Genomic DNA, 288358 nt, shown 5'->3' with positions numbered 1-288358 from the left:
TGATGATGCCTGGGAGGAGTCACTGATCAAACTAAAGCCACAGCATAAACAGGTGAACCTCCTGGAGTCAACAGGAGCTGCACCTACTTGCAACAACGCCAAGCTCGACCCCGAAGTTACAGACACACTGTAGGACCTAAACCATCTAATTTTGGGCAACTGAAATGACTAGTGAAGAGGCCACAGCATCAAGTTAAAAGAAAAACAGGACAAAGGTTTTAGAGAGTACAGTGGGGTAGGGTGCAGAGAAGCTAAGAGTGACTGTAGAGACCCCAGAGCACAGTGCTCTCCTCCCCTGGTTCACAGCATTCGTCTTCCCCATTTGGCAATTGCTGGGCTGCAAACAGGCCACTGAAAATCAGTAGTTTCAATCATGCACACCATTATGTGTGTAAAACAATCACATTCAGGATTCTACAAAACCCTGGCCTTTTTTTTTTTTTCTTTTTTTTCTTTTTTTTTCCAGTGAAATAATTTAGATAATAAATATTCTCCAGCCTGGAGCGGTATAAAACTTCTATAAAAATAGAAACAACATTCTTGGTTACAGCAGGTTGTACGTGGAGCAGTTGCTCCCAACTATTTTTTTTCTTTCTTTTTTTTTTTTTTTTTTTTTTTTTTTTTTTTTTTTTTTTTTTTCCTTTTTTTTGAAAAGTATATTATTTATAAAAAAAAAAAATCCCATTATCACCCTGGAGGCTTTCACACTCCACCACTCTTTTCTCAGAAACCCAGGACACATCTTTCCCATCGTGTAGAATTCAAGTGTACATGGTTCACTTAAGTGTATGGTTACGTTTCTAGAGAGATTCAAATAATTAACATAGAAGGGTACCATATGCCAGCATAACTGGGAAATTTGGCAATCTGGCCTTTGAACCTTTGCCACCAGGAAATAATTTCATTAATACTGCTAGATCGACCTGTCTGCCATTAATATCAACAGACTGGCAACAACCAACTGTTCTGATTTTCAGTTTTAAGAATTTAAAGGTCTCTTCTGGGATGTTACAGGACAGGTCTTGTACTTCTGAGGTGTGAGATTCCCAGGGGACCCAGTCCCTGGGAACACCTGACATTCCCAGCAGAGCACCTCAGGTGGATGCGGATTCTGGAGGTGATTTTCAGGTTTGGTGGGTTTGGTGCTCCTCCTGCTGGAGCAGAACAGAAAGTCCCAACCCTACATCTGACCCACACACATTTAGCAGCTGGCTCCCAGAGTGCAGTGTTAGCTGGTGCCTCAGGAAGCAGCATCACAAATCAGCAATACAAAGAAAACAAGGAAAAGGAGAAAAATATGAGGTAAACGGAACTTCTGATGAAGATGCACAGAAATTGTAAACTTCCTCTAGTGACAGAGGTGGCTTTTGGTGGTTATAAAATGGGACTCTACTCTGATTTCTTTAAAACAAATCAGGCCAGAGTGTCAAAAGTCCTTAGAGCCCCCTAAAACCAGTGTATAGCAAAGGCCCTTAGCAACACGTGAGCCATTTTACAAGTGTGCAGAAAAAGAGTGTGTTTGTTGATGGGGTGTGTTCAATTTTCCTTCCAGACAGAAGGTAACAGCTGGTACCAAAAGGCAGAAAAAGGCTGAGTGGGCTCAATGCTCTGCTCTGGTTCCACAGCTCCTGTCTTAGCCTGTTTTGCATTGGTACACAACACCTTAAAGGAAAACTGCAGTATCAAGAAATACCTAATTACTAGACCAAAACACTGCACAAATTGTTTTGTGGGGTTTTTTTGGGGTCTCTTTGGTTTTGTTTTGTTTTGGGTTTTTTGTTTTGTTTTTTTCTAGTTTTTAAGAAAAAAACTTGTATCTGTAAAAGCTTAAATACTGGGAAATCAAACCCTCTGAGAACACGAATGAAAAAGGAGCCTCAAGACCTGTGCTACACTAACTCTGGGCTTTGTATCTCAGTTTAAAAGTCCTTTTTCCAGAGAAAAAAACAGTACCTACACTATGATTCTTAGAGTGAATTCTAAATAATTAATACTCTGCAAAAAAAGAAAATTATTCCACTGAAATAGGGAATGTGATCAACTGTTAAGAAGAAAATTTCCACAGGTTACCAGGGATCAGAAGTTTCTTCTTTCCAGCCCCAGATGTATTCATCCAGGCTAAGCTGTCTCTATATACCTTTCTACAAAATCTAGATAAAGTACATGGGTAAGTTTTCTTAAATATGGAGAAATTCACTGCATCTCATTAATATTCAACTGTAAATGGATAGTGACATTTTCTGGGCAGAAAATTTATCTGTGTACAGTCACGGTGCTATATAAACACTACCTTATATACAGAAAAAAAAAAAATCACTGCAGTTTTCCTTTGGCTTGTTAATGTGTTCCTCCTTCTAGCCTGTCTCCTGCTTTAGAGATGATTTAATAAATCCCCACCACGTTATACAGGCAAGCAAATTTTTGAGAGGATGGGGCATGACAAAGGCTACATGGAGCTGGTTCTTTGCTCACCCAACCTTGGAGGGACACGGTTCTCCTTCCTCATCTTTGTTCTCATCAGCTGTTGTGTGTTATTCTGCTTTCCCTTCTCCTCTCCCCCATGGAGGTCTGGTGTCAGCTCTGCTTCCTCCTTTCCTCTCCACCCCAAGGCAGTGTGGTGTCAGTTTCTGCTGCTCCCTTTAACCTTCCCTCCCCACCCCCAAGGAGCTGGCATTGGTCCTTCTCAACACACACTGGTTACAAACACAGCAAACTTCAAATAAGGGGAAGGAAGGGGGATAAGAGGGGGAGAAGGGGGCAGGAAAAAAACAAAACAAAACAAACAAAAAAAACCCCCTCAGCGATATGGCACCTAAACTCCAAAGTAAAACACTGGAAACAAAAGCACAAACTTGTCTTCCATCCGAAGTGGGATTCTCAGCAGAGGCTGCAGCCGAATCTTCAGGGGAAGATGCGCCAGAGAGAAGGCAGGGATCAGCTTCCAGGACTGTAAAAACACAGCCTTAGGGCTTCGAATCACTAAGTGCGCTCCTCTCCAACTTACCAGCAGATCCTTCTCCCTCCAGTCCCCAGCGGAGGGCGCTCAGTAGGGTTTGCTGTCGTTCTTGGAGCGCTTCAGCTGCACTTTCAGGCGCTTCATGCCGATCTGAAAGCCGTTCATTGACTGAATGGCAGCCTGTGCAGAGACAGGATTGTCGTAACTTACAAACCCTGGAGAAATGGAAAAGAGGTGGTTACAACATGCCAGGGTTGTACTCACAGCTGGAAACGCAGGTGCTCACAAGGTGAAAGAGGTGTAACATCCAGGAGCTCACAACTCTTCTAGACTCTTCATAAAACCTTCTTACTAAGGGCTCTCAGACAAAGCATTGCTTTCTGACACTGGCCAAATGGTGTACAAAGTTCAGGAAACTAAGATAATATTTTCAAGAAATCAAAAATTTCTTAAATGACTTAAAAAAAAATAAAAATTGCTGTTTTGTTTTAGAAGAATTTTTATCTGGGAGAAAACCCAACCTGGAAAATACTCATCTGTGCGAGTAGATCTGGAGTGAAGTAGCTGTCTAGCAGTGTGGCACTGGTACCACTGCTATGCTCAGGTTTCCAGGGAAAAAGCATCCTCAAAATAAACTTCCCAGGGTTTTGAAGGAACCCTTTTTAAAAATAACTCTAGTCAAGTAACTCTAGTCAATGGCTGGCATTGCTGCCTGGGGATATCACTCCACAAGTACAGCCTGATGCTCAGCATGCTGCCATGACATCACACAGCAGTTAGTTGACATCTTTGGGCTCCAACACTAAACAATATAGAATATTATGTAGGCACAAACCATAGAGAAAGGCTCACTTCTCTTACCCCACAAGAACTCTTCATCTATCAAAACAGTCATGAGAGCTTACAGCACTACAAAATTACCACAACTGCTTGCATTAGGGTTTCAAAGTGAGGAAAATAAACCCATGACTCTTTCTGTCCGTATGTGCAGCCTCCTACCGCACAATCTAAGGAAGAATATATTCTGTGTTCCTTTGGCATCACAGACTTTAGCAGGTACCTGAAAATTATCTATTTGGTTAGTAACAGAATCAGCTGATTTACAGGTTTAGGGTACACTTCCCTCCCTGATATGCCTCCCAACTAAATACACAGTAAGCAGAGAAAAATTTGGGTGTGAGATGTATCCAAAGTCAGGTGGTAAATAACAGCAGAAATGGTTTTACTATTACAACATTGTCCAGAATTAGAAGCAAAATTTAAAAATTGCCTTCAGAGCATCTACAGGACAGAGTGAAATGCTCTAGTGTTATATGGTAATAATAAAATATTAAGAGCAATGACTCAATGATAATGTAGTAAGGAGCATATACAGCAATGTAAACAACATACCAAAACACTTGCTCAGGTTGGTCTGCTTGTCAATGAAAACCTTGGCAGAGACAACATTTCCAAAGGGCATGAACATCTGCAGCAGATCCTGATCCCCAAACTCCTGGGGGAGATGGTAGATAAACAGATTGGCTCCCTCTGGACCTTCAAACAATAAGTAGAAATATAAATACAGAAAGAAAACACATAACACACATTCACAAAAAACCGAACAGGTGTAAGAGCCATTCAGGCCAAATTTTCTAGATAAAGCAGTTAAGCTGCTGTTTGCACTTCTGTGGAGTGCTTAATTCCAGAACACATCAGTATGACCCGTGCTGGCCTTGATCATTCAAATTATTCTAGCTCTTTCTCACCATTCTTGCTTTTAATTTCCACATCATGCCAACCCCCCCTCACAGATCTTTGCTGTAATTAAAGATGAAGAATAATTTTGAGGCTCAGATGCTGACTGAATCAAAAAGGGGCTCTGCATATCTTCTGACTCAAAGAAACTAAGGAAGCATCAATACAAAAACACAAGTAATCACATCATGTTTCATATGACAGATTCTTTTTTTAAATATCATCCTACATTCTGCTGACAATTTACTCCCACATTCTTCATTACTTTACATTAAATGTTAAATTGATTCTGAAGAGACTGGCATTTATCTCTGAGAAGAGGTGAAAGACCAAGAAAACAAAATCAACAAAACCACAGCTGAATCTCTGACAGTGGGATGTATCAGGTTAGAGTCATACTCTCCTATCTAAGAAAATATAGGAGTATGATACCAAGCATTTAAGACTAGACAAATCCTGGCAGATGTTTCCTGTAAAAAAACTACTTCAGGCAGCCCTCAGAGACACTTCATATGTTTTTAAAAAAACACCCCCAAATAAAAGCTCTGCAGATAAGGCAGCTGAAGTTGCTCTTTTGAAACCCCTTGCAGGTTGTTTCTGCAACTTTCTGCCTACCTTCTTTTTGACTTCCTGCTGCACCAATACTCTGCTGTGTTAAAAGACTCTGGTTATAGAGAGTTGGCAAGGCAGCAGCAGCATATTGCTGGATTCCAGAATAAGCCTGTGTGAGGGCTTCCATTGTGCTACCTGTCCCATTTGAGAGCCCACCACTGCCAAGTCCTCCATTTAAGGCAGCCATTCCTGTGTAAGAAAGAGGAAACAGAGATGACTGAGTATTTCCACTGAGCCAGATTAATTACCTTTCAAATGCTCTGCAGTAAAAACCACCCCAGAGAACTCTCAGAACCTGAGGAATGATAATCAGCCATCCCCACAGCTTACCTGCTAAGGAGCTAACGTTGAGGCCTGCTGTAGCCCCTGCCAGTGTCTGCAGTGCTCCAAGAGAAGCCATAGGGTTAACAGAGGAGCTGCTACTGGAGCTAGGTGAGGAACCTGCTATTAAAATAAGATCATTAGACTTCAAACAGTATTTTCCAGTCCTGATAGTTCCACTTCTTCATCAAGTTATTTCTGTAGAAAACGATAGTAAGGAACAGATACACTGTATGTGGAAAAAAAAAAAAAAAAATCCCAAACCCACTCAGTCTGACTGATCACACTGCTTGGATCTTTTAATCCTTTCCTACATTTCTGAAAAATTGCTACTTCGTTGCAACACCTACTCTTTGTGACAGTAATGATGTTACTAGGTGTAAGCATTAGGATTCAGGCAAGACACAAATATTACCTAAACTTTGTACCTGGATATAAGGGGACCAGCAGCAACCTGTTTCCTGCTAACTGACATAAGAATGGATACATACTAACATCTATCCTTGAAACATCACAGGATAGAAACATCTATCCAAAACACAGGCGTACTAAGGACATAAAAAACCTCCAGCCAAACTGAACATAAGATCTTCCCAGTCTTGTCAGATCAGGAACAGCAGATGCCCAGATTCTTCAGACATATTAAATAATTTTTCATTAAAAACCCCTCTGTAGCAGCTGGGGATGGGGCCAAGGAAAGTTTTGGTACATACATCCAAAATACATGGTCTGTCCTCTGCTGACTGTGCCACAAACATCATCAATCACACAACTCGTGCAGAGAAGTCTACAGTCACAGTGCCTACCAGACTAACAGCTTACAGAGCCTGACAAACTCTGCAACACATGGAGTTTGTTCTATAGCAACAAGACATCAAAACCATGAGAAAATAGTCTGATAAGCTTGTATATCAAAAGAAAAAGCAGCTCTAATTTAGGTCACCTACAAAGATTATGGTAAGAGATTAAAATTTCTGCACAAGGTGTGCTGAAAATATCATAGAATCATAGAATTGGCTGGGTTGGAAGGGACCTCTGAGATCATCAAGTCCAACCCTTGAACCACCATTGCAGTTGCTAGACTATGGCACTGAGTGCCACATCCAGTCTCTTTTTAAATATCTCCAGACACGAAGAATCCACTACTTCCCTGGGCAGCCCATTCCAATGTCTGATCACCCTCTCTGTAAAGAAATTCTTTCTAATATCCAACCTAAACCTCCCCTGGCACAACTTGAGACTGTGCCCTCTTGTCTTGTTGAAAGTCGTCTGGGAAAAGAGACCAACTCCCCCCTGGCTCCAACCTCCTTTCAGGGAGTTGTAGAGAGTGATGAGGTCTCCCCTGAGCCTCCTCTTCTCCAGCCTCAACACCCCCAGCTCCCTCAGCCCTTCCTCACAGGACTTGTGCTGGATCCCTTCACAGCCTCCTTGCTCTTCTCTGGACCTGCTCCAGCACCTCAATCTCCTTCCTGAGCTGAGGGGCCCAGAACTGGACACAGTACTTGAGGTGTGGCCTCACCAGTGCTGAGTACAGGGGCATATTCTTCTACAAACTAAAAGATTTTAAAAACTTGTGCTGCAGAGGCATCTTATAGTCTCTTTTCAAGAGAAATTTATCTGTCTGACCAAGTGGGTAGCATAAGAGCTGAAATTCAGGCATTTTAAGTTTCCTTAGCATGTTTGGGGTTCTCAGTTATGCTGTGTGCATCCACTAAAGCCCTGAAAAGAACTGTTAACATCTTTCAAGCAGATACACACTACAATAACCACTTCACATGGGTGGCACAAAGTCTCTGCTGGAGTGGAAAATAATTATTTCAATGAGAAACAGCAAACTTGCCTAACAAGCTCCAGCAAAAGCTGTACCTAACAAAAGCTGCATGAGAACCCAGGGAGCTGCACTTTATCTCACTGTTTAGTTTTTGTACTGACAAAGGAAATAACAAACCTCTTTTAGGAAAAGTTCTAGACAAGTTCTCTTAACAGGTCAGGAGCTGAAAGATGATGTCTCAAACTATATTTTAAGATGCCTACTCTGAAAAAAAAAAAGGGACCTTTCTAGTCTTACTATAAGTAGAATATTAAAAGTTGGAAAATACAGAGAACAAATTGCAGTATAATCCCCAAGTTGGTAGAAAAAAAGAAAACCCTAGATGGCTGAATAAAAGCCAGAGTTCAGAAATAATACAGCTGCCTATATTCCAGAACATCACTTGCTTCTACAACACTTCACTGCTCATCTAAAGAATTCAAAATGACATAACATTTGACTGATAATAACGTAATTTTAAAACCACAACCCACAATAAAATAGTAGTAGTATGGGGGGGAAAAAAAAAGAATGCAGCCTGTGCTAGAGAGCCAAATGGAAGAGAGAACAGGTGCCTTCCCTACTTTAAAAAGCTTGTGATGTAAAATAAATTCATTTAAATCACTACAAAAGGCTGAACAGTTATTTTTGAACTGTAAGCTGACAGCTTCACCAGTCATTCTTGTCTGGAGTTATCTAATGTCTGATCTTTCCCTGGTTGTCTTCATCACACCAGTAATATATTTGTAGACTTCAGTGGTATCCTGCTCCCATGTCAGGCTTCCATTTCTCAGGCTCCCTCATTGCTCTTCATGGAGAAGGGGTGCCACAATTCCAGTCATCTTTTCTGGTCTGGTTTTCATGTATGATTTCAGATCAGACAAGCACACAGTAATGGAGATGGAAAACAAATCTAACTTTACATTTGTTCCTTATTCCATCCCTAATTCTAACAGTGTCTCTGTATATCTTAGGGTCTTCTTTTGCTTCCTACAGAGTTTATGTCTCCTGGTATCTATCTACTGAGTTGTACTTAGTCAGAGAGCCTAGTCTAAGAAAATTAGCCAAAAATACTTAGTATTTTTCAGACAATTTGCCTATATATTTAAGTAACAGCTAGAAAAGATAATGAAACTTGGGGCCTGGACATCAACTATCAACTTCAGGAGAGACAGGTAAACTGAGGAAACACTATGTCTGTTCTAACTCAGTCATCTACCACTCAAGTAATGGGCTAAAGAGCACCAAAATTCAGGCAATGAATCTGACTGAACTGTATCAGAATTAGTCCTAATAAAAGCAGAAAGACCACGGTGTCTCTGAAAATGGTGTCTCATTCTGTTTTGCTCTGGAGCTGACAACCCTTATTGATGTCTGAGTGTAAAAGATGGCAGGCAAGACACTCCAATCCTAAAATATTTCTCTAACATTTTCCTGAATGACTCCTTCAAAGCTAGCAGTTTAAATGAGTTTATCTGAGGCCACAGGCTCTGTAACATGGATTACCTACAGGTGGATACAGCAACAGTCTGTTCAGTTCTGAAGAGTTGACACCTTACTGCAAGGTGAAAGATTTTGCTCCATCCTATTCTAAATGAAAATACACAAAGCAGCTTGGAAATACCTACACAAAATCACCTGAAATGAGCAGGAAGAAAGCAGAGCAACAATGCCTTACACATAGATCACTCTGAGATATGATCTATGCATAGCTCACAGATTTTCCACTGTGTGAACTTCCAAGATTCCCAAACAGAAAAGGAATCAGTGCAGATGAACAAAAAAAACCAAAAACAACTGCAGCTGTGCACAATAGTTGTCTGGATTTTTCCACCAATTATGCAATCGGAGGAGAATCTGGGGAGATGTCCAACTAAGCATCAGGTGAACATTTGGATGACAGATGGACAAAAGTAATGCCAGTAGTCATCTCCTCTGCAGTTAGGTTTAAGAGGTTATCACAGTGGATGTTGCCCTGTGTCCCACAGACATTTACTCACAGATGCAACTGCACAGCTACACACTGAGGTTTTTCCAAGGTGTAGGTATGGTTCCAGAGGGATGCTCTGAATGAGTGGAGTCCAACAGATTTCTTAGGTGATTACACACAGTCAGAGTTCATGAAGGGGAAACCTAACCCAGAGAATCACAAAACAGCAGCATAACTCCAGTTGGAAGGGTTGTGGGTCACCAATAGTCTGCTCAGAGCTGGTCTAACCTCTGATTTAAGGCAGCCTGCTCAGGGTTCTTTCCAATTACATTGTGAATCTCTGGAATGATGGAGATTGCACAGCCCATCTGTCGCCTTGTTCCTGAGCTTAATCACTCTCACCATTAATTTTATCTTTTATATCCTCTCAGAATTTCCTCTGTTGCAACTTGTGTCTGTTGCCCTTGTCCTTTCACTGCACACTGCTGAGAAGAGGCTGTCTCTGCCTCTTTTAGCATGTCTGGTATCTGAATTTCACAACCTGCCAGTCCCTTTCCCCACCTCAACAAATCAGAGAACAAACTTACTTCAGTCAGTAGTCAAGAGCCCCAAAGAAATTTCAGTTCTAAATGCCATTCACAACAAATTGTAACCTGAAAATTCCCAGCTCTGCTGCTGGATGAGGAAACATGGAAGAAACTACAAGATATATTTCCCTTCTCTGCAATGGAGAAGCAGTAGAGGGTTATAAATGCAGCTCTTCTATAGCCTCAACTCTTTTTCTTTTTAATTATGGAATAGTGTACCATAGCTAGGAGTCAAGATGAATTTTGAAAATTTAATCTTTCAGGAATTGCAGTCCACACAGTTTTTTGTGTAAAAAAAGTGCTGGCCTGCAAGAGAGCACTTTAAAAACTGAATTCTTTGTTGGGGATTTCTCTAAGTAGAAAAGTACAAAGCACCCATGGCTTAACTCCTGCTTGTGTGACATCAGGTTTTCTAAAGAGCTTTCCCTTGTAATCTCTTTACAGGCTCTTAAGCCCAGCTCCTTGGTACTCTTACACAATACAAAAAAGCTACCTGTGGCAACGTGAAACACCCCTCAACCTGCTTTGGTCTCTCAATCACAAGTCAAGATGTCAACTCTATAGGCTGGATTTAAAAAACTGATACGCAATTTGGCTTTTTATGAAAAACAAACAAAAAACCAAACAATAAAACCCCTGACCAAACAACTAAACAAAACCCAACAACAACAACAAAAAAAACCCACAAAAAAACCCCACCAAAAAACCAAAAACCAACCAACCAAAAATACAAGAAAGAAACAAAGCCAAACCCACATACCATGCTGCAGATGCTGGGAAACTGACACCCTGAAAACACAGGGTCTCCCTTCCCATGCCAGGATTCAGAAATCACTGAAAATCTGATAGAAATAACTGAGTAGGATACTGATCCTCATTTGTAGTAAAAATTGAATGTGTTTGATGGAAGCACAATTAATTTTTCTTGTTTGTTGCTTTGAATGATCACATTTAACACTAAGGCAGCAAAAGAACATTACTTGGACATTCTATCCTCTCTGGATAATGTACATTAACTAATATAAAAGAGAAAGAACTAAAAAAAAACCTGAACAGACAACCAAAACCAAGCAAAAAAACCATAAGAGAAAGACATTGGGTTTTATGTGCAACTTACACAGACAATTCTAGACATTGCTTTAAAATAAATGTGCTAGGGGTCTGTTCATTTTACTTCTATGAGGTAGCTACAGCATCTTTATCTTCATTAATGCCAGAGGAATATAAACTGTACTGTTCTAGTGTCTGTAAAACTGTACTGTTCTAGTCTAGAATACATTACTTTATGCTTAGGGTCTCTTCTATTTCCATGTCCAGAGGAACTGGGTACATCTGCCACAGTACCTTCCTAAAACCCCAGATAAATGGAATGCATGATGAGATTGTAATAATCTGACTGCAAGGAGGTCACCTACCTTTCTGCTTCATCATGACCTCAAAAATTCATTTTACTCTAAATTAACCTGACCATTTGGAGGAAGGAACACAGCAGGTAAAAAAGCCTTTGCTGGTGGCAAAGATTTCTACCCTAAACCAAGGCCAGCAAACCTACCAAGGAAACTGCTCATCTATTAAACAATCAACATGAAGGTGCCAAAAACAGACAGACAAAACAGGTGACCTCTATCCCAAAATGACTCCTAAGGTTCTACCACCACACTACATCCCAGGCAGCCTCTTACCTGAGCTGGTGAGCACACTTAGGGGACTGCTGGAGGAGGTGAGTGCAGCGGTGCCACTGGGGGTGCTCTGAGCGGCGCTGGCGGCAGCTGCCAAGGCAGCCAAGTTCTGTAACTGCATGGCATTCAGTCCTGCAACACAGGGAAAAGCCATGGGTTCTCCACCACCATCCAGGCTTAACAGACCCAGCAACATCACCCAGGGAGCAACGGGAAGGAGTTTAAAACAGTTAGGAGTATTTTGCTTGAGCTAATACTCACTACTGATCTTCTCTGCATTGTTATCACTAAACAAAGTTTTTGGTTGCCCGGACAGATGAGTTCTGGTCACAGATCAGGTAGTCATGACCCCAGATATAGACACCAAAGCACAGAAATTTTCAAGTAGTGTTTTCTCCAGTCACAAAAGCACATCAGGTTTAACCCAAAGTTAAGCCAGGGTTTGACAGGTCATCTACAAGCTCGAGAATTTATCTAGACACCAGGCCAGTAACACTCTCTTCTCTTGTGTCCCTCCACTCTCTTCTCTTGTGCCCTTCCTCTCTCTTTGCATGGGAGCAGCAATAGCTGCAGAATCCTCTCAAGGTCTGCACAAAACAGTGCCCGCAAAGTCACACCTTGAACACACCACCAGCTGCTTTGTTTGCTCCCCTAAGCAATAGTCTATCATGAGATAATGTTAGGTGGCAACTCCTGGCCACAGGATCAGCTGGTGTAAGCACAGGCTAGTCATGGGAGCTAACTTTAAGCATTAAGTTAAAACAAAAAAAATTGTTGGTTTGTTTCTTTTAATGTGCTACAGAGGGTTAAAAGTGGAAGTGTTGGAGCTAGTGAAGAACAGAGCAGCTTGCTTGTTTTCTGAAGCAGTTTGGCATGTGCACACTGCACCTGCCCTCCTGTCATCACATTGTTTTCCCATCTGCTTTAAAACAGGGTCAAGATAAAATTTTGTCTAAAAAGTCTGATACAGTTGAGATCTAATTACCTACTTAATATTTTTTCTATGAATTTCAAGAAAGGGTATCAGATGAGATATTAACAGGACTTTGTAACTAGAACTCTTTCTGTGAGGAATCACAAACTTGGAATAATTCTTTCAAAGCATCACCCAATGTGATAATTTTATATCCGAGTTCTCAATTTGTAAGGCTTGTTTTTTGTGGCTTTTTTTTAAAGGTGAAGACAGAATTACTCTGGAAACTTCAAAGGCAACCTCAGGTACTTATTAGCCCCTTCCCCCCATCCCAAACCTTACTGTAGAAACAATTAAAATTAACTACTGTAGTTCTTTTCTTCTTTATTGCCACTTGCTTTTAAAAAGACAGAAGAAGGGGGAAAAAAGTAGTCTACACATAACAAAACCTATTTTAGACCATGACCACACAGGATAGGAGTAAAACTGATTTTTTAAGAGTTGCTTTTGGCATGTCTTAGATCTAAGAGCCACTTCAGAGCTCCAACATGAAAAAAATAAACACAAGAAGCTCAAGTTAGAATCAGTCTCAAGTACAAATGAAAATTCTTGCAACTTTACAAGAAAAAAAAACAAAAAAACTTTGCAATAACTTGTAATTGTGTTGGTACACCCATCAGTGACAAGTCAGATGTACAAAGATACTTTACTTCCTTAAGACTTTTAGATTGGTCTCTGTACAGACAAGACATGTAACTTTTTGAATTATCATAATACTCCAGGAGGCAAATTTAAAATCTTAAAACATCCAGTATGAAAAGCAAACCTAAAGGTTTTTCTGCCAGCAGAATTTAAGAAGGTAGTGAATGGAGCTACCAGCATGTGGGGTTTTTATTCCCCACTCTGTGAAGACGAAGGGGACAATCACTATGCAGCCCCAGTGATGCTATACTCAGTGAATATTCTGAGTAGCAGTGCCACAGCAAGGAATTTGGCTCACAAGTATTAAGCTGGCAATGGTGTCATCAACTGCAATTTAAACAAAGGAACTGAAGAACCTGAATGAACCAGTTCACTTCCCTACCAGCACTGCATTTTCAACTTTGATGTATTTGAGAAAAAAGCGTTTTAAAACATGAAACCCAAGAATTTGTTATCACTGAAACACATGCATTAGTGCTTACTTAAAACAGTGCTTCAACAGGCACCAGTCTGGATGGAAAGAAATATACAGAGCCATCTTTTGTACCCATAAGGGGAGAGAATTTTAAATGGCAGAGGTAGGGATTTTTTCCCACTGTCCCTACCTACTATCCAGCAAAACCACAGATTCTGCCAAGATTCTGCAGTTTATCAGGGTTCACCCTGGCCAGCAGCTAAGCACTGTCCTGTTGCTCACTCCTTCCATACAATGGGATAGGGGAGCAAAAAAGAGAGAACTCTTGGTTTGATATGAAGATGGTTTAGTAAGTGGAGGAAAGGAGGTTACCAGCATTCCACTGGTATTACCAGTGGAAGAGAGAGATTACTAGCATTCCACAACTTACCTTGGGGACAATGGTTAACCAAGATTAAGAAAGAACATCCACACTTGTAGCAGAGGATTCCTGTCACTCCAAAGGACTAGGTAAGCTCTTATTTCAAATGAGGTTAAAGTGTCTACAGCCTTTTGGCTACTTTCTCTACCCCCCTCTTTTCTTTGGCACTGAACTTGCCTGCTGATGGAAAAAACAACTCACCTCCCATCGGGTGGAGGCTGCTCAGTGTGTTCAGGTTCCCAGATGAGGCAGCTGCTGTCTGCTGAAGGAGCTGCAAATAAAGCTAGACATTACACCAAAAAACAAAACAAGAGTGAGAGTGAGGGCTGGCTCTGCTCCTGGGAGAAACTGCACCACACCACAGCCAGAGCAGCGCCTTCACAAAGGGAATTCCCACTGCCCAAGCACCACATCCAGGCAAAGCCTCAAGAGAATTCCCCTCAGGCAATGCAGCCAGAGCACCACCACACTGCAAATCCCTGCTGCCCATGCACCACACTGCAGCCAAAGCAACAGCAAGAGGCTTTCCTTGCTGAACATAACCCATGTAAGGGGAGTTTAGAGCTACCACACCAAGGCAAAACAAGCAGAATCGGCAATGAGAGAGAACTCCTACCCAAAGCACCTCAGAGAGAAGTGCTAAGGCTATTCTACCTCACCAAATGGCAAATGCCACACCAAAACCAAAAAGCCACTGAGACTGAACCCCCTCCACACTCCTGATGCACAACAGCAATGAGAGGAATTTGAAGCCTCATGTTGGAAGCCATTTTGAGGCATTTCCTTTCTCCAATAACTTGGTGTTGCCCAGCTGGGGATTGGGGTAGATGACCTTTAAAGGTTTCTTCCCTGACAAACTATTCTATGATTCTATCTTATAAAAAATTCCAATCTACCAAACCTAAAGCAGTAGTAAAAAAGAGAAAATGCCTCTGCTTCACCAGTGCATCACACCAAGATGCAATGTTCCTTTTCTGTTCCCCAGACTTTATGTTGTGTAAATTAGTTCTCATGGTTACTCAGGGAACACACAGGAGACAAAGCACATAAATTTATGAAAAGTTCACTCTTTAGGGACCCAGAATAATCAATTAAAATTAGTAACAAACAGCAGACTACTCACTGTTGTGCCCTTTTTGCTAAAGATAATTGTTTCTCCCTATTTTCTGTGGGTTGGTTTTTTTGGCCATTTTCAGCTGGTTTGATTTTGGGGGTTTTTGTTTGGTTTTGTTTGTTTGTTTGCCTTGGGTTTGTTTTTTTTCCTTTCTCTGCTTGGTGCTTCCAACCTGATCACTTTTTCTATTTGAACTGCACTAAGCACTGTTCTAGGTTTCAGTGGAAGGGGTAAGAGAAACAAAGGATGAAAAAGGAAAAACAGAAGAGGAATACAAGAACTAAATCATCAGACATGAAAAGGGCATTTGTGTGGATAAACACTGAGGCTGTTATACATGAAGACAATCCTTCCAGCACAAGGGAAGTGTCTTCACTGTCTGTAGAGTCTTCATTCTACAGAAGACATGGGAAAAAGAGAGCTTCAGTAGCTAGGGGTACAGTGATTGGTATTGAAATCCTCACTTAAATGAGTCCTGACTGGCTTCTGGCATGTAACTTCAATCACAAAATGAGGATTAAAAACCCTGCTCGTGTATTAGAAGCCTTCTAAAAAATACATTAAGCACTACAAGACAGTCAGACACTGTAATCCTTGATGAGATGAGATGAAAAGAAACCAAATCAGAAAACTCACTGCTAAGTATTGGGGTCCAAGTGTGTTGAGTCCAGCCAGGTTTCCCCATACTGAGGCAGCACTGATCTGTTGCATTTGTTGCTGGAGTTGCTGAGCAATCCGTTTCTGCTCTTTGTCCTTCTGTGTGTCTGCAAATTTTACCACAATGGGAGAAGAGCAACCCTGCAAACAGCAATTCAAACAATTACATACTTGCTAGTCCCAGCAGTCACAAAAATATGGCATTAAGACCCAGTGATTGGAAGAATTGCCCTCCTCCCACACGCATTCATAGGTATGTACACATTCAAACAGCATATTTCATTAAAGGTTCAAAATCTCATTGGCTTTTAATTCTGTTTCTCTGCAAATGAAGTTTCTATCTCAAGCACTGGCAACAGGAGCACAACAAAAGTCTAAGAGTAGTGTTTGCTAAGAAACACAAACTACACCAAACTCCATAGTGACTGCCTGACAAATTACATCTTTTGACACCCACGAACTTGCTTTACCTCCATGGTTTGTGCTTGGTGCATTGCTTTGATTGCTGTTTGTGCCATGGCTCTTGTTGTGAAAGTCACAAATGCACAACCTGGGGAAAGAACAAAAAGGAAGCTGTTTAGTCACTATGCCCACAGTTAGTGGGATGAATAAAGAAATGAAAATGCCTACAGGAGATCAGGGGAGCTGGAAGGAGGGCAGGGAGGAAGGCAGAGGGGTGCAGGGAAAATCACAGGAAGAGCTGAAATGCCACCTTGAGTTGCAAAATGCAGCACCCAGTGGAGAACCCTGAATTGTGGGAAAAGCTTCCTGCTTACCTCTGCTCAGGCCATCAGGGCCCCGTAATATCCTGCATTCTTCAATCTGCCCAAAGGGGGAGAACATCACTCGGATATCATTTTCATTGCACTTCTTGGATATCATTCCAATAAACAACTTCCTATCTTCTACTGCTAAGAAATCAAAAGATGAGAGTATTACCAGCAAGTATGTGCTTACTAGATCTTATTTTGTCTTCACCATCAACTGCATTTTCCCCCTTGTATTTAGGGTAGAAGCTTTTCAAAAAGAATACTCCCAATCATGAAATGTCTTCAACTGGAAAGGATGCATACAAGACACCTCAATGAACCTGAAGGATGCCTGCTGTAGGACGGTTTATGTTTATATCTTGCTGACTGTCTTGCCCTTGCAAGCCTTAGAACATAAGGCTGTAAGAAAAGTGTGGGGGGAATCAGATTCAGCACTTTCCTGTGTCTTCTACATTCAGTTCCTGATGAGTGAGAGAAGAGCTGTGTGTATTTTCTTGGACTATTAACATCCTCTCCCCTCTGCTTTCTCTGTCTTTAGACTATAAACATATATAGCTGTATCTAAACAAGCAACTGAGAAGGAGAAAGTTTCTTCCTAGCCTCTCTATCAACCACTGAAATTTAGATCTGCCTGTTTCCTCATGCTCTGCTCTTACCAGTGGAAGATACAGCAGTTGATGAAAAAGAACAATTTTAGTTCTGTTTCAGATTCATGCATTCTGATCTGGACCAAACACATGAAAATAACACCTCAAATCAGAAAACTGGACTGTGTGCTACTGTATCTTGCCTCTAAATGCTGATGGTACTACTAGACATAGTGGAGCTGAAGAATACCTTTCAGTGTGCAGACCATTTTAAAATAAAGAGTCCAGAAAGACATTTCTCTTAACTTTTCAACTAGTGGTTACTTGTATCAGTTTGAGGTCATTAAATAAGAGTGGGGTGAAATACTTGCTTTTAAAGAATAAAGCAAATCATGCAGAATATGAACAGTTTGCAAATACAGTATTCAGAACAATGTAAAATATGATGATGGCTGTAGCACAATTTGAAGCTTCAAGTCTTGTATTTAGTGCCATGATGAGGGGAAACAAAGTTATTTGCTGAGTCTTCTGTGGTGTTGAGGAAAATTCCAAACTGCTCCAGCTGAGGTGACTGACTAGAAATCCTAATGGTGGGTGGGTGTGTCCCCTCTCAACAACACTTCAAAAGAAGTACTCCTTTCTAGGTATGTTTACACAAACATTCTGTGTACACATGGAGAAATCTGTAGATGGAATTACTTGTAATATATGTTACCCAGATATCCCATCTTCTGTTTTCAAAGATCTTATGATGTGAGCTTTCTGTAGCCAGGATTATCTTCTTCATGATGCCACATACCTAGCTGCAATAGACCTTGCTTCACACATAGATCAAGCACTTGAACAAGCATTTCCAGATTTCATGGAGTAATTTGGGTTGGAAGTGACCTTAAAGATCATCTGGTTCCAAACCCCCTGCCATGGGCAGGGACACCTTACACTAGACCAGGTTGCTCAAGGCCCCATCCAACCTGGCTTTGAACACTTCCAGGAATGGGGCAGCCACAGCTTCACTGGGCAACCTGGGCCACTGTCTCACCACCTTCACAGCAAAAAACTTTTTTCCTAGTATCTAATCTAAACTTAATCCTCTTTCAGCTTGAAACTGTTACCCCTTGTCCTATCATTACACTCCCTGATAAAGAATCCCTCCCTATCTTTTGTGTAGGTCTCCTCAAACCCTTCTCCAGGCTAAAGAACCTCAACTCTCTCAGACTGCCCTCACAGGGGAGGTCCTCCAGCCTCCTGACCGTCTTCATGGCCCTCCTCTGGACCTGCTCAAGTAGATCCTCCATGCCTCTCTTACACTGGGGGGCCAGAGCTGGACACAGTGCTCCAGGTGGGATCTCATGAGAGCAAAGAAGAGGGGGAGAATCCCCTCCCTTGACCTGTTAGCCCTTCTTTTGATGCAGACCAGGATATGATTTGCTTTCTAAGCTGCAAGAACATGTTGCTGGCTTGTATCTACTTTTTCATCCACCTATACCCCAAGTCCTTCTCTTCAAGGCTGCTCTCAACCTACTCACTGACCAACTTGTATCTAATGTCTGGTACTGCCCTGACCCAGATGCAGGCACCTAACCATGTTGAATTTCATGAGGTTCACACAGGCTCACCTCCCAGGTCTGTCAAGGTCCCTCTGGATAGCATCCCTTCCCTCTAGAGTATCAACCACAGCATCCCAGCTTGGTGTCATCCACAACTTGCTGAGGGTGCACTCAATCTTGCTGTCCATGCCCCCAGCAAAGACTTAAACCACCTTTGTACAAAGAAGAACTCACTGGATGTTTCCCTAACTGACAACATGGTTCTGCCACAAGCAGCATCAGTGGGAAGTACTGAGGCATGGAATTTGAGAGACTTACACTACTATATTGAAAACACACTTTTTTCCTCCCCCTCCATAAAAAGAATCAAGTCTCCAATTCAAGAAGACTTGATCAAAAGCTGTTCAAAAGGAAAATCCTCAAGCTACTCTATTAGCACAAGTGATGCCATCAAGCTCACACTTTAGTACAGCTTACCATTACTTTTTTCACTGTCAGCTGGTTTCATCTGGATAGGATGATGCATCTGAAAAAGATCAAATAATCCCAGATTCATTCACCTTATACTATATGAAATAACATTCCATAAGAATTAAGGGAGAAACAGAATTGCATATGTAGCAATACACAAATTTCTTGATGACAGAAAAGAATTCCTAATGATATAAAATTACTCCTCCTCAGAGATTATTATAGGAGCCATGCCCACCCCACTAGCAGATTTATTCTCTCAAACACTCCAAAATTCCCTGAAGATCTGTTATCACACAAATGTCATAGCATTGTTCTTTGGAATAGTTCTTTTAAAACATTATTTGAGGGCAATCTAACATACGCCTGTGCATCAGTGGTGCCAGAGCTCAGAAAAACAAGGCAAAGTTAGGAAGAAAAGTATTCCTCCTCACTTACCCCTGGGAGGATCTTCATGTTGTGAAGAGCATTCTGTGCTTCTAGTGCAGCTTTACGGGTATAAAATGTAACAAAACAGCACCCTGCAAGTGAAACACAAGGGGAGCCAAGAAAAGTGAACTATGAATCCTGAAGGGCTGGACAGACATTGCAAGTCCCACTTCCAATGCAAAATGAACCAGGAGATGTTAGATGTTGATAGGTAGGTGCTGTTTAGAAAAGATTTCTATATGCAATAGAACAGGATTCACCAATCCTGTTCTCAACATCACCAATACACCATTAAAGCAAACATTTAGATACATCTGCCAAATAAATTTTTGCTTCTTCCATTATAAACTCAACAATTATTTGCTAGTACCAAAAAGTTCCCTACTTCCACAGGAAATAACTGTGAACTGCAAATCCATGTACTGCATTTAATTAGGATTTGAGGCACACAAATGCACAAATGACATTTTATCTGAAACTGTGACACTTCCAGCAACATTTTGGTTATATCATAGCATCACAATGATAATCTGGAGCAAGAAAACATTAAACTGGGGTTCTGTTTTGCTATTGCAATCCATACTCTTCAAGCACCCCTGTATTTTCTGTGGTCTAAAAAAACAAAAATTGTGATTTTCCTCATCTCAGCTAATCACTGGATTGCATAATTAAGACAGGAATGCTTAAAGTCTACAAAGCTTGGGTTTATATGAACACCAGGTCACAGAGTTCCAACACAAGGGGATGTCTGAATGAGCAAACAGCTAAGATTTTAACTGTGTGAAAGCAGCAGATGCCCCAAGTCTCACATGAGAAGTCCAGAAGTTCTGACCTTTGCTTTGAGGAGGGTTTTGGCTCCTGTCCCTCAAGACATTGATTTCATAGACAGCACCATACTGTTCAAAAAGTTCTCTTAGATCCTTCTCGCACCAGCTTCGTGGGACCTGACCCACAAACATCTTGATAGCATCTAGATCAGGTTGATCTGGGTGATCCAGTGTGCCATTCATTTTCTTTGAGCTGTGAAAAACAAGAAGTAATTTCTGGTTTATATGTTTCTATCTTTTTGTCATTGCAGCTAGAAGAAGCATGCTTACAGTGAGATTAAAAATGTATGTACTTCTACACATATAAAAAAGTATATGATTCAAATATTCTTGCACATTCCCAGTCCTGCACGCTAAAGAGTATTCAAAAACTTCATTCACATTCATTGGCAAGCTGTGTAGTTGGAAAATACAAAAAAACAGCTGTTTAAAACTTCTTAAAGTTATAGGAACATACATTGTATAGGAACATTACTTGTTCCTATAATGCGTTTGTTCCTATAATGTGGTCAACATCTGAGATTCAGGACATCAATCTGCTGATATGGCTGAAGAAAATCACTATTTCAACTGTGTAAAATTTTACAGAAAAAGAAATTTGAACTGGAAGGAACCTAAAGTCACAGACCTGAAGTTATCAGCAACCGCTGCAAGTGGATAAAATTAAGATAAAAGTTTTTTCATTGTTTTTAAACGTGAGCAGATGAGAAGTTTCATTAAAGGTTTACAAGGCAATAGCTCTTTGTGAAACTAGGGAGCTCCCAACAATATTTGGAAGAAAACCAGCCTTAGGTTGTTCATAAACAGAGTGAGGTTGGACAATCCAATTACTCACAGACTGAAGTAAGGCCAGTAATGGTAGGGTGTTAACACAGAAAAAAAGGTAACTCCTTAGATTATAACACTCAAGTTTTTAGTATGGGAATCTTCAGCAGGCTTCAAGTCATTACATCTAGCCACACAAAGAGTTTACAGCCTATTAGTAAAACTGTTTTACACTCCCCCCAGCTAGCTGACAGTCATACACTGACTTCTGTATTGACTCCTCATTGTTTGCCAAGTGCAAGATGAGGTCTTACTATCAGTAGTCACAGCCTAGTAAGCCCCAGGACCTATCTCTGTGGAAGCCTGCCTGTAAGCAGCATCCTATTGAGCTGTAGTGATTAGCAGGTTAAAAGTGCTGACCAACCCCATCATAATCTAGAAAGGCCATGGGGAATGGAATAGCAACTATACAAACATTCCCTCTGCCCCCCAACTCCTTGTTGAGGAATGCAGGTGGTCTTCCAGAGCTGTCAGCTCTCCTCATCTCTGCTTTTTTTACTTTAGTTTTTGGCTGGCTTACAAACTGCACATTACAGTAAACAGTCTTCCTCTCACTGTCCATCTGCAATTGCTCTTCCCTGGAAAAAAAAAAAAAAATTCCAAGCCAGGCAGTGTTTAAGATAATTTTTCTCCTCAACACGCTGCTGTTCAGAGTCTAAGAAAAAACTGGTGACAGGGAAACCTCATACTTTTATAGCTGTATGAGCAGACATCAGGCACACAAAATCTTCTTACTAGAAGGGAAAGCAATCATCATAAATTCTTTCACTCCTCTACTTTTCCACTCAGAAAGGGTCAGCACCTCTCCAAATATCCAATATATTGAGAACTGGAAATAATTTACCCTCTTCCAGGAATAATATTCAGCTTTCTATGCCATGGGTGAGCTTCAAGAGCACAGCATGGCTCCTGTTCACTGGGCAGCTTTGAGCCAGACCTCAGTAGTATTCAAGAGCTACTTCCTTAAAAGGTTTAGTCTGGAGTCATTACCATGGAAGAACAGAAACCCTTCTCCCAGCAATTGATATAATAACTGAGTTTATGGTGTCAGCACCTGAAGCACCCTATAAACAGCACTGCCAAACAGCTTTATTCCTCCTTAGCCTTCATCATCTTTTTTTTTTTACTCCCTATCCAGAATTCAGCATCACCTGACAATGCTTCCTAGGATTTCTCCAAGCAAACTGCAGGCTCTCCTACCTTCTTTTGCCCTCTCTTGTCAGACAGCAGAGATTCACAGAGAGCAATTCCAGCTACCACTGTAGTTACAAACTTAGACATGAAGACAAAATACTTACACAGGGCTAGCATTCAAGGAGCAATGGTCCACCATCATCTCTGGGAGGAAATCCAACTTGAACGCAGCCATCCCCTCGGTCTGTGACGAGCTACTAACACTAAATCAGTGTTCTGCCTAACCCCCAAACACCACCACTTCCAGAAGTCCTGCAGGTCTTAACACTCAGCCACACAAAAAACACTCGAACCACAGAAACAGAAGCTCGGGGAGACCAGCAATAGACACCACAGAAACAGTCTGGACTGGGAAAGGGACATGGAATCCCAGATTAAAAAGGGGATGTGACCATGTGAAGGGAGGCTCAGCTTAATACACAATGAAAATGCTGATGCACTGGGCTTGTTTTGTGCAATTTTCCCTGGCGAAGCAGTACCGAGTGCACTGTCAGATAAACAGAGTGTCAGATGCATGAAGATAGCAATGGGTAACAGAGCAGAAAGAATACAAACTCTGGTCTTTCCATCCCCGGCTAACTCCTTGCCTCCCAAAATGGCAGCCCAAGGCCTCCAGTGTCAGCCACTGCCCATGTCACCAGTACTGAGGTGGGAAGGAAAAAGCTTCCCTCACCATAAACATTCTCAGTGGCTGCTCTCATCCTTTCCACTTGGTGCAATGTTTTTGACAATCTCTTAACTTCTGGGGAGAAAAATGCCAAGGCAAATGTTTCTCTCCACGTGCCAAAAAGTCAAAGCTAAGAAGATTTGATGACTCAAAAACTCCTCAAGTACATCACAGAACATAAAAACCCACTCCTTTTATAGGAGCAAAACATTTTGTTCTGGAAACAGCACTTTGCCCATCATGCATCTACAAATCCAAAATTATACAGAACCTATGGGTGAAAACAAAAGGGAAAACCACAGTTATTTGTTGAAAGCTGCTTTAAAATCCTTGAAAACACAGATCAGAACACCTCAACTGCTTCATCACTAAAACAGGAATAACATGTTGATCAAAGACCTGCGAGGTGTATTTATACACACAGCACAGACCTCTTGTAAAATGTCCCATCCCCAAACTCATGGGGAGATAATCTGGGTAACATCAGATGCTTTGGGAGGTGCAGATAAATTTGACTGCAGAGTGAGTGCTGCGGAGGCAGCTGGGTGTGCCTGAGCACTCCAGAAGGGATGATTAAATCAAGTCCAACATGAATTCAGATAAGCATTACTTATATGGTCGATATAACCACCAAAATAAACTCTTAAAGCATCAAGGAAGGCATGCTGGGGCAGCTACCATCACTTCTTTCCTGTCTGCCAATGACTGCAATACATGCAGTAATTCAGACTGGCCAGGACATGCAGCTTTTCTTTGTGCTAACACAGTTAGAGCACATCAATTAATTTTCTCATAAATAACCATTTCCAGCCTCTAAAAAAAAACCAAAAAACCAAACTATATTTCTGATGCCTGATCTTCTGCCAACAGCCTTGTTAATTAAAAGTTTATTAAAAGGAGTTAGGCCTCATAATACAGAGATATGCATATTAGTGCAAAATGAGAGGACATGAACTTAACACTAATGTCTAACACTAAGTACTTCATCTATGCTCTTGCTGTGTGGCAAAGGCAAAAAAGATTATTCTTTATGAAAAAGGTGTAAGCTACCTGCTAACCACCACTGATAAAAGCATGTAAAGAGGCACTAGGGAGTGCAAGTCAATTTATCAGCTTTCAGTAAACTGTTCTTAACTTCAGGTACATCTTACAGGCTTCCCACTTGGCAAATGCCATGTTGTGTAAAAAACATAATATTCAAATATTAAACTGAGCCTGGAGCCCACTTTATGGAGTTCTCTAAAATGAGCCCACATAAACATTTCATGATTAGAACAGCAGAAGGTACAGTGAAATTCTTCTCACTGTTCCCAGAAATCTGCAGACCAATACTGCACATTCTGGTCCTGCCTATGAAGATCAGAATTCCTTCCTTCCAGCCTTCCAGTTATCTTTAGCTTATTTTAAGCAGCCAGTAAAATACTCCAGCAGCCACACTCTGTAGGTTCAATGAAAGATTAGACTGGCAGCAAATACTCTAGGAAATGGGTTTTAAAAGGTTATGAGATTGACTATTTTACTGAAAAAGAAATCAGTAAGTCACTATGATTTGATCCTATGCCCAACCCTTCCCCCACATCTCTGCTCCCCAAAATGGAAGCACTATGGGCTTGTTGCATTAAAACAACATGACAACAAGTCACAGACATTGTCACACTGTTATACTCCAGATCAAATTCAGTCTACTGGGTAAAAAAAAGAAAAAAAGAAAAAAAAAATTCTGCAACTACATTGGTATTTATTAATTTAATAACCCAATTAATAACCCAATGTTTATCTCTTGTTATACTTGAATTTCTCCTGTGATGTGTTCATTTAATGAACAGTGACAACAATATTTCATGTGGTGTTACGGACAGTTTGGGGGAAAGGAAGAATCAGTATACGATGAATAAATACCAGAAAAAAATGTTAGCCAAGGCTCAGTGATTCAGGGCACCATACTTCTGCAGTAATGATGGCTATTCCAGTGACAAAACTGGAAAACTGGAAAACTTGTGGACTAACAGGCTTGTTTTGACCTTATTTAGTTAAGATATCAGACTGGTGGAACTACAAGACCTCCAGACTTTATTTACAGAACATCAGAAAGAGTGGAAAAGAGTGTTCCACTGCTGCACAGAAATAAGAATTAAATGAGGAAACAGAGTTTCTTTGAAATAATAACCCCCAGAAAAGTTATCCCAGCCATTGCTCACAAAGCAAGAAAGACAAATGAGAGACAAACAATCTTATTTTTTGCTCAGATGTCAAATTCCTGCTGGCTTCCAGATCCATTCTTTGACTGTATTCAAAGGATAACAGAAACAATGTCTGAAATTCCAAGCTCTACAGACTGTAGCTACACATTTAAATGTGGTGCTAATCTGACAATAAGAACATTGAAAAATTATACATGCTAGAGGTTAAATCTACTTTTTGACACTTCTGAAGCCCTAGATGATGCTGCAGAACACATCACTATATATGCCCCTCAGAGACTACAGCATATAAATGCTACAAGTTTTGCTTCCATTTTTCAATTTACAGAATTGCATCACAGATAAAGCTAAACCCCAAAAAACTCGGAACAAGAAAAATTGCCCATGTTTCTCATTTTCTTTCCTGAAAAAGCCTTGTTCATTTTGATGAGCAATTAACTCTGAAAGCTGGAGATAATACTATCTCTTATTTTATACAAAATAAGAAGCTGAGGGACCACTGCAATGGTGAGAGTGAGCTTTGGGAAAGGATGCAGGCTCTGGGGAAATCAGACACTGTGAAGCTTTGAAGGAGACAGGTCCTAGAATAAACTTCCCCTTGTATTATCTGTGCGTATCCAGATCCCTACAGTGCTGCTGAATTGCAGTTTTGTTTTTCAACAGATAACCCCTAGGTTACGTGCATCAAAATACAGTAACTGCTTGTCAATATTTTGTTTCACTGCTGGTCATGTAAGCTCTGGTCAGAACGTTTTCTGCCTGCTTGGAAACCCAAACTGTCTCCCCACGCCTGGCTGGCTACAAAAAGCCCCTTCCCTGGTTGCCAAAACTGCAGCTTCTTCCTCTGCCAACCTCTGTGACACAAATCCAGCACGTTCAGAGTGTTGAGTTCACCAGCAAAATACCTGAAGTTTTGTGCTGCCAGTAATTCACAATTAACTGGAAAATTATTATTTAATATGCAATTTTTGTATAACTTGTTCCCAGGTGGAGAGAAAGAACAGGAGTGGATGACAACTGCTTTTATCTCAGAAACTGCAAAATTTCTCTGTGTTCTCTCCTATCTGAGAGCATTTAATTCCTCCATCCTCTCCACCTAGGTGGACTTTCACAAATTAGGTAAGTAAATTTTATCCTAAAAGAGCTTATAATATGCTCTTTTTCCCTCCCCCTCCTCAAAATATTTCTGGAAAAAAATATTTGAGACAAACCAACGCATTCTTGACCTACATCTCTGTCTTGTGAATGAAGCCCTGTTTTTCTGTAAAAGGAGAAAAAGCCTTGCACTGAAGTGAACAAATTTGTTATTCTAATGAACTGTAAACAGTGAGGCTTACAAGAAGATTTAAAAAAAAAAAAAAAAAAAAAAAAAAAAAGGTATATGTATATGTTTGGAGGGTTTTTTTGGTGGGTTTTTTGTTTGGTTTTTTGTGGTTTTTTGGTTGGTTGGTTTGGGGTTTTTTTGTTTTTTTAATTGTCTATAGGCTTCCTCCTGTATGTATGCTTCTTTTGAAAGCTCTACTTCTGTTCTTCCTGTCTTCTTGCTGCTCTGCATCACTCACTTGAAACAATCTGCTGCCACATCAGTCACAAAGCAGCTGCAGTTTCCTGTGTTCATAGAAGCAAAGCAGGAGACTGGCAAAGGCAAACTTGAAATTGATGTGAGGAAACACTTCTTACTAAATAGATTAAATAAATATTTAGTGGTGGTGACTTCTGACTGGGTTGGAGCACAACTGGATGACCCAGGATATGTTTTTCCATTTCTATTTACTGCACATATACATAAAACCCAAGTGGTTTCTTTACATAGACAACCCATGGGTTATATGCAAGGTACTGCACATAAGAAATAGCACCTTCTAGCTAAAATTAGAAAAAAAACAACTAAGTAACCTGATCTTTAAACACACAACAATTACTAAGATTTTAGACTAATCTGTTCAATGCACACAATACTATGCATTATCAGAAGGAAAACACAAATTAGAGAGTGTCCAATGTGGCAGCTCTTAAGTTCCTTAGCCATGGCTTTTTCCCTTTCTAAATCAACACATTCAGTGCAAAATCTTGATGTGAACACAGACACAAGAGATAATGTTTGGATTGAGAGCACAAAAATAACTGGTGGGCTGTGGCAACAGAGATCACAGTTATGAGGTGGCAAAACAGAACAGAAAGTCCTATCCCTGTATAAATCTGTTGTGTGAAGGGGTTATGAATAATTGTGGTCAGAAAAGACCTGTGACTTGAATGTGCTTTCCAGAGAGGCATCAAGGGATTACAAGCTGTGCTAGAAAAGCAGACTCTGTTCCAACCTGCTGCAAAAACCCAACCAAATTCCCTTAACTCCTCAATTTTCTGGTGTCACACAGGCAAACCAGGATGTAGCGATGCTTTCTTGGGACACAGAACTGAAAACACAGTTTGCTACACCATATACACAACAACCTGCACACTACACACCAATACCTACCAAAAGCTGTTCCTATGGACATGTCTTGCCTCCTTACAATAAAACCAAAGAGAGTCAAGATCCTTCAGTGACTTCTATCTGTTCAGTCATACAGAGCACAGCCAGCAGCCCGAGTAATTCAGAGCCACCTGCACACTGATGGGCAAAGGGCAAGAGATGAATGCTCTGTTTTGACACTGGATTCAACACTTTTCAAGAAGTGTAAGGACTGGGCATTGTTTCCTTTAAAACACAGGCTAATAAAAATCCAATTGAGCTCTCTGTACAAGAATTTTGAGTAAAAGGTATCTGCTCCACTAGAGCACAGCCTGCACACAGACAGCCAGTCCATTCTGTTTGTTCCTCATGCTGCATGCATTAGTGCAAAAGCACTTCAAAGGGCACCAGATATTTAGACAGGGCAGTGACTCTGAGCCATCATTGCGCTGGAAGCACAGTCAGGCCCAGAAATGAACTCATGCTTCGATAGAGACTTATTTGATCTTAATATAACAGCAGAAATCAGTAAGGAAGACTTGTACCTACAGTCCTATTCATCTATCAGCATGATGCCAAACAGCTCTGCTTTGACTGCCACACACACTGATTTGTCTGCCCAGCCTAGATGTCCCTTTTGCTTTTATTTCCAACAAGAAATAACTGAATGCACTCACCAACTCTAACAGACTGTGTGTGTGGCTATTACCTTCCCAAGCAGCCAGTATTCCCAAGCTGACTTCTCAAGTGACAGCCAACAACATAAAATCACCTGACACAACAGCATTCCCAGGAGGGCAAGAACAGACTGGACATGGACTGGAAGAGACCCATCAGAGGCTACCAGACAGATCACAACAGCCTTGGTTGAGTTGAAAACAGGCTGAGAAACCACAGAATCAGTTCTGTGGTGAGAACAAATGCCACAGATTGCCAGCCTCTTGGGAATGGCAATGTCCCAAACATGCCACAGAGCTGAAGGGTGACTCCACATTTGCCTCGGGACAAAACAAAACATGTTATGGAAAATGACTTGAAGGCCTTTGAAAACTACTCTAGGAAAATACCATACACAAACTAGATAAAATGCTGGCTAAAACCACTCAGCTATTAATAGCACTATATTTAATTCCTTTAGTAACATCAACCTCTCCCAGTCCCCTCAAAACTACACAACAAAAAAAAAACCCTAAACCCCCCCAAAAAACCCTGCAAGTCCCAACTTCAGGAGATGTTACAGCACAAAGAGTAACAAGTACAAAAACCTTCCCCTCTTTTTTGAAATGCTTTGCAATTACTTTCAATATGCTATTATGTAACTCATGGAACACATTCAATCTGTGGTATACTAAATATCTGGCTCACTCCTGAGGACAACTTACCCCAAATGGCTCCTCTGCAACAGGAGAGCTTCACTACCAGGGAACAATCACAACATCTGTTCAAATCTGAGAAGCCAAAAAACCTGCAACTAAGTCTTGCTCTGCCAATATCTATTAGTAAGAGGATGTGTAACAAGAACTCAGAGGCTCAGTTATCAGACTTTAGCAGCTCTCACAGCAGACGGATGATGTTCACAGGCTTGAAGCCAGTGGCCTCCAAACTTCTGCAGTTTTCCTCTCCCTCTGACACATTGCTTCTTCATCTGCTTGCCTGAGAAGAGACAGGAGTGTGCTGTGAGCACTCTGACAGGACTGTGGGTATGGGAATTCTGCAGTGTGACCAACCCACAGTGCTGCAGACAGGGATCTGCTGCTCCAGGGCAGACCACCACATGATACCACCCTGAGGCTTCCTTCCTTAGTGCATGGCTGTCAGCTGGAGCAGCTCCGGCTGCTGCTTCCATGAGGATACTACAAAGGCATTACCAGAAAGAGGAAAAAAAAAGACAAAAAAAAAAGACAAAAAAAAGACAAAAAAAAAAAAAAAAAAAAAAGACAAAAAAAAAAGACAAAAAAAAAAGACAAAAAAAAAAAGACAAAAAAAAAAAGACAAAAAAAAAAGACAAAAAAAAAAAGACAAAAAAAAAAAGACAAAAAAAAAAAGACAAAAAAAAAAGACAAAAAAAAAAGACAAAAAAAAAGACAAAAAAAAAGACAAAAAAAAAAGACAAAAAAAAAAGACAAAAAAAAAAGACAAAAAAAAAAAAAGACAAAAAAAAAAAGACAAAAAAAAGACCAAAAAAAGGACAAAAAAAAGACAAAAAAAGACAAAAAAAAGACAAAAAAAAAGACAAAAAAAAAAAAGACAAAAAAACCACACAAAAAACCTAACAAACAAACAAACAAAAAAACAACAAAAAAAACCCTGACTGGCAATGAAACCACCTCCTGACAATGACCTCAAGCACCCATCTCTGATCATAGATTTTTTTATTATGCTACAGCAATGAGGAATAAGAAAGCTGATGGCCTCCAAACATAACTGGTTTGAGATTACTCAGACATTTTTGCATTGTTTTGAGGCATATCACAACTGTTATTTCCAGAACCTCTACTTCTTTTTTTTACACAAAGGCAAGAACTCCAAAGATCTTCAAATAATACACTTTGCAGTAGTGCCCTTTACAGTGACAGATAACTTTGGTTAGGGTTTACCTGAAATACTCCAAAAACAGACACAACCTGCCCAGCCTGTTTTCAAGGAAAGTACCTGTGCAGCACTAGGATAACAGTCAACTACTTTAGCACAGTGAAATAAAATAAAACAGATGTCCACGTAAGTAAAATCTTCAAAGATATTTTCCTAGAAATTCCACCTTTTATTTAGTGTTTAATTATTGCCTTCCTATACCTGCTCCCCAATGCTGCATTAAACACCATTGACCATCCATCCTCACAAAAATATAGCAACATATCCCTGGATTGTTGTCTTTCCCTTGAAGTGTGAGATGTTTTCTTTTGCTAGCTTCAGACTTCAATTTTGTAAGCAAACTTCCCATTTGAGAATTTCAGAATAGTGATCTGAAATGTCTTCAGTTTGTCTTTCCCAACTAAATTTTGTTCCTTTATCTTGCAGATTTGATTCTTTCATCCTTATCTCTAGTTCAAATAGGTGTTACATGTGTATTTCAGATACTACTAAAGCTCTCCAGGACGGTATGCAAAAGAATCTCAGTTTAAAATTATTATTTTTTTAAACATCTGCCAACATTCCAGCAGACACAGGCTGAGTTTTCATCATTACAGTGGTAGAACACAAGAACATATATTTTGGGAGAGACAAACTATAGATATCTTAAGTACCTAAGGATGTGAAAGACCTGGAGATGCTTTGGCACTGCAGGAAGAAAAAAAATGAGAAAGTAGGAAAAGTGGCTTTGTCACAGTAACAGAGGAAATAAAGGCATTATTATGATACAGGAGACAAGGCAGGAAATAAGAGTATGAGAAGTGAGGATATGTTTCTATCCTGTATAAGAACAGAGAACTACCCAAAGGAGACAGGATGGAACATTTAAGGCAGCAGCAGCAATGTTTTGAAGGTTTGAGCTTTTTAACCCTTTTTGTTTATTGACTAAATTCAGACCATGACACACAGGGGAAGTATGATACTTCCCAATTTATTCTAAGACAGGCCAGAAGTTTACCTTCAGGTATTTCATTTTTTTGTGTATGAAACAATCCCCCAAGCAATTCTATGGAAAAAAGTACTTTAGATTTCCTTCAACTTTTTTACTTTGTAAATACTAGCACAAGACCTAGAAAGCTGGTGTCAAAAAAGCCTGTCCTTTGCTGTCTCCTACCCTGCAGGAATCTGCAGCTCTGTCCTTAGTCAGAATGCTGTGCTGAAAACAAACATTTTGCCATCTCTGCAATATTTGCTGGAAGACTTAACAAATCAACTGCAGATTTTTAGGTTTTTTTGTGCCACTACAACAGAAGTTATTCTTCTGCTAAGGAGCTCTAAATCCACTGGGTCCTGGAAAGCTCTGAACAGTCTGCTTGTCTTCAAGGCAAACGTGGCACAAAGCTCTCAAGTGGGCAAAGTTACATGGAGAATTGCTGTGGGGTTGCATATTTGACCCAGGGGAGACTCCAGAACCAGCAATACAATTCCAAGACAATACCATGTATGACAATAGTTGCATTGCCCTTCCCAAGAGCTACAGTGAATCAAAAATGCCTTTAACTAAGGTTAATTGCAAGCAACGTAAGTTAACTCAGTTAAAGTAAGAACTTTATCTTTTTACTCAAAAAATGCAACATGGAATCTTAAGGGAAAAAGCTTCCTACTAAAATACCTACTTTAAAATACCTCCTTTCTGAAATGTCTTAGACTAGCAATTAGACCTCTTTTAAAAATTTACTTAAGTATGACAAGCTTTTTTAAATTTTCCTTCCCTTAATTTTCAAGAGACATTTTGGACAAAACAAAGCAACAAGTATCAAGTCTCATTGTCCTCTGCAGCCATCAGAACAGTGGTGTAGAACATTCCGAGGAGTGCCTGATTCTCAAATTGCTTCTACTAATAGTGCCAAACACAAATAGGAACCAGTTACTATTATAGTGTGGTAAAAAAGTACTTCTCATTTTATTTTAGCCAAATGAAGGGGTTTTGATGCATGTTACCTGAAGAGAGTTCAAATGCAGCCCCAGCAGCTCCAGGGGAGGACAGCATGCAGTTACAATTGTAAGCACTGCAATAATAATTTCTGTGTAGTGCATCAACTTGGAATAAGACAAGGCATGATTTCCTCTGGCTTTTGGCACTGCAAAGGCAGCAGTATAGCTGCTGGGTTGTCCATGAGGACCATAATAAAAATGTCAGGGAGTCTATTTCCATAACATCTAAACTTTCCAAGCCACTAGAGGCAGAAGAAAAACAGTATGATAGATGTGCCTCAGTTTTCCTAAGCAGCTAAGAAAATACAGCTATGTCTATCTAAATTAATTAAATCTAAATAACCATCAGATAGTACAGCAGGTTTCAACTTCAGTAAAAGCTAAGCCCAGAAACAATGAAGAGGAATACTCTAATCCCTCCAACAAAACAAAAATATCCATAAGCAAACACATTTACTTAGACTTCCTAAATTATAAATGTCTTTAGAAGTACTGAGGAAGAATTAACTTCTCTTAAGGCAGAAGAACTAAAGTTCCTCCTAAGCAGAGAAATCTACAATCTTCTAATGATCATTTTCAGCTTCATGTCAAAAACTTCCATTTTGGAAAGGGCTGAGATCTGAAGAACTTTTATTGGAACACAGACATTTTTCAGGTAAAAACAAGTGAGCTGCTATTCCTCATCACACAACACACCTACAGACCTGTCCCAGGAGAGTTTTCCTTAGAGCTTCCCTCCAGGAAAACAACAGGATCACCCTAAAGGAGGGGCAGGGCAGCAAGAACAATATGAACACTACAGTGCTCTCTATTCACAGGGCTTTTCAACAGTCTAAAGGTATTCTTGTCTTCAGCATGGTCCACATGACAGAAGCCAATACAAAAGTAGAAGTTTCTCACTCCTGAAATTGTCAGGGTTCATAAGACACTCCCAAGACAATACCTGACAGGACAAAAACTGTTCAATCTTCTTTGACGAAGTGTGGCATATGGATTTCTGGATACAGGAAGCGACCCTGAGTCTCAGAGTAAAATCTTTATTCAAAAACTTTTCTGGTTAAAGATGGCAGCTACCAGAAATGTGGGGAACAAAACCAAGTGCTCTTTCACATGCTGATTGATTCCTCATCACAAAGCAAAACCAACAACTCCTCAATTATCTTCTGTACCAGACCAAAACCAAAATGCCATCAATTTTATGTAACTCTATGGAGTTAATTTATGGAGTTAAACATCATAAGAGGCATTTAACAATGGGCTGCCTACAATTTTACATTCCATTATGTTCAAGACAAGACTCAATCATCTTTCCTTTGGACATCTTCCTACATTCACATTAACACAGATTAATTCAACTTCATCCTGCTCTTTAGATGAGAAATCACGGCCCTTGCACCAAACTGAAGTGTTGTTTCATGACTTATTTTCAGCAACTACAAACTTGATGACTATTTCACTATTTAAATAAACTGATTGTTTAAGCAACCCAAATCTATTGATTCTGCACCTGTGTTTTGAAATGGGCAGAATCCCATGAGTCTGAAAAACTAGGTCCAAGCACAGATGAGCCAATCTCAAAAGACAAACTCTCCAAACAAAAACACAAATATAATGATCAGTATTCTGCCTTTCCTGCCTTCTGTATGCTCCTAATGGAGCAGCAAAGGAGCAGGAAGGACAAAGTACAAAGAACCAGTCATTTAGGGAAGCTTTGCAACACCCACAATGCATGGATACCAATGCCCTCAAACTGGTACTTCCAAGGAGAGGTCAATCACCTGTTCCCTAAAAATTTGAAAATGAAGGTGTTCGTGGATTTCTTAATCCAACTTTAGGTCTTCCCACTCTGAGTAACATAATAAGAGACAGGATAACCTGCACTTTAAAGACAGATCTGATTTTCATTCTGATATAGACATGACTAAATCCTTTCCAATGTATTGATGAAAACTGTAGCAAATGCCTGACCTCAGTAGAAAAAGTGTTTCCTCAGGACAATATTAAACCTCAGCTCTCCCCAACTGCCTGCAGACTAAAGCCCACCTTAAGTATTTCTGCCATAGCTGAGGTGATTCATCACTTAAGTAACATGATAAGAGCTTCTTAACACAGCATTTACAGGTCAACTGTCCCCAAAAGAGGACTGAAATTCTTCAGGTGCAGTTATGGACAGTGATATTTATTCTTTTGGTTCTCCTCTGACAGACAGCAAATCATTCCCACTTGCTAAACCAGAAAAATAACTTCATCACAAAAGAGCTTTTTATTGGGCTGTCAAGGTGACTTGGTCTAGCACACAGTCAAATTATCAAGAGAACCAAGCATAATCAAAGGACACAGGAATACTCAGCTGGAAACTGAGCAGAGATGAAGGGGGAATTGTTTTAGCTGTCTCATGAAACTACACCCTTACTGGACTTCAGGCATTCAAGAAATTGCACCAGAAGATCCTTGTATTTGGCTCCAAGCAAGAATTTTCACACTAGACAATATCCCTGTTCCACTGTGCACAACCAGATTTGCCTCTGCCCAGAGACATGTTCCACTAATACTAACTTTTAGGGTTTCATGTACTACAGAGTACTTGAGAACTGTTCTGCTCAATAAATTACTGTGGAGACATGAATTTTTACTTTGTAGTTAGTTCTGTTTCTAAAATTATTACATTACAGATGAAGCTCAAGAAGCCTCCTGACTCAGTACAGTCCTAAGCTGTTAACACTCACAACCCCCTTAGCAGCACAAAGGCAGGAAACTGCCAAGAGTTCAAGGTTCAGGGAACACTGCTCACTCCAGTGGAAAACAACTGCTTTCACCACTGAAATTAAACCAACTTCTCTCTAAGCCTTTGGAAGGAAGCAGCAACACACAACTGAGGGATACAAAGTGTAGTTGTTTCATACCTGCAGCTACGCACCTCCCTCTAGATGTTCCAGTCTTCACTCTAAAAGATAAAGGAAAATCAGACATTGAGTACTCCAGACACTTAAAATCATGTAATAACAACATTACAACAGTAACTCCATCTTTTAAAATGCATGTTTCTAGTAATAGAACTCATTAGGAGGTGGTACCTAATTAGACTAAAAAAATGAAACTGCATATTAAAAAAATACAGAAAATAAATGAAAGAGTACCAAAGAAAGGACTACAAACACAACAAGGCTGAAAACTGAAATCCTGTAGCTTCCTAATAACAGTCAGTGGACTTATCCTACCCTACCTGTCTGGCTTTTTGGCTCTCATCAGCACCCACAATCCTACAGTCCTAAATTACATTATTCTGACAGCAGCAGCACTAAAAAATGACAGCAAGGCTGCAGATGATGAGAACTCAACTGTAAGATAAAATGAATTAAAATGCAGGAAAAGCTCCCAATTAAGGTTTTTTTTGAAACATCTGAGAGCATATTCAATAGGAGTTAGAGAGTATCATCACCTGGCACCAGTTGCAAACTGGAACAACTGAAAACCTAATAAGCAACTTCATGAAAAAACTGTTTCCATAAAAATTTTTCTGTTAATAAAACCCAAAGGATCTCACCAACAGCTCACTCTGTCCTTCCAGATTATGGCATTAAGGAATTCAAAATATCTCAAGAACTGCAAATACAGAAGTTATGCACCAACACACCATTTTATTCATGTCTTGAATGAGGATCCAAAATAACCAGAAAATACATGTTTGTATTAAGTTTGCATTATTGTTTTATGGATACTGCACACACCACAGAAGACCCACCAAACGTAGTAGAGTTTATATCTTCTTTTGGATAAAAGACTGACATGCAGTGATGAGAAACAATATTCTCATTTTAGCCACTAAACCTGAACCTCACCAGCCTGCTCCATCTCAGCCTCAAAATTCTAATACCAAGACTTTCCCTTACCTATCATCAAAGGCAACTGTCACAGCTTGGACAGCAAGGTAAAAACATTTCAATGGGAAATGTGCAGTGTATAGACAGTTTGCTTAGCTCTGTGCTAAAATGCTTCTTTTATAATGGTATCGTGGTACTTACTTCCTTCTTTCAATTGCACAAAAGAGAATAGACTCAAATCCAAACAGAGAAGAAAGATGTATTGCAATTGTTACCACAAAAATTCTCCAATGCAATCAGTATTTTGTACTTTTAAACCTGATATACTAAAAGAAGACAGTGCCTATAACTATTTCCAGCACCTACAGGGAAGATAATTTTAAGGTGTCCCCATTTTGGAAGATCAGAATTGAACTGAATACAAAATTCTGAGCAGACCTGAAATTCTGCATTTGCATATTTGTATTTATATTTTATTTCAAAGAAGCACAGCTAAGAAAAACTGATTTACCTTTAACCTTCTATGTGTCTCTTGCTTGACTTACATTAGACAAATACTTGCCATGAAAGCTACTTTGCAGAACCTTCCATTGTCATGTCTGAAAGCCAAAGAGTAAAAATGTGCTTTTTTTTTTTTGTCACAGGCACACAGTCAAATCCATTGCAAAAGCAAATGGATACAAGTCTCAAATTACCTTCATTTACATCTGCAGAGACCTGGAGTCAATGTTCTATTTTAATGAATTATTATTAATTCAAATCACTTAAAACAGCAAATGACTTTCATTAATACTGCAAGAGATTTACTATTGGGTGTGTAGAGCTGAAGCTTTAAAAAAAATTTTCATACCGTTTCTTTTTCTTCAGAGGCAAACACTGGCGTTACCGGGGGAACGTTAACTTAGGAATGTCCTGACTTTTGTTCAAAACCCTGTATGAAATAAAATCTAACTATTTCACAGCAAATAGTTATTCCTAAGCTTCTGCTCAAGCACTGAGTTTCTCATTTGTCATCATTTGCAGTGTCACTTGCATATATTTTGGTTTCTTTTTTGCCATATTGACTCCTCAGTATTTTATACTGTATCTGAAGCATACAAACCACCGTAAATATAGAAAAAAAATCAACCTAATAACTACTGAAAACACATCAATGCATAAATACCTGCAGCACCTTGAGACATTCTTTTTGTCTGAATGCCATTCATAAATTCACACTTTAGGTGAACTTTTCTGTCTGAGGAAACCTAACTTCCATCCTCAGTTACAAACTTCAAAGGGCCATTAATAGAATGTTCCTCCCTGCCACCAGTTGACTTCAGGGGTACAACAGAGTGGGAAGGATCACTTTGCCAAGAACTAGAGAGACTTAAAAGCTTGCTTGTAGTTCTATAAAGGTATCTGCAGGTATTTTGCACTTCTCCATCCATTCTTTCCATTCACTTTTCTTGGAAAACACAGTATGACATCAGCTGCTTTCCACTGCTAGTAGGAGGAGCCTCCAGAAATTTCATGACAAAAACAAGTGCTATAAATACAGTTTTGGCTTCAAGAGGACTCAGAATAGACATAAAATCATCTTGCATATCTTGCTGGATTGTCAGAATTTTCTATACCTCATATCTAGATTCTGGAGATTTCTTCTTGAATCAAAACATCACATGAAACAGTCTACATGGTATATTATCTTTTCTCTGTCTCCTCATCAGGAAAGTTCACCCATTTCTTCCCAAACAAAGAGCAGGTTTCTCTGTACAGCAGCAGCAAACAGCATCTATCAAGTACATGTTATGACAATTGTAGAATCTCCCTGTCTAAAACCTAATGTTGTGTGCTGCAGGAGGTAACACATGCAAGCACTTCTTCATTCTTTTCTGTTATATTAGTAGAAAGGACTGGATATAAGCTCTCCATAAATGTTTGATAGAAATAGGATGGGAATAGAAAGGGATAGATTGAGATATTCCTACTTCTAGGCATCCAGTTTAAGCCAATGCTCTTGCCAAAAGAATGGAGCACAACTCTCTTGCCTTGCCCTGCCCTTTCTTCCCCACCTCTGTGTGCAGGCTCTTGGTAGCACCAAGGAAAGGGAAAACACCTGGAAGAGGGAGCAACACCAGCACGTGCTCATCCGAATGATTCATGGAATGACATCACCAGATTTAGGTGCTGAATTTCACATAATTAATTACCTGCTGATTAAATCTCTTTAAAGGCCCCAAGTGATAAATTAGGTTTCCACTACTTCCATTAGGAAAACAGTATCCTTGTAAGGATGTTGTTCCATACAATCACCTTCACTGTCTCAGCTGTCACCAGACTGCCTTCCATATTTAGGGATATGTCACTCCCTACCCTTGATTAAACTATGATTTAGCTTTCTAAAATCACAAGTAAATTCTTTCCAACTTTCACTTTTCGTTTATTCTTCCTGAAGTTTCATATCTGTAACTGCTTTTCAACAGCAGTTGAACTTGAGATTAACACATGAATTATTTCCCAATTCCCATCATCTTCCCACACATCCACCCTTAACCTAAATTTATTTTTCAACTGCATGATTATGACATTAAAAAACTTAAAATATTCTTGACACTAAGAATAAAAAAGTAAGGTAAGAAGAGAAAAAAATTGCTCTTTCCTGTCAAATTTCAAAACTTTCAAAGGATTTCAGACAAAAGTTGACTTCAGACTTGTCTCCCATCTTGATAAAATATTTGTTGTAAACAGGATAATAAAGTAGTCAATCCAGAATGGATTACTGGATATTCTCCCTTAAACTCAGAGTACATACAGCAAATAGGCTTTCTTGCCCTTATACATCTAAATAACTTTATTTTGCTACACGGATCACTTGAACTCCTGGGCAGAGGCTGAGCAGTAAGTTGACCTTTTTGTACTAGCAGGCAATAGGTGCAAGACAAATTCAGGACATATGCAGCTTGAAGCACCTGCTTTCCACCAGACACAATCAACAGGTTAGCTCTGAACAGTGTTACTTTCCTACAGATTTCCTTTAAGAAAATTCTTACAGAATGGAAGGCTTAAATTTCCTAGTACCATTCTGCAGCCTGGCTTTCTCTTTAGTCTCCTCAATGCACACAGATTTCTTCTGGTCATTTCCCATGACATCTTTCACTGCATAGACAAACAGTAGTTTTTTTAAACAAGCAATAGTGTGTACTTCCAAGAGGCCTTTGAAATTATATTCCTCCTACAAACACAAATTGAGTATGCAGCTAGAAAATACTTCAAACTAGAGGAATTGTTCAAGTCCAATAGCTGGCATCAGATAGTACCAAGTTTTGCTTTCAATTGGTATGGTAAACTCAGAAACTGTTTAGATTATGTTTTTATGGTTTTGCCACTCTGCTCTGGCTGGTATAAATGAAAGAATGTCACTGGGGTGTCAGGGAGTGGAAAAGTGGGAAGAAGGAGAAAGGCAGAGGGCTTTAACAGAATGCAAGAATTGGGAAACATATCAGGTCACTTAAGAAAAGAAGCTTAACATCTCAAAAGCTGCATATTCACAAAGAATTCCATAGGCTTTCTAGATTAAAACAGAACAAATACTGCAGCATTGTCCCCGTTAAACAGAGAATGAATGATCAGAAAAAACACAATAAAGATGCTCAAATAGTTCAAGAATGAGATGTCCTCCTGTCACAGACTGATGACACTCTCCTGGTTGCAGAGACTGTGATTTAGACACTGCAGGGCAGCAGAGATCCCCCAGTTTGCCTCCAAAGTGTACTTCTTCCAAATCTGAGACACACAGAGCTTTCTCAAGATGAAATTTAGGAAAGAAAAATAATTCAGTCTGAGTTTATGGAACACAGTCCTCTGGAATGATTTCAGCAAGATGTCTGCTTTCTGTTTCACAAGTGAAACAATGTTTTCCCCACCCAAATTTCAGAAAATGGATGCAAATGGCCTGATGCCTATTTGCATAGCTATTCAAAAGGCAACAGAATTTGCATGTGGACAGCGTCCCCCTAAAAGACAGAAGCAGCACCTTATGACCTATTTCCCTCTTTCTCCCTCTCTAAAAACATATTGCCAATGTTAATGGTGCTGTCCCTATTTTGAGCACCTGTCTGTGACTCACAGAACAGACCAACAGCTCCTTGCAGTGTCAGCAGCTCCCAGACTGCCTGTGCTGTTCCTTCACCTCATCTACTGCTTCAGAAAAGCACTTGTGAATGGCCACACCAATGTGTGCAAGGCCTGAATACAATTCATGCAAACACGTAGTCAGAGGAGTCCTAGTTACAAGTTCCCAGCTCTTCCTAACAAGGTATTTCCCACAGCATAATCCCTCATCACCAGCTCCTTATTCCAAACTACGCTGGCCAGGGTCTAGTTCCTCATTAATCCCCCTTGCCTAACAAGCAGAGCAGTTAGTTCTCCCAGGATAGGATCTTGGTTTCTTTAATCTTCGTGTCAGGCAGTGACAACATATCTCCTGTGGAAAGATAAAGGTCCTAGCTAATCACTCCTCAAAGCAAGCAGATCATTAAAATCCTCACCCCAGAAGACAGCAGCTCTTTTGGAGGTTAAAACTTGCATCTTTCTGAAGCCACTGCCACCCACTACATGCTGCCTTCCCTCCTCCACTCCCAGTCCCTAGACTCTCAACTTAAACGAACTGCAGCATTTTACACAATAAAAATTAAAAAAAAACCCAACCAGATCACCTTTCACTTTGAATGCCAGTCCTCCCCAGAGACAGACAGACAGAGGGATGTAACAACAGAGACTGTAAGCCCTGGCTCTCAAATGCTGAATGCACACAAGCCCAGCTAGCCAGCACACTGCTGCTGTACAAATATAGAAAGCAGAAAATGGAACAAACGTTTCAGCAGAAGAGATTCTGCTCAGCTCTCTGAGAGGGAGGAGCAGGGAGCTGAAGCAGACAAACTGCTTTACCCATACATGGTCTCTGAAAGAGATCATTGCTAAGACAAGGTTCTTTACACACAAACAAACACACATCACCCCTCACTCACTGTCACACTGGGCAAGGGGAGGAAAGAGGGAAAGTACAGAAGCTTGGATTCATTTCAAAACTCCTTTAACTCCCTTTTGCTTGAGCCCACCTTAATAATGCAGCTATGTCCAATGCTCTTCAACGAAATCAGTCTGAGCAGCCACTGGATACAAGACAAAACACCTCCCTCCCAGGGAATCCCCACATCCACCAGCATTTTGAGTACTACTGACCTGACCAGGGTTTCCTTGCTGCTTTTGGATGCATACATCCATATACCAGGCTCCTGGTTTGACCTCCTGCCAGCCCCCTCCTCCCCAAATTGAATTACAGCACTCTTGTTAAACCCTTCTCCCTTTTTAGCTATTTTCCTAAATCAGTAAGCATGACCTTTCTCCACTGGTTGATATAAACTACTGTGGTGACCTCATGTATCACCTCTGCTTTCCCAGTAATCCCTTCTGCCAATGTGTAAACACGAACTAAACCTTTTTCTGTGCATTCTTCTTAAAAACAGAAGAAATCCACTTCTATGCAGCATCTCCTCCTCTCCCTTCCTGGCACAGGAAGAAAGCAAAATTAGTGTTAAGTAAAATCCCAGATCCTTAAGTATTAAAAAACAAAACAAACAAACAAACACCAAATAAACAAATAAAAAAATCACCTGACATAGTCCCTCATTTTCTCAGTACACAGTTATGATAGTCTGCAAACTAAAACCTCTTGTGTTTATATACAAAATTGAATTACTTTACAGGAGAGATTCATTAGCCTGTACTGATGCCTACTTTTTCTTTCTATTTGGTGTATCCTGCATTTATGTGGTGATACAGAACTGTCTTACAGAAGTTACAATGAAAGTTCTCTCACGAAAATAAGTGAAAGTTACAACTTTCAGCTATACTAGGAACATAGTAACCCAATTCAGAACTATGAGAAGTGCACTAGTCAGGTAGTTCTGTTAATGGGACTTGCAAGTAGGTATAGAAGTGCCAGTATTTAAAGCAACAATCTCAATATTTTTCAAATTTATCACGACTGAGATAGCATTTTAGGCTCCTGCAAATTCAAGTAGACACCAGCACACTCAGGATTAGATGTGTGCCTAAGCATATCCTGAATTATTTTCCCCACAAAAACCAATCAAGAATGTGTCTTTGTCCTGCTCCCCTGAGTGCAGTCATGATATGCCAAACTAACTTAGTTTTAAATTAAATGAAAAATACTTTAAAACTCAAATTCTCAAGCAAATTCTGCATCAGAGAAGCAGGTTCACAGCAGCTTCCAGACTGTGGAATACAGACAGAACCACCCACAGCCAGTCCCAAGAGTGATCATATTCTGGCACTGAAGGCTCAATCCAAAATGTAATACGAGTGGCTTTACTCCACAAATATAATGTTACTCTTACTTATCTTTTCCTAAGTAACCAAGCATATGATAACAGATTTATAAGCAGTCAAAACTTCTTTAGAGAAGTATACAAAACTTTTTTTTTCCCCCTCAAAGATTTTGCATACTTGTCATCTTCAATGGCATTATTGTTTCTAACATCATTTTTAACTCTGCAAGGAATCTTCACTGTTTCATTCATAAACACTGTACAGTCACAACAAAATGATGGGCAAGAAAAAAAAGAACACAAGAAATACAACTCTTCCCTAAGTCCACATGTCATCAAGATGTATATTTTTTAATTTAGAAGTTTAAATGGAAAACCAGGAACTTTTGGAAATAGCAAGGAAGCACTGGTGATTTGGCAAAAAGAAATGATGCTCTGCATCATCTCAAAGACTCATTACTTTTATGCTGTGTTGTGCCTATAGGAAATGCAAGTGCTAGATGTGACATTCTGTTTCCTGAAAGACCAAAAACCCCCAAGAAATGAAAAAAGAAACCACACAACAAAACCACACCATGATAATTAAGGGTAATAAGCATGCAAGTGACAGAGAAGACAGCCTATGGACACTTGTGGCATAAAGCCCTCATGCACATACACCTGTAGCACAAAGTATATCACCCAAACTAAAATTCCTTGACAGGAGTTGAGAGCTACAGAAGATTCCTGTACAGCTATCTAGTTGCTCACTGTTTACCCTGAATTTACGTACCAACAATGCCCTTTCTTTTAAAATGCACAGAGCTAAGACAGCTGAAACTTTTATGCTACAAAAGATGCCAGAAAGACTTCCTTTACCTGGGATGATGACTGTGTTCTACTTTATTGCTGTCAAACAGATAAACTTGCACTATCACTGTTCAGACTTGTGAGCTGTTCACCCTTAGAGCAAATAATCTGCAGATTAATTTGCACCAGATCTTTAAAGCAGTTTACATTTTCTCGCCTGATCCATCAAAATTTCTTGCTCTGACATCATGTATATTTTAGCCTTGCAAGATGGAATCCCGCATGAGGTCCAACCAGATGATCTTCAGTTGATGTTTGTGAAATTTGCTCGTGCAAATGTCAGTGTTAGCACTCTCTCTTTTCACTGGTATGCCTTAAAAACAAGTGTCTTGGCAGGAGAGTCTAAATCAGGTGAGGACAGCAACTACAGAAAAGGTGGTATCTTGCATTTTTTCATGTAACACAAGGGTCTGTAATGACGGGAGGAAGGTCAATAAAACTACTGATTATTTTTCTCCACATAAGATACACTCTTTTGCTTTAAGAAACCTTGTGACAGGATCAAAACCCAAGATTCAGTGAAGCACAGAGAAATACCCATTAGAAAGCCTAGATAATTTTCCTCAATTTACAACTCCCATTCTAATAAGCTCTTAAGTATTTTACACTGGTTTGATTTATCCTGGTTTTGTTGGGCTTTTTTTCCCTGCCAAATAACTGATCAATCACTAAAGACAGTGACTAACTCTGCAGGTAGTCTTGGGGACCAGAAAACTGAAGGCCAAGAAGCAAAACTGAATATACCCAGACTGAAATCAAGCATTTAAGACATTCATGGCAACACTGATAATTAAGAATGCAGAAATACAAATCTGAGTCTGCTGGACTATTCCTTCTGTTTCTCATTGTGATTTCAAAACCTGGACTGTTGCTGAACAACAGTCTCTACTTCAAGAGCCAGAACAGTGGGTTCTTTTTTGGATACTAGACCTGGAGACTAATAACCAGGAAATCTCAAAACCAATGACAATTTGTATAATTTCCCACCTAACCTAAAAAAGCACCAGAGAAAAAATTAGAGCAAGTCCTCTGAAGAGATTTGGGGCAGAAATGCCAGAAGATAAACAGATTAAATTACGAAACACAGTAACTGATAATCAATAATCACACTTGAGAAAAAGCTGCAAGAAACAGTTAAAGAACACCCTAGTTGTAAAAAAGTTTCTTAATAAGTTGAGAGTGAATTCCAGGCACTATTTTACTTAATTCAATGCTAGTCTAAATATTTCAAGACCCACACAAACATCTCTCAGGAAATTCAATCAATTCAGCACAATATTGTTAGCAATTTTTAAAGAAAAGTTACACAACTTTATAAATCTTCTCTTATGTCAAAGGGCCATAACTGGTTTTATCCAATGATTTTTCAATTGATGAAAAGGTTACTTGCAAGGGACCATTATTGCATATATACCTATGGTATAGCCACCTTCCTTGCTTTTCCCTTCAGAGAAACAGTGCCAGGCAATACAACTTCAGAATCTTTACTCACAGAACAAACAGAACTTAAAGATATCTTTCTCTGATCACATAATGATAATCTTTAGAAATGCATCTAGTTTTGAAGGACTAGCAAAAGGGTGGATACACTAACAAGTACACAGAGAGGTCCTTACCATATCACCCATGGTTAAAAACAGCTAAAATTCTTCTATTCATGTTTTAGTGCTCAGGATTTTATGAGAGTCACCTTTCAACCATCTGTTTTTCTAGGAATGCTGTGCTTCTGCATTTTTTTCAGGTTTCCTAAGCCTGTATCTATTATTTTGTTTCATAAACAAAAAGCAGATACATAAGGGCAAGCATGTAACTAAGGACATAGGAGCTCTAATGTAACATTAGAAACCTTGACAGACAGATGTAAAGCACCCAAGAGTGATCATGGAAAAAGGGTGAACCCACTCCATAGAACAGCATGCATTTTCCCAGCATAAATATCACCAGTAATTCTGACAGTGAGGCAGGCTGCAAGAGAACAGTAAGAGCACAGCTTAACATATCATAGCTAAAGACACAAGCAGCATTTTTAAACATCTACCATAACAGTAGTATTTCTAACACAGCTGCCTCTTAAAAGACTCAGGTCCAGACACAGCTCCTCTCTCAGAACCAAAGTATCTCTCACCTTATGCTGAGCTCCCAAGAGCATGGCTGACGGGAGGAAAAAAAGAAGGGGTGTGTGGTTTATTAAGAATATGCAATGCCAAGCCAGTGAAGTAAAATCTGATGAACTAGTCTATAGAAAAGCAACAGAGAAAACAGCTGAAGGCACACGGAGAATATTTAGCAACTATTGTAATCAACTAGTTCAAAGAGTAAGACTGGAAGGACAAACAGACACACACACACACACAGCTAAACTCAAGAGACTCAGAAAATCAGAACACTTGAGGACCAGAAGCAAAGTGTACTTCAAGATGTAAATGCCCACCAAATATTTTTCTAAATCAAGTGTGCTTCCCATAACACACATCCAATTACCACAGCCAAGCAGTCCGATATGAGAGAGCTGTAGCATCTGAAAAATGCTCACCGACAACTTCAGGCAGACGAGAATACCTGCGTGTTAGAGGTGAAACCGCCCGAGTTCCTCAGGCATGAAAAAGCGTGAAGGTTCCACACTTCATTATAATGCTGCCTCTCAACTTCCTATTCATGAGTAGTCCTATAAGAACCTCATGCTGTTAGCGACCTTTTTATCGCTTTTATCATTCGTTTGGTGTTCAACCTCTCCTGCTTTTTTGTCGTCTTCTTCCTGCACGGTCCCAGCAGCGCCCGTCACGCCTCCTCACACTCGAGACTGCGAATTCCTCACAGCGCCCGACTCCCCTTCCCCCGCTTGCGCGCCTCAGATGCCCGGGGCTCTGCTCTCCTCTCCCCCCTCCTGTACCGGCAGACATTTCCCTACCCCGACTCACAGCCCCCTCCCGCACGCCGCCTTCACGGGATCAGCTCCCGGGGCCTCTCCGGCCGCTCCCCCGCCGCAGGGGCCGCTCCGGGCTGCCCGCAGCCCCTTCACCCCCAATGGCGCCGTCGCCCCGGGGCCGCGCTCGCACTCGCAGCGCCCCCTGCAGCGCCCGGAACCGCGGCGGCGCCCGAGGCTGTCAGCGCCCAGATCGGAGGCGACAACCGGCACCCGCCGGTTCCGGGCTCCCGGCGGCGGGGCTGCCGCAGCCCCCGGGGTGACTGGCACAGGGCGGCGGCTCCCCCCGGGGGGGTCTCCCCAGCCCCTCAGCACCGCTGGGGAAGGGGGAGGGGGGGAAGAAGCGGGCGGGAGCGAGGCGCCCGCTGCGGAGGCTGCCGCGGCCCGGTGCGAGTGGCCTGAAGGCGAGAGCCGGGGGGAACGGGGGGTGGCAGAGGGAGAGCCGCTACCTGCGCAAGGAGGATCGCGTTCTCTGCAGGCTTCGCTCCGCGCCGTCCCTGCCCGGCCCGGGCTCCTCCTGGCGGCCGCCGCCCTCCCCTGCCCGCGGCTATCCAGCCGCAGCCCGCTCCGCTCCCTGCGCCGCCCCAGGCCGGCTCCGCAAGATGGCGGCGCTTCCGGGAGAGACCACAGCGGCCCCGAGGTGGAGGGGCCGGGGCTGCGCTCCCGCCTTTCCCGGCCGCCCCGCGGCCCCCTCCCCGCCCCACTCCCGGCACCGCCCCGCTCGGGCCGCCCCGCCCAGGGCCCCCTCTCCAGCCCCGACTCCGCCGCGGGTTCCTTCGCCTCGTTAGCCTTGGTGCGGTCGTCCTTTTCCCTCCCCCGCCCCTCGGGTGTCCCGGCCCGGTGCGGCGCGGCCCTGCCCGCCGTGGGGATGGGTCTGGCGGCAGCGCTGAGCGCCGGGGCGGCCCGGCTGCTCTTCTACCCGACGCTGCTGTACACGGCGGCGTGGGCGCAGCTGCCCGGGTCTAGCCGGCCCTGGTTCCACCGCATCGACGAAGCCGTGCTGCTGGGAGCCATTCCCCTGAGGGGACGCAGCCGCAGGGTAAGGCGGGCGCGCCGGGCCGGGCCAGCGGTTCCCGACGGTGCCCGACGGTGCCCGACGGTGCCTGACGGTGCCTGACGGTGCCTGTGCCCGCAGCTGGTGGCGGAGGAGAACGTGCGCGCCGTGGTCACCCTCAACGAGGAGTACGAGACCCGCTTCCTCTGTTTCTCCGCCCAGGTGAGGCCGGCGCCCCCCGGGAAGGGTCCCTGCCCCTCGCGTGAGGCTCCGGCCGCCTCCTGCCGAAACCCTGGCAGAGGTCCCCAAGTCCTCTGGAAGCCAAGAAGTGGCCTCTTCCTATCTAAGCCGACTTTAGAAACGATGTGACAAAAAACCGTGAGGGTGCAAGCGAAGAGTTAGAGCTGCAGTGGCGAGAGGGAAGGGGGTAGTCAATCCCAGCCCATCGCTGTGCAAATACAACACCTCCTTTTGTTTTGAGAAGAGATCCCAGCTCCCCTCCTTTTTTTTTTTTTAGCTGAACTACCTCTTTTGAGTGCCCTTCTCCTTTCGGGTAGGTGAGAACTTAAGTTTTCATACATCTGATGCAAAGGATTGTCCTTCAAAGTCTGCATGCAACCTCACAGATTTTTCCCAAGCATCTCAACTGTTCCCGTTTTCTTTCTGGGAAAAAAAAAAACACAACCAACCCAACGAAAACCCCAAGAAGTTAACTGATCAAATCTGCTCTCTCCATTTCAGGAATGGGAGGCAATGGGCGTGGAGCAACTGCGTCTCAGCACCGTGGACCTAACTGGAGTTCCTACCTTGGAAAATCTCCTCAAGGGTGTTGAATTCATTCTGAAACACCGAGCCTGTGGTAACAGTGTCTACGTGCACTGCAAGGCAGGACGTTTCCGCAGTGCCACCGTGGTGGCAGCATATTTAATTCAAGTAAGAAGGATTCTATGCTAAATGGGGTTTATTTTCAGACAGTCTGGACAAATACACCCAACCTTTACAATCTGTTTTTGCTCAAGAATCCTGAGCATCTGCAGGTGCATGAATATTAAATTATTTTATATAGTTTGGACTGGAGACCCATTTGAAGAGAGGTAGATAGCCAGGCCCCAAACTTACGCTGCTGTTTTGTAGAGTGTGTCAAATGCAAGGGAAATGAACAAGAGAAAATGTCTCCTGGACTGCAGTCCAGGAGTGATAATCCAGTTTATATTTGCACATCTCATTCATCTGCACTGGTGAGGAGACTGATGAAGCTGCACTGTAGCTGCCATTGTAAGTGGTCTCTTCATTCATGTGTACAGTCTGCCTCTGCCAGCTCAGTTATTAGCACAGGCAAAGATGTTCTGATCTCACAGGGAAGACCAACTGTTGTTGCAACAAAGCTTTGAAACGTGTGTTCTGATGCTGATATCTGCTGCTGGGGCTGGTGGATCAGTCTTCAGGAAGCTGCTCACTTTTCTGAGCCATTAATATAGTCCTCGACAGGTTTTGAGTGATTTTGTTAATTCTTTCTTTGGAGGAACAGACTGAAATGGGAATAACAAATCACTTCTGAGGGTAGATGCGCTGAGCAGATTAAACATCCATTTTTGTTGCTCAGATTTCCTCCTTGGTTAACTGGCATAGCAAGCCTCTAAGCTTTTCAATAAATACAGTTCAGGATCAAGGGACTTCTGTTTTCAAAGTTCCTCTGCAGACCCAACTGGGTAAGCAAGCACTATGAACACAATCCCACCTGAGTATTCTTCTGTTTGTGTCATTAAGTGCTCTGTGGAAATTTTTCCTTAAGTGCTGAAGGGAAAATTTTCTCAACTAGGTGCTGAAATGCCATGGGAGTACTGGTAAAGTTTAAGAAAAACAAAACAAAACAAAAAGGAAACAAAAAAACCCAACCCCAATCTTTTTGCTCTGGTCTGGTGGCACTAGGGCCAGAAAATTATCACAATATCACAGAAGCACAAATGGAGGTCCCAGGCATCAACCATCCCTCTTTAACTGAGGGACTCATTTGATGGCTTGCATTGATATTCAGGCCCCTCTGAGAGGAACACGAAATAAACAGAAGGGGTAAAGCAACAAGTTTTTTAACAACTCTTATGTTACATGTAGCTGCTGAGAATGATCTGTTAACTGTTGCAGAGATGGAATGTATTTTCACTGCAAGGTTTCTGCCTTTTCAGCTGCATCAGTGGAGCCCTCAGGAAGCAATAGAGGCTATTGCCAAGATCCGTCCGCACATCCTCATTCGGCACAAGCAAGTCCAGGTCCTGGAGACATTTTACAGGAACATGATGGCTGGAACAACTGCATAGTGTCAGTAAGAACTATCAAAATCTGTTTTCAAGCTTTAAAGAAAGCTTGTTTTAATGATCTAATTAATGAAGGCTTTACCATTGTACTTCTTGATTATCAATAAAGAAGTTTTTACGCCAATTACAGTAAAGGTGAGGTTGGGCTGTTTCATTAAAGCTTTTTTTCTTATGGTGAATATCTTAGTTCAACTGGGAGCCCTCCAGCTCTTCTCTCCCACACCAGGAATCAGTGCTGTGCCACACTGCAATCCACCCAAAGTTCTATAATACTTGCAGTAAAGGGAAAAAAAAAAAAAACAACTTTGTCTCAGCAGAGACTTTATTCAGATTCTTACCCAAAGGGTTACAGTGCCAACAGAGAGGTGTAGGAGAACGTGATCTTAATTCTGTCTCACCAACACTATGTTATGATGACAGGTGGGGATTCTCTATACAGTAAAGAAAGCCAATGCTTATAAAAAGGATCTCCTTCTTTATGCTGTGATGACAGAGCAGTAAGCAATTTCCCAGTTCATTACCACTCCTCTAGAAGTGCTGAATGAGACAACCTACTAAATGTCTCGGGGTCAGCTCTGGAATCTGTCTGCTGTAAATATTTCTGCCAGACCCTCCTCCTACAACAGGGACACAGGAATATTTAAATGTCTCCATTGTGCCCTGGAGGACGTAGTACATGTCTAACTGTGACTGAAACCTTAGCAACACAGTCTACCAGGCAGTAAAACTAGCAGTCTGGGCCAAGGACATTGTACATATGCTATAGGATTTATCATTGGCAGATTGTTTTCCAGCTAAAAAAGCCATTTGCTGCAGTTTGGGCCTCAGACACAAGCAGCTTATCATCAAGGGATCAAAGTTAATAGCATTTAGTCCCTCTGAAATCTAAGATGCTTCAGTTCAACTTTAGTAGTGCTGTGTAAAAGTACCAGCCTGCAGCCAGGAAGTCTGCACTTCCTCTGCACAGGGGCAGAGAGGATGGGGTCTTCACTGGGTGCTGTGAGCTCAGAGTAACTGGGAGTGGTGGGTGCCTCAGCTACACAGCGGAACTGCTGCAGCTGGGCCCATTTTTCCTGCTCAGGCCAGGACAAACTGCAGGTTGGTGAGCAGCACTTTGATGCCACTTGTGACTGTCACAACGGAAGTGGCTGGGTTAAGTTTAAAAGTATTCGCATCGCCCTTTTTGTAGCGGTCACGGAAAACATAGATGCTGCCATTGCAGCTGGCAATCTTCCAGAGGGATGGAACTGAGCTCCAGGCATCTGGCAGGCACAGCCGGGTGAAGCTATCCAGCAGGGGGTTGTAACAAAGCAGGGAGTCCCCCTCGGCCACAATGAACACCACATCCTTGTGTACGGCAGCATGCATCCTCCCGGCAAAGGGCAGCACGTAGGGCTTCACGTGGCACTTCTCCGTGTTGGTGTCGTAGCACTGGATCAGCCGAGAGGGCTTGGTGAAAAAGTCCAAATCGTTTTCCTCCCCCCCCAGGAGGTAAATGACACCGTTTAGGTTTACACCTGCAGCTCCAGACACCGCCACTTCCAACTGACTGGTCTCCGTCCAGACGTTATCTCGTACCCTGTAATATATGACAGCATTAGAGAGGGTGTCCTGCAGAGTTTTTCCCCCTAGGGAATATATTGCATCCTTGCTGGGCACGGAGACCAGGGTGTGCTGGAGCCGGTCTCGGGGCAGGGGGGCACACCATTCCCAGTCTATGGTTGCATTGTTGCATTTCCACATGCGCCGGGGGATGGAGCCCCCGACGACATAGAGGTCACTGCCGTGCTTGCAGGCTGCAGTGATCTGGTGGCACAGACTGTTCTGGCCACTGACACTGATGGAGTCATCGTCAGCACAGTGCAGGGAGACGGCGAGTGAGTGCGTACGCGACGACTCCTTCCCAATCAGGTAGATGTGAACGTTTTCTCCGATCACCTGAGGGAAAGGAGGAGTGTGTGAGCCAGCAGAATTGGAGCTGTATACACAAGCATCAGTGGCACCTAAAAAAAACCCAAACTTTTCAGCTCAGGACCCACCCGCGGGCCTGAGGGTTTGCGACCCTGCAGCATTCAGAGCCTCAGAGCCTTTTCAAGGTCCCAATCACCTCTGTCACAGCAGAAGAACAACAGACCTCACTGGAACCCAAGCATCTGTTTTAGCCAAGGGCTGGTTCCATCACTGACGGAGCAGAGCTGTTATGAGGGTAATGCCAAACTCAGATTTCTGAACGGTCTCTTTGGTCACTGAGCATAACTGGTGAAATTTGTTGGTGGAATAAGTTGTTTGTGTCAGTCTTCCAGTCACTAGTGAAAGCAGCCTCAGGTTAAATTAAGAAAGCTGTCAGCAGTGTTGCTATTTATTTCTGACTACAAAAGCATTCCTTACACACGAACTGTGAATTTCAATGGCACTTGGGTTTCCCAACTTTGGAGTCACACCTGTGAGCTTCAGAACACCCTGCTGCCTTGGGAAGGGCAACACCAGCAAGTGCTACACCAGCCCTGGAACACAAAATCTTTTTGTACCTTCAGACTCGATCGCAGGGTCTCTGAAAAGCCCGCTCGCTCCTCCTTGTTGAAGTTGATCCAGGTTTCTATGGCAACTGTTGGATTCTGAGAACAGGGAACGCCATCTGCAGTTTGGGGACAGAAAGGCCTTTATGATATCTAGACAAAGGTGTATGTGCTCAGGAACATCCTTTTCCTGTGACTCCCTCCCCTCGACTCCCACCACAAACCTTGCTTTCTAGAGATGAAAAAAAGTTACAGAGGTTTATAGATTTTGGCAGGTAGGAGCAGCACTGCCAGCCAGACACCTGCATGAAACCAGTTTGGATATGTGTCAGAAGACAGAGCTGCCAGATCCTAAGCACTTTGGATGAGTTTCAAGAAAGGAATCCACATTTGAGAGGAAGAAGGCAGGAAAGAGAACTCAGATGATCTGTGATACTGAAAAATATTTTCTCATTTAAGCATTTAGGCAAAGAGGTTCTCTTAGTTGAAAACTGCAGTAGCTGCCTTTCTGACCCTCCTAGCACAAGCCCTCTGCAGAAATTTTCTTTCTCTGAGCACTGTCAGACAGCTGACCCTCAAGACTGAACATCTGGTGTTGCTGCTATCCTCTTAACATTTGGAAATCCCCAACGAGCAGCTACAGCTTTCCTTAGCAGGGTGATGGTGGGAAACACTTAAAAGACTGTATCACTTTTCAATTTTGTTTCCAGACATAATAAAAGTTTTTTGGGTCGTGCCACAAACAACTGCATCATCGTCAGCCGTACATCACCTGACAGATTTTAGGTATTTATTCACTTGAAATCCAGCTAGCTCCTATCACAGTAGCCTGTATTAACTAAGAGGTTTCCTTATGAAGGTTCTCTGATTTTGTAGTCTGCTCTCATGACAAACCCTGAATTCAATGATACTGAAGGCAGCAGACAAATTCCTACACTTTCCTCTATACTGGCAGGGAGGGGAAGACTGGATCAAAAACAGGTATTTTCAACTCTGTTTACTTGTAAAAGGAATTTTTGTAAGCTCTTCATCATATGTAGTGGCTAAAAGGAAAAACTTTGATTTTGAAATGGCTCCTAAAGTGCAACAAAAAGTAAGCTTAATAAATTACTGTCCTCATGAAATTTATTTTAGTCCTTGCCAGCAACAGCTTCCTCTGTTTAACTGCCTATTCAATACACAAAGATGGAAGAAATGCAAACCAGTAAGATTTTTCCCACAGCAACAGAAGCAGATTTCAGATTTTAATCCACTTCATGAGTTAAGTTCTGGCATAAATATTGAGTGATGTGATTACATACATGGAAATATACGATGCATGGGAACATATTTTCTAGAGCAATTGTTTGAATTTAGAACCACAAACACTAATGGCTGTAGTCCTAAAACTATGGTCACTGTATGGAATCCCTATTAGGAAGCTGAGGCCAACTGACCTCTATAGCTTTATTTCACCATTTTAGGAATACCTTTTTTTTAGTAAGGTCACAACTTAGTTTAAAAACTTTAGCTAGTTACCAAAATTACTCTAATTTTAACATAGTTTTGTTTGAGCTATCACTTATATATTCTCAACAGGTTTTTGACTGTCAATTTCTTTAGATGCAACAAAGAGAACATAATGCCTTATGTGTAAAGGTTCTCATATGCACAGCATAAACTTTAAAGGCACTTTATGTGTTATGGACAGAGTTGCCAGCATTCCATACAAAGCAGTCATGGTAGGCTTGATGTTGTAACAGGATATAAAGTACATGACACACAAAGTACAGCTATTTAATCTTTTACAACGTGATTTAATTGAAGCCAGAAGAGGCAATCTTTTTGGTCCCTAGTCCAGAACACTTGAATGCATGAGCTGCTTCTTGCTTCCTCTGGCCATGATACATAAATGCACAAAAATGGGTTTGTGAGTGTGGCATCACAGAGAGGTTTTCAAGCACTGGCTGTACCTGCCAGGGCAGCAGAGAATCTTTCAGGATTGTTGGCAGCTGGCCTATGTTTTAACACATCCATCACAACCCTGAGTCACTGCAATTACTCTGGAAGGCCATTGTCTTCACAAGAATGGCAATTACTGTAATATCTAAGTTAGAGTGCCTCTACTTCAGGCAGCTGGGTGCCTAGCCTAGATAATCCTAACAAGGATGTACAATTGTTAGTAACACTAAAGTAGTCTAAAAATACCTTCTTACAATGCCAAGTTGATGTATTACTATGTTAAATGATTATGAACTAAAGAAAAAAAAAGACTGCGCTCATAAGATGTCAGTTTCTGCTAAGACTGCTTTGTTTTCCTTTTAATGCAAATAAAAATAAATTGCATTTTTGAAAGTCACCAACTTAGGTTTAAAAACCTGCAGTACTACTGACCTGTTGACTCAGGAACTGCTGGGAATTACCAGCATCCTCTGTGCCCCTTTTTCATTCATGCTTCACATCCAGTAACAATTCAGAATTAAGTTATCCTGAACGTTCTGCTTTACTTGGCTTAGCTAAGCCTCTGAACAGACAGTCTGAAAGCTTGGATCTTTCCACCCTTTTTGCTCAACCTCTGGTTCACTGTCTGAAGGTGTCTTCCTCCATCCATACCCTGGCTCCTTACCTGTCAGGATGTCTGTCAGCAGGCGGACAGGCAGGTGTAGGAACTCCTCTGTGTCTTGCAGCTGAGACAAATGTGACTTTGCACAGTGCTTGGCAGCTGTGTAGAGCTCCACATCACTGTGTTGATCTGCCAACCACATCACCTGCAGACAGTTCCTAACCTGCACCGTCCGGGCCAGAAAACGTGAGCACTCTTCAAAAAGGGCAGTCAGCTGGTACATGTCTGCCACTTCATAGGTTTCCTGTAACTCCTCTGCTCTCAGCTTTACAGTCCCGTGGTAGATGTAGTCCACAAGGAGCTGAAAGACACTCTCGCTAACGTCCTGTAGCACAATGACCCTGTTGTGGGCCTCCTTTAGGTTGGAAGTGAACATGGAACGAAAAAAACAGCTCTGAGCTGAGAGGACCAAACGGTGCAGCTGGAATTCTTTGCCTTCCACCGATATTGTAACATCAGCAAAGAGCTCATCCTCCAAGCACAGTTTCATGATGCCCTGGGCCACACGGCCTGAGTGGGAGCGGTCGGTGAAGGTGTAGTTCACAAAGTAGTTTTCTTCTGCAGAGGAGCCTCCGGTCTCTTCTGATGAGTCCATGGTGCTGCACAGATCAGACCTCCAGCAATCTGTAAAATCACAATGATTATATGGCTTTCTCTCTCCACTAACAAGATGATGCAGTACTTCAGGCTACAGGGGAAAAAAAAATCAAATGTTTTGGTAAGAGGCCAGCATATTTTAGACTGAATATAAATAGCGCAGCTTGAGCTTCAGAACCTCAAACAAGAAAACCAACAAAACAACCAACAAAAAAAGAGAAGTTGGCATAATTAAAATTATAATATATACCAGACTTCCAGCACAGTGAGCATCAGGTCCCAGCAGAGCTGGGAGATGTGCATATCTTTTCACCACTCATTTCACCAACACAAAGAAACGCTGCAGCAGTTATTCAAGGGGAAAGTCCAGCAACCACCCTAGGAAACTCTCAAAGCCAAAAGAATGTGGCAACACCATAGCTGGGCTACACAGGAGAAGGATTACAGCATCACACTAATGAAGACCACAGAGAGCAGTTCGTATCACCAGGAGTTAATTATCATCTGAAACTCAGACAATGAATGTGTGTGGCATCAAGCAAGGTGAACTTGGATTTTACCAAAAAAGATGGACAAGAAGTCTGCCAGACACAACCACCAGCCCTTCAGGCTAACCAAATGAGATAACTGATGGTTACACTCAGTTTGTTAATGTGCCAGAAACATTCAGCATGCAAAACAGCCTGTTAGATGTTGTTAGCCACTGTATTCCAAGTGGTAAGGAGAACTCAGTTTAAAAGATAACACCTCTTACTAGGTACCAGAGATTGTTTGCAGAGCTCCAAGTAGTTTGTGGGTCAAAGAGGTTCTGAACCAGAGAAGGACTGCTGTAGAAAAGAGCTCTTTTTTAACAAACATTAGGTGCAAAAAGATGCCCACTTGCATTAACTTTAAACTTTTCACCTCAACCATCAGCCATGGTGACTGATACCATAAATTTCTTCAATTAATGCTCAACACGATTTCCAGTACAATGTTTCCCAAGGTGCAGGATCTTTCTCCAGGAGATTCATAGTTATTCCTCCATACTTTACTTTGTCAAACATGCATTTTGTTACAGTAGCTCTGTAAGATACCAGTTTGATACAGGAGATCCTTGATCAAGTTTTATTCACAAGAAGTAGTGTCTGCATCACTAATTGGCTGGACAGGTCTGTCCCATCCCTTACCTAATTGTGCCCTTCCTTAATTGTACCCTTACTGTGATTATACCATTGTTCTGGCCTGCCTGAAAAGTACCTGTGTATTACTCCGTAAGAGAATGAGGAAATGCCATCAGGAAGGAACACATCAGTGCTACTTTTCCAGCTCTACCAAGTACCAAGCCTGCAAATTGGCTCCCATTTCAGTTCAAGCTCTTGATCCTTACAATCAAGGCACTCAGAACTCCAGCACAGAATGCTGCAGTGACCATGCAGAGCACCAGGAGATGGGGGGTTGTTCAGTTTGGAGAAGAGGATGCTCTGGGGAGACCTTATAGCAGCCTTCCTGTACTCAAGGGAGGAAACCTATAGGAAAGCTGGGAAGGGATTTTTACAAGGGCTTGTAGTGCCAGGAGGAGAGGAAACAATTTTCAGTTGAAGGAGGGGAGATTTAGGTTAGGTATTAGGAAGAAATTCTTTGTTGTGAGGGTGCTGAGCCCCTGTCCCATGTTTTCCAGGGAAGCTGTGGCTGCCCCATCCCTGGCAGTGTCTCAGGTCAGGTTGGATGGGGCTTGGAGCAACCTGGGCTGGTGGGAGGTGTCCCTGCCCATGCAGGGGTTGGAACTGGGGGAGCTTTAGGGTCCCTTCCAACCCAAACCACTCTGAGTCCATAAGATGGATGGATGAAGTACTCTGCCCTCTTGGCACAGCAGAACCAGCTGCCCCAAACACCTTGTACAGTTTCCAGAGATCTTGTGCTCAAGTCATGACCAAAATACCAAAAGCCCCACCATACACCTCACAACCTCCCCGGCAAGCACAAAGTTCCCCTGTGCACCCACGGCACCTCCACTATAAATAAAGAGAAGCGCAGGAACCCCAAAGAATTCCCGCGCATCAACACCTTTACGTCCCACACCTTCTGCGCCTGACCAGAGCCAGGACCTGCCCTACGCCAGCCTACAGGTGACCAACCCCGGTACCGGGGAACCCACCGACACACCCGACAGCGCCTGCCAGTTCCGGGGGCAGAAAACACGATTCGGGGAAAAGCGGCAGCCCCCGGCGCCACGGCCACGCTCCCGCCCCGACATCCGCGGGAGCCCACCGCAAGCGCTGCCTCATCCCGGGGCTCTGCCTCATCCCGGAGCTCTGCCAGCACCGCCGCCTCCGCTCCCAGGCAGCTCCCGCCGGGCTCCCCGGCCGCCGTTCCGCCTCAAGGCGGCCGCACGACACCCACCTGCGGCGGTGCCTCCCTTCATGCCGCCCCCGGAGCCTCCCGCCGCCCCGGGCTGCCCCAGCGACTCCTCCACTCCCCCTCACCCCGCGCCGGGAACCCGCCGCTACCGGACACCCACCCGGAAGCGTCCCCGGGAAGCCTCACGCAAGCTTCCGCCCCCCGGGGGAAGCCGAGGCGGCGGTGTCGGCACCGCTTTCCGGTTCCGGTCCCGGTCCGTGCCCTTGCCCATCCGTGTCCCGGCAGCGGGGATGTTGGCGGCGGCGGCGAGGGGCTTGGCGCGGGTTGCGCTGCGAGGTGAGCGGCGCCCCGGGGACCTTTCCCGGGCCGGGCCGGGCGGTTGCCGGTGGTCGTTGATCCATGTCCGTTTCTCCCCGCAGGTGGCTTGGGCCCGGGGACGGCGGCAGCGCAGGCCCGGCTGGCGGGGAGCTCTACGGCGGAGACCCGGCGTAAGTGGGGAGGCAGCGGAGGGGCTGTTGGGGTGCGGTGGGGTCCGAGTCAGGTCCCGCCTGCTGTTGTGCGGAGCTGTGCCTGGGAGGCAGCTCCTTAGCCCCCTCGTTGCCATGAATCCTGCTCGTTGTTTGTGATCCCAAACCAGCAATAACAACCACCAAAAAAGACACACGGGATGTGTTTTGATGACCTGGGATGAGGGGGGGGGTTGTTGCTTAGGTGCTGGCACAACAAACAAAATCGTGTTTATATTGCACACTGAAGAAAATGAAACAAAACCAAAAAACCCAAACGGTTCAAGACCCAGGCTGGGTGTCATGAGCAGTATCTAAGTTCAGCCTGTCCTGTTATCTCTGTCATCTTCATCTGATTACTTGCTCCTCCGGCATCTTGTTGGACTGTTCCCCCTCCTGCATTTACAATGCACAAAAGCCCTTCTGCTGAGCACTGACACAGGCTTCTTACCCAAGCCTCTAGTTCCTCCAGTTCCAGAGTGTTGTGTGTGCCAGAACACATGTTGTGTTATGATCTAGGCTCTGTTATACTCCACAATACATCTATGTGGTGTTTAGCTTTGGATTTACCATAAATAAGCTTTGCAGGTACCTAAGGTGATGCAGCCTGGCTTCTACAGGAGCTACTGACAGGCAGGGTCTGAAAGCTGCCAGCTCTGAGACTGCTTAAAGCCATTATAAAGTCAGGGGTTGGAATCACTTACTTAATGTAGCTTTCTGTATTCCCTGCCATAATCTTGGGAACTTTATTTTTCTGCTTAGCAACTGTCAGACCAAAAAATGAAGTAGAACAGAAGCAGCTATGTGCCTTTGGGGAGTACGTGGCTGAGATTCTGCCCAAGTATATCCAGCAAGTACAGGTGGGTGCTGCTCAAGAAACTGTTCTGGGAGGGGGGAGTGGGACCCAATGAGCACACTACTTGTTAGTTAGCTGTTTTCAGCAGTTGCTCTGGGAAGAAAGATTGTGAGAATCCCATGAAATGTACTGCTGTTATTAAGCCCTTTTATTTGATGTCATTGTGTGTCTGTTGTACTCTGTTCAGGTGTCCTGCTGGATTCAGCCTGCTGTTCAGTCCTTGGGGTGTTTGTACTCATGCCTTTTCCTCTGTTTTCATCAGGTGACCTGTTTCAATGAGCTGGAACTTCTCATCCACCCAGATGGGATCATCCCAGTCCTCACCTTCCTTCGAGATCACACCAATGCACAGTTTAAATCCTTGGCTGACTTGACTGCTGTCGATGTCCCCTCTCGGCAGTACCGCTTCGAGGTAAGAGCTGCTCAGAGGTGCAGGGCTTGGAGAGTTTCACAAGTGCTGTGGGTGCTGTTGCAATTCTGACCTCATATTTTGCTTTCTGACAGCAAAGGGAAAAACTTCTCTGAAGTGCAGGGTTTTGTTTAACATGTAGTTGTGGAAGCAGTAGTCAAACTCATACTACAGGGGTTCTTATAAAATGGGAAGTTTGCTGGTGACAAGTCTCTTTCCTCAGTGACTGCTATCCCTGGAGGTTCTTGACTGTCCTTCTGCTCCTGAGGCCTGTTCTCCTGTTTCTGTGGCCATTGCACTCTTGCTGGGAGCTGTGGTGCTTGCAGTGTTTGACATGTGGCACCCACTGCTGGGAGCATGCAGCCATTATATGACCCAAGTATAGCTTTGTGTGTTTTGTATTGATACTACTTTTATTTGCACTTTTATTAAATCCATTTTCATTTCTCCTTTCCTTTTGCTGATTCCCTTTCTTGGATGAGGAGGAGTCATTTGGTGATAGAAGAGCTGATTTAAAAGGCAGCTTCTAAAGATAGAAGTGGTCAACTACTGGAACCTCAGTTGTAACAGTGCCTTTTAGTTCCCAGCTCCAAAATGCTGAATGTGATTCTGCTGATCCAGAAATAATTTCAGTGTTTGCCTTTGCTTAGCCCAGTGCTGTACTGCAGAGAGATACATAAATGCCATACAAGACTAACACCCTTTCTGGTTTTGCCTCAGATTGTTTACAATCTCCTGTCTCTGCGGTTCAACAGTCGGATCCGCGTGAAGACCTACACGGATGAGCTGACCCCTCTTGACTCAGCTGTGTCTGTGCACAAGGCAGCAAACTGGTATGAAAGAGAGGTGAGACCCAGTGTACTTGGGAGCAGAGGTGGAGGGGGGTTGCATTTTGCTCTTTAAACTGGCTGCCTTTTCAGAACAGGAGATAAAAGGGTGTTTGATTTGCTTTTGGATGAGTTCCTGCATCAGTTTCACTGCACTGCATAGAACTGAGATTTTATGGACATAATACATGAAGGTTTGTTTGTTGTTTGCTTTTTTTCTAATCTAATGTAACTCCCTTTCATTTAGGTTTGGGACATGTATGGGGTTTTCTTCGCCAACCACCCTGATCTAAGGAGAATCCTCACAGACTATGGATTTGAGGGCCATCCTTTCCGGAAGGATTTTCCACTCTCTGGTTACGTGGAGGTAGGAGATACTCTCATGTCTGAAGTTACCAAATCTCTCCAATACTTTACCTGAACTTCAGTACAGAAATGAGATTGCTTTGCAGTGCTTTGTCTGAAAGGCATTAAGAGTCTTTCACTTGTTTGTGTCCCAGAGGAGTTGTATAGATCTCCTACATGGAAACTGGAAGTCATAAAAAAATGTTGGCTAATAAGTTAAGGCAGCCTGAGGCCAGAGACATGGAGCAGATTTCATGACCAGAGACATGTCAGGTCAGGTAGAGAAAGGGCTTCTGCTTTTACCATGTCTTCTGAAAGATTAAAATTTCCAGTGCAAAGACAGAGAGTCCCCAAGGAAAGGAGGACTGAACTGTTCTTAATGCAGTTGGAACTCCTTTTGTAGGCCTAGGTTATAAAACTCAAGTTGAAGTGACTCTTGCCATTTACCAGACCTCTGTATGTCAAACCATAAGGGAAATGAGTGTGTTTGGTATCTGTCTAGTTCCTAATGACTGCCTTGCAGAAGCAGTTGTTTTGTGCAGTTCTGAGTTGAGTCTTGGGAGAAAACAGTGAGGTTCTGCAGGCAAGAGGAGGTTTTAAGAAAAACAGAAATAACAGCAAATCCTGTAGGTGAGGACCAGGCAGTATCTCCTGAGCTGTGGTTTGGAATTCTGGTCTTGCATGGGAATAAATCAGGGCAGTCAGAAGTGTCTGGTACTCACCCACACTTCTTCCTGTTTGTCTTTTTGTCCCATGTTCTGAGTGTTACACTTGAGAAGGAAAATTAAAACCAAACAAACTGCCACATTGTGAAGATTCATGAGAGTAGTCCCCAACTATGCCAGGTGAACAGGCTGCCTTATTTCAGTGACTGGAGAAATTCCTTTATCACATGGCAAGCTAAATGCTTTATTTCATGTGGGCTGCCTGTTGGAAACTGGGTTCAGGGTGGTGACCCAGGACACCTGAGGTGTGTAGGAGCAAAGAAGGGTTCTCTTTCTGGAGGGGGAGTGTGGATCAGCTGGAGGGCAGGAGGGCTCTGCAGAGGGACCTGGACAGAGTGGAGAGTTGGGCTGATTCCAATGGGATGAGGTTCAACACAACAACCCCATGGGGAGCTCCAGGCTGGGCACAGAGTGGCAGAAAGGGACCTGGGAGTCTGGATTGCCAGGAAGCTGAACAGGAGCCAGCAGTGTGCCCAGGTGGCCAAGAAGGCCAATGGCATCCTGGCCTGGATCAGGAACAGCGTGGCCAGCAGGTCCAGGGAAGGGATTCTGCCCCTGTACTCAGCTCTGGTGAGGCCACACCTCAACTGTGTCCAGTTCTGGGCCCCTCAGTTCAGGAAGGAGATTGAGGTGATGGAGCAGGTCCAGAGAAGAGCAAGGAGGCTGTGAAGGGATCCAGCACAAGTCCTGTGAGAAAGGGCTGAGGGAGCTGGGGGTGTTGAGGCTGGAGAAGAGGAGGCTCAGGGGAGACCTCATCACTCTCTCCAACTCCCTGAAAGGAGGTTGGAGCCAGGGGGGGGTTGGGCTCTTTTCCCAGGCAACTCTCAGCAAGACAAGAGGGCACGGTCTCAAGTTGTGCCAGGGGAGGTTTAGGTTAGATATTGGAAAGAATTTCTTTACAGAGAGGGTGATCAGACATTGGAATGGGCTGCCCAGGGAAGTAGTGGATTCTCCATCCCTGGAGATATTTAAAAAGACTGGATGTGGCACTCAGTGCCATGGGCTGGGAACTGCAGCGGGAGTGGATCAAGGGTTGGACTTGATGATCTCTGAGGTCCCTTCCAGCCCAGCCAATTCTATGATTCTATGATTCCTGGAGAGCCCAGGGTCCTTGGTGGCATCCGGAGGGCTCTTGTTTAGGAGAACTGAAGCTGTGGGAGAGAGAAATGGGATTGCCTGTACCAGGGGGTGCTCTGGGTCAGCAATCTGTCCATTTAGCAGCAGAGGTGCCATGGGGACTGTATGCAGACACTGATGTGTGTTTTCTGCACTGCTCCAGCTGAGGTACGACGATGAAGTCAAACGGGTGGTGGCAGAACCTGTGGAGCTATCCCAGGAATTTCGCAAGTTCGACCTGAACAGTCCTTGGGAGGCATTTCCAGCCTATCGTACAGCTCCAGAACCCCTGAAGATAGAAGCAGGAGCCAAGAAAGAAGATGCAAAATAGCAGCAGAAGGGAGCTGATGCATGACACCATCCCTTCTGTTCTAACATAGTATTTATAATAATAAATTCCTATGAGATTCTTTCCGGCTTTGGTGACGTGAATGTTGTTTTCAAACTAGATGAAAAGCACAAGGTGAGGGGTGCTAATTTGTAATCCTGGTAATACAACTGGGAGATGTTTATCTGCTGCTTTGACTTGTAGGACTCTGGATTTGTCTTCTTGGTTTGCAAATTAAATGGAGTCCAGACATTCCCTGTAGCTCCTGTGCTTTGTCTACACTGCTTTTGCTAGCTGTCCATGCAGGTGTAAATCCTAACCTGAGGTGTAAATCCTAACCTGAGGTGTAAATCCTAACCTCAGGGCTTGCTAGGAAATTATTCTGAAGCTGCTGTGTGTCCTGAGCAATGGGACAGCAGGATCTCAGCTCCAAGATGGGTTTTGGGAAGACTGTAAGAATACAGGAAACACACAAAGCTTTTGGAAATGGTTCTGGTACAGCTATTAGGACAACAGAGGTTGTACCTGGGTCCAGGCTAAAACAGCCATGGAGATCACTGCATTGTTTCTTTGCAAATTATTAGGTCAGTGCCTGTTCTCCCAGCAGAAGGAGCTGCAGGTAACATCTCTCACATACCACTCCCTTTTGTTGGCTTTTTTCTTCACAATCAAGCAGTCTTTATGTTTTCTAGAATCTTCAGACTGTGCTTTTTCCTGCAGCCAGGAAGATCTCCCTTCTCTTGTCTCATAGGCAAGAGTCTATGATTTTTTTTATCACTATGCCAATTATTTTGAGCTGTGTGATGCAATACTATTCCTATCTTTGCACTTGTGGAAAACCTCCATCCTCTCCAAAAAAGCTGGAAAAATACTGTAGTTTAGGTCCACCCACCACCTGTTTGACTTGGATTACATTACAGCAGTCATCCATTAATAATGTGCCTTTTCCTTAGTCCAGAAAATCTGCAATACAATTCTGTATGAGAAAACTGACTGACCTCCTTAAGGTCTTAAAACTCTTACACAAGAGTCTTCATAAACTAATTCACAAGCTGTTTTTAGGAATTCTCTGAATCTGCATAAGCTTTTTAAGAGAACTAATTAAAAAGGGGACTGAAAGAAGGGATGGGACAGTAATAAGAAAAAAAGGGGCAAGTACTCATTGTGACTACAATTTAATCTGTTTGCAAGAATAGAGAGCTGAACTGTATGGTAAGAATCAGATTTCATGTTTATTTGTTTCCAGCTTGGTCAGCATGGGCTTCTAAATATTTTTTCAAATTGTTTTAATTTGTTTCAGGCTGCTATGGCTGGCAGTGTTTGGGATGTGACTCAGAACAGTGTTTTCTGTTCAAAATCAGTATTGTTTGCCACTCACCTTAAAGATTACAGCTCTTCTATGGGAAAGAGGGGAATACCAATCAGCAGAAGCTTCAGAGTTTTATGCAGTTCTTAGCACCACATTGAATCTGCCATCAATTGAGCTGATTAAATAGGAAATGTACTTTTCATTCCTTCCTGCAACATGTTCCACAGCTGGTTCTCTTGTTTTTTGTTGTGGTGACTCTTTGCATGCCAATGCATATTGCACAAGACAGAAAAGTTCCAGCACCACTTCTGTTACTGTGAAAATTCCTTATCAAGCATGTGCTCTCCCCACACACCTCCTCATTCTCCCAGTTTTTTTGAGGCACTATGCCAAGACTCACAGCCTATGTTCCATTAGAAAAAGTAACCAGCCCTGTGGGGACAGGCGTGGGCTCCAGCAGGTCTTTAATGTGTGGAATAGTTGCTAATGGACCCAAATTCTCACTAAAGAAATCTAGGAGCTGAAGAGTGCAATTTACTCATCCAGACACATTGTCCCAGGGCACAAGAGCTGACACAAAGTGCTGCTAATTTTGGCACACTGCCTCCTCTACTGCATCCTTGCCAGTTGTGCATCCTTGCTCTGTGTTCCTTGTGCTTGGTGGGCAAGGCTGTGGTCAGCTTGATGGAGCACAGCTCTCTCTTGAGGCCTTATCTAAATGAGAGGTGTCCCTGCCCATGGCAGGCAGGTTGGAGTAGATGATCCCTAAGGTCCCTTCCAACCTAAACCATTCTATGATTATCATTCAGTGATTCCAAATCCTGGTCCACAGCCTCCATGAAGTTTGTTTGCCTGGGCTGGGTTTCTCAGCTGAAAGAGGGTGTTGGATGAGTTGTAAGCCAGATGTTGCTGACTTACAGTATTTAGAAGTTTTCTGGTACCACAGAGACAAAAAGACTTCAGCTGATGGCTCTCAGGCACCATGTGGAGCTTCCCCAGCTCAGTGAGTTTTGCTGGTGTTTTCCAGAACTCTGGCAGTTCTCCTTACAGCTGGGCCAGCAGACTTCTCTCCCTGAGGGTGTGACTATTGAGTGTCAGGGTCTTCACCTGCACCACACCATCTCTACAGGCCCTGATGAGTGATCTCCAGTTAAAATCCAGATGGGGGTTTCAGCTGGGCTGTGCACCTCTGCAGACCAGAGATCATGGGAGCAGTGTGAGGTAGGCCAGGTGGCAGCAGGCCATGTTTCACATATCTCATTACATCTTCAAAAAGCTGTGTGAGGGCTGAGGAGGTTCTTTTTCTGCAGTAGGTGCAGTGGGATGGAGCCCTCTAAGGCAGACCAGGCTCACTGGAGCCCAGAAGTCTTGTCACAGGACAATGAGGTGCTAAAGCCTGGCTGGCTCTGATCCTTGCTGTTTGCTTGGTCAGTCTCTTGAGTTGTCCCTCTGGGAGGTTTGATACAGAATGGAATGAATGACATCTCTGCTGCCTGCTTGTATATTTTGGCTGCTACCGCCCTTCCATGAATCTGCACAGACTCATGGCCTTATCTGACTTTTCAAGATTGTGGATTTTGGAACTCAGGAAAAAGGAAAACTGAAAATAAAGCCAAGGAGCTGAGCACAAGTATCACAGGAATGTGACAGATGCACTGTGCAGAGGTGGGATGGACCAAGAGGTCCAGGTGCCTTCAGAGGCAATCACGTGTAGTGAAGTTCCTTTCAAGTAATAACTTCCTATAATAAACTGCAGCAGGGAAACAGTCTTTGGAAAAGAAGCTTAATTCTGCCAACAAAACTTCACAACAAAGTCCTCCGAGTTTCCAAAACATGATGGAAAATATCCTTCAGGGTCAGCAAGTGGAACTGCAAGCCCTTCCCAGCTTTGCAACCAAGAAACCAAGATGGATTTGCTCCAAGAGAGGCTGCTGGGAGCAGGAGCAGCCAGGGGGGAGAGAGAAACAGCAGCAAAGGGCTCAGCCCAGGGCTGCCATGGCCCCGGAGCAGCTCCACGCCTGGCTGGTCCTGTGGGTGTTTGCTGGATCCCAGAGGGTGACAGGTAGGAGTGGCACCTGATAGCAATGAGGCTTCTTGGGTTGGCAAAAGTTCCTGCAGTGCCAGAGGGCTTTTGGCTGCTGCTTCAGAGCTGGGGGAATGAATGCTACAGGCAGTGTGCTGCGGCAGGAGAGAGCTGGGGTCCCAGCTGGGGATGGGCACTGGGGGAAGTACTTGTACCTGCTTGCAGGATGAAGACCTGCTGCTAGGGGTTTTTTTTGGGGGGGAAGGGGATTTTCTGAAATGTCTCTGCTGAAAAAGCCTTGTCTTGCAACAAGGTTTGTGCGATTTCTTGATTCTTTTTTTGAAAAAGCCCCAAACCTGATGAATAATAAAGTAAATAAGGGAGCATTTCCATCTCTGCAAAACATTCATGTCATTATTTTTAAAAATTACTTGTCAAGCTTTGTTTAATTTTTTGTTTTACTCAAAAAACTAACACTGCATAAATTGCAAAGTTACTAACAAGAGCAGTCTGACAGCTGCTCAACAAATTCACTGACTTTGCTGCCAATCAGATGTCTCTCAGTAGAGGGTCTGTGAAGTGAGCGGGTCCGTTAGCAGAGGGAAGACCAGCAAAGAAATGCTACAGCTTCTTTACCTGGGCAAAAAGCCTTGCTAGCATATCCTTGAAAAAGCAGGAGAGCGGCTTCATCCCCACTCACATTCCAAAGCCACAGCTGGCTTGGATCAGGAAGCCTGCAGCTGTGCAGAGGAACAAACCTCCTAGCCTGGGGGGTGGCAGTGTACTTCTTCAGACAGCTGCTGCTTCATCTCCCTGAAAAGCTTTAATCAAGAATGGAAAGTTGGAAGCAGGGTTTTGTAGTAGTCATCACACACACAGAGTATTAAATGCTTTCTGTAGTTTCCATAATCACCTGCTTACCTTAACTCTGGAGTGCTCAACATGAATCCTCCCTCTTCTTTACATAAAAAAAGCCTTCATCCATAAAATTAAAAGATGTGTCAGAGAGCTTATTTTTTTTATATGAGCTTTTCCATTTCATGTTTCTTGACCTGAAGGATGAGTCTGTAAGATTTGCAAAAGATCTTTACTATATGACTTCTGCTGATCAACACAGAGGAGAGAGAGGATGCAGTCCTAGACCAGGGGTATATGGGATTAATTTTTTCACAAAGAAAGAAATAACAGAGGCAAAACAAATGCAGAGAGCTAAAGCACTGTAGTATTAGTAAATGAAAATTGAGGAATTCTTAGGATTAACGTGACTCTCAAATTAATAAACTCATTCCTCTGGCCTTGTATCCCTTTTTCCCAGTTTAAGTGATGTCGGGTGGCCCAGCAAGAACTTAGCTGGACAGAAGAGCCACAATTCATCCAGCCAGGTTTCTTTTACACTCACTCTCTAATCCTGCCAGCAGATGCTCAGGGAAGAAGTAAAAAACCAGGATAGGCATCAGGCTATGTTTCCACCATCAGGTCAAGAAGCCTCCCAGCACCTTCCTTCTGTCGGGCAGCATTACTTTCTCCAGTAAAGACTGCCAAGAAACCAAACCACACTTGTACTGGGCACGAGGGGATTCCTTGCTGCCTGTCAAAGCAAGAGCCTCTGCTGCTGTATGCTTTAGCTCTGTTGGCAGGACTAAGGGCTGTCATATCCAGAATTTACACTTTGCCTCCCTTGACCACTGCTGCTTCCCTTGAGGAACTTGTTTTGCTTATCAATATCCCCTGCTCAGCATCTGTCACGGTTGGCAAACCCTCAGTGGCAGCTCAGAAATACTGAAGATGTTACTGACAACCAAATGACAAAAATAAACAGGAAGGGCTGTGGCCTTGCATTACCAAACTCTGCCTGATTTCTTCCAGATGAACATCCTCCCAGCAGAGATGCCAGAGCCAGAGATCCTCACCAGGGCTCAGAGGACGCCAACATCATGTTAGAGGTCTCCTGGGGCCTTTACCTGCCTGCATGTAAAAAATCACACGTTCTGCTTGTTCTCATCCCTGCTGGGTTTTGGGAACACTGGAAAATTCCTTGGAAATGATGCCCTAGTGGGTTTTGTGCTCCCTCCCTTTGCAGGGTTCAAAACCACCTGAGGTGGGACAAGGGACCCCTGTCACCCAGGGTGGTCATGTCAGAGAGGGACTGTGGTTGGAGAGGCAGGGTGGGAGGTGAGAGCTGGATGAGTCCTTTGGGGAAACAGAGGCACGGAGCTGGTCAGCAAAGGGGTGTGGTTCTGGAGAGAAGGAGATGGGGTAGGATTAGGTGGGATCTGGGCAGCGAGTCAAGGAGCAGACGCCTCTTGTTCTGGCCTGAGATTTGGCAGTGTTGCAGATGGCTTTATGTCTTGGTTCTAAGTGGTGATGGGTTTGTGCTGGGCTTCCCATGTGCATGCTGCTCTTCTCTTCCAGATGCTCTGGAGAGGGCTGGATATTCAGGCCAACAGGCCAATCCAGCTATGGGATGATGAGCTGGCCTCCCTGCGCCCTGCACGGCGCTTCCTGCGGATTTTAGAGGAAGAAGTTCCCAAAACACCAACAGAGATTGAGGAGCACCTGAGATATTATTCACTGACTGACACCCCTCTGACTCTCACTGAGTTTGATCATCTCCTTTTCACCGGTGTTTTCTGTGCCTATCAGGTTCGCTCCGTGCAGGGCCTGGATAAAAATATCTGGATTAGGTTTTTTTCCCAGCTGGCTGATGAAATGTTTCGTGATCTGTGCAAGGGGCTCTGCCCTGCAAACACTACCCTCCTCCTGGCTTCCTGGCCCTGGAAGGAGAAACCTTCACATTTAGCATCTCTGAAACATTTCTATCGTTCTAACCTGGCCAGGGCCAAGAGAGACACTTAATAAGGGAAACCTCTGCAGGACACACCTGACTTCAGCTGTATCCTTGGTTCTTTAGAATGCTTTTTACATAATTCAGGGCATTGTACAATTAGCTTTTATTTTTAAAGGAAACAGGACAGAACTATAAAGTGCTTTTCACTCTTTTTTTTCTTTTTTTTTTTTTTTAAAGAGGGCTGTGCTGACAGGGGCAGTGCTTTTTAGATGTGGTATCTATCAGGATCACTGATGCTTATTGGAGAGATGCCCTTGCAGTTTTTTTTCCAGGATGTTACACTGCCATCCTAGCTGACTTCATTTCAGACAATTCAATTCAGCCTTCTTACATTCCTCCTGAGGTTTCAGCCAGATACATTATCTTTTCTCTTCTCCAGTATCCAGCTAAGCGGATGCTGTTGTGTTTCATGATACAGGTCAAATGTTTCTTCTTTCAAATTTCATCTTTTTCATCTTTCAAATTTCATCTTTCTGCTCACGTGGCATCACATTTTATGTGTCCATGTCCCAACTCTTCTCTTCATTTTTCTTTAAAAAGCAACCTGTAAATGTACGTATGCTGTGAAGCTTTCTAGTAATAGCATATTATATTTATATACGTCCATATCTTAGTGTCAGTTATCAGTTTGGAAAACACTTCTTTAAATCTCATTTAAATTCCTAAGAACTGTGACCTAGTTAATTCTTCAGCAGATTAAACTTCCTCTGTGAAGTTTTTGTGCACAGCTATGGCACTTTACAAGCCAAACCTAATAAATACACAATCAAAATAAAAAACACACTTTTTTTTTAGAAAGAGATAATTAACTTTCCTGTGTCGTACACACTGCACTGTGGAATTAAATAGATGTAATTATCTACTTGGGAGGGTTTGCTTTGATTTTTTTGTTTGTTTCTATTGGATTTTCTGCTGCAATTGTAGGTACATTAATTCTGAACATTCATTGTGTGCACTTGAATAGTGGGATCCATAATTCCCTATTAATGTACTCGTAATTTTCCATGTTCAGTAAAGGAGGTATGTGTGACTTTTGAAGTGGGAACTGGTGGCTTTTGACCTAGTTCATTATTTTCTAAGCTGTTATTGCCCAACAGATGGAGAGGAGAAATGGTGAGGCAGGAATAAGAAGCCTGAAAGCAAGATGGCACAGAGAATGATTTTTGAGGTCAGGTTAGGGCTATGACAGGAGAAGACAGATTTACACAGCTCATAAAGCAGGTTGGTTGTTGCTTGGTTTTATTTTTTCCCCCCAAAGGATGTAGGAGTTAAAGTCAGCATTTTATTTGAATAATAACCTCTAGTAAGCAAGTGTCCCACCTAATGTGTGGGACATTTGTTTGTTTGTTTGTTTTTGTTTTGTTTTTTTTACAAACCTCCAATCCCTCCCCTTCATCCTTTTCCCAAATATGCCCTCAGGCTGTAATGTCTGGGATATGGATGGAGGGAGTGGCTGCAGACAAATCCAGTGAGCAGTGTACCATCAAAAGGCTGAGCTGGGATGACACTGGTGCATGGGAATAATGTCTTGCTGGAGCCTATGCAGCCTGAGTTACACAGATGTCTGGATGAAGGTTGAGGGGATTGCCTTGGTGACCCAGACAAAAATGCACTGTTTAGAGCCCAGTATTTTGTTAGCATCAATTTAAGAGTTATTTCTATCTGTTGAGCAGGTTATAAATTAAACTCAGGCGATATCACAAAGTTTTGTGTGCACTGAAGATGATGCCCAGTTGCAGTTTTATGCATTTTGGGAGACAAAGCAGAGTGTAGCTGAAGTGCAGCAGCACCCCTGTGCCCCAGGATGAGCCCTTCCAGCCTCTTGCTTCCCTGCTGTGGCTGGCACTGCCAGTGCCCACTACCCTGCAGGAACACACCATGGCTCTCTGCAGCCACACCAGCTCCTCTGCAGCAGCACTGCATCTCACTGGAACACTTTAAGAAGCCACTGGAACACAGGTGCTAAAAATACCATTTCCTGGTGCCTTTGGTCCTGTTTTGTGGTATTAGCCACAGTCTTCAAGAAGCTGATTTCTGGAGAACCCAATGCCCTTGCAGTCAGCACTGCTCACACCTGGCCTGCTCCAGACCCAAGTATTAACAGATTTAAACCCACATTTTTAATGCTTCCTACTTTCAGGGCTTCTGATCTTTCAAAGGATGGTTGTGCTCACAGATTTAAACCCTTTACTACGTGGGCTAGAAGCCTACTTTTTTGTTTGTTTCTAAATATTTGTTTTCATTAAGTAGAAGCTGAGATTATCAAACACAGCTTTACTTCAGGAACTTCAGATTTTTAAAAAAGCACCAAATACTGTGAAACCTGCAATAAAATCGTAAGAGGTACCAACACTTCATACACATGAATGATAAAAGGAGTGTCCACAGGCAGACTGGGTCAGTAACACAGACTGTGGCTTGTATAATCACCATGCTTCTTCCTCTCCTGAACTGGTACCTCAGCCACTGGCAACCACATAAGTCACACAAGTAACAACAAATTCCAAGCTGAAAAAAATGTGACATATTTTGTACTTTTATTACATTCATTTTCATTACAATTATTCCCTCCCCAGATATGCAAGGAAAATCACCACATCCTTTGCTTTCTGGATGCTGTGGATCTGCAGTCACGTTACTGCAGTGCTTCCCTGATCCTCAGCATCTCACTACACTGCCCCACTCCAGCCCCAAAACTACCTCATGCTTTATGCTCAAATCAAACACCAACACAGGACACACACACACATACCTGGAAAGACCTTTCTATGGATGAAGGACAGACACAGCAGTAGCCCTGCAGGCAGGGCACAAGCGTGCAGCATAAGGAAAGCACCAGACACAGGTTAGCATGCTCAAAGTAGAGGATGATATCTGAAGAGAAGCTATACCCAAGTCCACGGCATCTTGGCTCTTCTTATCCTCCTTTCACAATGATTTAATTATTTGATCCTTGGGGTGAGCTGGCACCTGGAAGCCATTTTGGCTGAGCCTCTGGATAGATCAGGAAGCCCGTGAAGGTGATGTACTTGCCGTGGTTGCTGTAGGCACCGTAGCCATCGTGCTGATGGCTGTAGAGCCAGACAGTGTCCCCATACTGCAGAGGCAGCATGATGCTCTGGCTCTGCATCTCCCTCCTCTTGGAGTGGTTGTCATCATAGATCATGGCTTGCACCTCGTTGTGGTTCTTCATCAGTTTCACTGACATTGTCTTAAAGGGCATTTTGCCAATGGTGAAGGAGAAATAGTATGCACCAGGTATACGGCAGGAGAAGATGCCAGTGGAGGAATTGAAATCTTTCCCAATGTTCACAAACTCCGTGTCAAACGTGATTGGCTCATGCTGGGTTTGCTTGTCATCTGTCCCCAGGAGACTTTGTGAGCGGGCAACAGAAAATGCAGAGCGGGGGTCTTGTTCCCTCCTTGGTTGATCAGACAACATGTGTCCCTCTGAAGCTTCATTCGGCTCTCTGGGAAGCTGCTGAACGGCGTGACGGTGTGGCTCCAGCTCCTGAGAGCTGAGAGCATTCTGGAAGAAGGCAGAAGTGTCTGGGTAGATTAGGTAGCCATTGAAAGTTGTATAGGGACCCACGTTGCTGTAAAGGGCATATTTGGGGTCCCCATGCAGACGCAGCCACACGGTGTCACCGTAGTCAAGCTGCAGCATGGCGCTCTGGCTGGCCACCTTCCGTTCCTTGCGGTGATGCTCGTCGTAGACAATCACTTGCACCTCATTCTTGTTCCTCATCAGCATGACAGACAGGTTTTTCTTTGGGTATTTCCCAACAGTGAAGGAGAAGTAGTAGGCTCCGGGGATCCGACAGCGGAACAATCCAGTCTTGGGATCAAAGTCGTTGCCAATGTTCACGTAGACTTTGTCAAAGGTGATGACCATCTCGGAGCTCCCTTCCATGCTGCTGGTCCTGGCCACGGAGAAAGCAGAGCGAAATTCAGCACTGGTGTCTGCTGGGAAGCCATCTGTAGGCAGAAAAATCATGCAGCAAAGGAAGACAAACATGATCTGAACCTTCAGGGTCATTGTTGTATCTGAAAGGAAAAAGAAGCATATTTTAGCAGGAGTTGCATTAATTTCCTACTCCTATTCTAGTTCATACAGAGACCTGAAACTTGCGAGATAGACAGCATGGCCTATGCCCAAATATTGAGAAGTTCCCAGTGTACAGTACTATATCTCAGTTTATATCCCAGCAGCACTTTGATATTTTCCTAGAAAGAGCTGGACGATTTTTCTCTGTACTTCAAGAAGAAAAAGAATTTTCTGCTTCAAAAGCCTGGCCTGGCCTACAGTTTCTCTGCAAAACACTGTGCTGCTCACACTGCAGAGGGATCTCAGATTCTGCTGAGGGTTTGCCAGAGCTCCCTTTTATTCACAAGACCAAGGATGAAACAAAGCCCTACACAGACCCTGTATTACATGACTGAGATAGAGCTGAAGGGCAGGGAGCAGAGGACACGTGCTCCAGAGATTCCAGAGTAGATGCAATTGCCTGGCACTGCACTGCTTCCCAGGTTATGGAAGATGGAAGCCAAGTCAGTTGGCAGACCCCAATTTTCAGACAGACTTCACCATGAATTTGTGAAGGGTGTAAAGAAATTAGAAGAGGGATTGTTTAGGGAAGGAAGGATGACAGCGGAAAAAATGAATAAAACAACAAAAAAAACCCCAAAGGAAAACAAAAGATAAATAAAAGGCAAGTCTCTCCAAGTATAGAATCCCTGAGAGAACTGAAACACCAAAACCAGGGAAACAAGTCTCCATCTGGACAATGAACCAAAGAGGGGGAAAGAAAAACCTTCTTTGACCCTTAAAAAAGAGGGATAATTTAGGAGCTAATGGGATTTTCTGCTTCTAGTTTCTGGGATTTTTTTCTTTGGACTGAGTCCAAAACTCATCTGTTAGTGCCTCTAGGCTGAAAACAAAACTGCCAGTCATTCCAGTGAGAAGCTTCTCTCTCTGTCACCTCTCTGTGCTTATTAAAATATCATTCAGGCTGGGAGGCAACTGCCTGGCTTGCAGTCTGCCCCATCTGTCACCCCAGAACTGGTGCCTTGCCAGCCCACAAACAATGAACTCTCTGCCCAGCAGAACAGGAGCAGAACATGGTACTCACTGGGGGAAGGAATGAAGAGAAACCCTGAATTAAAAAGGGTAAAAGGGTAAATAATTTGAATCAACTGAGATGACCTAGTAATAGAAGTAAAGCAGACGGAAGCCACAGAGGCTGTGGGGTGGCAAAGGGATCCTGTTTTGGCAAGATGTGACACCAGGAATCACTCACCAACAGGAATTTAGCTGGATCTGCAGTCCCTGTTCTCTCACAGTGGAGAATAAAACTGACATCTGAAATCCAGCTCCAACAGATATGAACCCACAAATAAAGTATATTCCCACTTAATTACATGAAAGCAACACACCAGCAGAGACAAAAAGAAATACCCACACACGTCCTAATTTTATATTAAGATAGCTTCTCTCACAAACATCTCAGTACTTTCCTGTGCCCTTGAATTCAGAATGTATTTCCTGACTTATCCTGCTTCCCCTGAACATACTCATGGGTTCCCATGGGCTTCACTGAAGGTTGTTGAGAGAGTTGACTGATGTCATATTGAGGCCACCCTGTCATCTTTGAAAGGTCATGGAGATCAAAGGGGTCCCAGTTGACTGGAGAAAGGCCAAAATTTATATCCATCTTCAGAATGGACAAGTGAGACAACTTGAGGAACTATAGTCTGGTTGGCCAGTTAGCCCCTCACTTTGGTCCCCAGGAAAATCATGGAGTATTCTTCTTGAACACATTTCTAGGCAAAGGACATGACATTTAGCAGATCTTGATTAACTGAGGGTAGATCATGTCTAATCAAACCAATTGCCTTCTTGTGAGAAGAGACCCATGGATCTCACCAGCCTTTTGTTACAGTCTCCCAGAGCATTCCTGTATCCAAGTTGTGATGGTGATAAGTGAAAAACTGTCTGGGTTGTCAGGCTTAAAGTATTTAATTTCAGATGTACTTTTTAATGTTTTTTGTCAGTGACCTGGAGAAGGAAACAGGATGCACACTTATCAAGGTTGCAGATGATATCAAAGCAGGGGGATTGTCAATACACAATTGCAGTTCAGAGGGACCTGGACAGGCTGAAGGACTGGACAGAAAGGAAATTCAGCAAGGATGAATGTGAATCCCTGTGCCTGGGATGTGTGACAACTAACTGGCTGAGGAGCAGTGCTGCTGAAAAGCATCCAGGAGTCCTGGAGAACAGGAAAGGATTCCTGAGTTAGTGCTGTGCCCTGCAGGTAACAAAGATGAACAGCACACTGAGGCATGTTAGCAGAATTATCCAGTAACTACAGACAGTGATTATTCCCCTTCAGTTGGCAACTGAGTGACTCCTAAGGACAGCAGCCAAGATGCTTTGGGTCTGGAGCACTTGCTCCATGAGGAGAGACTGAGCAAACTGGGCTTGTTCAGCCTTAAAAAAAGCGAAAGCTTGGGGGGGTTTAGTAGTAGCTATACAGTACCTATGAAAAAAACCTAAGAACAGAGAGATAGACTCTTCACTGATGTGCATGGTGGGAGGATAATAGTGGTCATAAAGCCCAAAGAATAGAAGCAAAATAATTTCATGATGAGGGCAATTAAGAATGGAATAGTTTTCCCTGGAAGATTGTGAAATCTCCATCATTGGAAGTTTTTTTTCAAGACCAAACTGCATTAAGCTGTGGTCAGCCTGATCTTCATTCAAGGTTGGCCCTGCTTTGAGCAGGAGATGGGACAAGTGGCCTCCTAAGTTATGATTCCTGATTCTGTAACTGATTCCCATAGCAGCTGCCTTCTCACAGTTGAAAGTTAACTTGCTACTAACCCTGTCCATGGCACTTACATGGAACTATCCATCTAATGGCAGATCTGACAGACTGGCTACCTTTCATCCAGAAAAATAATTTAAGAAAGCATTTTCAATGGGACTATTAAGCCACAGCTAATTGCCATGCATCTGCTTCCATGCTGTCTTTCTTTATTTTTCCATACTTGGCTGTTTAGATTGTGAGCTCCTCAGGGCAAAAGCTTCTTTCTCTTCCTCTGTACAGCATTTGGCCATTGCTGCTGTTTGAACAATATTATTAGGCCCTAAGATCCCAACTAGAACTAAATCCCAACGTATTACCCTGTGAGCCTCATTTTTGCAGAGTACACCTAGCACAGCAGGCTCAGTTCAGCTTCCAGCTTAGATAACCAAGCCTTAAAGGCAAACTTGGAAGGGCCATGATATGTGGTGTGGAAAACTGGGATGACTGACATGGCTGCATGCTCTTGAGACAAGAAATGAGAGGATTTAGTATTTTTGGTTTTAGCCTGGTTCCAAAGTGCTGCCTGTCCTCCAGAGGCTGCTCAGTGTATCTGGGAGTCAGGGAATATACTGCAAGCACACTACTGCTGGCTAAAAAAACCCACAAAAAGACAAAATGGTTTAATAAACTCTGTAGTCAATTTGACCTTACACTCCTTCAAATGATCACTGTTCTTATTTCTGTCCCAAAGCTCATTTCTCTGTAATAAGGCCACTTTGAAGAAGGTTGGATCACTCAGTCACAGTTGCAAGGACTCTGCTGCTGCAGTCCTTTATTTATCAGCTCTTCTCATAACTTCCTGGCATGTCATTTAAATAAGGCAATTAATTATGTTGTGTTTCCATCAGCAAACTTTCCTTGAAAGCTCCCACTCACCACTTTCAGGATTATTTAGGTTCTTTATGCATATAAAATAATTTACAAAAGTATCTAATAACTGTATCTCACACTAAGCCAGTTTAAGAATAATTTGCCAATCACTAAGAAGACTCAGCTAGATACAGGAGGGCCATAAACAGAGGCAAATCACAATGATGTTTGGACTTGAGTATTAGCCTAACAAGCCTGAAAGATAAAACTTCCCAAATGCTCTGTTATTCCTCAGCAAATGCTCCTACTGCCCAAGACTTTTTCTGGGATAGCTTTCTTCCAGCATGGAAGAGAACACCAGTGATGAAAAAAAAAAAAAAAAAAAAAAAAAAAAAAAAAAAGGAGACCCATGGGCTGAACAAGATATGCTTCTTTCTTTCTACATTTTTTACAGGCTCCAGGCAGTACCAACAGGGACAGCAACTCGCAGGGAAGAAGTCAAGAAACTCATTTTGGAATAAGAGGCAAAAACCACATGGATGGAGCTCAACAGTTCTCAGAGGCACTGACATTAAATTAATGAACTGAAAGGAAGGGATTAAAATGGTAGTGACTCAGCAGAAGAGGAGTTACAAACCTTTGAAAAGAGACAGAATTCACCATTTGTGTGACCCAGGACATTTTAACAGCTGTGTGCTTGCTGAAGGTGATTTTTTTTCTGTCCTGGAAAAGAATCAGTCCACCAGTGGAAAGACAATTAGCTTTGTTCTTCAGCTGCAATCCATGGATTTAGAAAAGGACTTTCAGTACCAAAAAGGTCACCCCATTTCTAGATTTGTAGGCCAGATCTGCTTGTAAAACTCACAAGGGTTTTATTTCCATTCAAACATATGAGCTAGATTCTTCAGTCCTACCTCAAGCAAGAGTCCTTTAATTTCAGTTGGATTTTCACCTGCAAGGTCACTGAAGAATGAGATATGAAACAAAAGGAAAGCAATGCAGTGTGATTAACTATAAGTAAAAGTACTTAAAATCCTGTAAGCTGCAAGAATGAAGCCTTGCTCTTTCCACTTCTCACTCTAATATTTAAGGGCAGCTACAAATGTTAAAATTATCTGAATAAGTGAAAACCTGTGTAATAACAGCCTGCCTGGACTATGGTTTGTAATGCTTTTTTTTCCCCAGGTACCACATACTGTCTGTTCCTCTCCTTGGATACAGACGAAGAGCATCAGATAACGATGCAAATTCATCACTTCTTCAAACATCAAGAACTTAATTGTAGTAGATCCTCAAAAGCAAAAGCTGTATAAAGAGTCCTGTGTGACAAAATCACTGATTCAGTTATGGCTTTCTCTGCTTCTGATGAATGTTTTTGAACTCTTGAAAAATCCTGAGAGGTAAAACACTGTCTGAAGCATTTGGAACGCTTTCTGGACACTAAAAGCCACAGTTTGACTGACAGAATTGTATAGCATTAATACAGAAAGTACTCAATTTTAAATGTCTCCTTGAGTCAAGGGAGGTATTTAACATAATAAATCAGTTTCTGTGTACTCGAAGATCTGTGGAGAGACAAAAATTTTTTTGAAGTGCTTCAACTCCAGTCACACTCAGGAAAAGTAAATGGAGACACTGTATATTGGCAGAAGCCTCTGGTGTAAATCAACACATCAGACTATTAATTAAACCTGCCACATTTCAACCAAAGCCCTAACAATTCTGTTTAATTAAATATATTCTGTGCAATTACAGAATATTATATTGTATTGTATATTTGTATATTGTATTGTCTAATTAAAATTCTGTAATTATATATGAGTATATATATTCACTGATCACAAAGAAAACACAATAGTTCTTACATTAAGATTTTTCTTCTTATAACAATGCTCAGGGAAATTTGTAATACACATTTCAAGTGCCAGGGTGACACACTGTGACTTCCATTTTGGCTACTATGTAGATTTAAAAATATATTCCTTTAAAAAATATATTCCTTTAGACAAAATGGTGTTTTACTAGAGAAGATGGCTGAATAAACCCTAGGTGGAAGCAAGGAGTTCTTCTAACAGATTAATGCTTTAAAATGTAATATCATTTTTAACATCCTTTCATAAATGGACAAATGACACAAATGCAACACTCCACCACATGGATGCTCCTCAATCAAACAAGAGCAAATACTGTAAAGGAAAGCAACATACTCTGACCAGAAGTGGGAGAATGGAAAACATGGTTAGAACATTTGAGTTTAAACTGTAGCTCATAAAATGTATTGAATACTTATAAAGTTATTCTGCACGTGCAGTGTTGGTCACTGAAACCACGTGAGTGCCAAGTAGTGAAAAGAATCATCCAGTGCTGGGAGTCAGGTCAGTAATAAATGGTTCCTGTGAAAGTATAGATGGGAGATGAGTGAAAATCACAGCTTAAGAAAAAGCCAGAAGTCTCTGTTGCTGTAGAGTCTTTATTTAACACTGCTACCTTTAGCCAGAAAACACTGAGACCATTTCAAGAGTAAGAATTTTTGCATGGATCCAATTACAGTAGTGCCAAAGTGAAACTGCTTCTTTCCCCACCTGTGAACTTGATTTCTTTTTTTAGCTTAGTGTATGTGTGCATTTCTTTCTCCTGGTGTGCACAAGAGATGCTGAGCTTGTGGAACAAGGCTTTGTTGAATTATCCCATCTCTCCAGGAACTGGGCTGCTGCACCAAAAGGCAGATCCAAGCAGGGATTGATGGGAGACACTTTGGCCTGGAATACCAGCAGGTACTTTCCTAGGTAAAAAAACCTGAAACTTTGGCAGCATATACCACGAAGAGCTCTGTTAAGAGACAAAGGCAGAGAGACCTCAGAGAAGTAGAGGGCAATTTCCTTGTCCCAGGTGGCAGGGAGCCATGTAGCAGTGGGACTTTCTGACAAAAGTCCTCTTGTGTTGGGTTTTTTTTTTGCTTTGGCTGTGGATATAAAACCATAGGAAGAGCACAGGGATGCTGCCAGACAGACAGCCCAGCAACAAACCTACTGGGGGGACAGACACTGCATAAGGAAGAATGCTGAGTACAAGTAGCCCATTTCAGGATATTCCAAAAGGCAAGCAGAAATTATTGTTTAAAAATGAATGAGACTCAGTTACAGGGGTAGTTTTATTTTAAACTTGTTACCTGGCTTACAATATTTAAATTACATTGGTTTGCAAAGGGGCTGGTGGTAGCCTGCTGAACAGCATATTGCTGGTCTCTGTAAAAGAGCTTTTAAAAGATGCTGACAGTCTGGAAGACATGGGATGTGTGACATGGGCAATAACAAATAAATGTAGCATAAAACTTCCTAGTGATGCTAGACTGTTATAAAGTCTGGGGGGAAAAAAACCACATCAAACCCTGCAGGATTAAAGATTAAAATGAAAGAATCTGCAAATAAAATGGTTTCATTTCACCACCTGGCATGCTGGAATCACAACAGCACAGAAATGTTAAAGGAGAATGTGAAGAGGAAGGTAATGGCTGTGCAGACCATGAGAGACTCTTAAGAGTCAATAAGGGAGAAAGTTTACAAGTGTTTGCAGAAGATATTTCTGGGTTGGCAACTAAAACTGTGAACCTAAGGAAGACACAGATGGGTTCATCATCACAGACTACTCTTGCAATTTTTCTCTTTTAGTAAGAGTTTGGGCAGGAAAAAGATGAATATTTTCCCCAAGAATTAATGAAGCACAGGGACTTTAAAAGATTGATAATAAAGAAAAAGCTTTTTAGTCAGCCCCAATGAACACAAGCTTGTTTTTAGGTTTTCTTGAAGTGGTGAAGCTCACATCCTCAGATACATTCTTTAAAAAAAACACATCTCTGCACTATTATCAATAGTGATTAAGCTATGAGTGTGAGTGACAAAGGGGAAACTCTAGGTGGGTAGAATCACTACTCTGGAGCCAATTCATATTCTAACCCTTTTATTATTTCTGTTTTATTGTGGCTCAATTTTTCTACCCCATTTCCTTCCAGTGAAGAAAAGTTGAGGTGTTGACCCCACTCCTGTTAAGAAATTAAAGTCTAACAACAGTTTAGAGCCATAAATAGAGGTATTGTTTGATTGTTTTAAACCACACTTTTCTCTATGCATTTAAGCAGTTAAATGAATGTTTCCATCCTCCAACCATGGAGTCCAGAAGAGGATGTTCCTGTGCCATTCTCAGAGCTGATGCTCTATTTGTCAAATTTCTTTCAAACCTTAGTTGTAACAAATGCTTATAGACACTACAGGAAATTTCACCAGCATAAGAGTAGAGGTATTATAAGAGATATTAGAACCTGTGGTGTACTCTCAAGGTCTGTTAATTGTCCTCTCTGTGATGGTTTTATGTCCTCAGCTTCCTACCTGTGGGTCTGTGCTCCTGTGCTTTGTATCAGTCAATGCATGATTTAAATTTAACAGTGTAAGGCCCTAACCAAAAACAGGAAGAAATTTTACATTTTTCTTGTCCATTTTCTTTCTCTGTCTGTGTAGCCACAACTTCTCTTTCTCTCTTACACTTGAGCAGGAATGTAACTAATATTTTCTTGGAGCTCTGTGCCTGCAATAGTTGCTTCCAACCCATTCCCTCACTCAGGGAATGCTGCTCTAAGCCCCAGCACATCACCCACCTGGGTGAATGCCAGAGGGAAGATGCCATTTCTTGCTGGCTGATCATCAAATCACAAGTCAGGATGTGCCTGTGGAGTCCAGCAATCATTCCCTAAGGGAATTAATGGATAACTGAGTGCCAGCTGTGACTACATGCAATGACAACAAAACTCATCTTTGTTTCATAGTCATGCTAAGAGCTGATTAAGCAATGCAGCAGAAGATGGGAACAAGTTGTGTAGCTCTTGTCCCCCTGTTGATTACCTGCAGGAAGGAAACACAGGAGCCTCAGTTACCTTTGTTCGATAGATCAACTTCTAGCACTGTTTCATCACTGGAAATATAATTCCTTTGGGTTTTTTATCCATCAAAGGCTGCACTTTAACAAACTGAAAAAAAGTCACACTCTGTTGACTGATACTTTTTGACAGCAAGCCTTTCAAATCCATCTGAAAAACCTCTAGCTGTACTGAGGCTTTTGCCTACAGGAATGCTGCTTTCTTTGGCAGTTTTTTTCTTGTCTTGACAGGTCAGGCAGGAAAACATGCTGCCTTTTAACATCTGCCATCACACTCAGAGAAATCATTGCCTTCATTACTTTTTGTGCCCTGCTGCTTCATTACTGTGAAGATAACTCAGGTAATCCTGTGAATTGTACTGCAGTGCTGCTCTCCACTGCCAGCATCCTGCAACATCTCAATTTGGAAAATTACTGAGCTCTAGTTTAGTGAGGAAGGTGATCAAAGTCATTAAGATTTGTGCATCCTCCACCTCTGATCTGGCATATTCCTTCCTGCTCCCTCTCCTGCTGGGTCAGGACCCAGGCCTAGAACTGAGCAGAAATAATCATCATGCACTCAGCACCAAAGCAGAGCTCAGTATTATTCCAGAATTAACTCTGCTCTGCCAAGCTCTGGGGAAAGGGAGGTGTCAGTCAAAGCCCACATATGCGAACGAGTGGGTTTTTTTCTGGTTCTGTCCTCTAACTGTCTGACATCCTCTTGCTTTCATAGACAGTTAATTGATAGGCAGGTAAAGAAAAAAAAAATTGAAATCACTGCATGTAACTACCCCCATTTTTTCACCAGCCAGTCTCTTGAGACCCAGACTTGCCCTGGGTGTTACAGAAGTTGTTGGTTAGCAATGAAATACTGCAATACACATTTTGCTCTCTAGTATCGACTGCTTTTCATGAATCAGGTTTATTAAATAGTAGTAGTATTCTTTATTCTTTATTTTTATTTATCAAATACCCCAGTAGTATTCTGATGTCTACAGATGCACAGTTATAAGCAGCAAAGTAAGTGAGCAAATGCAGCCATTGTCAGGTTTGTTAATTCTGACTCTTCTCAACCAGCCCTGTGCAGTTCCCCCATTTAGAGGGGGGTCTTTACGATTCTTAAAATGCCAAATACCTTGCAAAGAGACCTCCCTGAGGAATGCTAATAGGAACCTGGGCTCTTTCAGTTTTTCTATTTCTCAGAAGGCTATGGCTGGTGCAAATGACACATCCCAAGGCTGTGAAATCACAGCTGATATTTTCAGCAAATTCCCAGTTTCTCCCTCCACTTTTTAGAATCTGAGGATATTTTGGTCCATGGTTTTAATCAGCTTGTCATCTTTTTCTACGGGGAGCTATGAAGTTCTTTCCTTAAACCCTGTCTAATTCAAGTGTTCACAGGTGTGCTTTTGATCTTTGATTTTCTGTAACAATCTGACAAAGAAGTCAGTGCCTACTGCCCTGGCTGCAGGGACAGAGAGAAGTATTTGCTGAAAAACCTCCTCAATCCACACATATTTTTACAAAACTTTTCCCATACCTGCTTTCAGGCTTTATGTTTTTTTTTCCAGTATTTAAAAAACGCCAGTCCCCTCATAATAGCAGTAGAAATGCTTGGGTGACTATTTCTGTAAAACTCCATCTGCACTAGGGAGCTGCTGGTAAAAAGGCTTTGGCATTACCATCAAAAAGCACTGCTGGACACTGCTGTTCACTCATCAGTTCCTCATTCACTGTGAGAAAGAGCTGAGAGGCTGACAAGTGTTCACAGATCCCAGGCTCATCTGTGTGACCAGCCAGTTCCCTCCCAGGCAAAATAGCCTTTGACAGCTTGAAGCTGCTGCCTCTGATTTTTGTCTGAAGAAGAATTCAGCCAAAATGGTGAAATAAAGACTGCAGCAATACACTAGCAGGCTCAACATAACGTTTAGACCTTCACTGGACAAAAGTGTGAAAGAAAAAACCCCAAATTAACGTGCAGGATATGGCTGCAACGAACAGTGTTATGCAGATGCTTTATTTAAAGCAGGTTTGGGTATTATTACATTGCATTAAACATTCATCTCACACTGACAAAAGTGCCATTTGCAATAGCCTACACAATTTCTTCACAACCACGCTGAGCAATCTCAGCTATGTACCCCAAAACCAAATGTTCACATCAAGTTCATACTTTGAGCCAGTGGCACCCTACTCAAACTCTTTCGGACCTAAACCTTCCTTCTAGCTACTTTTAACCACTTTTCCTTTCCAAGACAATTACCAACAGCTTCCAACAGGAGATCACCATCTGCAGAAACCCTCCAGCATGTTCAGTAGTTTTCTGCCTAGCTTGTCACTGACTCCTCCTGTGTCAGGGTTTGGGTCCAGCTGGTACCAAACAGGCATCTGGGGACAGGGGGGAGAAAATCCACGCAAAGGCTCCTTCATCCAGACCAGGACAGGGAGGTTTGCATTCCCCACTTATGGCAGCAGGGAAAAAATAGGCAGATTTTAATGGTAAAAAAATAGGATCTTTTAAAAAATAAATGGTAAAAATATTGGGTATTTTTTATGGTAAAAAAAAAATTTTAGGGCAAGAAACAGACAGGTTCACAGTCATGGTTGCTGCAGGAACAGTCACCTCCTCTGCCACGGGTTCCTCCATGGCTGCAGATCCACATCTGCCCCTCTCGGTGATCCTGCAATGGCTGCAGCTTCACCTCTGCCCACCCGTGCTGCACTTCAGGGGCTACAAATCCACAGGGACCCCCCCGGGGTCCTTCAGGGACTGCTCCCCCGCGCTCCTCCATGGCTGCAGGGGCACAGCCGCCATCTCACCACGGGCTGGGGGAAACCTCTGCTCGGGCACCTTTCCCCCTCCTTCCTCACACACCTCGGGGGCTCTGCTCTGTTCTCTCTCATCTCCTCTGCTCTGCAGGGGTTTTTTTATTATTATTTTTGCAGTTTGGTTTCCCTTTCTTGACTCTATTCCTGGCAGAGACACATCACCTTCCCAGAGCTGCTTGGCCTTGGAGCAGGGATTGGAACTGGGGGAGCTCCCAGCAGCTTCTCCCAGGAAACATTCCTGTGGATCCCCTGCTCCCAAAACACCCCTGAACTCACCCAGGACACCAGGTTTCACAGAGAAGAACCTGTCTACCTTGATGAATCCTACAGGTAATAAAAAGGAGATTTTATTACATTAGCTATCCTTCACTTCACCTACTTCCAGAACCACCTCGTTCCAGAGTTGAGCATCCTTTAGCACTGGGTCACAATAATCCTTCTTTTGGATACCTTTTCTGCCTCCCAAATAAAAATTGGGTTTCATATACTCATGTGAGAAAAGGAAAAGGATGGGAGAAGGACCCTTGAAATAAACTTGGACAAAGCAATACGAGCTAATATGAAGCACTGGCCAGTCCTTAGGTAGAAGAGATTTGAATTTACTTTGAAATACCTGGAGCATCAAGTGAGTGGCTTTCAAAGAAAATCATTATTTTGCCCAAAGTGTTCAAGCAGCAATGGAAGATGAGGGCAGGGGAAAAGCAATCAGAGCTTATACAGTGTCAGTTTGTGCTCACACGTCCCAGAGTAAATCAAAATATGGGGATTTCCATGAACTTACGGATAATTCCAGTTGAAGTGTTTAAGTTACACTAAATTTTAATGCTAACATGCTACAGTTCACTGAGCAATAGCTCCATGAAAACAGCCTTCTAAAAAGCACAGCCCAGTCCCTAATTTTCTCCTTGTCTTGTTCAGTCAACACAGATTCTTTCCAGCAGTTGTTTTGCAGTCTCTAAGTCCCAGGCAGTATCTGTTTTCATAAGAAAACTTCCCTATTGCCTGCTTGGTCTAAAACCATTTCCACTCCTCCCAAGTACATCTTTAACTTACCTAAGAGGTTTTCTTTTTGTCTGAGAGGAAAGGCATAAAGCCTGAAGAGAGAAAAACTTTCTCCCTTTAGAGGATTAAAACATTCTTTGGACTCAAAATGTGTTCTGTTCAGGCTCATTTGTGCAACTCACCACTGCAGCATCCCAAAAAGATGATCATGGCTCACATTTTTCTCCACCTGTCTCCTCACAGAGATATAGTACTTTTTCACCATCCACGTGGGACCATCTGTTACATTTATATCAAATAATATATGCAAAACCACGAATACTACAGGACCTAGATTTTCTCTCCCTGGAGAAATGCCTAAAAACATCCATTGTAGAATTATGCTTTGTTTTATTCCTATTCCAAATCTGATACTTTTATTACATTTTATCTCTACAAAAGCATTTTTGGACTATGGTATTGCATTCAAGGACTAAAATACTAAAAAGAATTTGTAATTTCAGTTCAGATAATTTTGCTGACTGCCTATCCTCATTCATTTTCCTTCTTCTGCATCATCTTCAGTATTCAATGAGTCAAAAACACCTCCAAGGAAATCAGTTCTGGTCTCCTCCAAAAAGAGAGACCACTTTATAACTATCTTCTAGTGACTATCTCTTACTTTTCTTTCAGGTTCTTTTCAGAAAGACCTGCACTGTGCTCTTGGTACCAAGATACCTTTGGATATCAGACATCCATCAGAACAGGGCCAGCAGAAAGCTTTTATTTAATCTGTATAAAATGAACATGTTGTCTTCATAAAATGAAAGAAGAATGGTCTAGAAGAGAACTCAATACTGAATAGTCCAGGGTACTTTCCCATGATAGGATCAGTAGCCTAATTTCATTCTTCACAGATAATTGCCTAACTGAAGAACTCTTCATAACCTCACCAGACCAAATAGTAGACAATTTTTAAAAGCCAAGGTTTTTGAAAATTATTTCTGCAGTCAATAATCTTTCTTTCTGCTACTTCTTGCTTTCTGTTCCTTATACCATGAACCCACAGAAAAGATCATTCCTTCCTCTATTTTGTGTCTGAAGACTGTCATGTTCCTCTGCCAGCTTTCTGGTTTTCAGGCTTAATAATTTCAGTTCTTTCACTCCATCCTGCAGGTCACATTTTTCAGACCTGGGATGAGTCCTGCTGTCCTTCTCTGAACTCTCTCTGATTGAAATGCACCTTTCTCAAAGTGTAATAAACAAAACTGTGCGCAGCCTCCAAGCTGAGGCTTTAGTAAAGCTGAACACAGCAAGAGGATTGCTTCACATGTCTTCTGGGCTATATATCTTTTATACATCCAAGCAAGGTGTTTGCCTTCATTTGCAACAGCATGACATTGACTCATGTTCAGCTTGGGTTCTGTCATAACAGAACATAACAGAACATAACATAACAGCTCTTCTTCCCTGAAGAGCTGCAGCTTAGACATTTGCTTCTCACTTTTGCTTATGCAGTTGATTCTTCATGTCTTATTGTAGCAGGAAGTTTATTGGGTTTTTTTCCTACTAGTTCTGCCAATTTGTTGGAATAAATTTTCATTACAGTCTTTTCCTCCAGCATCTTTTAGGTCACAGAGTTTTATGTCCCTGGCAAATGTGATACACCCACTCTTTACATTACCATCCAAGTCATCTAAGAAAACACTTGGAACAAAAGCAGATCCAGGACACACTGACACAGCTATCAAATCAGTCTAAAGCAGCTTATGGCCTCTCTGAAGGACTGGCAGAGACTAAAAGCATACAGATTGTGAGCTCTGAATATTCTGATATTATTTAAAGAAGATCTCCTTGTTCAGAAAATCAGTTCACACAGTTTATAGCCTCCTTCACTTGCTATTCCCTGCATCTCACCAAAGCAGATATACAATGTGCAGCCATGATTAAGAATACAACATTTATTAAAACAAAAAACCTAAAAAACCTAATTAAACGACGAACTCTTAGCCACAAAAAGCCTTTTAATATGTAAGATGAGCAAAAGGCAATTCTGTCACAATCTGCTGGAACACTGAAACAGTGAATGGCAAAGATGTGAGCAGCTCTCTTCAGAGACCTAGAGATATATTAGAAATGTCAACACCTATTATATCCACTGTAGTTGGACAAGCAGCACACACAAGAAGGGATGCACCCAGGCAGCTGATTGATTTCAGTGGATTTAATTATTTTCTTTGCATCCGCCCTTGACCAAAGGACTGAAGGTTCCTTTCCTCAGAGCTCAAAGGGCAGCCGTGGTGGTCACAAGCAGGCACTAGGAGATAGTAAGCCTTTGTGTACATATGAATAAAGATGATCCATTATTCCCCCCACCAACACTCCCTTGACTCTCATCTGTAAACACTTTCATGGCTTCCCCAGATTCCTTAACCCAATCCAGACGGTTTTCCTGGCACAGTGGCTGAGGCCCTGGCAGAGCAGAAAAATGAGTATGGAATGAATTAACCAGCTGGAGGGTAGAAAGGGAGGAACAGGGCTTTATGCTTTGTAGTGTTTCCTAATGGGGCTTTAATAATCAATTATTAGCCTCTGGAGTAGTCACTTACTGCCTGCTCTGTGATCATGTCGTGATTCTGACTGTGTTCCTGTGGCTGTAAACCTCAGACCTCTGATTAGACACAGCAGGAATGCCTCCTTTGTTCTCAAACCTGTCTGGAGGAAGTATTAAACTAGAGGCAGACTTTACAGGGACAAGAAAACACTGAACAAGGGACTGACAGGAGTTGCAGAGTTGTGCATTGCCAGCTTGTCTCATCTGAGCATCAGGAAAATTTCCTTCCCTCGGATAGGGGCAAAGGAAAAAAGGATAACTGAAAGGAAAAACAAGTCCTGACTTGACTTCAGCTTGGATCTGCTGGGCAATAGGATTTATCCTAAATTTCTGTGTGTCAACCAAGAAGAGCCAAAGCTTTAAATCTCTACTGGGTGAAAATCAAAGTCAGTCAGGTAGATTCCTAATAACATATGACAAACTGTTAAATTGCCAAGCCCTAGTTTGTCTTTCAAGATGGTACAAGGATCCTCGCCCCTACAGACTAGTTAGTAAGATAATCCTAAAGCAAATGAAACATGATTTTTCCTAACTGTGCACCCTGGAGTTGAACATGCACTTCATCCTTTAGGCAATTAAAAGTACAGGTGAATGGAAGAGTTAATGGGTAAATCCCACCAAATTCTAGCATCTGACCTCAGATGGTCATAAAGCCCTGGATTTCAGCATTTTTAAGACTCTACCCCTATCTTTTTCGTTATTGTCATGCCTTAGAGTCAATGTAGAGTGGAGTATCTCCTGGAGGGAGACATTTCTCAAATGAGATTATACTCTCAGAGTTACTCTCCACATGGGATATCTACTGTCACTATGACATTAGTTCATGTCAGGGTTCTCTGCCTATACCCAAGCATTAAAATGAGATTGTGGCAGAATGACTGATCACTTGGAGACTCACTGTGTCTTCACTTTGTTCTAGCACTGTCCCCTTTTTCTTTTGGTCTGTTATTGGGTGCTAAGCACAGAAGGTTCAAACTGCTATGGGTCCATGCATCTTAGACACACAGTATTTCTCAGGGGGGCTACATTCCTCTAGATTACTATTTGATAAAGAGTGAGTATTCCAAGAACTGAGGATCAACAATTTGCCATGCTGCTGTTTGGAAATATGCCTATTATTAAAATAGAGAATATAAAAGCTATCACACACCTATTTGACTACAGGCCACAGTATAGTTATCCTGTATTTCCACAAGTATAACATCTGCCTTTGTGGGTCCACCCAGCCTCCTGTAACTAGAAAATATGAACGGTTGTCTGCTTACCAATGAGCACTCTCTAGATAGCACAGTACAATGGACAGATGATCACACTAGGAAAACATAAATAACAACAAAAGGGATTCCAAGTTTTGTTTCCAAATCTCTGGTTCCGATGTATTTAATTCCTGAACCAGTTTCTTCATCTAGAGCAAACGTCTACCACACTGATGAGTGATCAGATTTAACTCAATTAAAGTGTTGAAGCCATAGGTTCTTCACCATAGAGACCAAATATACTTTCTTCTTACTCTTTTCTTCTTCTAGGCTGAAAATACAAAACATTTCTAGAGCCTAGCCCACTGACCATGCAGTACTCTGCTCTCAGCTTTATTACAGCTTTTTGCAGGGGAACAGAGGGAATGTGGAGGGTAATGCTGCCCTACTGGGAATACTTATTCTTCCTTGACATACCTTTTACTGCTATAAATTAACCCTTAAGAATGGCTAGACAAGCAAACAACTGCCATATGCCTAGACAGGATTGCAATCTCATAGGCAAAATATTTCAAAGGCTTCTTACACATCATGTCCCTGGAGAAGAGCAACTGCAGAAGGTTGCAATAGCATCAGAATGAATAATTGAAGCACGGCTCATTCAGTATGTGCATAAACTGGAGGGTCACAGTGATGCCTTCCAGTCAGACAGCAGTGCAGAAACTCCGTGTCTGAGCAGCATCATCTGGACATGCTGACCCACTTCCTTAGGAGCTTTTTAGGGAGTAGGTTGAGGAAAGCAAAGTAAGGTTGTCCAGAACACAGGGAAGGATTAAGAGACAGAATTGTAGAGTGCAGCATTAGTCCTGTATCCCAGCCACAGGGAAACAGGCAAGGCTAATGTCATTTCCCACCTGAGAAACTGCCCCGGGGGGATTTTTCAGGATGCCCTTCCCCATGGCCGACCCTTGGAAGGTTCTCCAACCTCGGCTGAAGGATAAACAGGGCCAAAATTTCATACCCTTTCCGGCATAAGACCATTTAACACTGGAAATTAAAAAAAAAGGGGGATGGGGGTGGAGATGGGAAGATAACTGAGGCATTTCCCGCCCTTGTCCATCCTCTCAGCGGAGTCAGGAGAGGGAGCGCAGCCCACCCGGGCGGCCAACCCTGCCCTGCCGATGGCCACAGCCTCGTCGCCCGCAGCGTGTCCCGAGCCTTCGCCAGAACCGCGACCGTCAGAGCCCCGACGGCCCCTCTGCCGCCGCTCCGCCACCGCTCCGTACCCACGGCCTTTCCCGCAGTGGCCGCCGTGGCCCTCCTCTTCGCTTCCCCCTTTCCACCACAAACCCCCGTCCGGCCGCGGAATGCCGATCCCAAACCTTTCCCCCTCAGGTGCAGCCCGGCCCCGCCAGCAGCGGCTCTTCCCCCCCCACCCCCCGGGCACGGTACCTGCTGCCGCCCCGCGGTGGCGGCCCCGGTTGGCGGCGGTTGGCGGATGTTGGCGACGCGGGGCCGAGGCGCTGCCTGCGCACTGACAGCTCAGGAGCCGCGGCGGGGGACGGGGGTTGGGGTTGGGGAGGGGGCTCGGGCTCCCGGGGCTCCGGCGCCGAATCAGTGACGGGAGGAGGGCCCGGGGGAGGGAAGGAGAGGGGAAGGGGAGAAGTGGAGGGGGGGGGAGAAGGGTGTCGGAGCTGCTGTCACCTGCGCGCGGCAGGTCGGGCCTCCGGGAGGTTTTGGGCGGGGGAGGAGTGGAGGCGCCGAGCCGTGAAGGAGCGGCGGAGCGATGCGATGCGATGCGATGCGATGCGATGCGATGCGAATGCGATGCGATGCGATGCGATGCGATGCGATGCATGCGATGCGATGCGATGCGATGCGATGCGATGCGATGCGATGCGATGCGATGCGATGCGATGCGATGCGATGCGATGCGATGCGATGCGGCGGTGTGGGGAAGCGGGGCTGGGCTCCCCGCTAACCTTCCTGAGAGGAGAGGGCGCTGGAAACCCCGCGGCGTGGGATTATGTACCAACCACGCACCACAGAGGCGGCTGCGGCGGCAGAGGCGGGGGAGCGCCCTGAGGCGGCCCGCTCCCCGTTACCGGGCCGGCGGCGGTGGGTGAGGGCCGGGACCTCGGTGTGAGGGCGGGTGGGCCGCGGGGGGTGGAGGGGCCCGGGTGGGTTGGGAATGATTGAACACAAGGGTGTAATTGTGGGAAACGATGTGCTTTTGGCTACTGGAAGTCTGATCTGCTCTGGAGATTTGCAAGTCCAAAAGCTGGACTACATAGCAAGCTGTTATTTGGGCCAGCAAAAGCTCTCTCTAGAAAGCTTGGCTTGCCTTAGATCACCACCCAACAAAGGCTATTTTTTTAGCCTTTTTGTTCCTTTGAAGGTCGACATTGATTTTTGCTGACAGTAAAATAGCAAGGGTTTGATGTTGCTGTTCTGGGGTTTTGTAAAGCAAGTTAGTCCTGTAAAATCTAATGCTGACTTCCAGGAAGAAGATGTCAAGATCTCAATGTTTAAAAAAAGTTCCAACTCTAAAACCAAATATCCTGTACAAAGTCTCCTGCACCCACCTGCTTAGGGAGAAATTAATAAGCCGGTGTACTCATCTCAGAGTACAGCTGGGGCACCCAGAAAAGCTTCTGTGAGAGGACAGTACAGCCTTTGTTGCTCTATGTTGGCACATTCTGCTTCCTAACCTCCATCTCCACTTACCCCTCTTGTGGCAGGCACCAAGACTTTTCCCCTGTAGCTGGAAGTGCTGAACTTATGCCCTGTCAGATTGAAATTAGTTCTCACATCACCCCTTTCCACTTGCCTCTCTTCCTTACAAGGTTTCAGAGCTCAGGTGAACCCATGTACCAGACACAAGGCTGATCCCCACAAATAGATTGTGAGAGAATTAAAAAAAAAAAAGGAAAGAAGAAAAAGGAATAGCTTGTCCAGAGACAAGAGAACTGACAAATGCAGTGACCAAAAAGTAATTTCCTTTATCGTGCAAGAATGCAATTTATGGCATAACAAGAACCTCCTTCCACTGTTTTCCCCAATAGCATATCTAACATGTTGTGCACATCACATTAAATACCTGCCAGCATGCAAATCCTCCACAGCCCTCTACTATGTTATGTTTTTTCTCTTTTTTCCCTCCTACAGAGCAAGGCAAAGGGGACAGTGACATGCAGAATGGGATGTGAGTGATTCGGAGACTAAACCCTCATGTGGTTCTGGTAACAGCTGTCAGCTGAGCAGAGTATCCTGGATGGACTCACATCCACCTGGTACTGATGGCTAAACATATTTTATGCTTCTCTACACATTTCAAAGGACAGGTTGCTCAGCATCACACTTAGTGCTCCTGGAGAAATGAACAAACCACTGACTCCCAGGAGATGAGGATGGTCACCTTGAGCAGAGCCCAGGCAAAATGCATTCATGCAAAATGATAACAGTGATGAGTAATTTATCAGCAGTACTATAGAATTGACATTCTAAATATGTTCATCACTGGGGGCATGATTTGAGCACTAAGATACTCATTGTTATAAACTAGGCACATCCTTTGCCTTATCCTGCATAATTCTGTGCTCTGCTCTGCTTCTGCTGCTTGTGCCTCTGCCTCCATCAGCTTTTCTTTCTCACTGGGGCAATAATATTCTTTCCCTGCCCTATTTGAGGGGGTTGTTTACATTCAGCTAAAATGACTTCAACTCTAAGCTGTTTTCCTGAAAATCAGAATATTAAACTCACTCCAAGAGACTCACCAGAACAGAGAAGTCATAGAAGCTGAGAAAAGTCTTTCCAGGATCAATCAACCTTTTAGTTTCAGTAAGTTCTTAAATATTTCAGTTTGACAATCTGCATATTATTAGCCCCCTGCCGTATTCCTCACACCTATGTGGGTTTAAGATTTGATTCTTCACAGTTTTTTAATTCCATAAACGGACAAATTTTTATTACTATCAGCTTTCTTTTGGGCATCCTTGGGATTCAACATCTCTCCCTATTAGCTGAAAGTACAAAACAAACAGTTTTTACTGTAGCAGCACACCTGGGAATTTCTGAACAAAGATTACTGAACATACAGCTGAACAAAGGTAAGCAGTGCTGCTCTTAGAAGCAACCTCTAACCTTTTGCAAGGCTTTTTTGTCACTCAAATGTGTTCTTAAATGTTTCAGGATGAGTACTTCAACTGTCCTGTGGTAATTTGCATTAGGAAATGGATTTGTCTAGAAAATAGTCCAAGAAAAAAAAAAAAAAAGAATGCAGTTTGTCACCTGAATGAGCTCCCTGGTCCTGTGCATTACACATTCCCATGAACTGTTGTCCTGGCCTGTATCAGGCATGGGCAAAGACAGCCTGAGGCAGCATTGCCAATAGAAGAAATGGTTGTCAATAAACACCCAGAAACACATGCAGAGCCTCTGCAAATACCATGTTAGGTCTTTTCATAAGGCTTGTATAAACCTGCTGGATGTGCTCAGGGAGTTCCTTCAGCTGTCTGACATGGTTACAAAACTCCCCTTTCTCTAAACTTGATCCTAGGCCAATGATCAGCATGCACAAACACTCCAGCTCTTCAAGATAGCCTTTTTCACTTCCCCACTTCTCAATTTAGCACTTAACTGTGTCTGTTGCAATAAGCTACCAGTCTGCATGTGTGATAAATCACATTATTTTGAGCGAATAATGACACAACAGAAGTGCCTGAAATAAATCACCCCTCTGCACTACCCTGCCCACTCAACAGAACACAGCCATAAAGTCTCATTTCTTGAGTGATGACTTCTTCACTATTTTTTATTTCAAACATGAAATGGCAGACTTCTCTTTCCCTTTGCTGTTAAAGCCAACGTTGACTGAGCCCTAGATCTCCATAATAAAGTCCAAGGCATTTACTATATGTATGTTTCTAAAGAGGATCAGTGAACAGAGAGCAGCAGCATCCTCAATTCATGTTTTCCAAATAATTCTTGAAGACATCTACATTTGGAAATTCCCTCTCTCATTCTGAGACTGTGCTGTAGAAGATTTCCCCAAGTCAATTTTACCACTCAAAACCAAGTTTTCCTTCAAAATATTTCCTACACAACTGCTGTGCAACTTTCACTGTTCTTTTCAGGACCCCAAACCTTCACATCCAAATGTTTAATTCCTTTCCCAGTATGTTCCAGCCTCTCTGACATCTCACATATGAACTATGTAGTCTTATATTGTTAGCTATATAATTTTCTAAGCAATTTAAGTATGCAGAGGTAGCATAGAAAGAGGTTATAGAAATGATAGTGTGTGTGCTTGTACTGTGCACTGGTTGAAATGACAACCTGGTTTTCCTTCAGAATGTGAAATGCTTAATATTGGGCAAACTGGATGTTTATTGAAAACCTTTTTCTCAGTAAAAAAATCAATTTTCTCTTAAAGAAATAACTAATACCTTCAGAGATATGTCTTTACCACTATGGCCATTCTAGACATTTGCATTCCTCTAATTGTTTGGAAACTAATTCAGTTTCCCAGCATCTATCTTCTTTGGTTGTGTCTTTATTATACATGTGTTTCTCCAGACCCAAGCATTCAGCCCACAAATTCATGCTGTACCCTAAAGCTAAGCCATTTTAAGGTAGACATGTTCTAAGAAACTAAGAAGTTCTTCCTGATTACCAACATATTCTAAACCAAGCTTCCCCTATATTTCTTCAAACTATTGTTCCAAGTTACTTAAATACAATGGCCAAAGAAGCTCAGCCTCCCAACCCAAATGTCTCCAATGAATTAAAACCAGCTGCACAGTAGCAATCAAACATCTCCTGTGCCTCCTCATTGCAGCAAGCAAAGACATCTGTGATGAGTTTAGCTTGAGCAGCCAGCAGCTTCTTTCTCACCATCAAGCAGTACCTCTATGTTAAAATCCCTTTCAATTACATAAAAAGTCTGCCTCTCTCCAGGGTGTATCAATGATGAACTTTAAAAACAAACAAACAAAAAAACCCCAAACACATCTAGTTCTTTCATATTTGTCTCTCCACTTCAGCAACTCCTGTGCCTGCCAGAAGGCAACAACCTTATAATGTCTGAGTTTTCTTAATCATTTTCCTTTCTTTCAGATTTCTGTAAAGCATGTTTCTCTTTCTTGCTTCACAGAAACAATGACTATGCAGGGGAGCTCAGGTACTTCTGTTATGCCCTCCAGCTCTCTGTATAACAGGACCTGATGGAGAAAAGCAGGTATTTCATGTGGTAGGATCTCATTTGGATTGTTAGGTATGTTATCAACACTTACCAATACAACTTACTGTGTACTTCAGTGATTTATCTCTGATACTAATATATTTATATATCTGTGTATTTTGATACACTTGCATGAAGTCCACGTCCAAAGAGACTCAGACATTACAAAACCAGGTTTGAGGCAGACTTGGAGATGGGCAATTGGTTGCTTTTCAAGAGAATGGATGCAAGTTGTTGGCTGAAGAGTTGTGCTTTCTCTTTTCCTCTCTTTATTCTCTCCCCTTCTCCTTGTGTGTGGTGGCAAAGGTGTGTTTGTTGGTGACTGATGCCAGGGAAGCCAAAAGGATGACTCTGTGTGTTCTCTGTTCTTGCCCACCCACTGGCTTCTCTGACTACATGACAACCAACCACATGACTAAATCTGCTTGACTATGTACCCAAATATACTTCTGCTCAAATCTATCATTCTCTAAGTTCTACAACTTTGTCCCCAGCTGCTAGCCTCAGGCACACAAGCTCTAAGGTCTTGAACCCTGCACGTCCTGTCTGCTTCATGTCCCAGCTGCTGCTTGGCAGCCTATTCTTAGATGTCCTCTATGCTGCCAACTCCTGCAGTACAATTATCAGTAATGGGTTTTTCCTGTCCTTGAGCCTGCTGCAGAGTGGAGTAAGAAGCTTCAACTTTCTCATATAACTCAGCCCTCCTAGGGGGGAAAGTTATAAGAGTAGCCAAATGGTCTAATTAGCCCCATCTTCACAATCTGTAAAGGACAGACACCAGACCTGGTTGCTGCATCTTTCTCTGTCTCCTCAGGGGTCCTTACTTTTCCCAAGGGGACAGAGCGAAAAAAAAAAAAGAGACTGAGAAAGAAGTAAAGGGCAAAGAAAGGTGAACTGTTTGAACTTTTTTTTTCTCCTCAGAAGTTGGGATTTGTTTTTCTTGGCTCTTCTAGTGGGTGCAGCAGGTGTTGGGCAGAAAGATATTAGAAAGCTGAGGATCCCAGAGGAGTCATGGAAACTGAGCTCTGCCTTTTTTCTTTATAGATGTGGATGGTATATTTGATTTCCCTTCTAACTCTTGTCTATTTGGTGGCTTTGGCTTCACAAATTCACTGCACACTGGAAAAAAATTAATGCTTGACACAGCACAAAACCTAATGCTCTATGTCACAAAACAGGGATAAATAGATGGTAAATGTAGCCAAGGACTTGTGAAAATGGTGAAATTTGGATGTCAAACTCACTGGAATGTCAGAGCATTATGAAAGATTGGTAGGTAGGTGACACTTTTGAAAGTGTCAAACTTTAGTAACAAAACTGCTTCAGAAAAGCAGAATATCCTGAGACTCATAATTACATGTGTTAGAAAATGGAAGCTTTAAAGAGGGCAGTTGAAAATCTTTTAAAATATCTGGTTTATGACAAAATTACATCTGTCAGCTGGTCATCTTTCCTCTGGCTAAGATTGAACAGAGAATAGTTTGTAATACATTAGCATCATCTGCTGGATAGTGCAGGGAATTGCTGGAAACTGCACTACTACTACATAATATATAATATTAATGTACTTGGCAAAATATCCCCAAAACAGTTCAAGAGCTCAAGCTCTTTTCTTTTCTCCTTTCCTTTCCTTTCCTTTCCTTTCCTTTCCTTTCCTTTCCTTTCCTTTCCTTTCCTTTCCTTTCCTTTCCTTTCCTTTCCTTTCCTTTCCTTTCCTTTCCTTTCCTTTCCTTCCCTTCCCTTCCCTTCCCTTCCCTTCCCTTCCCTTCCCTTCCCTTCCCTTCCCTTCCCTTCCCTTCCCTTCCCTTCCCTTCCCTTCCCTTCTCTTCCCTTTTCTTTTTCTCTTTTCTTTTCTTTTCTTTTCTTTTCTTTTCTTTTCTTTTCTTTTCTTTTCTTTTCTTTTCTTTTCTTTTCTTTTCTTTTCTTTTCTTTTCTTTTCTTTTCTTTTCTTTTTCTTTTCTTTTCTTTTCTTTTCTTTCTTTCTTTTTTTTTTCTTTTCTTTTTTTAAGCTTAATAAAGCATGGAGATTAAATTTAAGCTTAATAAGTTCCAGCTTCATGTAGCAGAAAGTGCTGTGCTATAATTGTAGGAAGACATTCTGAAAATACAATATTGGCATTAAATACAAGTGCAACATTTACTAAAAGGAATGCATTTAATTACAAATCTAGGATTCAGTAAAAGGGGGTTAATTACTTTAATTTGAGCACCTTTAGAAAGAAACACAGAAAAATAATTCACAGTCAGAATGCAGCAGTCCAGGTCACCTTAGAAGGGTGAATGTTTTTTTTTGAATGCTTTTGCTGTAAGGGATGTCAGGTGTTCATTTGGCAGATGGAAAGAGGGATGCACTTCATGGGCATGGAAAAGACTTTTAAAAAAAAAGACTTTTAAAAAATAGCAACAGAACTCTACAGAGACTGTTCTAAATCTCTCCAAAACTAAACAGATGTTGAGAATTGTCAGCTGCCATAGTGGACACAGATCAGTCACCATTTCATTTCTGGATATATTTTTCTTCAATATCCTCCATGGAAGGCCCTGTTCCTGCTGGCAGTGCAGCCCCAGGTACTGCTGGTTCTTGTGACAGGAACTCCCATTTTTTTGGTTTTGAATTAATCAGCTGTCTAAAATTGTGTAACTCTGAGGGATGGGACATCTTGTTCTTCCTCATGCACAGAGTTGCTCAGAACTGGGAAGCTTTTCCTTCATCTTTTCCTTATTCCCATATTGCTATGGTTTATGGAGGTTCAGAGGGAAGGAAAATGTAATTTCAGGCACACAGGGATACTGCCACAGAAAAGATGAGCACATCTTCAATCTGCTCTCCCCTGTGACAGAAGACAGTTTATACTGTTATATTTTATAGTGATTCATCCAGTATGCCCTATATGGTGTAGAAAAACCCTAAAGTGAGTATTTAAATAAAATACTTCACTTTCTAAATACAGAAAAAAAACAAAGCCATAAAGGCTGAAAAGGAAAAGGATATCTTACAAAGCCATAAATTTGCATTACATAACACTGCACCAAAGCCTCAGCTCCTGATCAGCTGTGTCTTGAGATGAAGCACTCTGGTCCTTCTAAATGCTTGTGAACTGACATAAGCAAATACAGACCCTTCTTCTGTATCTTAAAGGAGGGAGTCTGACTATATAAGAATACTATGCTTTAATAAGATGATTTTTCTGTATGTTTTTACCTTTTAAGTTCTAGGACTATTTTCTTCCTTTTTATGTGTTTATTTGTATTTATGTATGCTGATATTAGCAGCTAAAACTAAAATCTGTTGGAGCTGAGAATGGTGGGTATCCAAGTTCTGGTCCTTCATTAAGCAAGAGATCCTAGTAAGGCCTCCCCAGGCTTGGCTGACTCAAAGCATTGCTTTTTTTTCAGCATTTTTGTCACTCTTTCAACTTCTACCATCCTTTCAAAGCTTCACAGAGCCTCATTTCTTCTGAGCTGTTTGTGTACAGTGATCCAGAAGACAGCCAGTCGTACCCTTAAAACACTCAGAGCAGGGTGACAATACACTAGTGAACTCAACAAACACATGGTTAGAGGTGAAGAGTGAGGAAGGGCAAGTAATAAATAGCATGAGCATGTTCTGGTGACTGCCTGTGATTTCTGTGTAGTTTTCTGGTTGCCTAAATGTACTCAGCTGCTAGTGCTTCAAAGAAGGTGGCAGAGGTGAACTGCAAAACAGAGCTAGAGATATTCTTTACTTTTTCCGTCACCCATTTGTGATGTATCGAGGTCAATATCAGACAGCACTGAGACACCAGTACAAGCTGTGGGGTAAAATAATAGAAGTTTGAGGCAATGGAAGGTTTGATCAGTGATGCTGCATGATAAAAGCACCATTATAGCAAAAGGCACTGAATGCAGCTGAGGAACAGAAGTAGAAACCTGGCATAGCAGAGGAAGGCAATCCTCCTGCTCTGCTCCACTCTTGTGAGACCCCACCTGGAGTACTGGGTGCTGGAGCAAGTCCAGAGGACAGCCATGAAGATGAGGCTGCAGGGATGATTCAGGGACTGGAACATCTGTCTTAGGAGGAAAGACTGGGAGGAGGGGATCTTTTTAATGTTTACAGACATCTGAAGGATAGGTCAATCTCTTTTTAGTGGTGCCCTGTGATAGGATAGGGGGCAGAAGACACAAACTGAACCATGGAGTTCCACCAGTTGAGGCCTCATCCCTGAAGATATTCAAGGTGAGGTTTGACAGGGCTCTGAGCAACCTGAGCTAGTTGAGGATGTCCCTGGTTACTGCAGGAGGGTTGGACTAGATGACCTTTAGAGGTCCCTCCCAACCCAATCATTCTGTGGTTCTACAATTCTGTGAGGGAAAAACTTTTTTACTATGAGGGTGATGGAGGACAGGAACAGGCTGCCCAGAGAGGTTGTGGAGTCTACATCTCTAGAGACTTTCAAGACCCATTTGGGGTCTGTGTGACCTGTCCCAGGTGATCCTGCTTTAGCAGAAGGGGGTTGGACTTAACAATCTCCAGAAGTCTTTTCCAACCTCTATGAGATTGTGATTCTATGATCAGAGGGCTGGAGCACCTTTCTTAGGAAAAGATGCTGAGAGAGTTAAGGTTGTTGAGCCTGGAGAAGATGGTGGGGAGATCTTAGAGCAGCCTTCCAGTACCTGAAGAGAGCCTACAGGAAAGCTGGAGAGGGACTTTTTACTCAAGGGTGTGTAGCAATAAGGGGAGTGAACTGGAGAGGGTAGATTTAAGTTGGACATTAGGAAGAAATTCTTCACTATGATGGTGCTGAGAAACTGGAGCAGGTTGCCCAAGGAAGCTGTGAATGCTGCATCCCTGGAACTGTTCAAGGCCAGGTTGGATGAGGCTTGGAGCAACCTGGGCTGGTGGGAGGTGTCCCTGCCCATGCAGGGGGTTGGAACTGGATGAACTTTAAGGTCCTTTCCAACCCAAACCATTCTATGATGATATGAGGAGTAGCACAAAGGAGATTAGTAGTTGAAGAAGTAAACAGGAAGGATAATGAAGTCAGGAACATTTTGAATGACTGAAATGTGTAGATGAGGACCAGATACTCTAGCTTTAGTGGAACAAGAGTTCCACTTGTCTGATGAGTTTTGATATTTGGTCAAACAATAGGAGGTCAGATATTAGAGAAATAATGAGGATAAATAGAGCATGAAAGATTGCATGTCAGAACCATATAAAGATTCTGGTGTGTAAATAAACCAGTGACTGCTTATCTAAATGTGTAGGAAAGAGACTGGATCAGTGTGATTGCCAGTTAAGGAACACTGAAGTCTTGATCAGCTCAGGTTATGAGCAAGCCCCTGAGAAGGCAAAGAGAGGACTGCACATAGGGAGAGAGGGAGGACATGGGAGCTAGATTTTTGTGTCCCTGAGTTGAAACCATGTCACAAAGAAATGATGTGGTGCTATGGAAAAAAAATACCCCAAACATGTTGGGTAATAGCTGAAAAAGAAGGAAAGGAGAAAAATTATTCATATGGTTCAGACTGTGAACCAGCAAGGAGAAGCGTTAGAGAAGGAAATCAAGGTGAAGAAGGGCTGGAGGGATTTAAAGAAGCAGGGAACAGTAATTTTAAAGGCTTGAGACAAGATGTATAGGGTAGGAGCTGAGACCCTAGGATTTCCTTAGGGCAGTTGATTCTTTTAGGCTAGAACACAAAGGCTGCCCTTAAGCATCAGCTGACACCTTGCTACCATTGCTGTGGGCACTATCAAACCATCCAGTCCTTCCTTTTCTTCAGGAAGGCAATTAGCATGAGAGAACAAAAAGAAAAACAGCTAAAAATATACTGTGAATCATGGAAAATTATATCTACTAAATTTCACAGTGTATTGCTATTGCCATAGTAACCCTGGTTGCTAGATTACTGCAAGCTGTTTCTTTGCTAAATTTTCCTGGAAGCTTTGCCAATTTTCAGTTTGGTTTCAACATGAAGTTTAATAAAGAGTAACTCTGAGAGCTCACATTGCCTCCTTCTATTTCTTTTTGCCATCTTCTCTTTTTATACCCTCTCCCTTCCCCCCCCCCTATTTTTTTTTTTTTTTGACATAAGTCCTTTAGGGCAGAGTTTTCAAAGGCATCCTTTGCCAAAGGTGCAAATGCAATTTATAGTACATTTTGCACAATCAGTTAGGTTTTTGACTCTTGATTTCCAGTTGAGTGAAATGTAATCCTCTGTTGGAAAACAAGATATTACTTACAGCTGGTTTGTTTGGTTGTTTTTCTCATTCTAATAGAGAAGTCTGGCTCATCAGAATATAGCACCATGTATCACAAAGCAAGAAAGTAAAATATAACATGAGAGGAACATGAAAAGAGACTTTACCTCTTTGTCCTTCACTGTTTTCCAAAAATAACAGCTTCCAGCCTTGATAACAATCCCCAACCTGAGAAAAATGGGAACTATAAAGAATGGGACTCAACCAATGGACTTAATTTGGAGACAGTTTATTTTTCAGACATTTCAGAGCTGCATTTCATGTGTGCTTTGAGGAGCAGAGCTTTGTATTCTGTCTCCAGGTATGTATAATTGGTCCTCTTTTTTCCTCTTACCTTGTGGAAATTTTAGAAAACCAGCATAGGTAATGTATAGCATCACAAGAGAAGAGAATCTGAGTAAAAAAGGTGGAAAAATTTTGTGAGTTAAGCTCAGCATTGCTGTTGATGCCTGCTTGGTAATGCACAATGGAACACATGCAGTGTCACTCTTGCAGACAAAAGCTGTTGGCCTGTGAAAGCAGCTCCAAAAGAATGGGACCCTTCTGACAGATGGACAGAATCATGAACTGTGTGGCATCCTCTCCCCATGATGGTCAGAACCAGACCATATTTTAGATTTTAGAAGCAGACATATGATCACTCTGTCTGACATAGCTCCTTAGAATGTAAAAATTCAATGTAATTTTTCTTTTAAGAGGAGAAAAGGGATGATTGTGAATCTCTAGGCCAACAATGTGGAAGCTCAAAACCACTCAGGGGAGAACTTGTGTGAGAACTGAAACACCAGCTTGTTAGAGACAAGAGAAAGAAGAAAAAACAATTAGGTGTAAAACTAGGAATTACTGTTTGGTTTGACTCTTGAGCATCAGAAACCAAAGGCTGATCACTCAAAGAAACAACTTCATGCAGTAAGAAACATCCATGCTCACCATCAGCACACAAATGCAAAAGCATGTGCAATGTGTAATCTCTTCTGCACTGAGAGAAAAAAACCAACACAACAAATGAAAAATAAAGCTGAAGGCTTTTTGCTTCTGGCAAAAAGACCTTTTGGAGTCAAAGCTCTTAACCTCTTAAAACATGACTCAGTCATGTACATAAACGTATCTGAAGTAATGCAAATTTAATTCTACATTTAATTTAATGCTACATCATACTTTGGAAGAGCCTGTGGTTAAATCATAAACAACTGTGTTTCATCTACAAAACAGGTCCTTTTGTCACTGCTCCCTCCTTCTGCATGGTAAAATGAACTCAGTAAGTTCTCTGAAAGTAAAGATTTGTTTTCTCTTTTATAAACAAACACACAAACATGTACCAGAAATAAGTATCAAGGAAAACCTGGCAGGAATCAAATAGTGTGCAATAAAACAGTAAGAGCAGCTGTGCAATATATTTCTATAGTGTCCCTTGAAAGATTCTCTGCACCAGTGTGCTGCTTTTGGTGAGGGAATTTGGTATCAACATCCAGGTGTAGAGTTCTAGACTGAGAGATACTATGGAGAGTAGGAGTGTGGCTGGAGACTGACTGAATTCTGGGATAGACTGCAAAAATTCATAAAACACTGGAAAGGTTTTGAAAAGAAAGATCTCAGAAGTTGTGTCTGGGTGGTTATCAGCCTATGAGCCTTAGAAATTACCTTCTGCCTTTTGCTGTGCCCAGCGGTCAGTGCTGGCTGGCAGGGAGGTGCTGCCAGTCATGGAAAGGCTGCTCAGGAGACTGAAAATCTGCTGAGGGTTTGGGTGTTAGGCTGGGTCACCATTCACTGCATTAGAAAAAATGCTTACCCTGAACCCCAGATGCCTAAGGCAAACACCCTTTGTTCTGATTGTGTGGGTCTAAACAGCACAGGGATGGTTTTTTACTAAAATCAGAATTCACCAAGGCAGTGGAGGGCCTGGAGGATAAATCTTGGGAAGAAGATTGATGGAGCTGGGACTGTTTAGTTCGAGGAGGAGGAGGCTGAGAGGAGACCTCATGGCTCTCTATAACTACCTGGAAGGACATGGAAGAGGTTGGTGCTGGCCTCTTCTCACAGGTAATTGGTGATGGAGCAGGAGGGACTGGATTCAAGCTGCAGCAGGATAGGTTTAGACTGGACATTAGGAAAAAAATGTACACAGAAAGAGTGGTCAGACACTGGAATAGGCTGCCCGGGGAGGTGGTGGAGTCACCATCCCTGGATGTGGTTACAGTTTCGTTTGGATGTGGTGTTGGGGGATATGGCTGAGGGGAGAACTGTGTAGAGTAGGGATGGTGGCTGGACTTGATGATCCCAAGGGTCTTTTCCAACCTGAAAGATTCTGTGATTCTAATGATTTCCTGAACAGAAAGATGCTAAGTGATCTCACAGGTGCTTCCCTTAATAGCTGATGCATTTCTGAAGCAGATAATGTACAATATAAGATCTTGCTTAGAGCAAGATTTCTGGAATTAAACTGCATCCCCTTGCTGACCAAAAGCAGCAGGCTCTTCCTTCCCCTGTGTGCTCTGTCTCCAGTGCCCAAAAGAAAAGACACAGTCCCAAGCTGCCCCACCGCACCAATGCCTCTCAGTGTTCTGCCTCCAAGGCTCTTTTGTCCAGATGCCACTAAAATCCAGAGTGGGAATCATGTCAGGTGCAGCCAGAATGCAAAACCTGGAACCAGGAGCATGATTTGTCCTTTGCAGGACTTGTGCAGCCTCAAAGCCTGCACTTCCTTCCTTTTTTCTCAGCCTTCTCATGGTTTCACTGAGCTGCACCTCACATCATGGTACCACTGTGACTCCGACTCACTGAATGGGTAAAACACTGGAGAAATATTTTCTGAATCTACAGAGATAGGGACAGAATGTCAGGTAGGGTATCAAAGCTTTGGAAGTCTCAGCAAACAGCCAGCACAGTCAGCAAGCACCCATCACATCACCCATCACAAGATGTCCACGGTCGTGTGCTGCATTTCCCGCACCATGCAGTAGATGGCAGGAGCCAATCAAAAAATTTCACTGAAATTTCGTAGGAAAAGGTTAAGTTGCTCAGACTTCTCGTTAGATGCTCGTGTTTAATTTAAAATAATTTTACAGCAGCCTTTTTTTATGGATTTGGATATTCTGAATGCATACAGCGTTTCTCCTGCTGTAAGGTTTATTTCTTTTTAAGGTAATTTGTATTATTAAAAAATTAGTCTTTAAAAACTGCATTGCTATTTTAGACTTTTTTTATGAGCTCTGAGATCTAGTAGGAAATTTCATAGATTTCTTAACTTAAGCTACACTTAAGCTTCTGGTTCTATGATGTGAAATTTCCATATTATTTGTATTTGATTCCCTCACTCCTATATCAAACAAGAGTAGAGAAAAATGTTTAAGTCATTAAAAGAAGAGAAATAAGAAACAAATCATAGCTAATCACAGCAAGCAGAGGTCCAAACGCTCAGCTGAAAAGGATGAACCTTCCTCTAAATTAATCCCTCTGAGTTTAATAGAAAAGAAAACACTTTCTGAATATCAATCCAAATTCCTAATGAAATATTTAATAATGTTTCTTAAACAGTCTTGAGCAAGCTTGCCACTATGAGGTGTTTAGGAGTCTATTCTCAGGTTTAGTTGCTCATGACATAATCCAAAGGGATGACAAGCTAGCAGGGAAACATAAACACTGATGATGAGAATTTCTCCTCTGAAGAAGCATGGTCCAGGTGTCAGTCCAGGGATCATGCAATACCCCAATCTGCTTCCTGAGAGGAGATAAGTGTGTGATAGTGTGTGCTATTTCAACAACCAGCTGAACATCCCAGCTTGGGCTTGCAGAAGTTGAGGGTTTTAAAACTGAATTTCCATGTGAGAAGTGATCCTGGGCATTTATAACCCCTGTGTGCCCTGTGAAGCTGCCATCTGCCTCCTCTAGCTGGAGGAGCTGAAGTGTTGCTCCAAGAGATCAGAGAACAAGGCATCAGTTGTGCAAATGTGGAATCATGGCATTATTTCCAGTTATCACTCTGGGTTAGCAATTATCTCAGGTGTGGTTCACATAAACATCCGGCTCAAAGGAACCAATGGAAATTCCCCTCCAGTTGAATTACCTGTGGCTTGACTCTTACTGTAAATTTGTCAATGCAAGCTTAGCTGATAAACCTGGTTTAATGTGAATGAGGGAGTTCAAAAGAGACAATTCCCACCTCTTAAGTACAAAAATTTAAAACATACTTGCTGTTAAACAAACTTGCACCCTTGTAGGTAGGCAAGGACTTCATTTCTCAGGGTCCTGGACACAGGCTTGGATGCCTCTGCCCAGCTCTGATCCATGCAGCTGGAACCTGGGGTGAGGCTGCTCTCTCCCTGCCTCTCCACCTTGATTCACCTACCTAGTTCCATCAATTCCTACTGCAAAACAATACTTAAATATATAATATATAATATATAATGTTATATATAATATAGAATATGCCTATAATAACAGGAATTAAGTATTATACTACTAATTATAATACTAATTTAATTATTTATAAATATGTATTAAAATAATAATTTTATTATAATAATAACTATAATGCTAATTATTAAGTATTATATTTAAATACATAATATATAAGTTATTGCCAGATAGTTATAGTTTGTATTGTAACTTATTGTACCAGCTTGGTGTCAGACTGACAGCATGTCTAACCTTATAGCATGTAAAATCTTAAAAAAATTCTGAAGATAGAATTTTGGGGGTTTCTGAGTCATTAGGTATGGCTCAGGTCATATGAGCTTTGAGGAAAAAAAAATAGAAGAAAGTATGGCCATGTGCAGTGAATTTGTATCACTGGTTATAGACATCTTTGTAGAAGCAAAACTAAAACTCACTACGTTATTTTGAGATAAAAATTATTTCTGATTTAAAATAGTTTCTTAAGTCTGTGTCTACAAAACCAGAAGGTTAGTGGATGAATCTCACCTTATGCTTCAGTCAGGTCTGTTATTCACACAGAAAAGGAGTGAATAGAAGATTGTATTTCTAAACTATCATTAAAATGTCATAATCCTACTGCAGTCCTGTTCACTTCAGGATTTTCTCTCTCATCACAGCAGTAAGCAGGTTTGGGATCTTTGCTTTTCTTGCCATTGTGCAAAACTGAGCATCACTATCAGAGGAGGATAATGATTGCACATTACAGAAAGTTTCTGTGTTTTCAGCTTCACATGCTAGAGTGTAACTGAATCTGTTGGTGCTTTAAATTATTCCCTTAACTTCTCAAGCTCTCAAAAAGCTGTCTGCTCTTCTGCCTTTAATAATTACAGACTGTGGCAAATCAGCTCACTTTCTCTGAGGGGACTGGAAAGGCCATATTTACAGACACATGCAAGCCAGAAAGGCCTGATAAATTTCTGGTATATTTTCACACCTCAGTGCTCTGACAGGTCACAGTCCAATTTCTAAATTGAAACCTATCACCAAAGCTGGTATTACTTAATCATGTATCAACCTCTCTTGGAGAACAAACCTCTTTCATCCCCTTACAGGTCATCTCTCCAGATCAGTGCAAAGGCTGAAGAAGGCTGGATGTGAGGCCCTGCCATCCTGAGAGCCAAGCAGAATAGCCAGGGGGAGAAACGGGCAGGCACAGGGGAACTATGTGCACCAACTAGGTGAGATTCAAGCTGAATTCCTTGGGAGCAGCTGGAGGAGCAGTCAGAATACTTGTAGGGAAGTGGGAGGGATTTGGTTAAATGTTCCATGTGCCCTTACCTTGCCTCAGAAGTCAAAAGATGTGAGGCAGCTTTCTCAAGGTGACAGGGAGGATCCAGGAGACATCAGTACTCATAGTTACAGAGACACTGTGAGACAAGAACCTCCCAGTTACTTCTCTGCCCTTTGGAGGACATGGGAAGTACTCCCCACGCTGCAGGAATATGGGAAGGAGGCTGCAGTTCAAAAATCCAATTCTCTATTTGTCTTTTACCAGCATAATTTATCCAATGGGGTTGATATAAATGCATGCACTGCAATAGGTGCTGTCTCCTTTCCTCTTCCTCCAGCTTGTAGCATCTTATCAAAATGGTACAGTTCAGCCTCTTGCTGTACTTATTTTTTTCTCCTTAGTTCCTACTCACACAGAAATATGAGGCCATTTAATTTTTTATGCATAAATTTATGGACACATTTAATTTCCTAATTAAGCATTATTTTATTGTAAGAGAATGCTATCACTATAAATATTATACTAAAATTTTAAAGTTACCAGCTAGTATTGTGAGAATGAAAATTATTTGCTTCTCATCATTAGCACTGTTTAGGTTTTGACTCATCTTGGGGTATGAATGTTGAAAATAGACCAGCAAGTTTCACTTCTCCTTAAGACTTCACTTTTTTGTTCTTCTGTATTAGAACAAGGCCACTTTGAATAGGCTGCAAACACAGCAGAAAATTATATTTGCATTAGATTCTCCATGGAATTACAGAGTAAGAACTAGTTCCCAAAGACTGTTCTATATATTTTTGGTTTTACAGAACCAAAGACTAGGTGTTCTACCAGGACATGGAGCTTAATTTATCATACAAAAGGTGCAGCCAGTTTCTTCTAGTTATTTTTTTTCATTGTACCAGAGGAAAAAACAAAGGTAAAGATAAGATGGTCTCTGACTTATTTTATTTGTTTGAATTATGAGATTGAGCATCTAGATGAGAAGTTATTTGTAGTTGGATGCTACTGAGTACAAACTTGTACCTCATTCAGAATAATGTATGCCTCAGTTGGTATTAATTATGTCTTCAGTCTGGCTTGCAAATGCTAAACTTTGGGAAGCTGTGTAGTAGGGGCTTATCCAGCCAAGTGAACCAACATGGCAATAACACCTGCAAGATCTGGGCTATTCCAAGAGGCCCATAAAATCTGCTTGTGATGAAATGTGTTTCTGATCTTAAGAAAAAGATGGGACATGGTTTTGCAGATATATATTTGACCTAAAACTATGTCAGGGGCTGCCTGGAGCAGCCTTTCTTCTCTTAGATCTGCTGACTGCTCTTTGTATGCTGTGAAGGAAAAATAATAGAGAGCTGCAGGTAAAAGGGGGGTGATTACTCTTGAAATCTTTCCTTCTGATTTGTTAGTTTAGCACATCTTCTCACTTTCTTCCCTGCTTGTCCTGCAGCTGGCCTTAATGCCTTTGTAACTGAGCTGGTTCCCACAAGGACAGCACCACAGAAGCTGTCTTGAATCATCAGCATTCAATAATAATCACTGCCCACAGAATCCAAGAAGCCAAAGCAGTTTTAGAAGCTTCTACATGGCTGAGTAGCCACTAAACCCCTGATGCTCAGAAACTTGTGCTTCTGAAAAAAAGAAAACAAATGCAAATGTAATAATGAAAGAGATTTGTCTGTGCAGTGGCAGGCTTTAATCTTAGCAAGAGGCACAGTTTCACATGGTATGTAAACCAGTGATGGAAGTGCTAAAATACTTTTTTTTTTCTCCAGTAAGAATATGAATCTTTCCATATATGCTACTGGAAGAGTAAGCTTCACTTATCTGATCCATCTTATAAACTGTATGTTCATAAGAAAATTTAATAAATTAAATCATCACATGCTTTCACAGAATGGAGGCATCATAGTAGGAGCTTTGTTGATATTGGGAAGACAGAGGATTTATTTAACACACAGCAAATGCACGGGGTCAGCCCCTGTCAGGTGTACTTCCAGCAAAGGCATCTTCCAGAAATACACATCTGGTTGTTAAGTACAGCCACTTGTATATTCCATGACATCACTTTTATGAGGGAAGAAACTATTCCAAGATTGAAAATTAATTAGTAAGAACTGGTTCCAGTCTGGTTGTTTCAAGCCTGCAAGAATTGTAGATTTGCTCACATTGAAGAAACTTTTCAGTTTATTACCAGCTGAAGTTGTACAAGTGATGGTGAAGCTACAGGGACATGATTTTTCTGTAGAATATAAATAAGGGAGGAAATATGGATTTCTAGTGTAGGGTGATAAACAGATCAATACTACATGAAAGAGATATTGATGGGTATGAAATTTATGTAGTGAAGCATGCTTCTTTTATAATTTCAAAATTAACAGAATTTCATACTGGAACTTACACAGAGAGATTTTATTTAGCATAAACTGGAATTTTACAGGGTAGATGAGAAGAAAGCAGAGATTCAGAGCATAAATTGGTATGATGTCAGCACTTCATGGACTAAAAATAATTAAGGTAGGTAGGCCTTCTACTAAAAGAAGAGTGAGGGATTATCCCAGTAGCTCAGAGCAAAGAAGTTAAGTACTGACAAACTAGCCAGCTAGGAAGATGTAATCAAATGAGAAGTAGTATTTCATGAACACTTGGAAGGAGCATTCAGGTAAGGTACAGGGCAATTCAGTATGATAGACATAACTGCTTCTGAAGAAAATAAACAAAGAACTAATCTATAGTAATGAATACTTGCACCAATCTCAGCAAAATTGGGAGAGGTGGCTTATTTTGAGTATGACAGAGAAATGTATTTATGGCTAATTGAATTGTATTCTAAAGCCATGAAGCTGTCAGAACTACTGAATGATGATTTTTGAGATAAAATCAGAGTTTGCAAGGCAGGAAAACTGGAAGGTTCTTAGGACTGGCTGGGAGCAGCAACTCTCAGGCAGAGTTTCACACATCAGATCTGCTGGTTCCAGCCCAGTCTCTCCTTGTCCTCAAAATAATGAACAAGCTGAGAGAAACATCACTGGAAGAAAACTAAGCATGACAATAAAAAAATCCAGATGTACTACTGTGTATGTCTGCAAGATAAGTATGCATTTTATTTTGCAAGAAACCTCCAAATGAAAGAAAAAAGAAGACACAGAAATCTTATCAGGCAGTTCCACCAAACCTTTTAGTAAAACACAGAACAAGTTTTTCCAAGAGGATAAGTAGAATAAGTCTGAATTTTCATGGATCCATACACTTTGTACCCCTAAGTACTACCTCTTCTCTGCAGCAAAAGCCCTACCTTTCCCCGGGCTCTTTGTCTGGTCCAGAGGCTGTCTGGCTTTGAGCCATTTGCTGACAGAGTGTATAAGGGTTCAGTTCTTCCTGCCTCTCCCTTGGGTTTCTTGAGCCTAGCAACAAACACGTAGGAAAGTAATTATCCTTGCTACTTCTTCCATTCTTTTACATTTAAACTATGCAAAACCTGAGTCCCAACTTATATAATAATTGGTGGGAGATGGTTAAAGAGCAAACAAACATCATAGGGAAGGAGTTGAAAAAAATCTGGGATCATCATAGGTATTGTAACTCCAGCTATTGTTTCTGTTGGTAATTGAGAACATCCAGGATTATTAGGTACATGGGGAATAAGAATTGATTCTGCAGATTCCTGACTGTAGGAAAAAACCCAACAGCCTACTTTGCAAATTCCTGAGATTCTTGGAACAGATCGTAGGAACAGCAATGAAAATGCTTACTGTATAACTGCAAAACTATATGAAAGGCTATAATAAGTGCCAATGGCTTGTTTGTCTGTTCACATTCTTGCCAAAGATGATTTTTCACTCCAAGGACATTACTGAAAAAAGCTGACTATTAATGTTAAGCCCCTACAGCTACTGAACAGAGGAACAGGCAGAGTAGGAAAGAAGAAGTTTAACATAATCTGTTGATGCCTTGGCTGTTACTCCTACAGAAATCTAAGGGATTTAGTAGTGGGATGCAGGCATCATCCTATCACCCTTTCATAACATTGCTTGACTGACCAAGAACTTGTTCCAATAAACAGACTTTATGTTGCTTACCTTCCAGTTATATTGAGGACTCACATGAATTTTTCAGATGTCAAATACCATGTTAGTAAATTACTGTTCTATTGCCCAAAGGTCAGTGCTTGTGAATTTTTGACAGCTGATTCAGTTTGTTACTTTAAAGAATATTTAACTGAGGAGGTCTTTTCTATCACTCCTGAATTCCCCAAAAAGAAAAAGGCTCAAGATTTAACAGAGGAGTCAACAGTGAAAATAGAGGGAGGTCATGACTGACTGACATTGTACAGGGGAGGGTGTGCAGATTTACAACTGCAGCCTTTAGCAGCTTATATTAATGAAGGACTCTGATACCTGACTTGATGAAGAGCTGGTCCCAGGCCACGCCAGCTCAGGCAGATGCAGAAGAGACCCAGCAGGGAGCATTGTCACTGGGATGGTGCTATCTGGGACCTGCTGGTGAGGCTGGCAGGGTGTTAGTCTCAGAAGAGAGGTGGCATCAACCCATCGGAGACCAAGCCATGGCAGCTCCTTTATGGCACTGCCTTGCAGTGAACCTCTCATATTCCCTCCAGCTCTCCAGACTCACTGGTGCTGTGCTGTCCCCACACCTGCTCGGCTCACTCAGCACAGTTGCTGCCAACCCAAAGTGCTTTTTTGCCTCTCTCCTCCTCAGCAGCTGCCTCGGTGTCTGTGCTGTGTCCCTGTCCCACCTCTGCCACCACTCCAGAGGGCTTCACCTCCTCAGGTGACTGCAGGGATGAGGAAGGGCAGAAGGCTCCTGGAAGACCTTTCTGCCCTGTGTCACTGGGAGGGAAGGAAGAGGTCAGGATGAGGAGGCAGTGAGAAGAGCTGACCCCGTTTTTACCAGAGGGAAGAAAGCAGGGGAGCTGTGCTGGGGCCCTTCCCCTCAGGGGTGGTGGGAGGGAAGGGGGTGCCTCTCACCTCCTGCCTCAGCCCTGGGAGGGGTGAAGCTCAGGGCAGCTGACCCAGGTGGCCAGCTGAATTATTCCATAGCATAAATGTCACCTTCACAACACACATTGTGAAGTTCGCAGCATAGTCTTCTACCACAGCGGGGTCCTGTCAGTTCTGTCAGGTGTCCCACGCCTGGGGCCTTCTCTCTCTGCCGCCGGCTGTGGCCGCCATGTTCTGTCTGGAGCTGCGTTGCGGGAAGCGTTGGGCACTCATCCTGCACTGCGCTCTGGAGCTGAGTATAACTTTGTATCTTGCTGGCATTTGGTTTAATATGAGTTCCGTATTGTTGTCCTCGAAATATGTTTTAATTTCAACCCAGTAGCCTTCCCATTGCCCCTCATGTGTGGGGTCCCAGAGCAGCCCGGGCTGCTGAGCCCACCCTGGCAGAAGGCACAGAGAAAGGCAGGGACAGACATAACTACAGCCACAGAATAAGTTTCACTGCTGTTCCTCCACTCTTTGTGGTGTTCTTGGAGCTGGTTTCTTTGAGGAAAGCCTGAAACAAGACCTGCCCAGACACCCTTTCCACAATTGCAGGTGACTTTTGAGCATGAGGATTTTCACTTCACAGAACCTGAGGACTCAACTTTTCCTTGCTCACCCCACAACATTGGGACTGAACCAGTGCTGCAGCTCCTTGTGCCCTTGCAGCAGGCTAGCAGGGTCTGATTGAAACAGGTGAGCTGAGCAGAGCTGCTGTGTGCTCTCTGCCAGAGTTAAATGAGCTCTGTTTTGTTGGAGAGGCAGCTGCCTTTTCCCTGCCATGAGGAAAACAGGAGTAGACTCTGAGAGACACCATGGAAGTGTGCTGCAATCATTGGTGCTAACAAAGAAAGGCCAAGAGCAGGTAGGTATTTTGAGATCAACTGGGTTAGGCCGTTGCAAATGTGTGGATAAAACCAGACCCATCCAAATAATGGGAGATTAGGAGGGTAGCTGGTTCTTACTGCATGGGTTTCCATAAAAAAGTAATTGTCATCTGTGTTCTGCTGCTGTCCTACAGAGAGGAAAATGTGGCAGTGTTATGTTACAAAGCAAAAAATGTTTCTAGACCAAGCTGAAAGTTTGACTGCAAGCTTTGTGCAGCTGACTGGCACGTACAAGCAAAAACATGTTCAGCGCTGTGTTGTTGAAAAATATGCAATTGTTGATTTACAATCCAGATTCAGCCTCTCGGCACAATTTACTTGGCTTGCAAACTGATCCTTAGCGTTTCCTTACTGAGGACTCTTTGAATATGTGCCCCACATTATGCTGTGGTGTACCCACTTGGCAAAAAAGCATAAGGAAATGGATGTGAATGTTGGTTGTGTGGATGTGGCATGTCTGGACTGTGCTTAGAGTTCTGGAGATGTCTGTGCTGGGGGAGGATTGGCTTTTAGCCAGAATGGGAGAGCTATATATTGATTTCAACTGGTAGAGGCTACTATCTGTTTTAGAAAAAAACCTGATTCAGTTAAGGCATCTTGTGCCTGGGTGTATTGTGTGAGTCTACATTTGGTTTTGGGTTTCAGCTCTCCTGTCAGCTCAGCTGCAGGTGTGTGTTTAGTTGTTTGTGGGGGAGTAGGAGAAATCAAAGGTAACTGGGCAAGCTGGTGGCTGAGACAGTCCCTTCTGTGCAGGTAGCTGTTAAAAATAGTGCATCTTAACCATCAAGATGTCCCCAAGAACAGGAACAAGTAGATTATGACCTCATTTGAGCCTCAGCTGGTGGACATTCATGTCTTTTACAAGTATGACAATTTTGTCCAAGTTTTCGAATTCTCTCAAGAAACCAAAGACCTTTGAGGCACTGTGGAGAGTGAATTGCTTTATTGCCTCTGGTGGTTGTTATGTCAAATGATAGGTAAGGTTCTCTGTGGGGGCATTCTTAGACACCTGTAGTTCCTGCTGTGTCTAGAAGCCTGCAATCTCAATTATTTTATTCCTGTGTTGTTGATGGCAATGAGGATGCTCTGTGTGGGTGCAGGAAGACTTCAGTCTTTACCTCTGTGGATATAAATAAGCACTTCTTTGGGGCTGCTGTCACCCACACTACACTTCCCTGTAGGAACAGAGAATTTTTGTAATACTGTCTTCTCTCACTTTGCCCACATTCTGCCTCCCAACCTAAGTCACAGGAGCTGGTGAAGACTTAGCAGTCCATGCTTGCACTGTTTGTGGAGATTTTTAAAGCAGAAAACATTGCTGTGGGTTCCTTTTTCAGAAAGGATGAGTTGTAGCAGTCAGCAGGTCACCAACGCTGTGAGAGTAACACTTTCCACCCATTCCAAGTCTCAGTGTGGGTAAGTGTAGAGCAGCAGTGGGATCTCTTAGATGTATCATAATATCCAAAAGACATGGATTAGCTTTCTGACTTTGTTTTCAATTACAGCAAATGATATGTCTGTGAGATTTCCATCCTACTCCATATATCAAAGACATCTGTAACACTTGAAGAGCTGGCATCAGCATGACTGAATGTCTACCTGACAGAGATCTGAATTTCTCTTCTGATTTTGGTAATTTTTAGGCATTCATGATTGCTTGTCTTATTTGTATGATGAGAGCCCTGCACACTCAGATGAAGTGAAACATGAGCACACCTTTACCCAGTCATGCCCACTTGCCAGTGGAAAGTACAGCTTCCCCAGCTGTACAGGTGATCTCTGCCACCCTCAGGGTGGCACTTGGGGATGTGGTGCCTCTGACCATGGTGCCTGGTGGCCAGGAAGGCAGCATCTACAGTGAAAAGATGGCTCATGGCACCCTGCCAGCACGGTGATTCAGTGCACCGGAGATACAGGGTGTAATTTTGCAATATTTGCTTTCCATTAGGTGAATGCAGTAACAGGAGTGTGATGGTTGTTCTAAATAATTCTCATCTCTGTCTGTCAGCAGCCTGTCTTTCACCCTTCTGACAAAACCCAGAGTAATTACTTCCAGAACTTTATAAAAATGTGTTTCTTAAGGGTAAATGACACGCTGTCTTTCATCCTTGCAATACCTGCCTGTTGCATGATTTTTTAAAAAAGTGTATCTAGACATTTGTGCTAGAAAATAATACTCTAAGCCAATCAGAGATCACCTGGACTGACATATATGGCTTGAGAAAGCTCTGCTTATGAAGTTTTCCATGAATGCATCAGGCATTTTGGCTTCCAATTGCAATGCTGCCTCCCTTGAATCAGCCCCTTGCACTGACTTTTTCAAAGTGAAGGACACAGAAGAACCTAAAGCTAAGCAGTCCAGAAGATGTTAGTGGTTACAACAGTCCAGAAATGCTAGTTTAGAAATTGTAAAAAATCTCAGTACATTTTATTGAAAATCTACATCAAATTCATATTGCTTGTTCATGCCTCCAAGGCTATAAACAACTCTGCCCACACATCCTTCTGCCCACAAGGCCACGTGCTGTTTTTGCCAGTCTTGTCTCTCAACTGCTCCTTTTGTGTGTCTCCCACTCAGGACTTTGTGCTGAGGTTCCTGCCCACTCCAGGGCTTCCAACATTTGTGATACATACCTATCTATATGTGCCTGTATGTTTATGTCTATACTTATAAACCATGTTCATAGAATCATAGAATCGGCTGGGTTGGAAGGGACCTCAGAGATCATCGAGTCCAACCCTTGAACCACCGTTAATATATTTTATATATTTATGTGTTATCATATGCAAAATTTGATCTCTCAGATGTTGCTTAAAACACATCTTTCCCCAGAGGCAAAGACTACACTACTCCCTTGACTTTCTTGGTTGTTAGGGTTTAACACCGGCCCGGCAATTAAACCGAGTACCAGACACTCTCTATTAATCTCTCTCTCCTCCCTGATGAAGAAAGGAGAGAGAATAAGGGAGAGAGACTGATGGGTTGGAAACTAAACTACACAGCTTTAATGAAACAGTAATGATAAATAGGAAAAATTACTGAATATATACAAATATACAGGAAAATGGATACCACATCCCTCCCCCCTTCTCCCCCAGTAACTCTCACGTCACCACTGAGGCTGCAGGGCAGCCCTGGAAAAGTCCAGGCTGGGATCCTGGGGTCGGCAGCAGTCGGGAGCTGGAGGCAGGAACACACAGATATGGGCTGGGATGGATCAGGAGCACAGGCAGAGGAATGGATGGAATCCTTCCAGGATGCTGGGTGAAGGAAGGGAAGCAGGAAAGGCAGGAAGGGCAGGCAGCTGGAAGCTGGAAGCAGGAAATCTGGCTTGGCCCCTGTGATGCCTCAAATTTATCCTGAGTATGAGGTGTATGGGATGGAATACTCTGTTTGGTCAATTCTGGCATCTATCTTGTCTGTTCCTCCCCAAAGGAGGCTGCAGGTGGGATCTCTTTATTCCTTCTGGAGGGTAAAATGTTCCTCAGAGCTGAGCAGTGCCCTTGGCTCTGCACACCAGTCTCTAGCAGTAACTATAAACATCGAGTGTTATCAGTCCTAGGAGCACACACTGTCTGAGAAACTTGCTGTTAATTTCAGCAAGTGCAGCTACTTACAAGAGACTTAGCTAGAAGCAAAAGTACAAGACAGAAAATCACCTTTATCCTGGCCCAAACCAGGACACTGGTGCTACCTGAGTTTATCCCTGAATGACAACACTGCACGTGTGCTTTCTAACTTTGGAGAAAGGATTACATTTATTTTTTCTAAATTACCATGCATGCTTAAAGTGTCATGTGTATGATAAGGCACCATAACAGGTGCAAGGGAGTTGCTCAGAGTCCCTGAGTTTGGAAGGACAGCTAGCAGTAGCCTGAAGCTAAAAACCAAACTGCTGAGGCTACCTGTCAGGGAAAGTCTTTAACAGATGTTTCAGAGCTGTGTGTAACATATTGGTAGTACAGAGAACATGCTGGCAAGTGCTCCAGCAGGAATTTATAGAACAAGAAACTTGAGTGCCAGAAGCTGTGGGGTGCATTGCTAGTGATAGGCTGGCAGGGAGACAACCAAGGGGTCATCTATATGATATCAACATTTCTTCACAGACACTTCTGGTATAAAGCTGGAAGAACTGAGGAGTGCTCATTAGTTTTGGGTTTTTTGTTTGTTTGTTCTGTGGGGTTTTTTTTTCCTGTGGTGCAGAAGCAAAGTGATCTGGAGTTTCCCAGTACAAAAAACATTTAGTTATTAAAATTCTACCTGAACACTTTCAGATGATGCTAAAAGTAATGCACACACTGACTTAAGAGATTATTACAAAAAAATTACTTCTCACTGATTTTTTCCTCTTCCAGTTTGGTAACACTTAAAATACAGTTATCCTTGTTGTTAGACCTATAGAGTAATTTGTCTTCCTGACTCAAAAAAGCATTGCTTTTTCATTTGTGTGAGCTTCTTAAAGGTATTAAGAAAAATAGCAGTAAAGCCAGAAGTTAGACAAGGAAACTTTTCTAACTAACCAGTGAAACAGCTGAAATATATGTGATGTTGCAAAATGAAGTTAACTGGGTTTCAGGATGGCAGTCTCCTTTTAAGGGCAATAAGAAATATTCCAAACACTTTTTGTTAGAGAGGGTACTGTGGTTTTGGCTTTTGCAGAACCATGATGAGTTTTATTTTTTTGTGAAATAAAAAAACCACACAAAAATTTAGACCTGAGCTCCTTTGCGTTAGTGCCTTCAAAGTCTTCTGTATTTTAAAATTACAGCTTTGTTTTCAACCCCTTTAATCTATGTTTCTCCCCTGCCATCATTCTTTACTACAGTTTCATATGGAGATCTGTATGTATGCAGTTCTTGTTTTAATGTCAATTTTCCATACAAAATAATCTTAGAGCTGCAAAACCAAGCATCCAGAGTTAGAAAACATAAGATTAAATCAACAAATTCTTCTTCAAGAATATGAGTCTCCTTCTGCTGTCCCTGTTTACTCTCAAGATCTCTTGCTTTTAAATTATGTGTGAAACATGCTCTGGCTCTATGGGAAAAGATGTGCATCCCTGTGGAGCTGCAGAGTCATTGTCAAGAAAAATTGTGCACGGGCCTTGTGAAAAATTGTCAGGGCAGAGAAATTAGAGTGAGCTGCAAACATTAATGTGAGAAAATACAACATTCAGGTTGTGCCCTTTTTGGGAAGTTAGAGGAGACTGTGGGACGGGTCAGGTGATGCTCTGCAGTGTTAGCAGAGGACATGATGCAGCAGTGAATTCCATGGTTCTGGCACAGAGTGGTTTCTGTGGGGATGGAACACACTGCAGCCTGTCCCAGGCCAGTCCCAGTAGTGCACATTGCAATAACTGTGTTATACAGCAAGGCAAAGGCTCAGTTTTATGTTCTCTGCCCCTTGCATGCAAGTGGGATGCTTCATGTTCCACTGTGACTTAAGAAGAGTTTCACTTAAGCCATCACACGTACCAAAAGGCAGTAAGGTAAGAAATGTAAAGAGTAGTTATCTAAAAAGCAGCCAAGCTGCTGTATTGGCATACTGGGAAGCTTGGCTCCCTTGCATGTGCCAAAAAAAAAAAAAAAAAAAGGAATGGGTAATCCTTCGACGTGCTAAGCAGTATAATTAAATGATTTGGAAGGATTTAATGTCATGCAGATCCAGGCAGTGGAAAAATGGAAACCCACAATGCACCTGACCAGAGCCATCAAGCATATCAGTTTCTGCAAGGGTAGTCAGATGAGATGGAAATTAGACAGGGGCAGTGTCTTCTGTCCTGGAGGTTTCCACTGTCTCTTAATGTATAAATATATCTCTGGCTGGTGAGTGGAACAGAGTAGGAGAGCTGAGCTTCAGTATCCTCACCAAGAGGTTCTCAAAACATGAAGTCCTGGTTCCTTAGGAGCTCATGGTAATGCACATATTTCAAGGTGGTCCAAAGTGGGAAGGAGCCTGCCAAAGGATGCGTGGCTTGTTGTACTGTCCTGCAAGTAGTAAAGGGAAAATACACAGGTTCTCATAACAACATTGTTTTCTTTTTGTCTTTTTCCCTGCCCTGAACAGTGATTGCCTGGAAGTCTCCACATGTCAGTGACATTTCTTTGGCTAACCAGATATCTGGGGCCTGCCTTTGGGGAAAGGATAAGCACAGGCTCATAAAGCTATTTTCTGTACCTCATAGATAGTGCTTTCTTGCCAGTATTTCAAACGTTAGGCTGAGAGGTGGCAGATGGAGTGAACTATTTCAGAGTGGCATGAAGTCTGTCCACCTAGAAACTGCAACAGTGATGGTAACAGACACTGAGACTGCTGCTCGTGGTCAGCCTGACATAGAAGATTTTACATTTTGATATAGATGGATAATCCCCATGATGCTACTATTTTACTGTGTGGTTACAGGCATTAACAGTCTGTGCCTCTGTTATCCAGCTGTGCAGTAGGGTTGTTTTGTACTTCATCAGACTGTTGTGAACAGTAATTCCTTCTTGGTGTGAAGAACTTTGAGAGCCTCTTGGCATAACTGAAGAAATGCTAGGTATTAAAAATACATACATGAATTCCTTATCACACCACTAGACTGCCAGCTTGGGTGGTAGCTGTGGTCTGTGCCTAATTCTTTGCAGAGCAAGGGACAATGTCCTTGTTAAACAGGAACAGAGAATGATGTGAGATCTGCATGCTTCTCTTCCTCAAAATATGGCTGGAAATTATTTAGTTAGGTGATGAGTGGTGTTTTCAGCTTGCCTTTATGCTGATGGACCTTAAAGCATTCATTTGTGGTGCTCCTTCACCTCTTTCGTCAGGTTTTTCTATAATCAACACTGTCTTAATTATATTTCCTCCTTTTTACTTGAAATGTCATTCTGTTTGCCCACTCATTTCTGACTCTGAGGTAAGATGAGGTGTTTCAGCTATCAAGTCAGGATGCTTCTGGATAGTGGGTTTGCTGACTTGGTTAGAAAGCCTGGACTTTGATTTAGAAGCTCTGCTTATGCAGTTTGTTAAGCTAGCAGATGCTCATATCTCTCATGGAGAGTTGTAGTTCCCCCCATCTTTTCTACTTCCAGAAGTGTTTATCCCTTGATAAGGCACTAACATTCCTGTGGCCACATACACTAAATCAAAGAAGTCATCTGTTTTAAGTCTTTTCCTTCTCCACCCTTTTCAGCCCTCTCCTCTCTCCTCCTCTCTCCTCCTCTGTCTTACTTCTCCTCTCTCCTTCTCTTTTCTTCTCTCTCCTCCTCTCTCCTTCTCTCTCCTCATCTCCCTCTCTCTCCCTCTCTCTCCCTCTCTCTCCCTCTCTCTCTCTCTCTCTTCCTTTCTCTTTCTTTCCCTCTCTCTTCCTCCTCCTCTCCCCCTGTTTTGCCACAACTTTCATTGTCCTTCCTTTTTCTGCCAGACAAGGTACCTACTCTCACTCACCAAGTACCTGTGTGGGCTCTTATACCAAGACAAAGGACAAAGTATGAGGAAGTGTTCAGTGATGTGGAGGTGGGAAGGACCATCCCTTCCAGCAGTGACATGGATGTAGGTTATTTTACTGTGATTGTGTAAACACAGATGTAATTGTTAGAGAACTCATGCTTTTCCATCCCTGAGATCTGCATAAGAAGCAAAAAGCTGTAGGAAGAGCTGTGAATCAGGGCAAGAATCAAGAAGTTTTAAAGGCTTTTGACATCTGGGAGATACAGGAGTGTGCAAGTTGCTGTGGAATGCACCTACTGATTTAACCCTGACTTTTATCAAACTGCAGAGGCAAACCTGAGTGGACAATCCCTAGACTCAGCAGGGATGATTGTGATGGTGAGCAGCCTTTTAAAACAGAGTAATTTGATGTATGATGTACATTGAGACACTTCTTCAGATTGCCAGCTTGAAAAGGTAAAGTTGCATCCTTCCAGGACAAGACAATAACAAAGGCAAGGGTTGCACAGGAGAACGTTAAATAGCACCTTGAAGAATGGGTTGGAGCCCAACTGTAGCTTTGAATTATGACCCTGAGGATCTTAACCTTCTCATCCTCATTCATTTCTTCAGGAGAATTTATTAATTTTTCAGTGTCCTGTGGGTAGGTGTGCGTGTGTTGTCAAAAGAGTAATCAAGGTCTGAAGAAAAATGGACTATCACAGCAGCCTGAATATCTGGAGATCTTCTTGCCCATGAAATGCTGAAACATTTTACACCCCTAGATAAGAGCACTCAGGGGTTCAATGAAACTGATGGAGTAATTAAGAGCTAAACACGTTGAGGGGGTTTACATAACAGGATGATGTTCGCTTGCAGCTCAAAACACTCCAGCTATTTCTAGGGTGGGAGAGATGCAAAGGAGAAGCTTGACTCAGTTAGGAAGAGTAATACTTGGCCTGGCTGTCTTTCCTGATGAACTCTGCTGGGCTGTAAGCAGCCTTCAAAGGGAAGCATTGTTCCTTAGATACAGGACTTAAAAAGCTTCAGTGGTCTGGAGGGATAATTTGGAAACACACAATCTCAGCAGCAGGGAGATGCAACAGTCATCAGCAAATGACTCTTTTCTTACTCTTTGGAATTACAAGCTGCCCACAAATTTTGAGAGAGGTTGTTGAATGATCCCTACTAGAGTAATTCCTTCTGCAGCTCTTCAGTTTGTTCACCTAATCATGCATGCAGAAATTAAGCCTTAACTTTTCTCAGCCAGCACCCCATAGCATAGGTTTTAGCCTCAGCACTGCCTTTGATCCAGGAATTGTATTTAAAGGGAGAAGAACATTTGGGGTACCAATCCCCAAATATTCAGGTGGATTTTTTAAAAAGGAATACATCTAACCTACCTCCCTTCCTCTTGTTCCCCTGTCATGACATTTATACTCTGTAACAGGAAACAAGTACTTGAAATTTTATATAATGCTTAAACAACTAATTGACCTGACACTCTGGACTTCCTGTGTGCTTTGGTGAGCTGTGCTTTTGAATAATTTACCAAAAGAATGGTAATAAACCATCAAATATTAATCAGGCTTTCTACAGAACATAAGTTGGAGGGTTTTATTCAAGTTGCAAGTGTGTCAGTTTCTCAGACAATCAGTGTAATTCTGTCAACATTGCCAAATCTGGTTTGCATGTCTGTCATCTTGAATCCCCAAGAGGCTTTTGCTGATGTAGCATATTACAGCATACCAGCATCAACATTGCTCCTGCTCCTCTGGGATGGAGCCTGCTGCATCTGAACAGAAAATGTTTAGTGTGCTAATGTAAATATAAGAACAGAAACCATCCATACCAAATCCAAACAGTAGTCCACACAGCTCAATATCCTGTTTTCAGCAGTGGTTACAAATGAGTGCTACTCAAGCCCAAAGGCAAGGCTAGGAAGCTTGGAGCCAGCAGATGACTGGGCAACATAAATGGCTTACAGCCATAAATTTAAAAACAATTATTTCCTCTCTTCAGACAGCTATGTTTGGTAGGGGAGCTGAGCATCTTCTAATGTTTTCCTGCTAGGGGAAAAAAAAAAGCATTGCAATCCCAAATAAATTACACTGATCATTGAAAGCCTGCACAAATTGTAAGTAACCAAAATGTCCCTCCTTAGTTCTTGAAGAGATGAATAGTTCCCATTTTATAGAGAGAGCAGTCAGCTTCTGTGGTTTGACATAGAGGCTGGATGCTAAGAGCATTTTTTGAGAAATCAGTGAATATTGACAGCTGGAAAAAAGTACTTTGCAAATCCAAATACTTCTTTGGGTTGCAATCCCAACCTCTGAGCAGTCTGGTTTTGTCCCACAGTATAAGAGAGGGATCTTCTTCATGTATTTAGTTCTTGTGTGAATTAAAAAAATAACTGTGCTTGTATGTGTTTAGTTAAAAGCTGCCATCAAAAGAAATCTGACCAACCTTTTGTCTTCCCCTTATCTTGTGAGATTTTGAGAAGGGCACCTGTTCATTATTCTCTCAGAAAGATAACAGATCTTACAGGTGTCATTACTGCAAAAATTACTGCTGTTTCAGAGGCTGAAACCACAGTTCTTGGTAGGCATCTCCTAGGGCTTTGGCAATTGACTGTTAAGGAAGAATACTGAAAACAGTTCTGCTGTTACTTAGCTGGTTTATTATCCATGTCTTTTACATATGTCTGCTTTCACCTTTCATTTTTGGGTAGTCAGATACCTTCCCTGCTCCCTGTTCCCTGCCCAATTTTTTTTTCAGACCCAGGACATGAGGAAGGGTGGTGGGAGTTTGAAGTTCCAGTATTCCATAGCTCTCATTCTAGGCTGCCTCATTAACTGAGAGCATCCTCATCTCAGAGCCTTCAGTTCTCAGAAGGGATGAGCAGCTGGCTCTGGCTGAAGTTAGATAAGGCAATAATGAAGCTATGGAGAAGAGGAGCTCAGATGGAAATATTCCTCCCCAATAACAATCACTCCCACTGAATGCAAGCCTTAGGGTCCTCTTAGCCTCTACTGCACAATCAATAGCTATGAAGGTGAAAAATGTTAATTATCATCTGTGGCTGGCAAGGAGATTGTGCTGGAGCCTATTAAATTAAAACTGGCCAGTGTGACTGATGTACTTCTAAGGTGCAGGCTGGAACTATTGTAAGTATTAATGTATAGGTGTAATTTACCATGGAATGAAATGGAAAGACTGAAAAGGGCACAAATCTGAATATTCAACAACTGGTGAAAGGGGGAGACTGATTAACTGGACTGCATCTCCATCAAAATTGGTATAAAAAGGTATTGTGATAGAAGAACCACCTTAGAGGGAGATAAGTGGTGGAGCTTCCATAGAGTCAGTTCTGAGACCAAACCAGTTCTAGTTTTCCTTCCATATGATACTGACACAAACCCAAAATGCTGATGAAATCACTGGTGGCCCAAAGCAGGGAGGTACCATCAGATGACAGACTGGGATATGGTACTGAAAGAAACAAATGACCTTAAGCATGTGTGTCTGAGGACCAGGTTGATTTTTAGTGTTTCCAGGTATTAAGATCCTGCATAGGATTAATAATCAGAAATTTTGGGGCTTGCTCAGAGTTCATGAGCTGAAAATGAGAAAGGGGAAGAAAGAGGACACAGCAGTGTCATGGAACTGTGAAAAAGTAAGAGCAATACTGGTACCTGTATCAAGCAACTGAAAGAAGAAATAAACTACAAGAAGTAAGGTACATGGCATAACTGTGTATATTTCTGAACAGGCATGCTCAGGAGACAAGAATTAAAGCAAAACAGATGATGACAGAAATGGAGAGTTCATAATACAAAGAGAATTAACAGAGTTTGTCTGGTTTAGCCTTGGAAGACAAGAGTGAGAGAGCAGAGGTTCTGGAAAGACACAGAGGAGCCTGGGGAAAGCAGATGTGACAGAAGAAGAGGTCTCCAGCTAAAGGGCAGTGTTGGCTTTAGGGCAGATAATACAAATTCACCAAGAAGAACTGAACTTAGGATTTCTCATGACAATCAGAGCAGTGACATTCTGGGACAACCTTTCAAACAGCCTTGTGGCACAAGAAATACAAATGGTTTTAAGATGGACTGTCATCAGTTTAGGAGAAGGTTGTTTGATATGTTTCTTGTAATACAGCAATCATTAACAGCCTTTTTTGTCTCTCACCTGACACTGAAAGGTCAAAGAAATGTTTCCAGCAGCAGTGGAACAAATGAAACCTGGTTTACCAGAGGTTTTTCCTTGGGATACAACTCTCCTGTAGACCCTCAGATGTCTGCAAAGAGGCTCCTTCCTGTCTAATCCCCAGTAGGGGCATTTCTGCATTTCTGTACCTGGCTGCCCAGTTTCACAGCACTGGTAAGAAATCCATACCCTCTGGTGAATTGGGTTGAGACTGGCAAACAGGTTTTTGGAAAGCATGTGTAACCCTATGAAGACATTGACTCATTTTCCTTTGAAAAACAAGCCAAAAGCCAAAGCTGTTGAGGGAAGAGATTGCTTATGTTAGAGGTGATTCAGCTGAAGGCTTAAGCAGCACCAGACCCAATTTGCTTTCCAGTAGAATAAACACCTCCCTGCTCTGACAGACTTGTTGGTAATGGGGAATTGTGTAAGCAGCCAACTACTCCCTACCAGAGTCCTTGTTCTGTCAACCTGGTTTGCTCTGCAGATGCACAGGAAAAAGCAAATTATTCCACAATAAAGCAGAGTGACTTAGTCTCTTGGCAGAGGAGTGGTTGTTCTCTGGCTCACATTTTATCTTCAGGGCTAAGAAACACAAAATCCAGGAAATACAGGGTGGAAATAGAAGGAATTAGGTCACTGTGCTTGACTCAGGTTGTTACTTAAAAGGAAAGGCTCATGAATGAAGCTGCCCAGAAGCTGGCTGCATTTTCATTCTGAATAGAAAATAACTCCTTTAAAAACTGGTTTTTCATCTTGTCTTCTCTTAGTCCTCTTTAATTTACAAATGACTGGTAGCACTTTATGCTCATATGGTCCTAGTCTGAATCCCAGACAGAGGGTAGTTGTAATTTTTTGTGCTTTTAAATGAAGCCTCTGTTATTTTTCACATCTCCTGGACTTTACACCAAGGGAAAAAGACAGGTAAAACATAACTTGAAAAACTCTGACACCCAGCACAAATGCTGAAATGTGGAATTCTGGAGACATTTGTATTTTAGGCTTTGCAATATTTGCTGCCCAACCTTCCTTATCCCTGTGGCAAATGTGTGGCTGTTACCTGGGAGAGAGAGCATGGAAGGAAAGAGTGGTTAAAGGAAGTGTTTGAAGGGACCTAAATGTTTTCTTTTGTCAGTGTAATTGTGGAATGTAGGGATGGTAGATAAAGTTCAAATTATAACTGAAATGTAGGTGGAAAACCAAATGGATTTGACAGGAATGGCAGTGAATGCAAGAAGTGTGTTCCTGGCTCTGGGATTGCCAAGCATCCTGTAGGGTTGTTTAGTCAGGTCCTGATGAAATCCTTGTTCTCCACTGACTTCATTGTTGTAGGAGCAAGGAAATAACAGCTTATTCTGAGGACAAGGAGAATCATTACTAATTTTGCAATTAAAACCAGAATAACCAGATATTATTTGTATTTAATTCTGCATGGCCTGCTTCCACAGTAGTCCAACCAATTTTGGGATGCTAAGCAGCCTTTTAGTGACTCTTTTGTGATGTTCACTTTGAATCATGCAGGAGAGCAGCCGTCTAGTTATGGGAGACCTCCTAGGGGATACTGAAAAATACTTTACAGACACAACAGACAACTCTGGTTCCAGCTGGTGTCAGTCTGATGCTGCCTGAATGCCTCTGAGCTAAGGCCTTCTCCAGCTCAAGCTCAGTTTGGGTAAGGATAACAGCTCCAGCTGCATATCCTTGTTCTGTCCTTGCACATCAGCTCCCCCAGAAATGTGTTTTAATCAAAGCCTCTCCTCAAAAAAAAAAAAAAAAAAATTTAAGAAATGGTCATTTTTCTTTCCAAAATAATTGCCCTACAAGTAGGCTGTGAAATGTCACATTACCATACAAAGACCCTTTAAGAAAACACTGAGCACTGTTGGAAAGCACACTGTTATGGAATTCAGCCAGTGCCCAACTTGTAAGGCCTGTCTAGAGATGAAAATACAAAACTCTTGTCAGGAGTACTTTTTTCCTGCTGTGCAGCTGAGAAACCTGAGACACAGCTGAGTTAAATGGCTTGGTCAAAGTGCTGTGACAGAGCTGGGTGGACAGATTTGGGATGTTGCCTGCGAATTCCCTGGGTTTGTTGAAAAGATGTTCCTTCCCACTGATTTCTCAGCATTCCTCTGTCTTTCTAGAAGGACTCTGCATGGAAATAAAGTGTATTTTCAAGTTCATTCATTCCTGCCACTGGGTATTATGCACTGCCAGAACCTTCCCAGTCACAAAATTATCCCTGCAACTGCCAGCAGGGTGTTGCAGAGGATTATGCAGCAGGAGCAGATGAACTGCTAAACAGATCCTGTTTTCCTATAGATGGTATCAGAAAGAAAGGACAAGGAGTAAAATAACAGAATATCACTTCAAGAGGTATAACTGCTCCTGGGCTCAAATACCTTTTGCTGGTTTTGAGTTGGTGGCTGCAAGGCTGTAGGCTGCAGAATTGGAATTAACTCTTCAGAGCTGTAAAAAAACCACTAATTAGAGCTCCTTAGCAAGAAAACAGGATCTCCTCATCCGTTTTAAAACTGGATGAGTCAAAGCCCAGAAAAAGAAATGAAGAAAATAATCCTTTCTTTGGCAGACATATAGGCAGGATGTTAATTAACGGGGTTTGTAATTTTTATGATTCTTTGACAGTGTCCTACAAACCCCTTCAGGATTAATCAGTAAAAGGCCTGCAGTCCTATTACCTGGGAGTGTCTCAGAATACTTTTACTGGGTGTCCAGAAATGTTCCAGAAATCATAGAATCATAGAATTGGCTGGGTTGGAAGGGACCTCAGAGATCATCAAGTCCAACCCTTGATCCACTCCCCCCGTGGTTCCCAGCCCATGGCACTGAGTGCCACATCCACTCTCTTTTGAAATATCTCCAGACACGGAGAATCCACTACTTCCCTGGGCAGCCCATTCCAATGTCTGATCACCCTCTCCCTAAAGAAATTCTTTCTAATATCCAACCTAAACCTCCCCTGGCACAACTTGAGACCGTGCCCTCTTGTCTTGCTGAGAGTTGCCTGGGAAAAGAGCCCAACCCCCCCCTGGCTCCAACCTCCTTTCAGGGAGTTGTAGAGAGTGATGAGGTCTCCCCTGAGCCTCCTCTTCTCCAGCCTGAACACCCCCAGCTCCCTCAGCCTCTCCTCATAGGGTCTGTGCTCGAGTCCCTTCACCAGCCTGGTTGCCCTCCTTTGGACCTGCTCCAGCACCTCAATCTCCTTCCTGAGCTGAGAGGCCCAGAACTGGACACAGGACTCAAGCTGTGGCCTCACCAGAGCTGAGTACAGGGGCAGAATCCCTTCCCTGGACCTGCTGGCCACGCTGTTCCTAAATGAGCACTTCTTACACAATCTTGCAGTTTGATTTTGATTCTGCCTCTGAGTTTTCAACCTGAGGTCAATATTTTTCAAGCCAGGAACTAACAGTAAGTACCCTACATTCATAGTTTGAGAAGTCTGCTGCATGGAAATCTTGCTGCTTTTGTGTAAAAGCCCTACACACAGATTTAATGACCAGCACGAGGTACTTACGTTTTAGTAGTGGTACAAATAATATTTTCATTGTAGTCCACTCAGGTTAGTGGTGGCATTGCTTGAATCATTGCCATTTTGCTAAAGTTAAGATTGGAGAAATCATGTCAGACAACTCCAGGGGCACCAGGCAGTAGGAGCTTCCTATCTCAAAGGAATCACCAGTCTGCCAGGAATATCTGCTGTCTCAGGTCCCCTTTAATAAGCTTTTAAATGTATGAACATGCTCCCCAACTCTGTGATGCAGTCATCCCCACTTTATGGCAGCATCTGTGTTAGCACTGGCACTGGCAGTGGCACCGCTCTGAGCTCCACTTCATAAACCCTCCTAAGGCAGAAAACCTGCTGGCATCCCCAGAGGAGCTGTGGAAGGAAGGTGAAGGTTTCTCCAAAGATGTCTGTCTGGGTGTAGGAGGGTGAAGAAATGAAGTCTCTCTGTCTGTTGGGTGCACAAGGTCTGCCCACTGCCCTCAGACTTGTGACACATTTAAACTGCGTTTAAATTGCCTCCTTTTGGACCTGGTTGAATGCCGGACGGAGCCCAGCATAAGGTTATTTTCTGCAGCTCCTTAGCTGGGTTTCGGTCCCATTCTGAGATCAATATCTGGTGCTGTACCAAGTGTAGCCACTTTTAAACCTGAGCCCATCCCTGTGCTACCCAGCAGCCAGTGGGATGGCTCTATACTCAGTGAGGCAAGAACACCTCCCTCTTGTCACTCCTCCTGCTCACATCTCTCCATGAGAACAGAATCTGACACAAACAGGAGGCAGCCAGAGCTCTGTTGTGGTTCATTAAGAACAACAAGCCCTGCTGTGCCCACATCCCTTCTGATGTGTTGCTGCTGTATTCCTGGTGCTTTCTCTCTGATTTCCCTCTCTGCCTCTTTCCTGTACCTGATGTGATGTGCAGCAGAAACCTCTGGTGCTCAGGGTCAATGCTCTAAGATGCTCAGCACAGTTTGGGGTGTGATGAGACCCCGTGCTGGAGCTAAGCCCTGCTTATGTTAAGAAGCCCTTCTTCTGATCCCTATGTGTTTGATCCCAGCATCTAGCTAACAAATCTTTCCACAAGGAAATACCGTATCTCAGAAGTGATTTACACCTGAAAATGAAGGGCCAGATTTTCAGTCAGACCCCTCTAAGATCCTTCTGAACAAGAGTAAGGACATGGAAGTGCTCTCCCTAAAGCCTCCCAGCCAGCTGGTTTTCCTGTGCCACCACAGCCTGGATAAACACAAGAGACTGAATTTCTGATTGCTTCCCTTGGCTTGAGGAATGTACTGAAGACAGCAGTGGGGGAAGCTTGGGCAAAATGGGGTCTGTCAGTCAGAGCTCAGTAGAATGGTTTGAGAGGAATTTGTGGACAGAGTGCCCTGAAGCTTTTTGAACAGGATCTGATCCCTGCTCACTCCAGGGTTAAAAGCTAGACAGGAGATTATCTGCCTTTGATTCTCCTGCCAAAGGGAAAGCTCACACACTCAGCCAGAGTCTTTAATTTCAGAACCAGATCCTCTTTAGTGCACAACAGCACAGTCAATTGTTTGGCTAAAATGGCAGACACTCTCATTGCTTGTTCTTGGCATCAGCTATATGTATCATCAACCAGAGTTACCTTGTTATTTCCTTAATGGTATTTTCCTTATAAGAGACAGCAAGTGCCTGGTGAGTGGAAGTGCTTGATTAAAAAAAATTATTCTGATAGATCATTGTTTTATATGCTCTGTAAAAAACATCAGGCAGAATGAAAGCTGGCATCTGCCACCACTGAAACAAACCCACAACAGTTTTCTTGTGGGTATTTCTGTCTGATAGAAGCCAGTGAATTCTTTTGTGTACAGCTTTTCTGCAGTGAGATTATTCCTGGTTGTTCTCTCCTCTTTGGATCTGGACTGAAAGCTGAGATGAAGATATCTGACTAAGTCATAATGAAAGAGAGGGAAAATCCCTCAAAGGTGGTAGTACAGATGAAGGAGATAGAATAATTCTTTCATTGTAAAGGACTCAGCTAATTCTCAAATGGTTGTACCAGTATGTTCTCCAAACTAGATTCAGCAATGAATGAGAAAAGCCTCCTGAGGAGAACAGGACCTTCAGAACATCCCTACAGAACATTCCTATCCCGGAGCTGCAAAAAAGTTTGGGATTTTGTTACAGTAAATGCTGGAGTTGGTTTTGCCTTGGCATGGACTTTAAATGAAATGTGGAAATCTTGGTCTCAGTTTACAGATGGAGATCACCCACATATACGTGAAGATGAATGTAGATATAACCACTTCTTGCATAATAGCACCAGCCATTTAATGACTCCAAAAAGATGACAGCCTGGGAAGGTATTGTTTGAGAACTTCCCTCTTCTCTGCCTTGTCACAGCCTGCCAGAGAGCATATACACAAATATTTCACTTTCCCAGAATTAGTGCTTTTAAAAACATGAGGCAGATGGCAACATCCACTCTTGTGTATGAAGCAGAGTTTGCAGACTGCAGTTCCTGGTGTGTGGTACCACATATCACATGAAGCATCCTTAGGGAATAGCAGGGCAGGAGGAGCCACATACACAGCACACTAAGTCCAGAAGTAGTTTTTCAGTGACCCCAATGGCAGCTTACAAGTTGGCTTCCAAACTGCTCTGAGAGACCTAAATATTCTGTGTCAATAGCTTGATGAATTGGTAAAAGAGAATTCCCCCCTGGCCTGCCCTGGCCTGTTTCCCAGCTGTTCTGACAGCTTAGTAGTTGAGGACTGCATCTGAAGAAGATTTATATATTATAAGCTAGCAACAACAACATTTATTTTGCTAGAAATAAAAGAAATGTAGGGCTCCAATAGGAAGTCTCAAAGAAGCATCTGATGGAGAAAGAGGGTTTTTTTTGCTAAGACTTTCTTTTTGCAGACAATGTTCATTGAGAGGGAAAAAGCAAAGAGCTGAAGAGTTTTTCAAGTGGTAAGATGGATGCAGAAAGACATTCCCAATCCCTGGATTTGCCTGTCAAACTAGATGGTACCTGAACTACAGGAAAGAGTAAGAAGCTTCACAGAAGGTGTGGGCTGATGGAGAGCTCAGCTTCCAGGGGAGAATGTGGGCATAAAGCATGGACTGGTCTGGGGAGTTGTGGTTTGATGTGGTGCTGAGACAAAGCAAAATACTCTGCTTCATGTTTTGAACCTGAGATTTCATGTTGGGAGCACTGAACTGTTTAGTATTTTCATCTCTAAGGAAAAAAAAAGAGCAGGAATATTGTTAGTCTCTCGGTTCCGAAACTCCCAGTTCTCTGTGAAAAGAACCCGAAACCACAGTATGTTTTGTAGAAATTATTCAAAGAGGAAACAATTTTCTGTCCAGCCTTTAATTCAGTGGGAGGCTGGTGGTTTGTGTTCAAGTCAGTAAGAGATGAGTTGAATGTTTTTCAACAATCAGAAACTGTTTCTGCAACTTGGACAAAATCACTGTGGGGAAACATCTAGAACCAAGAGGCAGCTTTTAGAAGTCCAACAAGTTAGCAGTCCATTGCCCTTGCCACCTCCACAAAAGAAAAAAAAAACCAATAAAAAAGCAAGCTAAAAAGGAAAAGGAAGCCTGTCCTCAGGGTTTGTCTGCATGGGATGAAACGTTATAGGCCCTGCTGGAGTGCCAGCAGAGTAACCCAAACCCAGTGGAGTTGTTTTTCTGAGAACAAAGCTGTGTTTTTAAGAGAGCTGTTATTTCTGTTTGAGAATTTTGTGCTCTGGCAGAGAAGTCTTCCTGTGTTTTGTGCATTCCACTGCTTGTCAGGGAATGTTCCTTCTCACACGGGTGTCACCCAGCAGGACTCAGGCACAGCTCTCTTCTCCATGGCAAATGCTGTCACCTTTCAGTCACCTGCCCCTGACAGGCTCACAATCCCCTATTACAGTCAGCATTGTGGCTATGCTGAAGTATTAAAAACCCCTTTCTTGTTCCATCAAAGGAAGAATTAACCTTTTGATCTACTTCGCAGCATTCTGAAGCCTGGGTTGTTTGTTTCATGTTAATGGCATTCAATCCCTCTGCAACAGCAGAGACTTCTTAAGTCTTCCAGTTCTGCAGCAGAGCCTGGGAATGGAAACCCGATCTCACAAATATGGTTTGGAGCCTGGCTGTCAAGGTCATCCAGCCTTTCCTGTGCAGATAGAAACTGCAGGAAAAAAATAATGTTAACTGTTTTCTATTTTATTTTTGATCATCTATTGGAAAGAAGGGATTTTTTTTCCCCTTCATCTTTAATATTAGGTCTGTGGCAGTCCTGTAAGCAGCCCCTTGCCAAAGAGTTGTCTGGAAGCAGTCCTGTGAAAAGGCCTTCTATTCTTAATTCTGCCTTGGAGAGTAGCTGAGAGATCTATATTCAATTAATTATATTAGAGATTATTCTAGATATCTCTAAGCTGGTCTCCAAATTTGGTTCAGCTCTGTTCATCAAGCCTGTGTGTCTAACAGGTCTATAGCTGTCTGAAAGACACCAGTCTTTGGTCCCAGAGCTGAGGATGACACAGTGCAAGAGTGACATTGACCGCAGATTCCTTCACTGATCATTAAAATAGTGCAGGAAAGGGGCTGTCACACTCTAGTTTTTTTTTAACCCAAAGCATAACTTTCAGTGTTTTTCAGGTGGAAAGACACTGGTTTGCTGTTTGCAGCCATTTCCCACAACCATTTTACTTGTGTGGGAGAAATGCAGCTTCCACAGTGCCAGAAGACATCTCAGGACTTGAAGCAGAGCAGCTCAGTGCTGAGGTGGGGCACGGGCTACACTTGCAGGAGGGTGATCTCATAAAACTTCCTTATTCCCTTCTTTTATTATTCTTTTGATAGGCCATCCAGCAGGTAGCTTGCAGTTTATGCCCTCACAGATGGTTGTGCTGGTAATAAAAGCAGTGAAACCAAACTTTCACAAGATATGGTGCAGATAATCCCAGGAGGACTTGGAACCCTTCTGGAATTTCCCTTGGCTGATGGCTCAGCCTGCATGTGCCTCAGAGGGAGAGACACAAAGAGATGTCCAAGGGTTTGGGTATGATTTCCAATGGGATGAGGTTCAACACGGCCAAGTGCCGGGTCCTGCACTTCGGCCACAACAACCCCATGGGGAGCTCCAGGCTGGGCACAGAGTGGCAGAAAGGGACCTGGAAGTCTGGATTGCCAGGAAGCTGAACAGGAGCCAGCAGTGTGCCCAGGTGGCCAAGAAGGCCAATGGCATCCTGGCCTGGATCAGGAACAGCGTGGCCAGCAGGTCCAGGGAAGGGATTCTGCCCTTGTGCTCAACCCTGGTGAGGCCACAGCTTGAGTCCTGTGTCCAGTTCTGGGGCCCTCAGCTCAGGAAGGAGATTGAGGTGCTGGAGCGGGTCCAAAGGAGAGCAACTAAGCTGGTGAAGGGACTCGAGCACAGACCCTATGAGGAGAGGCTGAGGGAGCTGGGGGTGTTCAGGCTGGAGAAGAGGAGGCTCAGGGGAGACCTCATCACTCTCTACAACTCCCTGAAAGGAGGTTGGAGCCAGGGGGGGGTTGGGCTCTTTTCCCAGGCAACTCTCAGCAAGACAAGAGGGCACGGTCTCAAGTTGTGCCAGGGGAAGTTTAGGTTGGATATTAGAAAGAATTTCTTTAGGGAGAGGGTGATCAGGCATTGGAATGGGCTGCCCAGGGAAGTAGTGGATTCTCCATCCCTGGAGATATTTCAAAAGAGAGTGGATGTGGCACTCAGTGCCATGGGCTGGGAACCACGGGGGGAGTGGATCAAGGGTTGGACTTGATGATCTCTGAGGTCCCTTCCAACCCAGCCAATTCTATGATTCTATGATTCTATGATTCTAGGTATTGCCCAGTTGTGGGGGGGCTGACAGTGCTGAGAGCTCAGCTTCCATCCCAGCTCAGCCTTGAAGCAGCATTCTGGAGGCACAGCAGACAACAAAATTCTTTGAATGGCAGGAAGACAAAAATAGGATTGTTTTTGTGTCTACATCAACAAGCAGCATGACTCAGGCTCTGCCTTACAATTTAAAGTGTAATAAATGGCATGAAGTTGGGTATGGCTGTCACATCACCCCTTGTGTAGAGGCAGAAATTGAAGCCACAGGGAGGGAAAGTGAACTTGCTCAAGATGCTACAGCACTAATTCAGCAAGGGCTGGGGAGGGAAACCTGATCTCAAAAATATGCTTTGGAGTCGAAATGTCAAGGTCATTTAGCCTCATCTGAGCAGAAAGAAACTGCAGAAATGAGTACATAAAATACCTCACATTTAATTTTTAACTGTTTATTGGACACAACTGCATTTTTTTGCCTGGCCATTAATACTGCTCCTCCAGCAGTGCTTTGCAACACAAATTTTTCAAGACATGGAAACAAATACTTTGTTGCCTAGCCTCAGAATGTATCACTACTTTTTTCTTCTTTTTGTTTTCTTTCCTTGTGAAAATAGACATTTAGAATCCGGTAGTGATGCTTAATTTGTAGACAGTAAAAGCAGGAGATACTTGGAAGGTTACATCAATACTGTGTGGGATTGTGTTGTTCCACATGTTGTTCATTCTTGTACAGAAAACTAAACTCTAAATGTGCAGAGAATACCAATTCCTGCTTTCACTGATGAAGGAGATTTTGCAGCAATATTAACAGCATGACATTTGGCCTGCCTGGACTAGAACTGTGGAGCAGAGGTGATTCCCCTGTTTTCATTCCCCTTCCTGCCTCTGGGAAGCAAATTCCCCCATAGAGGATGTGGTACAAAGGGCTTCCACTTATCCCTGCTCACAGCACAGACTTCTGCCTCTTGCTTGAAAGAAGGCAATATCACAGCTGGTGAGGTTAGTCCAGAAGAGAGAAATTCAACAGAAATCAGCAGAAGTTCTGCCAGATTTGCTTTCTAGTGACAGAAATGTGACTTTCCTTTCTCCTGGCACGTGCCTCTTGTTTTTGGCCTTATTTTTATTCCATGTCAGAGGATGACAGAATGGTTTGGGCTGGATCATCTCAACATCTTCATTAATTACAGAAGTTTCACTGACTGACTTGAATCAATTACTTTGGAAGCATATACACAGGTGCAGTGTAGACCTGGAAATCTCAGGATAAGTAAGGATGTTTTGCCTCTGAAGAGTTTCACCCATTTGATAATGTAGCCCTAAATTAATCTGTGTGGCAAGGGGCTGGAAGAAGCAAGTTGGATTTGCTCTGCCTTACTGAACTGATTTTCTTTGCATCTATTTGCCTGTTAACCACAAATTGGTCTTCTCTGAACTGAAGCACTCAATTTGGAAAAAGAAACAAAGAAACCTGGAAAGGAATGTTCTAGTTGAGACAGAAAATGTTTGTTGCTGGTTTGGTTTTAGTGGAGTTGGTATTTTGTTGGGGGATTTTTTCGGTTTTTTTTTTAAGCTTATATTTTTAGCCATTGGCAAGAAAACATTTCTGTTGTAGTTACTGTGACAGGCATTAAGATAACTTGCCACATAATTAAGAACACCTAACTGGATGCTTTGTTTTCAAATTATAGAAATACCACCATAACCTGTGTGAATATTAACCTTTTCTATTAGCTTTTAGAGACCTTTATTGTGGAGCTGACTGTTTGTCAGTATGGAGGTTGTGGAAATGCTTTGCAAGATGGGCAGGATAGAAGATCAGAGAAGGAGGACCATCCAAGTAAATAATTTTTCACTTGGGATGTTCTGTGTTTCTCCTTGTTTCACAAGGTTATACTGTTTGTGTCAGGGCTTCTCCAGAAGCTTGGGACTTCTGTTGTGTCCTCTTTTCTTTGCAGATTATTCCAACCATTTCTGTCCACTTTGGAGAGTTGCTTGGCACTCTTGTCACAGAATATGTTTAGGCTTCCCTTGTTAGACACTGTACTAAGAGATTTTTCCAGTGCTATATAGTGGGAGCTGTTGTTTGGGTCCTTGGTTCTTAAATCGCTTTTTTTTCTTTCCCTACAAAAATCACCAGCAAGAGGAACTCCCTCGTGCCCATCTTGGATCCTCTGAATGGCTGAATCTCACTACACGAGTAAGTTGTGTTCCAGGTTCTGTGTCTAGCAATTATTTATTGTTTTTAAGATGGATTTTCAAAATATTTTTACCGTTTAGAGTTCCCATAGTGTCTGTAAGAAGGAAAACATTTCATGTAGACACCTGGGGCACTATTATGTATTTTGCAAGATGATGATGGAGAAATACAGAGATGTGTAAAGTGTACAATACTGAATCCTGTCTGACAGCTCAGGAGCAAGTATCATCCCCATGATCTCATCCCAGCCTTTTGCTGGTATTTCATATTGACAGTCCAGACTAAATAACAATAGTTTTTATGCAGTTTGTCTTTTAAAACTAGCTATGAATCATATACTCTAGGCATAATCTTCATGGTGGAAATTTCAGCCTTTTCATTATACTTTCTGATGAAGCTACCCTAGTTTGTTTCTTGCCTGGGAATGCTATAAATAATGCAAGAAAACAGTATACATTTATTTTGAACCACCCCCTTTCTCCTTCCCTTGCCTTTCCCCTTCCTCCTCCTTGTAAGAAATCATTTGCTGTTTACTACAGTTTCGTTCAATTAAGATATGAAAGTAATGAAAGGATTTTTATTTCCTTCTAATTGAGATGCAATTCTGAGAGCAGATTTTTTTAAAATTTTTTAAATGCAATAGCTTGTCTCTTCTGTGACCAATTAGTAAATACAGTTTTAATTTACAAAGTTATATTTCATGGGTGCCAGAATTATAGTCTTGTAATTGCTAGAAGGAGAATTAATATGCAGTTCTATGATCCAGTCATAATTGCCTCTTAATGCTTTATCCCACAGGGAATCTGATACACATGACCCTAACATATTGTTTGAAATATGCTACCACTGGGTTTTCCATCCTACCCTCTCTCATTTTATGTGTTCTAGGGTACTGTGTTTTATTCTTAGCCTTTGGAATACTTCTGAAAAATTTCTTCTTACTTTTTGGCTCAGTTTGTTTCTTTGACCAGAGGGAGGCAAGAAGATGGTGGTAAATTTTCTGGAATTTACCTCATAATTCTGTTTGCTTGAGCTACTGCACAGGGGCTCTAATTAATGAGCCTCTTCTGGTTTAACAACTTCATTGTCTTTCTGAGGCCCTCTCAGGGCCTCTTTGATTGTGTCAGATTCAGGACATTTTGAAAACTGTTTCATAGCAGCTCTTGCAACATAACAAGCTTCCTCCACTTGTTTGTTCAAAAGACTTTCTTTCCTGAAATGCTCTAGAGCTGTGAATAGCCTTGCTTTTCTACTGTCTTCTCTTTAAAGTACAGTGTGGTTGGCTGGACACACGTGCTTGAAATCACTCATAACCCCTGGGGCTTCTTCCCCACTTACAGTTTTTCTTTGCCAGATAGGTGGGATTTCTGCCATTTCCCTGATACCAGTGGTTTTGGTGGTATTTTCAGGTTCTTCATTTCCTGGAATATGTCTGGAGCATTCCGTAGACACCTTGAATATTTATCCAACCCACAGGGAGGTCCTCAAACAACACTCCTCCAACTGGGGAAACAAGATGGGACAAGATCAAGAAAAGCCATACAGAATGTTAGTATACATGAGGTTCAAATTAAGCTCCACTGTTACCTGACAAATTATTGAGCTTGCATACAGACAGCAAACCATTTTTGTGCATCACTATGTATCATTCACTGGTGAAGCTATTTTTAGGTAGAATTTGTGATCATTTTATGGGGAAAAAAAGGTGTTTATGAGCAGGGAGCACTTGAGTTAGTTGGTATCTAGTATTTTGAAACAGATCTGGTTAATCACAATTGACAAAAGACCAAAAGTATCCAGAGTGCTAAAATGAAAATATTTGGCATTAATCAGTAATCACTCCAGAAGTAATGAAACAGGATTTTGTCTTCTAGTGACAGCTAAATGGATACATGGCAAAAGCTATCCATTATTTTCTTCATATTATCTTCTCTGTGCTTTTCAGGATAGCTCATCTGAATGAAGAATTTGCCTTTCTTAACTGCATCTGGCTTCAGATGAAACACGCGAGGTGCTTTGTTATGCAGCTGTGGGCTTGTCAGTCACCTCCTGTCAGAGGAAGTTCAAACATGAAGCACCTGAAGCTTCTGGTAAAGACCAAAATTTGGTAATCAGGTTGGGTAACTCAGCAGAGCTCATCTGACTTCAGTTACAAATCTTGCTGTCTAGGGATGATTTTCAAGGATGCCTTTGCATTTACATATTAAAAATGTGGGAGCTGCAGAATCCTACCTTCTTTTCCCTGTCAAATGCAAAGCAGAGGAGAGTTTGGTTCCAGCTTCCAGTCAGAAGCACTAGAAGACAGCCATGGCAGACAGCTTTCAAATGGCTTCCAAAGTAAAATAAACATAGTGGACTCTTCATTTATTTTTCATCACCTTCCTTATGTGTGTGAACAGTCATGCTGAGGCACAATTATATTTAATCCTTGTTTCAGTCAGCTTCTGACAACAGATGCTGGAGAGCAAGGCCAAGGCAGTAAAACCTCACCCAGGAAACCATCATAGCAGGAATTCCCTCAGCTCCCCTCTCTCAGGGCACAAAACCAAGATAAGTGCTCCAGAGCCTGGGACCTGACCAGGGAAGCCAGGAAGAGGGCATTTTCCAGTGGGATTTCAGAGGGAGAAAACTCACATTTTGGTTTCAGGGAACTGCAATGCCAACAGAGTGACTCTGGAGTTCTGTTTCTGCCATTCCTACCAGAGCAAAGTGTCAGGAACTGTTGGTCCCTCTGGGTCTTAGTCATGTTTTCATCTTCATTTACTGATAAATGGAATAGAGAAGTTATAAATTGAAAGTCAATGAATTCTTGACCAAAATAACTAAATGATAAATAATGTTGGTGTGGAAACAGTGTTCTCAGTCTGATGTGCAGTTAGTATGAGGTGTATAAAGAACGATTCACTGTCTTAAATTTCTGGCTTTGGTCTTCATGTTCTCCTACATGACATAGCAAAAACCCAATTGTTTAGTGAATGAGGAATTAGCAGGAAAAGTTTCATAAGACTGAGAGAGATATTTGAATTACAGGTCTGCATTTATAGAGCCTCTCACAAATCCTGACTGATGCAATTAAGTGCCATCATAGTGGAACATTATACAATGCTATTTTCAGTGGTGCAAAGTCCCAAACTATTAGTGCAGTAGTTGAGGTTAAAACCTCAGGAGAGCCAGTCCTGTGTAAGAGGTTCCTTCAGCTCTGTGACTCTCTCTGTAGTTTCCTATTCTCATGGTAAGGATAATGTTTTCCCTAGCCCACCCTGAGCTGCTGGAAATGCTACTTAGTGTATTAACATAATTCTGAGGACAAAGGGTGGTGAATGTTCTGATGCTAATATTATTTTGCATCCTCTTACTCTTTTATTGGCAAGTTTGTCTATTGCAAGACTCTCTGCAAATGGTTAAAAGCCAGAATGCTTCTGTGCCCTCATGCAGTTCTGCCATTGCTTCCCTAAAGGTCAAGACATTAAATGGAAGCTGCAGTGGTCTTTGTGAAGCAAGATGATCTGCCTAAAAATGATAAAAGGGCAGCCACACACAGAGCCTTTGGTAACTCTGTCACCCAGCAAATGAATTCCATGACCTCTTGGAATTACTTCAGTCTATTTTTGCCTTGGAGTGTGGTTTGGTTTAAACCATAAGCTGGTTTGGTCAGCATGGTCACACAAAATGTAGAAAAATGTGGAGAGATGTATCTCAGTGGAAGAAGCAGATCTACTGCAAACCTCCAAAGAATGTTTATCAATATGGTCATAGGCACTTTGTAAATATAAATATAAATATAAATATAAATATAAATATAAATATAAATATAGATGTAAATACATAAAGTGATCCATCCATAGTGGTCCATTTCCCTGTAAAGGACAAGGATGTCAGTTCTACTCAGGTGCTGCAAAAGCTGCTGAGATTGTGCTGATCTTCACTGAAAAGAAAGCCACCAAAAAGTCACCTTGGAGCATCCTCTTCTCCAGCGTGAACAACTCCAACTCTCTCAGCCCACCTTCATCATGCCAATACAACAGAGCTCAGCAGAATTTTACACCAGTACAAATACAGCATTTGCAGCTCATCACAGCCTTTCTGCAGGAAGCAGATAGCAGGGAGGCAAAATGTCAGTGCCTTTGCCTGGTAAGATGCAGGTGTCCTGCCCTTTGAAAACCTTCCTGCTGCTGTGACAGCCCAGCTCTGGGCCTGAAGCAAAATGTATGGGCTGGCTCTCCTCAGTCCCATGGTTGTGGAAGGGTTCCTGGTGTTTCCACTGTGCACCGCCTGGCTGACCGCTGCTTTGGGGGAAAAAAATGCTGTTTTCTGCTGCTTCTGCCAACAACCTGCTGCAAGGCTTAAAAGTGAGTAAGAGAGATGAATAGGGTAAGGAGGAGAGGGAGGATGGATTTCTGAATTGCCCCAAACTGGGTTAAGAGGTAAATGTTGCTGTTGCTTTGCTGAAGGAGAAAGTCATTCTTGAAGCATCAGTTAGCTGGCATGCAAAGCAAACCTCTTGTATCATTCTGGGAAAGAGAAGAATATTGCTCAGGAAAAATTTAGCCTTCAAGAGGTTCATGGTTTCTGGTAATGGTGGCTATCAGACAATGATTAGGGGATCTTGTCTGGAGCTGAATAGAAGAGCAGCTGAGTGGAAGAACTGCAAAAAGTGCTGATAGAGAAGATATGTGCAAGATTAAAAGTCAACACTACTCTTTCTTTTTTTCTTTTTTTTTTTTCTTTTTCTTCATTTTCTTTCTTTTTTTTCTTTTCTTTCTTTTCTTTCTTTTTTCTCTTGGTGATTTTTGCCAACTTCTGCAAGTGGCTCCCTGTCCTTGTTGGCAAATATTTCAGTGCATTCTCAAATGCTTCATTTTCTTCCAGCAGGTTAGATGACTTGAGGGCATGTATTTGCCCTGGTGTATGATGACACAAGGCATTCTCTAGTGCCTAGAAAACAGGAGTAGTATCAAGATCCCATTTGATAACTGAGGAAAGAAGATGGCAAAGTTTCTGTACATCTCCTTCAGCTGCAGAATTATCTCATGCAAACCAAGGCAGAATAACAAAGCCTGGAGTGAAACTTGTATCATTGCTGTCTCAGGTCCGTGGTTAGGTGAAAGATTTCACCCCAGCAACCACCAACTGTCACCACCATCCTCTCCACCCTTACACAATCTATTTTCTTTTGCTCAGATCACTGTGAGCAAGGTGCTTTTTTTCAGACTTGGTGTGTGCTATTTGTAGGTAAAGGACTTGCACAATTTCATCAATTTATAGATGATATAGTTTATGTGATCTCAAGGCCAAGGCTAAAGGCAATACAGACAGTAGTAGGTGTGACAGTAATCAGCAATTGCATTCTCCTCCAGCTTGCTATTTATTAAATGTTGTGGTTGCACACAATTATTCACTTTTTTGCTACTGGATTGTGGTCCTCTCTTCCCTGTTTAATTTAGCAAACCTGGTGATAGTTACTTGAGACTTTCTTCAGGGAGCTTAACCCTGTTAATCCAGATGTCCCTAGTCCTGGCTGTATTTATCTGGGGGTTTATATTGCCCAGACTCCATTTCCTGCACAGCCGTGCGTGCTCCTTGCAGACTGAAGATCTGCACAGTCCTATCTGGTTATTGATTACAGGATTCACACTGCTTGGGAACAGGAATTAAAACAGCAGCCAGAGGCAGGTGGAACACTTTGGTCCAATTACAGTTGAAAAGCCTTTATCATTAGCCCAGTTATACCCATTACATCTCTCTTTCTCTTACAGCATCCAGGACTCACCTGCCAGGATACTGAACAGGCTTGTCAAGACTGCATGAAGCATTTTGCTTTGTCTGAGCTGCCTCACTCCTGGTAAACTCTGCTTTTTCCCTATGTTAAGCACCTGTCTGCATTAGGTATGAAATCCAGAGCTGCAGATCCATTAGGAGAATTGACTGTGAGACCCAGGAGAGAAAGCACACATGGCTATTGGAGCAAACTGGTCTCTTTCAGATGGCCCTTTCTGAACACCTGGTTGGTATTTCTGTTTTGTCATAAACTAGAAACTTGCTGCAAAACCCTTGTCCCACAGCTCATCTATATGTAACACTGTGCAGAGAAATAAGATAGGGGAAATGTTTATATCTTGAAGATTATTATATCTTATAGATAAGTGAAATGGGAGATAGTAGTGGTGCTAGCAAAGATAAGCTTACTGTCACATAGTACTCACAGTTAAGGGTTGAATATTTTTCTGTATTTTCCATTTTGTCCTTACATTCTGAAAGGAGATAAAGAGGGCCATTTTTTCTTGTAATAGAAATATTTCTCTCCAACAGGTGACATGGTGAGATGACATTTTAGAGATGGTCTATATCAGACAGTTACTGAAAGAACAGCTAAGACAACAGCAGTGAAAGATTGTGTTAGAAGCAGCTAACTTCTCACTAATAAGTAATGAGGAGAGGAGCTCCTGCCAGCTTGTCACTGCAACAAACAAACCCTATGATCTTAAACAGTTTTCTGTGCTTCAGCAGTGGCTGACAGAGAAACAAATCTGGTTTTTATCATCCTCATGCAGGCTGCTGTAACGTCACTGTGGCTACCTAACCTCTGCTTCTCTCAAGGGCCCGAGATTCCAGTAACCTCAGGACAGAGAAACAAGACAAAGCCAAGCCATGGGATACTATACATAGGGAGAGGGAGGACAAAGTAGCTGAAGAAAGCTTTTAGAGGAAATGTAACCCTCTTTCACTCTTTCATTTTAAGTTCTTTTGCCTCTTCAGAAAGTTTGTTCTTAGTGAAGCTTGATCAAAACAAACAAACAAAAAAGGGTTACTTTTCCCCTCTATGCTATTTCCAAGAAAAGATCCACAGCCATTTTCTGGCCTTTGAATATATTCGAGTTGTTGGCTTTGCCTCTTGGAATATTGAGGTCTGTTCCTCATTTACAGATGGTGAGATAGAAGTGCAGTAAGTTGTAGGTTGAAATTTCTGAAAATTTGCTTGAATTGAGGAACAAATACTCACTCACTAAAAAATGGTGTTGGATGGTTGCAGCTTTTTGACTTGGTTTGTGCTTGCATCTGTTCTGCACTTCTGCTGGTATGGTCCAGAGTCAGACAGAGGGGCTTTTCTTGTAGAAGAACTTCATTGGAGAAGACTCATGGCAGAAAGTTCTCAGATCACTGATGTGTGTGGGAGGGTGATGCACAAATTGCCAAGTGCAAAAACATTTTCCTGATTCAATGTGATCAGGAAACCAACCTGTGATCCTGCTGGCAGCAAACTTATGTGGCAAGCAAGGTTAGTCAGATCATTCTTAGAGATACATTTTATTCATACTGGGAAAGACACCATTTTCTGATGTTTTCTCTAAGCTGGAAGTTCTGTTGAAAAGATATTCCTCAAATACCAACACATGGGGTTTCTGAAATGAAGTGGGAGCCCTGGCAGCTGCTGGCTGAAATTGGGCTGGTGCTCAGAGGGCTCAGTGCTGCCCACCTCCTGAGCAGCAGCTGGGACTTTCATGATCATGTTAATTTTGCTCTGTTTCTGTTCCCTTCCCAAATCTGGAGCACTGAGTTGGGGCTGCCCTGTGGTTTCAGAGTTTCTAGGCCCCTGAGCCAGCTGGCTTGCAGGGTCTGGTTGCCTGGTGGTCCCCTAGAATCCCACCCCATGGTTCTGCTCCCAGTGCTGATAGGTGCATGCTTTAATGAAACCATGTCTTGTTGGAGTGTTCACAACCAGCTCTGAGTGGTACAATGATTAATTGGTACTCCCAGGGACAATGATGCCCAGACACATCATTATCTCTAGTTCCCTTGCTGTATAATTACTACAATACTTCAATATTTCTCTCATGAACAAAGCATTTACCAGTTATGCTTCATCTGCCCCTTTGGCAGCATCCACAGCACAGAAGAGCTGAGCAGTCCTGCCAGCCGCTGCCAGCCTTCCTCCTCAAGCCCTGGCACACCACTGCAAGGCAGAAGTGAGCTAATGGCCATTACTCAGTTTTCTTCACACAGCTCATCCTTCTGCCAGCTTCTCCCTCCCCACATCCACACCTCTCTCCTTGGCTGCCTGTGCCTGCTGCCTTCTGTCCCTTCAGTCAGATGCCACTACTCTATTGCCACTGCTGCTTGTGCTTGCTTTTTCTTCTCATTTCAGTATCATTTCAGTATCTCCTCCTTCAGTTGACTCCCCCCTGCCTTCACACCTCCTTTCCTGTATTGCCTGTCACTGGGGAGCCACAGCCTCCTCTTCCCCTTCCTTCTTCAGAACCTGCCAGCAACACTCTTTTCACACCCTATCCTTTCCTCTACCGCTCCATAAATCTTTCTCTTCTGCCCTCCTCCCAGCTCTCTCTGAGCTGCTGTCTCAGCATATCTCCCCTCCTCTCTCTGTGTTTGTTCTGCAGTCCTGACAAAGTCAGCTTTCTCTTTTTCTTGCCTCATTCATCTCTTTTTCCACTCCATAACTACAGCTCCACTTCCTCCAGGGTTTGTTCCACACAATTTGTCTTATATCTTAAGGCTTATTTGATTCAGCTATGTGTATGTTTATATGAACATCTAAAGCTAATGACCCATTTTTGAACCCATTGGTAAGTTGAAACCTCAGTGATAACAGAGTGAAGGTCTTAAAATACCATCTTGCTGCTGTTCTCATCAAGACTGAAGAGTAGGTGAAGAAGAAAGATCAGCACTTGCCTTTACTGCTGGAAGGGCTGCAAGATGTGCTTCCTCCACTGAATTAACAATTATTAATTATTACTAATGCTCAACACCAGGAAAAACTTGAGTCAGAGTTCACATTTTCCTGGACAACAGAAAATTAAATTAGGAGACACAAATATGTCAGCAGCTATACCTCAGGAATTCTGCTGCTCACAGAACTGCTTCTTTTGCATGTGACCTAGGAGTCAACTTTTCATTACTTAACTTGTCTAATCTGGCTTTCTTATTTCAAGTTTACTCTTGCCTTCAGTGACTTCCTTAATCAACATTTCTCACACAAATTTTTAGTCACTGTGGCTTCTGGTTTCACCTCTATTTGTAAGCCCATTCTTTCTGCATCTTGACTTCATCTTCTTCAAGGTCTCACCCTTTGTGTCTTCAAGTTCTCCTTTACACAATGTCTTCTCCCTTAACATTTCTTCCTTTTCTCTTGGTTTCTATCTGAGCACTTCTCATGTTTTGTAGCTGATGGGGACTGCCACTATGCCTGAGCACTCTCCTTATGTGAAACAAACAAACAAACAAGAAATCCCTCCATTTTTCTAGAAGTTTATTGTATCTTTCTGAATCTTCATAAAACAAATTCATGGCACCAGTGAAAATTCAGCCATCCTTGTAACAGTCTTGGTAAATTTTCATATAAATGTTCATATTTCTGTCACCTGCACAAGAAATGTTTCTCTTGTTACAGGTTGAGATGAAATTTGATTTCTGAGCCATGTAAAGTTATTCTGAACTAAAGTTCATGCAATTAAAAGGCTGTAGGGCTTACAAGTTGCACAAATCTTATTGTCCTTATTTTATTCTCAATGACCTTTCATTTGTAGGTAATATTAAAAAAAAAAAAAAGGGTGGGCAACAATGTTGGGACCCTCTGAGCAGCAGAATATGAACTTGACATGGAAACACCCTTTGTAAAAAATAAGAACAGAAAGAATAATAATTAAAGAAGCAGGATATATTGCTCTTCCCCCCTGGCCTTTCAGTTGAATCGTTTCAGAAATGTCAACAATGAAGTAAGAATTTCAGAATTAAGATCCCAAATCAAATATTTGCAGAGGGAATTCCTTATATCCCTAAATGCCAGGAATCAAGGATGGAAGTCTTGCAATGGAGTGGCAGGAAAGGAGCACCAGGGAAGTGCTCTCTAGTGGGGCTGCTGATGAGAGACGCTCCTCATTGCCAGCCCAGGATCACAGAGCCATCTCTCCAGCAGAGTTTTCAATCACTGGGTTTCCTAAATCCCAGAGACCACACACAGCTGCCTGCATAGGAGTGAAATTAAGATCCTGTGCTAAATGAGAATTTGATTTTGCCCTAAGCAATTTCTGCAGCAAATGTTGATAGTAATGTTCAGCCTGTGAAGTATTTCAGGTATACAGCTTCATTTCCACAGCCCCTAACTGCTCCTGAGTGGCAGTAGGTACAGCTCCCAGTTTCAGACCTAAATCAAGAAAAAAGGAACCAAGCAAATAGGAGCAAGAAAATTGCAGTTTACTTGTGTACTATCAGGTCAGATCGTGACAATTACACCAGCAGGAGATAAATGGGCACATCATACTTGACCAGCAATAACCTCAGTGGAGAGTTTGGAAATGTCATTTTTGTTACCTGGATTTTAGTCTTTATGGCATCCCTAGGCTAGACAAGAAAGCTTCTCAGAAGATGGGATTTAACATATGCATCAAAGCCTGTTGTGCAGATAGCAGTTGATGCTTTAAATTTGTAATAGCTGCCTGCCTTCTAGTGTACTGCTGTTCATATAATTGCCATCAAACTTTAGTGTTTTGCCTGAATAATTATTTGCTCTTAAGTCACAATCTGCTTCTTATTCAGGGAACTGTGAAACTATCAGGGAACTATGAAATTATCAGCCTATGATAAAAATAGCTTATGAAAGAGGACTGCAGTTGAGGCTGGTAATAATGGTTATATAATTGTAGGAAAGTCTGGAGAGCTTCATCAGGTCACTCTTTTCCTAGAGACTATACAGGCAAGTAGTTAAAAAGTGCCTGCCTCAGTTAGAAGCAGCATTAAGCATATGAAACATGCAGGAGAAAGGGAAAGCAACTGTGAGTACATTTAAACAGAGTTTAAAACAAAAAATCTGCCTCATTTGTCACTGAGAATCTTCCAGATAGAAACATTTCAGACATTGAATCAGCTACTGGGACAGAAAGGTAAATTGCTTTATATCATTACAATAGCATTGATTTTGTACCTCACTTATCTCAGTGCTCATTCTTCCTTCCAGACCATTTTACTGAAAAGACTTCAGAAGTACATTTGCCCTGTTGCCTTAAATTTCTAGCTCTCCCAAAAATCTCCCTTGTCCCTGGATTAAATGTCAAACTTTCCCTCACTTGATTTATTTTGCCTTTTTTCAGTTATCTTTTTGCTGTCGATTCCAATTTGTTAGCATTTTTTTTTTTAATATGTGGGGATTTATTCGATTAAAGATCTCCAGGAAATCAACTGAAATGTGGCCACTTAGGTGGAATATTTTCCCCCAGATCTTCGGTAGCAGAAAATAAAAAGCAGTGTAAAACTGCCATTATCTCATTAAAATCTGTTTCTGCTTTCATCATATAACTTCACTAAATTAACATTAGAGGAGCAGACCTTTATGCTAAATTCATTGCAGAGTTGTGCCAGCAGGACTGGTTGCATTTTAGTGGCCCCTCATTGCCCATTTGCACAAAATTATAGCAAAACCCTGGACAGTAAATTAAACTGGTACACAACCTTTTTATGTTGAACTTAGAGTGGCTGAAAGCTTAAGCTTCTGTAGAACTCCATTATTATTGCATGAAGCATGCTTTGTAGGTTTAAAATTCTGAATGATTGATTCATTAAAAACACTTGCAATAATTAACATGTATGCCAGAGGAAGCCAGAAATTATTTATACAAGATTGCTTATGGTTTATTTTAGTGTGCAGAAAAGAAAACTTGATATATTGACTCTCTCCGAGGACTTCTGACTCCATCAACTAACTCTGTCTGGGTCCCTGATATGAAGTTATTCCCTGCAGTAGTTTTTCCTCTTAAAAAAAACAAATTTTTCCTTCCTGTTTCTTCAAGCAGAGCTCTGCCTTGTGTCTATTTGTGACCATGTTCTCCTCTTGCTTAATACCTCTCTCTTTCCTTGGCAATGAGCCCTTCCTTATATTCTTCATTATTATCAGTGCATTAATATAATAGCCTACATTAAGACACTGTAGGAAGCACAATCTCTGTCTAATAACAATTGTTAAAAACTAAGGGATAGTCCAGGCTGTTGAAAGTTGTTGCCCAATGTAGTGAATTCATGGCACTCTGCAGCATTTAATCCCCAGTGTTTTCCCCTCATCTCTTTGCATGTACTTTCAAAAAAGGCTTTTCTGGGCCATAATTCTATTCTGCAAAGGTCCATAAGAAGATGAAGTGTCTATATGGAATATAGGACTACAAATTGCTAAAAAGATTATTAAAAAAGCAGGTTCATAGCACCATGTCCCTGCCAGCTCCTGTTTTGCCTGACAATCCAAGCAAGAACTGTCCAAGCCCAATTTAATTGTAAAAACACACTGATGGTTTGCAATCTTTTAACAAAGTCTGCTCTCTAAAAGGGATTTTATTTGACAAATGACCTGCAGACACTGACTGGAAGGTAAAATGACTGAAGTGGCTTTAATTTTTTTGTAATTATAGATAAGATTATGGTCCATATCAGCTTTTACCAGAAGAAGGACAAAGATTTTAATATTATTTTTGTTTTTTCTAGCTTTTGTCTTGACTGTTCAGGAACACAGGATTGTATGGTAGCCAGGGAGACCTCTGAGCCTGCTTTGGGATCACCACAGCATCTCTTTGGGTAACCTCTGTTTTTTCCTAACATTTTCTTGCAGGTGGAAACAGACCATAATAATTATTGCAAGCAGGTTAGCAGGCTTTGAATTTGCCTCCTGCTTTCTTGTGCACTGGTTACTCCTTGTGGGCAGCCCCATGGATCTCTGTTGGTGTATTTATGGTTTCCCCAGAACAATCTGCAGGGCACTTGTGAGGATGGAGCCACCTCACTTCTCAAGTGAAGACATTTGAAAAATCAGTCCCAGTGCATTTAAAAAGAAAAACAAACCCCCAACCTTCCTAGAATAATTATTGATCCACCCTCACTCTTTTCTTCTGGCAGTGCATGGGATTAATTTTATGCCACGCTGCCATGTAATTTTATTTTCAAGGTTTGTGTAATTGCATAACTCAGTCATAAATATTGTAAACAAGATAAACTCAGGGGGTGACACCTTTTAATACTGAACTCCTAAGTATTCTGTGTGCCATATAAAGTATGATTAACTCTTTAGGGTTATGTAGAAATCAGTTAGCCAGACAGTAATGGTGTGAGAGTACTAGGCTAGTTATTTTCTGGTATTTCAATTTGGCAAAATAAGGTATTTATTAAAAAATTAGCATCTCCAAGTTTTGCCATGTGAGGGCTGATTTAAGAAAAAAATGCAAGAACATTATTTATTGGGTAGTATGCTGTGGAACAGGCAGGGGGAGATGGGTAAGCTGCCTATGACATGAAATGGAGGAGAGAAGGCTTCATGCACTCTGAAAGGCATCACTGAGGTGGTTTTTTTCACCTCAGAACCTCTGTTTGCTGTACTGGGCCAGACAATGGCCCAGTTAGCCCAGTGCTCTGTGCCCAGTGCTGGTCCTACAGAGATGTCTGGGGAAGAAAGAGAAGAAGATCAGAGCCTGCTAGAAGGATACTTGCCCTTAACACATTCCCATGCTCCAGCTGTACTCCTTGAGCTGGATGTGGTTTTGAGGTGTTCAGTGATCCTCAGAGGACCCTACTTGAGCTCCCAGGAGCTTTATTATCTACAACATCTTTGTGTTGTACAGGTCCACCGCCTCTCACATGAAGAACTTCTTTTTTTTTATTTGCTTTGAATCTGACTGCTGCCAGCTTCTTCTCTTCTCCAGACCAGAGAGCCCTAACTTAAATCATTCTCCAAATGGGAATCCTTCTTTTCACCTTTCAATGTTACTGCTAAATCAGACCTTTTTGCCCCTGGAGAACAGATATTAGATGATTTTCAAACAGTCAACCCCAAAACTTCTATTGCATGGAAACATTTGGTTTCTATATGTTCTTGTATATTCCTGTTTACCTCTCTGTCAGAGTCCAAAGTGGTGCAAATCTGCAAGTTGCTGATTTAAGAAGCTTTATCTGTTTAGAAGAAATGAAGCTGTGCTCCAGGAGCTGCCTGTTCATTGACAGTGATGTAAATTTAATTAAGTGTTTGAAGAATTTACAACCTTTGTAGCCTGCTTTAAAAACAATCAATGATTTAAATGTCCAAAATAAGCTCCCTCAAGAATGAAATGATGAAAAGAAGTTTGTAAACCAAAGCAGAGCTGTATTTTTTCCCTTTTTGAATTCAGGCCTACTTCCCAATTGAATCTAGTTTGGTATCACTGCTTTGGTGAGAATTGGGGTTATGAGAAGACGTGCCCTGGAAGTGCTGGAGCCTACAAGTAGTAAGTGGAGCTTACTCTGTGAGTAGCAGAACAGTGCATGTTTTGATAGTCAAAAATTGGATGGGAATATGGCAGAGGGTGGAAAATTACTTTTATAAATCCTTTAAACATCCAGTAGCAAGGTCAGTGTGAATTTCACAGAATCATAGAATTATCTGGGTTGGAAAGGACCTCAGAGATCATCAAGTCCAACCCTTGATCCACTCCCCCCATGGTTCCCAGCCCATAGCACTGAGTGCCACATCCAGTCTCTTTTTAAATATCTCCAGGGATGGAGAATCCACTACTTCCCTGGGCAGCCCATTCCAATGTCTGATCACCCTCTCCATAAAGAAATTCTTTCTAATATCCAACCTAAACCTCCCCTGGCACAACTTGAGACCGTGCCCTCTTGTCTTGCTGAGAGTTGCCTAGGAAAAGAGCCCAACCCCCCCTGGCTCCAACCTCCTTTCAGGGAGTTGTAGAGAGTGATGAGGTCTCCCCTGAGCCTCCTCTTCTCCAGCCTGAACACCCTCAGCTCCCTCAGCCTCTCCTCACAGGGCCTGTGCTCGAGTCCCTTCACCAGCCTGGTTGCCCTCCTTTAGACCCACTCCAGCACCTCAATCTCCTTCCTGAGCTGAGGGGCCCAGAACTGGACACAGGACTCAAGCTGTGGCCTCACCAGGGCTGAGTACAGGGGCAGAATCCCTTCCCTGGACCTGCTGGCCACGCTGTTCCTGATCCAGGCCAGGATGCCATTGGCCTTCTTGGCCACCTGGGCACACTGCTGGCTCCTGTTCAGCTTCCTGGCAATCCAGACTCCCAGGTCCCTTTCTGCCACTCTGTGCCCAGCCTAGAGCTCCCCATGGGGTTGTTGTGGCCAAATTTTGTGAGCTGGACTGAAGGAAGCCTGTAAGGTAACCAAAGGGAAGCTAACTCAGTGCTTGATAACAGGAGACTGTGGGAGAGCCAGGAAAAGGTGTTTGCACACCTACAGTGTTTTTCACTGCCATGTTAAAAACCAACAGGCAGATTATTCAGGCAGAAGTCAAAACCAAACCAGAGCACTTTTCCCATAGCTTGATGGGTCATCTGAGGTAACCATGCAGGAAGGAGTTTGGTTGCAAACCCTGAGCAAGATGCATGTAGCAGAAACAAGTCATATACCTGACTTTTAACACACAAATCTGCCCCATGACAAACTATTTCATGTGCAAGATATTAAAAGACTCTGTCATTCCTGGCTTCTGCTTGAGGGAAATTTTGTACCTTTATCAGAGTCGGTTTTAGCTTCTTTTTGGCCCAGTAAACTTGGGGCATAAGGTGGCAGCCTGAAGAATTTCCTTATGTACCATAGTTCCCTGTCCTTCAGAGATCCAGAGATCTGGTTTCAACCAGCTGATTTTGTGAAAGCAATGAAATTAAATGTTGATCAGGGATATAAACTCTCAGACTTCACTGCTCAAATGCCTTTAATTCCTGGACACTGGTGCAGGCACTTCCTGCAGTTTATTTCCTAACTTCTGGAGGCAGAACTTCTCTGGGCTCTTCTGTAAAGTATCTCAAGTACAATTCCCGTGCTCCTTAGAAATAGGGAATATATTTCTGTGCTGCAGGGATGGAAAATGGATATTTCTTTACAATAGCTTTATTACTCTCATCTTATAGGGAGCCACAGAGCCTTCAGCACTCTTTGTAGCAGATACCAGGAGTGCCAGGAGGTCCTGGCACAGAGGGCAGGCAGAGCACTGGGTGCTGGCTGAGCTGCTGCCAGAGTCCCCAGAATGCTTCTAGGTTACTTTGGGTACCCATGGATGTGTTGCTTAGTTAGACAATCAGCTGATTTACCAAATAATATTAATTTCTAGCAGTTTCCCTCAAGTTGCAAAACTTTTCTAACCTAATTGTCACTCACACCCCTCATGGAGCATTCTGAGCCATATCTTCCCCTTGATGTCAAAGTACAGGACCAATTCCTTATGGAAGTACTGCCAGGGGTGTGCCCTTATCTGGAAATAATCTGGGAAGCCTCCTGCAATGAGCTGCCCTTTGTGTTACCTGATCTTCCACTGGGTGAGAGCTGGTTCCAAAAAATGTTTATCAATATGGTGATAGGTGCTTTATATATATAAATATAAAGATAAATATATATATATATATAAAATTGCACTATAAATAGTGCATGGTGTGGCAGGTGAAAACAGCTGCACGAAGCCCAGCACCGTGCACACTCACACAAACCCTGGGATTATATTTAAGTTGTTTTGTGCCCACACTTCTGCCATTTACCTAAAGAAAGCTCATAGCCATGGAGCATTCCTTTGGTGTGCACACAGCAGGATTTGGGGAAGTGTAGCCTGGTGTTTTCTTTCAGCTTCTAAAACAGCTCAGTGGTACCTGAGCTCTATTATGCAATGCCATCTGTGTAACAGCTAATATTTTCAAATCCTCACTCTGCAGGATCCCAGGGTATTTTCCAAAATAATATACAAGTGTCGTTTACTGAGCCCTGTGTGAGGCTTATTTAATAAGTAATATCTGAATTTTACAGCTGAGTAAATATTCCACCCATTCAATAAGATCTGCTTAGGGTGGGTCTCAGTAAGAGCTGAAGGAAGTTGATATTATGAGAGAATATAAAATCCCCTGAAATGCAATTTGAACCTATAGGGCTGTTGACAGCCAAAAAAAAAGAGTCCCCAGGAATAGGGTGTGTGATGAAATCTTATGATAGAAAAGCAGCCCACCTGCCCTCACTGAAGGCTTGATTTAATTCTCTAATTGCCTTATTTTATCTGTGTAAAGCTTGCTGTTACACAGGTGTGAAAGAGAAAATTAAAAAGAAAATAAAACTCATCAGAATTACTATAGGTTCAAAGCCATCCTGAAGAGTTACTGTCCTTTCTGGAGTGGCTCCAAAGGAAGCCTTTAATAATTAAAACCTGCTCTACAGATTTGTGTTACTATTAAAATGCTTTTGACTTCTCAGTTTTAAAGCTCTATTTACTTAGGTCAGGATTCACAAGTTCTCTCTCATGACATTCCTGTTTCTCTTATCTCATATGAACTTGGCTGTGGGATCAACAGGAAATAGAAACATCAAAAGGGAATTTCCATTAGTTTTAAATTATGTTTGTGAAAGATTATGCAAATTTTTCATTCAATAACAGAGGAGCTAAGCTGTCTTCAGCCCTTCTTCAGCTGGAGTTCAAAAAACAACTCTCATCTGCACATGATGTAAAGATCCAGACTCCTTCAGGTTGCTTTGCTGCATTACCCATGATGGAGAGTACTGTAAAATCTGTAGCCACCCTGCAATCAAGTCAGGCAGGTGGAATTGCTAATGAATTTTGGTTTAATTTTGCTAAAACCAGACCTGAGAGGTTACATATGTGTTTCTGGGTCAGTTTATCTCCCACCTGCAGAATGCATGGGAAGAGAGGAGCACAACAGGAGGGTCTCACCCATGTTGAGTCCTTGTGAGTCCAACTCCTCACTGCCATGCTGGGTGCTTCTGGCCAGGCCTCTCAGCTTACCAAAGCACTTCTCCCCAGAGATGCTGTGCAAAGTGAAAATGCTGTGCTCCCATTTTAGATAAGAGAAATTTAATCTCGCACGTGCACCAGCTTCATATCCGGGCTTTAATTCAGAGTTGAAAAAAGCCTGCAGACAGCAGATAACTTATTGTTAGCACCAATAAAGCAATACTGCAGTAGTCAAACAGAGATTTGCTTAGAAAAGAGCATGGCTTTTGGCCCCCTTTCAGCACCAGCCAAATCAGTAGCTGCCTTTGGTAGTCACTTGGTTCTAAGCAGGAGATGCTCTGCTGCTTTTCAGCAAAGGCATAGCAGGAAGCCAGCTTCATCTGGCATAACTGGCAGAAGAGAGAGCTGTCTGCAAGTACAAACTTTATTTAAGAACTGTGAGGCTTTTCAAAAATGGCAGCCATAGTTTATGAATGTTGACAAAAAAAAAAAATCTGGCTAATTGTCAGAGCTGCTGGGAAGTCAATGCTTGAATTAATGGGAAAAGTTAGTGCTGGAAGTCACTTTCAAATTATGCAACATCAAGATTTTCAAAACTACTAAAGAAGTCTGGATAATTTGGCTTTTCTATCTATATTGACTCTTATTTTGCTTCTTTTAAGGTGGCAAGTAATTCATTATCAAAAGAAACCAGAGAAAATGAAGAAATTGGACAGTTAGTTCTGAAATCTGGAAACACTGCAGTGACTGTGAGTGTCATGGACAAAACCTTGGTTTCTGCCACTGGCTGACAGTTCCCTGGTTATAGGGGAACACCAAGGGAGCTCCCACCAAGTGGGAATGTGGATGTCAGGAGCAAAACCTTGAAGAAGCTTTGTCATTTGGCAGAGTCCCAGTAGAGGGACACACCAAAGCAGCACACCCACAGCTGCCCTTCCTTCCCAGAAAAGAGCCTGCTATGTTGTGAACCAGCTGGAGGTTTTTCCAAGGATACTGGAATTCAGAAAGTAAGAAAAAAAGACCCAAATACACTGGAGCCAAACCCATTTCTAGAGCTGTAAGTAGATGTTTTACCTCTACTGCAGAAGAAGAATGTGTTCTAGTTCCTGCTGCTGGAAGTGGAGCTGGAGTGCATTTCCCACCTGGGAGACACTTTTTGATTGCAGCCAGGTTATTTTATTCCATGAGATAGCAAGTCATGATTTACACTTGTTTGTTAGTCACAGGCTTTGTGCTGATGCTGCTAGAAACGGGAGTGGAATTGAACTGAAGGCCTGAAAATAACTTTTAAATTTCCAGGTGGGATTTGGTAGCTGGTTTACCTGGCACTTGCTAGGGGGTAGATCCTTTTTCTTAATATACTTGCTAATGGAGGGAAAAACTGGTTGTTCAGGTTACGCGTGGCACATGTGATTTGAGAATGGGCTGATAAGTAAATGGTAGTGATAAATTGGTTTTGCTCCCTTATTACTGTTTTTCTATTTGTGCCACATACTGGTAGAAGTAATAACAATGAAATGTCCTTAGGAAATTTAAGAACTACTTCAGCTGCAGCAGATAAGTTAGTCAAAAGAAAAATATAAGAACTAATCTTCATGAAAGTTTAATGGAATAAAATGTGTTTGTCTTGCCTGGTTTTGGTTTTCAGAAGTATTTGTGTCCAGAACTCAGCATCCTCTATGATGTGACATACCGTGCTGCTGCTGCTAGAGACTTTTTCTGGCAATTTTTTAATGAGTTGATCATCCCTTGGAAGTGTGAGCATCAACCAATTGCAAAGACAATGCTGAGGAAAAGGACAGCTGGGATCACTAATTGAAAAGGCAACAGCATTTTCCACATGAGCCACAGATAAAATGCTCCAGATCTCCATTTCAGGCTGTAATCCAGACCAGGCTGTTCTTGAAAGTGAGTTTACCTTCCCAGGAAATCCATTGTTTGGGAACTTCATGAAGCCACCACACCCCTGTGTGCCTACAGATGGGCCTGTCTGATAAGTTCTTGCTCACCAGTGGACATAAATACTTAGAAATTATCTGATAAGGCTATTGTTAAAGTTGCTGTATTGAAAATCCTACAAGAAATGATAAATTTATTTACACAAATTCATTGCCCTAGGGAACTTGATTGGACCAAGGAAGCAAATGAGCAAATAGGAATCCTTAATCTGTAAACCAGTGTGAGAACAAATCATCAGCCTGGAATAAATCACTGGAAGTTAGCCAGAATCCCAAATTCAAGTGCCAAGTTCGACTTAAAGGAAAAGAGAGACCTGGTGTCCAGACACACTGACACTTCCATGGATTTCTCTATTTGCTGGAGGGTGTATCCCACCAAACAATCACTCAGAAGGAACATTGTTGCATGGTTAAGCACTCAGTAATAATCACAGCTTTCCCCCTTCCCTCTGGTGGTAGAAAGGGGAGCTGAGCACAGCTAGGAAATTTTCATGCAAAAACGTGTTGATGATGAGCAAGCACATCTCCTTCATGGAGGGAGTCTGAAAGAGAGAATTAATACAGCTTTAATGTACTCTGCAAATAATACAGATGCCAGAACCCTTTTGAGCACCATGCAGTTATTATAAAATAAATCTGAACAAGGAAACCTTCAAATATAGTAGCAATTAACATCTGAGTAATCCCACATTAACAGATTTAGATGTTTACAGTCACTGGTCAGCTCTAGAAATGCTGCCTCTCCTTGTCTCTCACAGTGGCAAGATGGTGAGTTTGTCATCATTCCTGTAAGGATGTGTTAGGTTTTCCAGAAGAAAGAGATGCATGGAGACCACCTAAAAGGTGAGAGAAAACTTCCTTCTTTTAGTCTCCTCATGCACCTAGACCAGCAATTCATCTTCAGATTAGGTCCTGCTGAAAGGGTGGCTCAGAGGCAATACAATCAGCATCTTTGGGAAATCTGGTTGGAAAACAGGGTTGCAAAGTTGAATTTGTTTGCATGACAGTTCTGAGGGTGTGAAAAACGTGGTTCTTACACTCCCCTTCCTCCTGCCTAAATACAAGTAGGTTTTTAGGTGAAAAGCTCAAGGCACATTCTTGTCACCAGAGTAATCCTAACAAACTGGAAACTCTTACTCCAAGGCACTTGAAAGAGAAGGGGCAGAGCTTTGGAAATGCTGGACCCAAGGGTGGGAGTTTGTGACATCAGGCACTTGTGCTACAGGCAACTGAAATGGGAACTTCCAAGTGGGAAGTGCTGGGCTGGTTCAGGTGGCAGTGTCCATACTGTCCCCAGCCCAGTTTGGAATGCAAGTTGCACATTGTTGGATTTTAATCCTGAAGCAGATTTATGGTGTAAAGTATTGGCTGATACAAAACTTTTTTTTTTTTTTTAATGTTTGCATTTTCCTTAATGATTGTCTTGATACAGCTGTATTACTTGTGCCTCAATTTTAAAGTACATACATGGAGAAGCTCCCTTTGTTTTTATATTTCCAAGACTGTCCTTCCAATCCTGTGTGGGAATCCCCTCTGTTCAGGTGCAGGAGCTGCTGCTGTGAGAGGGAAGCTCCCTACTTCATTCACCCCAAAGAGATCCCACTGTTCAGCAGTATTTTCCACATAACCACAGGCATCCCTGAGGTTTATTGAACATCCACAATGTGATTTTTTGATGACATGAGCTGCCCAGCACACTTTAATAGTGTTTGCACTTCGATCCTTTCAACCTTTGAGTTTCTGCTTGCTATAAAATCAGTGTGTGGACAGAAAAAAATGGTGTGCAACATCCAACCCCACCAGGACTCCAAGTGAAGCATTGTAAAAGTGGAAGTGTCAAGAAAGAGTAAATCTACACTGATTTATATAAACACTTTATTCAAATGCTTTGGATATATATAAACAGTTCTTATGCAATATTTGTTATGGTTTCACTGGCTTTAAGCTGGAAACAGAAAGTGTTTTGATAAATGAGAGAAAAGATTGTTGAGTTGCTCCACAGCTGCAAGCACTTCTCTATGTTATGCTGAAGCACTATCTCACATTTTAACACCAATATCTCTCAGTAATTCACATTTTCTTTTGGTTTGGGGTTTTTGTTTGTTGGGGTTTTCTTTGTTGGTTGTTTTGGTTTTTTTTTTTTCCCTCACAGAGGAATATCCATTACCTCTATGACTGGCTGTGCCTACTGGCATTTCCTGGGAAATGAAAAATACATGTTTTGATGATATACTTTAGTGGATACAGATGTAAGTCTTAGTTGAAAGGTTCTAAAAAAAATTTTCCTACAGCATTACCAATTCATGTTTTTTAAATTACTTGAAATTCTGCTTTACCTGAAACTGAGGCTTACTAAGTGCAAGGTCAGATTTCAAACCACTGGAAAAAGAAGGGACATTCCGAGGGCTAGAAAAGAAATATTTGAGAGGTCCATTAAAACATTCTTTAGAATTTGAGAAATCTGGTTACCTATTAAATGATAGAAAACATTCTTAGGGATTTTTTAAAAAGTTAAATTTAATGTTGCCAGTTTCTGTAATCCTCCAGCTGATTGTGGCTTGATTTTCCTTTAACCCTAGTGACAAGTTTTCTTTAATTCTTACATTCTGGTTATATTTCTGCAGGCAAAAGCATAGAGTTTGCCAGACTGGCACAGCATCTGGGTGCTCAGTAACAACCTGACTTCAAAAGGGAAGATAAATGAACTGATTTAGGTCTCTATATTCTTTCTCAGTTCATCCTTCTCCCCAATATAAATTGTCCTTATTGAAGCAGGACAAAGGCCTAACACCTTCCCACCTCAATTCCATTTTTTCACATGTAATTTCTGCATTGGATCTAGAGCTGTTCCTACTATATATGAGAAAATAAAGCTTGGATAAATTATGCTAGAAATTAAATTATTCTTTGTGGCCAGCACAGGGAAACATGCCTGTAACCCTGTCCTGTTCTGGTTGTGGTGGTACAGCCCACTATTTTATAGTGGGCTGAAACAGCTAATATGGATGTCCTGTTTTGGGCCAGGATAAAGGTAATTTTTATTAGAGATTTATCAGAGACTTAGCTGGAAGCAAAAGTACAAGACAGAAAATTATCTTTATCTTGGCCCAAACCAGGACAATGGAGTAGCTGGCATGCAGCAAGGCAGTTTGCAAGCCCAAGCTGCATGTGGAGTAATACAGATGTGTTGTGTGGTGTAACTGGTGTCAAATGTAGAATTGGACATCTTAATAAGTGAAGTATTTGCAAGGTTCAGTTACACTACAATAAATAGGTTCAGAAAACCTTAGGTAACCAAAAACTATAACTGTTTCTTAAAAAAAATTCTCAAATTAATTACAGAAATATTTTTTAAAATGCTTTCCACCTCTGGTGAGTCTTCTTTTAAGTTCACTTCTACTACTATGACAGCTAAAAACTGAATTGTTTCTAAAGTTTCTGAGGCCACCATAAAACTCCAAGGAATAAGGATTTAAGAAGTCAAGTATTTTCATAGGAGTTGGTGGTATCCAGGAAGACATCTTTATGACATTGTGGTTTGGAGCTAGTGAAGAACAGTGCCCCTGTACTCAGCCCTGGTGAGGCCACAGCTTGAGTCCTGTGTCCAGTTCTGGGCCCCTCAGCTCAGGAAGGAGATTGAGGTCCTGGAGCAGGTGCAGAGAAGAGCAAGGAGGCTGTGAAGGGATCCAGCACAAGTCCTGTGAGGAAGGGCTGAGGGAGCTGGGGGTGTTCAGGCTGGAGAAGAGGAGGCTCAGGGGAGACCTCATCACTCTCTACAACTCCCTGAAAGGAGGTTGGAGCCGGGGGGGGGTGTTGGGCTCTTTTCCCAGGCAACTCTCAGCAAGACAAGAGGGCACGGTCTCAAGTTGTGCCAGGGGAGGTTTAGGTTGGATATTAGAAAGAATTTCTTTAGGGAGAGGGTGATCACACATTGGAATGGGCTGCCCAGGGAAGTAGTGGATTCTCTGTGTCTGGAGATATTTCAAAAGAGAGTGGATGTGGCAGTCAGTGCCATGGGCTGGGAACTGCAGCGGGAGTGGATCAAGGGTTGGACTTGATGATCTCTGAGGTCCCTTCCAACCCAGATGATTCTATGATTCTATGAACAGAAGACAGCTAAGATTGCATAAAGAAACATTTCACAAAAGTAGAATTCTGTATCCTCTGAGGGTTAAATGTGGACTTCAGTGTGTGTTCATGTATTTGAGGGGCAATGTTAAAACATCCTTGCAGTGCATTTTAACTCAAGTTGCTACTGAGAGGAACTTCTGAGACAGGTGGCAGGATGTTTCATCAAAGTGAAACCAGAGTTGCCCTGCTGAGATTCCACCTGCTATGTAAAAGTGCTTACACCTTCTTGCCAAATGAGAGAATTATCTGACTCAGGCAGACTTTCAATCTGGATCAGTTAAAAACAACACATCAGGGTTGTGAGATCAGCACTAGAAAATGTGCACTGCATGACCAGAACCAGAAACCTCCACCTTAAAACTGCAGAATTGTTTAACATGATCTGTTTCCTAATGGTAGGAGTGAAAAAATGACCCACGTTCCTGTGTTAATTTCCCTTCTCAAGAGTTTCAGAGCACCCACAAACCAAGGCTCTGATCCTTGGCTACCTGATGGAACTGTTGTTGAAGTCATAAGTGGTTTCTAGAGTTAACAATGAGCTTTTAAAAAATTAGCTATTGGCCTTTTGGTCTGGTTTGGGAAATGTACTTCTAGAGGTATGTACCTGCTGCATTCAGCATTTGTGAAAAGTTAGCACTCTATAAGAGCACTCACCTCAGCAGCTTTTCATATCTCTCTCACTAGTAATTTAATTTTGTTACTCTCATCATGATATGGCAGAGCAGTGCTCAGGTCACCAGTTCCTCAAAATAAAAATGAGGCTGATAGCAGTAGCTGCTATAGCATGGTTAGAGCTAAAATACAAATAAAATAACTCACAACTGTACAAGTTACCTGCAGATTGATCACATCTCATCCACTTGTATCTGCAGTGGATACCAGGTCAATTGGTCAATATTGGCCTTTTTGGTTTAAGATAATATACTGGTAGCACAGAATGCCATGGACTTGAAAGCAAATAAACCAGCAGTAGTACCCTCATGGCATTAATTTCATGCAGTGAATGCATTTAATTTCACACCATAGCAAGTACAGCTGAACTCGCCACAAGCAGATAAGCTATTCTATGATTCTATCAAATAACCCATTGGTTTTTGTCCTGATTTTTGTCCAGTTTGCAGATGTTGTATTTCAGAACTGTCTGCACTGAAAGTAATATTTTGTGGGTTAGTAGCCATATTTATGTCTATAAATAGGTATTTTCTCACTAGACAGCAAAGACCTATTGGAAGAAGCTCTTCAGTTTTCAGGTACTTCCTTGGACAAATTTACTTTGTTTCAGAATCTTCTTGTAGGTGAGATTCTGCAAGCAAAAGCAACATGCAGTTAAATGTGGCATTTGGGAAGCTGTGCCTTAGTTGCTGGATCATCATGATGTATCCTAGAATCATGGAATGGTTTGGGTTGAATAGGACCCTTAAAAATCATCTAGTCCAGCCCTCCTGCAGAGAGCAGGGACCTCTTCATCCGGATCAGGCTGCTCAAAGCCCCATCTTAATGTGAATCATTCCAGGGATGGGGGAATTTCACTAGTGGAATTTATATCAGAAATTTGTATCACTATATGTAGTGGAATTTATATCATACATCTTTAAGCTCTTTTGAAACAACAACAGTTTTGTTCTTTTACCTGTGCAAACACTCTACCTAACCCAGTGGGTTTTAGGATTGAAGTCCTTGCCTAAGTTTGTAGGCATGACTGTGGTATAATTGTTGGTAATTATAACAACTATCACACTAATAGGGGCTACCAGCAGGTACTCAATAGTTGACAGCCATTGGCAATCTGTTTAAAATTTGTTTCTAATCTGATCTCTGGTGTTGTCAGTTAAAACCTTAGGGAAAACAGATGTATTATTTTTGCATTTCCAGATCTCTCTGGCAGGTTGCTTTGGGCACAGAATATTATAATTCTTCTTTCTGTGTCCTAGCCCATGTTTGCAGCAGCTGTGTCCCAAGCTCCATGTTAGAAGGTATCACCTGTAACATCTTGAGGCAAAAGAGAAACACCAAGAGACACTTCCACAGGCCTTACTATCACATTTGCCAATGTTTTCAAGTTCAGAGGTAAAATAAAAAAAATTAAAAAAGAGGAATTGTGGAACAAGCTGGAGAAGACAAGTGTGATCAAATACATGACAGAGCCCTGGTATGCAGGACAGCTCTTCTGAGACTAGGAAGGAGTCTAAGAAAAATCCATCCCTATCAGCTCTGGCTTTACACAAGTCACAGGATTCCAGAAGGTAACTCCTCCTGGGGTTACCACCTCACACACCACCTTCCCACCTCTGCCATTTTATTTCCCAAGAACACTGAAGCATTGACAGCACACGTTACAAATTCTGTGTCCAGCTTTCCCACCTGAACGCTTAGGGAATTAGAGTTACATTAAAAGCCCTGAAATCCTGCGTGTACCCAAGTCCACTTGTGTTTAGGTGCACTTTCAGGAGCCATTTGGTAAGCCACAGAACAAGTCCTGTGTGCTGAACTAGCAGCCAGCAGTGCTCAGGTCCCCAGCCCTGCTCTAACCCAACGTTCCTGTCACTCCCTTATTACAGAATCTGCTGAGATTTAGATCCTTCGGAAGGATCCTGATACTGAAAATATAGAAATAATCAAGGAAACCATATTGAGCATCTCCCTCAGCAAGAAGCTGCAACAGCCCCGCTGGGCAGAGAGCTGCTTGGTGCAGATACAGCCCGGCCAGAGGGACCTGGCCCAGGAGGGGACGGATGGTGTGACCCCAACCCCGGAGAGGACGGACGGCGAGACCCCGGAGGGGATGGATGCTGTGACTCCGGAGGGGACGCTGTGACCCCGGAGGGCCTGGCCCCTCTCAGCCTCTCCCAGCGCCCCTCGGATCTCCTTGGCAAGAAGGATGGCGCCGGCTAAGTCTCTCCTCGCCGAGGCGAAGACCAGAGCTCCCCCCCCGCCCTGCCCCACCCCCCAGGACCTCGCCGCCGCCCTGCGGACCCAAGCGTGGCAGAGTGTGCGTGTGCGGGGCTGTGCGTGTTCGGGTCTGTGCGTGGCTTGTTGGTGTGGGGGGGTGTAGGTATCGTGTATCATTCCCCCCCCCCTGCCCCCAGGCGCATGCGCGCCCCACGCCGTGTGACGGAGCGGTTGGGGCAGCACCGGGCTCGCTCCCGGCTCTCGCGCTCCCATAGGCCGCATCGGCCCCCGCCAGGCGCGTACCCGCCGCTCCGCTCCCTCCTTCCCCTCAGCTCCTTCCCTCCCCTCGGCTCCGCTCCCTCCCCTCGGCTCCGCTCCCTCCCTCCCCTCAGCTCCTTCCCTCCCCTCAGCTCCGTTCCCTCCCTCCCCGGCGCGCCCGTCGGGTCCCGGCTGTCAGCTGCTCTCCCGGCGCTGCCCGTTCCGTCTCCTCAGCCGGCCGGCGGCTCCGTTAAGCGGCGGCGGGTTCCCGCTACCGTCTCCTCGCCGCCCCGTGCGTGCCCCCCACCTCTCAAGCCCCCCCCCCCCTCTCCTCTCGCCCCTCTCCCTCCCTCCACCCGTTCGCCCCGGCCTCTCCCCGCGCCCGGCACCCTTAGCGACCGCATCGTGGGCCCCGCCAGCGGCGCCGGCACTCGGGTAAGGGGATGCGGGATCTGAGCGGGAGCCGCGGCGGCGGGGAAGCGCTTACGGAGCCGCCAACCGAGCTGCTCCAGCTGGCGCTCCACATCCTTCCCCCGGGCCTGCTGCTGCCGCCGCCGCTGCTGCCGCTCCGGCGCTGCTCAGCAACCGTCGCCGCCGGGGGGGTGATGGCGGGGAAGGGGCCGCCCCCCGCCCTGTGCCGGGGTTCCCTCGGGCTCCCTTACCTGAGGGGCGCCGGTGGGGCCTGAAGCCTCCTGGAGAGCCTGCGGGGGGAAAAGGGGAGGCCGGGGCTTGGCGGGTGGCTGGGGCATCGTTGTGGGGAACGGGCCGGGCCCAGGAGCGAGGGGTGGGCGAGCGAGAGCCGGCGGTGTTGCAGCGGGGTTCCCGCCGAGGGGAAGGCGGCTGCCGCCGTCCCGTGGTTCGCGGCCTCCAACTTTCCTTATCCCAGGAACTGCGGGTGTCCTAGGGGACGCCTGGTTTTGGCACAGCAATAAAGGGGAAACGTGGGCTTTATGGACGCACCTTACCCTGGAGGGCCGCCTGGCAGCTCGAGGAAGTGCTTGGCTTGGAAGGGTGCGGAGCCAACGCTTGCTGCCTGGGGCTCTTCCCGAGGCGACCTTTGCCGTATAGCACGTTTAACCGCTTTGGTCTTGGTTTTTGTTGCTGATAAGGATCCAGTGATTATTCCTCTAGTCAAGTTGGTGCTTAGTGTATGCTCCGGTCTTGTGTACCCACTGTGTTCCAGATGCTCTCCAGAGACCCGGGCTATCACCCTCTGCTTTCAGAAGGAAACCAACTGAGGGTGTGAGAATAGGTGGAGAGACTCATGCTCTGGTCCAGGTTGTCCCCAAAAGCCTGTGAGCACAGACACGAACTGCCGAATGGCTTGTTGAATGGTTGTGAGTTACTTGGAGCAGTACCTGTCCTTGTGTCCTCAGTGCACAGATGGTACCATGTACAGCAGTGTGATGTGGTCAGCACACTGTGATCCACCTACTGTGGAAACCGACCATGTGTTCAGAGCATTCTTCACTTTGTGATCTTATATTAGCACTTAGTGCTTTTTTTGTGTGTGTGTCTACTGAAACACAGGCATCAGACATGTCCATTTATGCATCTGTATGCATGCCATCTCTCTACCTGAAAATGCAGGGTTTTAGTAACTAGGCTTTGGTTGAAAGCTGATGGACTAAAGAGTGGAGAGAGAGTATTTAGGTATGAAAAGACTATTTGAGTTTTTTTAAGTCTTCCTCCACTGTAAACGGTCAAAAACTTTAGGGAAGTCTGAACTGCAAAAGAAGATGAATGTCCAACATTGCCTGTGCTGCTGCTTGGGGTGTTTTTCAGAAGGCTCTGTTACAATCCCTTCCATTATTAAAACAATCTGGTTGTTACCCATTGGTGACTATGCTTTGATGTGTTTCCAGTTACGGCTGTTTCTCTGGTTATTATGGGTATGCATACTGCCAAATTTTTACTGATACTTCTTAGGGTTTCATCCATACCTTAAACTGGCAAACTAGCATATTGCAAACTTTGCATGTTTTCCCAGCAACACAGAATGAGATAATCTTTTTTTCCATGTTGAAAGTTTAACTCATTATTCATATTTTCTGAGAAGGCAACTGGGCAATGAGGGAAGGGTAGGAATCAACCTAGAGTGTTGATTCATGCAAATTCACTCTCTTAGTGATTTAACTACCAGGACACTTGACAACAGAGAATACAGACGGTCACATTGGAATCTGTCGCTTTATTTTCTTGTTTATTCTGGTGTCTTTGTTAAAATTTTGGCATTTTCATGAGCAGAGCAACTGAAAAGGTACTGGTTCTAGCTAATACTATACCAAGAAAAAAAAAGTTAGCTGTGCCTGCTGGAGTAGAAATGGAGCTAATTCACCTTAAAGTGAATCAGTAAAGGTGGTATTAAAGCATGCAGAGATTTCCATTTGTTTTGGGAGCTGTGGTTGATTATTACTTTGTTGGGACTACAAGGAGAGTCTTGATTGTATAGTGGAATGTTTATATATTATAAATATTGCAGACAATTCATAAGATTAATCTGAAAAAAAAAGTATTTTTGGTCCATTCCTGTCTCTGCAGCTGTATGGAATTGTTGCTTTATCTGTCAGATCTGTTCTAAACCAAAATTATTTTTCCAGTCTTGGAATTTATGTACAGTAAAAAGTAATAAACAATAATTTTACATATGCATTATTTGATCTGTCTGTTTGTTGACTCTTAAGAGGATAAAGAACACGTGGACTTGAGTATTTAAACCTTGTTGCAGAGTCAGAATTTAAAATAAAAATTACTATAATTTTAGGCTGGACTGGAGGGGGAGCTAGTGTCAAAGCAAAATGTGATGATTTTTTTCTCAGACTCATTCAAAAGCTTGCTGTTTGGTCATAGAATATGCTTCTAATACAGTAAGGAAAGCAAATGTAGATGATGCATACTATGTATGATTGCATTAATATGCATTTCTTTTGTATGATGAGTGTAATCTGCAAGTGAAGGGATGTGTGTATTTGAAGAAAATTGTGTGTATGTTTTGCTACTACACAACAAAAAATATCTTCAAAGGTCTTTGAAGTTGCAGGATCAAGCTGTTAAAAGTCACAAAATGTCAGGATTAAGGGTTCTTCTAAGACCTGTAATTTGGCCTGTGAATACATGGTCAAGTGTTACACTTTTCCTTACGGTGTTTGTTTCAGTGAATAGTCAAGACTGTAGCAGTGAGCAATACTGAATCTCATTTCTTGGTATCAAATAACTTGTGGCCTCCCTGTTTATTTTGTGCTGTTCCTACTGTACCTTCTTGTCTTCCTCTTTTGCTGTTTCGTTACCTTCAGTCTCCAGTGTCTGCATGTTTTACTCACAGAAGTCTCTGGAGATGTGTTGTGTGTCCCTTTATGTTGCATATCCAAGGTAGGGCCTTTATGGCAGGGATTTTCAAAACAATCTATCAGTGTTTTAATGATTTTCATGTTCTAAAATAGTCTCTCATAAGGGTCTGCCTCCCCTGGCTCTTCTTCATTAGTCTTAACCACATCCCTTAGCTTAGATACATGAATGCCTATGCTAAAAACCTCACTGTCTCATTTGTAGTATGTTGTCTGTTGATTTAAACTACAAGGAAAAATAATTTTCCCTGCTGCAACGTTAACTCCAAGATACTAAGTCCAGAATTTGGGAAAGTGTGGATTACCCATTGAAACTGTGGTGGTTTTTTTTTTTTTTTTAAGATGATTTGCTTTCAAGTACCAGACAAACCAGAGGAAGACAGTATTAATTCCCTCTCTTTTCCTGCAATACCTACCTTATTAACAGCACACTTGCCAACATTTGCACTCTGTGGCAAGGCTCTTTATATAATGCTTAAATTATTTTTTAACATTTTGCACAAGTAGTTGGCACACAGAGGCACAGAGAACAAGTTTAAAGAATCTTTAATTTTTGTGACATGAATACAACATGTTTTTCTTTTAAATTGAGGTTTAAGGTTTTGATACTCGTCTGTTAAAAACATTTCATTGCATATAATCAAAATGTCCAACATGCTAGATTTAAAAAAGACAGCACCCCTGAGGTACAGGAGGAAACCTATCACGTGGGGTTGCATTACAGCATGTAAGTCTCCAGAAAGGCTGAAATGTGGATATTTTGCCATGAGACTTCTGCTACTTGAGCAAGCAGAGAATGTGGTACTAGTCATTTGTAATCTAGTTGTAGTCCAAACAATATGCTCTCCGAATGATTTTTCTGAGATTTTTAAGTGTTTCAAAGTAGTGAATGAACTCAGGTCTTGGGTTCTATTCCAGGCTCTGCAAATAAGTATATCTTGGTGGATGCTGATTTTTCTATTTATTCCTTTTTGATAGCTGCTCAGCCACCCTTCTGTCCAATCTTCTTTGCCCTATTCTGAATTTTTTTAGCTTAATCCTGGTTTTCCAACTAAACATTTTATTTCTTACTAATGAGCCTCTTATCTGAGGTCCAGAACAGTTGTGCAGGGAGATTCTAATTAATAAATTGTTTAAGCCAGTGTTCTTTCCCTGTTTGAATCCTGTCCAGCTATCTGTACTCCTGTCTGCTGGTCTCAGGCTTTCTTCCAGTATCCTCAGCTTCAGACCCAGTTCCCTAGCAATCCTAGGATCTGTCCTTTCTGCTCTGTATTTGCACTGGCTCCTGTCCTGAAGTTCTCCAGTGTTATACTTCATTCTGGTCTTCCTGCCTAGCTGCTCTCTCATCTGAATTTTTCTTTTGTTCTGATTTTCTCACCCTAAGTCTTAGACCTAGTTTGTATCCCACGTTCAAGATTCTGTTCCCAGTTTGAGCTGTATCAGCTGTGTCCTACATGGCAGTTCTTTCTTCATTTAAGTCTGATTGGTCCTCTTCTTTTCCACCTTTCTGTTCATGTAAGTATCTTCCTCCAGGGTATCACTTGAGAAGCAATCAAGGTGCCTGGTCCATCCTGATACTGAGGAAAACAAGCAGGCCTATCAAGAGATGAGCTGGACTTAGCAGAGATCTGGTGTCTGAGCTTCAGTGCAAAAATGGGATATACAAGCATGGGAAGCTGGGACAGGCTGCAAAAAAGAAAATTAAAAACATTGTCCTGGTATGTACCAGTGACATCAAGAGAACCACCTAGAGGTGACAGCTGCAAGGGAGGTCAAGGGAGTAAGAAGAGTTTCTTCTAGTACTTTAGTAAAAAAAAGCTGAACAAATAAAATATGGACTTGTTTCTGAATGTGATGTGCCATTTAGTGACAGTGGACACAGGTAGATTGGGCTGAGATGCAGGATTTCCTTCACCAACAAGGTTTCTCAGGTCCCTGTGCTTAGTGGTAAGGTTTGAGTAGAGTAGCTACTAGCAGTGGCTGAGGAGTTAATTGGAGATCTTTGAAAGAACCTGAATCATACAACCCCCCATGCCAGATGAACCATGTCTGAGGATGGTGATAGAGGTGGTGAGTCACTGTGAGGTCCCTCCCCATCATCTTTGAGACATTTTGGATCAGGATGACTTGAGAAAGGCATATGATGCACCCTTCAAAAAAGGCAACAGTACAGTCCAAGGAGGTCCAGAGGTGTCTAGCTTCCTAAAATAAAAATAAGGAAAAATAAGGGCATGGGTGCCCAAGAAGAAGGAACTGGTTTGGAAGAACTGGCATAGGTTTGTCAAAGGTACATGATGGAAAGCAGAGTCCAGAGAAGAGCAAGGAAGATGGTGAAGAGTCAAGAGAAGTCTTCTGAGGAGCATCTGAGGGAACTGGGGTTGTTCAGTCTGGAGAAAAGAAGGCTGAGGGGAGACCTTACACCTCTCTACAGCTACCTGACAGGAGGCTGTAGTGAGGTGTGTTGTTGACCACTTCTCCCTAGTAATAAGTGATAGAACAAGAGGAAATGTCCTCAAGTTACACCAAGGGAGGTTTAAATTGGGTATTAGAAGAAACCTCTTCACTGAAAGGCTTATCAAACACTAGAAGAGGCTTCCTTCCCAAGGAGGAGGTTGAATTACCATCCCTGGAGGTATGTAAAAGAGGTGTAGCTGTGGTGCTCAGGGACATGGCTGGACCCAGCAGAGTTAGGTTAATGATTGGACTAGATGATCTTAAGGGCCTTTTTCACTTTTCAGGTCACTGAGAAGATGAGGTTGGGCTCTTCACTGAGGAGTGTTTGCGGTCACAAGGCAGTGCTGGTAAATTGAAACAATGAAAATTAAGACTCTGGATACAAGGGAAAACTTTCTGTCCATTAGCATAATGAAGCTGTTGAAGAGGTTGCCCAGAGCAGCCTGGTCTACACCAGACCCAGTAACCTGTTGTGAGCAGGAGGTTGGATTAGGGACATCTGGAGGTGTCTACAGCTGCAGATATGTAGCTCCTGGGAGGATTATCCTAGAATGCAGTCAGTGCAGACAGGATGTGAAGGTGATTCAGCTATAACCTATGAAAGCAAAATCAGTAACAGGAATGGTACAGGCAGCTTGACAAAAACCAAATGTGTCAGGAAATGCATTTTGCTGTCTCCTAGCAAGATGCATGGGGACCTTAAAGTGTGCAAGTGATAAAAAATTTTAAAGAAAAATTAGCCTTTTGCAGTGAGTGCCAGTATGGTATTTTTAGCCTTGGGTTTTTTAATGATGTTTTGTGTACAATGAAAAGATTGAAGTAGCTCAGCACTGAGATGGACACCTGGCATAGAATGGCAGATTTTGGGAACCCTTTGGTGACTTAAGGAACTGAAAAATGAATCTTCTAAAAGGAAGTATCTGTCTGCCTTAAAAATAGGTGAACTTTCTCAGTCATTTGTAATGATATTTATGTGAATTTGTATTATGCAGCTCATAATGCTTCATCTCAAGACTGATTTCTGATCTTTTAAATCAGTAGTGATGAGTTATGAGTTCAGCTCCCCTGAATCCATGCTGTATTAGTTCCCTCACATGGGAATTGCTTCTTCCCGTTCTCCCCTCCTCTCTCCCCAGATGTGCTTTCCAGGATTCCCATGACTGTTTTGGAAGACTTTCAGGTGTTCAAATCAAGAGTTGCTTGTAGGAATATGTACTAAATATTTTTTTGTTGTTGTTGAAGGATGAGATGCTATGTGAGAAAGTCTTTGAACAATGACCCTCTTCTGAGGTTTTTACCCCTTTTTCTAGGGGTGAAATCTAGAATCCCTAGTGGATCAAGGGTTGGACTTGATGCTCTCAGAGATCCTTTCCAACCTGGATCTGTGTTTGCTAACCTGGAGTCTTCAGGGACCCACCCAGACAGGTGGGGGATCTCTGTAGCAAAGTGTGGTTCCCAGTCCATGAACTGTTCCACTTACTTTCAACAAATATTAGATATTAATAAAGCATACTCTGCATATTTTCAGATGTAATACATTCAGAATAAAAAGAAACACTGCAGGTATGGGTCATCCTGGAATCTGGTGAAGTTCTGTGCTGCTACAGTTGCAATTTTAATTCTAAATGTAAATGCTTTTTAGGAGCCTGCTTTCATTATATGTTTTCTTCATAATTTTGTGGTAGTAAAGTGAGTGATTTTATCTAGTGTTAATTCCTTTGGTGAGACAGTTAATAGCACTAAATATCACCATGAGGTTATAAATTCTGCAAGGTAAAGAATGTGTTTAGGAGCTCGTGGAACATTGCTGTGAATATCTTACAGAAGTTAATTCTGACTTGATGTGTGTTAGAAAATGTCTTCAAAGGATTTCTCTTCTAAAAGGTTTTGTATAAGAACAGTAAGAACTCTGTTGCAACAACCTCCAAATGTTTATCTTTAGTTTATTGAATTACTTACATTGAATTCCACCATAATTTGATTAGAACTTGCATGGTGTCTTAGTAAGTTTTTATACTAAGTCTAATTTGGGTGGGTACACATACATCTGTTAAGCTTTTTTGAGTTTTAACTTTAAAGCCTGTGCCTACAAGGGAGACTTCTGTTAACCAAGTGACCTCTTTAAAAACGTGAGCTTTCAAATTGCCTCTGGCCTTTGTCTCTAGCTCCATGCCTCTGTTTATGGTAATAAAATATGTAATATACCTGAAAAGTATACACAGGTTTCTGCTATGCTGCAGTTAACTGATGTCTCTTTCTGAGTGTTGGCCAAGCAACTTGTTATGTTTGACAGTCAGCAAGATATTCTCACATTGGATGATTGTATTCTTGAGACTGAACTGTTTTTGTTGTTGGCAGTGTATGTTCTGTGTTGATGGTCTTTTTCTCTCTCTTTTTTTTTTCTCCTACCTCAAGCTGTGTAAAAATGAGCATATTATCTTTAGGTTTTTTCCATGGCAGGCATTTGTTATTTAGGTCAAGGTTTGAATTCATGGAAGAAAAATCTTCCTTTAAAAAAAAAATGTATTAATTATTTTATTTCCCTTATTCATGGTTTTGTTTCACTGAGCCTTTGTGGTCATGTGCTGTGTGTTGGGATGCTTAAATGGTCTCTGTACTTCCTTTTGATGTGGTCTGGGTTTTTCAGCTTTTTGAAAGGTTTGGAATGACTTGCTCACAGTTCTCAGTCTTCTGGATGCCCATCTTCACATTTCTATTAGTAGGTCTCAGTACAAGATCTTACTTTTTGCTCTGTCCATTTCTTGGGGTGCTCTCAGTTTCCAGCGTCTGGGCAGTATGAATCACACCTTTCTTCTGATATGACCCATGGTTTAGGGCATAGTGGCACTGAATATGTTTTCCTGGGGTTGTTCTTCATTGCAGATGCCTCATCAGTGCTCTGGAGTTTGTGTTGAACTGGCAGACATTATCTGAAACTTTTGGTGTCTTTTAGCTTCAGTGAGATGGTGCTGGACTCAGTGCATGCTGTTGAGTTTGCCCTACCAGGCTGTAAAGATAGGTGGTAATTTGGGGAACACCTTGGGTTATGTTACACTCTGCCACCAAATCTTCAGACTCTGCAAAGTTGTTGTGTTCTTTCTGGGGAGCAGGGGATGTTATCCCTTAGCAGGCTGTTGATGTTTTCTTCTAATAGAATCTTTTTCTTTCAGTGGTCCCGGGACCCTTGGAATGGATGTGAGGAAGAAGCCCTTTTATCCTTATTCTCTGCTTGATTACAATGGATAGGATGAGGGACTGAGTACAACCTAGAGTAAAGAAATGTTGGTCTCTTGAGGAGCTAGACATACATATAAGACAGAGTTCAGCATAATTTGAATGCTTGTTTGATTTTTCTGTACAACATATTGCAGTGTCATGCATAGATAATGATAGATAATAATTCTGCAGATTCTGTGCTACAGAAGTGCTTACAGATTCTGTGCTTACAGAGAACATTGTCTCTGTTCAGCTGATTGCTCTTCAGATCTCTCTGTGTGCACAGAATCAGGTGCTCCCAGTTTATCTTCAGGCATGATGAACACACTTCTCTGATGCTCTCCTGGTTGCTTCAAGCTACTGGGCCAAGAACAGGAAAACCCCTGAGTCCTGAAATCTGAGAGTAAGGTCATAAAACCATGTGTGGAGATGTAACAGGACATGCTAGTACCTCTCAGCCAAAGTTGTTTTGATCCTACACTCTCCACAGACTAAGTTGGAGGTACCATTTTACAGAACATTGAGTTTGCTTAATTTCAAGCCTACTGTTGTCTAAAGTGATGCAGGAGATGAGATCATGCTGTCCTTCCTTGCAAAGACAGAGTTTTGTGACTGTATTTTCAGTAAGGACTTTCAGGACTGGCTTTTGGTGGCACATTTTCTTATGTAGATGGTGAATACATCTGCTATTCCAACTGTACCATCTCCAGCTTCACTGTTGTAGTGCTGTGCCTGTTTTGGGCTTGTTTGCTCATTCTTCATGGGTATAGAAGGGAACTGTCAGATTTGGATGCCTCCCTGCATGGATTAGTTACCTGTCTGTGTCTCCAGTGTTGGTCTGTACACTGTAATAATTGGTGCCCTTCTGAAACAGACTCAAACAAGTTTGGGTTTTTTTCCTACTTTTTTTTTCCCCTCTATGTGGCAATTTGTTTCTCATTGGTCTTTGAGGGTTAATCAGTGCTTTCTTACACTGCAGCTCTAATGTTTAAACAGGGAATACTTATGGCATTTTTAAAAAAAAATGCTTCATGTTGTGGGGATACCTGACTCCACTGCTCTTTTATAAAGGCATTTTTTTGGTGTGTGTTTTGGCAACCTGTTCTTCTTCTTCCCAGATATAAGTCTTTTCTTGGGTGTATGTATACAGTATGTGGAGGCTCAGCCATTGCAGTGCCACTCTCAGTGATCTTGGAGTCCCCATGGGAATTGTGAAAAAGTGCTTAAGAACTGGAGGAAAGCAAATGTCACCCCCACTGAGTAAGGCTTTTCCCACTCTCCCATAAGATCATCATAGAGAAACAGATGAAATATGGGCTGGTTGGGCAGACAGTGAGGTGGTTTGAGAACTTGTTTAATGGATGGGTCCAAGGGTGACAATCAGTGGCATAAAATCATTTGGAGGCCAGAAACTGGCAATACACCCCAGGTTCAGTCTGGAGCTACTTGGAGTTTCCTCAGTTACAATGAGCTGGCTGAGTTTATCCCAAAGCCAAGGAATCTGTGCAGCACAGCACAGGCTTGTACCCATTTAACTGAACTGCTTTACTGAGCACTAATTCCCAAGCAGCTGTCTCAGTGCAGGAAAATATGAAAAGGGTGGAGACAAACTCTTGTCAGTGGTGCCCAGTGACAGGAAACTAAGGCACAGGTGATTCTGTCTGAACATGAGGAAACACTTCTGTTACTCTGAGGATCTCTGAGCACCTGGTTGTCCAGACATGTTGTGGAGTCACCATCTTTGGAGAGACTCAGAAGCTGTCTAGACATGTTCCTGGTCACCTGGCTGTAGGTGGCACTCACTTCAGAAGGGGGCTTGGACAAGTGGACATTCCAAGGTCCTCTCCAACCTCACCCATTCCGTGATTCAATGCAGTCTTGTAATTTTATGCCTGTTTTTTTAAGAGAGGATGCTTTTCTCTTGGCATTCAATACTTTTTCCTGTAGCTGAGACTGGATTCCAAAAAGACAGAGTTATGCCAAAACCAGTAGTGAGATTACTCACCTCAAGAGTGTGCAGGTCACTACACTGTGAGCTGTGTGTGGGTCTTAAGTGCACAATGGCTTCCTGAGTCAAAGGTATACTTTCTACAACCTTTTTTTTATTTATTGCATAAGCATCTAGGAATGATTCTGTATTGGACTGAATGGTCTTCTGATACCTATCATCTTTTATCCATTGTCCTGTCCCTATCAAAATATTTTTTTTTAATTTACAAAAAGAATCTGAGGATATAAAATGTGCTTCACCTTTTGTCAGGTAGAGGATGGACAGCAGAAAACCTGAAAAAGGGTTAAATGAGTTAAAGACAGAGGGAGCACAAGAACATTAGTCCAAATCATAGAATCACAGAATGGCTTAGATTGGAAGGGACTTTAGAGATTATTTCCTCCAACCTGCCTGCCATGGACAGGGACAGGTCGCAGACCAGGTTGCTCAGAGCCTCATCCAGCCTGGCCTTGAACACCTCCAGGGTGGGGGCAGCCACAGCTTCCCTGGCATTGCTGAAGATCTGAATGCATAACAGAATTCTGGTTATGCATTGGCAATTTTTGCAATTATGGTTAGCTTTTGGTGAAAGAATATTTGATAAATCCATTAGCATGCACTATGACTTGATTTTTCAATGCTTTTGTTATCAGTTGTAGCTGCAAATGAATTTTGCAAACAGTAGGGAGCTGGCAGGTTGCAGTACAGCACTTCTGCTGGGATGATTGCATCTTCTTCAGGTAAGCAGAAGGATTGAAATGAATTTTTGAAATGAGGGTCTTTCACTAGTTTATCTGAAGACATAATTGCAGTGTTTTCTATATTTTTGCTTGAGCAAGTTTGGGGGTTCTTTGATGGAGTTTTAACTGATTTCTCAGGTGAATTGCCTGTGGGTTTATGCTGAATTGTTAAAGCTGCACTCAGTGCCTGAGGATACCATTGCTTCTGGAAAGGCAACTCAATATTTGGAGTTTCACCTGCCATTAAGATACCCTTTTATCTAACTTTTTATGTCAGGTTGGCATTAGGTATTAGCATTTGGAAAAGACTGAATAAAAATCCCTTTTTTTGGCAGCTTTTGTTAGGACATTTATTTATTTCACTCCAAACTGATCCTTGGTCAGTACTTTTATATAACATAAATTTGAGTGGTTTTTTAATTTTGGGGATCCCTTTTGTAGTACTTTGACCTGGCAGATTCCAGGTTTGCTCTTGGTTATATAGCATGTCTGCTGTCTCAACCACAGGTCCCTCTCCTTAAAGCAGATTTATGAAAGAGTTGTGCATTTTAGAAGGGAAACATAAAATCAGCTATGATACATGGTAGTAGAGGTTTTTAGGTCTTGTCAAGTCATGCCTTGTTCATGAAGGTGCCTATAGGATATTTTAAATTTGTTTTGCAGCGGATTGTCTAGGATAATAAATCATTAAATCTTCATGGCTTTTTTGTTTTACAGAGTTATATGCCTGTTTTTTTTTATGTTATAAGAAATCTGAGGTATCAGTTGGAGATATGGTTTAGTGCTCTGCCAGAAATGGGAAAGAAAATGTCAATTGTGTAGTTATTTTTGAAAAGAAATGTGAAAAATAGGAAGTGCAATTGCATCTTGCTAATTTCAGGAGGCTGTCTCAAAAGTGCATTTAGATTCTAAGTAGCCTGCCTCTGATTGTCTTAATGTTTATGTAGCTACTGTAAATACAAAAACATTTTTTCACAGCATTTAAGTGTTTATTTAAATATATTTTTCTCATGGCACTGATGTGAAATGTTGCAGTAGACTCACACTGCTGCACAGCAAAAGTGCATCCTGGGATTTGGGGAAGATAAATCATAGAATCATAGAATTGGCTGGGTTGGAAGGGACCTCAGAGATCATCAAGTCCAACCCTTGATCCACTCCCCCCGTGGTTCCCAGCCCATGGCACTGAGTGCCACATCCAGGCTCTTTTTAAATATCTCCAGGGATGGAGAATCCACTACTTCCCTGGGCAGCCCATTCCAATGTCTGATCACCCTCTCCCTAAAGAAATTCTTTCTAATATCTAACCTAAACCTCCCCTGGCACAACTTGAGACCATGCCCTCTTGTCTTGCTGAGAGTTGCCTGAGAAAAGAGCCCAACCCCCCCCCCTGGCTCCAACCTCCTTTCAGGGAGTTGTAGAGAGTGATGAGGTCTCCCCTGAGCCTCCTCTTCTCCAGGCTGAACAGCCCCAGCTTCCTCAGCCTCTCCTCACAGGATCTGTGCTCGAGTCCCTTCACCAGCCCAGTTGCCTCCTTTGGACCTGTTCCAGGACCTCTACATCCTTCTTAAACTGAGGGGCCCAGAACTGGACACAGGACTCAAGCTGTGGCCTCACCAGGGCCTCACCAGGGCTGAGAATCCCTTCCTTGGACCTGTTTTCTGCTGAGGAGTCTGTAAATAAATGGTTGTCATTCAGTGGCACCTCTGAGCCAAATATGTGGCCAGAACAGTTTTTTGTTCACTGGAGGAGTTTCCCTGGGTGTAGGGCAGTGAAGAACAGCTCAGGTGCCAGATGTTACTGTGTGCCATTGCTGCTGGTCCAGTGCTCTGCAAAGTCACCAACAAATAGGGTCTCTCTGCATTGGTTAATTTTGTCAGTGGATTTTCTCCTGAAGTCTCTTACAACTTGTTCTTGCCTTCCCTAGCAGAAGCAACCAGGAGGTTATTGATTATTTCTTTATCTGGCTTAGACATACCTTATCAAAAGAGGTGAAATGATAAGTGCTTTGGAATGGAGCACATGGGATGCTCCTTTCTTTTCTTGCTTGTTGCTTGAAAAGGTTACATCGATGTGGTGTTTCTTAGCTGCCATCACCTGGTGCTGAAGGTTATCTAGATCTCAGCCTTCAGATGGTGGCATTTTTTAATTTGTATGTTAGGTCAGATGGATTACAGAGCAAAAAGTGCTGTGAACTGTGAATTTCCATCTGAGAATTCAGCTGGTTTTGAATGGGCTCTGTGAAGGTTTACTGTTATTTTGAAGGTGGGTAGTCCCAGGTCTTCACAGAGAGTATGGATTAACATTAAAAAAGCCCCAAATCCTCTGACAGTATTTAAAACCAATCTGTGTAAGTGCTTTTTGTGTTGTATTGGTGTGTTGGCACATACATCAGTGTGAAAAGTTTCTGCTGGAGTGTGGGAAGCCAAGATGGAATATTGTCTTTTGAACTGTGATTTCCGATGGCATTGATGCTGTGGCAGTGTCACCAAAGGTGTGTCATTGCTGTGTCATTGGTGGCACTTGCATGAGCAGCTTGTGTAGTGAGTGGAGAAAAAGATACTTGGAAGGAAGAGCCATAAGTTCTTGGGGGAGTAGTTTGAGCTTCAACAAAACATTTTGTCTCTCAGCTATCTTTTTATCTTGCCCTTTTTAGTTTTAGACTTTGTTTCCTCGTGGAGATGTATGAAGTGTAGTGATGAGTTTGTCCTTCTTTATACAGGCAGATCTCTAAATTCCATGATGGATCTCCATAAATACCATGATGGACAACACCTATGTCAAACTGTATATCTGTAAAAATATGCATGTAGTAAAGGCTCCCATCAAATGGGTTTTTACATCAGTCTAAAGACTGGATCTCAGTGTTTTTTCAACACTGTCTCAGTGGTTTTTCTCATGTGCTTCTGTGAGTTTTTCCATGTAGTGCCTTTTCCTTCCCTTCTGTCCTCTTCCTGGGATCAGGATTCAGCAGAGAACCCAATGTCAGGATTTCATATCCCAGTTTGAGTACTGCCTTGTCTTTTTTTCAGAGTGGCTGTCAGCCCCTCTTGACTATTGTGGGAAAGGGTCATGAAGCTGTTGTTATGAAGGAAAACATAAGTTTGTATATATTTACATAAAACTATATAAAGATACTAGATTATATCTAATACTGATCACACAGTGTAGCTTGTACCACAGTCATTGGGTAGTGTAGGGGAATCTGGGTTACTATCAGTGTATACTTCTTTTGGTAGGAATGAAGAACTCTCAGTTTTGGAGCCTTTAACCATTGCAGGGAGTCTCTTTGCTTTCTTTCATATCTTATAGACCCAAGGAGAGAAAAAGATTAAATTCAGCTTGATTAAACTCAACCTGTAACTGAAATGATCCTTGTTTTTTATCTATAACTAGGGAAGACAATTGTAATTTTCTAAAAATTACTTTACTAAATTAAACATCAGAGGAATAAGAGAATAATATAAGATGGCCTAATGGATAGTAGAAGGTGGGAGTAAACTTTTTGCATACATTTAGCAATAGTGTCTTCTTAATATCACATTATTTTAGTCTCTTTATGGTGAAGCATGCTCAAGGAAAAGATGTGTCCAAGATTGTTCACCTATGATTGACTGAAAAGACCTGAAGCCTCTCTGAAATGAACCATAGTGATAGTGTCTGCTTTTCCTCTGACATTCAGGCTCTGTAAAGCTCAGTGTGTACAACTGAGGAATAGTTACAAAGGCATCTTCTGGTCTAGTCAAATGTAGAAGTTAAATGTTGTTTTGTGTAATATCCATGCTGATGGAGTTATGTTCATCTGAAATTTCCAGCTCCCTTCATTATCAGCCACCCAACAGACAAATTTCCAAACAGCCTTTTGGATTTTTCTTGCTGCAAATCGCTGACCACTTCTTTGGTCTTCATTGCCAGAATCCCAGCTTTGGTAGTCATCTTCACCTTTGTTTTTAAGACCCACCTTTGATCATCCTGCTAAACGTGGAGCTGCAGCCCTGTCTGGCCCCAAGGGGAGCAGGGCTCTGGATTTCTTTCTTCTCATCTTTCTGGATGCTGAGCACCAATTGTGTCTCCCCACGAGGCACCAGTGTGGAATTAATACCATTGAATACCACTGAAACCCAACTGGCTTCTGGGATGGTTCTGAATCCAGAATTCTGGCTGCTGAATGGTTCTGTGGAGTTGACCACAGTCTTGCTAGTGTCAATTTACTGCTATTCAACCAATCAGTTCATAAAACCACAGCCACTCTAGCTGCTGGGTGATAGACTTGGGAATAAAATGATATTTTAATTTGGTTCTTGTTTGGAAAACTTAAAATGAAAGATGAAGTTATGTATGAATCCCTACTCCTATTTCCATAGCAATATCAAAGTGTGTGCTCACCGTGGGCAGGTTTCAAGAACTTGGCTTTTTAAGAAGGAAATAAAAAAAGAAAGAGGAAGGAACAGAGAAGGCATCTAAGGCCGAATGGAAGATGCTGTTTCTTTTAATCTGTTACTACATGAATTGTTTCAATACATACAGAAAGGATTCTTAGTAATTCTGTCTGTGTTTCTCTGGTTTGTATAAATTCATCAGATTCTAAAAGCCTGTGGTCTTTTAAACAAGTATTTGTAGGGTTGGTCTGTGTTTCTAGTGTGTAGTGAGGTCTATTATTTTTTAATTTTTAAAAAAATGTTATCTTCTTTGTATCTGATGTTTGATAGCCTGAAATAAATCCCACAGTTTAAAGTAATCCCTTACAATTAATGAGGCCTTCTACATATTTTTATATAAATATTAAGTAGAAACAAAATAGATCTGTTTGTTTTGGCTTACAGCTGTGTTCCTTTGTTTGGGTTTTCAAATTCACAATTGTTTTTCAGTGACATAGTACTGTCTTTCTGTGAAGCTTGCTGATTTAGATCTTAATTTTTTTGCTGGGTCTGTCAAACATAGTATTAATAGCCAAGTCTTTTCCTAGGATAGGCTTTCTCTTTTAAACTCATTGCTGTGCCCCATAACAAATCAGCATGAGTCAATACTGCACAATTTGTTTTGTATTGAATTTTTTTACTTTATTTCAAGAGAACAGGTTTTTCCAGCATTAGTCTTTTATTTCTTCATGTTATCTGTATTCTCACTTAACAACTTTCTTACTTGGGTTTTCCTTACAGTTTTTTTTCCAGTCTTTTCTTTCAGTTGCCTGTGTATAGAGAGAGTGTTCTCTCCATGCTATTTCTTTGCCTCTAAATCACCTCTTTCTTTTTTTTTTTTTTTTTTTTTTTTTTTTGTTAAATATCTAAAGGTGCTTATTGCTTTCTCTTGAGTTTTGTGTACTCTTCCTGATTTTATCTGCACTTATTTTTTGTTTCTTTAAGGCAGTTTGATTTCAGATCCCCTTTGTGGCTGCATCAGCACAAACAGAGTGAGCCATTGTTTAGGGGGGAGGACAGCTGGCATAGACTGAAATTTATTCTTTCTGTTACTCTCTCAGCCTTCAGAACAGGTAGCTGCTTGTGCAATACCATTTGGAAGTCTCTCTGGTCGTGTGATAACCATCAGATTGTTCCCAGAGGTTCAAAGAGTGCAGGTGGCCTTTATCAAAAGTATTTAAGGTCTTGCTCTAACCTTATGATTTGCATCTCAGTGTCTGGGAAAGTTTGATAAATATTGACAGAACTGTTTCAGGTAACTTATGTAAAGCCAGTAGTCAAGCCAGTTACCAGCTGAGGTTAACTTGGTTTTATCTATGACCTGCTCCCTGAAACACCCATCCTGTGTGTCATCAGGAGGAAATCTTATGCTTTGGGTGATTGTGTTGGCTGTCTAGGAAAAAAAACCCAACAAGACAAACCCAAACCAAAAGAACCAGAAAGAAACAAACAGCCTTTCTCATCAGTCCTTCCAAGCCCTTATCCACTTACAATGTATTTTTTTGTAATTTATAGGAGATCTAAATTTCCTTGCTCAGTGTACTTTTCTTTTCTCACTTTAATGTTATCTGGACTATTGGGCTAATGGTGTATTTTGGATCTCAGAACAAGTGTGCAGTCCTTAGATATTCCAGACAAGGTTTCCTGCTCCACTCTCTACCCATCCCTCCTGAGCCACGTGTGCCCCTCTCACTCCATCTAGGATCCCACCAAGTGTGTTGTGTCACTTGAGTCACATTTTTATTTACTTTCTGACACTTCCAGCTACACCTTTTGTGTTGTGTTTGTGTTGGGATACAGAGATCAAGGAAGCTCTGAAAGGACTCTGCTGTTTGCCACCTTTTGCTGACCTGTGCTTGCCACTCATCACTTTGGAGCCATGGTGTAGATTGCCATTTTTAAGTCTTGTTGTTTTATTGGAGAGAACAGTCTTGCAATTTAATTTGCTCACTGGTGATATAAATGACAGCAGATTTTTAGCTTGCCAGGCTGGGAAGCACAGATGGCACTTCACATGGCTGATAAGAAGTGGGACTCTGGGGAAAAAGAAAGGCAGCATATGTTTCCCTGGGTTTGAGAGAGCCAAGAGAGGTCCAGGGCTTGTGATGTTTCCCCAGCTTTGCTCTCAGCATGGAAGTGTGTCCTGCATTAGCAGTGTCACTGCAGGACAACTCAAGCTCTGTACAGTGACAGATGTCACTCCTCTGGGGTGTGCCAGGGAGGGCCCTGTACTTTCTAAATAAAAGGGAATAAATGAGTCAACTGATGGAGCCAGTGTGTCCTGAAGGAGGGGAGTGGGAGAGAACTTGAGAACTGCTCAGTGTCACCTTGGCTTAGGACATTGTGGGTGATCTACCTCTAGCTGGCAAATAGGTTAAAATGGGTTTATCTTTGGGGAGTTATTAAAGAACTCAATTCTTAGTTTGTCACTTCAAGGTGTCCATAAAATAAATCAGTGGGGTCTGTACTGTTCCCTGTACTGGATCAGTTCTGTGGACTGTTCTTGATGGGTGCCTTGCAAAGTTGTTGTGCATCAACATCTCAGAGATGTATCTTGCAGGGACTTTGTACCTTGTAGCAACTGCTTTGATACTTAAGCACTTAATGATACTGAATATTGCTCCTCAGTGTTATCTGCACCATTAAAAATGGGGTGATCTGAGAGCCAGGTGAAAGTGGCAAAGTCCTGCCTGAGAAGGAAAAACAGGTATAATGAAATTTCTTGTCTATTTGATTTGTGTTGAGGAATTTTGAGAAATAATGCCTCCAAATCTGTAGCTTGTTTGGTTAAAGCAGAATTTCACTGAATTATTGTATACCCTTCTCAAACCTGTAGTAGTCAAAGCTTCTCACTAAATTGGTATTGATCCTTCCATTTTAGGGGTTGAATATATTCCAGCTTTTCTTTAGCTCTTAGCTGTAAGGAATCTTAAATGAAAAAAAGAGAAAGTGTTTTTAAATCCATAATTTATATATCGTGTAATTATATACAAATAAACTTATATATGTTATATTACGGTCTATTTAAAATATTGTATTTTCCTCTCTTCTCCTGTGATAGTTTTCTTTGTTTGAGAAAGCTTGCTTAGTAGCGATGATACCAGACAGATGGATTGATGGCCTTAAGAGAAATTATGTTCAGTTTTTCAGCTAGGTAACTGTTTCTCCATTAGAAAAACAGATTCTCTGCCTTAAAATTGGAAAACACACATACTCAGCTTTGCTGGGCTTACAGAAGGAGCAGTTGTTTCTTTTTACCAAACATGAAAAAACAGTCAGTGTTTTAGCTGACTTTGTTTGTTTGTTTGAAGTGGCTTTGCTGTTTAGGTTGGGTCTTGTCTGGTATGAGAAGTGACTTCACCAAAGAGTTGGTCTGTGCTTCTGAGACTGCTAATACTGGAGAAAGTAGCACTGGAGTACTTAGTAGCAGAGGTTGATTTATGTGTTTGGATTACTAGAAAATGATTTAATTTTAATTAAAAAAAAAAAGAAAAGCTTGCATAATAACAGGATAACACTTGAAGCAAGAGACAGCATAATGCTTATACAAATGTGGAATTAACCATCAATCTGACTGGGCTTCAGCTGATATTTTCACCTATTTCTATTTAACAGATAATGTAACTGATTTGATGAGAGGTAAAATAAAATCTGTTTTTTCTGGGGTGCTAAGCCCCTGGTGTTACTTTTATACATGGGATAAGAGTGTCAAATTTTTTAGTTTGGATTTCTGATATCCTTTACCATAGGAAAAGCTATGTCCCTTTTATTGAATGCCACTTTAGCTGTAGTGTATCCAAACTATCAGTCTCCAATAGAAATTATAGTAGGCTACCTGAGGCATTTGTTATGGAAGTTCATGGGCTCCAGTGTTGGAAGTGCTGATTATTTAAACTAATTTATTACGTGAAAATGAAAACAGAGAATTCAGTCTTTTCAAAAATTTTATCACTGTTGCTAGTTTTGAGATTTTTAAAGTGTTGCCAGTTCACCTTTTTCATTTAGCAGTACAGCTGCTGAAGCTTCCCTTTGAAATATGAAATAACTTCATTTTCATTAAATTCATTGCAGTAAAAACCCAATTATCTGAGGCATTTATCATTTTCTCTTCGCTCTTATTCCCCCCTATTATTGTTGCCTTAATTGGTTTCCTATTTGTTTTTCTTCCCCAATTTTATTCTTTGACTTGAAGTCAGGTTTACAAATTAGCTTTTTCAACATCCAACTTACTGCTGTTTCAGAGTCTGCTCTGTGCAATTTTTGGTTGCTTTTCTGTTAAATGGCCAAGACTCAACAGTTCAGTAGCATGCCGCCTTCTGACTTAGTGAAACAGAGTATAAAATGATCAAGTAACTCCATGCCTTGATAACTCAAAAGTGAGACTTTGTTTAAAAGAATTTGCTATGTTATTTGTGGTCCACTATATATGTTTTCTTTTGTAGAAACATAAGTAAAAAAAAAAAACAAACAAAAACCCTGGAGCCTATATTTTTCTGCATGCCAACTGTTTCATTTTCAGGAGTTTACTGTTTTGATTTTTGACATCTGTTTTTAGGATCTTGGTAATATAATTTTTCTGAGGTTTTTTTTCTCTAATGCCTGGCTATATATCCCAAGAATGAATCCACTCCCCCCCCCCCTTTTTTTTTTTTACCATGGCTTTTTCCATTTGTGTTCACAGCTGCCTTCAGGTTCTATACTTAACCTTTAGGTTTTTTGGCAATGAAGCAGTAATCTATTTATTTTACTTCAGTGTAAATAGAGGTTGTTCATACACAGAAATTTCTGTTTTCAGAATTTTGCTACAAGTCATCTAATCACAGATCCTATAAAATTCTGAGCAATATTTTAGGGAGTGTTTGCATGCATCTCTGGAATGCTGCACATATCAAAGGATGAAAACATGGAAAAGGACAAAAACTAATGATCTTTTCTATTTTCAGAGAGTTACCTCTTCAAAATGAAAGTGAGGAAGAAGAGTCACCGAAAATACAAATTTGAACAGTAATTATTGCTGCTAAGTAAGTGTTTCTTCCTCTGTTTTTTTCCTCCACTGGGGCAAAAACTAGATGTAAAGAAACTAGATGAAGACCCATGCTACTTGAACTGCAGCTGAAAACTTCCTTTCTGTTGATTAAATCCTTGTCAGATGGCAAAAGAAAACTTTGTGAAAGACAGGTCAGGTCCTTTGCTTTTATGTCAGATCTGTGACAAAACGGGGTCAATCAGACACCCATGTCACCTTTCTTTTCCCCTCACACCGTTTTCTGTCCTCACTTCTCTAAATAGAGGAATTCTTTGATTTACTGTATATCCTCTGTTTTTTGTGTTAAAAAAAAAAAAAGCTTTGGCAGTTTTTTTGGACCTTTTCACCTGTGTTGCAGATTCTGCATGAATTTCTCAAGGATAAATGCTACTGTAACAATACTCTGTACTTGTACAAATTTCTCAGTACTTGTGTAGAAGTTGGACACAGGCCCTGTTCTAGTAGGTTCTAAGTAAATTTGCTGTTGTGGCTGGAAACTCTTGTGTGCTTACAGATAGCCTAGATTCAGTGCTAGATTTTCTGAAATGAAAAAAAAATATTACAGAGTCTTATGTTTTTGAAGGTATATGGAAGTACCATAATAGTAATTAAAAAAAAAAAAAGTATCAGAAGAGATCAGTCCTAGAAGAGCAAAAACTCTGTTCTTCTCTGTTCTTTTCAACAAGCTGATTAAAGAATGGACTTCACTGAAACTTAAATTCAAGTATGACCTTGGAAAACAAGCATATTATGACATTATTCTTTTTTGATACAGCTGTAGAAAAGACTGTTATGCTCAGCTTTGTTAATTATGGTAAAGATAAGAAGGTTGTGGAAGTTTCTTGAACTTTCACAATGCACCAAATTAGGCTAACAACTTGAGCAAATTTGTTGCAGATGAGAAGCTTTCATCCAACTGCAGTAATGGCTGTCAGGCTGAAAACCTCTAAAGCACTCTCAATTATTCTAATTTATTTTTTTCACTCATAACTCTTGAAGTAGTTAACTTAGGAATTTAATGAAAGATTTTTTTTTTTCATAAAAAAGAAAAATGTGGGATTTAAAATTATGTTCTGAGGAGGGCATGGCCAGAACAGAACAAGTATGAAAGCAGCTTTCCAAGCATCCAGTTTCCAGTAAGATTTCTTGAAACTGGTTTAGTTGTGAATCCTTGCTGTTGCTCAAGAGTTGTTTCCAGTTCCCAAACCCTCTTCTCTTCCATATCAGACACTGGTTAGAGGGAACCAATTAAGGGATTTATCTCACAAAAAGGCAGCTATTTTTTTCTGGGTTTTTTTTGTGTGGCATCAGCTCTGGCAAGAGTTCAGAACTTGCTGAAGTGGTGTAAGGGAAGAAAGGAGACTGCAGGCAGGAGCTGAGAGTGCAGGGCCATAGCCCAGCCCTGGAGGCAGCAGGCAGTGGATCTGCCCAGCAGTTTGTGGTAACACTGAGTTAAACTTGATAAGCTGGAAATAGGTGATTTGAATTTGGAGAAGGACAAATGTGGCTTCTCTGAGAGCTTTAGATTAGAATTGTCTAATCTCACCACACCCTCCCTCTCCACCCCTTGCTGTTGGCAGGAGTGACCTATTGGTACCCACAGAAACAGTGATTCCAAGGGAAGAAAATCTTGGCAGATAACTGAAAAATCTGTAATAATCTTCCTGCCCCCAGCCCAGACCTATTTGAAATATCTGTGTGCTCCAGGCCCTGGAAATGAATGAAAAAAACATAAAAAGAACTTGTATGACTTTTTCAAACCTCACTTCTTATCAGAATTGGCTGGTCCCTTGTACCCAACGATACATAACACAGCCATTTGTTATCTTAGCTGAGTTCTGTAAATTAATATCTTTGTTTTGTTTCAGTGTGAGCCTGGATGCATGCACGCAGGCTTTTTTATACTTCAATTTCAGTCTTTGTTTTGTGTTCACAGTGCCCTGATTTGTCTGTAGGCTGTGATGATGGTTTCATCTTTTGTGGAGATGCAGCCAAGGACAAAGCACAGTGGTTGAGAGCTGCCTGAAACCATTTTGCCTTTTTCTGTTCAGTTTTGGGGGGAGGAAAATGAAGAGGATTTATGGAGGTCTGTAAACTGCAGTGTTTGGAGCAGCAGGGAGGGCAGTGGTTTTGTACACATTGTTCAAATCCTGAGGGAGGTTGAGTTGTGGAGGAAGGCTGATGGGAGCTTATTATCTAGGTAAGGTCTAGGTAGTGCTGGAAGGTTGAGGCAAGAAGCTAATGGAATAAAGGAGATACCTTTTTAGGACTTGATTATGCAATCTGTGGATTATGTTGGATTCCTGCTTCCTTTCAAATCACATAAATTGCATTCTGAACTGTTTTCTGTGATCAGAGCCTGGCTGGGAAAAACTGTATTTAATCCATCTACCTATTTAATCCTTTTCCTTGATGGTTCTCACATGTAAAAATGTTCCTGTAGTAGCATGTCCTTTTTTTTTAAAAAATATATCATATTTCATTCTTGATCTAATCCATTTCATCTATGAACTGTGGCTTTGTAGTTTGTTAGAAAAAAAAAATGAACTGGGCATCTTTTATTGCATTCCAAAACATTTTCTTATCGTTTCTTGGACATACTGGAAGTTAGATTTATCTGTGAGAGCCTTTTGAAGATGAACTAATCTCTACAAAAGCCTTAAGATTTTGAGTTATGAGGTTTATTCTAGGGACACCTGAAATCTTGGATAGATATTTCTGATTTCATCATATTCAAATAGATCAACCGATGATTTCTGGTGGAAAAGGAAGGAATCTTTTCAGAAGGGTGTATTTGCTGATCTAGTCATGCCTTTTTATCAGCATCAAAGCTGGACCATCCTGCTAGGTTTCTGCATTCTCTACTATTTTTCTTGCTTACTACTTGCCTCCTCTCCTGAGGATCTGCAGTTGGCCATGCCAGTTTATAGAAACTGGAACAATGTAGAGTTGTAGCAAAGCCCACAGATCAACATTTTCCTTGCAGGAGTAACACTTAGGTATCTCTGCATGACTCAGTTTCAAAATTCACCTTTTACTCCTTAAGCCAAATCTAGTATTTAATAAAAATTGTTTTCTTAAGGAAAAGTCTTCTGCTGACTTTGTTTCCCTCTCTAGATGCCACATTCCCTGTCTTATGTGACAATCTTCCCCCATGTTCCTCACCATGTGTTTTGTCAACAGCTGGCCTTTAGTTACTGGTGTCTTTAGCTGGTGTCTTTAAAATTAACCAAGGAGTTTCTGGGTAACTTCTTACCTGCTGCAACCTGTTAAACTGCACAAATCTTTCCAACATGGGTGAATTATAGAATCCTGCTGGTTCAAAGGGTTTCCAACCCAGTCTCTCAGAAGCAGCTCCAGTTAGACCAGCTTGCTCAAGGCTGGTTTTGTCTGTTTTCAAGAATGGAGATCTCACATGATTTAAGACCTGCTCTGATGTTTGACACTCCTTGTAAGTTTGGAGATTCCTTTTTCTCTTGACTGAGCTGGAATTGTGCCAAATTGTGTCTGTTGCTTCTTGTCCTCCTGCTGAACTGGAATAAAGTGCACTGCCATCCACTGAGCACCTGAGGGGACACCTCTGTGTATTTTGTGCTTATACATGAAGAGAATGAAGAAAATGGTGACAAGTTGGGTGATAAGGTGACTTCTACCAGAAGAGGAAAGGAGGATATCTCAAATGCTGGTGCTGCTGTCCATGCCTTGGACTTTCTGATGCAGTGTAATGCTAACCCTTGTTTGAAATGTTGCCAGAGTAAGCTCAGAGCAGAAAACCTGCTCTAGGTGACCCTATTTTAGCAGGGGGTTGGACTAAATCATCTCCAGAGGTCCCTCCCAACCCTTACCATTCTGTGATTACATTAGGAACATCATTATCAGAAAATGGATTTTTTTTCAAGGCTCAGAAGAGGGGACCATCGTACCCATGGAGATTAATTCACTGAAATGGGATGTACTAGAGGATACAGACTCCTGGAGAAAGCAAGGAGACTTTGAATCCCAACATGAGGCCTGATAAACAGTGAAGCAAGGTTGTGGAGGTAGTTTGTATTGGTGGTTTTTATTTCTTTTGAAAGCTCTGTATTCCCCCTCATCCACAACATTTTCTGGTCATGCCTCTGAGTACATGATAAGAAAAATAATAAAAAGAATTAGCTTTCAAACCATCTTAAAAACCTGTTTTGTCACTGAAAGCCTATGAAGCTAAATAAGCTATTGTGTTCTGGCAATCAGGTGGAATTTCTGGACGTAATACCAAATCAATTAATTGCAAACAGTAGTAGGTCACAGTCAGAGCCATAAAAATAAAATACAATCTGAAACAGTCTTTGAAAGTAAGACAGTAATTAGTTGGTTAAACTGATTTTTATGCCAGATATAGGAGGTGAAGTAGAAATATGAATGGTGCAAAAGGCATTTATTGTTTGTGTTTGGGTTTTGTTTGTTTTGTTTTTCTTTCTTTTTTCCTTCTTTTTTTCCAAATACATCCAGGGATGGTGACTCTACCCCTTCCCTGGGCATCCTGTTTCAATTCTTGACAACCCTTGCAGTGAAGAAATTTTTCCTAGTATCCAACCTAAACCTCCCCTGGCATGACTTGACGCCATTTCCCCTCATTTATTACAACACAGAACCCAATCCCTGTGTTGCTTCAGCCTCCTGTCAGGCAAGGAGCAACCAGACCTCCCCTCAGCCTCCTTTTCTCCAAACTGAACAACCCCACTTCCCTCAGACACTTTCTATAAGACTTATTTTCCAAACCCTTCTCCAGCTTTGTTCTTTAAGTGTGCTCCAGCACTTCAATGACCCCTGGATTCTGAGCTGTGGTCTCATCAGGTCTTGTGGTGCTTGCCACAATTTTCTTTTGTATCATACAGCAGCATAACCACCACTGCCTCTCAAATTCTGCCCATTTTTTGTGTGCTGTTTCTCCATTTGTATCTTCTGTTACTCAGCAGTTCCCCCTGCAGCCTGTGAATATCTATGAGCTCTGAGGAATGGTGTGCAGATCTCTGGATGGTGACAAACCACTCCTGAAACCAGCTCATCTCCTGTGGACAGATTCTCACAGGACAAATGTAATGGTATTTGTGTTTTCCACCCCAGCTCCCCTGTTATTTAATGTCAACAAAATAAATGTGTGTTTTCCATCAGTGGTCTCTGGTTGAGCTAAGGACTGACTTTGATTAGAAGGGAAGATGTAGCTTAGGAATTGATTTTCTGAGCTACTCTGGTGGTAAGAAGGCTGCCTGGCTAGCAGAGAGGCTCAATGTATTGGAGACAGTGCAGCAAGACTATTTAATAAAATGTCCATGTGAGATGGAAAAAGGGAAGAGGAATTGCTACTGGTTTTGCAGGTAGAACAAAAACCTCATTTTGTTGCTCAGGGAGGAAGCATCTTACAGAGGAATCTCAGTTCAGGTCTCAGTACCATGCTGCCCTATGCCAACAGGTTATCAGCACACACTTAATGAAGTCAGCATATTGCTGGTAACGTTTTTGTCACAGATACTGAGCAAAATATAATATTTAACAGGAAGATTAAATTCTGTGGAATATACCCTTGTCTCAAGACTTCAGCTTCTTTTCAGCCAACCAAATGTATATTCATTCAAGGGTTGTGTTGCATATTCTTACGCAGGAGTTGTATCATTCCTTTATCCTCCTTCTCTTTGGACACTGGACAGAATTTCACCTGTCAGGTTAAAGGTAACATCCTTAAGGATTAATGTTGGCATTGCAGTTCTACCACTGAATATGTGCCTTTCAAGGAAGAATGCCACTGTTTTCAAAAAGTCCTGTTTTTAGGATTTTGTGAACACCATGTTAATATTGGGGGGTTTTTTAATTTATTTTTTTCAACCACAGGAAAATACCTTTGTGCTTAAGATTGACTTAGGAATTGACTTAGGATTGCTATAGCCTCTTTTCTCTTCGTTGATCACATTTTAGAAATTTTGTAGTCTTAAAGTTTTCTTTTTCCTGCATGTTCCAGTTGCAGTATTATGCAAGAGGACAGGTTTTTAGTGGCTTTTTATATGTGAGATATTTATTTACTTTTTATTTCCCTTCAAACAGGTGATCTGGTGACTGATAGTCATCTGGAGAGTGAATTTCCAGAGGGCAATAATTCCATTTTTCCCCTTTGTCAAATGACTTGGATTTTCTTGTCAGTGGTGTTTCACAGCAGTCATATTTGGCATGAGAAGGATCTCCTCTGTCTGAAGGGCATCAGGAGGTTGCTGTTTGTCTGTAGCTGTAGGAACGAATGATCAGGTAACCTAGTGCTTGTTTTCAGATGCCTGAAAGCCCCACTCAGCACTGTGCATTTGGCCAATGAATGAGTGCAGCAGCTGGTGATTTCTCTGCACTGTCTGTATCACACATCCTCTGTCCTTGATTATTTTGTCTTCCACTTCAGTATGATTGCCCAGATGACCAAGAAGGCCAATGGCATCCTGGCCTGGATCAGGAACAGTGTGGCCAGCAGGTCTAGGGAAGGGATTCTGTCCCTGTACTCAGCCCTGGTGAGGCCACAGCTTGAGTCCTGTGTCCAGTTCTGGGCCCCTCAGCTCAGGAAGGAGATTGAGGTCCTGGAGCAGGTCCAGAGAAGAGCAAGGAGGCTGTGAAGGGATCCAGCACAAGTCCTGTCTGTGAGGAAGGGCTGAGGGAGCTGGAGGTGTTCAGGCTGGAGAAGAGGAGGCTCAGGGGAGACCTCATCACTCTCTACAACTCCCTGAAAGGAGGTTGGAGCCGGGGGGGGGTTGGTCTCTTTTCCCAGACAACTCTCAGCAAGACAAGAGGGCACGGTCTCAAGTTGTGCCAGGGGAGGTTTAGGTTGGATATTAGAAAGAATTTCTTTATGGAGAGGGTGATCAGGCATTGGAATGGGCTGCCCAGGGAAGTAGTGGATTCTCCATCCCTGGAGATATTTAAAAAGAGACTGGATGTGGCACTCAGTGCCATGGTCTAGCAACCGCAACGGTGGTTCAAGGGTTGGACTTGATGATCTCTGAGGTCCCTTCCAACCCAGCCAGTTCTATGATTCTATGATTTGGTGTTAGTTGAAGGCATGGAAAAATTATGAGTGCTGTTGTTAAATGTGAGCAACACCCATCTGAGAAGAATTCATTTTTCTTCTGGAGGGTGGGAGAATAAAAGTGGGTGTGGTGAGCCACAGGTATTTCAAAAAGGGCACACTAAGAAGTGATGAATGGAGCTTTGGGGAGTGGACTCTCCAGTTTTCCTGATGCTCTGAATGCTGTGAGTAGCAGCCCAGAGAGCACTGAAAAACAATCCATGGATCACACTGCAGGCACTGATAAATAAGGGTATGGAATATCCACTGTATTGTGCACCTTCTTGTGCTGTGAACAGGAGGTGGAATGTTTGCAAAAACAAGTGTGGATGTGTGTGCTGTGGGCTGCTATTGCCAGCAGTGTGAGAACTGAGATGTTCTGAAATAAAACTTTTTTAGTGTAGCAGTGCCATTGCAATACGTTCTTAAGTTATTTTGATTAAAATACTTTGTGACGATTGCATTTCTCTGCTGCTAAACCATTTCTGTTTTAAATGAACATCAAGATTAAAGATGCTTACATTGGTTTTGTTTCACTGGTTCTATTCAAACCAATCATCTGATTGTTTTTAGTCTGTAGACCTGCATGTTTTCTTACAGTTTTATAATGCTGTTTCCTGTTTTTTCTGGGATATTCCAGAAAGATAATTTATGTATACCTGAAATCTCTGTTTTGCAATTCAAACTTGTTGCTTTGAAGAGGGAGACAACTTACAAAATGTGTTATGATATGAAATTATTTGTATGATGAACCTGGACATCTGTTGGAGGGGAAAGGAGAATTAATGCTGACACTTCTGAAGTTACTTTGCAAAACCTGAAAATTAAACATTTATTCTACACAGTTATTCTACACATTTAGTGCCTCACAACACGTTTGAAATGGCACATTTCTGAAAACTGCTTCTGTTCTGAAGCATACACTTTAAGTTAAAAGAAATGGCCTGTGCATGTACTCTGAACATACTACAGAATCACCAGATGAAAGCTGTTCAGCTGGTCCCTGGATCTTTCAGCTAGCAGCTTATATTTAGCTGTGGCTGAGTACAATAGCAGTATGTTGATGGGATGTGACCAGTGCAACGTAATCTCTGAATTTAGGAGCATTTTACAGAAACTTAGGGTGGATTGTTATTTTGATGTCTCACAAGGCAAAGTCAAGAAAAAGGAAAACTCAGGTTCCATTCAGAAAACTAGTGGAGGCTCAAAACAGACTGTAAAGAAGTCTCAGAATTTGCCATCTGATAATTTGTTAAGGAAAACTGATCAAAACTGTTGCAATTTTGTGGTTACATCTATGCCCCTTCCAGACCTTTTATTTTGACACTTGGTAAGTCATTGGAAGCTACTTCTGTCAGTGCCTTGTACTGCACCAGGATCTTAATATGTGTTACTCCTTTAGTGACCTTAAATCATGTATTTGCCCATGGGCACACAGGAAAGGTTGGTTGGGGTTTATTTTCCCCATTTTTAATCTCTGTTCTTTTTAGCAGGCAAAGCATAAAGAATGCTTTTTTCATGTGTTCTTTTTTGTACATCCCTACTGTATTTTTTCTGAAATGCAATTTATGCTGGTGGTCTGCTTGGTGTGCTGTTCCTCTGGACTGGTTAATTCACTCCAGTTCTGGAGAGGGTTCCTGGTTTTTCTGTTGTGCAGGCGTTTTAGTGGCCTTCCTGTACCTGCAGGGACCCACAGGAAAGCTGGGAAAGACTCTGTAAAAGGCCATGCAGTGGTTGGAAAAGGGGTAATGGTTTTAACTGGAAGAGGGGAGATTAAGGGCAGATGTTAGGAGGAAATTCTTTAGTGTGAAGGTTGTGGGACCAAATCCCATATATATGTATATATAGAACTGGCTTTGTAGTGTAACTTATATTGGTCTCTATCAGAAAAATAGAGGTGGCATATTTAATAGAACCTTATTTTAAAATAAAATGAAAGCTGCTCTTTGAGGCAAAAGATCTGTAAGTTTAACTTCTGTTGAAAAGGTTGTTGGATACGTGTTTAAATATCAACAAACTATAATTAACATTCCTGTTGTTAGCAAGGCTCCTCAGCAAGCACTTTTTGAAAAATGAAAGTCTGCTGGGAAAAGAGCATACTTTTGTGTTTTTGTAACTCCCTAAGGGAATAGGAGGAGAGGAATAGATGGAAGGGTGTAAGGCAGTGGCAGGGTTTAACACTGGCCTGGCAATTAAACCGAGTACCAGACACTCTCTATTAATCTCTCTCTCCTCCTTGATAAAGAAAGGAGAGAGAATAAGGGAGAGAGACTGATGGGTTGGAAACTAAACTACACAGCTTTAAATAAACAGTAATGATAAACAGGAAAAATTACTAAATATATACAAATATACAGGAAAATGGATACCACATTCCTCCCCCTTTTTCCCCCAGTAACTCTCACGTCACCACCGAGGCTGCAGGGCAGCCCTGGGAAAGTCCAGGCTGGAATTCTGGGGTCAGGAGCAGTTGGGATCAGGAGGCAGGAACACACAGATACGGGCTGGGATGGATCAGGAGCACAGGGAGAGGAATGGATGGAATCCTTCCAGGATGCTGGGTGAAGGAAATCATGGCTTGGCCCTCGTGATGCCTCAAATTTATCCTGAGTATGAAGTGTATGGGATGGAATACTCTGGTCAATTCTGGCATCTCTCTTGCCCGTTCCTCCCCAAAGGAGGCTGCAGGTGGGAGCTCTTTCTTCCTTCTGGAGGGTAAAATGTTCCTCAGAGCTGAGCAGTGCCCTTGGCTCTGCACCCCAGTCTCCAGCAGTAACTATAAACATCAGTGTTATCAGTCCTAGAAGCACACACTGTCTGAGAAACTTGCTGTTAATTTCAGCAAGTGCAGCTACTTTCAAGAGACTGAGCTAAAAGCAAAAGTAAAAGACAGAAAATCACCTTTATCCTGGCCCAAACCAGGACAGGCAGGGATTCATCTGCACAGGAAGCTGTGCTGGATCACATGTAGTTCATCATAAGAACAAATCAGCTGGAAAGCAGAGTTTCTTGAGTCTTTCTGAGCAGAATCTGTATAGGAAACTCTGGCACTGTTATTTTGTTCTAGATAATCTTAATGTTTACAGGTTAAATGTCTCTTTCTTTTGTCCACTCCTACAGAAAGTTAGCAGTGAGTACATACTGAGATTTGGGAGGAGGTCTTCCTGTGATCCTGATTAAAAAAAAAAATTCTGAATAGTACTAAATGAATCTGTGCAGGTGGCATTATATAAAGATATGGCTGTTTGGGTTACTCAGTACAGTTTATGGAAAGGTTTTTGTGTACTGTGTGAAGAGACTAAAGCAAATATTTCACACTCCATAAATAGAAAGCTGAGTTTGGCAATAAAGAACTTTTGCACCTCCTCCTCTTCCACCTTGTTCTGTATTTGACTGACATTGTTTTATGTGCACTTAAATAGCAACTAGCACATTTTTCAGCTCAATTTATTCTGAATCAGTTTTAAGAAATGTCAAAATACTGCTTTAGGTTCATTCCTGGTTCAAGGAAAACTTAAGATGTTTGAGTGGGGCTTTTTAGAGGAAATTAAATTCAACTCACTCTATTAGAGGTATAAGTCAAAACAATGTCCTTGAATGTTCCCATTTTCTGCATTATGACTGTAATGTGCATTGCTTAAGAAAAAGAACTGAAGGATGACTTTGTCCAGCATTTGTTGCTGTGTACTGCATGTATAATTTTTTGATGTGGATTGTAATGTGAATATTGAAATAATATTTTAGAAGATGTAGTCTGGCTTTTGAAAACACGTAAGTGTTTTTATATTTATGCATAACTGAGTTTCTTTAAAAATTCAGTAGTATTTAGTAATCTGAATAATTCTTTTTGTTGTAGAACTGGTTGTCCATCGACCATAATTTTTGCTACTATCAGGAATCCCCTCTCCAGTTTGGAAAATGTTAACAGATTCATCAAAAGAAAATCAGTGCAGTGGTGGGTTTCGTTTGGCTTTGTTTTTTAAATTTTTGATCACCTTTGCAGGATATCCTGGTATATTTTAACTGCAGGTTCCATTGCATATGTGTTTTTAAAAGTTGAACTCCTTTTCTATTACTGAGTTAAATGAATAAATAAGAATCTCCCAAGCATTTTGGGATTAGTGAGAACTGGATCTGAAATCTTTCATTTCTGCCTGGAGCTACCTGTGCAAATCAGAGTGAAATAAATTCAGTGTATGGAATTTCACTTCCATCCATTGTTGCAAAGAGCTTTCCATAAGAAGTCTTACAAAATCTGTTGATAAATTTTAGATGATTTATAAATGATTCATTAATAAAAAAACCTTGGGCTTTTGGAGTAGTGGAACATCAGGATGTTGCATGACTTTATTCATACATGCATGCTTACATTTCTCTTCCTTCTTTCCCTTCAATGTGGCTGCCTTTAATATTGGTTTGAAATTTACTGAGTAAATAGATAAAATTCACCTGGCTGTCATAAAAAAAAAAAAAAAAGCAACCCCCCCAGCATTCTCATTTAATCTAGCTGTTACAGTTTAAAGAAGGAATTGGGCACTTTTAAATTTCTGGATTTTAAAAGCAGAAGTGATAACAGAAAATTGAAACATCTTTTGTGAAAGAACGTCAGTGAGAGTATTTCTTTTCCATACAAGATGTTGAACTAAATAAAGGGGAGGGCTGAGATTTGAGTAAGTGCAGTGGCAGCTACCTTGAAGTCACCTATGAGGTGTTAATCAACACATTAAAATGTGACTTAAGAAAACATAAATCTATTTTTTCAGAAGAACTAATTATCATAGCATTTTCAGGCTCAGGTGTTTTTGTTATTTCTTAGCATCTAAAAAACTGCATCCAATCCATAAATGTGTTGAAATTAGTATTATATTTCATTTCAAGTTTATGCCTTTGTGAAAAACCTGGAAGCAGCAGATTTATGTGGTTCAAGTTTGAGCAGAAGAGGCAGAGTTAGAATTGCATCTGAGATTCTGTAATGATGTGCTTATAGATTTTGATTCTGATGTCTCTAAAAGTGCAGGGTGAGAACAAGAAGAGTGTAAAATACAATTTAGACAGAAATTTTGATGTCTTGTTGGTTCAGTCTTTATAAATACAAATCTGCAGAAGGCAAAAGCCCTTGGAGAACTGTTACATTTGTTATGTTCAATTGGGCATAAGAAAGAATTCCAGTGCTTGTTATGTTAATATTCTTGTGTTGAAACTGAGGTGATGGATGGAAAGTGAGGAGAAAATCAGTTACCACTTCATAAATGTTATTCTTCCAAGTTTCAGTTACTCTTTCTCCTTGTACTGCACTTCTGAGATGTTTGAATAGGAGACATTAACAATTTTTATAATCTAAAGCACACAGTATTCCCTGAACTTTGAAAACAAATTTCTCTAACTCAATTCACTTTTTTTCCCCTGACAGACTTGGAATGCAATGTTTTACGAATTACTTAAATTTTAAATGGAGGTCTCTGGGTTTGTTTTGGCAATCTCAATCTTTTACTCCCTATAATGTGATGAGAAAAATCAGCCAGGTATTATGCTCTGAGGTTGCAGTGTTGGCATTCTGTGGTTTCCCTGCCCTGAGAAGTCAAGGTAGTGAATAGTTTTATTTGACATCACTTATGCAAAGGCATATAAAGGAAAAATGAATAGTTCTCCTTCAACTTTATGGCCAAATAAAATTCTGAGAAGATGATGAGTAACTCAGGCCACCAATGAAAATGTGTGAAATGACAACAGGTAGTCAGGGGTTCTGTCTTAGGTTTGTTTCTGAGAATTCTTTGGTATGGATGGATGGATGCTTCTGTGGAAATGCCAACTGCAGGGTCAGGATGCAAGTTAGGGGTGTATTATGTTCCTTATTACCAGTCTGAAATACTTGAATGGGATTTAATTGGAATTATATGTGAGGGAAATACGCAAATTTTTCATAAGTCCCTTATTACAGTTTGTGTTTGTTTCATAATTACACAGTACATAGCAAATTAATTTTTCTTATTTTTAGGATGTTTTGTTTGTAAAATAAAACACTTAAAAAAATTAAAACCGCTTTCTACTGTGTACACACACAGACACACACTAAAACCACGTTTTGCATAGTAAGGAAAATAACTCACTAGTTAATGCTGATGGTATTTAAGAGCATGGTTTTGACAGCAAATTTATGAATTAGGAATAGTTATAAGTAAAAATGAGAGTTCTGATTAGCAGTATAATCTAAACACTTGACAGAAAAGGAACTAGACAAAAAGCTGATACCTTCAGAAGTGTTTCAACCTCATCTGTCATTTTCCCTTAATAAATGCCACACCAATTTGAGAGGAAAAGCTGGTGGCAGCTTTTTGGGTGATTTTGAGTTGTAACTTGCACAGTTCTGCTCTGGTCACAGTGCTACTGCTGTACAGAGTATTCTGAGCTTTTCAGTCCCTTTACTTTTAAATAAAGCAGCAGATCTTAGGTCACCCTTGGGCCAGGATGATTGTGAAGAGCAGGCTCAGGAAGCAGTCAGGAGCTCTCTGAAAGGGGTAAAGCAGTGGAAACAGCACCTGAGTCACTGGATCTCTTGTGCTTTGTGGTGTGTAAAGTTCAGTGTCATAAAAGGGAAAGTTATCTATGACTATAGAACAGTGTTGAAAAGCAAATTGGAATGCCAAAGGGGAATTTGTATAGGTTAAGGTACATTATTGGGGCACAGTGGAATTAAACTGCAGGCAAATAGTTATTATATGGCAATATTAATACTTAGGATCTTCAATACAGTTTTTCTTGCTCTAAAAACAGAAAGCAGAATTCAATTTAAATTAAAAATGGTGATCCAGAGCAAGTCTGATGGTTTATATAATAATTACTTAAGTCATTCCTTCCTTGATGTGTCCTGCTCACAACTATTCTGGCACTGCTGTTACTGGGCTGTCAAATCATCAGGTCTCCAAGAGTCCCATCTGAAAGAAGCAAGGCTTTTAACTCAATTCTGTCTTTCTTTTTCAGCTTCTGAATAGCCTTGACTACACTTGGTATTCCCCAAACCTCCTGGCTGCCCAGTACTCTGCATTTTTACATGACTACAAACTCATCAGTTCCCTCTTCTGCCTGTTTTGCATCTTGATTTATAAGCACCCCTCTGAGTTGTGAGCAGACTGATGGTTTTTTTTTGGTTATTAGATTTTGAATGTTGCTTTGATGCCAGTCAACAGAAGAAAGGTCTTTCCTCTGATCTTCCTTCTGATGTTTGCAGCCACTGAGGAATGCCATGGAAAGCTGGTGGGAAAGGTTTAGTGGAGAGTTTTCCATAATGGAAAGGTCAAATATTATTTAATAGTTGTCAATCTTTTTTATCATCTCCCAAGGCATCTGGATTATTTTACTAGGAAGAAGCTGCCCTTGCCCAAGCAGAAGAGGCAGCTGGACTTTGGTCCCAGAAAAAGCACTGAAACAGGAAACAGAACATTTGTATATCTGGGTCTGATGAATTTGGATGGAATTGCAGTACTGTGGAACAAAGGAACATCCTTGAGGGTGGTTGGGATGGGATCTCTCATTCTATCCTGAGTTTCTTGGCAAGATCAGCAAGCATGGTTGAATGCATTTAACTAGGTCATGCTCTTGGTGCCCTGGTGTCCACCCTTCCACAAATCTTAACTCATTCTCATGCTCTTACTTATTCCTCTTCCTCTTTTCCTCCTCTTCCTCCTCCTTTCCTCTTCCTTTTCCTCTCCTTTTCCTCCTCTTTCCTCCTCCTTTTCCTCCTCCTTTTCCTCCTCCTTTTCCTCCTCCTTTTCCTCCTCCTTTTCTCTCCTTTTCCTCCTCCTTTTCCTCCTCCTTTTCCTCCTCCTTTTCCTCCTCCTTTTCCTCCTCCTTTTCCTCTCCTTTTCCTCCTCCTTTTCCTCCTCCTTTTCCTCTCCTTTTCCTCCTCCTTTTCCTCCTCCTATTTTTTTTGCCTATTTTCTATTTTTTTTGTAGTAGAATTACATTTAATTACAGGGGCATGGGACCCTGAGTTGGCCATCACTTTGATGTGCCTTTACCTGGGCTTTCTCTTTATAATTAGCTCTTTAGAGGAGAGCAAATGTTTTTTAATTACAAATGTGTCAAGTTTTATTAGAATAGCAGAATAATTAACATCTGAAGTATTGCAAGCTCAGTGAAGAGGGGAGACTGAAGAAAAGTAAAACTTGTTTCCCTGCCCACATAGTGGTTTGAGTGCTCTGTTCCTTCTGCTTGGTTCCAGTTAATTTAGGAATTTGAGGAACTGCCCTGCTGAAGTGTTTTTCCTGGTGTGTGTGAGGTCATGGAGCCTTCTCCTTACTCCAATTTTTTTTTTTTTCCTTGGGCTGCAAGTATTTTCTTGTACTGGAATTTTCTTGACTCCCATACTGTATCTTGAAGCTCCCAGACCTGAGGATGGGCAGGCAATTTCCAAGGAATGCAGATGGTGTCTCTGGGAGGCTCTGGCTGACCCAAGAAGCAGTAAGATGGTTGTGAATAAGGAATTCAGAAGAATGCTTTCTGCCCTCTTCAACACTGTCAGAAGGAACAGAGAACACATCTCAAAGCTCTGCACATCTACAGGGCTTGGGATGGTATGGATGTTGTCCCTAATAAATGCTAAAATGGTCAAAGCATTTTGTTTTAAGGGCTGAATTATGGTTTTAGGTTAAGAAGGCATGAAGAAAACTTTGTTTCTTTACAATATAGCAGGAATTTTCTTGAAACATTGGATGCTGTGTTCTTCTGATACAGAATAATCTTCAAGAGCTGTTCAATTTCTTTGTATTTTGCTTTTTCCATATGTCCAGATTTGTGGTTGCTTCAGTTGCCTTAAGTGTTTCAGTGAATTTTAATATTTGGATTAAAGGAAATTGATTTTCTTTGCAAGGTTTCTTTTATACTTTTTGTAAACCATAATGTACATGGATGAGTATAAACAAATACTCTTCTATTAATTTTATAAAAAACAGAGTTAAAAAGAGATATTCCATCCTTGGTTTTGGTTTGGTTTTTTTTTTTCAATTTCAGAGTTTTGCCTGGTATTTTGAACAGAGTAATGCTTAGAGATGGGGAAACAATTATTTGACAAAACTACAAATGGCTGAATTACTGTAATTGAATATGCTGCTTTATCTCATACATTCACAATTTATAACATCTTTTGGCTGCCAGTTTGATATTATCTGTAAAAATTAATGAATCCAACTTTAACCAAATATTTACAAGTGAAGCTTGGGCCTTGTGTAGAACTGGCTTGTACAACTTACTGAATACAGGCCCTAAAATTGCTTTAATTCTCTGATTGCAACATCACATTGTATCTAATCTAGGTATAATGAAAGAAGATAATTAAAAATATTCTCATTAATTAAGCACTCCATATTTGTGGGAAATCCATAATTAGTTAAATAAAGGGTAGAAAATGTGCTATGTAAAGATAAAGAAGTAGGTTCTGTCTCAATGTACAAGGGCAAATCAAAAGGAAGATGTTCTTAGGGAATGTGAAAGACTTCTGGTTGTATGTGAAGCTAAAGGGACCTTTTTTTTTTCTTTCAAACAGGTATTAATTTTAAAGGCTGATGGACTAGCAGGATTCCTTGTTAACCTCCATGCCCATGATGCAGTTGTGTTTATTTCCTGCTGCCACTGAGAGGGTAAGATGTTCTTCAGATGTATTGTGAAGCTATGGTATTGAAAAATTTTCTGCTTTTTATGTGAAAGATAGTTTGTACATTTTCATGTTATGCATTTTAAAATATTTTTACAGACTAAAAGCTGTAAAAAAAATGCTAATTGAACTCCTCAGGAGTTCTTTTATGTCACGAAATTTCAGAGTAGCTGACTTTGGAAAGAATCTGGATATGTACTAGTCCAACCCAACTGCTTCAGCAAGTGTCAACTGCTTGAAGAAAATAAGTTATGTATGTAAAATTTCTATTTTAATAAAGGTAATAAAAATTACAGATGAATGAAAAGTCTCTTGGGATTAGTATGGATTAATGCTAGAATTAGAAATAATTACCAGCCCTGGCTTGATCACAGTAGTATGCAAGGCATGGGGACAGATTTTAAAAGAAATAAGAATTGACAAAGTAAAAGCTAGATGAAAATAGAAAATGAGATAAATGCCACACAGATTTGCCAAAGATTATTTGATCTGTATTATGCAGGATTTGTTTATTAACTGTTTCAGTGAGGGAAAATAGAGTTCCTAATGAGTATTGTTTGTGAGAAATTGTAACTGATCTTCCTTTCAGCATTTTTCTTGGCACTTAGAAAATTATTTATTGAGTTAGAGAAAATAGGGATGAGAAATAGCATCATTATTCAAAATAGCTGAAAGGATCAAGTGACAGTGACTTGTGTTAAAAGGAAGAAGATTAGGCTGGAGAAGAAACTTTTATTGCAGTGGATTACATCTGTCACTCATCACAGGTCTTTTCAGCAGTGACCATTTTACAGAAAGATAACAGATTATAATGACCTTTAGGTTACAAAGCAGGTGAGTGTTATGATGGGGCTCAGAAAAATATGCAAAAAGAATTTTACTTGGGAAACTGGTGTGGTAGAATGGGATAAATTATAATGACACAAAGTTAAAAGGATTGAAAACAAGAAATTCTGTATAGAAGATGGGAGTTTATCAATCTGAAAAGATACAGATGCAAAAATACTTGGGAATTATTATGTCTTTGCAAAATGGTTGCTGACTGCAGAGTAATGTGGCCATGAAAAAGACAAATCCAGTCCCAGGATGTATCACAGAAGGAAGGTCCTGGAGAGGAAAAGGCAAGTTTCATATGAGACAGCAGCAGCATCTTAAATGTTATGTGTATAGTTCTTACTCTTGATATTCTGAAAAGGCTTAATCAGAATGGAGCTGGTACAGGGTGTGGAGAATTTTACAAGCACTCCTTGTGATGAAGTGTTGTGAGTTCACAAGCACTTTCTGTGAGCACAAAAGACTCATCCCAGGATGAAAGTCTGAGATGCAGATGTGTTTCGTAGATAAACCACTGTGTACAGGATAGGGCAGTGCTGAGCCCTATGGCTGAGTTTATATGAGTGCAAGAAAACACCAGTGTAAAGTAAAAAAATATCAATGTCATTTGGAAATTGAAGAAGTCTTCTAAGCATTGGAAGACTGAGTTTTTAAACAGACTTTCCAATCATGGGAAAGGAAATCCTTTTTACTTCAGGAATTTTCTATGACATGGTTACCTGAACTGCTGGGACATAGAATCTGACTGAAGAAACTTTGCCCACGGGATGCAGTTCAGATGATGAAGATGGTGTCTCATGATTTAATTAATATATAAGCCTTTGTAAGGAATGTGCTGCATACATAATGAATAATATTTGCACTGTTTGCTTATTTGTATTAAACACTGCAGAGTAATTTAATCATGATATTGGATCCTTAGTTTTGTTTTAATATACTCAAGGGATTATTTCTTTAGGCTCTAATCCAGAGACAGTGCCATTGTTACATAGGGTCTGGAATTAGAAAGTTGGTTGTTGGTTTTTGGTTTTGTTTTTTTTTTTACTTTTATTTTGAGTAGAGCAGCATAAGAATAACTTAGCATTACTTAAAGTAGCATGCTTTTCTAAGAAGATAATTTTTGTTAGTGAAGTCCTAAAAATACTAACTTACTGAAGTTGATTTTACTTTTAAGTGAAACTGACAATGATGTGAAAGTTCAATTTAAGTTTCATGTACAGTGAATTGTGCCTTTTTAATACTCTGTCAACCACAATGGAATGTAATGGATTGCAATGGAATGAATTTTATGTTTCATAATGTTTATGCCATTAAATATAATGCTTTGTGTATTAGATCTATTGATCTGTGGCTTTTACTTCAGGAGTGATTTTCTTACTTCTTTTTGACATACAGTAAGATACACTTCCTTTTTTTTTTTTTCTTTCCTTTTTTTTTTTTTTAATGAATGTAGGTCAGTAGGTGACTGAGCCAAAAGTACACTTGCTTAGCTTTGAATTGAATATAACTTGAAACTGTACAAAGCCATGATAAAGCATAATGCTGTGCTGGATCCTTACCTCTGAATAGAAAGCAAAAATACAGGAGACATCTACTCCATCACTGAGTTTGTTATTGAAAGCATGGTAGGAATAGGAAGTTAATGAGGACCTTATTTAACTCATGGGAAATGTTACAGTGTTGGGCTATTCAAGTTTCTGAGTCCCTTTGGAAGCTTTTAAATAACCATCATTTGGAGGGCAAGGTGAGAAAAGAGAATATTTCCTCATTAATAAATCATTTTTGCTTTAGCAAAATCTCTTGGACATGGATGCACATTGTTTCTCCTGATGAAATGTTGGAGCTACTCTTCAGACCCATTTTTTCTCATTTTAATTAAGTTAATGTTTTCTTTACTGCTTTAGTCCTTTTGTAAACACTGCATTGCATTGTATGGAAGCAAAGGTTTCTGACCAAACCTCCCCTGTTATATATAACAGCAAAATATTTTTATATACTTACAGTAAATTGTGGCTTACATGTGTGGTGTGCACAATTTGATTTCTTGACTAAGGCATTGAAGCAGAGGTGTATTTGTAAATATTCTGTCCTCTCTTTAATGGATTCTAAATAAATTTGTGACACAAACCACATTTTCTGTGCCATGCATTTAGCGGCAAAGAAATTTGAATTCCTTTCTTGCAATATTTATTTTCCATTCAACTGATGCATTAAAGATTGTGTATTCCTAATGATTTATAATAACAAGTAGCTATCAGAACTTCTTTCTTCATTAAATAGTACTCTGTATTTTGTATTGAATTTTTATAATACAGCTACAGGATTCAATTAAACATGAAAACCAGCTTCCTGTGAGTGATCTTTGGCTTTCAAGTTAGTCTTTGCTTTTAATATTACTTTGTTCTTAATCTACAAAACCTTTTCCTGATACTGGTTTGATTCTTCTAGCAGATGAAACAAGAGTTTGAAATAAAAAACAACATACAAGGAGTGACAGAAAACCCCTACATTTAAAAGCAAGAAGCCTTGATGTTAATTGCCACCAATATTTCTTTGTTTCTCCTTATTCTGAGGGGATTTCATGGCTATTCATAGCCTCTTCATCTCCAGACTTCTATGACTCCTCTTTCCTGCTTAAGGAAATGTATTTATTGGTCCTGCTTTCCCCCAGCTTTTATTTGGTGGGCTCTTTGTTGGGATTCAGGAGCAGATGATGTTAATGACCCTGACTGCTCTGACTCCTCTCAGGTTTGAATTACTGCTTTGGGGGCTTCTGCTGAGTTTTCTGTAACTTCAGGCTCATCCTTTCAGTCTTAGCAGTCCTGAGTTTAGTTTACAGGATGAGGACACCAATGTAAAATGAAAGAATGATAAATATTGCTACTGCATCTCCACTTTCTGTCTGGCAGGTATCTGCATGTGGAGGTCTTTCAGAAACCTGATACAAGCTGGCAGAAATTTGAAACACTTTTACAAATGTGATAATTTTTTCCCTTTTTGTTTCACTGCTTCTTTCTTTTGATTTCTGCTAGTCTTTGTTTATTTATTAATATATTATTTTTTAATTAATTTACAGGTCTTCTATGGACTTTGAAATACTCTGACAGCTGAATTCCCAGAGCAGTATTGAAATGGAATCAAAAAAATGTAAAAGGTACATTACAATCCAAAGCCAATGGTTAAGGGTAGTTAGAGCCTATGTATAATTAGATAGATCACTTTCTGAGATATAGACAGAACTGCTTAATGTTAGTTCACAATGTTCTTCCTTTTTATTCAGATAGTGTGGCGCTCTTTATTTATATTTAACTGTACTGTGACCTTACAAAAAGACCAATGATATCATCAGGGATTCACAGGAATCAGATAAAAGGTGATCTTTTTGCATATTTCAAATCTTTTTCATATTATATAGAATGCTTAGGAGTGGTTTCAGAAATCTATGTTCTTTAAAATATTAAATCCATTAATTCTTTTAGATTTAGTTTTGTTTGTTTTCAGGGAACAAAACCAGGTTACTATTAAAGAAAGTTAAATTTAAAAGTGCTGATAGTTTAAACAATGTGAATGTGCTATAAGAAACACATACTTGAAAAATATCTACTGTGCACCACTGGGATTTAACATAAGATGTAAAAAAAAAAAAGTATTACCTATTTTTCTCCTATATACAATTAAAAATTTTATAAGCTCTTGAGAGCCAGAAGTACTTGATCATTTTTTGGCATTTTCCTGGTATTTCTGTCTGAGTTTCTATTTATCTTTCAAACCAAACATTTGAGAAGTTACTTTTCTATTAAAAATGAGCTTACAAAATTTGTTTTTGTTATGGCTAGTGTTAGGATTGTTAGCCCTTTTAAATATGGGCTTTTTTGGTTTTGATAATAAAAAACCTCTTAAAAGCTTGTAAATTATTTTTGTTAATGATGTTAATGTTACGATCATACTACTCTGATATGCTCTTCAGTTTCCAACAATATGTGACATAGGACTCAGAGCACTGGGTAGGATCTTTGTGGATGGCCTTTGATGAATTTTATTTTCCCCTGAAATGGTCCAATAGCATTTGGAATTTTTACTTTTAACACCCACAGTGTTTGGTCAAAATGAGTTTGACACTGAATTGCACAATTTGAGAAAGACCTTGGTTTGTTTTGAATCTGTGCAAACCCAAAAAGTTTGCTCATTATCCTCTTGTACTAGAAGTAACAGCAAATAATTTACCCTGTTTTTTATACCAATTATGAGTTTTACAGATTTGCTGTGCTAATTCTTGAGCTGTGCTTTCCACTGATCTGTTCTGCCACTCACAACTACTGAGGACCATTCTTGCCTTCTGCAAATTTTTAAAATTTTCTCTGTATGATTTCTCTTTCTACCAGATCTTTATGAGTTGGCTGAATCAGAATGATCTCAAGTAATAAAAGCAATGGCACAGCTTTTTATACAATAACATGTCAATGATTTCTGTTTTTTGTTTTGTATTGGGTTTTGGTGGTTTTTTTCATTCTTGGGTCTGTGTTTGTGGTTTGGTGTTTGGGTTTGGTTAGGTTTGTTTTTTTAAAACCTTTTAGGACTTGGTTCCTTTTTGCCTAGTGCTGAGCTGATATTTCATAGAATTACCTGTCATAGCTAAAATCCATTCTGGATTTTCAAAGATTATCTCTACACAGCTCTACACAATGAGATAAACTGATTTTTCAGTTTTTGTTCTATTTCTTCCTAAGGTAGTTTCTATATGTCCTTCAGCTCATTGCTATCTGCTTTTCTACTAAAGGTGCAGGCTTTTTTAACCTCACTTTTCACCATGTTTTCAAGATTACTTATGAATATATTAAACTTTATGAACTCTACCTTGAGTCCCAGTGAGGTCCCCAATCATTCCTTCCACTTAAACTGATTGCCTACTTTTCCTGTAAGTGTCTGCTTTTTGAATAGGGTGATGATTCTCATAATGAACTTTCTTCCTCTATGCAGCTTTGTTTCTTTAAAATATACTCAGGAGCTTGTTGCATGCTATTGGGAAATCCATGTTGACTGCATCAAGTGTGTAACACTTGGTACTGGTTCTCTCTGGCCTCTGTGTTTATTTACATCTTCAAAAAAAAAAAAACCCTAATAAATTTCTGAGGCAAAGTTTCTCTTTCCAAGAGCCACGTTAGTACTTTTTTTACTATGAGTATGTTCACTCTTATGACTGCAATTTTATTTAATCTTATTATTTCTGCCAGCTTGCCTGACATGAATGTGGTTTTTTTCTGGCCTGTAGCTGCAGGGATCCCAGCTCTAGTTTTTACAAAGAATTCAGTTTTCTCATTTCATTTTCCATTCCTTTCCTACAAGGTGATTATAAGTGAGAGGTTCTGTACTACTGTTAGTAATGAAACTATTGCATTCCTGAACATCTTTTAGAACTGTTGGAAGAAGAACATCTGTTCCTGACAATTGGTTATATTAATTATTTGGATTTGTTTGACAGCCTGTTCTGCTAAAACTGGTGCTTGATTCAGACCAACACATCCTAAGGAAGGTGCCTGATTTGTGAGCCTACTTAAGTAGGCAGAGTTTTATGCTATGAAAAACAGATTGAAAAAAATAGTATTTTCCTTGTAAAACAGTCTAAAAAATCTGTATACTCTTAGTGTCTGATGGCCTTAGAGTCTTCAATAAGCTCTTTGGATAAAAGATTTAGTATTAATTTTTATATCTTTGATGTATCAGAATTTACAGTCTTAACAATCTAGTAATTTGATCATTCTTGCAACTTTTTAAAAGAATACTTTCTTTCTTTGCTAATTGTGAAAGTGATTTTTACCTGCTGTTTTAATTAGACCTTGATAACTTTGCAGGTGGCATGAAGTCTACTTTTTAAAATGGTTCCTCTTGATCAACTTAATCACAGCTGTAGTGTATTTTTTTACTTTATTGAAAACTGGTTATGACAAACATGAGAGTAACTTTTCTCATAAGCAGTAATTTTATGATGTCTTGAAAAATTTCTTCACTGAAAGGGTTTTCAGGCACTGGAGCAAGCTGTCCAGAGAGGTAGTAGAGGAATTTGGAGGAATTTGTGCTGAGGGACATGGTTTAGTGGTTCAGTTGGCACTGTGCTAGTTGAATGCTGGACATGGTGATCTTAAAGGTCTTTTTCAACCAAAATTATTCTCTTATTTTATGATCTGTTTAATTGCATCACAGCTCCCAGCATATTTTTTACCTGGTCACTAGTGGAATGTTTGAACATCTCCTATTATTTTTTAATTCCTTTCCCTCCAAGGACTTTGTGATTTCATCCAAGTGTGTTGCAGCTACAGTCAGACATCTCCCGGGTTCTTGGTAGCAGAGATGTAAGAATACCCTTTCCCACCCCAAACATCAGCCCATGGGGGTTGTACTGTAACCATCCTTCCAAATAACCAGGGTTGCTTTGCTGAGAGAACGTTTTTCAGACAGAAACTTTTCACCTGTAAAAAATGTTGAAGAAACCACTGCCTTTCTGCAGGCAGGCCCCTGCTTTTGCCAAGCTAAAGCTACAACTATATAAAGCTTTCTTAGAGGTCTGTAGGAACTGACAAACTCCTACTGTGGGATTCTGAGTTGACTTTCAAAGAAAACTGATCTACTTATAGCTCACCTTGGCGTGGATGCTTTAGATGGAAAAGCTTGAGGGAGGTCCTACAGATGGTTTCCATTTTATTAGGAAGATTCAATTTTCAGATAATTTAACTTGTCTGCCATCTTAATAGTCTTAAGTCAAATTTGTCTGCCTCTATTAAAAATTGCACAAACAAAAAACCCTTCTGCAATATACCTAGAGAAATTTTCCAGTGGTTTTAAGAGTATGTTGGAGTTCTTATATCTGGAATCGTGTGCTCCAGAAATATCCCCATGACTGGGAGAGCTTGGAAGTTAAGTTTTTTTTCTAAACTTCAATGAAAAATATTTAAGAAATAAAAATAGAATAAAAAACACCGTAGATGAAATGAAAAAGAAGCTAAGATCAAAGGAGGTTTGAAGAGAGGAGAACAGTTTGGGAGGAGAGGGATGTGGATAGCATCTCAGAGAAAATATAGTGCGTTTAGAACTTTGAGGATTTGAAAGATAGGGTATTTTGCAAATTGAGGATAAATGTCAGATACTTGGTTTCTACATAATTTAGAATTGTTACGTTCAGAGAAAGAATAAGAGAGGTGGGAAGTGGTTAAGATTCTGGACATGCTGGTTCATTAAATCTTACTATTTAAGATTTCTTCTTGACAGAATGAGGAGGTTCTTTCAGTCATTAAGTGATGTTTTGCCAAGCAGAAAATAAGTTGAGGTGAATTTTCATTTCTTTAAATGATGCAGTGTTTTTAGGTAAGAGAAGGTATTACTTTTAGGGTATTTTTTGCATTTTTATAGTTTCAATAATAACACTTGTCAAAATGGGTTGGATAGTTTTAAAGCAGAAGAACAAAAGTTCTGAAAATTAAATTTCTAAAGTTATTCCTGATTTTTAGATGTGTGAATATAACAGTGCCACTGAAATTTTGCTTGAAATCTCCCTCTTCTGTCTTTTAAATACTCAATTTTCTTCTGTTTTAGCAAGTCAGGGGAAGGGGGAAGACTGAATTTGTTTTCTTGCAATTTTAAGCAAGAAATAAAATTTTGTGTTTAATTTTAGATGGGTATTGCAGAGACCACTGTAAATTTTTTAACTAGAAGTACAATGAATCATTTGGTTATAAACTGATGCTTACACTCTTTGCAGTGCTTGCAAATTGGCTGCTATGAGGGCAATCTATTTGCAAATAGTGTAATACATTTTTAGAATGGCAATAACTTTTGTTACAGGTTGGGAATCATGTTTAAAATGGAGAATTCATAAAGGTGAAGAACACAAAGGTGAATTTGTAATTGAATAAAAGCTCTTTTTAGTAGGAAAGGAGACTGTAAAGTTTACCACAGAATGATTTTTTTTCATTTGTGGAATTGGCAGAGAAATCAGTAAATATTTCTCTTACAAAAGGTAGTGCTGCTTCTGTCCATTTCAAACCCCAATTCAATTTCATATTGTTTATGTAGTTCAGTCTTGAACTCGGGATATTTTTTATGGAAAGTTGAAGTGTTTTTCTTTTATTCCTCCTTAGAAAATTGTAATACTTTGTGTCACCATCCCCGAACGTAATGCCATTTAGCTTAAATGCAATCCAAGATATTTTTATACATATCAGACTTATAATTTGAGATTTTTAAAAATTCTTTTCACAGAATGTAAGAGAAGAATGATGCGAAATTAATGCTCTCTGCGTACAGTCCCATAAGGAGCTTCTCTCAGGAGCTGCAGTAAAACAAACCCTGAGAATCAATGTTCTCCAGTACAATGTGGTGAAGCAGAGGAACTGCAATTGTCTGCTTTGGGACAGGCTGAGGACTGAAAATGTTTGCTATTTTGTGAGCAGAAGGAGTTCTGGAGTGAATTGGAACTTCTGAAAATGCGGCCATGGACTGGTTCTTGGCGTTGGATTATGCTCATCCTCTTTGCTTGGGGGACTTTGCTCTTTTATATTGGTGGACACCTGGTAAGGGACAGTGAGCACCCAGAGCACTCCAGTCGGGAGTTATCCAAGATTCTTGCTAAGCTTGAACGTTTAAAGCAGCAAAATGAAGACTTAAGGAGGATGGCAGAATCTCTCAGGTAGGATTTCAAAGCAATTCAAACTTTTCAGAAAACAGTGGAAATGGGAATTACCAGAAATGAAATGGCAAGAGTTGATTATGTTGTGGTTTTTGTTTTTCTTTTTTAAAGTGCTGTCATTACCTGAAAATATACTGCAAAACCTTCAAAGCAATAATATACAATTAATTCTGGTATAATGTAGTTATTATTCGAGTCATTAATTAATAGCAGCCAAGTGTTACTTACACAATAACAGAGCCCTGTAGGTGATGAAGTTCTTAGTGCCAGGTTCAAACAAGTGCAGTTCTGATGCAAACCAGTTGTAGCAATAGCATTGATCAAGTGCAGTACCTGGAAAAACTCATTTTAAAAGTTCTGGAAATATTTGTACAGCTTGTTCAAGGCAAATGTGGACTTGCTGAAGCTGAGCTGCTGTAAACTACTGCATAATATAAAGTCTTTTAATTAAGTCTTTTCCTTGTCTTTCTGCAACACTTGTAGCAATACATGTAAAATAGAAGAGTCATCTCCCTTTCGTTTTATAATTATTTGTTACTTTATAGATGGGAATGATTACAATTTTAAATGTTTTCTTTCACCTTTTCAGGCAGGCAGCTGTTAATACAGACTTCTGGTATCACCTGTCCTGAGAACTCCCAAGAGAGAGCCTCTTAGGCAGGGTGTGTGCAGTCAGGTTAAATCATAGGTTAAACCATCACAGCCAGCCTCAAAGTCCTAGTGGATCCTGGGTATGTTGTAGGAAGCCAGAGAAGAGTAAAACTTATTGAAGATTTATAGAATGAGGGAGAGTGAGGATGTTTATTTTAAAACTCAGTGAGCTGAATTCACTGTCTTGTTCACAACCACATCCATGCACCAGGATGAGTGTAGCAGTGGTCTAGTCAGGTTCACCTGTGTGTGAGGTTCCTCCCACCCCAGCATTTGTAGGCTTGATTTCACAAACTATATCATCTTTCTCTAATTCTTTATATCCATATGCACATTTAATATTTATAATTTATTACCCATATTGTTTAAGAATACATGTTTTTCTGTGAATTTTTGGTGAGGTTATTTTGAGCCTTTTTTTTTTTAATATGAATTTTGTGCAAGTTTGAACAGTCAAACCTTATTGCCTGGAAAAAAAAAATATTAGAAACTGATTACACATCTGTGGTGCAATTTGAATGACTTAAAATTACTTCCTGTGCCACAAAGTTTTTACAGTTCCTTTGAACAGCCTTAGGAAAGAAGTTGCTGTAGTTTTTCTTTTGCCAGTACTGTGCTTTGTAAAAGCCTTGTTTGGGGGTTATAAAGAGGCATTGATCTAAATTAGTAATTCAGCAGATAAATGGAATTAGAGGTGTTTTGTATTGCCTGAGTTTTAGAAATTATGTGCATGAATATTGTGGTGTAATGAGATCTGGAGACTTAGAACAGCCCGTACATATTTATAAACAACCCAGTGTGGGCAAAGCTGGGTTTATTTGAGAAGCAAGCTGGATTCCAGTCGTGCAAAATAGTAATAAAAGTGAGTTCTGCATAGATTGTTCTTTTACTGTTCAATATCCAGCAAAAATGGAAGGGACCTTTGAAGAGCACTTAACTGCAGATGCCCTAAGGCCTCACAGCCAGAAGGGAAATCTTCAGTGCAGTTTCTGTGGCTATTTAAGGGCAAATGTATGGGAAGTCAAACCAAAGTATTACATTCTGTTGTTTTATTGCCTGCCTGTGATGTTGTTTTTCCTGAAAGTTTTATTAACTGATAGGATTATGATACCACTACGAATTCTGGCACTGTTGCATCAATGATCCAATAGCTTTTAGGGAGAGGCAGAGCTTAAAATACTACTTTGTAATGTCGATTTTATTAAGTGGAAATGGAAAATTGTGTGTGATTTCATCTATGTCCTGGACATCCTCTTTTGCAAAAGATGAATCGTGTAAAGAATTTGTCTGCTGCTTTGTTTTTGCTGGTGATAGTCAAGTTTCTTCCTTTCATGCTATGTTAGTGTATCCTCTCCTGAAAGGTAAGCCTGGTGGTATAGGACCAGTAATTACAGGAAAATAAGGAAAAATTTCTCTTCAGAAAAATAGGGGATTGTGGTTAAGTGTATTCATATTTGTATTCATATTCCTAATCCATCACATGCCACATATATTTACTTCCTGGGTCCATTATATAGAAATTTTGTAAACCTGCAATTCTTGTCATAAATACTAAACCTGTTTCATATCTGAGCAGTTACCACGTGTTACATAGTAAAACAGGGGTGGAAAGGAAAATGCAATCAACCAATAAACCCTACACGGTATTTCTAGGCATTATTTAGAGTTCTGAGTGCAGCTTCAGAAAGAAGAGGTAGGATTAATTCTGAAGAGCACTGTAGTGTAGCTGGCACAGAGGCTGGAGAGTATCCAAACTCAGGATCAATTCCCATAAGCAGATCTATGGAAGTACTTTATCAATTACTCTGGGTAGCTATTGGGCTCAGTAAGGCTGTAGGAGGCATTGAAAGGGACATTAAGGGATAGCTTTGGGTTGCTAAAAATCTAACATTATTTTAAAATTCAAAGCTGAAGCTATGCACAGGCCAATGTGTGAGGATTTAGTGTGATGCTGGGTTGTCTCCAGCTCAGCTGATGCAGAGGGCAGGAGCAAGCAGGCTGTGCTGCTTGCAGAGAAGAACCTTTTCCTGAATTTTTGAGACTGATGGAAGTGAGGAACACACAATTCCAAGTCTCAAGAGGTAACAGAAGATGTAGAAACACAACTGAAAAAAACCAACAAAAAAGTTATTTAGTTTTATCCTAAAGTGATGTAGTTTTTGGAAGTCTCCACAGCTAAGTTAGTAAGAAGGCTTTCACCCTTACTACCTCCTTTTTTGTGTATAAACATAGTGTGTAAAATTCTTGATTGCAGTATGCCAAGAGCAAGTTGAACATTAAATGGTGTACATTTCTTTTTTAAACATTCTTAGTTATATCAGATGGTCAGAATTATTACACCTCTTTATATATTATCCACAATAATCCTTCTATAGGATTGTGATTGCTGGTTTCAGAGACTTCTTGTGTTCAAAGGATAACTGTGCTCTTAAAAATTCTTATAGTATGATTTTGTATCCTTTCACTGCGTTTCTTCTCACAAATCCAACCTTTCAGGAACGTGATTTACACAGGATAACTTTGCTTTCCTGCTAATTTTGTGGGTTTTTTTTCCTGTCAGAATCCAAATTGTGATACTGAGCTGGCAAATCACAAATGGATTAAACCTTGGTTTTAAACTAGAGTCCTAATATGGTTTTTTAAAGGTTTGTTTGTGTGTCTTGTCCACTGGCAATGCAGTACCGTATCTCAGTGTTGTCCTACTGTATATTTAGTGTAGAAACAAATTCACAAAGGGGTTGTGCATGCCCAAAGGAGTATTTAGAAGTGCTGAAGAGCAGAAATTTCCTCAATATTGCAGTGCTTGTTCTGTTCTACAGTAAAAAGCAGATACATGAGCAGTTATTGTTAATTCCTTTTATTAACTATGGTAGCTTAAAAAACAACATAATTTTGCAATGATTTAATTATCCCTATTTGCTTTCAAATAGGGAGCTTATTAAATTCCCTGCAGACTGATATTTTTCTCCTTTCACTTCTCCATCCCCTTTGAAATACAAGGGCTTAAATGATATCCCTGATGTGATTACCTTCTGATGTTTACAGGTGTTTGTTCCTTCAAATGTTCTAGTGAAATGCTTTTCATCAGTTCCTAAATTTTTATGGGTATTTAATTATTCAATCTGAGAGACATTAAAGCTAATGACATCTCATCTAGCATCTTCATAATGCTGTCATTTTTTATTTAGGGTGAAATAGCTCCCTCTAACCATATTTTCTCTATGCTAGAGGCATCTTCTGCTGGCAAGTGGTCTTTCCCATATGGTGCATTGAAACTGTGTGTGTGGAGAGAGAATATCCCCTGAGTTTTATGCTCATCTTCCATTACAAATGAAGCATCAGTTCTGGGTTCTGCAACCATTCTCTGTTCTTACAGTTCTTCAAGACTTTTCATTACAAAATTCCTGCTCTCTTTTCCTTTCCAGGTTCAGCTCCTACAAAAGTCGGAATAATTTTTAACCCCTTGTTTCCACCAGTAGTGTATTTTCTCTAGAGATAAAAAGGATTTTATTTTCAACTGCATTAATTTTCCATTTGTGAGGGCAAACAGAACGTAGGATCTGATTTCTATAGTCTAATAATACATTTTATTAGCATGTGGATTCAAGTGAGATAATGAGCAAACCTCAGTAATACCTCAGCTCTGACTGATGGCTCTGAGGTTTAGGGGTACCATATTTCTTTACTTGGCCTGTGCTCACATACCCAAATGGATGTTTAGATTGCTGGTGTTGTTTAGGTGACCAGCATTCAGAATACCAGAGTTGTCATAAAAATAATAAAGGATGATTTAAGAAGCTGACATAGTTCAACAGCCAGAAACCACTTTGAAATCTTGTCTTGGTATTAGGAAACTTAGCTTAAAAGTGGGAGTTCCAGTCCTCTAAATGTATTTGATGGGTGATTATATAAAAGTAGAGGGAAGTTGAGTGTGGGAGGGTACATCCCTTTATTAGGCTTTGTTTTTGTGTCAGTCAGTCAAAAAAATAGCTGATTTAAACTGCTGCAAAAACTATTTTCACAGTAGACCCTAGGGCTGCTCTAGTCAGTGAGTGGAAGTTTTGTAAACACTGTGTTCACTCTGTGCTGCATGCTGTCTTATCCCACTGATTTATTTTTTTTTAAATGGTATTGTGGTTTTAAAATATTTATTTCTTTAATATGTTTAATTTATCTGTTTTCAGAAAATGCCAAGAAGATTTCTCAGCAAACAGATGGAACCAAAATGAGAGGAGAGCTGAATCGCAAATAATTTCTCGAATAACATTTATTTATAAGGCATGTAATTCTTTCTTTTCCTATATTCTAGGAACCAGATGTCCCATTGACCAGGGTCCAGCTGCAGGAAAGTACATGCTTTAGAAGAGCAACTCTTAAAGGCCAAAGAACAGATAGAAATTATAAGAAGAGGACAACAGATGGGTTAGTAGATATTTTCTTTTACTTCTAAAATATGTTTTTTAACAAAAGTGCTGATGCTAGCAGTTGCTAATGCTTTTTTTTTTTTTTTTTTTTTTAGTAGAGGCCTTGGAAAAGACCATGAATTGAGGAGAAGGATGAAAATGGGGCTAAGAACTTTGGTTTTCCTCCCAGAGTGAACTGAAGAAGTTGAAAAATCTAGAAGGAAATGAACTGCCAAGACGCATTGATGAATTTCTGTCTGATTTGGGTCATCAGGAAAGGTACTTAGATTAGTTGACTCTGATATATGTTGAAAGGATTAGGGAACTGGTTTAAGTAGGCTACTGATATCAGCTTAGAAGTCTCTTAGGATAAATTGCTGCTATGTGGGGCTAAAATATGTCTGAAGCATGGACATAAATTATTACTTGTATGTCATGGGACTTGAGGGAAGTATCCAGCTTGGGTCATTACAGCTTTGACTATGATTCCATTGTCACGGTTTAACACTGGCCCGGCAATTAAACCGAATAACAGACGCCTCTATTAATCTCTCTCTCCTTGATAGAGAAAGGAGAGAGAATAAGGGAGAGAGACTGATGGGTTTGGAAACTAAACTACACAACTTTAATGAACAGTAATGATAAATAGGTAAAATTACTAAATATATACAAATATACAGGAAATGGATACCACATTCCTCCCTCCTTTCCCAATAACTCTCACGTCACCCACCGAGGCTGTAGGGCAGCCCTGGGAAGTCCAGGCTGGACTCCTGGAGTCGGCAGCAGTCGGGAACCGGAGGCAGGAACACACAGATATGGGCTGGCAACGGATCAGGACCACAGGCAGACGAATGGACAGGATCCTTCCAGGATGCTAGGGTGAAGGAAGGGAAGCAGGAATCAGGAAAAGATCTGGCCGGCCCTCGTGATGCCTCAAATTTAATACTGAGTGGTGACGTATATGGGATGGAATACTCTGGTTAATTCTGGTATCTATCTTGTCTGTTCCTCCCAAAGGAGGGCTTCAGGTGGGGCCTCTGTGTCCTCCTGTGACGGTAAAATGTTTTCCTCAGAGCTGAGCAGTGTCCTTGGCTCTGCATACCAGTTCTCTGGCAGTAACTATAAACATCAAGTGTTATCAGTCCTAGAAGCACACACCACTGCATGAGAAAACTTGCTGTTAATTTCAGCAAATGCAACTACTTACAAGGGACTTAGCTAAAAGCAAAAGTACAGAAACAGAAAACCACCTTTATCCTGGCCCAAACCAGGACATTCATTTTTTATCTTTTTATCAGAAGACCTGGATCCTTGTTGCTATTCAGTCCACATCTGTCTGTATATGAGCATTATTTGTGCATGTAAAATAAAACACAAAAAAAACCCTTTAAATTATTTTTTTTAGGAACCTGATTGCACCTCTCATAAATACTAGCATATAACTATATTGCTCTTTGAGATATCACACAATTTGGAATTATTATAAAATTGGGTATATCCAATTTCAGAACTACTTACCATTCTGAAAATTCACTTTTTTTGGTAATTAGAATTTAACAGACCATTTCAGGTAAAAATGACCTTTAACTACATCATCATTAAGATGTTGTTCAGAGATGTGCTGGAATTACATTTTCAGTTGTTGATCTGGCCTCTCCATTTTTGAAGTACCTTTTCTATTATACTAAAAATTCTGTAAGAGTTTTGTTCCTTCTGAATAAAATTTATCCCAGAAGTGTTAGAAATGCAGTAAAATCTGTCTGTAACCCTTTATAAATATAACTCTGTTCCAAACTGGATTGTAGTGGGCAATTTGTGTCTCATTAGTAAGCAGTCATAACAATATATTGTAATTAACTTAATATAATACCTTAGAAGTATCTTTTCCCAAAAAAGTTGAGCTCTGTCTGTGTGAAAGTCTGTAGTAAAGCATGAGTCTTTTGTAGGCAAAAGGAAAAAATAGAATTTCTGTTCTTTGGAAGTAATATAAACACTATTTAGAACTTAGTCTAAAATAATAAGAATTTGATTATTAATGTGGGGCAAATGATATAGTCCATTAAATTTGGTAAATTAATCTTCCACAATTCCAAAACCCAGTTTGTCACAGATTAATGGAATTTAAAGTGAGAAGGGACTATTCAGTTAGCAAGAGTTACTATCTATATGAAATAAGCCATTACATTTCATCCAATTATTTCTCTGCTGAGTGCAATTATCTATGTTGGACTGAAAGAAAAGTACTGCTTGGCTGAAGCAGAATATCCCCAAGATCATCAGTTAAACAGACAACTGACAGAGAAGCTGCCACTTTCAGGGGTTATCTCCACTCCAGAGATAAACTCCAGAGATAAACTCCAGAGAAGTTATTTGTGTTTGGGTTTCTTGATCACTGGTTCTTGATGAATTTGTAAACTATCTGTGCCAGAAGTGGAGCAAGTAGTCTCATGCCAGGCCTAGTCTGTCATAGAACAACATCACTTGTGTAGACATTACTGCTCTGTTTTCACTGCCAGGATCACCCCAGGCATTTGCCACATCTGCTTTAACTTCATTAAGTTGTGGTTTTGATGCCAGAACGTTTTTTATGTCCCTGCCTCCTAGGATTAATTATTTTTTAAAATTTTTTATTCTTTAAGCCAAACTTGCAAATTTCTGTATTTCTAACAGCCTTAATTCGTATCCATTGTACTTCAGGATGAGCTGAAAACCCATACTAGAAACTGTCAGGGTTTAAGACTGGCCCGGCAATTAAACCGAGTACCAGCCGCTCTCTATTAATCTCTCTCTCCTCCCTGATAAAGAAAGGAGAGAGAATAAGGGAGAGAGACTGATGGGTTGGAAACTAAACTACACAACTTTAGTGAAACAGTAATGATAAATAGGAAAAATTACTAAATATATACAAATATACAGGAAAATGGATACCACATCCCTCCCTCCTTTTCCCCCAATAACTCTCACGTCACCACCGAGGCTGCAGGGCAGCCCTGGGAAAGTCCAGGCTGGACTCCTGGAGTCAGGAGCAGTTGGGATCAGGAGGCAGGAACACTCAGATATGGGCTGGGATGGATCAGGAGCACAGGGAGAGGAATGGATGGAGTCCTTCCAGGATGTTGGGTGAAGGAAGGGAAGCAGGAAATCAGGAAATCATGGCTTGGCCCTCGTGATGCCTCAAATTTATCCTGAGTATGAGGTGTATGGGATGGAATCCTCTGTTTGGTCAATTCTGGCATCTATCTTGTCCGTTCCTCCCCAAAGGAGGGCTGCAGGTGGGAGCTCTTTCTTCCTTCTGGAGGGTAAAATGTTCCTCAGAGCTGAGCAGTGCCCTTGGCTCTGCACACCAGTCTCTAGCAGTAACTATAAACATCGAGGGTTATCAGTCCTAGAGCAGACACTGTCTGAGAAACTTGCTGTTAATTTCAGCAAGTGCAACTACTTACAAGAGACTGAGCTAAAAGCAAAAGTACAAGACAGAAAATCACCTTTATCCTGGCCCAAACCAGGACAGAAATGCACACTTGGATAACAGAAATCTGCCTTGTAGATCTCAGGAAGTTACGAGATGAATTCCACTGTGAGACTTTGAAGCCACAGTGACACTGGAGGATGTCTGTGTACTCTGCAGGCAATCACAGCTGTTCTTTTTCTTTTCTAATCACAGCTGCCTTTTTTTCCTTTTTCCTTTTTTCCTTTTTCCCTTTTTTCCTTTTTCCTTCCTCTTTTCCTTTTTTCCTTTTTTTCTTTTCCTTTTTCCTTTTTCCTTTTTTCCTTTTTTCCTTTTTTCCTTTTTTCCTTTTTTCCTCTTTTCCCCCTTTTCCCCCTTTTCCCCCTTTTCCCCCTTTTCCCCCTTTCCCCCTTTTCCCCTTTTCCCCTTTTCCCCCTTTCCCCCCTTTTCCCCCTTTTCCCCCTTTTCCCCCTTTTCCCCCTTTCTCCCCCTTTCTTCCCCTTTTCTCCCTTTTCTCCCCTTTTCTCCCCCTTTCTCCCCCTTTCTCCCCCTTTCTCCCCCTTTCTCCCCCTTTCTCCCCTTTCTCCCCTTTCTCCCCCTTTCTCCCCTTTCTCCCCCTTTCTCCCCCTTTCTCCCCCTTTCTCCCCCTTTCTCCCCCTTTCTCCCCCTTTCTCCCCCTTTCCCCCCCTTTCCCCCCTTTCCCCCCCTTTTCCCCCCTTTCCCCCTTTCCCCCTTTCCCCCCTTTCCCCCCTTTCCCCCTTTCCCCCTTTCCCCCTTTCCCCCCTTTCCCCCCTTTTCCCCCTTTTCCCCCTTTTCCCCTTTTCCCCCTTTTCCCCCTTTTTTTTCTTAAGAACTTTCTTGTTGAATCAAAATATTCTTTAGGCTGGCACAGTGAGTATCACAACCAGACTGTCCTGCAGTTTGAGACCTGGTTGTATTTGTAGGAGATCTCTGTGTCCCCAGGGAACACTCAAGTCACTTAAGCTGAAACCAAACAGCCAGAAACTAGGTTTTATCAAAATAAATTCTGGGCAGTTTTTTGTACAATACGTAAGTTCAAAGAAATTGCATAAGAGAAGACAGGTACAAAGGTGTTTCTACAATATTTGCCCTCTGTTTTTGGTGTATTTACAGCTTTGGTTTAGGGCAATAAAATGATGTTGTGTTACAGAATGCTCTTTTTGCTTGCCTCTCATCCAGTAGAAATTTGTTTTTCCACCTTTGAGATCAAGCTATCTGCTTCTTTCCCTTTCATTTTTCAGCCTTGCTGTGTGAGTTGGAGAAAAACTCCAGCTCCTTCTATTTGCATCCCTTGGCCTGTGGCACGTTGCATTCTCTGGGCTGTTCTTTTCCCTGAGGATTCCCAGGAGTTCCCCAGGGATGGAGCAGTCTCTTCTTCCTTCCACACACTCCATCTGGCCTCTTCTCCTGAAAGGAACATAGAATGCGCAGAGGTTGAGCAAATCAGATGCTCCCATTCACTCTAATGATCACAGGTTTTTGGTGAAGCTTTTTTCTTATTGCTGAGGTAGTTTGGGTTTTTTAAAGTACGTGTTAACTTGTTTAGTTTTTTTTATGAGGGATTTAACAAGTTGCCAAATACTCTTTTCTTAAAAATTTTTTATCTGTGTATCTTGGCTAGATGGAATGTTGCCTGTGAAACTGGTATTATTCATGTGTATGTACATATATATAAACATATATTTCAGATATTTTCGTATCTATTGTAATCTAGGATTATAGAATATAGGATAGTACCTAGGATTACAAAGATTAGTGTTAATTATAAGCACTTCAAGGGGATATCAAGAATTTGTGAGGAAAGCCTGTTGTGGCATAGAGAAGGTTGGCTTTTTAAGATACTACAAACTTCAGGACAGTTTCTGTGTTTCTAGATAAAGGCTCTTAGAGTTCTTTGTTAATCTTGGTGCTGTTCTGCAAATAGTCTACCAGTAACTTGCTAGAACTTCTCCACCTGGATACCTGAATCACTGTTTCCTGGCTGTGTCAGAGGACTTGTGGAGATTTTCTCCTGGAGGGTGCCAGTCTTGATAGAGGTGTTTGTCCAGTATTTCACTACTGATTCTTTTTAAGAAACAGGGCGGCAGTAGGGAAAGTGTAGTTGGATTCCTGTAGTTGTTGAGAGTAACTTCATTTGAACTGCTGTAAGACTGGTTGATGTCAAGGTGACCAAAAAGAACAGATTAATCCTCTGGTTGTCATGGTTTCCTACATTGTCAGTTTCCTACATTTGCATTATGTTGTTTACAAGGTTGTTGTTACTGAGTTACTTCAATTCTCCTCTTGGGGAAGAGCTTTCATCAGGGCTTTTGTGGTAGCTGGTCAAGCTTTGATGCATAATGTTTGGCCTTATTTTCACATTATTACTTCCTCTACATTTGGCGCAACATACCACAGTTTTTTTGTGGAGTTTTTTATTTGTTGATGTAAAGTTTCTGGGAGGTTTAAATGTATTTTTGTCATATGGCTGGCATAAGTGCCTAGACTGATTTTTAAAAACGTGTTAAAGATGCATTTTTTAACACAAAAAATGTAGTCTGCTAGCACTTCTCTGAATCACTATTTACTGTGGGGTGAATTCGTCAAATGCAGATGAAATACATAACCAGATTATTTACTACGTTCTGCTTTACATGAGCAAAATGCTTTAAAGAGCAGGTTCAAGATTTGGGATATAAAATAAACAAAAAATTGGTATGGTTGGTTAGTAGGACACTGAAAGACCAAGTTTGACTCACTAAATATCTGCAGTGCCAATGTCTAAAACTTTTTCTGCCATTTTATCCCCACATTAAGCTCTAATAATCCTGTGCAGATTCATCTTTTGTCTGCACTGTTACCTTGGGCTCATGGGTCACCATCTACTTTGTAGCTCTACACATAGAGCCTGACTCTGATCTCCTGTGTTAATCTGGGTCTCCTCTGGATTCCTATTAATAAGCCATCATGCTGGTCTGTCACACTCAAAAGAATTTAGCAGATGTAAACCTAAAAAATTCACATTTCCCAGCAGGAGCCATCAAGGAAAGAAGGTCTCCATGACTGAAAGTGTCTTCAAGTTATACTACTCTATAATCATTCCTTTGTGATAACAGGTGTTAAATTTTCAGTTCCTGGGTGTCCTAGGTGAGTTCATGGGTGTCTTGGGAGCAGGGGATCCACAGGAATGTCTCCTAGGAGAAGCTGCTGGGAGCTCCCCCAGTTCCTATCCCTGCCCCAAGGCCGAGCAGCTCTGGGAAGGTGATGTGCCTCTGCCAGGAATAGAGTCAAGAAAGGGAAACCAAACTGCAAAAATGTAAGAAAATGACTCGCAAAGCAGAGAATGAAGTGAGAGAGCAATGTCAGAGAAGAGATCCTGAGGTGTGTGAGGAAGGAGGGGGAAAGGTGCCTGAGCAGAAGTTTCCCCCCAGCCCGTGGTGAGATGGCGGCTGTGCCCCTGCAGCCATGGAGGAGCGCGGGGGAGCAGTCCCTGAAGGACCCCGGGGGGGTCCCTGTGGATTTGTAGCCCCTGAACTGCCACAGGTGGGCAGAGGTGAAGCTGCAGCCATTGCAGGATCACCAAGAGGGGCAGATGTGGATCTGCAGCCATGGAGGAACCCGTGGTAGAGGAGGTGACTGTTCCCACAGCAGCCATGACTCTGTGGGCAGCCCGGGCTGGAGCAGTTCCTAAGGGACTGCAGCCCATGGTAGGGACTCGTGTCCCAGGGGTTCCTGAAGGACTCTCCCGTGGGAGGGACCCTGCCTTGGAGCGGGGGCAGAATGTGAGAAGTCCTCCCCTGAGGAGGAAGGAGTGGCAGAAACAATGTGGGGAACTGAGCCTGAACCCCCCCCTGTGTCCCCTGAGCCCCGAGGGGAGGTGGCAGGGAAGCAATCTGGGACCGGGGGGAGGTGGTAAGATCTGAGAGGGTTTTGTGTTTCTCCTTGTAGATTAATTGGTTCTTTTTCTTCCCAAGTTTGCTTGTTTTTGCCTGTTACTGTCATTGGGGAATGCAAACCTCCCTGTTCTTATCTCCATCGAGTCTTTGGGTGGAGAGGCCTGGTCGGTACTGGCTGGGCCTAAGCCCTGACAGTGGTTTACTGCAGAGTTTTGTACGGGTAATTTTTTGTTTTCTAGAGATACCATCTGAAAGTTCTTGCTTGAATTTGTAAGATTTCACACAAATTATTTTGTATTCTTTATGGATTGTACAGAGCAAAGCTGCCTTTCCCTGAAGTGTTGAGTCACTGAGGCTGTGTGTCAGGACTCTGATTCCTCTTAAATCAAAAGTGATGAAAAGTAATGATATTTCATATGTAAGGCTGCTTATTTATGAAAAGTAATGGTATTTCATATCTAAGGCTGCTTATTTAAACTTACCTACTGCCTTTGCTTTGTCATGGTCTCCATGGCCAATAATACAAGAAAGAAAATGTGGACAGCACTTTTCCCTCAGAAACAGGAAAAATTGTGTAACTTCTTAGAGGGAAAGTGTTTTGGGTTTTTTTTGTTTGGTTTTGGTTTGATTTTTTTAAATACTTGGTAGGTATAGTATTTTCAGTAATTTTATGCTTGTATTTCATAGAAATATATTTCTTTAAAGGAAGAGGAGTGTGTTCTGATTACTCATGTGACACATACAGGGAAGACTTTTAAGGCCAGTGAAAGAGGGCATTTGGAAATTGTTTAAAATTTGGCTGTGGTTGCTCACCTGCTTTTAATTATGGAAGAGGAATATAGTTTTGATTATTATTATTTTTTAATGTCTAGACCTGAAATTTAGAATTTTTCTTTAAACATCCAGCATGGTTACTTCCTGATGAGGGGAAAGCTATATTTGAATTCCCTAGAATATGCTTGGGTTTCCTTTTTTAGTTTATCTGCTAAACTGTAATGATTTTTATAAACTGGATAACACTGCTTTAAGAAGAAGTCTCTTTATTTGTTATTTGTATATGAACACTTGTACTAGATCTTGATTATTAATTCTGTTCTAATTGTATCTAAACTGTGTTTGCATTTAATTTTCACTATTTCTTGACTTTACCAGTTAGTGATACTTTAAATTGCTTGGGTTTTTTTTTTTTTTTTCTGTGAAAGACAGAGTAGGGTGTTTCAAGCTCAGTTACAGTCTAAATGAATATCCAATTTTTAAATTTTGAGATTAGAGTCTAAATATGGTGATTCTGGTTGACAGAAGGTGAGTGCACAGTTTGGATGTAATATTTTAATGCAGCAACAGTAGATGATACAGCAAGTCAGTGTCACTGTAGTCCTGTTTAGAAACAGGAGTATCAAAGCCAGGGTGAGTGTACCAGGATGTAAAGATACAGATCCCTCAATCCAGTTATTAGTGAGAGAAGGTTGTCTGGTAACTCTGCTGATAAAGATTTGTCTCAATCTTTGCCACTTAAATGCTGTATCCTTAGAAATAGTTACCTAGTAGAGAAAAATCATCTGCTCCTCTCTCACTTGCTGAACTTATTCACATAGGGTCATCACTAACTAGGATTGTGGTTCCAAAACTAACAAGTCCTGCCAACACTACTGCCTTGGATTACTTCACTGACAAGACTACTTCAAAGTTGTTAGGAAATATGCATGAATTCCCCTCTCTTTCTTTGTTGTCTCCTCCGAATTTTCTCTGCTTTTGTACAGTGTCTCTCTTTTCCTTTTGAGCAAAAATGTGGCTTGGTAAGAATTTCAGGCAATAAATTGTGACATTAACTGAAAGAATAAAGAAAAGTAGTTCAGATGTAGTACTTGAACATAGTTATGGAGAAATGTTCAGCAGCTTTCGATGCTCTCAGTCTGCAAAGCCAGTGCCATTGGTTCTGAATTGGGCTCCCTGCTACTTGTAGAATAGCCATTAATGTTTTTACAGATATTTGAATAGTCTGCTTCCAGTTTTGTATTTTCTCCCAAAAGCCACACCTTTCTCATGTATTTAGGCTAGTTTTCACCAAATTCCTGGGTAATCTTAGCTAATGAATGCCATCTACCATTTTTCTTGTGGAACTCTTTATCATATTGGGCCACCAAAATGTGATAACCCTAAGAAGAGTATCTCTAGTGTATTAGATAACCTCAATTTAATATATAATATTTCCTCAGAGTTCACATTTTGTGGTCTGGACTTGTAATACTACCATGAGTCTGTTTGGACTTGCAATTTTTTTGTTTGATTTTTTTGTTTTTTTCCCCAGTTGGGTATTAGTAGCACGCAGTCACTCTAAGCAGGCAGAATGCTTGCTGCCTTCTGGAGTCAGAAGGAGCTCCAGGCCATAGAAAGTACTGTTATTAAAGCTGTAATAATGCTCTGTGATTAATTTTCACAAGTAGAAATAGCAAGATTACTGTTGTATGCATGCTAAAGACATAATACTATATTATACTCTGTATAAGCATAGTAAGATGATTGTAGGATCCAAAGTAATAATTGATAGAAGCTCTAGGAAGCATCTGGGTCCACTGGATAATGTATCTAGCATGGAACTTTTTTTTTTCTTAATTTTCTTTGGCACATACCAGAAACAAATCCTGTATAGAGTTTTTCTGCCCCCTCTCCTCTTTCAAACTATAATTACTGCTGGGTATGGAACACTTGTGAACTGGAGAGCTGATTCTTTCTTGGCTGCTGATGACATTGTGGTGTAAGAGGTGGTGTGGAGAAACTGGTTTTGGGGCTGCAATTGAAGTATCTGCTTAACTGTTCTTTGGTTTAGTCTTACCCTCCAATTTAGGAGTGGGTTTTTTTTTTTGTTGCCCATTTTTTAAAGCTTGTTTTCCCTTGTTCCCAGGTCAATAATGACTGACTTGTACTACCTCAGTCAAACAGATGGAGCAGGAGACTGGCGAGAAAAAGAGGCCAAAGATCTAACAGATTTGGTACAGAGGAGAATAACTTATCTACAGGTAAGAGGATGGAGCTTTTTAATCAAGGTAAATGTTGTACATATATGTGTTTATATATGTGCAACATATCTTGGTATCTCTTAGCTATACTCTTAGCTATACTCTTAGCTATACTCTTAGCTATACTCTTAGCTATACTCTTAATATTACTCTTAATAGAATAATTACATGACAGAGAGTTGTAAGTGAATTTTTGTATATGAATAATTTACATACAAAACAAATGAGAATGTTTAGGACATTGTTTTGTATGTATACTCTCAGCTATATTCTCAGCTATACTCTTAATCATAGAATCATAGAATCCTTGGGGTTGGAAGGGACCTCAAAAGATCATCTAGTCCAACCCCCCCTGCCAGAGCAGGGCCACCTAGAGCACTTCGCATAGGAACGTGTCCAGGCCGGTTTTGAATGTCTCCAGTGAAGGAGACTCCACGACCCCCCTGGGCAGCCTGTTCCAGGGCTCTGTCACCCTTACAGTAAAAAATTTTTTTCGAATATTCAACTTGAACCTCCTATGCTCCTATGCTAATTTACACCCATTACCCCTTGTCCTATCACTGGTCACCACTGAGAAAAGCCTAACTCCATCTCCCTGACACTCACCCCTCACATATTTGAAAACATTGATGAGGTCACCCCTCAGTCTCCTTTTCTCCAAACTAAAGAGACCCAGCTCCCTCAGCCTTTCCTCATAAGGGAGATGTTCCACTCCCTTAATCATCTTAGTAGCTCTGCGGTGGACTCTTTCGAGCACTTCCCTGTCCTTCTTGAACTGAGGGGCCCAGAACTGGACACAATACTCCAGGTGCGGCCTCACCAATGCAGAATAGAGGGGGAGGAGAACCTCTCTTGACCTACTAACCACACCCTTTCTAATGCACCCCAGGATGCCATTGGCCTTCTTGGCTACAAGGGCACATTGCTGGCTCATGGTCATCCTCTTGTCTACCAGGACCCCCAGGTCTCTTTCACCTACACTGCTCTCCAGCAGGTCAGCCCCCAACCTATACTGGGACATCGGGTTGTTCTTCCCCAAATGCAAAACTCTACACTTCCCCTTGTTGAATTTCATCATTTTTCTCTCTGCCCAACTCTCCAGCCTGTCTAAGTCTCTCTGAATGGCAGCACAGCCTTCTGGTGTGTCAGCCACTCCTCCCAGCTTAGTGTCATCAGCAAACTTGCTGAGGGTACACTCTATACCCTCATCCAAGTCGTTGATGAAGATATTGAACAACACCGGTCCCAGTACCGACCCCTGAGGGACTCCACTAGTCACACACCTCCAACCAGATTCAGCCCCATTGACTACAACTCTCTGACTCCTTCCTTTCAACCAGTTCCTGATCCACCTCACTACCTGATCACCAAACCCATACTTGGTCAACTTATCTACAAGGATGCTGTGAGAGACGGTGTCAAATGCTTTACTGAAATCAAGATAAACCACATCTACCGCTCTTCCATCATCTATCCACCTAGTAATTTCCTCATAGAAGGCTATGAGGTTAGTCAAACATGATTTACCCTTGATAAAACCATGCTGACTGTTCTTAATGACCCCCATGTCCTTGATATGCCTGGAGATAGTGACAAGAACAAGTTGTTCCATCACCTTTCCAGGGATGGAGGTGAGGCTGACCGGTCTATAGTTACCCGGGTCCTCCTTCTTGCCCTTCTTGTAGACTGGAGTGACATTTGCTATTCTCCAGTCCTCAGGCACCTCTCCTGTTACCCATGACTTACTGAAGATGATGGAGAGTGGCCTAGCAATGACCTCCGCCAGCTCCCTCAGCACCCTTGGATGCATTCCATCTGGACCCATCGACTTATGGATGTCCAGATTACTCAGCTGATCCCTAACCCAATCCTCATCTACCATGTCAAACTCCTCATCTATCTTGACTACTTCTGGGGCTAAATGAATCTGGGGCTCATGCGGAAACCCTGCAGGAGTAAAGACGGAGGCAAAGAAGGCGTTCAGCACCTCTGCCTTCTTTATATCCTCTGTCACCAGGGCTCCCAGCTCATTCCTTAGTGGGCCAATATTGCCTCTAGTGTTAGTTTTGCTAGCTATGTATTTGAAAAAGCCCTTTCTATTATCCTTAACCTGACTTGCAAGGTTAAGTTCCAAGGAGGCCTTAGCTTTCCTAATTGCCTCCCTACATCCTCTGACAACAGTCCTATATTCCTCCCAAGTGACCAGCCCCCCCTTCCATGATCTGTAGATTTTCCTTTTCCACTTAAGTTTTCCCAGCAGTTCCATGCTGGCCTCCTAGCTCCCTTACTAGATTTCCTAACCATAGGGACGCTCTGATCCTGTGCTTGCAAATAGTGGTCCTTGAATATTGACCAGCTATCTTGAGCCCCTTTATCTCTTAACGCCCTGTCCCATGGGATTTCTCTTAACAGTTGATTGAGGAGGCCAAAGTTTGCCCTGTTGAAGTCCAGGGTTCTGGTCCTACTGGGTATTCTGTTCCTTCCACACAGGATCCTGAACTCTACCATCTCATGATCACTGCAGCCAAGGTTGCCATTGACCACCACTGCTTCAACAAGGCCCTCCTTGTTGGTTAGTACAAGATCCAGCAGTGCTCCTCTTCTAGTCGGCTTGTCCACCATTTGCATTAAGAAGTTATCATCAATGCACTGGAGGAACCTCCTAGACTGTGAAAGGCTGGCTGTGTGAGTCAACCAGCAAATATCGGGGTAGTTAAAATCTCCCATGAGGACTAGGGACTGAAGTTGTGAGGCTGCTTTCAGCTGCCTGTAGAAGGCCTCATCAACCTCCTCGCCTTGATCAAGAGGTCTGTAGTAGACCCCCACAACTGTATCACCCACACCAGCCTTCCCCTTAATTCTTACCCACAAACTTTCAACCTGCCCCTCATCAGCCCCTGCACAGAACTCAACACATTCTAGTTGCTCTCTCACATAAAGAGCAACTCCACCACCTCACTTCCCCGCCCTATCTTTCCGAAAAAGTACATAACCATCCATGGCCACATTCCAGTCATGTGACCTATCCCACCATGTCTCTGTTATCGCTACCAGATCATAACCCTTAGCCCGTACACTGACCTCTAACTCTTCTTGCTTATTCCCCATGCTGCGTGCATTAGCATACAGACATTTCAGGAAACAAACAGAGCACACTGGTGGGACTAAATCCTCCCTAGACCACCTGCCTTCGGGCCCTGGTTCGATTGGTTAACAGGTTCGATAACCTGGTTGGTTAAGAGCAATTAATATTGCTCTTAATAGAATTACTCTTAATAGAGTAATTATATGACAGAGAGTTGTAAATGAATTTTTGTATATGAATTATTTACATTCAAAACAAATGAGAATGTTTAAGACATTATTTTGTATGTATACAGAATGATAAATCTTTGGGGTTCTTTTGGTTTTGTTGTTTGTTGCTATGGTTGGTTTGCTTGTGTTGGGCTTTTTTGTGTATGGCTATACTTACCTGTTTGGGTTCTTTCTGTTACTATAAAAAATAAGTCTCTGGTTTCTGCTTTTGTTTTTCTAAGGTTTCAGAATGTATACACACATTTGCACAGTGTTCAAGATAAAAATATGAAAGTCCTTGTATGAAACTTGTGAACAAGCAGCCCATTTTTAGTTACAAGAAAGCCAAGATTTAAGCACTTGCTTGCATAGTGTGTTGTCCAGTCCTAGGCTGTTTCAGCAGTGTTGTGAGACTTCTCATAGATACTCATCTTTTTGAGTCCACAAAGCCTTTTTAATATATGTGTTTGTGTGTCTCTATAAAATTCAAACAAGCCTTGCTCTGAAGGTTTTGGGACTTTTGTTCATGTATGAATGCATGCAGCTGTCTATATAGTGAAAAAAAATATTTGATGTAGTCTGGTTTGGTTTTACTTGGTTTGTTTTTCTGTGTGTGTGTGCATCTTACTGCTTTCTTTTGTTTGGGCACTGATTTTTTCCCTATGTAAAATGCAGAATTTATTTTGCATTTTTCATTGTTTCTTACTTCATAGTTAAGCTATTGGAAACTTCTGTGACCAATCTACATATCTGTCCCTGGTTAAATAACAAAAGCCTTCTGTGAGAAAACTCCTTGTAAATTATGCAGGAGACATCACTTTGTCTTCCTTCAGCTTCTTCAGAACTGTTCCTCATTCTTTCATTTTTGATGTCACTGTTTGGCAGTGGTACACTGTAGCTACTTTTTATGCTGATAAATATGGCCTTTCTCCACCATTTCATCTCCTTTCATTATGTGCAATTGTTTTCTTATCAAAGCATGTATGAGTTTCTGGAGAGGTGCTGTCTTCTTACTGTGTGTTTTTAAAGTGTTCAGAATCTTAGTTCAAGACTAGGGCCTCAAAATATGTGCAATGAATAACAAAAGTAAAAGGTGTTTAGGAGAACAGAAATTGAAGCATTAAGGAAATGCTTACATTGCTGTCTAGTGAATTTGAAATAAATTAATTGACTAAGCAAAGACCTGAGAGGCAAATTAGCTCCTCCTAAAATTTATTTGGAGACATAGAGTCTATGCTAAAGGGCTCTCATCTCTATAAGCTAAAGGGCTTTCATTTCCCTTTTATTCTCACTTAAAAGAAAAAAAAGGTTAAAAGATAAATGACACCAGTGCCAACACAGCACTCACAGAATCCTGCTTCTGTATATTTGTAGCACAATAATTTAAAGCCTTTCAGAAAGGGTATTATATTCTCAGACACTTCTAAGGAAGGTAACTGTCTTTATCATTATTTTAAGAAGGAAACCTGAGGATGAGCATGAGCAGATTATTTTCAGAAAATTGTGGGAATAGATTGAGAATTGGAATTAGGTCTCACATACTTGGCTCAATTTCTATCATACAGGCAATTTTTGTTACTGTTTTATTTATAAATCTGTTGAAAAGGAAACTGTGGGAAGTACTGAGGTTTTTTTATATTCTACATTTAAAATATAAAATTAATCATCTTGAGTTTGTCCTCAAACATCAAGAAACACTTAAGAGAGCATTTCCTTCCTTTAATTTTTTTTTTTTTAAGAACCTTGTATTTTCTGTCTTACAGAGAAAATTACATTGATTTTTGCTTTTAATAAGTTACCACTGGTTGATCATGGAAATTAGAAATATGTAAATATGCTTCTGCTGCATATCAAATTTCACATGCCTTTTTCACATGGAAGGATCTGGAAATGATACAGAAGGAACATATGTTTCCTCAGGAACTGTTTTTGAGGTTTAAGTTGAAGAATGATGATATTCTTTGCTTCAAAAGCTTACTGTGATCCTTTTTATTAATCTCTTTTCAGGCTAAATATACGTAAAAAATTCAGTCCTTCTTCATATGTGAGACTTTGTAATACCTTTAATTTTTTCTTTCCTGATGTCTTCCCTTAAGACTAATTCTTCACAGGGCTATAAAAAGTGAACCTCCACTACCTGACAAATGGCAATGGAATATTAGTTTATAGAGTAGCACCAAAATGCAGTTCTTTCTTACCTTGTTTTTTATGCAGCCTAAAATATTCCTTAGCTTACAAAGGGTCAACCTTAATTTTGTGTCACTGGGAAACATTGAAAATGATGCCCAAAATTTTAAATTCAGTTGGATTTTGAAACTTGAATATTTTTTCTTCCACTGCCCTTACTTTAGATCTACTTATCAATAAAAAATGTCCCTTACCACAAGTCTTCCTTTGGTTAATTTGTTCCGGAATCCACATAATCTTCTTTAGAGTTGACTAATTAAAAATTTTTTAGACATTTAGTGTAACAGCTTTGCCTTTACCAATTCTTCCATGTTTCATGCTGAAAAGAAGACTTCCTGCTAAGATAACTACAGACCATTTTTCTGGGTACTGGACTTTTTTTCTCTGGATATTTGCAATCTCTCTCATTATTATAAGCAAGTCATCACCCAAAGCTGGAATATGTCTGTGGCTACACATTTGGAAGTCAAGCTGGCTGATTTTCTAGTGTGGGTTTCAGAAATTTGAGGAGTATGGGGCTGACTGTGAGTATGCAACATAAAGCAGTCCATGGTCTGCAATTACATATTTACATGTCTGTTCATAATACAACTGTCTTTAAAAATACATTAAATTAACATATTTAAAAAAAATAAATAAAAAGCAATGAAATACTTAACAACCCTTGCTCCCTAACTCTACTTCAAAGAGAACTCTCTGGAATTTATTTAATTTGGGGTTTTTTTTTGGATGAAGAATACAAGTACTATGTGGTTTTCCTTCTCATAGATGTTGTACAGTGACAGCTCCATTATATTGGGACATCTCTCTGGGAAATCATTTAGCTGAATGAATGTGAATAGTGTTGACTGCTACTTTGTTGGGATGGCATTACCATAAATTTGATTTAATGAGGTTACATTTAGCTAGATCCCTGTAGTTAGAGAAGAACTTAAAACTAGGAGCCTACATTTAAGTTATTTTCAGAGATGTTCACTATCAAGTTAAGTAAATGTGCAGGAGAAGTCAGACAGGGGCTCTTGTTGTACTGTGTATTCTGGAAGTGGTAGCATGAGTAAATGATGATGAAGGCAGCAGTTTTTCTTCCCCTTTTGTGCTTATTTTTGTTCTGTTTATTTTAGGAAGTTGGTGATTCAGTGTGCACTCTCCCACTAGCAGAATATTTTTGCCTCCATTTAAAAAAAAAAAAAGGAAACATTCTGTTCAACTTTGAAGGTTAAAAATCAAGTGAGAAAGGTTACTAAGCAGTCAACAATGTATTCAGTTATAATAGCTGGCCAGATTCATGCTATTTAGTTGAGGTTGTGTATGTATGCAAAGAAAATTGCTTACAAGATTTTATTCTGAGGCTTCTGGATTTCTCAGTATTTTTGGTGATCTAATGTGTCACTTAATTTTTTTCTGTCTCAACAGTGTGTTAAATCCTCTCTTTTCCCCTTCTATTAAAATTAATTATACATTTGACACCTTATGCTAAAATGACAACAATAACAAAGGCTCTGAGCACTCTGCATACATGCAGAGGGATGTATTATTCACAGCTCTGAGTCTTGAAAAAGTGTAAACTTGTATCTGTCAAATAATAAAATCTAATGTATTGTATCTTTTCCAACTTACTCCACTTGACTCAAACAAGTTGTAGTATGTCATGAGAGTCTGGATTGCCAGGAAGTTGAACATGAGCCAGCAGTGTGCCCAGGTGGCCAAGAAGGCCAATGGCATCCTGGCCTGAATCAGGAACAGTGTGGCCAGCAGGTCCAGGGAAGGGATTCTGCCCCTGTACTCAGCCCTGGTGAGGCCACAGCTTGAGTCCTGTGTCCAGTTCTGGGCCCCTCAGCTCAGGAAGGAGATTGAGGTCCTGGAGCAGGTCCAGAGAAGAGCAAGGAGGCTGTGAAGGGATCCAGCGCAAGTCCTGTGAGGAAGGGCTGAGGGAGCTGGGGGTGTTCAGCCCGGAGAAGAGGAGGCTCAGGGGAGACCTCATCACTCTCTACAACTCCCTGAAAGGAGGTTGGAGCCAGGGGGGGGTTGGTCTCTTTTCCCAGACAACTCTCAGCAAGACAAGAGGGCACGGTCTTAAGTTGTGCCAGGTGAGGTTTAGGTTGGATATTAGAAAGAATTTATTTACAGAGAGGGTGATCAGACATGGAATGGACTGCCCAGGGAAGTAGTGGATTCTCCATCCCTGGAGATACTTAAAAAGAGACTGGATGTGGCACTCAGTGCCATGGTCTAGCAACCACAACGGTGGTTCAAGGGTTGGACTTGATGATCTCTGAGGTCCCTTCCAACCCAGCCAATTCTATGATTCTATGGCTTTGTGTGCTGGTTGTAGTTGCAGTGTGCTGGTGGTGTTGATAAATTCAGCCTAATTTGAAACAAAGGCAAAAGTAAATTCCAGAGTGTAAAAAAATTTCATTGAAAGTTCTTCATCATAATTTTTTTTTATGGGAAAGGAGGACACGAGCTGATGGACTTCAGGTGTGTGTTTAGATGGGTGCTGTTCCAGGAGAAGAGACAGGCAGATCTTGTGGTGCTTCAGGTTTCCTGTGGTAATCTCAGCATCCTTAGGTTTATTTGAAAGCTTTCTGGGATTTATTCGGAGTCATATACTCCAAGTACAAGAATCCTGGGAATTCACCTACTCAGTAAGAAAAATGTCATGAATTCCAGTTCTGGTTTCTTAATAGATTTAGCAGTAGGCATGGGAATAGAGTTGGACTAGATGAACTTCAAAGGTCCCTTCCAACCCAAACTATTCTATGATTCAGTGAAGAGCACACTTCAGTAATCTCATCTTGAAATACTAAAACCGAGACAGGATACAGGCAAAGCAATCAGTGGAAAAAGGCTGTACCCTTTAGTGTGACTGAAATGTGTCCCTGGCCAGAAGTGCTGTTTGCTTACTTAGTGCAACTCCAGCCAAGAGTTATGGCTGTGAATCAAATGATATTGACACACCTTGGCTATTTCTTCTAATTGTCCTAAAGGAGACAGCTATGTCTATTAGTTTGGTTAAACTTCAGTCACTTGTCTTGTATCCATTTAAATGAATCAGTGCCACTTAGTTGTCAAAATAATTGTCTGCCTCTAAGGGGAAGTCATTAACAGAACAACTCACAGGTTCTCTCTCAGATTCAGGTTTACTGACAGGATTAGTTAAGGCCTAAAACTTCTGCATCTAGCAGGTGGTTATTGTTACATTGTGACATTCTTTTATACAGCACCATCAATTCAACCTTTTCTTAATGCAGATTTTTCTGTGAAAATTACTGAGGAAAACAGAGGCAAGAAGCTCTGAGAGCTTCAATTGCAAAAGACAGAAATTTGCCCTCACCAGGCAGCAAAGAATCCATACAGGAAAGATCCATTAGTTGAAAGGACATGGGAAACTTGTTCGATTAGTATTGGTACTTCCAGAATTACTTGAATTGTCTTGGGAAATATGTCATTTAAATAGTGAATAAAAAAATTAAACTGGCTTTAAAACAAATTTGGTCAGGTTTGGAGGTGTGGCTTGAGCTGGAAATGTCTTATGAAGCCCTAAGAGTTGTGCTCACTGGTGGGAGGATTGTGCCTGGTCCCTCACCTTCCCATGCATCTCAGAACCTGCTCACTGACATATTTAATTCTACTTCCAGTGGCTTCTCAGGGATGTTTGCAATGCAACACACATTTCTTTCCTTTTTCTAGTTTGCTACTATATATTTTAATAGTTTTGGACTACCTGGTGAAATCTTTGGTGGATTGAAATGTATATATAAATATATTTGTAACCACAGAATGGTTTGAGTTGGAAGGTACACCTTCCCCTGGAGCAGGTTGCTCAAAGCCCCATCCAACCTGACCTTCAACACTTCCAGGGATGGGGGTGTCCACAACTTACCTGGGAAACCTCTCTGACATTTTGTCCAATGAGTGAACAGTGAATTTTTAAAATTTTTTTTTTAATTAAGTTGCACATCTCTGTCTCTTATTCATCCTCTTTGTGAACAAATTCTCTCATTGTATATTGACCAATATTTGCTGCTTGATATTGTAAGCTTGTCTCTGGTTTGAAGGTCTTTTCCCAGTTTTTGCCAGTTTGCTGAATGAATTGCACAGAACTGGAAAAGCAATTCCATTCCTTAACTGTAACACTAGAAATAAACCTTAGGCATATCAATGAATCTAAGCATTTTAAAAGTTAATCTTTTGGACAAAACAGATTTAAAAGTGGGACAAAAGAATTAAAGAGAAAATAGCATTCAGCAAGCCATTTTTTCTGACTCTATGAGGTTTAGAAAGGAGCCGTACAGTATTTATTGCATGGAAATGTAAAAGTTATTTGACTTTTGAATGTTTCTTGAGACATATGTTGGGTCATCTTCATTAACTTAGTAAAGTCAGTATCTGAAAGTATGTTATTAGGATGATACCCACTTCTAGTAAGTGTGAACAATTCTGAGACCTGTATGAGGTTTTCTCCAGGATTTCTGTTTAGTGGCTTGTGGAGCCATAGCATGGTCAGTCCCTCTGCATGCTGGATTGTCTTGCTCAAGCTGAACCTTGTGTATTTTTGGAGGGTAGGTGCAAGGTAGAGAAATCAACATTAGAGGCAGGGCACTTCCTAGAGGCTTCTTGTCACCCAAATACATATTTTTGACTAGAGGAGGAAGAAACTTCTGGGGGTTTTTTGGGGTTTTTTTGAGAAGTAGAAAACTTGAAGAGGGAAGAAGTGTGGATGATCAAATACAGGAACCTGGTATCTCTGAGAATAAAGACTAAATAGATGAAGATTTCAGTCTACTAAGAAAGCTTCAAAAGGATTGTGATACATAGAGGTCTGCAAAGTATTCACTCTTGTTTGCCTTCTTTTCAAGATTTACAGTGGCAGCATTCCTGTGGTGAATGACAGGTACTAAAAATAATTGAAATAATTTTGTTTGAAGCCTAGTGATTCCTGTTTGGCATGTCTCAGTTAAAACAGTTTTTAAATGGATACAGAAGAAGAGTTTTAAATAAGTCTTATGAAAATAAACTAGCTACCCAGTCATTTATTTGAAAGAAGCCACTCAAAGATAGTCCTTCAAACAGGCAAAGCACTGAATGTTAATTAAATCCAAGAGGAAACACTACTATTTCTCTCATTACTTATGCAGTTTTGTAGGACTGCAATGCCATAGGTTATTTCCCAGCTCCATTAGTAAATGAGATTTCAGACAGACTTGTGTAAATCTGCTGCACTTCTCTGGCCTGTGTACTCTACTACAAAAGCTGTCAGGTGCTGCAGAAGAATTAGGGAGCTACATTTCCTGTGGAGAAAACCTGGATATATTCTGCTTTTCTTGTAACCTAGGCAGGAGAGTTCATTTGCAGACTTTAGGGCTGAAAATCTTCTTAAGGTAAGAAGGAGCTGGAACCTGTCCATGCTTCCAAGTAGGAAATAATGGCAAATCCTGTTTTTTTGGGGAAGAGTTTAACTGTATCAGTTTAGTGAAAACCCTGAATTTTGTGACAGCAGCAGTCTATGCCTGTGTTATTGGTGATGAAAGAGTGCCAAGCTCATTCTGCCAGTTATAAAAATCAACTTCTATTTTACGTGACATTTAACATCCTCTTCCAAAGAAATAGATAACCATTTTACATTTTACCATAAGTATTTTAACCATTTTACAGTTCTGAAAATTTTTTACAGTGTTCAGTTGCAGTGGCTTAGAAAGAATTCTGAGAAAAATTAGAGGTGTAAACTCTGGCTTGAAAATCTAATTTTCTACATATTGAAGTATGTTTTGTGTGCTTGGTCTGTTGCTTTCTAGTTTGGTTTGGGTTTTTTTTCTGTGTGTGTGATTTTTTTGGATTTTATGTGAGAGGTTTGTTTGGGTTTTTAATGCAGCTGTATGGCTGTTGCAGAGCTTGACAATCCTCCAACTCTCTTCCATCCCTCTTTTGATTTTGTAGACAACTCAGATGTATATAAGACTGTGCTGAACAGTGTAGTCAGGAGTGAGAACAGAGTGCATCTGTCATTCAAATCAAAGGTTTATACTCTTTTCTCTGACTTTATGCCAGAAGAAAAAAAATCTGTCAGTCTTAACTGGATTTGAAACTGACTGGTTTTATCCATTATCAACTGAGTACCTTTATGGATTGCTTTGACTGGCAGTTTTGGTTTGTGAACACACACACAATTCAGCTGCATGCAACATGGTTGTAATTCTTCCTTCTCAATGGTAATTAATTTCACCTTTTTTAGGAAATCCCAGGTTTTTTAAAGTTATCAATAAATGGCAAGACACTGGCACAGGTTTCCCAGGGAAGCTGTGGCTGCCCCATCCCTGGCAGTGTCTCAGGTCAGGTTGGATGGGGCTTGAAGCAACCTGAGCTGGTGGGAGGACAAAGATTTTTTCATGGAATTCTTTCCTTATGAATATGCACACAAAACCAAGCAAAGCAAAGTACTGTATCTTACAGAAGGACAAACTACTGTAGGTCATGTTGTTGCATGGTCCACATACATGACAATATTTATAAGTTTGTACTTCTAAACATAGAATTCCTATCATGCAGACATTTGCCTTCTTTGTTGCTGCTCCTTGGATTGTGGAAGCGTAGGATATTGTTTTACAGAGTAAAATCCTGGCTTTTCTCAGTCTACTCATCTGTTTTATATTCTGCACTGAGCACTTGGTCAGTTTGGGAATCAGCCCATTAATAAGTGTTTGTTTTGTTCTGTGCCCTGTAGACAGGTGAAAGTTTTCTTTGGTTGGATGTGTGCTCATTGAAAGAGAACCAACAAACTTGGTGAAATTCCCAAGGGAAGAGCAGCCCAGCGCTGGGAATCACACTGCTGAAATGTGAACACCCAAATGTTAGCTTATTCTGACAGACTTACAAATGAGAAAGTAATGTAAAATCTTGAAGGGATTCTGTTTTATATTAGGAGAGTGAAGCATGTTCAATAACTTTCCATGTTCATAGTGAAGAACTTCCATAAATTTTGCAAGGAGCTGGTGCTTCTTCATCCATTTCAGCCGGAGCTGTGCTATAGCGGGCAGGCTCAGGTGACGGGTGACATCAGTCAGGTTTTCAGAAAGAAGCATGGCTTTGTGTAGCTCATCTCTGCAGCTTCACTTTCTCATCTGCACTTACAGAACCCCAAGGACTGCAGCAAAGCCAAGAAACTGGTGTGCAATATCAACAAAGGCTGTGGCTATGGCTGTCAGCTTCATCATGTCGTCTACTGCTTTATGATCGCCTACGGCACCCAGCGCACCCTCATCTTGGAGTCTCAGAACTGGCGTTATGCTACTGGGGGCTGGGAGACTGTGTTCAGGCCTGTCAGTGAGACATGTACTGACAGAACAGGCACAACCACAGGACACTGGTCAGGTAAGACCTAACTAAGTCATTTCTCCTTGGTTTTTGAAGCTTTGTTCCTATAGAACTACCTACATACCTCTGTCTTTGATGTTAGGTGTAACCACGGCTACAACTGCATCCATAACGTATGAAGATATCTCTGCTTTGGCAGATATTTTTTTAAGTAGAAAAATGTGATATTTCAGATTTAAATTATAATCCTTCAGCAGTCTGCCACAGTGTTGTGTGTCATATATTAATCCAGGGTTGATGGGAATAGAGTATTAAGTAGAGGATGTTGTTTGTAAGCTTTGAAACAATGAAGCGTATTTCAAATATAAAGCAAAAGAAATGCAAACAAAATGGTGTCCAGTAGTCAGTCACACACCAACAAAATTATGAAACAATTGAAATTTTGAACATTAAGTGAACTGTCTCCAAATTCAGATTGTAAAGACAGTGGCAATGTTGAGTACTTTTGTATCTGTAGATCACTGAGTCAATGCATTCTTATCCTAGGCTGAATGATTTTGCTTGAAGAACTGGGTGGGCATTCATGTTTGGAGGATTAATTAACTTTGTAAATAGCTCAAAGTAAAAAGCAGTCATTTGAATGGAATTCACATCTTGAAGAGTTATTAACATCTGCATGATTTATAGTTCTTTCTGCGTACTTCCAGCATTTTTCAGGCATTTGTAAAAATTGAGTATAGAGCAGAACTGGAGATGGCTGGCAGTGTGCTGACCTTTTGCTCTCCATTTGTGATAAATACTAGGAAGAATTTTTTTAAGATTTCTACACAGATAATTTTAATGGGTACAGTTGTCAGGTTTTTAAACCCCAGGTTTTAATGACACTTTTCTGTTAGGCATACTTGTTTTTTCTAAGTCTGTACATGGTATTACAGTGGAAGTTTATCAATGTTACAATAAATGCAAGGAAGACACAGCTGATCAAACAGAATACAACAGACTGTTCTTAACAATGAGTGGGTAGGTTTTGTGACATGTCCTCACATATCCTCATTGGTAAAAGGGCATTCTTTGAAAAAGCATAATTAAACAATTAGGTTATAGAGAAGTGGAATGTGAATGTTAATTTTAATAATATTTTGTATTATTGCCTGTTCTAGTCCACATAATTATTGGATTAATGTCTAACAATGGGTATAGAATGGGCTAAGCTCTGGACAAAAGAAATTTAGGGAAGATACTGTGTCAGCTTTCAGCTTATAGCTCCTTTGTCTGTCAGCACTGATTCAAATTCTGATTGTAGCATGCAGCACATTCATCTTGCCTCAGAAAGGTATCTTGACTGGGTAACTCTGCCTAAGGACAGATAAGAAGGACTGATATTTTTTATTATTTGTGCCTATAGATTTCAGAACAGACTGAAGAATTTCTTTCCAGTATCTATTTGACTGAGGATGTATTTGGCAGCAACAGTTGTGACTTTGGTTATGTTGGAACATTTAAAAGATGTGTGGGGCTTTCAGTACTCAATTGTGGAAACTACACTCAGGAGTAAGAGGTTGAGATACTACTGCTGAGGTACTATTCTAGCATACAGTTTTCTCATCAACCTACAGGAGTTACAGCATGACTTTTGTAGACCAGTACTGTGCCTGTGCCATAGAGACAATGTACAGTTTGTTTGAATTAGCAAGCAGAGTTTTTCAGCTCTGGGTTGGCAGAAACTGTTTTCCTCCCCACTGTTTTTGTTCTGCTTCTATTGGCTACTCCTGATGCACAGATTTTGCTATGTGAAGTTAAATGCAGGGAAGAATGACCAAATCTTCAGGTCATTGCAGACTGCACCCTGTGCCCTAAAGTCACAAGAAATATTCCCCTTCCTTTCCAACAGGTATAGATTTACACTGTGTTTCAGGAGGAATCTGAACTAGTCATTGGGCTTGGAAATTAACATCAATAAGGAGAGGAAAAGCAACATGTAGGTGTTCATTCCTTCTCTTCATTCATCTTTCTGTCTTTGAAATGGTGGAACATGAGGTCAGTTCCATAGCTACTTCCAGACAGGGAAAAATTGTTCTGCTAAGTGTCTCAGGTATCACAATTACATGGTGTTTGTGGCTCTCATAGCTTCTTACAGTATTTCAGTCCCCTAGCCTATTGTAGGAAGAACTTCTGCCTTTCAAGGACTCCTACAGTGGAACTGTCTGTGTCTTCAACAATTGTACTACTTGGAATGATTGCTTCATAAATTATTTTACATCCTACTGAAAATTCTTGGGGGTTGTGTTATATGCTGGGATCTGATGTTTCTTGGAGAGCCGTGTGGTTTTGTTTGTTTCATTTGTGTTCTTTTTTTTTTCGAGAGTGTCTGTAACATTTCTTACTCATGTTGGGTCCAATAGTGCTTGAAGATCTTTGTTATCTGGCAGCTTAGTGAGGAAGTGTACCCTGGAAGATATGTAGAGGAAGGAGATTTGCCTGTGCAGTGGACAGTTCAGACCAGGGCCTGTTTGAGTACAGTCATAACAAGAACCAAACTTCATCAAAATTCCCATGATCCTACACATTGTAAGTGTGTTAAGTGTCAGTCAGATCATAGAATCATAGAATTGGCTGGGTTGGAAGGGACCTCAGAGATCATCGAGTCCAACCCTTGAACCACCGTTGCAGTTGCTAGACTATGGCACTGAGTGCCACATCCAGTCTCTTTTTAAATATCTCCAGGGATGGAGAATCCACTACTTCCCTGGGAAACCCATTCCAATGCCTGATCACTCTCTCCATAAAGAAATTCTTTCTGATATCCAACCTAAACCGCCCCTGACACAACTTAAGACCCTGCCCGCTTGTCTTGTTGAAAGTCGTCTGGCAAAAGAGCCCAACCTCCCCCTGGCTCCAGCCTCCTTTCAGGGAGTTGTAGAGAGTGATGAGGTCTCCCCTGAGCCTCCTCTTCTCCGGGCTGAACACCCCCAGCTCCCTCAGCCCTTCCTCACAGGACTTGTGCTCGAGTCCCTTCACCAGCCTGGTTATCCTCCTTTGGACCTGCTCCAGGACCTCAATCTCTTTCCTGAGCTGAGGGGCCCAGAACTGGACACAGGACTCAAGCTGTGGCCTCACCAGGGCTGAGTACAGGGGCAGAATCCCTTCCCTGGACCTGCTGGCCACACTGTTCCTGATCCAGGCCAGGATGCCATTGGCCTTCTTGGCCACCTGGGCACACTGCTGGCTCATGTTCAGCTTCCTGGCAATCCAGACTCCCAGGTCCCTCTCTGCCTGGCTGCTCTCTGCCACTCTGTCCCCAGCCTGGAGCTCCCCATGGGGTTGTTGTGGCCAGAGTGCAGGACCCGGCACTTGGCCGTGTTAAACCTCATCCCGTTGGAATCAGCCCAAATTTCCAGTCTCACAGTGTCCATTGTTGTCTATGTGGAAAAGATTTTACGAATATTCTTTACATTAAAATTCTCCTCCACTTAGCTGCTTGTAGCTTCTGGGCAGGTTCAGCTGCCATAACCTTGCTGAATTCAGAGGAAGAGCAGGGAAGAAGTTGCAGAGCACTGTAGTTAGGGATAAAATGTGTAAACAGTACTTGCCTTTCCAAAGCAAGCTCTAATTCTGTAAGGTAGTCTTAGGTCTTCTGTGGATGGCAAAGAACATTTCCAAGTCCTTATTTTAGATACCACACCAAGAAAAATGCTGATTGAAGGCCAAAGCTTTTAGTCATGAATATATCTCAACAAGTTCTGTTCTTCAACAAATTCTGTGCAGGCTTCATCCCTGGAGGCTTTCAAGACCTGTCTGGCTGAAACCCTGTGCAACTTGTCCTCATCTTATGTCTGAGCCTGCTTTGAGCAGAAGTTTGGATAAATGTGGTAAATTAATGCAACTGTGCAAAGTGTTGATTATGGCTGATGATAATCTGGTCATTTATTGTCATGACTAATGACTGTCCAGAACCACTTGCTTTGGAAGAGAGGGAAAGTACAGGAAAAGCAGGCAAGTAAGTGGTAAGCTGTGTCAAATTCCTACAAAGGGTCAGTTCCTCCTGTTTTGTTTGTACTATTAGAAATGGTTCATTGTTTTCTCAAAATAAGTAGAAATGGGAAACTGACATTGAAAAAAAGCTGAAATTATATTCATGTTTGGCTAAGCTAGCAACTGAAACCTCCATCTGGGCATGGTTCTGGGCAGGCTGCTTGGTGTCATCTCAGAATTCAGTTGCAGGCAGTTTCCTGAGCCTTGCATTTAGCCTCATAAGCTGTAAACAGTGTTCTGGAGCCCTTATGCACACATGGCTTAAAAAGACTACATATTTTCATGAAAATCTGTTGAAGTACATCATGATTTGCTGCAATATGGGCTTCCTGGTGGTGAAAGTACAAAAGTACAGTTTGGTTTTTGGTTTTGTTTTTTAAATAATTAGTTTCTAGATTAGAATGAACAGTTTGAAGGCTGAATGTGTGAAATACCTTGATGTGACCAATTTTTTTTTTTTTTTTAATTAGTGACTGCTGCTAATTTCAGTTTGAATGTTAGTGACAGAGGACATTCAGCTGTGAAAGACAATCTTTCTCTGGTTAGCCTAATGCCTAGCCACTAACACACCAGAAACTCTTGAATTTTAATCTCCTGCAATGCTGTGATCACTGATGAGGAATGATACTGACAATTCGTCTCTTTTACTAACATCAGTGTGGCTTCAGTAGGAATTTTCACTGGGTACTTAATGCCAGTAAATTTGAAAGGCATTCTGTTTTGCTGAAGATTTCTTTGTTTTTAATGTCTTTCTCAATTGATATAGATTTTGGTTTATTTTATTTTTATTTCATTCTCTGTACCTTTACAGGGTCAAGGAAGTCTGAAATTCTTAATTAACTTCCAATAGACTGAGACAATTTAGATATTAGTCTCTTCTGCAAAGAATTAAAGAGGTTTAGATGAGCTAAAAAGACATACTTTTAAAATGTTTTTGATGCAGTCCTCTCCTGGCTGCCAGGACAGTTAAGCTTGTCTTTTCAGAAGAAATTATCATGTTTTTGGTATTTGGGAAGTAGGATAAATTTTAATAAGCAGGCATAACACTGATAACAAAAGTCTGCAGGGAGAATTAGGGGTCAGCTCATCCCATGTCATCTCCAGCAAGAATTGTTCTTTGCTTTGGACATGTATTCAGTCTTTCTAGCTTCAATATGTGAAAAAGTTTGAGAATTCTGTTACAAGCTTCTGCAAAAGCAGCAATTACATTACACAGTGGCATGATTTTTCCTTTTTCTTCATTTTACTCACTTTCATACTGTCATTTTAGGGAAAAATCTCAATAAGACAGTTGTATGCATGTTCTTTCAAATTTAAAAACTCTACCTTGCCTGCAACTTTAACTTACTTGTAGTTAATTTTTGCTTGTTATCTATAGCCAAACTATTAATGTATAATTTAGGTAGGAATTGTTTTCAGAAGTGTGTATGACTTATTAGTAATAAGAGCCAAAATACAGGGAAATAGGGAAGACCTTTACCATTAGATTTTTAAATTAATTTTCTTTAAAATAGTTATATTGAGCATGAATATTTTTAATTGCTGGGTCATAATGTTCTGTTTTCACTGCAACATGCTAAACCAGAATAGGCCTCTTACATTTTTTTACTCACTGATTTCTGATGCCCTTGTGGCATTGCCCAATAACACATTGAAAAAACTGCTCTAAAATACCTAAAGAAAAAACCCAAACGTATAATAAATGGGGGAAAAAACAGATTAATCAAATTAATACATGGTTAATCAAATTAATGCATGGTTAATCAAATTAATACATGGTTAGGGCCATATGTGCATTACAGGATGGGGAGTGAAGGGACGTAGAGGTACAGAAGCCATCTATGTATTCTAAATAGTAGTGTGTGCTCTTTCCAGAAGCCTGCAAACCAGTAAGATGAAAGATAACTTGGAAAAGGAAACCTGAAACAAAGTTTCTGGCAGTCACCTTTGAATATTGACTTTGCTGCCTCTGGCCATGGCCTCAGAGTGAGTGCTTTTAAAGCAGGGAAACCCAGGGGGGGAAAAAAATGGTAGAGCTCTTTGTTTGGTGGTAGTGCCAGCTTTTAAGTATTCATTGAACTGTAATCTTAGAATATGAATTAACTAATATGTTTCTATGTATAATTCAAGAATGAGGATACTGTGGGTACACAAAATTAATTTTTAATTTGTTAAAGCCAATCAGGCAACAGTAATCAAAAGGACTAAATGAAAATTGCAGACTCAAACCAAACTCAAAATGCTCTGCAGATGTGCAGTAAATAAAAAGGTTTCATTCCATGAACTAGATCTTCCTTGAAAGTGGTTTTTCTTTTACTTAAATCAGATTAATATTTTTTAACTTGCATACAATTGTACACATTATATTTTGCACCCAGATCCCACTTTTCTTTATAAAATCTTGCAGAAAAAATGATCCAGTTCTATTGCTGTTTCTTAATATCGTTTTTTGTACACTGACTTTCATTATTTACATTTTAACTCAAGTTTCTTGACATTACATGTGAAACATACAGGGGAATGGTGGTTTGTTTTCTATCTTCCCTTTTTCTCAGTTGTGTTAATCTTGAAATCAAGCTACTGATACTGATCTTTCCTAGTGGTTAAAAGGTGATTTTTCAAGTTAACATTCTTTGGAACATTTTGAAGTCCTCTTGTGATTAGAAGACTTTGAGTCAAAAATATTCTGTGTTTATAATGAATATATAGATATGAAACTGAGAGAGGTGGAAATCACACAATTGATAATGAGGCAAAAATGTCAGTATATTCCAAAAGCAATGACATTCCTTCCCAGCAGTAATTCTGTATCATGAGATATAAAAAAAGTTTTAAATGGTGCCTTTAAAAAAGATTTCTGCTTTAACATATGTTTATGCTAATTTTACTGCCAGCAGACCAGATAAAAGTACTGTGTGACTTTTTTCAGTTTTACCACTTCTAAAGTTAAGAATTAGGCATGCAACGTTTTTTTATCACTGCAAGTCAATACTTAGTGTTGCTTTTTGTGAGTTCTACATACTTTATAAAACATAATTTGATACTGGATCTCATAGAAACTGAACAGCAAGATTTGGTGTAGCTTTACAAGTAATTTGAAACAGTCTGGCATCCTGGTTTAAACCATGGTTAGAGAAGTTTTTGGTTTTTTCTTGGCATGAACTGATTTTTACTAACTTTTATTCACACAGAGAGTTTTTTGAAAGGTAAATCCTTCTCACAATTGTAAAAAATATATATTGAGAATACTGTAAAGAAACTTGTATTTAGAAGATTGTTTTGTAGCAGTTGATCTCAGTTCCCATATTCATGTGTAACCAAAACTGTTAAACATATTCCTGGCTTTTTCCCCTTTGTTTTGCTTTGAAAAGTTAGATTGCAGCACAAGTGAAGAGCTGAAGCTTCTTTTGGTCCTAAAATAAGTTGAGTTGTAGCCCAAATGTACATTATTTATTTTTAATTATTTTTAAGTTCTTGTTGTGCTGCCATTTGATAACAAGCTTTTTGCTTCTTAGGAAGATGTGGCTATCCAAATACAGAAAAGAAGCACTGAGAGTTTATCTTTAGAATATATTAGTTACTGTCACAGCTGCTTTTACATAATGTAGGTAATTTTCTAAACAATGGAAAATAGTGTTTCTAATTACTGTTTCAGACACAGAAGCTCCTAAAAGTCTTGTTAGGAGAGGTATTTTCCAGGGACATGGTGTTGTAGACTGTAAAAATTTGCAATCACACTTAGGACAAATAAGATAGGCACAGCAGAAGGTATTTGTAGGAAGAGTAATTTTATACCTTGTGAAATCCACATGAAGACATTTAACTCTTGAGTTAATTTTTACTTTATAATATACAGCAAAGTTATTCCTGGTTAAAATCCCATCCTGCTCTTTAGTGCCCTGGCACTCATGGCAGACATAGCAGAGAAACAAGGATACTTGGTTAAATAATTTCTGTACTGGTGAGAAGTAGGATCAAGAAAAACACAGGTTTTGAAAAAGAGCAGCATTGTTCTGTTCAGAAACATGGGAATGGAAAAGAAATCTTTAGAGGGACTTGTGGTCTAGAGGGACTACAGGCAGAAGGAGCAGAAGTGCCTGGGTGATGTCAGAAGATCAACTTGAATGCTTGGAATAGTACACAGGTATTAGTTATCACCTTAACAATTCCTAATTAGCTTGGCATAATTCAACTTTCCCTGTATATGTTATTTGTTGTGTTAGCCTTATATATATTTCCATCTATTACAGTCATCATGCCATTTCAAAACTGAACAGGACACATACACCAGGGTGCTTCTGTAGTGCAAATTTCTTACCAGTGCTGGGCAGAGAATGAAGTCTTGTCCATCTTGGGTTTTTAGATAGGTACGTAGTAAGAATTTAAAGACTGCAATACATACTCTCAAAAAGGAAAACATAAAAAGGTAGTGCCGGGTCCTGCATTTTGGCCACAACAACCCCATGGGGAACTCCAGGCTGGGGACAGAGTGGCAGAGAGCAGCCAGGCAGAGAGGGACCTGGGAGTCTGGATTGCCAGAAAGCTGAACATGAGCCAGCAGTGTGCCCAGGTGGCCAAGAAGGCCAATGGCATCCTGGCCTGGATCAGGAACAGTGTGGCCAGCAGGTCCAGGGAAGGGATTCTGCCCCTGTACTCAGCCCTGGTGAGGCCACAGCTCGAGTCCTGTGTCCAGTTCTGGGCCCCTCAGCTCAGGAAAGAGATTGAGGTCCTGGAGCAGGTCCAGAGAAGAGCAAGGAGGCTGTGAAGGGATCCAGCACAAGTCCTGTGAGGAAGGGCTGAGGGAGCTGGGGGTGTTCAGCCCGGAGAAGAGGAGGCTCAGGGGAGACCTCATCACTCTCTACAACTCCCTGAAAGAAGGTTGGAGCCAGGGGGAGGTTGGTCTCTTTTCCCAGGCAACTCTCAGCCAGACAAGAGGGCACGGTCTCAAGTTGTGCCAGGGGAAGTTTAGGTTGGATATTAGAAAGAATTTCTTTACGGAGAGGGTGATCAGACATTGGAATGGGCTGCCCAGGGAAGTAGTGGATTCTCCATCCCTGGAGATATTTAAAACGAGACTGGATGTGGCACTCAGTGCCATGGTCTAGCAACCACAACGGTGGTTCAAGGGTTGGACTTGATGATCTCTGAGGTCCCTTCCAACCCAGCCAATTCTATGATTCTATGATTATGATGCATCCTCTTTTTGGTTTTGCAACCTGTGTTGCAGTTACAGCACTTCACGTGGTATGTTTTTAGCTTCGGTCCTCTAGGTTGCTGCAGTTATTAGCTCCAGCATTATTTTTTCTTAAAAGTCACTTTGTGCACTTCTCTACTTCATATTCTAAGACTGAGGATATTTTCCAGCAAATTTTATGGCCAGCATTGCCGTGAGGATTGTTTTGTCCTTAAAACCCCATCCTAATTTTCTGCTGCTTATTCAGATGAAACACTAGAAGGATGAAGAAAAAAACAAGATTAGAACTGAAACATTCTTTACTCCATGATACCACTGTGTTTGGAAGAATCTTGCTAAATAAACAGAGCATTAAAAAAAGGCATCTTCATGCAGGAGAACATCAGATTGCTTTATGTGAAAGAACAACATAGTACTTTTCAAAACACCTCTTGCAACACCCCTGAAAGGCTGGGTTGAATAGTCTTCATTCCAATTATCATTTTGATTTTCCTTTTCTCACTGCTGGACAGAAAAACCAGCTATGATATTTGTTATCATAAAAAATACCTAGTATATGCTCTAAAAAGATTATATATATATTTTAGTTATTTCACAACCTTGATTTTCCTTTTTTAATGGATGCACATACCAGGTCTTGTCAGTAGCTGACATGGTGCAGTGGAAATGTTTTAAGACACTGGGCTTTCTTTCTGCCCCTCTTCAACACTTTGTAGCCACAATGGAGGTTTAGTTAGAGAGGAAGCCAAAGAAACTGGGTGAGTGAATTTGGTAGGGGAATTAAAATCTGCAGTGACCATCCATTAGAAAATGAAGTGACCATTTAAAAGAAAATATAACATTTATCTTTGCATCTTAGAAAACAGACCTCAGGACACTCTCAGAAGCAAAGTGTTCTCTTCCAGACACACAGATGAAACAGGAGAAGAAAACAGCAGAGACTTTCAGTGGTAGGATAGACTTGTCCTGCCTTCAGCTTGCATTGCCGGTATTGTTGTGGAGGAACATTTTCTACTAGAGTGATAAGAAGGTGCCAGAAGAAACAGAAGTCTACAAATAGAGTGGGAGGCTGAAATTTCTGATTAGAAATGTGTGTATAGCCAGAACAGTGTATTAGAAACCTGTGGGATGTTTCAGTTTTGATAGTATTTTCTGTGAGAAGAACAGATGGTGTCATGCAGCAGATGAATAGCCTTATCTGCTTCAAATAACAGTAAATAACAGAATCCAAATGACCCACTACAATGTTCCATTTTAAACTGCATAAAAAATAAGTCAGACTTACTGCATGCAAGCAGCATGGAGATTACATAAAACATGGACCAAGCTAATTAAAAAAAATCCCCAAACTAAAGAAAATGAAACAAAAAAAAACAACCAACCAAGAAAAAAACAAACAAACAAACAAAAAAAACAACCCAAAAAACCCCCCAAAAACCCCAAGCAGATTTTGTACAAGACTATAATTTCTAGCAAAGGGCATATAAAAATGGGGCAAGGAGTGCCAAAAAAGATTTTTAATAGGATGCTAAAGGCAAGAAACTGGATTACTGAATCCTTTTTCAAACACATCAGAATAAGGAAACTTGCCAGAAAATCTGAAGGACCAATAGATGATCAAAGGATGAAAGGAGCACTGAAGGAAGAGGAGACTGTAGCACAAACTGTACCAATCTTTCACATCCACATTCATCAGAGAAGAGTTTAGGAAGGCTCCCATGCTGGAATCTTTCTCCATAGAGGACACTTGGGATTTGTTTTCTCAAACAATGTCACTGAAAGCATTGTACAACAAAATATTCTGAACATCTGCTGCTTGTTTATAATTGCTCTTCTACAGAACATTGGAAGATTGTTCAAAGAATGGAAGATTCCTTCAAAGGCTGAAAGAATCCTGATTTTCAGAAATGGTTTTAGAAAGTCAAATGCTCTCTGTTGAACAAATTGACTGAAATAATAACAAAGGGTTCTTGTCTGTTTGCTTTTGAGTAAAGAACAAAAAAAAAGACCAACCTAAAAAGGCCAGCTAATTACTCAACATCTATTTCTTGTGTAGATTCAGAATATCATACTAAAGATGCTTAAATTTCTATACATTTTGTTAGACATGAATAACCAACTAAGTAGGCAAATGGTACTGACTGCAGTTTTTCCACCATCTGAAGTAGCTGGAAGCTACACCAGTACTTTTAGGGCAGAAATTATTTCTTACATTTTATGTTTCCATTTCTCAATCTTTAGGCCCTCAGTCTGCTGGTATCTTCGTGGTGTTCTCAACAGAGAAGAAATTTGAAAACCTGCACTTTATTACATTGCCCTTCTGCCTACATTGGAAGACATTTATTTTTTTAACATTTCATATGAAACAATAGGTATTTTATCTTCTAAGAAAAAAACCTTTACTATATTCTCATATTTTTGCCATTATATGTCCATGAGTTCCATCTAAAATGTTTTGTAGAGAAAATACCAGAAACTATTTTCCTTTATCTGCTGTTACATAAATCCTGGGACAAACCTCAGGTACAAAGGTATTTTGTGTGCAAGTGCCTTTAACTCCTTTAAGAAGCAGGAGCTGGTTTAAGTTGCTAATAGTATGGAAATTAGTAATACTTAATTATTGTAAAAATCATGGGGGAAACAGTTATATTTATATATATATTTATCTGTGATTTTTGGGGGGTGTTGTTGACACTTCAATTAAATTTTCCCCTTATTTTCCTTGGGAAGTACAAGGTTCTGTCCTCAGATGATAGACCATTTAAACATGGGCCTACAGGCTATGGCCAAAGACCAGAAAATATTCTTTTTCCATTATTACAGGGTAACACTCTTCCTTTTGCTTCTCTGATGTTAGCAGACTGTGGGAAGGAGAACGTGTCCTTGTTTCTCTCAACTTGATGCTCTGGGAAGGGGAAGTGTCCCTCACTGCTATGGATTTCCAACAGCATTACAGTTTTATTCTCTGCTGTTTTATTTATGGCTGACTAAAACATCTCTTAATCTCCACACACCTTGAGGGTTGTGTTCCATCTGCACTTGCATCTGAAGGCATTTTTACTAATTCATTGAACAAAGAGCCTTCCAAGTGGTGGAATTTAGGGCAAGACAAGCTGGGGAGCTCAAGTTCTAAAGCCCTGACTCAAAAAGACAATAAATGTTGGTTTTAAACTGGGAGCCCCTCTCCACTGCCTCCTGGGCAGCCAACTCCAATATTAAGCTCTGTTCTCATGACCTGTTGGAAATGTTTAGGTCTCCTAAAATCTGGTTTTGAGGTTGCCTTGTTTTTTCAGTGCTTAGACATGGCTGTTACAGGCTGGTGTGTATCTCCTGCTAGTGTATATGTAGGGCAGAGATCAGTCCCTGCAGCTGGTGAAGGGTTATTATAAAAATTAGCATCTTCTATTTTGGTAGAGACAGCCTAATATTGAAAGCAAATATTTGGAGGCATTTTCAGGTAAATCATAATTAACATTAGACTGAAATGGAGAATAAACTTCAGTGAAGTTGTTGCAGATCAATTCCAAAATTAGTTTTTCTTCAGTATTGCTGTAGAGTTCTTTTCTGTAAATTTTCCTGGGTTCAGATGTCCTGATGCTTACATTTACATCTTCCTTTTAAATCATCAGCTCTGACTACTGTTTGCATGAATGACTACACCTGGCTAACTTGGCAGAAGCACTTTGCATTTATAAAAGCTCATTTGTCTTTGCAAATACATCATATGGTATTTTCTGATAGCCAGGGAGCTGGAGCTCTTTTGTGACAGGTTCTCTATCAGCTGTTTAGATGAAAAAGGGGATTGTTCAAAGGTAGTTTGAATATATAGAGATAAAAGGAAAAATAAATTGCTGGTAAGCTTTATGATTTTTACCTAGTTTGACAGTCTGCTGAAAATGTCTTCATTGACTGCTACACAAAGTCATTTTTGGAACCATGCACTTCATCTGTAAACTTTTCAGCTGGCATGCTGGGTATCTAAACAATTGAGGAAGGGAAAAACCTTTACTTTTTAATGTTCTCTTACAGTAATGTGAAAATTGCCATAAAAAGCTTCTAATAAGAGATGAGTACTTTCCAGTAGAGTGAAACAAATGCAGTCTTTATGATGCAACTCACCTGAGCTTACTGCAGAGGAATGGAGGCCCTAAGGGCACCAGTGGGATGTTACTGCTTTAATTTTATTAGGAACACACTTATTTCATATGCTGGAACCCATGCCCAGAGATCAGGCTTCCATTAGGCTAAAGGAGGAATCTTGGAAATCTTACTGCTGCTTGGGAAAGCAAGAACACTGCTTATCTTTGCGTTGTGCTTTTGGTCATGGGTGAGGTTTTCAGAAAGAGGGGATGATGTGGGGAAGTAAATACTGCTGGAATTTAGTGGAATTCATGCTCCAAAGACATGGGGTTAGTTCAGTAGCTCTGGAAGACAGAGTTTTTGTTGGGGCAGAAATAACTCTTCTGTCACTGTTTTACTTTTTGGGGAGGAGCTGATAAAACAGTATCTTTGGCAGAGTATTATTTTAGTCTGGTTTCTTGAAAGAGCAAAGGTTTTGTCACCAGGGTGTTCCTTTCTACTGGCTCCTGGGTTGAGAAAAGAAATAGAACACGTGTTGGCACGTTTGAAAATATTTTGATTTATTCCCTCTTGAAGCTATCAAGAATCAGCCTTGTGGGATGACAATTGGGACACTACCCATATGGCATATAAAACCTGGAAAAAAAAAAGTAAAAAAAAAGGACTGTATTTCCAGTTTCCTCAAAGCCTAATTGTACCACATTTATTCAGTACCTGCATGCATGAAGAGTTTGATTAGATAAAGGGATAAAAGAAGATTAAAAAAAATAATCACTGGAACACTAATGAGAAAGTAATGAGAAACCAAGTTCAGAAATTTTGGATTAAAAATGTACTATGCAAGATCTTAGAGGAAAAACACTTAGATGTACCAGTTATATTTTACAGTGACAACTTGAAAAGAAAAATAGGGTTCTTTATCTCATTTTAATTTCATTTTATAATTCAACTATACCATACAGTTCTTCCTAGGTGACTCTAATAATGTTTGGAAATGCCCAGAAGATAATTGTAGGAGATGTAATCTTCAGCACAGAAGAGATAAAACCATACTTTTTCTTTCTTCTGAACTAGTTGGCAATTCATAGTTAGCATAGCACACCACAACTTTGCAGAGTTTTCAGTTTTTAATTTGTCTCCTTTGCAAAGAAAAGCATTAAAACATCACTGAAGTTGATGACCATGGGCTTCTTGTCTTTGGAATATGTAACAGCAGTCAGCAAGAAAATGAGGAACTTTGTGAGAATTCAGCAGAGTCCCTCTCACCACATCTTCAGCTCATCTAACAGCTCCGACATGGTTTGTGCCACTGAATTCAGACTTGTTCACTGAGCAGGTGAGGTTTCAAATTGTCAGTCAGTCTTTCAGGGTGTAGAGCTGTTATTAGGATGTGGTAGTCATTATCAGCTTAAGCCCTCTTACAAAACAAAAGCAATTTAGCTGTTCTTTTTTATGTGAATGTGCTTAGCACAGTATTCTTTGGCATACTTTTAAGGACAGCTTCTTGAAAGGATACTTGGAAATTAGATGACAATGTCTGAAATAATAGGAGAATAAACAGAGCTTGAACACTAACCAATAGTACTGATTCTTCCTTGAAACTTGGCTGGTATTTTGCCCATCCAAATGCAGGTCTCAGCCCCATATTCAGATGCCAGGAAGCAAGGTAAGGTAAATTGACATCATTCCAAAGGTAGTTTTGAGCCATACCAACATTTTTCAGGGTTCAAAGAAGTTGATGATGAAACATATAAATAGCCAAAGTCTGTAAATGCTCTTTAAATTAGGAGAACAAAGATTAAACCTGAAAAGTAGACAGGCAGTAAGATTATGCCAGATCACAACAAATTATCACAAAAATATAAATAAATAAATAAATAAGAAATCCAAGTCTCATGAACTATAAAATCAGCAGTTAAGGTACACTGGAATATTGTAGGGAAACAAAGTTGTGCTTTTTATAACACAAAGTGCTCATTTCAGTGTCTAAAAAGTAATCACTGAGATTCCTGGAAATGGAACCTGTATTACTGTCCTATTGATGATGAACATACCAAAAAAATCCTGATAAATAAGAGGTTGGTGGTGCAACTGGCATGGGTCATCAGTTTCTGTACAAGTCTCTGATTTTCCTCCAGAGCATGATAAAAGAAAAGAGTTAGTAATATTGGCAGTACTTTATGAAGATAACAAAACCACTCAATTTTTTGATTACTCAGTGAAGAAAAAGTGGGTTAAGTTGCAGAAATCTAGAGGACGGGTGTTAGACTGCAAAATAGAACCTGGAATTGTATTAAGGTTAAGCAGGCTGGAAATAGAATTACAGAGCCAAATTTAGGCAACTGTAAAAAAAAAAGACACACTGGAAGAAATAATTTGAAGTATTGCCAAAATGTAAATGACCTACAGCAGCTCTTGAAGTTTCTTCTCACCTAAGTAAATATGAATCTGTGATTAAATGCCAAATTTGGACTTGGAATGAGCAGGGAATTGAACCTCACTGGCATTACTATCCTGTGGTTTCAACTACCAACAGGGAAAAGGTACCAGCATTAGTATGAATCATGACCTTTTATGGCTTATCTGTTATTTAACAAAATACAGCTGGGAAGTGGAAGACCTGTTTCAAAATATAGAGAATACATCATTAAATATTGAAGAAATGTGTGAATAAGATTTTGTATTTTTAACCAGGTTTCACTATCTTCAATTGAACAGCTCCAATTTATATCAATCAAGAATATTATTGGTTTTGTAGCATATGGCCTTACCTATCAACCTGAGTTTTGGTTATCTGCTGCATTATTGGTTCTGATTGCAAGTTATTGCTGAGTTTATTGCTGAATTTAACCTATCTCATGCTACCCAAAATATCCATGGAGGTTTCTTAAACTATGCCTGTTGAAACTGGGGCAAGATCAGTGTCTGTTAGTAATCTTTCAATAAACACTGAAAAGTGTTCAGTAGGTTAAGAAAGCTGTCACTTGCCTATGTGACTGTTGTGGAGATGTTTTCCCCTTCAGGTTACTGGAGAGTTACTCTTCAATATTTTTGTCCAAGACAAAAGCAAAGAGTTGCTGTCATTTTTCTTTTTCCTGCATCTGCTATCTCATATTTTTTAAAGTGAGTGTAGACTGATAGGAATTTTTTTTCTTCATTGTTCATAATAACAATAAAGGTAATAAAAATGAGAAAATTGTTAAAAAGTTTCCTGGAATTTTGGTCTGCATTTGTGGGTATTTTTAAATGACTTTCCATTTGTTACCCTTGCTTTCAGTGACTGTGCCCATACTGGATCTCACAAAGTGTAGTTTTACAAAGTAAGGTACCCTTCATGTTCTCTGTGAAATAACCACATAGTATTTTCAGTTCCTACATTTTTTCCACATTCCAAAGTACATTCATGTAGTTTTATATAAAAATATATGAAGATATGAACGTGAACACTTTTTCTACTGTATTGACTGCTGAGAATTCAAGGGCCTTCAACTTCATCCTACTGCAGTGCAGTTAGATACCATCTGTACATGAATGTAGCCTAAAACTAGGATTTTTATTACATTTTAATGATATTTTGAAAAAGTAGAGGAAATACTGGGGAGCTTTTTTGAAAATGAAGATACAGTTTAGCTGTTTGCCAGTATTAAAGCTCCTTAATAAATAAGTCAGCTCCTTGACTCCTCCTGTTCTGTATTTTTCAACAGGTGAAACTAATGATAAGGATGTCCAAGTGGTGGAACTTCCCATTGTGGACAGCTTACACCCAAGGCCACCCTACTTGCCCCTGGCTGTCCCTGAAGACCTGGCTGACAGGCTGATCCGTGTCCACGGGGACCCTGCAGTGTGGTGGGTCTCACAGTTTGTCAAGTACCTGATTCGTCCCCAGCCTTGGTTAGAAAAAGAAATAGAGGAAGCCACAAGGAAACTTGGTTTCAAGCATCCAGTGATTGGGTGGGTGTTTACTTATTTATTTGAAATGTCTCTGCTTGAATGTGCATCTATTATCCTGTTCAGGATATTTAATTTTTTTTTTATGATGGTTTTCCAGGCAGTTTGTGGGGAGAGAGGGTGCTTTCTGTATGAAGTATTTTCCTTCTTTTTAACTGTGCTTGGTGCAGTTTAATTACAAGTACTTCAGCATGTTTGCCTGCTATGATTTGACAGGTATATAAAAGACAATTCAGTAGAAGATTTTCTTATGTGTCCTTCCATATCTAGTAATGTAATACAGAATTTCCTTCGTGTAATTGCCTTACAGCTTGTATTCCAGACACTTTTCTGTCTGGGTCTTTTTTTCAAGTGCCTATAGACTTTACATTTGAGGAAAAAAGGCTAAGCCTACATTTTACATGCCACAATCCACAACTAATTTTATTGTTGGCTGCACCTGAGCATGGTGTGTGCCTTTCCCTTTCCTGCTGCTGTTCTCACTGTTGTTGTTTCTTAGCAGTAGCTGTGAATTGGAAAGTTGTGTGTGGGGAAATATGGGGAGAGGAAGGAAAGTGCCTATGGGCAATGAAGAGCAGCTTGTGGGATGAAAGTTTTGCTGTCATATCACAGGAAAAATTTTGCTGCTGCTGTACTAGTCTGCCAGTATTTCTTCCTTTGCCAGAATTTTCCTTCAATCCTTAATCATAGAATCAGCTGGGTTGGAAGGGACCTCAGAGATCATCAAGTCCAACCCTTGATCCACTCCCCCCGTGGTTCCCAGCCCATGAGTGCCACATCCAGTCTCTTTTGAAATATCTCCAGGGATGGAGAATCCACTACTTCCCTGGGCAGCCCATTCCAATGTCTGATCACCCTCTCCGTAAAGAAATTCTTTCTAATATCCAACCTAAACCTCCCCTGGCACAACTTGAGACCGTGCCCTCTTGTCTTGCTGAGAGTTGCCTGGGAAAAGAGCCCAACCCCCCCCTGGCTCCAACCTCCTTTCAGGGAGTTGTAGAGAGCAATGAGGTCTCCCCTGAGCCTCCTCTTCTCCAGGCTGAACACCCCCAGCTCCCTCAGCCTCTCCTCATAGGATCTGTGCTCGAGCCACTTCACCAGCCTGGTTGCCCTGCTTTGGACAGTCTTTCTTTTTCTAGGGGAACACAATAGTTCTGTCCAGATGTCAGCTGATCATTGAGTTGGTAGGGGCACTTCCCTGGCCTGATGACTGAAGACTTGGTAGTGAACACTTGTCAGGTTTCAAGCAGATGGGGAAGATGCCCTTTTAACTACCTTCATTCAAACCCTGCCTTGTATCCGGAAAGATCTGCACAATACAAATATTCCTATTTTGCTTTTGAACTGTATTAATCAGCTGTTTTCTAACTGCAGTGGATAACTCAACTTTTCTCCACAAAAGAAATACCTTTTATCCTCTAATTAAATATCATAGAATCATAGAATTGGCTGGGTTGGAAGGGACCTCAGAGATCATCAAGTCCAACCCTTGAACCACCGTTGCGGTTGCTAGACCATGGCACTGAGTGCCACATCCAGTCTCTTCATCCTTCATTCTTTCCTTTCAGTTACCCTTTGCCTTGCAAAATTACTCTATAGCTTTCAAGAACAAACTGCCAGCCAGCTTCACACTGCCCTTGTTTCTTGGTTGTGTTTTAATCCTTCCTCCTTCTCCGCGAGGATCCAGTTTCAGGCGAACTTCGGAAGCGCGGGCATGAAATTTCAAAGGAAAATGAAATTTGCTAAAATATTTGTTGTGTTGATAAAATGACTCCCTGGTTTCTGCCTTTTCCTAGAGTTCATGTCCGGAGGACAGACAAAGTGGGGACAGAGGCAGCATTTCATCCCATTGAGGAGTACATGGTACACGTTGAGGAGCGCTTCGAACTTCTGGCTCGCAGAATGCACGTTGATAAAAAAAGAGTGTACTTGGCTACAGATGACCCTTCCTTGCTGCAGGAGGCAAAATCCAAGTAAGATGAATTATGTTTGTATTGTGCTTTATTCCCTCCCGTTAGCTTTGCAGTTTCTGGCTGTTGTGTGTACAGATCTTTATTTTATTTCCATTTACACAGTTAAGATTGCATTTCAGCTGCCAGTGGTTTCAATTTTTCTCTCAGACATGCTCTTTGGGTGACTTTTTTCTCAAGCCAGCTTTTCAGTGCTTAATGTTAAAAAAACTAAAAAAGTTGAGTAACATACCTGAGACTATTTAAAAACAAACCAATGCTGTGAAAATATAAGTGAAAATATAAATACACCAAACTTGTTATAGAATATATATGTTAAAAAGAAACTAGTCAGAGATATTGTCAAAACTAGTTAATCTATTAAGAAATTTCACCTGCCCAAACAATACCTTTCTGTGAATAGTTGCCAGAGAGGTATCTATAAGTGAGCTGGAAATCTTCTGCTAACTCTTTCAGAAAGATTGCTATATTAACAACTTAAGACTTTCCCCTACATGTTGAAAAATTTTAACTATTATTATGCAAGATTTGTGGGATTGTCTATCTGTAATTTTTTCTCTGTCCCTTTTTTGCTGTCGTCTTCTAGCTCTCCAGTACGTGGGTGTAACAACCTACTCTAGCTATAGGATATCCCAGCCTTTGTAACTCTCTCCAAAGCTGGAAATGCACATGATGCATCCATTTGCTTCTCACATGGCCTGTATTTTCCTGTAAAAACACACTGTGAAGTTGCATGTTTTGCAAGGTGTCACTGAGATGGCAAAACCCTCTGTTTAGTGAAAGAAGCAGATGTACATGGAAGAATAATGCTTCATATTTAACTTTGTCTTTCCTGGGTTATGGTGTTTATGGCAGCTAAACAATTTCACAAATGCTTCTTGCCAGGACTGTGGAAACTTGGGTAAATATTTGAGATGCACTCAGTTTAAGCAGGTTTGTTTCTGAGTACAAGTTAGCATGTTTTGCTTTTGAGAACCTTTGATTTTCCTGTCTACTGAATAGCACCTATTTTGGTTACCAAAATGTTACATGAAGAATATGTTGGGGTCTTTTTCTAATTTAAGCAGGGAAATTAATACTTTTAAAAATCAAAGTAACTCAAAAAGAGCAATTTTTTAAACTGTTTATTTCTTGGTAGACGTGCTTGGGAAAATATATAAGATAGCATACTGGATTACAAGTTTTCTATAGCATGTACAAGGTAAGCAGATAACATCATTTTGTAGTAGAGGAATTTTCTAGAGTATTGCAAACCTGTGTATTTCAATTGTGCTATTTCTGTTTTTTTTCATATCTGCAAAGGGCTGCTGTTCAAAATTAAGGAGTCTGAAAAAACTAATTTAACACACAAAGCTGCAGATGATGGCAATCTAATCCTTCCTTTTTATATATGTAGAGACAAAGAAGAGTAGCACAAACAATTATGATAACGTAACATTAAAAGAGCAAATCTGATCAATAGAGAGACAGATAATGTAAGATTGAGGTTATAAGAGCAGAATTAATTTCTGTTGTAAGAATCCTTAGCACTGTGTGCTTTAGTTTTGTGAACATACTGTCTCAAGTTTTCAGTAGCATCAAAAGTAGCAGAATTGTGACTTGCTTAGCAAAACAATACTGAATTTTATTAAGTATTGTGGTTTCTTTGGAGGTTCAAAATCCATTCCAAATCACACTTTTATTGAAATATAAGATAAGCTCATTACTACAGCATTCAAGTTATATGTTTTCTTACTAAAAGCCGCAGAATCTGTAAGATGGGAAGAATTTCTTACTTGTTGCTGCTCAGTTTTCAGGTCACAGTTCACACTGCTTGCACCCTCCTGTTGCTTGCAGTTGAGTAGAAGGCATGTGAGGTTAAGGTCAGCTTTGGTCACCTTTTCTTTCTGTTCTTGTGAAGAAAACTACAAATTAGTCCACATTTCTGTTAAAAAAGTTCCCATGTTAAATTACCAAGTGTTGATAGAAATAGCTCCCACATTGCACTGCAGCACCTTATGTTCTATTCCTTATTAAGTGCAGTAGTAAGCAGCAGATACTGTGTCTTTACATGACAGTGATTGACTGTCAAACATCATGGGTAAATAATGAAAATTTAGCCAACACTGACATGGACAGGCCTGCTATTTCTAATAAGAGAAGTATTTCAAACTCTTAATAATCACTAAATGTTTTGACTTGACCTTACAGCCAAGTGTCTATCAAACTCCAAGTACAGCATTAAAGACAGTGGAGTCAGGACTACCAGTTTGTAGGAAGTTTTTGTTTGGTTTTGTTTTCCAAAAGAAAGGAAGGAAGAAGTGATAAATGTTCAGAATTGGGGTGATACAGAATCATAGAATGGTTTGGGTTTGAAGGGATCTTAAAGATAATCTAGTTTCAACCCCTCTGCATGGGCAGGGACATCTCCTCCCACTTGTTCCTTCAAACCTCATCCAGCCTGGCCTTGAACTTCTCTGGGTAACCTGTGCCAGTGTATCACCACACTCATAGTGAGGAATTTCTTCCTTATGTTCAGTGTAGCGGGAGGAGCCCTTCTTGCTCCTAGGGCTGATCCTGAGGCCTCGGGGTTTAGCCCATTCCTGGACGATGTCCTAGGGCTGTTCCTGAGGCCTCAGGATCAGCCCTAGGAGCAAGAAGGGCTCCTCCCGCTACATTTAGTCTGAATCTGCCCTCTTTCAGTTTAAACACATTACCCCTTGGCCTAATGCTCCAGGCCCCTATAAAGAGTCTGTGGCCATTTTTCTTGCAAGCCTCCTTTAGATACTGAAAAGCTTTTCTCTAGGCATCCTTTAGGTACTGGAAGGCTGCTATAAGTAGCCTCCTCTTCTCCAGACTGAGCAACCCCAACTCTCTGAGCCTGTCCTCAGAGCAGAGCTGCTCCCCTCCTCTCATCCCCTTAATGGCCCTCCTGTGGACTCCAGCATCTCCATCTCCTTCCTGTGTTGGGGACTCCAGAACTGGACACAGAGCTCCAGGTGGGATCTCACAAGAGCAGAGCAGAGGGGGAGAATCCCCTCCCTGCTGCCCACCCTGTTTTTGATGCAGCACAGGTACAGTTGGCTTTTTTGGGATACCAGAGCACAAGGTTGGTCTCATGCAGAGAGGAGCAAGAGGGAGAGTTCAGCAGCAACAATGATTATGGGATTTGAGCACTTGACGTCTTCTGATGCAGTCACATGGCATTTATCTGTGGTAAATGATATGTTAGGGATGGTGCAGTTTACTTGTTTGTTGGCTGGTTTAGGAGTTTTCAAATAGAAACTTGTGAATTTATTGTATATGTATTTCTAGTCTGCAATATTATTGACAGCATCTTCTCTCTTTAAGTTTTAAGGTAAAATAGTGTCAGCTGAACATGCATATAAATTCTTAAGAAACCATATTTAATACCTTTCTGGTGTATATATGAATCTATTTAGGTCTCTTTCTCATGTAAAATTCAATAGATTACATTCTTCCTTCCAGGATGTTTAGCTGTAAAGTCATGTATATTTTGCTTTTCCATTTTTTGCAGTAATTTGCCTTCATTATGAGTTCTTTTTTTTTTCCCCAGCACTTACAAATGCTTTTTTCCCCACCCTATTTCACTGTTTATTTACTTCCACAATAGCAAACTGATGTCTCTCCTCCTTGTGTACTGTCTGCAGTGTAGCTGTGGCCCTCCTCACTCCTCAGAGCACACCTCACCTCTGGAATTCAGTAATGCTGCAAAGTTCTTGAGTCTGATGAACAGCTCATACATTTTCCATTTCTTTTTTAGAGCAAGACCTGAAGAAACATCATTTCTGACTCCATCTCTTTACACACATGCTCACACTCTGCTTTCAGAGGGAAAAAACCTTGCATTGCTTGTTCTGGACACAGTCTTAGAAAGTTGAGAACAGGAATCTGGGACTCACCTTGCTTTGCATCAGCTGCACAGCTGCTTGATCAGCTGCTGAAACCAACTGGAACTGAAAAAGTCTCCTTTTGGTTTCTGTCTTTATCCGAGGTTGGTTAGGTAGAGGAAGGAAAGATTTTAAACTTTTCCCCACCTTCTTCTGATTTTTATTTTTTGCCCTTTTCCTAGGGATGGGGAGCTGGGGGAATCCTTCCTGGCCTCGGTGGTGTGTGTTTCCAGACTCTATTAGGTAGCTTTAGAAGGATTAGATATTATTTTGAGATATGTGGAGGAGATACTCTGCATCCATTTAGTCTGATACAAAGAAAATAGTATCATACCAGTTTATGTTCTTTGGTTTTGTCTCCACAGTCTGGTTCTTCCCTGTTAAAGAGAGGAGACTGCATTGGTAATTTCTTTGGAAAGCTTGGAGTGATGCTACAGAATCCTGTATTTGTGGCATTCTGTCAGTAGGAATATCACACCTTGTTTGTTATTCATTTAGCATGTATTCAGGAATCTTACTGATAGGATCATGCCTGAGTTCTGCATAAAAAGCCCCCCAAAATCCCCAAATGCTTACATTGTATGTATTACATCAATCATAATATAAACACAGAAGGAAAAGGGAATAGAAGGAAGCAGAAGATATCTATAGAGCTTTAGAAGTTTTGTTTCCTTTATTCTTTGTACTCATTGTGATAAGAATAACTTTAAATAGTATCTAAAGCCCTATAGTGAGTGGGAAGGAGAATTCAACTTCACCTGATACAAGGAGTCAGTGGCCACATATGGCTAAGTTGGAGATGAGTATAGGAATGAGTTATTTTAAAGCTTTTAAAGAAGTATTGTTCTGTATTGTTTGCTTTCAGCCTGCCCTGACTATGGCTACACTGAGTATGGCTGTTATTAGATGGGCCTTTTAAGGTGTTTTAAAGAAAATTCTTTTCCCACATATGAATGTAGCATCGTGTGGAGGGGACAGCATAAAAGTCCTTGTTTGAAACTTGAACATGTGGATAGGTAAATGCTAAGCTTGGCTCAGTCATTAGAAGAATTGGGCTCTGAAACTGGTAAGGGAGTTTAGGTCAAGTTTGCAAAATGGAATTGAAGACTAGATTTAAAAGCATCTCAAAGACTGTTTCCAAAATAAAGGGAAGAAGGAGAAAATGTAAAATCTATATGTAAAAACATCTATAAATGATTCTGATTTTTTTTTTTTGACAGATCCAACTTGACACTTTTGGTATCCTTCATTTGTTAGGCTGTTACACTGAATCTTGCTAGTAAGGAATCAGATTCTTAAGAAAGACTCCTTTGTCTCTGCCCTGTGTGTTGATTCTGACTTTTGAAATCTGAGGGCAGTTATTAATTTCAGCAGTATTCCTGATGCCAAGAACTTGCAAAGTGGTGTGCAGAGATCTTTCCTATGTTCACTGTCCCTAGAAGTGATGTCTTCTGTGATCCATTCTTCATGTTGCTCCCCTCAGAGTTTTGTCAGTGAAATAGGACTTATGGCAATCTCAGTTCTTCAGCTAGTTTTCAGAGTGTAAGATAGTTCCATTTGATATATCCTTTTTTTTAAAAAAAAAAAAAAACCAAACAAACCAGTTCTGTTCATATAATGGAAGCAGAAGTAGAATATATCACAAATATTGGGTTGCCACCTGTTGTATTTTGAGAGCTGTTTAAAATTTGACAAAAATGTTAGAGATGAGAAGATCAAAGTGATCACTGGGGTAGAGTTCACCTTGAGAAAACTGTATCTTGGTCCATGTGCTTCTACAGTTTCTCAAAAGAGATCTTGCCACTTATTTCAAATGAATGTTTCCACCTTCTCTTCCTTTTTTTGTTTTCTTTAACCATGTTTTTAATGAAATATAAACTTCCCCTGACACATTCATGATCAGATGTACCCTATAAAACTGTCATGCTGGGAAATTTACCATACACAGAAATTATTTTTTTTTTGTTACAGCAGCTGTTCCTCTTGGGAACATAAAATTCTATTAAATCCCTATGAAGATAAATTAAAATTCCTTCTCAAATGTGGAATTCTTGCAAACAGTTTTCTGATTCACTCTGAGAGATTAATTTTCCCAAGTGGATGGAAAAGCTTCCTACATTTGCCCATTTCACTTTTTAAAACAGTTTTCCCATAGTTTTGACCTGAAAATGAAATAAATAAATATTCATCCAGGAGGTTTGTCTGCCATGTGCTCAGTGTGCTCATGCTGCATGGCTGGATACAGGGATGTGCCAACTTCAGGCAGCTGGCAACAACTTGTGAGTATAAACCTTATTCTGAGCCATGTTCAGCACAGCATCTAGTTACAGGTCTAAATTAGTGTTGCTCCAACTTTACAGCTTGCTCTATATTCTGTTTTTCTTTGTTTAACAGTATAAAAATGATATATAGCAGTATAAAAGTGATTATTAATTAATATTGGCTGCTGTGCTGTGTTATGCAGTGGATTGCTTTAGAACCGCTAAAGTTAAAAAGTAGATTTTATTTAAGTTTAAACAAAATATTTAAATAATTTAAATTTTGGTAATTAGTGGAAATTTTGTAGTTGTTGGGTGAGTTGCATGAGTTGCACTTCATGATTGAAATATAATTATTGTATAACAGAATTGTAATTATCATCTTTGTTACATCTGTCTGGAATTTTTCATATCAAAACTTATTGTTGGTAAGAGGTTGGCTGAAAATCTTGTTAATTCATGCTACTTTTTTGCAGCTTATTTCTGATTTCAGTTCACAAGTAAATGGGTACAAATGTTTTAAGAAAATCCACTCTTTTTCAGCATTTTTTAAAAAGGATTTTTTTTCAAAGCAATTATTCAGCGTTAAAACCTTTTAATTTTAAAGTAATGCAAAACAAAATTTTGTGTTTAAAATACGAATATTTTTACTTTATTTTGTTATCATCATCCCAGAAATGTATTCTGACATGAAATTTTACATTCCTTTTCTTTTAACCAGTTAATGGCCAAAGTTTTTCTTCACTGAGCCTTAATAACTCTGAAAGACTTCTATTTTCTTTGTTGGTTTAGATTCATTTATTCTGTCCCTGTCAGGTGACTGATTTTCCTTGTACAGTCATAATCAGCATATATTAAAAAGAATGCTAATACATAAATAAATAAAATGTGGTCTACTAAATACACAATTCCAGATTCCACTTAGCAGAATAGAAAATGAAGGGATTTGAGTGAGACAGTAGCATCAGCAGAATGTAGCATATCCTTCCTGATATGTCTTCACTTCTTTTACAGGATCAGATCTCAGGCAGACTTACAGTGTCTTTCTATTTAATTCTATTTAATTTTAATAAAGAGGGGACATGTTTGGGGGCAGCAGTAACATTCTGGAGTGTTCAGCACAATTAGAATTCACTCCCTGTAAAGCAGAGACTCACTTAAAAGAAATTAACAACTTCACCTCACAGCAAAGGTGATGTTTCTTAAAAAATAAAAATTAAAAAAACCCCAAAGCATTAAGGCTTTGCTGTTAACAGTGTGTTGTGTTTCCACAGGTATCCCAATTATGAATTTATCAGTGATAACTCCATCTCCTGGTCAGCAGGACTCCACAACAGATACACTGAGAACTCCCTCAGAGGTGTTATTCTGGATATTCACTTTTTGTCTCAGGCAGACTTCCTGGTCTGTACATTTTCATCCCAGGTAAGCTGGACACAAGCACAAACAGAGTGTAGGCACCAGTGCTAAATCTCAGTTCTCTTTGTGCTCCTGGTACCTTCTGCTCAGTGCTCCCAGGAACATTTTTGGGAAGAACTAAAGGTTCAGTATGCCATGTGAATATTGATAGGACTGTAAGAATTGGTTGATTTGTTCCCTTCAGTTGAAGTTACTGGGTTAATTTAGACATTGGAAATAAGCAAGAAATAATACTACGTATGTTTAGTTCCTTGTTTTGCAGGAAGTTAATATATTGCTTGTAGTCCACAATTTCTGTTCATCTTAGTTAAGGCATTTCAAGGAAGTAAAACTACTTTAAACATGTCTAAGACTTCATAATTTTTGAATAAAGTTAATATATTAACTTGTGTCAATCCATTTCTACTCTGCATCCTTTACTGTACTCAACTACTCTTCAAGCATATCTGCTGTTGCCTTGTTCAAGTATGGAAATGGAGGGAAATGAAAACCACAGATATTTCATTTTTTTTCAGTCTGCTGCATTTCTAGCAATCCAGTGGTAGTGCAGGAAACGTGGATTCTGACCACTCTGGTCCTTAAAGACTTCTTGCTGCAGATAATAATATCCTGCAAGCTTCCTTTCTTGAACAGTCATCTGGTGGAGCAAGATGGAGTCCTTAGAAAACTGAGTTATACATTGGCATCACTGGCATTTTCTTCTTGATTATGTTGTAGTATATATTAATTTGATATAAAATGAAAAGCTGTTTTAAAGAGCTGTTTTAAGATGAAAAAATATCAAAAAGCAGCATTTTGTGACTGATCATGCTCATCAGGTATGGAAAAATATGACTGAAATCAAACAAATTTTTTTTAACCTACTGTTGTCATATATGCTCATAGGTAATGCTTCTGGTTGGGAAAGCATTCAGCTATAGGTTATGATTGCATCTGTACTGGTATGTGGAAGTAGACACAAAACTGGAGGTTAACCTTCACTTCCAAAAGGAATATTTTTCACAGCCTCAAATGTAACTTGTCTGCAGCACCCCAGTGACAGTTACATAGGTGAAAAGCACAATATAAACAGTGATACAGGATCAATGCAGGGATCTTGGCATTGACAGACAGGAAAAAAATATGGGAAAGCCTCTTAGCCCTCAGTTATTCTTGTGGATACATTTCTTTTCACTGTTCACCAAACCCTAAGAAAGGTTTGTAGCATGTGTAGGAGGTTATTAGTAGAGGCTTAAGACCAAGACATGGATAAACTCCAGAGTAAAAATCATCACTGAGAAAAGCTTGTGAGGAGCCAGCACTTGTATGGTTTGATTCAGCTGAAGTATGTCCCCTGAATGCATCTCAGAGTGAAAGAGGTGATCATCAGCCAGGAACAAGGGCTTAAATGCCACATGGTGTAGAGACAGTTCATATTTTGAAAGCAGAACGATGTGGTCTTAGATAAAAACTTACTGAAAAATCTGTATTTTCTGCTGTTCTTCAGAGAACTGCCAAGAGTGGTAAATTTTTGCTTTAATGAGCATAAACACAGAAGAAATATATTTAAATACAGGCACAAATGGCTTGGACAGAGTATGTTATAATTGAATTTTAAGTATTGGAGTAATTTCTAAAGAAGAATATAGATTAAAACACACTGATGTAGTTAATGTGATAGAGGCTGCTGGGACTGGCAGAGGTCATCTGGTACAGCCCTGTTTGAGGGCAGCTCTCTGGGCAATGCTATCTTGGAGCTTCAGTCTCCTTCTGCATGTCCCTGCATTTGACAGCAGTTTCCTGGATGACATTAGGTTTTCCAGAACTGCAGAAAATTCTACAAAAGTCTAGGGAATCCTCTCTTAGACTGTTACTGTCTCAGTAGCTGGGACTATGAATTTGATCCAGTCCTTTACTTAATTTGCTTTGGGCAATTCCCTGTGCTTTAATAATTCATACTCACAAAGTCATTCAGCACCAGCTTTGCTGTTCAGGCAACAGTGGGGACCTCTGCAACATTTTCATGTATTGGGCTTTTCTAAGGTCTGTCACAAGTTCCCCCACCCTTGAGAAAGTTTTCTTTTTTATGGCTTTAAAATTTGGTCCTCTGTTCCCTAACACTAGAACTACTCTCCCTGTTTTCATCAATGATATTTATTTACTTTGATGTGGAAGGTAAGCAGAACCAGGCTGTTAATCAGTGTTTTCTCTCTGATCTGCATGAGGAGAAAATTAAGGATAAGGATGTAATCTATCATTTTTTTCAGTGGGATTTTGGACTTCCACATTCACCAGATGTATGCTGACTTTTTTCTGTTTTTTCCTTGCCAAAAAGAGTCAAAACTTCATGACAGAGGTATCAGCAGAAAATTCCAGTATGTGAGAGTGGAATCAGGTGCTTCAGGAAGTCTATTAATGCTTATTTATTGCACCAAAACTAAATGAATAGTGATGGAAGCTGAAGAATGGTTGTTTAATTAAATTACTGTTAATAAAGCAATCAGGCACATGAAATGCTGTGGACTCAAGGGAAACAGCATCCTTTGGCACCATAGTTAAGCAAGATTGTGTTAATGGAGATGTACAGACAAGCCACATGATAGTTACACAAATCATAACACAATAGCAGAATTAAGATTGTTCTTTAAAACAAAGAGCTTTTTTTTGTCTCTTCAGTCTTCACTTTGGTGCAATCAGAGCTCCCTCTGCCTGATGTATTTTTCTTCATATCCTCATTTCCTTCCAGGGCTTAATAGTCTTTGTCTTTTGTGTTATACATGGAAGCATGCAGGCTGCAAAACAAGTAAATCTGTGAGTGAAACCTGGGAGGCTTTAACTAAAATTCTGTTGGTGGATTCTCTGCCCACTGCCCTCAATTTGCAGTTTAGGTACCCAGGGTTGGAGCTACAAAGGAACAATTGCTGAGAAGAGATGTTGTATGTTTTATGTCAGGTATGCAGGACACTTACACTCACTTAAAAAGCATTTTTACTGAAAATATTTAAAGTCTTGTAGGGAGTCTGTGTGTGTTTGGATCCTCCTCCTGGGATACACACACAGGAGGAGAACAAAACATCAAAACCAGTCACAGGAGCTATAAAATCAATAACCTTTTACTAGTGTATCCACTTTGTTTCTATATTACAAGGTGTAAGAGGTACTTTGAAATAATTAACTATGGTCTAATCTTCTGAAAGCTGCTTCTGACAAGTTATTTCAAGGATCAGATGGCAAGGGATAAAAGGAAATTATTATAATTTTGAAGCAAAGTGCCTTTTGAAAGAAGCCAGGGAAGTACAGATCTGTCTGGTTTGACTGAGCAACCTTCTATTCACCATATTGTCAGAGGGAGAAAAGTCAAATTGAGCTTTGATGTATTTACATAGACTGAAAATTATGAAAAAGCTCAACTATTTCTTCATATTGAAGAAGTCTGCTGTTTTGTTAGTTTATCAAGCTTTATCAAGCTTATGCAGAATCAGAGAAAAATAACAGTAATGGATTAGAAGTCAGAAGGGTCACGGTGGCCAAATCCAGCAGCTGTCAGAGAAGAGCTTTCTAGTTAATTGTTGAAAAAAGTTTTGTTTATTATGGTGTCAGCCTTTTGTGTTTCTGGCAACTTTGAGAGACACAGTTGTGATGGTGGGAGCTGTTTTCCTCCATATAATATGATATAGTGACCCTGCAAAATGCATCTTTCTCCTCACCAACATCATTATTGTCTTGCTGGAATTCATTTTCATGTAGTTGTCTTCCAATTAGCCAACAGTCATAATTCTGTCACTGTTCCAATAGAAGTGGCATTTTAAGCCTGGGACTTCCAGAACTCCTTGTTTTTGAAAATGTAAGCTTCCCTTAGAAAAGTACATGTAAAGCCTCATTATTGCAGAATCAATTTTGATAATGTAAGTTTTAAGGGTCAAGGGGAAGTGAAATGAAGTCTTTTTTGGTAGCAGAAAGGGAAAATTAATTTCCTTTTACATATGATTGGCTATGTATTACATTTAAAAAGTAGCATAGCTGATGTTCATACAGATGTTTTCAGTTGTTACTGAAAAGCAGATTGTTCTGATTATTTACATACTTTACCAAATCTGATCACCAGACTGCTAATTAAAATGCTGCAAAAGTGTATCCTTCATGTTAGTAAATATGCAGGTTTCCTGGTTTGGCTTTGTTTGTTGTTTTACTTTGGGTTTTGACATGGATGTGCCAGAAAGTCTTCACCTTATTTAATTTTTGACTGCTGAAGTATATTGCAGCAGACACAATATTTATGACTTCTCTCCTGTTTTTATTTCTAAGGTGTGTCGAGTTGCCTATGAAATTATGCAGACCTTGCATCCAGATGCTTCAGCATATTTCCATTCTTTGGATGATATCTACTACTTTGGGGGACAGAATGCCCACAACCAGATTGCTATTTATGCTCATCATCCACGAACTGCTGATGAAATTCCTATGGAACCTGGAGATGTAATTGGAGTAGCTGGAAACCACTGGGATGGTTACTCAAAAGGCATCAATAGGAAATTGGGAAGAACAGGCCTGTACCCATCCTATAAAGTTAAGGAGAAAATTGAGACAGTCAAGTATCCTACGTACCCAGAGGCTGACAAATAGAGGAAGAGGAAGACACTCAGCAGTAATTCTCATTTTTGATTGGGTTGACCCAGTCAACAAACTAACTATTGATTTATATGGCATTTGAATTTGCATTTTAACATGCAGTGAAAATCAAAGCCTTTAGCAGTGAAATTGGAAAAGAAGCTGAGAACAAATGGATGGGCTGTTATCTGAACATACTCTCAAACCTTTTTTGTTATATGCACTCTCACACATGCACACAGAAAGCAGCAGACAAGGAGAAGCTGTTATTTTATACTTCTGTCTCTTTTCAGGATTTGTCCCAGCCATTAGTCTGAAGTGAGCTTTGTGCTCTTCTCTCTGCCATTTCTTGACAAGGATGTTCAGACTCAGAACACTGCCACATTGTGTAATTTGAGTGACATGAACAAATATTTTGTATGTGCAAAATTTAAAACATGGTGCCTATATTTGAAAAACTTGTGACCTTTTTAGAAGAGCCATGTCTGTTCCACAATGGGCAAGGGTCAATCTCCAGCTGGTGTTACCACGACCACTGAACTTGCTTCAAATGACAGATCCAGATTTCCAACTAGATTTCTTTATGAGTTTATTTTTAGCATTCCATTGATTACTTCTCATCATTAATAAAATAAAGGATTCATTCAACAATAAAATAGTCACTGTCTGGTAGGAACTTTTGTAAACGATGCCATGAACGGATTCTTTATAACTGATCATGTTTCTGGACATTGCCTTTGATTAAAAAAAAAAAAAAAAAAAAAAGCCACAAAACCCACAAAGGAAGAAGTAGCTGAAGTTTCATTTGAATTTTTAAACACACATAATCTAGTACAATAACTTATAGTGGCACACAGGGTTTCTCAGCTCTGTGAGTTTCAGCAGGATTACTTCAGTGGCTCAGTTTCTGATATTTATTCTCCAGCACTGTTCTTTCTGTGTTTCTCTTTCCAAAACATTTTTTTTAGGGTATTAGAGATGGCCATTTATCATTTTGGCATTGAATGTAGTTGCTTTTAAGTGAAATATTTCCAAGCTATTCCGTTTATTGAACCTGTCAGTCTAGACTACTCTGAAACAATTTACCCCAAAAATAGTAGTTTCCAAGAAAATATACACAAGGATGAATTTTTATGCATGACATAAAATTGTCAGTAATTCTTAGTGTTTTGAAATCTGTTGTTGCTAGTCTGCCCTCTATTAAGAAAGGAGATAATTTACAGGACAGGTTTGCAAAGAAATTTGTAGATTTGGGGGTTGTGTGTGTATATATATTTAAAAAAAGAATAAGTTAAGAAGAGATTATTTCCAAATAAAAAATATTTATAGTGTAATACAGGCTGTAGTGAAATCCACTCTGGAATACTGGAAGTGCAGGCAATGTTTTCTGTTCAGACACAGAAAATGCCACAAAATTAAAGATAAAAGAGCATGGTTGGTTGACCTTAGCAAAGCAAACATCAAAAGGATGTTTAACTGCAGTTATGAATTGACCAAAGACAGTGTTGATGCAGTGGATGGATGCACTTGGCCACAGATACATTTGAGGCTGAAAAGTAAAAGGAAATCTCTGAAAGTTCAGCTAACAGTCTCCCAGTTGAGTAAGGTGATGAGAAGGATGGAACTTGGTTTGTAAAGGAGTTAACAAAGCAGTTCTCTGACTTGACTTGCAGGGCTGATCCTGTAGGTCCCTTCCAGTTATGAGTTCCTCAACTAAAAAGCTATTTTGGATCTTGAAAAAGAAAAATTAAAGTTGAAAACTGCTGTGAAAAAAAAAAAAAAAAAAAAAAAGAAAGAAAAGAAAAATTGCCTATTGTAGGACTAAATAGATATATCAGTAAAATTAGCATGAATATAAAATGGGATTTAAAGATTCATTGGAGGATAAATGCAAATAGTAAGAGTGGCCAAGTAATGCTAAAGACAATAAATTGTTGTGACTAAAGATGACTACAGCTAACTGGTGTTTCTGTATTTTGGAACTCCTGAGGAAGCTGTTTGATGTTAGGTTCCTGTCTAAGCAAGTCTGATAAATTTTCCAGTAACTAACCACACTTGTGGTAGTGCAAAAGCATAAATGTAGGCTATAAACAAAGTTTTTGTAATTTAAATTTGAGTTGCACACATAAAGCTATTGTTGCTTAGTTTATCTACTTGAAAAAAATACCCAGAGCCACAAGCATTTCTTCCTCGACAATTAGATCAGTGCGTTTTATCTTTGGGAACATTAATTTCCTTATTTTGCTACAAACACTACATTATCTGTTTGATAGTTTTAGCTTTTGAAAATGTTTCTTTATTAAGCTCTTTACTTACAGCTTCAGAGCTCACGATTTCAAGCTCGTTTTTTAGAGTGATGCAAAAATGATATAAATGAATTAACATGTGAAAATTCCTCCACAGTCAGGTAGCTCAGTTGGAAATAACACTGAAGATAAATAACAGAGCACCTAGGATGAGCCCAAAGGCAAGAGCAGATCTGCTGCTGTAGTAAGGAGAGAGCTGAAAACACTGCTGTTACAGAGGACATGGAATGTGGGAATTCCTTCACAGGCTATTCCTGACAAAATACCAGCAAGGTACTTGTGTCCCCTGACCTATCTGAGTACCTGATGAGTAATTGACTCATCATATTTTGGAAAGTGATAACAAAATGGTACAAAATTATAAAATTATTGTTAATAATTAAGAAATGTGCTAATGTAGGTGTTATGACCTTATTCCCCTGGACTGTATGATCCTTTCAGTGCAGTACTTCTCAGGGGAAGAAATGTAGCAATAGACTGCTAGATGCATCTGTTTCTACACATTTGTTTCCTTTACTGGAAACTGGAAAACTACTGGTTAGTTATGTCTTGGAATCCTTGGAATTGGAATATTAAAACTGAATTTTTTTTATATTAAACAAAATTCCTATTAAAGGCTTTATTTTCAGTTTCAGTAGAGCCTAGGAAGTATGAAAGGATCTGTGGGTAAATGAAAACAAGACACACCCCCCAAGAAGATTTTTATTGTAGCTCACAAAACACAGAAATAACAGGAAATAAGAACTGTCTTAAATACCTGTAAGAAAGCTGAACCTTTTGGAAGACTCTACCCAGAACACTTGCAAGCATGCAAGTTCACATCTTGTTTCTTCCATTTGCCATGTAGCTCTGCAACAAACCAGTCATGTAATTTTTGCCTCCTAGTAAACCACCAACTCTGACATCCCTAAACCAGAGACAGCTCTCACACTCTCTTAAACAAGATAACACTCCATTAAATTTTTCCTCTTTAATAAGCATTCCTGTGTATGCGTGTGTGTTGTGTTCATCAACAGGAATATGAACAGTACTCTTCCCTTCTTTGCTCTTTTGCATCACAGTTGTCACGTTCTCTGTAGTAATTTATTTGCTGGGTAAATGCAGTCCCTGAAAACTGAATGTTAGATTTGCTACTTATCAACTGGGTTGAGAAATTTGTCCTGAGCAGGTCAGAACTGGGCTGCTTGGCACTGGTGCACCTGGAGACTGGGATCAGTTACCTCAGGCTGAGTTCCCTCCTTCATCTGCAGGCAAATGCTTGGGATTCCCAAACCTCCTCTACCAACATCCCTGTGAACTGCCTGGTACTATTGATTTGTTCAAGAAGGATGATGTTTTATTTCAGACATTAGAAGTATTTATCTCCAGAGAAGCCTTTTGTCTACCCCTTTCTACAACTGACTTTAAGAAAACATGTAGTTACCAGAAAGATTTCTCTCTTTTACCAGTTTTTCAGAAAAGTGAACTGATGGTACCTTTCTTATGGAGAGGTACTCACAATATGAATATTTCCATTTGAGGCTTCTGGTTTTGTGTCACACAGTTACAGAGTAAACATCATGGCTTCTGAGCTAGGAACATCATAGTATATAAAACAGAAAAATTTCATTAAAAGTTCTAGATAATGGGAGAGAGATTTTTCTTCATGCCAGGGGAGCAGCACCACCTACCATCTGGAACAGTGAACAGAACTATTGTTTCTCCAGGCCATAAGATTCTTTGCAATGTAATGTCTCAAGTGTCTGAAGGATTCATGTAAAAATAATTTGCTTAGTTTGGGAGGTGGGAGGGAGAGTACAGTAAGAAGACATGATACTGTACTTTTAATTTAAGTTGCTGTATCAGTTTATAAAGCCACAAATAAACCTTTTGGTGCTGGGTTAAGAACCTCTGCTAGCAAAATCCTTCTGCTCTTTGCAAGAAATACTTGCAAAAAATTTGCAACCTCTCTTTTGATTTTCCTCATACCAGTCACAGTCTTATGTTTAAACATCATGCTGGCCATATTCTGATAATTGGTTTTACTATAGTACAATTTAATTGCTTATTTGAGTGACTTGGGAGAAGGCTGTCAGAAGGCACACACTTGGGTTTACTTATATTGAATTGAAATTGTATTTTAAAACTAAAAAAAAAAAAAAAATCCATTTCCCTAAGGTACCAATAGTTGGTGCAATACTAATTGCAGTTTATAGGCTTTTGCCAAGGTCCCTTTTACGTACCTGCAGGCTCATGGGGAGCAAGACTGAACCAAAGAAAATTATGCATAAAAATATCATCTGTGAGCAGGTTGGGTTAGATTTCAGACTATCCTGGTCACTTCTAAAATGTGGCACTGCATGACACAAATTAGAGGACAGTATAAAATTTCCAAACCTGCTTAAAAAAATTGCTGGTTTGTTTGCCTGCACCACTGGTGGGTTTCATGCTGTACAAGATCATTTCAGAATCAAAGGTCAAAAGGCAGAGTTCTTCTGGCATTGCTACAGGCATCTGAGACTCCCTCCCACTGATGTGTTGCTTGTTCTTTACCCCTTTTGGTACCATGCAGAAACACCTAACAGTGCTGATAATGTCTGCTGTTCAACTGGAACCTTCCTTTATTTTGTGTGCTCATTTCCTCTGAAACTTACTTTTCATCAGAATCTAGTTGCCAGTTCAGTTCAAGCAAGTTTGGGTGAATAAAAAGCCATGCCAGTCGTTTACACCAAGATGTCTTTATCACTTAACAGAGTTAACTTTGTGCTTTTAGGCTGACCCCTAAGGAGGGAAGAAGCTATTGCAGCTGAACTGCACTGTACATGTTCTGGAAGAGTGGACACATACGTATGTATACTGGTTTTATTTTCAGTTCTGCAAGATTTTCCCACTCATACATATCCTTGAGATTTCCTTCTGATTTTAGTCTATTTCTGAAGGGTTTTCATGTTGAGACAAAGTTCTGACTATCCTACATTTTCCTCGAGGAGCATATTGACCCTTGCTCTATTTCTTCTCATTGTCTTAAAGATATCCTCCAGTCATAGGATTTTGATAGGCTCATCTATACAGATGTTTTTGGAGACTATGAACTTTTCAGGCTCTTCCTTCTGCCTGCTTCCAACTGAGTCTGAACTACCCTGTTTGTATGAACCTTCTTCAAACCTCTCTGCTTAGTGTGTTCTGATTTCCTTGCCTACTGGCTTGTGTTCATTACTTGACCAGGAATTCAGGGACAGCAAGTGTCCAGATTTGATTTTTCATAATGAGGTGTGAAATTTCTTCTTGCAAGTAATTTTTTAAATTTTTTTTTTTTTTTTTTTTTTTTTTTACAAAATGGGTTTTGGATTTTCATCTTTTCCTTAGCTGGTATAGTGAAGGATTCAGAGAGGAAATGCAGTAATGAGATGTGCTTGGTAAGTGCTTGGGAGGCTTTTAATGCATAGAAGATCCTTGCCTAGTAAGATTCAGCTCACACCACAGCAGGTTTCTTGACCCAGATGGAAGATGTCTTGTCATAGCATTCCCTGTCCATATTTGCCTGTCACTTAAAGAACACTAATGCCTGCATTTTCATATATAAGTGGTAAGGATCCAGAGTGCAGTCTTACAAGACTGTAAGAGACAGGTAATTTTCTTCTCTTCAGTCTCAGAATCCTTTATTTTAGCTTGGTTTCAGTGTTCCTGCTCTCTTTCTTTGGCATTTTGGTTTGTTTAATAGAGCTGCACTATTCTTAATAACTTTATTCTTAATTACACTACAAGTAGAGCCACAAGCATGTTACACTCAGATGTGAGAATCCACTGAATGTGGAGATTCCTGTCTAACTCAGCTGCATACAGAAGATATGTCTCCAAAAGAATCCCAGTGGGATTGCTGAAAGCTTTACAAACTGTAGCAGCCTGGGAGAATGGGAAGAGACTAAAAAGCAGGACATCCTCTATTCTCCATCTTTCTTCCTCCTTTGTGAATGAGGAAGAATTGGGCATCCATTCTGTGCCACCAGGATCCTGGAAAGCCACTGCCTGGCTGATGGGAGTGCTTGGCTTCACTGCTTCAGCTTCTTGCTGGAGGATGAACTGTGCTGAGTTCATGATTTTAAACTTGGGGTCACTTTGTAACATCTATAAAATTTTGTTTGTTTTCACTTGAGAATAAAATTGTTTACCACAAAGAGTAAGCTGAGATTTGTGGCATTAAGTTGGCAGCATTTCTTCTTGCCTCAGATGGAGTTCATTGTGCACTGGTGTTTCTTAAAATGATTTTTGCTTATGGCCGAACTTCAGTTATCCAGCAAAGATTGACAGATCTTGTTAGGCTGGATTGACTGTTTTTTAACCTGTGCACCACTGGGGATCATGAAGAGGTTAGCACTGATGAACCTTCACATAATAGTTAGGACTGATGGATTTGTTTGCTGGAGTTTTCCATTTGTTTAGATACAACAGGGAAATGTTTGCTAAATATTAAATAGGATAATTAAGATGGATCTGCCTGCTCAGAATGTATTTCTCTGGGGTTGCTGGTGTGTTATGACTAGTTGTTATTACACTAATTCATATTAGCTCATGTTCTCATCTTTCTGAGTGTGTTGCACATTTCCTTTTTCCAGTGTTTGGATTACAAGATCTAAAAGTTTCCTTTTGGAAATCCCTACCACTTGGGGATTTTTGTTATTCAGTGGGATCCCCAGGCAGTACAGTAATATGCATCATGATTGTCAGGAAATGGGTTAAACATTTCCTCTATAGTGCTAAATTCAGTATGATTTTCTAGAGCTTATTTTTATTCCTAATGCTTTTTTTTTTTTTTTTTTTTTTTTCTATATTGCTTATTTTCTATTGTGTTTCTGAAAAAAGATTTTTTCAACTTCCTGCCCCACATATCAGAAGTCAGATTCAGGAATTATTGTTCCTACATTTTGTTCCTACATCCATATTGTTCCTACATGATGATAACCTTTCTTATTGGTAGGATATTTACATGCTTGGTTCTGAAACAGTGCAGTGATCAAAGAAATTGCCTCTTGTACTTTGTTTGCTCTGATTCCTTCTCTTGGGAGTCAGTGACCAACCACATGTATGCTGAATATATTTCAGTGTGAAGTGGAAGAGATTCCTGTCTGTGGCACTGCTGATTGGGTTGGTGCATATTGGTCAGTGAGGGGGTTGGAAGTAGACATGGGTGTAAATCTTCAATTTCTGTGCTTTTAAAATTGCACAGAGCAAAGTGTAAGAACCACTGGATGAAGATGGTGATTGATGGTTTGACATGAAGGTATTCCAGTCTTTGCTGTAGCTGCCAGTGGGGTTGACTGGAGGTTGTTGTCTTCTTCCCTTCCTGGGCTGCCTCGAAGAAGCATTCATTATTTTGTCATGATTCATGCTGGGTGGGTGTTGGTTTCAGAACTTGTTGTTCCTTCCTGATAAAATGCATCTCACCAAGTGCTCTGCTGTGCTCCCTCTGCCTGGATTTTCTCAACGCAGTCTGTAGTTGCTCTTGGTCTCTTTAAAGTTTTCTTTGAAGCACTTCTTTTTGGTGAAGCCATGCACAGTGGTTGGGGAGAGAGAGGAGGGAAGGCAATAGTACCATTCTTTGTTGATTTGAGCCTGATGTTTTATTTCTGAGAGACCTGTCATTTGCATTGCTCACCTACAGAACTTCAAGGTAGATTTTAACTTGTTCTCTGTGGCAAGTAGCTTACTACAATTGTCTGTAGCCAAAAATTTGGTGCTGAAGGCAAGCTTTAAGCCTCTGCATGTATTTCTGGCTCTTAGTGCTGTCTGAGAAAGAGAGGTCACCCCCCTGTCAGCAGATTTACAGTCCAGAAAAATGAGTTTGGACTCATTCTCATACACTTTTTCCTATCAGTGTTACCACTCTTTTTCCTAATTTTGTTTTATCCAGCTTCACTTTGGTTTAGACTTTGTCTTGCAGCTGTAGATGTGCAGGGCAATTGTGGTGTCTGTGTTTGAAAAGCAGTTTTAAATCAGTTTTCTAAGCATGCAGCCAGTACAAGGCACAGTGATATCCATGATTCTTTTTGTTTATGCAATATCTTCTCCAGCAACTTCTCCACCACTGGTGCCAACTTAATATCTTTGTTTCCAACTGTTTGTTTCTTCTCTATCTGTCTTGTATGAAGAATGCTCTTCTACTCTGTCCATTCAGATCTCTAAGAAACCTGCATATGTACAGATAATGAAAACAAATTAAATGCAATTAATTATCTACCTGTCTGATTTTTTTCATCAGATTTTATCTCCCATGTCATATTCTTGAATTTTGTGATCTCAGAAGCAAACAACTTATTTTGTTACTGTTCAGACTTCTTAATCCCAAAACAAGACAAATGTTTCTAGGAGGAGTAAAGCTTTTCCAAAAGCAAACATAAAAACATAATAAGAAACAAATCCCATTAAATTTCTAAATATAGGACTACATGTAGGATTATTTTGAATGCCAGTGTAAGATACTTATTTTTTTACCCCTGGTTTTCCTCTTGTGGTTTAATCAGCTGATGTAAGGTGCTGCTTATCTGTGAGGAATCAGCAGTAATTTGCATCTGCTGAACTGGCCTGGTTCTTCAGTGTACAGACTGTCTACGATTATATGAGATTTTATTTTAAGACATCTTTTAATCTTAATGCAAAATTACCTTGATCTTACAGCATTTAATATTTTTGCACCTTGAAGCTTTCAGATAAGCACTGGTGGGTGGTATATAACATGAATGACAGAACTTTCAGTATATCCATCTGGAAGGAGTAGGAACAGCTGCCTGTACAGAAGGCAGTACACTGATATATCATCTTAATTAATCATTTCTATTTGAGTTACAGGGTGTGCAGTGTGGATCACTGTGCTGCACAGCAGCATGACTAACAAATGTTTTGTGAAATCATCGTCCATTATAACTGGAAAGATTTTCCTAGAGAACAATAGCTGTGAGTAGCAACAGGTTTCCATATGGTATTCCACTTGTTTATCATGGCACACATTTAATAAATGAATTGCAAAAAGCATACACTACATTTTACTGTTGTAGGTAGATTTAGAGGATGGTGGAGTCCTACCGAGCAGCCAAATTGCTTTGGGGAAACTCCCTAAATGACACAAATTATGAAGATAAATAATTAGATAAAAAGGCTTATATTGAGTTCAGAGAAAAGTCTCTGCTCTGGAGTTTTCAAGCTTCCTGCTTAGGCAGGTGTTCAAGATGTGCAGCAGAAGATTATGCTGTACCTGTGTTTTCTCATTAATAGTGTGTGTATGGGGACCTTTTAATTTCATATTGCATGATGCTTTTGCAGAATTCCTAACATCTGTCAAAACTGTGTTTCTAGAGAACAATGCAACAGTGCTATACTACATAAGCAACAGGAGTTTTCCAAGTTCCCAAAATGCTTGTTCCTCCTGTGTACATTGTTCTTAGTGCTCTGGAGTGGATGCAGGGATGCATCCTCAGATTGCCATGTCAACAGTGAAGTTCAGTATATCCAGCATGCTTGCAATTGCAGCTTATTTTTTTTTTCCAGGACTAACAAATGGCAGTTCCCTAGATGAGTGATCCTTCCTTTCAGCAGCAGTGTCACTGAGCCACGGATCTGTTTTCAATGACAGGAGGCAAACCTTTTCTCAGAGATGGTTGGAATCTATGTGCTAATGGATGCATTTCTCCTGCTTTAGAGGCTTCTCAAGAAATGGGGTAAAGCATTTATACTGGTAATTTCTACAAAGACCAGACAAACTTAATTTGCAGAGTTGTTCAAATTCTCTTCTAGTTTTCTTGCAAAAAAATGGTGATTATTGACTGACAGAAAAGTATTTGTTTCACACTCTTAGCCTTTTTGAACTGTACCAGTAAGAGGGCTTTTTGCATGCATCCCTGACCTGTGCAGCCTGTGCTCAATAAAAGGTTAATCTGGATACTGGGAAGAAATCTACAAAGAAAACTTAGTTATGGAAAGAAAGATTTCTTTACTCAATTTGCACCTACTGATGATTATAGCTGTAGTTTTATTTGCAAGTTTTGGTCTCTCCCAGGATTTACTTCACTTGCCAGCAATTACAGCCTTCTGTCCTTCCAAGGACAGTTTCCTTTGGTTTTATACTCTAATGAATTCTGTCTTTGCCATGTGCTTGCATGCATGTGCTGCCTTTCTTCATCTTTTTGTGACATGTAGTTGTTTTAAGACTGAAACAGCTAGAACAGACTTGCAAGTTTTGGGATCAGAACCCCCTAGGGCCCGTGCACATGCACCCTGTGTTTCGTCTTCACAAAGTTTCCCTTAAATCACAACCAAAGCTCCTAAAGCTGCTGAGAAATATGCACAGCTTGTGTGTCATAATGGCACTCAGTTTTGTTTGGTTTTGACTTAAGCTGTTCAAAGTTTGAGGGACTGACGAGTTTTCTAGTTTCCACCAGAACTTTTGGAATTATCTCTGTAGCAGAGTGCAGTGCCCTCAGTAGCCCAAGATGCTGGTGCTGGCTGTAATCACAGCATGGTCACAGATTTTCATCAGCTTTGCTCACTGGCACATACAAGAATACAGACTCTTGTCTATAGACCAAAGCATTTTGAGCAAGTATTGTTCTGGGTATGTTTTCTAGCTATTCATTCCTTCTGTCAGTGCTGAAAAAGGACTGATTTCTTGCCTCATTCACTTATTGTCTAGGAGAAAATTACCATTGAATCAGAATAAACACATGAACCAAGAGAAAAGCTAATTGGCTCCATCTAACAGATTTGCCTTTGTTACATGATGTTCCCAGATCTATTCCACTTTTTTTCTAGCCTTCCCCTTGGCTTCAGATTTTTCTGTATCTCATGAAGTCTTTAATGGAAAAGAAACATGAATAAAATGTTTCCTTTACCCTGTGCATAAATGCCTGAAGAAGTGTATCTATGAACTGAAGGGTCTCAATTCACTGACCTTAGGTACAGGAATGCATCCCAGGTGCCAGTGGAATGCATACAACATCAATACATCTGAAAAACATAAGCTACCATCTAGGTATGTATTTTTTAATTATTAAGGGTTTAATACTGAGAAGAGTTGTGCATCTGCTCTTCTTTCAATAGTTGCCTTACCTATGCAGTCTTCAGGATGTGGTGTTTTAGTTATCAGCCACCTTTGGACCCTTAATAGCTCCTCTGGCTGCTGATTTTGAGGGTTTAGAGTAAAGAACAGGTTCTCTGGTCTTCTCTCATTTCTTTCCTTCTCAGTGTCAATTAAGAGATGGAATAACTATAAATGCTTTCTCCCAAATATATATAGTCCTCTTCTTTTTAATTTTTTTTTTTTTTTAATCCATCGCTTATTCAGGTTTATTTATCCATGTTCCAGGATGTGTGCATATGTCATTCTGTCTATTTTACTTTTAAGCTTTTTATCTTGAGAGAATATTGCTAGAGCAGACTGAGTGCTTTGAGGTGGAACCTTAGGGTTTGTTCCCTTGTTTTCCAAGTATTCACCACCACTGGTGACCACCACAGAAGTGCAGATGGCAGCATTAATTAATAATAGGACTCAGGCAGTTATCTGGCCAAGAAGGCCAATGGCATCCTGGCCTGGATCAGGAACAGCGTGGCCAGCAGGTCCAGGGAAGGGATTCTCAGCCCTGCTGAGGCCACAGCTTGAGTCCTGTGTCCAGTTCTGGGCCCCTCAGCTCAGGAAGGAGATTGAGGTGCTGGAGTGGGTCCAAAGGAGGGCAACCAGGCTGGTGAAGTGGCTCGAGCACAGATCCTATGAGGAGAGGCTGAGGGAGCTGGGGGTGTTCAGCCTGGAGAAGAGGAGGCTCAGGGGAGACCTCATCACTCTCTACAACTCCCTGAAAGGAGGTTGGAGCCAGGGGGGGGTTGGGCTCTTTTCCCAGGCAACTCTCAGCAAGACAAGAGGGCATGGCCTCAAGTTGTGCCAGGGGAGGTTTAGGTTGGATATTAGAAGAAATTTCTTTACGGAGAGGGTGATCAGACATTGGAATGGGCTGCCCAGGGAAGTAGTGGATTCTCCATCCCTGGAGATATTTCAAAAGAGACTGGATGTGGTACTCAGTGCCATGGGCTGGGAACCATGGGGGGAGTGGATCAAGGGTTGGACTTGATGATCTCTGAGGTCCCTTCCAACCCAGCCAATTCTATGATTTTATGATTCTATCTCTTTGAGAACTGATCTGCTTGAAGGTAAAAATTAGCTTAATCTTACCCCAAGCCTGAGGGTGTGATGTACTGAATACAACTGGGCTAGCAGTTTGCTTTGTGTACAGTGAACCCCTCACATCCAGCACAGATCCAGGTATTCCTGTGGCTAGAGAAGAAATCCCAGCTACCTGCTTTCCATGTGTCTATTTCAGTAGCCAGTGCAGACAGGATACCAGGAGCACCATCTCTTGATAGCAAACTGGGCTTAGTGTGGTTTCTGACATGGTAGAGGAAATCTAGCGGTGTGTTTAATGAGGTTTTCACATGTGTTATCAAGAAGTCTACAATAAAAATCTAGTGTTAATCAGTCAAGTGAAGAAAGGGAATGCAGGAACAGGAGGGAGGCAGAGGGGTTGGGCACTCAGCCATCCTTGCCTTCCAGCACAAAGATAAGGTGCATAGCACTTGGGTGACTGACAGTAAATGTGGCTGAAGCAAGCTGTTAATTTTTAGTGCATAAAAAGTCTAAAATACATTGTGATTTATAACATGAAGCATATGAGCAGTTCCTGTAGGTAGGCTATTAGCCATCTATTTCAGCTTCATCTATTTCATCTATTCAGCCATCTATTTCTTTACTTGAATTTCTCACAGCCTCACTCATATTCAGATTAAATCACCACTTTTCCAGGATGATTTATTCAACTGCATTATCTTTTATGCACAATGTGCTTCTCTCTTCATTTCTCTATTTTCAGGAACCATGTTTGTCTCTAGAAATTGCCACTGGTAAGTCTGTAACAGCTGAGCAATTAGCCTTTTTTGAGCATATATATATTCTGAACAGAGGCTAATCCTAATTGACCTAAGTTTTACTAATAAAAATGTCATCAGGTGGTGATCTGTCTTTGCCTTTGCCCTGACATCATTTAGATGAGAGCAGTGGTGGAACAAACTCAGCTTCCAACCTGCCAGTGTGTAATACAAGCCTTGTGAAACACAAGAAACATAAGCTTGATTTCACACTCTGCCACCATTTGTTGACATTTGTAGTTTTTTAAGTTTCTCATTAAACAAAGTATTAATATCTCCTCAGTGTAGTCATGTGCATTTAATCTATTTTCAATCCAAATAATTGACAATTTCTTGTAAAAATGAGGCAGCATTTCTGTATTAGAAATGAGAATAGGAAATATAGACTGAATTGCACTTCTCAACTAATGGCAAAAGGAAAATCCAGAAAGCATTTAAACTGCTCTGATATGGTTTTATCCTGATTTTTTTGAAAATGAGATGCGTCAAGGAAAAAAAAAAGAGTAGGAAGAATTCTGAAAGCTGAGGGTTAATGACAGTGCACTTTCTTTCAGATAAAAAGCTTTGTCATTGGTTCTTGTTCTTATTTTGAAATGGCTTCCAGTGGCTCATCTCATTTAGTTTGAAGAAGAACTCATATTTACATTTCAACTTCCAAGAAGTGTTAGATGGTTGTGGTTGTTTTTGCATTATCACATTTTTCCTTGTTAATTAAAGGCACAGATACTCATTCCCATTTCAGCACAAACTAAACCCCTGTTGGAGGATGATTCCCCACAGCATCACAGTGCAGAGAAGCAGGTGTTTGACTAATGTTCAGTGAAGATGAAAACATTTTGTGACAGATGTTCAGAGAAGAGAAAAACATAATCATTATTGCTGGGTAATTATACATTAATTGAGTTTTGCTTTAATTGTGCCTTAGTCCATAAGTGCTGGAAGGTGGTAAAGCAGTAGGAAAAGTCCTGATCATCATGGATGTCTGGATTTCTCTGGAATGCTGCCTGTGCTCCAGGGGAACAGCCAGAAATCCTTTAGATATTTTTAATACACCAGTGGGGTAACAGCAGCAATGTAACCACAGTAAAATGAAACTCATCATGGCCTCATGAAACCTTCATTAAGTTTAACCTCAGATTAAACAGACCCACACAACCCTGAAGTCCTAATTGTAGATGTACTTGAAAAAGATTACTGTGAAGCTGCCTGCATTCAGTCTGCACTACGAGGTGCTCTTTTGAGAATATGTCTTGAAGATAAAGATGAATGTAAGACACTTTTTAAACTCCTAGCTATCAAACCTAATGAAAGCTGTTTGCACCATCAAAATACAGCTGCCTAATAGTGCTCAGATGCTAATTAAAGATCCTTATCATCTGGGATGGGGAATCTTACTGACGTCAGGTCACAATTCTAGCTTTTTCTCCTGGCAAGCCATTACATTCTAGAAATGAGAGGTTATTTAACATATCATAACCATGGGGGAGGGGGGTTTGATTCCCATTTTTATTCTTGGAAAGACATCATCTTACCTGGTAACCTTGACAAGCAGCACTGTGTCCAGAAAAGTGATCCTAAGACAATGTTCTGTTTGAAAACCAGGAATTTTCTCAAGTCTGTTTACTTGTTACACGTTTCTCTCTAGAAAATAAATTCTGAGAGGAGTTGAGGTTATTTAATGGATGTTTTATTTTGGATTGAGTACAATCTTTCTCCATGTTTGTACTTCATTATTCTGTGACTCTTCTAAGGATAAGGCATGGCAGAATTAAGTGTTTTCTTTTTGTTTGTCCCCTGTCATTTTTGATGCCTTGATGGTGGGTCCCTTGTAAGATAAAACTTAGCACCTGGAAGATCTTCAAAAACAGCCTGGAAAAGTTGCTGAATCATCATAGGACAGCTGTTGAGAGCAATATTAATGGTGGCTTGTTCCTACTCTGTAAGCACAGTAACTCCTTGTAAGCCCTTCTGTTTTAAAAAAGGTCACTTAGATTTACTTTGCTTTTAAAGCTCCTTTTGATGGCAGCCAGCCTAGAAGAAATTGTCACTGATGAGAACTTGCATAATAGAGGCCCCAGTCTACTCCTGAAACACAGTCAGGAAATAAAAATTAGAATTTACATCCATGGTCATGGAAAGACACCAGGAAACCAAAAAAAATAATTATATAGCCAGATTTATTTGATAATTTGTGTAGCTTGATCACATATTAACTGCATGGAGTTCTACCTTAGGTTGCTTCTGATTTGAGCTGAATGAGGCAGCAGACAGCCTTGACCACAAGAGTATTGCCCTAAATTTCCTTGTACACTGAACATAATATGTCTGAGAGAAGAGTATTAAGCAGTTCTGACATTTCTTCCAACATATTTTTTGCCTCCCTGAGCCAGAAATTCAAAACTCTTAAATAATTGTCTAAAGCTCTAGCTCTGCATAGACTCACAAAGCTGCTGCTTTACTTCCACTTCATGAATTTTGCTTCTTCAGTGATATTAACACATGCACACATCTTGCTATTTTAGTCAGAGTAAATGTTCCAGCACTAACCATCTTCTCCCTGCCTGCTTTCAGCTAAAACTGAAACTGATCATGCAAAAGAAATAGAGATTTCCTTAGTGTGCATTTTAGTATTTAAGTCATTTTTGCTTAAACATTTGAGTCAGGATTTAATTTGAAGAACTTCAAATACACATTCTTTGTGTAGTAAGAGTCAGAGCAGTTGCAAGGGACTATAAGCAGAAAATTGAGATTGGTATTTTCAATGGATAGCTAAAGTAATATTGTATAAATAAATGGGCATAATGACATTTGTGAGATTACTGAAGGGAAATGGAAAAGGCTTTGTGTGATATCCATGTGTGTTCATGGAACTCACTGAGTATAGGCTCTTTAAAAAAAAAAATTGCCATTATAAAAACATCTAGAAGCTTGCTTTTACTGTTTTGGGAACTGTATACACATGCAACAAAAATCTATCAATTCTTTGAAAAGCTTTTAGATCTTTTAAATAAACCTCATTGATAATTATAAAATAACAGCTTCGGAAGAGAGAGAATTTTGTTGGACAGTTGTAATGACCAAAAGCTTATTTATTACACCAGATTCATGTTTAACTGTCAGATCAAAAAGCCTGATTTATTTCTATCTGTATTGTAAGCATATACTAGCAGCTGAAAACTTAGATATTCTGATAAGGTCTCTAAAGGACTTCCAATTTTTTTAACTGCCAGGGAAGAACAGACCTCATTAGCCAGAAAGTAAAAATGAACACTAAACTCCTGATTTAGTGATGAAAGAAACAAAATAAGAAATTTGGAATCATTATTAAGAGAGATGATAGTGAACCCTCACTTCAGATTGCTGACATTTTCCGTTAGGTAAGATTTTTGTAATGCATTGGGGTTTTTTTTTCCTCAAACCATTCCACCACCTTTGAACTTTGTCAGGGTCAAAGCCGTGCAGCTAGAGACAGGTCTTTTGTAAATCTTTTGAAATTCTCATTGAATTGTAAAATGTTACAAATTACTATTTCCCTGCTTTCATTTGCATTTCTGGAAGAGATTTTTGTAGAGTGCCATAAATGAGTGAGTACAAGGCTGTGTTGCTGCTAGGGTGGAACAATGTTTATTGGAACATTCAGGACCTGCAGGAGCACACGCAGCAGAAAGGAATGATGCTAAAAGGGAAGTGTGATTGATTCATGACTGATCACTTCACCCAGCAATACATCTGTTTTTCCTGAGGATTCTTAAAAGGTAAAAGAGGAGGGGAGAAAAAGATCTATACACTTCCTTCTGTTCTGCCAGGCCAAACACTGTCCCACCTTCCACTCTGCTATGAAAACCTGTGTTCGAAATCAAACATGCTTTTGATTCAAAAGTCATATTCTCAGATATTATACTATCTTTGTGGCTGTGAGTTTAATTATTTTCCTTTCCATCTCTGTATTCTAATGCAGTTGTTAAGTACATGATCGTGTCATATCAGTTGTGCATCATATAATACATGAGATTTTTTTTCAGAAGGGAAGACATTAAAGCCTAATGAGGAACTTTTTCTGTAGGATTTTATTCTTAATACAGCATTTAATGTAAAGAAGGAACAGTAATTTAAATAGAATATTACTCTTGGTTTAAAATAACAATTCTAAAGGAAGAGGCAGCATGAGGAAAATAACTGTAACTTTTTTTTCTAGGAAAAATTGTCCCTGTTCAGTTGAAAGGTTTACAGCTTCCCTGGGCAACTGAAGAGTTTATCATCATGACCTAAAATAACATCCCAGCAGTGTCTTATAAACAAGACACTTACAAATAAGCCTATCCTGAACTTTGGAGGAAGTCTGGCCCTAAAAACAGACAATGCTGGAGAGGGCAAATATGTTGGTTTTTTTTTTTCTTCTTGCTAATAATGCATAATGCGAATAACAGTGAATTATTAAAAAAAAAAAAAAAAAAAAAAAATGTTGTGACTCCTCAAGCGCTTCCATCAGTGCTGCCTCCCTACAATCCTAAACATCCACAGGACTGACTCCGTGACCAATGTCCCTGTCCCTGAACAGGCAGGGGTCACCAGGATTGAGGCCATGCTGCTGAGGACACAGCTGTGCTGGGCAGGACACGTCTCCAGGATGGAGGATCACCACCTCCCTAAGATGGTGCTCTGTGGTGAACTTCCCACTGACCGCCACAACAAAGGAGCCCCAAAGAGGAGGCAGAAGGACTCCCTGAAACAATCCCTCAGTTTTGGCCATATTGACTGCCATCAGTGCTCCAGTCGTGAGGCAT

The 288358-nt window shown here is 40.9% G+C and overlaps 7 protein-coding genes across 25 annotated transcripts in view; 4 read left to right on the top strand and 3 right to left on the bottom strand.

Moving 5' to 3' along the window:
• The window catches only part of CELF1 (CUGBP Elav-like family member 1), a 55610-nt gene extending 8763 nt beyond the window's left edge, over positions 1 to 46847 (bottom strand). For 3 of the 12 annotated variants that reach the window (XR_003987643.1, XM_030451740.1, XM_030451743.1), the window contains exons 1-14: positions 46765 to 46836; positions 35294 to 35334; positions 20491 to 20678; positions 19668 to 19750; positions 19236 to 19284; positions 16631 to 16765; positions 16325 to 16404; positions 15834 to 15995; positions 14285 to 14366; positions 11636 to 11764; positions 5636 to 5749; positions 5309 to 5494; positions 4349 to 4492; positions 3005 to 3171 (exon numbers count right to left, since the gene is read on the bottom strand). Coding sequence is in view for 11 of the 12 variants with exons in the window: in XM_030451740.1 (XP_030307600.1) it covers positions 3044 to 3171; positions 4349 to 4492; positions 5309 to 5494; positions 5636 to 5749; positions 11636 to 11764; positions 14285 to 14366; positions 15834 to 15995; positions 16325 to 16404; positions 16631 to 16765; positions 19236 to 19284; positions 19668 to 19750; positions 20491 to 20668 (1470 nt within the window). In the remaining variant the exon portion in view is untranslated. Of the gene's footprint in view, positions 3172 to 4348; positions 4493 to 5308; positions 5495 to 5635; positions 5750 to 11635; positions 11765 to 14284; positions 14367 to 15833; positions 15996 to 16324; positions 16405 to 16630; positions 16766 to 19235; positions 19285 to 19667; positions 19751 to 20490; positions 20679 to 35293; positions 35335 to 38181; positions 38280 to 46764 lie in introns of those variants that run through there. The other 9 variants (XM_030451750.1, XM_030451739.1, XM_030451744.1 and 6 more) reach the window with 9 other exon arrangements.
• A 201-nt stretch (positions 46848 to 47048) lies between these two features.
• Positions 47049 to 49728, top strand: PTPMT1 (protein tyrosine phosphatase mitochondrial 1). Its single transcript, XM_030451773.1, has 4 exons — positions 47049 to 47354; positions 47451 to 47531; positions 48051 to 48242; positions 49493 to 49728. Exons 1-4 carry the CDS (start codon positions 47184 to 47186, stop codon positions 49622 to 49624), a joined length of 576 nt encoding a protein of 191 aa, XP_030307633.1. The 5' UTR covers positions 47049 to 47183; the 3' UTR covers positions 49625 to 49728.
• Positions 49729 to 49735: 7 nt separating this feature from the next.
• KBTBD4 (kelch repeat and BTB domain containing 4) lies at positions 49736 to 57898 on the bottom strand. Of its 6 annotated transcripts, none has more exons than XM_030451767.1 (4): positions 57837 to 57898; positions 54743 to 55363; positions 52150 to 52256; positions 49736 to 51559 (listed from the first exon to the last, which is right to left on the bottom strand). In XM_030451767.1, the coding sequence occupies exons 2-4, from the start codon at positions 55332 to 55334 to the stop codon at positions 50699 to 50701; spliced, it is 1560 nt and encodes a 519-aa protein (XP_030307627.1). In that variant the 5' UTR covers positions 55335 to 55363; positions 57837 to 57898; the 3' UTR covers positions 49736 to 50698. The 6 variants fall into 6 exon arrangements, with proteins under 6 accessions (XP_030307627.1, XP_030307631.1, XP_030307626.1 ...); XM_030451771.1 differs by having other exon boundaries at positions 54743 to 55427; positions 57837 to 57879; XM_030451766.1 differs by having other exon boundaries at positions 57719 to 57859.
• Positions 57899 to 57901: 3 nt separating this feature from the next.
• NDUFS3 (NADH:ubiquinone oxidoreductase core subunit S3) lies at positions 57902 to 62878 on the top strand. The gene is made up of 7 exons (XM_030451772.1): positions 57902 to 58012; positions 58096 to 58164; positions 58945 to 59042; positions 59301 to 59450; positions 60168 to 60293; positions 60522 to 60641; positions 62624 to 62878. The coding sequence occupies exons 1-7, from the start codon at positions 57967 to 57969 to the stop codon at positions 62789 to 62791; spliced, it is 777 nt and encodes a 258-aa protein (XP_030307632.1). The 5' UTR covers positions 57902 to 57966; the 3' UTR covers positions 62792 to 62878.
• A 3202-nt stretch (positions 62879 to 66080) lies between these two features.
• FAM180B (family with sequence similarity 180 member B) lies at positions 66081 to 69830 on the top strand. The gene is made up of 3 exons (XM_008498243.2): positions 66081 to 66159; positions 67987 to 68063; positions 68533 to 69830. Exons 1-3 carry the CDS (start codon positions 66093 to 66095, stop codon positions 68974 to 68976), a joined length of 588 nt encoding a protein of 195 aa, XP_008496465.1. The 5' UTR covers positions 66081 to 66092; the 3' UTR covers positions 68977 to 69830.
• A 1660-nt stretch (positions 69831 to 71490) lies between these two features.
• C1QTNF4 (C1q and TNF related 4) lies at positions 71491 to 91287 on the bottom strand. Of its 3 annotated transcripts, none has more exons than XM_030452060.1 (2): positions 91222 to 91287; positions 71491 to 73015 (listed from the first exon to the last, which is right to left on the bottom strand). In XM_030452060.1, exon 2 carries the CDS (start codon positions 73005 to 73007, stop codon positions 71907 to 71909), a length of 1101 nt encoding a protein of 366 aa, XP_030307920.1. In that variant the 5' UTR covers positions 73008 to 73015; positions 91222 to 91287; the 3' UTR covers positions 71491 to 71906. The 3 variants fall into 3 exon arrangements, with proteins under 3 accessions (XP_030307920.1, XP_030307918.1, XP_030307919.1); XM_030452058.1 differs by lacking the exon at positions 91222 to 91287 and adding an exon at positions 90631 to 91219; XM_030452059.1 differs by lacking the exon at positions 91222 to 91287 and adding an exon at positions 90883 to 90928.
• Positions 91288 to 163458: 72171 nt separating this feature from the next.
• FUT8 (fucosyltransferase 8) lies at positions 163459 to 272096 on the top strand. Its single transcript, XM_030451967.1, has 13 exons — positions 163459 to 163754; positions 184425 to 184502; positions 201124 to 201217; positions 205142 to 205219; positions 210316 to 210742; positions 215703 to 215815; positions 215913 to 216075; positions 226046 to 226160; positions 238772 to 239009; positions 255963 to 256209; positions 258003 to 258179; positions 265599 to 265749; positions 270028 to 272096. Exons 8-13 carry the CDS (start codon positions 226053 to 226055, stop codon positions 270343 to 270345), a joined length of 1239 nt encoding a protein of 412 aa, XP_030307827.1. The 5' UTR covers positions 163459 to 163754; positions 184425 to 184502; positions 201124 to 201217; positions 205142 to 205219; positions 210316 to 210742; positions 215703 to 215815; positions 215913 to 216075; positions 226046 to 226052; the 3' UTR covers positions 270346 to 272096.
• Positions 272097 to 288358: the final 16262 nt, after the last annotated feature.

This window comes from Calypte anna, chromosome 5A (assembly GCF_003957555.1).
Source record: "Calypte anna isolate BGI_N300 chromosome 5A, bCalAnn1_v1.p, whole genome shotgun sequence".
Taxonomy (NCBI): Eukaryota; Metazoa; Chordata; class Aves; order Apodiformes; family Trochilidae; genus Calypte; species Calypte anna.
This window is presented reverse-complemented; position numbering and strand designations above follow the sequence as displayed.

What these genes read in the sequence shown, in the direction of transcription:
- PTPMT1 (XM_030451773.1), top strand. Translation starts at nt 47,184, where the DNA reads ATGGGTCTGGCGGCAGCGCTGAGCGCCGGGGCGGCCCGGCTGCTCTTC. An exon ending in TGAGGGGACGCAGCCGCAGG is followed by an intron (nt 47,355 to 47,450) that starts GTAAGGCGGGCG and finishes CTGTGCCCGCAG; the next exon opens with CTGGTGGCGGAGGAGAACGT. An exon ending in TGGCAGCATATTTAATTCAA is followed by an intron (nt 48,243 to 49,492) that starts GTAAGAAGGATT and finishes CTGCCTTTTCAG; the next exon opens with CTGCATCAGTGGAGCCCTCA.
- KBTBD4 (XM_030451766.1), bottom strand. Translation starts at nt 57,740, where the DNA reads ATGAAGGGAGGCACCGCCGCAG. An exon ending in GAAGGGAGGCACCGCCGCAG is followed by an intron (nt 55,364 to 57,718) that starts GTGGGTGTCGTG and finishes GTGATTTTACAG; the next exon opens with ATTGCTGGAGGTCTGATCTG. An exon ending in GCTGACAGACATCCTGACAG is followed by an intron (nt 52,257 to 54,742) that starts GTAAGGAGCCAG and finishes CCCAAACTGCAG; the next exon opens with ATGGCGTTCCCTGTTCTCAG.
- NDUFS3 (XM_030451772.1), top strand. Translation starts at nt 57,967, where the DNA reads ATGTTGGCGGCGGCGGCGAGGGGCTTGGCGCGGGTTGCGCTGCGAG. An exon ending in CTCTACGGCGGAGACCCGGC is followed by an intron (nt 58,165 to 58,944) that starts GTAAGTGGGGAG and finishes TTTTCTGCTTAG; the next exon opens with CAACTGTCAGACCAAAAAAT. An exon ending in CTCGGCAGTACCGCTTCGAG is followed by an intron (nt 59,451 to 60,167) that starts GTAAGAGCTGCT and finishes GTTTTGCCTCAG; the next exon opens with ATTGTTTACAATCTCCTGTC.
- FAM180B (XM_008498243.2), top strand. Translation starts at nt 66,093, where the DNA reads ATGGCCCCGGAGCAGCTCCACGCCTGGCTGGTCCTGTGGGTGTTTGCT. An exon ending in TGGATCCCAGAGGGTGACAG is followed by an intron (nt 66,160 to 67,986) that starts GTAGGAGTGGCA and finishes GATTTCTTCCAG; the next exon opens with ATGAACATCCTCCCAGCAGA. An exon ending in ACGCCAACATCATGTTAGAG is followed by an intron (nt 68,064 to 68,532) that starts GTCTCCTGGGGC and finishes CTTCTCTTCCAG; the next exon opens with ATGCTCTGGAGAGGGCTGGA.
- C1QTNF4 (XM_030452058.1), bottom strand. Translation starts at nt 91,036, where the DNA reads ATGCATCGCATCGCATCGCATCGCATCGCATCGCATTCGCATCGCATC. An exon ending in CCACCGCGGGGCGGCAGCAG is followed by an intron (nt 73,016 to 90,630) that starts GTACCGTGCCCG and finishes TTTTCCTTTCAG; the next exon opens with ATACAACAATGACCCTGAAG.
- FUT8 (XM_030451967.1), top strand. Translation starts at nt 226,053, where the DNA reads ATGACTGACTTGTACTACCTCAGTCAAACAGATGGAGCAGGAGACTGG. An exon ending in GGAGAATAACTTATCTACAG is followed by an intron (nt 226,161 to 238,771) that starts GTAAGAGGATGG and finishes CTGCACTTACAG; the next exon opens with AACCCCAAGGACTGCAGCAA. An exon ending in AACCACAGGACACTGGTCAG is followed by an intron (nt 239,010 to 255,962) that starts GTAAGACCTAAC and finishes ATTTTTCAACAG; the next exon opens with GTGAAACTAATGATAAGGAT.